The 256,572-nt window shown below is 40.1% G+C and overlaps 3 protein-coding genes and 1 pseudogene across 13 annotated transcripts; 2 read left to right on the top strand and 2 right to left on the bottom strand.

Annotated features, from left to right (window-relative positions):
- The first annotated feature begins 2,868 nt into the window (after nucleotides 1–2,868).
- On the top strand, nucleotides 2,869–39,852 carry PPEF2 (protein phosphatase with EF-hand domain 2). The gene is made up of 16 exons (XM_039468397.2): nucleotides 2,869–6,459; nucleotides 10,437–10,564; nucleotides 10,719–10,776; nucleotides 13,732–13,907; nucleotides 15,213–15,327; nucleotides 17,010–17,056; nucleotides 18,739–18,905; nucleotides 20,002–20,038; nucleotides 20,128–20,277; nucleotides 24,588–24,974; nucleotides 26,055–26,240; nucleotides 27,591–27,733; nucleotides 32,901–33,007; nucleotides 33,962–34,125; nucleotides 35,739–35,826; nucleotides 39,028–39,852. The coding sequence occupies exons 1-16, from the start codon at nucleotides 6,405–6,407 to the stop codon at nucleotides 39,279–39,281; spliced, it is 2,262 nt and encodes a 753-aa protein (XP_039324331.1). The 5' UTR covers nucleotides 2,869–6,404; the 3' UTR covers nucleotides 39,282–39,852.
- Nucleotides 39,853–79,763: 39,911 nt separating this feature from the next.
- Nucleotides 79,764–160,385, bottom strand: USO1 (USO1 vesicle transport factor). Of its 2 annotated transcripts, XM_010342616.3 has the most exons (25): nucleotides 160,117–160,385; nucleotides 136,577–136,663; nucleotides 136,433–136,497; nucleotides 127,526–127,602; nucleotides 118,766–118,866; nucleotides 118,246–118,348; nucleotides 118,033–118,088; nucleotides 113,978–114,098; nucleotides 110,772–110,950; nucleotides 106,120–106,260; nucleotides 102,860–102,948; nucleotides 102,275–102,429; nucleotides 99,168–99,379; nucleotides 97,723–97,743; nucleotides 93,188–93,298; nucleotides 92,437–92,555; nucleotides 92,121–92,302; nucleotides 91,723–91,844; nucleotides 89,513–89,651; nucleotides 88,494–88,657; nucleotides 87,548–87,634; nucleotides 85,054–85,152; nucleotides 83,586–83,693; nucleotides 81,858–82,073; nucleotides 79,764–81,015 (listed from the first exon to the last, which is right to left on the bottom strand). In XM_010342616.3, exons 1-25 carry the CDS (start codon nucleotides 160,180–160,182, stop codon nucleotides 80,926–80,928), a joined length of 2,910 nt encoding a protein of 969 aa, XP_010340918.3. In that variant the 5' UTR covers nucleotides 160,183–160,385; the 3' UTR covers nucleotides 79,764–80,925. The 2 variants fall into 2 exon arrangements, with proteins under 2 accessions (XP_010340918.3, XP_003932033.3); XM_003931984.4 differs by lacking the exon at nucleotides 97,723–97,743.
- Nucleotides 160,386–160,548: 163 nt separating this feature from the next.
- G3BP2 (G3BP stress granule assembly factor 2) lies at nucleotides 160,549–247,376 on the top strand. 10 transcript variants are annotated; one of them, XM_074396284.1, is made up of 13 exons: nucleotides 160,549–160,724; nucleotides 160,824–160,944; nucleotides 229,334–229,452; nucleotides 232,273–232,354; nucleotides 233,106–233,279; nucleotides 234,055–234,145; nucleotides 235,236–235,338; nucleotides 235,861–236,041; nucleotides 237,022–237,120; nucleotides 241,676–241,778; nucleotides 242,927–243,055; nucleotides 243,679–243,797; nucleotides 244,444–247,376. In XM_074396284.1, the coding sequence occupies exons 3-13, from the start codon at nucleotides 229,358–229,360 to the stop codon at nucleotides 244,714–244,716; spliced, it is 1,449 nt and encodes a 482-aa protein (XP_074252385.1). In that variant the 5' UTR covers nucleotides 160,549–160,724; nucleotides 160,824–160,944; nucleotides 229,334–229,357; the 3' UTR covers nucleotides 244,717–247,376. The 10 variants fall into 10 exon arrangements, with proteins under 10 accessions (XP_074252385.1, XP_074252383.1, XP_074252389.1 ...); XM_074396282.1 differs by lacking the exon at nucleotides 160,824–160,944; XM_074396288.1 differs by lacking the exon at nucleotides 237,022–237,120 and having other exon boundaries at nucleotides 160,554–160,724.
- LOC141583841 (small ribosomal subunit protein uS19 pseudogene) lies at nucleotides 219,373–219,893 on the bottom strand (annotated as a pseudogene).
- Nucleotides 247,377–256,572: the final 9,196 nt, after the last annotated feature.

Genomic DNA, 256,572 nt, shown 5'->3' with positions numbered 1-256,572 from the left:
AGACCGCAGTGTGTGATGCTCCCCTCCCTGTATCCATGTGTTCTCATTGTTCAATACCTGCCTATGAGTGAGAACATGTGGTGTTTGATTTTCTGTTCTTGTGCCAGTTTGCTGAGAATGATGGTTTCCAGATTCATCCAGATCCCTAGAAAGGACATGAACTCATCGTTTTTTATGTCTGCATAGTATTCCATGATATATATGTGCCACACTTTCCTTGTCCAGTCTATTGTTGGTGGGCATTTGGGTTGGCTCCAGGTCTTTGCTATTGTAAACAGTGCCACAATGAACATACATGTTGCATGCGTCTTTGTAATAGAATGATTTATAGTTCTTTGGGTATATACCCAGCAATGGGATTGCTTGGTCAAATGGATTTTCCATTTTAGGTCCTTGAGGAAGCACCACACCGTCTCCCACAATGGTTGAACTAGTTTACACTCCCACCAACAGTGTGAAAGTGTTTCTATTTCTCCACATCCTCTCCAGCATCTGTTGTCTCCAGATTTTTTAATGATCGCCATTCTAATTGGCGTGAGGTGGTATCTCAATGTGGTTTTGATTTGCATTTCTCTAATAATCAGTGATGATGAGCATTTTTTCATATGTTTGTTGGCCACAGCAAAGAATACCTCCTGTGAGGCTTCTGCCGAGGACCTCCTTGGACTCCAGAGCCCCTAGGCCCCTGTGTCTTGTCAGCACTCTGCTATTTCGGGGCTAAGGAGCTCAGGCTTCTCAGATGTGGCTTGGGAAACATAGCCTTCTAATCCAGGAGAGTAAGAAGATTTAGGACTGACGTGGGTGCAGTTAGAGAAACCCCATCTCCTTGGGTATATGGGAAACACCCCAACTATGCAATCTCCCCCTTCAAATCCTCCTTGGGGGCTTGATCTGACTGACGTCAGGGGGCGCCTACTGCTTCGAGGCAGGAAGCCTGAACTTTCCTCCCTGTCACTGTGAATGCTTGGCCAGGGCTGTGGATGTCCTCATTGCTTTTCAGGAGGAAGACATGCTAGACTAGAGCTGCACCTTCTTTATTGACTCTGTAGGTCTGGAACAAATCAGATCAGTCTGGGATCCCTCAGCCAACTCTGAAGACAGGATGGAGATCTCGCCCGCATGTTAGAGATTTCTGCCTTGTTGTATCTCAATGTAAATTAAAAACCCAGCAAAGAAGGTAAGAACTTTCTTTCTAGCCTAAAGTAGAAATGAGTGAGACCAGGAGGGCGATAAACTTACATTTTTACCTAGGAAATAAATACAGAATTTTTTTGGTGACAAAGGTCAGAGACAGCTCTTCTGCTATCAACTCATTCAGATGCGGTCTTTGCTATCTGTGTGATGAGATCTTCAAGTGTTGGGTGACCATTCTGCCCTTGATTTCTTGGGCTTACTTAGTGGACAGATAAACTTATTTTTTAAGAGACAGAGTCTCACTACATTGCCCAGGCTGGAGTGCAGTGTCTGTTCACAGGTGCAATCATAGCACACTGTAGCCTCGAGCTCCTGGCTCAGGCAGTCCTCTCACCTCAGCCTCCTGAATACCTGGGACCACAGGCATGCTGCTCCACCATGCCCAACTAATTTTTTTTTCATGATAATATAAGGCATTGATGATTCTAATTAAATTCTAGAAGGAGAAGGGGGTCTCACCTACACTGGGTAGATGTGGTCACCTGGAGAGATGGTTCAGCTTGGGAAATCACCAGGGGGAGAAGACAGCTGACCATTATTACCAAAGGTGCTGATTCAACAGACTGAGGCTCCCTCAAGCTCATTTTCCATGGCTGACCTTATGAAGTTTTCATGTTTTTAGCTTTTCCCTTGAGAATTATTTTACTTCCCCTTTGTATTCATTTTTTCTTTCATTCTTTCTTTTTTTCCTTTTTTTTGAGATAGAGTCTGGCCTTGTCACCCAGACTGGAGTACAGTGGCGTGATCTTGGCTCACTACAACTTTCACCTTCCCCATTCAAGTGATTCTCCTGCCTCAGCCTCTCAAGTAGCTGGGACTACAGGCACACACCACCACACCCAGCTAATTTTTGTATTTTTAGTAGAGACGGAGTTTTACCATGTTGGCCAGGCTGGTCTTGAACTCCTGAACTCAGGTGATCCGCCAGCATTGGCCTCCCAAAGTGCTGGGTTTATAGGCATGAGCCACTGCACCCGGTCACTTTTCATAGTGATTTCTAAAATGTTCTCTGCTTGTCTGTAGATGACTTCATCTTCTTCTCTTAAACAGCCACATGTGATACCTACTTAGAGCAACTTTCTAATTTTTCTCATGTGTAAAAATTTTAGAAAAATATCGTTTATTGATTTTTAATTATAAAAGCTATAATAGAAGTATATAAGTTAAAAATGGAACTCTCTCACCCAACCTCATTCTCCAGAGGTCATTACTGTTAATAGCTTGGTGTATAGTCTTTTATTTTGTATTCTTTATTGACTTTTTTTATACAGATGATATCACATTAGGCATACTCTTCTGCAATTTGCTTTTCTTCATGTAACAATGTATCTTAGGGTCGTTTACCTATCGACTTGCTTTGTTCTCTGTCATGGTAGAATACAATTCCATTGTTTTTAAAGCATAGTGAAGTATTTTGTTGGTTCTTTACTGATAATTACTTAAGATGCTTTTTGTCGTCCTAGCTACTCAGGAGGCTGAGGTAGGAGAATTGCTTGAACCTAGGAGGCGGAGGTTGCAGTGAGCTGAGGTCGTGCCACTGCACTCCAGCCTGATGCCTGTTGATGAAGCGAGACTCTATCTCAAAAAAAAAAAAAAAAAAAAAATATATATATATATATATATGTATATATATATATATATATGCTTTTTATTTGGGGAGGAGAAGGACTTTAAGAGATCTTCGAGGATGTCATTTAAGAAAATTTCTTATCTATGTTTTTCATGACAATGACAAATGTTTTCAAAGTATTACCATATATAACCTCACGTCACCCTCCTAACAACCCTGTAATGAAGTTACCATTATCTATAAATAACAGAGAAACAGATGAGGCCATGGAGCCCCAAGGCAGGGATCACATGTGTCTTTGCTGTTATAATGATAGCTGGGCACCCCTTTCCCCCTTCCACATGACGTAGGAAAACGTATCCTTTTTGTCCTTGGTGACAAAAGGTCACCAAGAGTTAGTTACAACTACCTGATGGAGACTTCATTTCTTTCATCTCTTGTGGTTGTTCCAAATAATTTATTGGCCCACGATAGATATCAACTTCCTTACTCTACAGCAATGCTATATTTTTATCTCTGATAAATTTTTTGTAGGTCATCTTGTTCTGCCACCATGTTTGAACTTATAAATTCATGAGAAAAAAGGTGCCTAAGGGCAAAAGAGGATTTATTTAATAGCAATCTCTGACTCAGCAATAATCAGTATACATCCCGCTGATTTGTGCAGCATTGAAATAGTATGTCTTTTACTGCCTCCAAGAACATGTTTTTGATTGTTGATATTTTAAAATAAATACCAGATTCAGTCCATCAATATATATTGAGGTTTTACTGTATACTCAGCACTTTAAATATATAATTTATGACCCTTGGAGATATACAGATGAGAAAACTGAGTCTCTGAGAGTTTAAGTGCCCAAGATTGAGTGAGAGGGTGAACAAAAATTCTCACCCACATCAGGCACTCTTCAGTACACAACTTGGCTATGCAGGCAAGTTACCAATGTATCAAACTAACTTGTGAGTTATTGACAGGCTCATTCGTTGCTGAAGTCCTTTCTAGTTCTAAAACTGTGCAAATATTGAGGAGGAATTTTGTTGGTTTAGACATGATAGCTTCTCACTTTACCCCAAATTCAGATTCTGGTTTCATGACGTCTCATAGAACTGGGAACCATTTTGCACACAAAAAGACATCAGTCTTCTTTCCTCTGGTTATTTATTCAAACTAAACTAACTAACATAAGCAAGATGAGTCTTTAATTTTGATTTGCAAAGAAAAAGATAATCCCCAATACCACAACCTTCAAAAATAGGGGAGGCGAGTGGGGTAGAAGCGAGGTAGAGAAAAGAATAAAAGAAGTGGAATCCACTCTTGATGTTAAGTCAGTACACCTCACATTACTTCCTAAAGAAGAACTAGAGAAAGTGTTATTGTATAAACAGAAATATGGCATAATGATCCAGCAATCCCGCTACACTTCGAGTGTATATCCAAAGGAAGTGAAATCAGTATTTTGAAGAGACATCTGCAATTTCATGTTTATTGTAACATTATTCACAATAGCCAAGACATAGAATCAACCTATAGTGGATGAATGGATGAAGAAAATGCAGCATATATGCACAATGGAATACTATTCACCTACAAAAAGGATGAGATCCTATTCTATGTGACAGTATACGTGAACCTGGAGGACATTATGTTAACTGGAATAAGCCAGGCACAGAAAGACAAATACTGGATAACCTCACTCATATGTGAGAGCTAAAATAATTGAAATCATGGAAGCTGAGCATAGAATAATGGTTACCAGAGACCGAGAAAACAGAAGGAAGCAGGAGATGGGAAAGGCTGGTTAACAGGTATGATGTTACAGTTAGGTAGAAGGAATAAGTTCTGGCACCCTGTTGGATAGTAGGTGACTATAGCTAACAATAATGTATTGTATATTTCAAATAGCTAGAAGAGAAGATTCTGAATGTCCTCATAACAAAGAAATGATAAATCTTTAAGGTGCCAGTTACCATACTTCGATCACACAGTGTCTACATGTATCAGAATATCATGTTGTATCCCATAAATATGTACAATTATTATGTGTCAGTAAAAAATAAGTAAGGCATAAAGTTTCTTCAATTAATATTTATAGAATCCCTACTCTATGTCAGGCACTGTGCTAAATCCTGGGGATGAAATGCTGAATTTGCTTACAGTCTTTCTTTGAAGGAACTTATAGCCTAATAGTAGACAGACACAAGACTGAAGAGTGTGATATGGTATTGCAATGATGGAAATGTGAATAAGATGCTCAGGAGCTCAGAGAGGGGCATGTCAAACTGGCTTCTTTAAGGAATGTGATGCTTCAAGTGAGCCTTAAGGAATGAATAAAGTTGGCCAGCTTAAGAGAAGTACGATAGGAAGAACATTCCAGGTAAGAGCAAAAACACAGAGGTCATGGTAGTTAAAGTACAGAATTTGAAGAAAGGAGGGAAGAAAGATGAGGCCTTTGGGGAAGTTGTTTTTGTGTTTGTTTTTGAGGCAGAGTCTCGCTCTGTTGCCCAGGCTGGAGAGCGGTGGTTTGACGTCTCGGCTCACCGCAACCTCCGCCTCCCAGGTTCCAGCCATTCTCCTGCCTCAGCCTCCCAAGTAGTTGCATTACTAGTGTGCACCACTGCACCCAGCTAATTTTTTTGTGTTTTTAGTAGCGGTGAGGTTTTACCATGTTGGCCAGGCTGGTCTCAAACTCCTGACCTCAAGTGATCAGCCCACCCTGGCCTCCCAAAGTGCTGAAATTACAGACATCAGCCACTGCACCAGGCCTGAAAGATGGGTTCTGTTTGGAGTCTGAGACACCCCAATGAAAGTTTTTGGCAAGGGAGCTGAGTATGTGGGGCTGAAGTTTAGAGATCATCTGGGATGGAGATAGAGATCTGAGAGGTGGGAAGTGAGAGCTGAAAATGGGAGAGTTAAGTAAAGCAGCCAGGGAGCATATACCAAGTGAGGATCAACAGGTATTTGAGAATAGAATGCAAATTAAAACCAACATTTAAGGACAGACAGCTCAAGAGGCAGACAGAATAAGTCAGAAAGATAGGAGCAAACACAAGAGTTTGGTATCACAGAAGGTCAAGGTGTAGAATTAAAACAAAGGTGCGGCCTATAGAGACAGATGGCCTTGCTGTTCCGGCAAGGTAAGGACTGAAAAGATGAAGGCATTAGAGACACCAGGAAAGGCTTTGATCAAGAGTGAGGATGAAAAAGGTAATTTTGAGAGGAAAGAAAGAGAAAATCTGTAGTCTACTCTTGAGATAAATCTGGATGAGAAGAGAGGTTGGGTGACAGCTAGAGGAATATAGGAGGTCAAAGGAGGAGGAGGAGGTGGCGGATGAACTGCTTTGAGAGTGCCAGATAGGAGATTTCAGTATGTTTCTAGGCTGAAAGGAAAAACCAGTGGAAAGGTTGGAAACAGGAGACACAGGGAATGACAAATGGAGGGAACTCTCAGGGGAGAAACATCTTGTGCACTGAGACTGGAGAGGTGGGGAGGATGCTCTCACGTGATTCATAGACAATTTGGCCTACCTGATTTAATACTCTGCCTGCATCTCCTAGTACAGATTCTCTCTTCCTTCTGTCAGCAAACAGCTCACTGTCCCTTGGATTTGCTGTGTCCTGCAGGAGAATTGTGCTTAAACCATGGGAAGCGGCACCTCCACCCAACATCATTTTGCTTTCCAGAATGCAGAGAGAGGTATGTGTTTCCCACTTTCCAAACCATCTGTGGGTACCACAAAGCCCAGATTGCATGGAGAGGGTTGGGGGTTCTCAAGGTAGAAGCAGAAAACCATTACATTTCTCCTCAGGCCAACTCTTAGAGGTCAGCTTCCCGTCCTTGTGTCATGCCCACCAAAATGTCCAGTTGATGTATATTTGAGAGAATTAAAATTTGCTCAGGGAGTTAGTATTGTCCATTGGGGTTGATCTCAAACTACCCATGTACAAATAAATGAAATAAGGTTGGCCAAAGAGGGGATGAAACACATTCCAGGCAGAGGGTAGAGCATGTGCAAAGGTCATGAGGTGGGAAGAAGGAAGCATGAGCCCCCTCTCGTGACTAATCTAACAGTTTTTTAAAACAATAGGCCAGGAGATGTGAGTCACACCTGTAATCCCAGCAGTTTAGGAGGCTGAGATTAGAGAATCTAGCTTGGGCCCAGGAGTTTGAAACCAGCCTGGGCAATATAGCAAGACCCTCTCTCTCTAAAAAAAAAAAATTTTTTTAATTAGCTGGGTTTGGTGGCGAGGATCTGTAGTCCTAGATACTTGGGAGCCTGAGGTGGGAGGATTGCTTGAGCAGAGGAGTTCAAGCCTGCAGTGAGCTGTGATCACACCACTGCACTGCAGCCTGGGTGACTGAGTGAAACCATTTCTAATATGGTAAGGATACCAACTGTGATATGAATGGCAAATATTTGTTCCCAGTTTGTCATTTGTTTAGACCAATTTTGGAATTAGCTTCAGGTTAGGGTTTCCTTGTCTTGTGAAGAACACAAATTCAACCTACACACACCACAAGCTAAGACTTCCTATCTCACTGAGGACTCTGAGTTCTAGGTCAACTTACCTCCTGTTACCATGGCGGTTGGGAGGCAGAGATTTATTAGATCGCTCAAGGTACAGAAACTTCCCCAGCTCCTGCCTTTTCACAGGCAGTCCAGTTACCACTCCCTGTCAGGCACAGAACCCAAGAACTCACTCCCATCCGCATATGGGTGTTAAACCCCCAGCTCCTGAGACATGTGTCTGGTCCAGATTCCCCTGGGGCTTGCCTGACTTCAATGCCTGTAACTGCCTTTGGTTATGGGCTCTATCTTCATTTCTGGCACCCAGAGATCTCCCTTCAATGCTTTTGACTTCAGTTATCTGTAAAAAAAAAAAAAAAAAAAAAAAAAAAAATTAGCTTATTTTATGCAGATTTTTTAATGTGTTGGAGTGTGAGGGAGTCCTACACCTACTTAAGCATGCCATTTCTTATTGGAAGTCGATACTAGCCTCTCTATTTTCCTTAAAGGGATATCATAATTCATTAAGTTTTTATTGCTTACCTTTTGGCAAGCTTACACTTCTATTAGAGAAAGGCACTTCTTCCTAGAGGTATCATTTTTTTTCCCTTTAAATCAGTGTTGTATATAGAGACATAAATATTGTTGAAAAAGATCATGAAAATAAGAGGGTAATCATCAAAAAATTCTCTGTTCTATTTTTCTTAAATAAGTTACCTGTTCTCCCACAGTCTACTGTGCATTGCCTTGGTTCGTAAGTTTCTCACAGGGCTGTTACATGTGGAGCTTTTACAGCCCAGGTGTATTTGTCACGTGTACCCGAATAATTTAGTTTACACGTGGCCCAAGTAAGAGGTGCCTCTACATTTTTGCATTGTGCTGTTAAAAATACATGATGAGATAAAGAATCTTAAAAGATCCTGCACTTCCCAGAGCCCATCTCAACTAAAGACAAGCCAGCCCCCTCACACCTCCCCAGACAGCCAACCAGGAAAAAGAAAGAAAGAGGGAGAAGGAGAGGTGTTGCCCACTTCTCCTGCCTTCGTAGCTAAAGCAGGACTGAGGATGTAATACGTATGTCTCATCACTGACAGCATTGGCCTTAGAATGCTCAGGGCAAGGTGCTGGCAGACAACCTGATGTCCACGATATTCCTTAGTGGTCCTTAAACTTTAGCACAAGTAAGAATTATGTATGGAGCTTGCTAAACTTCAGATTCCTTCCTGTATTCCATCTGTAGAGATTCCGATGTTGCAGGTCCAGGGTGAGGGGTAGCAGCTTGCATGTTTACCAGGAGTCCCTGAAGAATCTATAGTGCCAGCCCTGGATCTTTCATTCGCTGTTCTTTTTTTGGGTCAGAGTCTCGCTCTGTCACACAGACTGGGGTGCAGTGCTGCAATCTCAGCTTACTGCAACCTCCACCTCCCAGGTTCAAGCAATTCTCCTGCCTCAACCTCCCAAGTAGCTGGGATTACAGATGCCTGCCACTACACCCAGCTAATTTTTGTATTTTTGTAGAGACGGGTTTTGCCATGTTGGCCAGGCTGGTCTTGAACTCCTGACCTCAGGTGTGGCCTCCAAAAGTGTTGGGATTATAGGGGTGAGCCACCATGCCTGGCTGCATTCACTATTCTGAATATGATTTTACAGAAGTCAGTCAGTGGGGTTCAACCTCATCACTTATTATTTAGTGAGTGCCTTTGAGAAATACTAGTAATATGAATTTTTTTTTAAATAGAAAATCAGGTTTAGCTTTAAGTTTCTCCCAGCTTCTCTTTTCTCACGTCACCATCACCTTTCCTGTTAGGAAAATCAGCGAGAATTCTATTATCTCTCTAATGCAAGCTAAATATATTAAATCAATCTGTCTACTGTTTATGAGGTCGACCTGAGTCAGCCTGCAGGGTTTCTAATCCAGCTTTATCCACAAATAGTCCATTCATCGCCAGCAGCATATCTAGGCCTTGGAGCTTAAGAAGAATCTAGTTATGTGGACAGCTGTCCCCTTCTCTGGCAGCAATACTTGACCACAGGTCCTAAGCCTTACATAAAGAATGAAATCTTCACACTGTAACCTGCCTTGCCTGGTCACCTAGCACCTTCAGGTAACCTAGCAGGTTACCTAGGTCCTGGCAAAAATGAGAGGCCCAGTGGCCATGTAGGGGACTGCCTGGTTGGTGCTGTCTATTTTGCGACGGGGATGCTTAAAGCCTGCAGGGATATCACAGAACTGGGATGACAAACGTGGGAGCTGGGAAACACTTGCTACCCCCTGACATTGTATGATGCATTAATTTCAGTATTTGTTTATTGTTTCTTTTTCCCAGTCTCCATCTGGTCCTGCCCTTTTCCAGATGAGGACATTCAAGCCCTGGACAACTTGCCTGAAAACACAGAGCTTGTCAGGGCAGTTTGAGGTCTAGAACTCAGGTGTCTTGACATCCAATCTATTGTCACAATATCAAAATGTCCACCCCACCCACACATTATAACCTGTCAGAGATGCCTCATCCTTGCAATCTCATGAGTTTACATCTTCTCGGATCCTGGCAGTACAACCTTTTCATCCCTACACAGAAATGTTTTTATCAATAAATGAGAATTCCCATAAACCTACAGTGATATTAGTGGGCGGGCATGGTGGCTTACGCCTGTAATCCCAGCACTTTGGGAGGCTGAGGCAGGCAGATCATGAAGTCAGGAGTTTAAGACCAGCCTGGCCAACATGATGAAACCCCGTCTCCATCAAAAATATAAAAAATTAGCCAAGTATGGTGGCATGCACCTGTAATCCCAGCTACTCGAAAGGCTGAGGCAGGAGAATTGCTTGAATCTAGAAGGTGGAGATTGCAGTGGCTGAGATCATGCCACTGTACCCCAGCCTGGGCAACAGAGTGAGACTTTGTCTCAAAACAACAACAACAACAAACCTAAAGTGATGTTAGTTTAACCGTCAGGGAGGAATGAAGGGGAAGGGTTGGAAATGGGGAAAAGCGCTATTGCCAGCAGAAAGGCAAATATTTCCTATGGGCGTCCGTGGGTAGGGCTTCCCTGCCATCTTGTCCTCACATGTTCAGAGAGGGCCGAGCAGCTTCCTCTCCCTTCCCCCAAACCCCTGGCCCAGGGAGTCCCAGCTCATGGGCTTGCTTCTCCATCTGCATCATAGCCTTCAAGGCAGCAGCCCTGATCCAGAGATGGTACCGGCGCTACATGGCCCGCCTGGAGATGAGGCGGCGTTGCACCTGGAGCATCTTCCAGTCTATAGAATACGCTGGGCAGCAAGACCAAGTCAAGGTACAATGAGATGTGGGACGGAGCCGCCTCCTGCTCTGCTTTTCAGCCCTTGGGCAGCAGAGCCCAGGTGCTCCTAAGGAGAGCCCAACTGGACTCCTCGTGGGTTCTCTTCTCCCTCATCTCTAAAGCCAAGTCTCCTTGGGTTCTTCTGCAGCTCCATGATTTCTTCAACTATCTCATGGATCACTTCACCCCCAGCAGCCACAACGAGAGTGAGTATGAACTGCCACATGCCATGTCCTCCTGTCACAAGGACATAGATTGCAGGGTGAGGTGGGGGGTGCACAGGGAGTGAAACCATGAATCCGGTGACAGCCAGGGAATGAGCAAGGGGCTGACAAGTAAATGGCAGACTGGGATTCTATGCTGAATTCCCCTAAACACATACCTGGAGACAAGAGTTTAAGTGCAAGGAGTTCATTTATTAAGTTCAAGAAACACTGGAGGTGGGAGGGAGTGGGGAAGGGATTCAGGAAAGGAACAGCAGCCAGTCCAGCAACTCAGTGTGCCTGGGAAATAGTGCAGAACACAAGCTTCAGAATTATCCTACCTGCAAGCAGAGGGAACTGGAGTCTTTCTGTGTCAACTCCAAAGACTCAATAGCTGAAAGCAGGTGGGGAGGTGGGAGGGAAGAACAGGAAGGAGGCTTTTTGTTTGCTTTGTTTTGTTTTGTGTTTTTCGGAGAAAGAGTCTCGCTCTGTCACCCAGGCTGGAGCACAGTGGAATGATCTTGGCTCACTGCAACCTCTGCCTCCCGTGTTCAAGTGATTGAACTGCAGACACCTGAGTAGCTGGGATTACAGATGTGCACCACCACACCCAGCTAATTTTTTTTTTTTTATGTTTAGTGGAGACGGGGTTTCACCATGTTAACCAGGCTGGTCTCCAACTGCTGGCCTCAAGTCATCCACCTGCTTTGGCCTCCCAAAGCGCTGGGATTACAGGTGTGAACCACTCGGCCCAGCCGGGAGGTTGTTAATTCCATAGCATTTCTGGCCTGCCACCTGGATCCAGGAAATAAGCCCTCAGGCTAGAGACGCAGAGGCTGGCAGTTGGCAGCTGCTGGACTCTGACGCACCTGCTGCGCTCAGTAAGTGCAGCATCAATGCCAGTGAATGATTTTTCCACCCTGGCTTTCCCCTTTCCTTCTGCTTGCAAATTTCTGTACTCTCTAAGTCTGACAAGTCTTGATCTTTTAGAATAAAAGTAGAAAACATGACTTTTTATTCCTGTCCATCCTAGTCTGTTGTCACTTTCTCCTTCGTTTTTACTCTTCTGTGCTGGAGCTAAAGCCAGATTTACCATGTCCTGCTTCAACATTCCAGGGAAGAACTTTTTTTTTCTTTGAGACAGGGTCTCACTCCATTACCCAGGCTGGAGTGCGGTGGTGTGATCTCAGCTCACTGAAACCTCTGCATCCCAGGCTCAAGTGATCCTCCCACTTCAGCCTCTCAAGTAGCTGGAACTAGAGGCATGCGACACCATATCTGGCTAAATTTTAAAAAAAATTTTGTAGAGACAAGGTTTCCCTATGTTGCCTAAGCTGTTCTCAAACTCTTGAGTGTAGGGCTAAGGGTCCCACAGGGTTGTGGGGTGTCCCTTATGCTGTGCTGAGGCACAGGATCTGAGAAATAAAGAGACAGGAAACAGAAGTACAAGGAAAATGCAGCTGGGCTCAGAGGGGGCCACGTCACCTATAAGTGGAAATAGGCGAGGCCCTGAATGTCCAGAAGCATCTGTATTTATTGGGTATAGGTTAGGGGGAAGGGTAGTGAGTTAAGTCATCTTTAAGGATAGTGATAGGGTCATGAGCAATGAAACAAGGGGTCCACTCCCCATTAGGTCACCTAGGCTAGGAGGTGGACAATGTACAGCAAGGGGTCCACCCTCATTAGGTCATCGAGGCAAGGAGGTGGGCCTTGTGTAGTGAAGAGCGTGCAGTGTGCAAAATGTCTATCCATGGGCATACTACTCCTAAGAAGATCTACAGGAGGATGCTTAAGTCACAGCAGTGACAGAGCTGTCAGGGTCTACTGCCAACTGCTGGCAGCTTCCAGTGAGTTCTATAGGAGGATGCTTTTGAGTTAGCACAGTAGCAAGAGCTGATAAAGTTCACAGTCACCAAGGTGCGATTATCCTGAGGGGTTTTGAGCCCTCAGATGCTCGAGGGATTGCCGGTCTGAGGGCAGCCTTCCACAAGAACTGGAGCAAGGTCCTACAACTCCTTTGTCAGGAGGAGTGGCTCTTGCCCCAAGCCTGCCATACAGCGGGTATCTTTTTTTTTTTTTTTTTTTTTTTTTTTTTTGAGACGGAGTTTCACTCTTGTTACCCAGGCTGGAGTGCAATGGCGCAATCTCGGCTCACCGCAACCTCCGCCTCCTGGGTTCGGGCAATTCTCCTGCCTCAGCCTCCTGAGTAGCTGGGATTACAGGCATGTGCCACCATGCCCAGCTAATTTTTTGTATTTTTAGTAGAGATGGGGTTTCACCATGTTGACCAGGATGGTCTCGACCCCTTGACCTTGTGATCCACCCGCCTCAGCCTCCCAAAGTGCTGGGATTACAGGCGTGAGCCACCGTGCCCGGCCAACAGCGGGTATCTTTATGATACTGAATGCTGCCACCTGGGCCATGGATGCTTGTCCTGGAATAACTGTTTTTAAATCATGCTCTGCACTGTGTCTGCTCCAGACATTCCTCCGACTGTAATAAGCTGCTTATTCCTTAATTCATGCTCTGTACCGTGTCTACTCTAGGCATTCCTCCGATTATGAACTAAGATATAGTTATATATATATATATATATATATATATATATATATATATATATATCTGGAAATAACTGAGTGGTAAGATACTCTTTAGGCACTCATTCTGTGAACTAACATGTGATTATATAAAGGGAAATAACTGAGTAGTAACACTACAAACTGAGATATTCTTCAAGCACTAATTGTGCCAGGATTCTGCTTAGCTGTCCTTCCTCTGTGCCTATATGGTGGGGAGGGGTTACCCACACCAGGCTCAAGCAATCCTCCCTCTTTGGCCCCACAAAGTTCTGAGATTACAGGTGTGAGCCACCATGCCCAGCCAAGGACTATTCTATAGTGTCTGCAGACTTCGTGATCAGATGATCATAAGCTGGTCTACCTTTTCCATCTGGACTAGGGGACTTCCTGACCCGAATATTCACTGAAGAGAGATTCGCCCAGGACTCCAAGATGGAGAAATGCAGTGACTATGAGTCCATAGAGGTACCCGACAGTTACAGGGGACCACACCTCTCCTTCCCGCTCCTGCCTGACCATGCTACTGCCCTTGTAGAAGCATTCAGACTGAAACAAGTAAGCTCATCTGGGGAACTCGGGTCACCACCACCTCCATGAAATGTGTATGGGAGATCAAATCCAGCAGAGAAAGAATGGCCTCAGATTTAGGGTGTTCATGTCATGGGTCCACTAGACAGATTCTACCCCCGCTGTGCTTACCCAGGATCTTTGGGTCAATCAGCCAGTTCTGACGACTGAAAGCTTTTCTTCCTAATCACATAATCTCTCAGTGTTCATTCATCCCACACATAACTACTGAGCACTGCTTTGTGCCCCACACTGCTCTGGGTACTGACCCACAGCAGTGAACAAAACGGATGAAATCTCTGCCCTTGTGAGGCTGGCATTCCACTGCGGAGGCAGACAATGAACAACAAATAATAAATAAGTCAATTATACAGTATATTAGAAGGTGATAAGAGCTATAAACTAAGTTGTGGGTGGAAGAAATAGCAATCTTACAGAGTTTCTGGGAAGGTGATTTCTGAGCAAAGGTCTAAGGTGGTGAGGAATGTGCTGGGGAAAGAGCATTCCAGGCAGAGGGAGGAACACATGGAAAAGCCCTGCAGCAGAAACTTGCCTGGACTGTTCAAGGACCTCGGAAGGCCACTGTGGCTGGAGAAGAGGGAGGCAGCAGGAGAGTAACGGCGGTGAGGGGGATGGACTTTTATTTTTCCAAAAGAGACGGAGAGAGCAGACCTAGGAATGACATAAATTGCCTTGTTTTTTAAAATAATCATTCTGGTTGCTGTGTTAAGAGAGTGGAGGGGGCAAGGGCCAAAGCAGGGAGACCAGTCAAGAGACTATGGCAGTGGTCCGGGTGAAAGATGATAGCGGCTCGAACTCGGGGGGGTAGGGGCAGAGGTGGTGAGAAATGTCAGCTTCTGGCTCTATGTCAGAATCCAATCTTTCCCCTCTTCCACATGAATGTAACTCTTTGCAGGAGGAGCTGAGCTGATACATTCCAGTAATGACAGGGTCACTCAGTACCGTCAACGCCTCTGCCCTTAATCACATTTAACTGAGACAATCACGTGGTCCTCCTACGCCAAAGGCAAGGAAGGGTTTAACAGAGTAGAGAGGAAAGAGAAAAGTAGCTCAATATTTGCAGGAGGAACAAGTGGGGATGATAAAAAGCAGAAACAAGGGCAGAAGTTGGGTGAAAAAGAAAGGATCCGTGCATAGGGTCCCAGGAGCGGTTTACTGGGGTTACTTTTGGGGTCTTGGGTGATTGGGGTTGTTAAACAGTAAAGGTAAGGACCATTTTCCCTCACGAATGTCAGTGTCGTTTTCTTCCCTCCCTCCTCTTCCTCCCAGTAGCAGCTCCACGCTCGCTACGTCTTGAACCTTTTGTATGAAACCAAGAAACATCTGGTACAGCTGCCAAACATCAACCGGGTTTCAACCTGTTACAGTGAGGAGATCACAGTGTGTGGTAAGAGCTGGTCAGAAACGGCTTTCCATGGTAGACAGACAGAATGCTCTGCTCACGTGGGGATGCAGGAGCTGCAGTGGGGCTGCAGGGGGATGTGATGAGAAGCCAAGTTTCACTGCTTCGAATTCACGATTTGCATATTCACTCCACATTTGCTTAAAGAAGAGGTGGTGCAATGAAGCGGACCATGGAGCTCAGGGACCAGCCTCTGCTTTATTTTCCCAAGCAATGCATATTACTCAAACTCATGTTCTTCATTCAAAACAAAATCCCTGCAAATAACCAGATCCTCCTTGTTAGAAGATCGTTTATTGAATGGTACTTGAAAAAGCTCTGGTGAGCCGGGTGCGGTGGCTCAAGCCTGTAATCCCAGCACTTTGGGAGGCTGAGGCGGATGGATCACGAGGTCAAGAGATCGAGATCATCCTGGTCAACATGGTGAAACCCCGTCTCTACTAAAGATACAAAAAAATTAGCTGGGCATGGTGGCACGTGCCTGTAATCCCAGCTACTCAGGAGGCTGAGGCAGGAGAATTGCTTGAACCCAGGAGGCGGAGGTTGCGGTGAGCCGAGATCGCGCCATTGCACTCCAGCCTGGGTAACAAGAGCGAAACTGCGTCTCAAAAAAAAAAAAAAAAAGAAAAAGCTCTGGTGACTAGGAAATTATTCCTCCTAACCACATACATTCCTGTCCTGGGAAAAAGTCTTGCTAATGACAATTTTCCCCATCTTATGTTTCCAGTGATGGTTAACATCCTTATAGACTGACGTCCCACACCTTAAGCTAGCGGAGGGAGGCTCCAGTACACCAGGGATTGTAACTGGCACTGCCAGGGTCACCTGCAGCCTGCAGATAGGTCTTGCTTGCCTTGCAATGTTCATACACTTTTTTTTTAATTTATTTTTTTCCTCTTTTTTTTTTTTTTTGATTACATTTTAGGAATACACCTTTTCTTTAAGGCTCAGTCTTACTGTTGTCTGCCAGGCTAGAGTGCAATGGTTCGATCTTGGCTCACTGCAACATCTGCCTCCCAGGTTCAAGCAGTTCTTTTGCCACAGCTTCCCAGGTAGCTGGGATTACAGGTGCCTGCCACCACGCCCAGCTAATTTTTGTATTTTTAGTAGAGACGGGGTTTCACTATGTTGGCCAGGCTGGTCTCAAACTCCTAACCTCGTGATCCGCCCACCTTGGCCTCCCAAAGTGCTTGGATTACAAGCTTGAGCCACCACGTCCAGCCCATAAACTTTTAAAAATGGTATTTTGACATTTGAAAATTGGAATATTTTATATTAGAGTCTAGATTTTGCTTTAAAAGTCTCTTGAAAAATCTTCTACCACTGGCTCATAAGTGAGTAGCTGCTTCCTACTTTAACATGGGCAAAATCTTTCCAGTTCTCATCTATGTTTGCAACCCTGCTTGTTCTGTTTCGTCTTTGCTTCAGTAAAAATATAGGTCATTTACAATTTATAATAATCCAGCAGAAAAAAAATTATGCCTTCTGCTTTCAGTACTATCTCTGCAATGAGGAGAAATTAATATTTATCTTTATCTTACATATGGAAAACTTAGTAACTGTAGGTTTTTTTTGGTCAGATTCTTCTGGGTATTCTTTGTATAATAAAAATTAGAAACATTGGTAAAGAACAGTAAGAACTGATATTCTTTTTCTGTCTTTGTTAGGAGACTTACATGGCCAACTCGATGACTTAATATTTATATTTTATAAGGTAAAAGTTCAAATTAAGTTCTTTTCTTGCTCTGATGCTTAATTTAAAAGTTCAGATTCAGTATCAATTCAACAAATGCTTAAATATTTCTTAAATTTTAAAAATATTATGATTTTTTGAGATGGGGTCTCACTCTGTCACCAAGGCTGGAGTGCAGTGGTGCGTTCTAGGCTTACTGCAACCTCTGCCTCCCAGGCTTAAGCAATCCTCCCACCTCAGCCTCCCGAATAGCTGGGCCCACAGGTGCACACCACCATGCCCTAATTCATTTTTTAATTTTTAAATTTTCCTTTTTCAAACCCTTGTGTCCAGGGCTGACTTTCAATAGATCGTGGCAAAGGAGCTGCTCTGCTACAATGAAACCCTGACCCAGAAGCAGCTCCTCTGTGAATGGTTTAGTGCCAGGTTCCCCACAAACGTGCGTTGCATGATGGGCGAGGAGGCAGCCGCCTTTTTGACTGCACCCCGTTTCCCAAGACTAGGGGCTCTTCGCACCGGATCCTGGTCCCTGCGTGTGGCAGGGACAACAAGAGACCGGCTATCCGAGGCCATCCGAGGCCAGCTGAGACCCTGCCGCGCTGCTGTATGGTTCTGCGTGGGCGGGATTCTGATTTAGAGGCGTTCAGTCATAATCCCACAGATGGTAGCTTCATCCCATTGGCTCCTTAGCCAAGTACATATACCAACTATCTGAACATGCGGTTCCTATGAGCAGATTACCATGGCAACAATACATCATCGGTAGGGAAAAACTAACCTCACGATGGCCTAATTTTTTACACTTTTGATAGAGATGGGGTTTCTCCATGTTGACGAGGCTGGTTTCAAACTCCTGAGCTCGAGTGATCCACTTGCCTCGACCTCCCCAAGTGTTGGTATTACAGGCGTGAGCCACTGCGCCAGCCTAAAATATTATTTTTAATAATATTTCCTACTCTGCTGCCACAAATACATAATAGAAAAGCCAGCACCGCATTATATTTTAGTACATTTTTATAAGCTAACAAATATAAAATGTTTAATAACTAAAAGGGACCAGGTGCAGTGGCTCATGCCTATAATCCCAGCACTTTGGGAGGCCAAAGTGGGATGACTGCTTGAGGCCAGGAGTTTGAGATCAGCCTGGGCAACGTAGTGAGGCCCTGTCTCTTAAAACATAAATAAATAGAAGAAAATCACTATTTAGCAACTGATTTTCTTTTTTCCACATAAAGAAAACTGATTATTATCAAAACAATCAAAAGCTATTTTCATATATATTTTAGTTATAATGTGTAGAACATATAACAAGAGAGATGAGCATAATATTTTATTAATGGAATATTACTTTATTCACATACTACATTACCCATAGCATTTTCCCATGCATTATCTTGTTTAGTCCTGACAAATCTATGGCAGGTATTATTATTTCTAGTTAAAGACAGTGTGGCCAGAACTTTAAACTGGACTTTGGATCACAGGTTCGCTTCCCTTTGTTCCACAACACATGGCGAGACTCTGGTTTTGTCTGAAGGAGCGTCTCATAACCTTAGCTTCGCTGGAAAGGAAATATAAGACCAATAGAAGACATTTCCATCATTTACTAGACATGATGTGATCGTCAAATGCCTATTGGTTTTAACATGATTTCCTGTTTCCCTCCTCCCATTCATTCTTTGACTGGTCTCCTTGTGGAAAAGAATGGCCTCCCATCGCCAGAACGGTCATACGTGTTCAACGGTGACTTTGTGGATCGAGGCAAGGATTCAGTAGAGATCCTGATGATTCTTTTTGCCTTCATGCTGGTTTACCCCAAAGAGTTCCATCTTAACAGAGGAAACCATGAGGACCATATGGTGAACTTACGGTACAAGCCAAAACATGCTTGGGTATTTGATGTTTGTTTGTTGTGACTGTAAAGCGTTATTTCTTCAGAGCTTCTTGTTAAATGCTTTTAAAAATCGTTTTTCAATTTTTTAAAAAGTAGAATATACAATATATAACATTAAATTTTTTGGCGGTGGGAAGACAGTCTCACTCTGTCACCCAGGCTGGAGCGCAGGTGCAATCTGAGGACACTATCTCCTGGGCTCAAGTGATTCTTGTGCCTCAACAGATATATACTCTTATCCCAAGTAGCTGGGATTACAGGCATGCACCACCATGCCCAGCTAATTTTTATATTATTATTAGAGACAGGGTTTCACCATGTTGGCCAGGCTGGTCTCAAACTCCTGACCTCAAGTGATCTGTACCCCCTTGGCATCCCAAAGTGTTGAGATTTACACATGAGCCACCGCACAGGCCAGATTTTTTTTTTTTTTTTTGAGACAGAGTTTCATTCTTGTTGCCCAGACTGGAATGCAATGGTCACGAACTCAACTCACTGCAACCTCCGCCTCCCAGGTTCAAGCAATTCTTCTGCCTCTGCCTCCTAAGTAGCTAGGATGACAGGTGCCTGCCATCACGCCTGGCTATTTTTTTTTTTTTTTTTTTTTTGCATTTTTAGTAGAGGTGGGGTTTCACCATGTTGGCCAGGCTGGTCTCAATCTCCTGACCTCAGGTAATCCACCCGCCTCGGCCTCCTGAAGTGCTAGGATTACAGGCATGAGCCACTGCGCCCAGCCCAGATTTCGTGTTTTTTAATTTACACATTATTTTACTACTCCAATGAAACCACTGAATTTGTTCTCACATACTGATACTCTATCATATAAACGATAGAGATTCATGATAGTAAAGCAGGAAATACAGATAAATAAAAGGAAGAAAATTAAAATATCCCATAATTTTCTGCCCAGGGATAATGATGTAATTGTAAACATTTTGGTGATTATTCCTCAGTCTCTTTTCTATGTATTTAAGTACATGTATCCAAAATGTGCATTCTTCTAAAAATGTGATTATGCTCTGATTTTTGTCACTAAATTTACTTTAATACCTATTTGTGCTTCGAAATCTAGATATGGCTTCACCAAGGAAGTGATGAATAAATACAAGGTGCGCTGCCTTTAAAAACAAAAGTTTCTCTTAGTTCAGATATGTTGAGTGAATTATTTGATAACATTTTTTTCATATTTTTTTTTCAGATACATGGCAAGGAAATACTAAGAACCCTGAAAGACGTTTTCTGTTGGCTTCCGCTGGCCACTCTGATAGATGAGAAAGTTCTAATTCTTCATGGTGGGGTGTCAGACATAACTGATCTGGAGCTTTTGGACAAAATAGAGAGGTGCAAGGTAATGATTAATGAAATAATGCAAATTTCACCATAATGCCCACTTTCATTGCCAACATAAATGTCATCTTACATGCTGACTGCGGTCAACTGATTATGGCTGTTAAGAGTGTGGAGGCCGTTAAAAGTATGGAGCCTGGGCACAGTGGCTCACACCTATAATCTCAGCACTTTAGAAGACAGGAAGATTGCTTGAGACCAGGAGTTTGAGACCAGACTGGGCAACATAGCAAAACCCTGTCTCTACAAAAAAATTTAAAACTTAGCTGGGAGTGATGGCATGGCCCTGTAGTCTCAGCTACTTGGGAAGCTACAGCAAGCTCTCATTGCCACTGCACTCCATCTTGCAGGGACACAGCCAGACCCTGTTACAAAAAAAAAAAAAAAAAAAAAAAAAAAATTGAGAATCTACAGCTGGGCTGTCAAGTGTGCTGTAGCCAGTTAGTCATGTCTAGCTCGCATGTGATGTGCTGCTGGGAGTAGCAGCCAGAACTGTGTTATCTGCCACTGGATCTAGATAATTCTAAACACTACCTCTTGATCATTGTCACCTAAAGAGCCTACGCTTCCCAAATAATTAATATTATCTTCAATTAAAGTCAAGAAATGTGTATTTAATGCCTACTACTACATTCAGAGAGCATGCTATTTGGCAGGAAAAAAAAAAAGATGAAGATCAATTTCAGTCAAACTCAACAAATATGTTTTGAGTGCTTACTACATGCAAAGAAAGTGCTAGAGGAGATTAAAAAAAGATGAAACAGAGATGGTGCCTGCCCTAAAGGAGCACACAATAACCAGAATGTGTTGGGGTTGGGGGCAGAAGAGTGTGAGACAGGATGTTTTATTTACCAATAACGATAGATTTCTATTTTCTGTTTCATTTTGAAAATGGAAACCTAGAAAGCAAAGGTTCTATTTTCTTACACTTGACTCTTACACTTGACTTATCCCACACAGGAAACACTGCTACTGCATCCATGACAACATTTTCCTGAGAAGTTCCAAAGACAGGGAACACATCACCACACAAGCCAGTCTACTTCAACTTTGGGCAATTCTAATGGATATGGATATGAAAGTTGATGTATATGACACATACATGAAAGAAAGAATATGGCTTTAGAATCAGACAGACCTGGATTTGCATCACGGAATAGGCAATTGTTGGCTGAAATGGCAGTTTGGTTCTATGAAATTTCCCAGATACCCAGGTTTCTTGCTACTCTTCTACCCCTAGTGTATGGCTTCTAGACTTAGCTACTATTTAGCAAGTGAGGATATGACTTCTTGCGGTTTGGTGACTAGAAAACACACTATGTGTCCCTGTACACCCAAACCCAGCATTTTCACTTACATATCTGTTTTGTCTTTTTTGTTTGTTTTTGGCACAGGGTCTTACTCTGTCACCCAGGCTAGAGTACAGTGCCGTGATCACGGCTCACTGCAGCCTTGACCTCCTGGGCTCAGGTAATCCTCCTGCCTCAGCCTCCCAAGTAGCTGGGACTACAGTCACATACCATCATGCTAGGCTAATTTTTAAAAAATTATTTGTAGAGGGTGGAGCGTGGTGGCTCATGCCTGTAATCCCAGCACTTTGGGAGGCCGAGGTGGGTGGATCATGAGGTCAGGAGTTCAAGACCAGCCTGGCCAACATGGTGAAACCCTGTCTCTACCAAAAATACAAAAATTAGCTGGGTGTGGTGGCGAGTACCTGTAATCCAAGCTACTTGGGAGGCAGAGGTAGGAGAATCACTTGAACCCGGGAGGCAGAGGTTTTAGTGAACCGAGGTAGCATCACTGCACTCCAGCCTGAGTGACAGAGCAAGACTCTGTTTCAAAAAAAAATTATTTGTAGAGATGGGGTGTCACTATGTTGCCCAGGCTGGTCTCAAATACTTGGGCTCAAGTGATCCTCCCACTTTGGTCTCCCAGGTGGGATTACAGGTGTGAGTGACCACATCTAGCCATCAGTTGTATCTTGATGTTTCTCACAAACTTTCAACTCAAACGTTCTGTCCAGCTGCATCTTTGTCTGGATACAGCTGGACAATACATATTAACACTCAATATATATTAACACTATTAGTCTCCTTAAGTTAGGGATGCTGCTTGGAGCAGATAAGAACATCCTTAAAATAAAATTACCTGAGAGTCAGAAGAGGTGGGACCGGTGGGCTGACCCTCATCGTGTGCCAGCGAGGCGTGAGGAGGAGGTTATCAGTCGGTTCATATTTTGTGTCTTTGCACTCTCCATGCCCAAGACAGGAACTGCCTGGAAAGTGATTAACGCTTGTCCAATGTCAGAGAATACGCTCTGTTCTCTTCTCGTCACTCTGAACTGTCCTTCAAACATCAGTCAGCTCTGCTTCCCCTCTCTGGGTGTCCTTCTTTGTTCTTGCCCTAAGCCAGTCCATGCTGGGACATGGCTTTCTTGTATCACAGTCCTCAGATCTATTTGCAGAAAGTTCTCATTCTTTGATTATGTGCTCACACAGAGTTCCTATGGTGAATGAGCCCGTTGTGGTGGCTATCCCATGGAAGTCTCCCCTCTCAGCATTCACAGTAGCACTCAGGCACACGAGGAATGGCTGCTCTTTCTTTTTGCTTGCTGCTACAATCTGCTCTCCTGACCCCTCTCTTACCATGATCAGAATTCGTGCCACTTACGTCCTCTACATTCTCAACCCAGTCCCAGTGCCATGATGACTGCAAGTGAGAGGGACTCTATTTAATCCCCTATGGCAAGAAGCGTCTTTCTGATTAGGTCCAGTCTGAAAGAGAAGCTCGCTCCCCTCCCCTGTCCTTCCCCAACGGGTAAGATAATGGCTACAAGAGCATTTCCTCTAAAGTACCATTAGGTGCTGTCTCCTCTGCAGCAAGAGTTAAGTTTTTCTTCTTCCTATGTCTCACGCACATACTTTGAGTCTTTTTTTTTTTTTTCTTTTTTTTTTTGATAGGGAGTTTCACTCTTGTTGCCAGTCAATGGTGTGATCTCGGCTCACCACAACCTCCGCTTCCGGAGTTCAAGCAATTCTCCTTCCTCAGCCTTCTGAGTAGCTGGGATTACAGGCATGCACCACCACACTCAAACTCCCAACCTCAGGTGATCCGCCTGCCTCGGCCTCCCAAAGTACTGGGATTACAGGCGTGAGCCATCATGCCCGACCCACTTGGAGTCTTTTTCTTTGTTTTAGCATCTTTGGAATGGCAGCAAAGTCAATAAAGACTGGCCTTTCTGAGAGAGAGTTACCCTTTCCTGTCCTTGTCTAAAAAGTCACTGGTCTCCTAGAGAGAAGCGATGACCTAGGTTAGTGTTTCTCGAGTAGTATGTGAAGGACCAGGTTTTATAAACTTCCGATTTGTCACAGATCAATGCTTTTGTAAAATAAAATAAATATGAATTATCAGGAAAATGTTGAAAAAATATGTACAACAACCCCCCATGACATGTGTTTACCTATGTAACCTTCACATGTACCCCCAAATCTAAAATAAAAATTTGAAAAAAGACATACAGACAAAAAATACAAGCCTACTGACCGTGGCAATATCATATTGTGATAAATGTTTCTCGGACTTACTCTCAAGGGCTACCCTTACCTCGTTCCGTGCTTGCCTTGTCCCAGGCCAGGAACAGTGAACAGATCAGCCCTTGTCCGTGGACACCACTGTTTAGGACTGACCTGCGTGTCAAAATGGTGCTCACAAAGGACCTACAGTTCCTTCCTTTTTTCCTTCTCTTTCCTTCCTTTCTCCTTTCCTTCTCCTCCTCGTCTTTCCCTTCCTCCTTCCTTCCTTCTTTCCTCCGTCCCTCCCTCTCTTTCTTTCTCTTTTTCTTCCCTCCCTCCCTCTTCTTTCTTTCTCTTTTTCTTTCTTTCTTTCTTCTTCCCTCTCCCTTTCTCTTTCCTTTCTTTCTTTCCCTCCCTCCCTCCCTCCCTTCCCTCCTTCCTTCCTTCCTTCCTTCCCTCCTTCCTTCTTCTCAGGATCTCCCTCTGTCACCCAGGCTAGAGTGCAGTGGTTCGATCTCCGTTTTCTGCAGCTTTGACCTTCTGGGCTCAAGTGATCCTCCAGCCTCAGCCTCCCTAGTAGCTGGGACTACAGGCATGTACCGCCATGACCAGCTCCTTTTTCGATATTTTTTGTAGAGACAGGGTCTTGCCATGTTGCTCAGGTTAGTCTTGAACTCCTGCGCTTCAGTGATTCACTGGACTGTCTCCCAAAGTTCTAGGATTACAGGAGTAAGTCACCACAACTGTCTGGGCCTACAGTTTCATTCCAGCATCGGTCTCTCTTTCTGGACATGTTTAGATAGTTTCCATCATGAGGTGCAACACGAGACAGAAGAGTGAGAAGCAGATGGAGGAGCAGAGAATAGCCAACCAGAAGAGCTCTGCACAAGGACCCATCCCATGGTTTCTCCCCCAAAGCCGCTCTCTTCCCTCTTCGCCCGTTCGCCTCCGCCCCTACAAGGCTCACAAAAGCAGCAGATCCTCCAGCATCCCCTCTGGCGGTTCCCTAGATGGGCGGGAGCTCTCCCAGCGGGTGCGGAGCTCCGTGGAACTGGAGCTGGAGTGGTGCCGGCAGCAAGCAGGCCTCCTGGTGACCGAGGAGAAAGAGGAGCCCTCGTGCTCGGCCTCAGAAACAGACTCTGACACCGGAGAGCTGCGGAAGCCCACTCAGGAGGAGTGGAGGCAGGTGAGCGTGGCCGGCTGCTGCTTCCCAGCACGTGGCTGGCAACCAGTTAAACCTCCTTCTTCCGAGGAAAGTCGGGGTATGTTTTGAGGCCCCTCTTTCTCTCTCTCTTTGGGGTTTCAACACCCCAGAAGGCCCAGAAGGACACTAGTATTTGCCTAATGACTCATATGTTTTAGTTTAGTTTTTATTTATTTATTTATTTTTTTGAGATGGAGTTTCGCTCTTGTTACCCAGGCTGGAGTGCGATGGTGTGATCTTGGCTCACTGAGACTTCTGTCTCCTGGTTTCAAGCGATTCTCCTGCCTCAGCCTCCCAAGTAGTTGGGATTACAGGTGTGCACCACCACACCCGGCTCATTTTTTTGTATTTTTAGTAAAGACGAGGTTTCACACGTTGGCCAGGCTGGTCTTGAATCCCCGACCTCAAATGATCCACCTACCTCAGCCTCCCAAAGTGCTGGGATTACAGATATGAGCCATCATGCCTGGTCTCTTCTGCAATTTGTTAAAAAAAAATTCTTAAAGTACTTTAAGAAATAAAATGTCGATTGCACTTTCCCAGGATCATATCTAGGGGCTTCTGAATATGCAGGAGACTCTCTTGCCAGTCCCAGGACTTGTGGCTTCTGTTTAGGGCAAAAGTCCAGGAGCCTGGAGCACTAGCACTGACTGAAAACTACTGGCCATGATCAAAGCTTCTACCAGGCAACTTCATTTGTTTTACGTATTGAGCTTTCATATCAGATTTATTTTCAAGAAAGTGGGCATATACTTGTCAACTAATATATACACATGCACACATTCATTTTGTGAGTAATAAAAAATTCTGGAACCTTAGATATCTAGAATATAAATGTATGTCAAATATTGCTTGCATGGACATTTATTCACTTATTCAAATATTCTCCCCATCCCCATCCCCATCCCCATCCCCATCCCCATCCCCATCCCCATCCCCATCCCCATCCCTATCCCCATCCCTCCTCCCCCTCCCTCCTCCTCCCTCTTCCTTTTATTTGAATGACTGTGGATGAATATCTATCTAGTGTTTGGGAAGGAAATCATCTCTTGGTCTTCTCAGGTTGTAGACATCCTGTGGAGTGATCCCATGGCTCAAGAGGGCTGCAAGGCCAACACCATTCGGGGAGGAGGCTGTTATTTTGGGCCTGATGTGACAGAACAGTTGCTACAAAAATACAAGCTGCAATTCCTGATCCGTTCACACGAATGCAAACCTGAAGGCTATGAATTCTGTCACAACCGCAAGGTGGGTGCTCCCTCTGCGGCAGCACAGGCATGTGTGTCACCAAAGTAGTCCAAAGGGCTCAGACCTGGATGAGCAAAGGCTCTCAGTTCCTAGCAACCTACAGACCTTGTATTTGTTACCCACTTGCTCAAAGCAACTAGGTCCTTTACAGTCATTGATCCTTGACCCTTACAGCCTCTTTGAGACCCAAAGTTTGATTGAGGCCACTGTCCACCAATACCTGGAGTAACATGGTCCTATTTTATGAATGGAAATCTGAGGCCAGTGTTTTCCCAGCCACACCTCTGTTCTTCAGGTCACAAGGCTCACTGTCACATGGCCCAAAAAAGCCTACAGGGTAACTGGATTTCTCCACTGCTCCCCAGGCAGGGATTTAGAATCATTTGTCTTCTCAGGAGCACAATTGATATTCTGACTAATCTTTGGACATCTCCAAATCCTACAATATTTGTCTCGCCTAATACCACTAGGCCATACAAGTTTCTTTATTACAGGACTTCTGAGAACCTTTAGTTTCCTCTTTTTTTTTTTTTTTTTTTTTTTGTTGTTGTTGTTGTTGTTGTTGAGACAGAGTCTCTCTGTTGCCCAGACTGGAGTGCAGTGGCGCGAACTTGGCTCACTGCAACCTCTACCTCCTGGGTTCAAGCAATTCTCCTGCATCAGCCTCTGGAGTAGCTGGGACTGCAGACATGCACCACCATGCCCAGCTGATTTTTATATTTTTAGTAGAGACAGAGTTTCACAGTGTTAGCCAGGATGGTCTTGATTTTCTGACCTCGTGATCCGCCCGCCTCGACCTCCCAAAATTCTGGGATTACAGGCGTGGGCCACTGTGTCCAGCCCTAGCTTCCTACTTTCACTGCAAATCTTCAGGAAGAGATACAGTATCTAGCATTTCCCAATGTAGTGACTGTGGAAACTTTTTTCATAGAGCATCTGAGGAGCCACAACAGTCCGTAGGAAACTCTGCTTTAAGGCATCACATCAGCTCTCAGATCTGAGCTTCCTGCTTTTTGTAGTGGCCATCTGGTTTATCAGACCCAGCTTTGCCTCTAAGTTGAAACAAATGCGGCGTTTTCTATGACCCCTGCTATTTTCACTTGAGATAAAAATGTGAAGAAGATACGTTGTGAAACTATCAGAATTCAAATTTCTATGACTTCAGTCATAACTCTTGCCCTATTAGCATCGATGACTTTAAAAAGAAAGGAAGGAAGGAAGGAAGGAAAGATTCCCAGATGAGCACTAGGAGAAACAGCAGCCTCTGCAGTTGAGTTGGGCCACATAGGATTGAGGGTGAAAGTTTCTTCAGTGAATGTGAATGCCTGTCTCTCTTATGTTTTGATGTAGGTATTAACCATCTTTTCTGCCTCCAACTACTATGAAGTTGGCAGCAACAGAGGGGCCTATGTCAAACTGGGGCCAGCCCTGACCCCACATATCGTGCAGTATCAAGCGAACAAGGTGACCCACACACTCACCATGAGGCAAAGGCAAGATTTTTCAATGAGTGATTGAAAGAAAAAAATTAATAGTGTTTGTAGAATCTTTGAATGAAGAATCAAACATTACATTTATCTACATTCTATGTGAGAATTCAGAATTTGGCTATGTCAGCATGAAGTTTTAGTAAGACGACAGACATTATAGTAGGAGTCTCTTTTTTCTCATCCACACACTCCTACTAGCTCTATCTCCCTATCATTAATGGGAGCAACAAGTTTGTTTTCTGCAGAAATTATTCTTAGTGGTGCGCAGTGGCTCATGCCTATAATCCCAGCAGTCTGGGAGGCTAAGGCAGAAGGATGGTTTGAGCTCAGGAATTCCAGACCAGGCTGGGCAACGTGACCAAACCCCATACCTACAAAAAATACAAAAATCAGTCTGATGCAGTGGCATGCTCTTGTAGTCCCAGCAACTTGGGAGGCTGAAGTGGGAGAATGACTTGAGTTTGGGAGGTGGAGTCTGCAGTGAGCCAAGATTGTGCCACTGCACTCCGGCCTGAATGACAGAGCAAGACTGTCTCAAAAAAAAAAAAAAAAAAAAAGAAGAAGAAGAAGAAGAAAAAGAAGAAATTATTCTCCATGGCTGCATCTTGGATAAAGTCTACTTACTAAGCCACTAAGTCTTTCTAAAGTTACTCTCCTATTTTCTCTCATCTTTAAAGGGTTTGTGTTACCCCTACAAGCCACAGCCAGAGGTTCTTTCACTGTCTGGAGATTTGGCAGGTGAAATTAGTACACATATTTGTTAATGAGGCCCCTTTCTTTCTTGAAGGAAGCATATATTATTTAAATGGTAGCTTTTGAGATGATTCTGAGTTCTTTGTTGAGAGGTAGTACCGCCACAAAATGTTATTAAGAATTTATATATGTAGTCTCACAATGAATTCATGTAACAGATATTGTTATTAATTTCAGTTTTGTAGGAGAGATTATTAAGGAACCAAAGTTAAATCAGCTGACCTGCGGTCACATAGCTAGTCTTTGAGTGAAGGTAGTCCTTGACCGAGGCAATTCTATTTCAGAACCCACACTTTTAATGTCTATGTAATATTGCCTCCCACAGCCAATATGGCCTCAGGGTATATAAGATGCGAACAGATAAGAGTTTTAGTGCTATTGAGCGTGGTTCTTTAAGTGTTCAGCCTAACAGAGTTAGAAATTAAGATAGGCAAAGTTAGCATAAATCAGGTGGATAGACAACATGTTAGTATTTAGCATTTACCCTTGTGTGAGTGCTATAAAAGTGCATTATCTTAAATCATTCTCAAGTTATTAAATATAAGCCAGCCTCACTTAAAAAGAATTACGTAAAAATATAAACTCACCAAGTGAATGTCAGACCTGTTGTATGGCAAAATCTTCTATGGAGCTTTATAAAAAGTCAGCCATTGGCTGGGTGCGGTGGCTCATGCCTGTAATCCCAGCACTTTGAGAGGCCGAGTCAGGTGGATCACAAGGTCAAGCATTCAAGACCAGCCTGAAAAAGATGGTGAAACCCCATCTCTACTAAAAATACAGAAATTAGCCAGACATGGTGGCAGGCACCTATAACTCCAGCTACTCAGGAGGCAGAGCTTGCAGTGAGCCAAGATCATACCACTGCACTCCAGCCAGGGCAACAGAGCAAGACTCTGTCTCAAACCTAAAGTCAGCCATTTGAGCCTCACTCAGACCTACCAAATCAGAATCTCCAGGGGTGAGCCCTGGTACCTGGAGACTAGAACTATCATTCCATAGGATTTAGGGGTTGTCACTGCAAAAAGAGTCACTGTAGGGAATCCTAGAAATAGCGTGTTTCAATAAGATAGTCAAAAAGCATTCAGCTCTTTGAAACCTTCATTGATTGCATTAAATAAGTATAACATCACCTGATTTACCCAGAAATCACTTATCCAATGACTTTAACTGTGTGGAACACAATGGAGAACTTAGAAAAAAGGAGGGAAATGTCTCTAAGCAGCCATAATTGATGTCTTGATGTCCATAAGCCCAAGATAACATGCCTTTTTTTTTCTTTGTGTGTGTGTGTGTGTGTGTGTGTGTGTGTGAGAGAGAGAGAGAGAGAGAGAGAGAGAGAGAGAGAATGACAGGGTCTTGCTCTGTCACCCAGGCTGGAGTACAGCACTGCAGCCTCAACCTGCTGGGCTTAAGAGATCCTCCCATCTGAGCTACCTGACAGCTGGGACTACAGGCATGCGCCACCATGCCCAGCTAATTTTTAAAATTTTTTGTAGACACGAAGTCTTACTGTTCTTCCCAGGCTGGTCTCAAACGCCTGAGCTCAAGCGATCCTCCTGCCTCTGCTTCCCAAAGTGCTAGGATTACAGGTGTGAGCCACCATGCCTGTCTTGATAACATGCTCTTCTTAAAGAAATCTCATTCAGAATCCATTTACTTTTTGTTTCAATCCACTTCTCACAATAATTGCAGAGCCAGCTCGGAGCCAGCATAGCCAGATGGATATCTGGCCTCACTCCTTGGTAGCTAGGTGACCCTGACCGAATTACTATCTTTGTCTGTAATGGGCATAATGGATTTAATGTTACAGTACTTTCTTTGATGAGTGTTGAGGGATTACTGAGATAATCCATGTAGAGCTCTGCATTTAGTAAGTGCTTACTTTGTATTGCTTGACGTAGAGACAGGAAAGCCTTGTACATCCAGATAACTTTCAAGGGCATTGCCCTACACTCCATCCCTGCATAACTCTCAATGACTACAGATTACCAGAAGCAGTTTAAATGCTTTGTCTAACTAGTGGTTCTTAAACATTTTAGGAGTCACATACTTCTGTTAGCCTCTGATAAAACGAACTCTCTACAAAAAAAAAAAAAAAAAGAAAAAGAAAAAGAAAAAAAAATCACCTATACTCACATACTTGTGAAATTTGCGGGGAGTTTTAGGTGGTTCACACTTTGTTTTCCTTTTGTAGAGACAGGAAAGGGCCTTGCTTTGTCACCCAGGCCAGAGTGCAGTGGCTCGATCGTAGCTTACTGTAAGCTCGAACTCCTGGGCTCAAGTGATCCTCCTGCCATGGTCTCCCAAGTAACTAAGATTACAGGCATGTACCGCCAAGCCTGGCTAATTTAAAAAAATTTTTGGCCGGGCGCGGTGGCTCAAGCCTGTAATCCCAGCACTTTGGGAGGCCGAGGCGGGTGGATCACGAGGTTGAGAGATCGAGACCATCCTGGTCAACAAGGTGAAACCCCGTCTCTACTAAAAATACAAAAAGTTAGCTGGGCATGGTGGTGCGTGCCTGTAATCCCAGCTACTTAGGAGGCTGAGGCAGGAGAATTGCCTGAGCCCAGGAGGCGGAGGTTGCGGTGAGCCGAGATCGCGCCATTGCACTCCAGCCTGGGTAACAAGAGCGAAACTCCGTCTCAAAAAAAAAAAAAAAAAAAATCTTTTTGGTAAAGAAACCCAGCCTAGCTGTATCGCCCTGGGTAGTCTTGAGCTCCTGGCCTCAAGCGATCCTCCTGCCTCAGCCTCCCAAAGTGCTGGGATTATAGCATGAGCCACCGTGCCTAGTGGTTCACACTTTTTTTTTTTTTTTTTTTAATGAGATAGGGTCTCACTCTGGTTGTCCAAGCTGGAGTGCAGTGGCACAATCTTGGCTCACTGCAGCCTCAACCTCCCAGGCTCAGGTGATTCTCCCACCTCAGCCTCCTAAGTAGCTGGGACTATGGGCCTGCACCACCATGCCAGGCTAGGTTCACACTCTTTTAAAGGTCTATGTAGCCCACTTAAAGACTGTCATGTTAAATCCGTTCCACTGTAATAAGCTTTTCATCAAACATGATTTTTTTTTTAACTTTTAACATGGAAAAAGATAGGTTATCTGGTCATTATTTGTAGAATGGCTGGTTCCTCAATAAGATGTTACGAGTGACATATGTTAGGCCGGGCGCGGTGGCTCAAGCCTGTAATTCCAGCACTTTGGGAGGCTGAGGTGGGTGGATCACGAGGTCAAGAGATCGAGACCATCCTGGTCAACATGGTGAAACCCCGTTTCTACTAAAGGTGCAAAAAATTAGCTGGGCATGGTGGCACATGCCTGTAATCCCAGCTACTCCGGAGGCTGAGGCAGGAGAATTGTCTGAACCCGGGAGGCGGAGGTTTCGGTGAGCCAAGATCGCGCCATTGCACTCCAGCCTGGGTAACAAGAGCGAAACTACGTCTCAAAAAAAAAAAAAAAAAAAAAAAAAAAAAGTAACATTTACTTACCTTTTATCTCTTTTTATGATCTTTTTTTTTTTCTTTTCTTTTTTGAGACAGGGTCTTACTATGTCACTCAGGCTGGTGTGCAGTGGTGCGATCTCAGCTCACTGCAGCCTCGACCTCCTGGGCTCAAGTGATCCTCTGACCTCAGCCCCACAAGTAGCTGGGACTACAGGCAGGCACCACCATGCCTGGTTAATTGTGTGTGTGTGTGTGTGAGTAGAGAGAATGTTTTGCCATGTTGCCAAGGCTGGTCTCAAACTCCTGGGCTCAAGGAATCCACCTGCCTCAGCCTCCCAAAGTGCTGGGATTACAGGCGTGAGCCACCACGCCAAGCCTCTTTTTCTATTCTTGTTCATTCAATTACAAATATTTATTGAGCACTTACTTTGGACCCAGTACTGTGCCCAGCATTACTCTATTGACTCAATAAAGATGAGAAAACTAAATTCGTGTTATTTTATTATTTATAAATTTTGCCTTCTGTTTCACATGATAATAAATTACAAAGAACGCACAGTGATTGTGATAACAGATACTATTTGGTGAGTGCTTTCTACGTGCCAGCCTTTCTTCTAAGTGCTGTACGTGAAATTACTCATTGTAATCTTTGCAATCATCCCGTGAGGCAGAGATAGGTTTAATCACTGTTTTGCAGGTGGGGAAATTGAAGCACAGGGTGGCTAGGTAACTTTACCACAGAGGTGATCTTTCTCCAGAACTCTTCTCTAACCAGTGTCCCATACCTGGAAGGACAGTGGTGTTCCCCATATTCATCTTATTTGTGTACAGGGAGGAGGAAAGCAGCTCACCCTCAAAAACTGAGCTCTTGGGAGACTGATAAGTTAAGAAAGAGAGAGGAAAAAATGTAGTGAAATATCTAAGTATTTCTTCTATACCAATTCGTTAAAATGTTGCTTTTCATCTCCTGTCCCAGGATTAGCAGAGTGGAGGAGTCGGCTCTGAGAGCTCTGAGGGAGAAGCTATTTACTCATTCTTCAGATCTTCTCATTGAATTTAAGAAGCATGATGTAGATAAAGTCGGTAAGAATGATCAAGCTAAAGATTCACAGAGGAAGGAAGCTAGCCAGAAAATGTGTCTTACACTAGTTAGCAAATAAACATTTGCTGCTTTAATGAGTGACCCAAAGTCCCCTTTGGCTTATCCTCCATTTTATTCAAGTTAATGTCTCATTTATTCTAACTAAATTTTAATATTCTAAGCTTTTAGCAAAATATTAACTTGGCCAAATAGAGAGGGTGAAATGAAATAGAGTCAGGGGAAGGGTAACGTGGCCGGAACCAAGCAACGAACAAGTGGGAAAAGTTCTAAGAGTATCACTAAGACTAGCAAAAGACCAGTGACCTGACTTGTTGAAGTTGAATGTGTGCTTACGTATTCCATGATCTATTATCCAACCTAAAAATTTTTGTCTGTTCAACAAATTGAATGTCTAATGGATATTGACTAAATATATCCCTATTTAAAAATCAGAGTAACATTTATGAATTCATAGCAATATCTTTTCACATATACATATTGTAGCCTTCCAAGTGTTTCAGTGAATGATATATTCTAAGGAATTTAGGAGATTTAATTTTTTTAAATAACCAATGCTGTAGATATATGTTTTATGATATTATTTACAAACTCTTATGTGGCTTACAGATGTATTGTCAGATTTAGTAAACAAGAATGTAAAATGCCTAATTGAGTTTGAATTAAGACAAACAGACAACAAATATTTTTTACGTACTATTTGGCACTTATATATGCTTTACTTCTGTCTTGAATTCAAATTTAACTGGACATCTTGTATTTTACCTGGCAAGCCTAGCTTCCAGCCAACTCTGCCACTACTAACAAAAATAGGACAGTGCCGATTATTTCTATTACCTGCAGATAGTAAGAAGGATGTCAGGATTAAAATATCCACACCACTGGGCAGGAAACTAGACTTCTAGGTGACAAGTCAACAAGTTAGCTCTCTCCTGTAGGTTTAATCACCCTGAGTGACTGGGCCGCAGTGGTGGAGTCTGTGTTGCATCTGGGACTGCCGTGGCGGATGCTGAGGCCACAGCTGGTGAACAGCTCAGCAGACAACATGCTGGAGTACAAGTCTTGGCTGAAGAACCTGGCCAAGGAACAACTGAGCCATGAGGTAATGGTGTGGCAATGACGGATGAGAGCACGTGTGGACTACGATACTCCTTAGACAAAAACAACCAACTAGTAATAACCCAAAAAGCTGGATGGTGAAAAACGGGAGGAACTATTTGTTGAATTTCTGTGTGTCAGGCTTTATGTTAAGTGGTTTTCATACATTGCCTCAGTTAATCCTCAAAACGACTCCAAGAGGTACATATTTAGCAACTTGCCTGAGTCATAGAACTTCTAAGTTGGGACCCAAACCAGGGTCTGTCTTACCTCAACGCCCATTTTCTTTCCTCAACACCATGCTGCTTATCCTACTTAAAAAGCATTTATTCAATAACGACGTATTGAATATGTCATGTATGTGCAACCTCGGGCTAGGTACTTTCTTTAACAGTGTTATTGCTATATAATTCACATACCATGCAATTCATCCATTTAAAGTGTACAATTCGGCCGGGTGTGGTGACTCATGCCTGTAATCCCAGCACTTTGGGAGGCTGAGGCGGGTGAATCACTGGAGGCCAGGAGTTTGAGACAAGCCCGGCCAACAGGGTGAAACCCCATCTCTTCTAAAAATACAAAAATTAGCCAGTGTGCTGGTGTATGCCTGTAGACTCAGTTACTTGGGAGGCTGAGGTGGGAGAATTGCTTGAACCTAGAGGTTGCAGTGAGCCAAGATCATGCCATTGCATTCCAGCCTGAGCAACACAGCAAAACTCTGTTTAAAAAAAAAAAACAAAACTGAAATGCTCCAAAGACCAAAACTTTTTGAGGGCCAACGCAATGCCACAAGTGAAAAACTTCACATCTGATACCTTTGCTTTCTGATGGTTCAGTGTATGCAAACTTTGTTTAATGCACAGGATTACTAAAAAATATTTTGTAAAATAAACTTCAGGCTAGGTGTATATGAAACAAAAACTAATTTTGTGTTTAAACTTGGGTCCCAGCTGGACACAGTGCCTCATGCCTGTAATCCCAGCACTTTGGGAGGCTGAGGCAGGTGGATCACAAAGTCAGGAGTTCAAGACCAGCATGGCCAAGATAGTGAAACCCTGTCTCTACTAAAAACACAAAAAAATCATTAGCTGGACATGGTGGTGGGCTCCTGTAATCCCAGCTACTCAGGTGGCTGAGGCAAAGAACTGCTTGAACCTAGGGAGGCAGAGGTTGCAGTGAGCCAAGGTCGTGCCATTGCACTCCAGCATGGGCAATAGAGTGAGACTCTGTCTCAAAACAAACAAACAAACAAACAAAAAAACAAAACTTGGATCTCACACCCAAGATATCTCATTATGTACAGGTAAATATTACAATGTTCGAAAAAATCCAAAATTCAAAACGCTTTTGGTCCCAGGCGTTTCAGGCAAGGGATACATAACCTGTATGCGCAACCATCACCACAGTCAATTTTAGAAGATTTTCATCATGGGGGAGGTGCCTCTTAAACCACTAGATTATTTGGTGGGCTGAATGGGATAGAGGGAATGGAGGGACGGCAAAATATTTTCAGGTTTTTTCAAGAATGTGTGATCATCAGGGTTGACTGTGTGTTAATTATATATTGGAACAAGCCTAAACATATGACGAAGGAGGAAAATGAATTTTTTCTTGCAGAACATACAATCAAGTTTACTGGAAACACTGTATCGAAACCGATCCAACCTGGAGACCATTTTTAGGATCATAGACAGTGATCATTCAGGTAAGAGCATTCATTATTCTATCACTTTTGATGCACTGCAAATATTTTACCTCAAACCCTTTAGTCTGCTTCCTGATTCATCCCCATTCATCTCCACTCAGGCATTTGGATAGCAAGGTAAGAAGATTAGTGCTTATAAATGGCAGAAACCAGTAAAGTACTTGAGTAGCATAAGCAGCCCATAGAGAAAGAGGTGGGGCAGAGAAGAATGAAGACAAACTGATTCTTATAAGGAAGAATAGCTATTAGAAGATGTGATATCCTCTGGGCACAGTGGCTCCGCCTGTAATCTCAGCACTTTGGGAAGCCGAGGCAGGTGAATCACCTTAGGTCAGGAGTTCGAGACCAGTCTGGCCAACATGGCAAAACCCAGTCTCTACTAAAAATACAAAAATTAGCCGGGCATGGTGGCACATGCCTGTAATCCCAGGTAGTTGGGAGGCTGAGGCAGAAGAATTGCTTGTACCCAGAAGTGGACGTTGTAGTGAGCTGAGATCATGCTACTGCACTCCAGCCTCAGTGACAGAGTAAGACTGTCTCAAAAAAGGAAAAAAAAAAAAAAAAAGATGTGATATCCTTTACAGTTCCATCAAGGATAGCCACAGAGTAATGAAAAGTGCCTAGAACAGAAAGCCGTTTGCAATCTCACTCCCAAAATATTTTTTAACATTAAATATTGAAATAATTGGCTGGGCGCCACGGCTCATACCTGTAATCCCAGCACTTTGGGAGGCCGAGGCAGGTGGATCACAAGGTCAAGAGATCGAGACCATCCTGGCCAACATGGTGAAACCCCATCTCTACTAAAAATACAAAAATTAGCCGGGCATGGTGGCACTTGCCTGTGGTCCAAGCTACTTGGAAGGCTGAGGCAGAAGAATCGCTTGAACCCAGGAGGCGGAGGTTGCAGTGAGCCAAGATTGCGCCACTGCAAAAAAAAAAGAAAAAAAAATTGAAATAATTATAGATTCACAGGAAGTTATTTTAAAAATGTACAGTGAAGTCCTGTATATTCTCATTCTGTTCCCCCAATGGTCCAAAGGCTTTTTCTCAACATTATTACTAGGTTGTTTGTTTGTTTGTTTTTGAGGCATACTTCACAAACCATATAATTAACCTGTTTAAAATATGCAATTCAGTGGTTCTTAGTATAGTCGCAAGAGTGTATAACCATCACCATTATCTAATTTTAGAACACTTTAATCACCCCAGAAAGAAATCTCATACCTATTAGCAATTACTCCTCATTCCCTATCCCTCCTCCGCCAGTCCCTGGCAACCTCTAATCTTTCTGTTTCTATGGATTTGCCTATTCTGGACATTTGATATAAATGCAATCATGCAAAATATGGCCTTTGATGTCTGGATTCTTTCACCTAGTATGTGTTCAAGATTCATCCATGTTGCAGCAGTATCAGTTTTTCATTCCCTTTTTATGACTGAATAATATTCTATTGCATGGACAAAACTTTTATTTCCTAATGACAACAGTCATTAGTTGATAGACATTTGGTTTGTTTCTACTTTTGGCTATTATGAACAATGCTGCTATGAACATTCCTGTGTGACTTTTGTGTCAATATATGTTTTCAGTTTTCTTAGGTATATACCTAGGAGTGTAACTGCTGGGTGATTCTATGTTTAACTTTTTGAGCAATTACCAAATTGTTTCTCACAGTGGCTGTACCTGTTTATATTGCCACCAACAATGTATGAGGGTTCCAATTTCTCTACAGCCTCACCAACACTTGTGATTTTCCATTTTTGTTTTTTGTGGGTTTTTTTTCTTAGTTTTTATTATACCCATTCTACTGGGTGTAAAGCATCACATTATAGTTTTGACTTGCATTTCCTTAGTAACTAACGATGTTCAACATCTTCATGTGCTCATTGACCATTTGTATATCTCTTTTGGAGAAATGTCTATTCAAATCCTTTGTCCAGTTTTAAATTGGGCTATTTGTCTTTTTATTTGAGTTGTAAGAATTATTCATATATTCTGGATACTAGGACATTATCAAACACATGCTTTGCAATTTTTTTTTTCTTCTGATTTTGTGGATTGTCTTTTCGCTTTCTTGGTAATGTCCTTAGATGCCCCAAATTTTTGTTTTCTTTTTTCTTTGAAATTGAGTCTCACTCTGTTGTCTAGACTGGAGTGCAGTGTTGCAATCTCGGCTCACTGTAACTTCTGTCTCCTGGGTTCAAGCGATTCTTCTGCCCCAGGCTCCTGAGTAGCTGGGACTACAGGCATCCACCACCACACCCTGCTAATTTTTGTATTTTTAGTAGAGACAGGGTTTCACCATATTGGCCAGGCTGGTCTCAAACTCCTGACCTCATGATTCACCCGCCTCAGCTGCCCAAAGTGCTGGGATTACAGGTATGAGCCACTGCGCCCAGCCTGGTGCCCAGAAGTTTTTAATTTTGAAAAAGCCCAATTTATTTGTTGTTTTTATTTACACTTTTGATGTTATAGCTTTTTTTAAGCTATAAAACTGTTGCATAATCTAAGGTCACAGAGATTTACATTTATGTTTGCTTCGAAGCGTTTTATAGTTTTAGCTCTTACATTTAGGTCTTTGACCCATATCAAGTTAGTTTTTTTATATAGTATTAGGTAGGTGTCTAACTTTACTCTTTTTACATGTGAATACCTGCTTGTCTCCCATCATTGTTGAAAAAACTATTCTTTCCCCATTAAATGACCTTGGGACCCCTGTAAAACATCAATTGGCTATAGATGTATGGGTCCAAAGGATTTTAATGGCCAGAATAAATTAGCATATGTTTGAGATGATTAAATGCAGGGCTTTTCAGCAGTGTTACTATTGACATTTTGGACTAGATAATTCTTTGTTTTGGAGTCCATCGTGTGCATTGCAAGATGTTAACAGCACATCTGGCCTTTATTTATCAGATGCCAGTAGCACCTCACCCCCTTCTTAGTCATTACAGACAATACTGGCTCCAGACATTGCCAAATGTCTCCAGGAGGGAAGCGAGCAAAATTGCTCCCAGCTAAAAATCATTGGTGAGCCAGAGGTTTTGTGTGATCCTCTTGGGAGTTTAAACTAGATACTAGGCTTTGGGTGTCTCTCTGTTTAGCAGTAGGGAGCACGTGTCCTTTTAAGAATGTCAGAGGAAATGAACATTAAAAACTGGACTAACGCACTGAAGTGATTTCCTGTCTCTGATAAGGGTTCATCTCACTGGACGAGTTCAGGCAGACCTGGAAGCTGTTCAGCTCTCATATGAATATCGATGTTACAGATGATTGCATCTGTGACCTTGCTCGGAGCATTGATTTCAACAAAGATGGCCACATAGATATCAATGAGTTCCTGGAGGCCTTCCGCCTTGTGGAGAAATCCTGCCCAGAGGGCGATACCTCAGAATGCCCACAAGCTACAAATGCTGAAGACAGTGGCTGCAGCAGTCCAGGTGCATGCTAAGAACAGCTTGGTCTTCATCACCCACAGTGCCTCGTAGGCAATGCCCAGCTTCTCACTGGAGTATCTCCCTTATTCTCCATGTGGAAGTTTAAGCTGAAAATTTGCCTACTTACATGCATCAGAATCACCTGTGTGTTTCAGTGTGGAGGGGTGGGTTGGGGTGTTGTGTATGTAAGTATTTTAAGTATATGGGTGCCCCAACCCCGTCTCACAATCTTCACAAAGCTGAACTTAGGTATAGTGTTTTTAAATTCTAAAGTCCACTCCAGTTAAGAACCACTGATAATTCAACTCCCTCTTTGTTTTTATTTTATACTTTTTATTTATTATCTTGAAAATGTCAGATTGGTAAAGGAAAGTTATTAAAAAAATTGTAATCCCATGACTCAAACTTATGGATTTTTTTCATTAGTTAGTTTTTCTTACTTGTTACTGTAGTGTTCATATAATTTGATGTTCTGCTTTTAAAAAATAAATTCACATCTAATTGTAAACCCTTTCCCATGTGTTTCCCTTGTGACTCTGTATTCTCCATAATTATTAGTTTAATGCTCACATAATTTTCTTTGAAGTGGATGTGCTATAATTTATGCAGCCATTCTCCAATTGTTAAACATGTATATTGTTTCCACTTTTTCATTATCAGAAGTAACACTAGGGAGAGCATTAGGACAAATACCTAATATATGTAGGGCTTAAAAACCTAGATGACAGGTTGATAGGTGCATCAAACCACCATGGCACATGATTATCTATGTAACAAACCTGCATGTTCAGCACATGTATCCCAGAACTTAAAGTAAAATAAAAAAGAAAGAACACTAGTTAATAACATAGGGCATACAGCTTATTCTACACAAATCTTTTGAATTTTCCATTTTAGTGGTATAAAATCCCAAGAATGGGATTACTTTGACAAAGGATGTTGTATTAGTCTAGGTGCTTCAGAGAAACAGAACCAATATGATATTTATGTAAGTACTTACTGTAAAGAATTGGCGTACGTGATTATGGAGGCTGAGAAGTCCTAAGATCTGCAGCTGGCAAACTGGAGAACCAGAAGAGCCAATGGTGTAAGTTCCAGTCGAAGTCCAAAGGCCTGAGACTCAGAAGAGCCAATAGACTGAGTTCCAGTTCATGTTTGAGTAGGCAGGAAGAAACCAATGTCCCTGCTCGAAGGTAGTGAGACAGAAAAAAATAATTCTTTCCTGTTCAGCCCTTTAGTATATTCAGGCTTTCAACAGATTAGATGAGGTCCACTCAGCCTTGGCAAGGATAATCTCCTTTACTCAGCCGACAGATTCAAAGGCTAATCTCATCCAGAAACATCCTTGCAGACATACCCACATGTAATAGTTAACCAAATATCTAAACATCCTGTAGCTCAATCAAGTTGATATGTAAAATTAACCATCACAGGTATGAACATTTTAATGGCACGATAGGTATGCCAGGTTGCTCTTCAGAACTGGGCATACCAATTTTACCATAAACTCATAAGCTTTTAGTGGGATCTTTTCTAACTTCTGCTAAAGGTAAATTACAGTGCCTCCATGATATTTTACTATGCATTTATTTGATTAATATCCAAAGCTGTTTCCACTACTTCATTTTATTTACAAACTAAGGAAATTGAAGTTCAGAGAACTTCAATTCTGGGTATATGTGATCTAAGTTACTAACGCAGCCAGGACTGGAACCCATGATTTCTGCCTCCACCCAGGATTCTTTCCAATTATACCTGTGACTATTTTAGCTGTTTGGATTGTCTATACTCAATATATGGTTCTTTCTTCTTGTGTGACAAATAGACCCTATCCCTACAGTGACCCCCAACTCCAATGATTTTCCACCTTCTGGTGTTTGTGCCTTCATGTGATCTCCTCCCTATGAGTGTAAATGGGACCTGTGAATTGCTTCTAACCAAGAAAAAATGGCAAAGGTTATGGGGTGTTACTCTTGTGATCATATTACATTATATAAAATTCCATGTTAGTAGACTGAAGCAAGAGAGATTGTCCTTTCTGCCTGGACAAGCTAGCAGCTATGTTAAGGAAACTCGCATGATAAGGAATGATGGGTGCCCTATAGGATCTGCAAACAGCCTCTAACAAATGGCTACAAAAAGCCAGGGTCTTCAAAAGTACATTCATAAGGAAATACATTCTCAAATAAGTTGTGTTAGTTTGGAAGCAGGTTCTTCCCAGTTGAGCCTCCAAATGAGAATGCAGTCTGGCCAACACCTTGAATAAAACTTTTGAGACCCTAAGAAGATCCGGTAAAACCATGCTCAGATTCTTTATCCACTGAGTTTATTGCAATTTGTTCTGCAGCAAACAGAACAAAGGCTGCAGTTCAGTGGTGTGATCTCGGCTCACTGCAACCTCTGCCTCCCCATGTTCAGGCAATTTTTCTGCCTCAGCCTCCTAAGTAGCTGGGATTACAGGAACCTGCCACCACACCTGGTTAATCTGTGTATTTTTAGTAGAGATGGGGTTTCACCATGTTGGTCAGGCTGGTCTCCGACTCCTGACCTCGTGATCCACCCACCTTGGCCTCCCAAAGTGCTGGGATTACAGGCGTGAGCCACCGTGCACAGCCCCAAATTTTTACATTTTAAAGGCTGAATAGTATTCTGCCAACTCTTGTTGTCACTCATCTTTTTGATAAGAGCCAGTGTAACATGAGTGAGGTGACAGATCATTGTGGTTTTAACTTACGTTTTTCTGATTATTATAGATGTTTATTAGTATGTTTGAAATACTCCCCAGGTGGTGCTAATGTGTAGCCAGACTCAGTATCATCAATTTAATTGGTTTACCCTGCAATAATAAAGGGTGATTATTTGGTAAGACTACCCTACTGCTATCTGCACTGGTATAACCATCAATATAAGAAGTAAATTCAGAAACTAAACATTTTCTGATTTAGATGACTAAACTACTAAATACCTTTAAATTATATTAACAGACCCAAGAACTCTTGATGCAAACAGATTAAAACATACAAAGTTCTCCAAGAATTTTTAATTTTTTAAAGTAGAAATTGATGATTAGTTTTTTTTGTTGTTGTTGTTGTTGTTTTTTTTTTTTTTTTTTTTTTAGAAAGGTGGGACATAGGTCAGGTTTGATGGCTCATGCCTGTAATCCCAGCACTTTGGGAGTGGATCACAAGGTCAGGAGTTCAAGACCAGCCTGACCAATATGGTGAAACCCCATACCTGCTAGAAATACAAAAATTAGCTGGGCGTGGTGGCAGGCACCTATAGTCTTAGCTACTCGGGAGGCTAAGCCAGAATTGCTTGAACCCAGGAGACAGAAGTTGCAGTGAGCTGAGATTGCACCATTGCACTCCAGCCTCGGCGACAGAGTAAGACTCTGTTTCAAAAAAAAAGAAAGAAAGAAAGCTGAAAGCTGGGACATGTAAACTGGTTGAGACTTTTAATATGACTCTTTAAAGATTTATGTGACTGTAACCACATTGTTATAGTTTTCCATACGCAAATCTTCTCCCTTGGTTTTTACACCTGAATATCCAACTGCTTTCCAGACACTTCCACCTACATCTCCCATGAACATCTCAAATGTAATATGTTCAAATGTGACAATCTCTTCACTCCCAAACTGTTTTGGCCCTTAATTTCTGTATTTCAGGCTGGTACCCGACTTTTTATGCAGTCTGTTACCCAAGCTTAATTCCTCTAGCTCTCTCACTCCCCCAATTCCATTGGTTTCCAAGTTTTGAGAATTCTGCTTCCTAAACATCCCTAATCAATTCTCTCTTCTCCATCCCCACATCCATGGCTGAAATGCACACTGTCACTGCTTCTGACCCTCTCCTGCTACAAACTCCACTTCCTTGAGCCCCTTGTTTCGGTTTGGCTCAGTTCCATCCTCTTTCCTCCCTCTATCCTCTATCTTTGGGAAGGATGCTATCCTTCCCGAGCATCCAGAATGATCTGTCTAAAATGCAAATTTGACTGCATCACTTTTCTGCCTAAATCCTCTAAGTAGCTTCCCCAAACCCACAGCATAAAGTCAAAGTGTTTAACATGGAATGCCAGGCCCTTCGGAAGCTAACTCCTGTCCACCCTGCCATCTCAACCCTGCCCCGTACACCCTAGCACGCCACACTGTTCTTGATTTGGGCCTTTTGCTCTCATTATTCTCCTCTCTGGCATGCAGTCCCTCAGATACCAATGATCTGTTTGTCTTTATCTTACTTGACCTATCAGCAGCATTTGACAGTTCAAATTACCATTCTCTCCAACTTTTATTTCCCCTACCTGACAACTTTCTTAGTCTCCTCCAACGGCCCTTCTGCATCTTACTGAACTCTAAATTTTAGGGTACCTGCAGGCTCAGAATTTTTTTTTTTTTTTTTTTGAGATGGAGTCTTGCTCTGTTGCCCAGGTTGGAGTGCAGTGGTGCAATCTCAGCTCACTGCAACCTCCGCCTCCCAGGTTCAAGAGATTCTCCTGCCTCAGTCTCCTGTAGCTGGGTTACTGGCATGTGCCACTGCGCCCAGCTAATTTTTGTATTTTTAGTAGAGATGGGGGTTTCACCATGTTGGCCAGGCTGGTCTTGAACTCCTGACCTCAGATGATCCACCTGCCTTGGCCTCCCAAAACACTGGGATTATAGGTGTAAGCCACCCACTGCGCCCAGCCAGGTTCAGTCTTTCAACTTCTTTTTTACTCTGTCTTCATTCGCTCCTTTGTTGATCTCATCCAGTCTCATGGTTTTAAATGCAATCCATATGGTTAAGACCCTGAAGGTCCTATCTCCACCAGAGACCACTCCCCTAACACTTAAATATTTAATGAGCATCTCAAACTTAACATTCCCAAAATAAGTTCACTATATTTCCTCTACATCTGTCCCTCCTCGGTCTTTCCTAATTAAATATCAATTCCATGCTACCAGTTAACTCAGGTGAAAGACAAAAGCAAAACCTAAAACAAAACCCTTGGAATAATACTTCTCTCCTCAATTCCCACATCTGATCCATCTTGTTGACTTTCCCTTCAAAATACATCTAAAATTGAGCCACATTTTACTCCCCATTGCTACCACCTCAAAATCATTAATCCAATTCTTTCTTAGTCTTTACTACTTCTCACCAGTGTCCCCAATTTTTCTTTTGCCTCTATTGAAGTGCTTCTCAAGTGTTTTCATCTCAGGATCCTTTTATACTCCTCCAAATTACTGAAGATCCCAAAGAACTTTTGCTGGTGTGGCTTATAGCTATCGATATTTACTGTATTAGAAATTAAAACTGCGAATGGCAAGGCATAGTGGCTCAGGCCTGTAACCCCAGCACTTTGGGAGGACAGGGCAGGAGGATCACTTGAGGCCAGGAGTTTGAGTCTGCAGGGAGCTCTGATGGTGCCACTGGGTAACAGTGAGATCTGTCTCAAAAGACAAAATATAAATAAATACAACTGAGAAAAATTTTAAATAATTATTAATCACCCTTATATGTTAGCATATTTTTAAAAACAGCTATGTATGCTAGGTGTGGTAGTTTCTCTACCTCTCAGTGGCTCACGCCTGTAATTCCAGCACTTTAGGAGGCCAAGGCGGGCGGATCACGAGGCCAAGAGACGGAGACCATACTGGCCAACATGGTAAAAACTTCTCTACTAAAAATACAAAAATTAGCTGGGCGTGGCGGTGTGTGCCTGTAGTCCCAGCTACTCCAGAGACTGAGGTGGGAGAATCGCTTGAACCCAGGAGGCAGAGGTTGCAGTGAGCCGAGATTGTGCCACTGCACTCCAGCCTGGCGACAGAGTGAGACTCCGTCTCAAAAAACAAACAACAGACCGGGCGGTGGCTCAAGCCTGTAATCCCAGCACTTTGGGAGGCCGAGGCAGGTGGATCACGAGGTCAAGAGATCGAGACCATCCTGGTCAACATGGTGAAGCCCCGTCTCTACTAAAAATACAAAAAATTAGCTGGGCATGGTGGCACGTGCCTGTAATCCTAGCTACTCAGGAGGCTGAGGCAGGAGAATTGTCTGAACCTGGGAGGCGGAGGTTGCGGTGAGCCGAGATCGCACCATTGCACTCCAGCCTGGGTAACAAGAGCGAAACTCCGTCTCAAAAAACAAACAAACAAACAAACAGCAACAACAAAAGCTATATATTCCAAAACAAAAACAACTTGGTAAAAAAAAAGTGGCATTGTTTCACATGTTTGCAAATCTTTTAAATGTCTGGACTAATAAAAGACAACTGGATTCTCATGGCCACTTCTGCAATGGATCTGCTACCGGATGTCTCATTGGTTGAGGATACAAAAAAAAACAAGCCTCAACAGGTAAGTAGTTGGAAAAGGGTATAATATTTTAGCAGCCTTTTCAGATAATTGTGGACATTTTCTTTAATACTATACAAAATTTGACAATTGGTAGTTTCTTTTTTTTTTTTTTTTAGTGTTTGCAGAAAGTGATTTATTTAGGTAGAGAAAGAGAAAAAGGAGAGGAAGAGAGAAAGCTTTCACGAGAGAGTATGGAAGGGGACCCCAGAGGGGAAATCCTGGTAGTTTCTTAAGGGTTAGTAGAATGGGGAATTTAAAACCATATCAATAAACCTTTTTATACTATCAGTATATCATACAGACAAGGACCAGCAGGTACATGTCTGTAATTGAACAAAGTTAAATTTATTGATTGTTCCAGCCCAGCTGATGGCAGCCCCAGCTGATTACACATACAGCAGAAGAATCACCCCAGTTAATCCACAGAATTGTGAAATATCATAGATGGTTATTGTTGTTTTGAGCCACTAATTTTTGAGGTATTTTTTATGCAGAAATGGATAACTCAAAACATTGACAATCCAAGGAATTAAAGTTTAGTTGTATTATTCAAAATAGATGGATAATTTCAGGAAGGGCTTATACCTCCCAGAAACTGTGTTTTCTGAGAAAACGCTGATAGTCATAAAAGTATTTCTCTGTTTTAGTATTTTTGACATGTCTTTAAATTGTAAATAAGTGTTTTGGGTTAAAAAAAAACAGTTACTACTAATGCTGGATATAGAACTCACATGCAGGCATAATTAGGGTTTCATAAATCTCTAAAGATCATTTTTATTTCTATTTTTAAATTTTTATTAGATGGAGTTTTGCTCTGTAGCTCAGGCTGGAGTACAATGGCATGGTCTCGGTTCACTGCAACCTCCAGGGTTCAAGCAATTCTCCTGCCTCAGCCTCCTGAGTAGCTGGGTTTATGGGTGATCACCATCATGCCCAGCTACATTTTTTGTACTTTTAGTAGGGACGGGTTTTCATCATATTGGCCAGGCTGGTTTTGAACACCTAACCTCAGATGATCCACACTCCATGGCCTCCCAAAGTGCTGGGATTACAGGTGTGAGCCACCGTTTTCAGCCATAAATATCATTATTTTAAATTTGAGTGTTTATTCTGTTGGAAACAGAGAATTCCTCTTCAAAGGTTCTGCTTATCCTCTCCTAACTTCCTTGCCTCCTTGCTTCTCGGTACCAACTTTCCAGCCATTCTCAATCTGTAACCCACATCTGTTCCCAATCTGTAACCCACATCCATTGCCAATCTGTAAACAACATCCATTCCCAGTCTGTACCCACAACTGTTCCTTATTTGGCACCCTTAGTTCCCAAACTGCTCTTCCGACTGCTGTAGCTCCCACCCCTGTTCCATTTGAAGTAGCCGATAGGGATCAGCTTAGATTGTGTGATCTAATCCCACCCAACGGTGACCAGACACAGTAGCAGGGACTGACTGTGTTAAGGATAAAAACTCCTTTCCTCCTTTGTTTGGTGTGCTCTTGCAGTGACTGGAAGAATGAGCAGCACCCTTCTGCAGAAGGAAATTTGCCTTGCTGAGAAATCCTTTATTTAAGTGCTCATGTTCTTTGCGACTTCCAAGCTTTTATTTCCAACATTCCTATAGAACTCAAAACCTCCTTTAGTTTATATTTTAATTATTAAAACAAAGGGATAAAGTTTTTAATCCCTGTGTTAGTGTCTTGAAATATTTCTCAGTCACAGACTCAAAGACTCTTAAGAATTATAAGGAATTTCAGACATTAAGTACAACCTCTAAAGCATATCCCTGGAGAAAAACTTCAAAAGATACTGGTGTCCTCCAGATGTCTTCCAGGCTTTGTGGAAATGCTCCAGGGCACAGACCACTGCTCCTAGAGGCAGCTTAATTCCGTATTTGGAGAGATATATGAGTTAGAAAGTTTTTTCTTTTAGCAAGCATCAGTCTGGTCTAGAATGTGGAGTCAGAAGATTTGGATTTCAGTTCCTGGCTGTAGGATCTAGGTCATCTGAGCTATAGTGGCTACCCTGAGCTTCTAAGACTCTGCTTCTCAGGTGTAGGGAGAAGCTCTACCTACCTACAGCAATGTGTTGAGATTTCAGGGGACGTGGCAGGATGGGTAGGAGTAGTGCTAATTAATACACACAAAAAGACACAGAATAGTCATTGCTATAACCCTCATCTTAGTCTTAAACTAAATGATACAAAGCTGAATCTCTTTATTACTACTGATTGATCATAAACTGGTTTATTTTTCTCACAGATGAAGATAATTTTAGACATGAATTTTTTTGTAAATAGATTAGATTTGTTATTAGATTTCATTTTAATTTTTAAACTGTTTTAAATATATTCACTTGGTTTTTTCTTTTCTCTAAATTAATTTGTATGGTTATATTTACGGCAAATATAACCATATATTTATATTTATGCAAATAAATATAACCATAAAATATCAATTTCTCTATTACAGTATTGAGGTAATGTTCTCTCTCTCTTTTATTTATTATTTTTTTTGAGACGGAGTCTCACTCTGCTTTCCAGGTTGGAGTGCAGTGGTGTGATCTCCACTCGCTGCAACCTCTGCCTCCCAGGTTCAAGCAATTCTCCTACCTCAGCCTCCTGAGTAGCTGGGATTACAGACGTGTGCCATCACACCCGGCTAACTTTATTATTTGTAGTGGAGACAGGGTTTTGCTATGTTGGCCAGGCTGGTCTTGAACACCAGACCTCAAGTGATCCACCCACCTCAGCCTTCCGACGTGCCAGGATTGCAGGCATGAACCACTGCACCTGGCCATGTTTTCTTTTAAAATTAAAGTGTCCAGAATTTGAAAATTTCTTTATCTTGCAGATAAAGTACAAACTCTGTGACCCAGCCTGTGCCATATGTGCAGTCTCAAAACTCTTTCTAGACACTTGGATCTTCCTGCAGCCTGCAAACACACCACCCCTCTCACATGCTGTTTCCTGTCCCTCATCTGCTGTCCTTCCTGTAGGCCTAGCCTTTATTCTTCAAGACCCAGCTTCAACGCCCTCTCCTCCATGCAGCTTCCCTTGACTGCCTCCTCCTCACTGCCTCCTCTCGGATACCTGCTTACCTTATGTTCCTGGAGGTACAGCCTGAATCACCCACTCATTACAGTGACTGATGTGCAAGCTGGAGGCCTCCACTGCTCTGTGAGTTCCCTCATAAGACAGGGCATGTTTCATGTGTCTGCCTGGGCACACAGTAGGCACTCCATAAACATAATTCAAGTTCACAAATGTTAATGAGGATCCAAATATCCTCGTTTCTATGTTGGAATTCACCACCAGTTACAGATTCAGTATGAAATATCTCTAGGAAGATTAATGATCAGAAAAAAAATTTACATCACACAGAACCCAACCTAGTCACTGCAACAACAATAAAAACATCATTTTTTCTTTTAAACAGAAAGATAAAAGGCCAACATACACAAAGATTTCTATTTAAGTGACAATATTCTAGGGTTTTAAGCACATGGAAAAATGGGCACATTATTGTTAGAGGCATAAATTGATGCAAAAAATGCTCATTCTCTTTGACTCAGTAATTCCATTTTCTATATGACTACAGAAAAAGTCTCAAGAATGCAAAGGCCATATGTACAAAGACTTCCTGGAAGCATTGTTTGTAAAAGCAAAACACCCAAAATCTACCCTTAAAGTACACTAATAAGAGATGGAGTAATTATCCCCACCTCTACATTCCAGCAAATACTATGCAGCCACTAAAAAGCATGATCTATGATTCACTGTGGTTACTCTCGGGGCTTGAGTTCTGGTGGGATATTCATTTTGTATTGCGATGGTGCACCGGAAAAGACTTGAATGAAATTTTGGAAGCCAATCTGATTACCAAGGCTATTACTATTCAGTATCTTTTGGGGTTTTTCTTATGATGATGAGTTACTTTTGTAATTAAAAATACGATAAAATACAAATTTTTAAATCAAACTAGTTTGATGTCCCTTTAAAATTAAAGGGCCACTACACCTCAATACAGTATATTATTTTAAAGAGCCACTAGATGTCGCTCTGAGCAAATGCTCTGTGTGGCAACAGTAGCTGCTAGAAAATGCTGATTCCTTGTCACCAACTAGCTAGAAATAGCAGGGAGGCGGAGGCGGGCGGATCACGAGGTCAGGAATTCGAGACCAGCCTGGCCAACATGGTGAAATCCCCAACTCTACCAAAAATACAAAGAATTAGCTGGCGTGGTGGTGCGTGCCTATGTAATCTCAGCTACTCAGGAAGTTGAGGCAGGAGAATCCTTTGAACCCAGGAGGCAGAGGCTGTGGTGAGTGGAGATCACGCCATTGCACTTCAGCCCGTGCAACAGAGTGAGACTGCGTCTCAAAAAAAAAAAAAAAAAAAGAAAAAGAAAAAAAGAAAGAAAAGAAAAGAAGGAAAAAGAAAAAAAAAAGAAAAGAAAAAGGAAAAAGAAAAGAAAATAGCAATGTTACCGGGTCACAGGAAAACGCTGACTCCCGGGGAAGAGTCCGCATAGAATGCCTGCCTGCCTATGCTGGTACCAAATCACACAAATCAGGAAAGGAGAGAAGCAAATGCACAGAGCTGAAGGGGCCGGAATGTCTGATGGGGGTGCGCACGGCTAAACCTGGACCCAGAGTTAGAAAAGGAGTCCTCCCGGCCTAAACTGGGCACTTCATGGTCTAATCGCACAGGTCCCTTCTTAATTGTGGACCCTGGTTTTGCGTGTATTAGCTGCCTGGCCTTGACAATTGGTTTTGTTTCCAAAATTTGTCCCTTTATGTAAAACCTTACAAGCGCCTAGGAAGTTTTGAGAGAAAAAAAATTGACCAAGAGTGGTGGCTCACACCTGTATTCCCAGCACTTTGGGAGCCCGAAGTAGGTGGATAGCTTCAGCTAAGGGGTTTGAGACCAGCCTAGCAAACATGATAAAATCCTTTCTCTACAAAAATCAGCCAGGCATGGTGGCATGTGTCTGTATTCCCAGCTGAGGCAGGAAGATCACTTGAGCCCAGAGGAGGTTGCAGTGAGCACTCCAGTCTGAGTGAGGCTCTGTCTCCAAACAACAACAACAACAACAACAACAACAACAACAACAACAACAAAACCCAAAAATAGTCCAAATCTAATCAAGCTTCTGAATCCACCTATTAAATTATAGGAGCTACAAGGCCCAGAGGAACGTGTTAAATGAAAAAAAGAAAAGAAAGGCTGCCGTCAGCAAAATCCAGACTCTGGGGACTTGGCAAGACAAATGGTTTCTTCAACAAATAAATTACAAGGAGGCAAACAGAGAGAGATGAACGGAAACCTGTAGATTAAAACAGACAAGAGACATATCAACCAATTGCAATGGAGGGAACTTAATTGGATCTCTAATCAAAGAAACTATTTTTATTTGTTTTTCCCATTAAATTTACAGCAAACAAACTTTTTTTAGTCTTTTTATTTTTATTCTTAAATTTTGAGATTTAATACAGTCCCGCTCTGCCGCCCAAGCTGGAGGGCAGTGGCATGATCTTGGCTCACTGCAACCTCTGCTTCCCAGGTTCAAATGATTCTCCTGCCTCAGCCTCCTGAGTAGCTGTGATTACAGGCATGCACCACCACACCAGGATAATTGTTTTTGTTTTTGTTTTGAGATGGAGTTTTGCTCTTATTGTCTAGGCTGCAGTGCAGTGGAGTGGCCTCGGCTCACTGCAACTTCCGCTTCCTGGGTTCAAGGGATTCTCCTATCTCAGCCTCTGGAGTAGCCGGGATTACAAGCACCCGCCACTGTGCCCAGCTAGTTTTTTGTATTTTTAGTAGAGACAGGGTTTCACCATGTCGACCAGGCTGGTCTTGAATTCCTAACCTCAGGTAATCTGCCTGCTTTGGCCTCCCAAAGTGCTGGGATTACAGGTGTGAGCTATCGTGCCAGCCAAAAACTGTTTTTTTAAAAAGACAGTAAGAAACATGTGAATATCCATTGAATATTTGGTGATATTAAGAATTTATTCTTGTTTTTTTTTAAGTATGGTGATGATATTGTGGTTATTATTATTATTTTTTTCGAGACAGAGTTTTAGCTCTGTTGCCCAGGCTGGAGTGCAGTGGCATGATCTTGCCTCACTGCAACCTCTGCCTCCTGGGTTCAAGTGATTCTCCTGCCTCAGCCTCTCGAGTAACTGAGATTACAGGCACTCGCCACCACGCTCAGCTAATTTTTGTATTTTTAGTAGAGAGGCGGTTTCACCATGTTGGCCAGGCTGGTCTCAAATTCTTGACCTCAGGTGATCCAACCTCCTCAGCCTCACAAAGTGCTGGGATTACAGGCATGAGCCACTGTGCCAGGCCAGAGGTTTTTTTTTTAAAGTTATTAGTGATACATACTGAAATCGTTACTGGGATTTGTTTCAAAATAGGGGTCAGTGGGAAGAGGTGTGAACAAAATGAGGCCTGACATGAGTTGATCACTGTTGAAGCTATGTGATGATTACATGAAGGTTAATAATACTATTTTCTTACCTTTTTGGTTTGCTTTTTTCTATAATAAGCAGTTTTTAGACCTCAAGGTGGGAAGAATAAATGACCTACTTGCCAAGGCAAACAAACTTTCTCAGGGCATGATTGGTGCCAGATGAGAACCATCCTAATCATTAAACCTTGTGAGTTGAAAAGATGTAAGTAAACAAGAGCTCAGTTTACTCATTTTGTTGGATTTTGGGTGGAGGTGAAAATCACCTAATCTCTTTAAGCTTCAGCTTCCCCATCTGTAAAATGGGCATGATACATTGATATTTTTCAGAGAAGTCATGAGATTATTAAAGTAAATTAAAATGGAGACCAGGCCTGAAGAATCATTGAGCAGACAAAGGCAGCTAGACCTCATAGGTGATCTTAACCTTGCTTGATTTGCAGACATAAGAAAAACTTATTTCTTGTAAATGTCTGTGTTAAAGAAAAACAGAACTTAAGCTTGACCAATCAGAAGCAGCTAACAAACCTATCTAAGTAGGGACTTTCCAATAGCATAGACCAAATAAGGCAACTTTATAACTGTAACAAATCAAATCTGTTCTCTGTTTTACTTCAGTATTCATGGTATAAGAGTCTGTCCCTAAGGTCAGGTGTGGTGGCTCACACGGGTAATCCCAGCACTTTGGGAGGCCGAGGTGGGTGGTCACTCCAGATCAGGAGTTCCAGACCAGCCTGACAAACATGGTGAAACTCTAGCTCTACTAAAAATACAAAAATTAGTCAGGTGTGGTGGTTGGTGCCTGTAATCCCAGCTATTTGGGAGGCTGAGGCAGAAGAATCGCTTGGACCAGGGAGGCAGAGGTTGCAGTGAGCTAACAAGATCATGCTACTGCACTCCAGCCTGGGCAACAAGAACAAAACTCCATCTCAAAAACAAAAAAAAAGGAGCCTGACCTTCCCTCATATTTCTTTAATGGACCCCCTGAACCGCTTCTGGTTTGAAGCTGTATGATTGATGATTCAATATTTGCTCAAATAAACTTTAAAAAAATCTTTTATTGTGCTTCAGTCTAGTTTTTTAGCAGACTAAAATGAGAGCAGCACATACAAAAATACTTTGAAACCCATAAAGTGCCACCTACGTGCTGAGAGTGGTTTATGTGGTGACACTAGTTCATTTATTCACATACGTATTCCATGAACAATCGTGGAATACTTAACTAAGGGACAGATACTGTGTTAGGCATAGCAAATACAAAAATAAATGACACTTTTGCCCTACTTTGTCAAATTCAGTTTTTTCTCAACCTTGGATACACATTGGAAAATACCAGGGCCTGGGTGTCATTCCAGACCAATTAAATTAGAATCTCTGGGCATGGGTCCTGGGCATCCAGATTCTTAAATAAATTTTACAGGTGATTGATTCTAGTCTTCGCCAGGATTGAGAACTATTTGTCTAACTGATCTTGGATTGTGAGTAGTTCTGAAACAATCATTAAGAAGACCAGGACTGGGAACGGTGCTTGTAATCCCAGCATTTCAGGAGGCTGAGGCCAGGAGTTCGACACCAATTTGGGCAATATAGAGACTCCGTTTCTACAAGAAAATTTAAAAAATTAGCTGGGTGTGGTGGTGGCGGTGCACCTATAATCCTAACTACTCTGGAGGCTGAGGCAAAAGGATCGCTTGAGCCCAGGAATAATAGGTGTCAGGGAGCTATGGAGCACTGCACGTACACACACACACAACACGAATAATAGGTGTCAGGGAGCTATGGAGCACTGCACGTACACACACACACACAACACTGGGTCTTACTTTCTGCAGTTTCTAAGCAACTGTTTTTGTTTTTTTGATATGGAGTCTTGCTCTGTTGCCCAGGCTGGAGTGCAGTGGCACGATCTCGGCTCATTGCAACCTTTGCCTCCCAGGCTCAAGTGTTTCTCCTGCCTCAGCTTCTCAAGCAGCTGGGACTATAGGCACCCACAAGCATGCCTAAGTTTTGTATTTTTATTAGAGGTAATCCTCCCAAAGTGTTGGGATTACAGGTGTGAGCCACTTTACCTAGCCTTAAGCAGCTTGTAACGACCAGAAGTACCCTCTAGGAATTCACTCCCTGGAAGCATAGATCTTGTCTAACTGTGTACTCTTTATGCCCATCTGACTTCCCAATAGCTGACACAAGAGTCAGGCAATTTCAGACCTCTCCAGCGGAATTTTCCATTGTGTTTCTCTTCCTTATAGGGGTTTATTCTTTCTGATTATGCAAGGTTTTGAGTTTAAAAACTTCCAGTTTCAGATCTGAGCAAGGGAGACTGGCCAGAGTTCCTAAGTCATATTCCAAGTCAGACCTTTTGGAGTTTGCACCCCCTGAATCATGCTGAGCCCTGAAACCTTGGGGCTTCAGGCAGTAGAACAGTCCAGCCTGGTGCCTGGCAACAGAAGAAGACTTGTCTTAAAAAAAATATATATATATATATATGTGTGTGTGTGTGTATATATATATATATATATAAAATCTAACTTTCCCTCCATCTTTCTGTGTAAAACCTGACCATAAAGAAATTATCCGACCTGCCTTGTTTGACTGCAGGTCATGAGACCCTCATTCCAGAGAGGGCTCTGGCCCATCCCCAGCAGGAAGAAATATATGCACACAGAGGCCAAGAAAAATCTGGACAGGCCTTACTCAGTCTATTAGCATTGGATCTACCCTTTTTGTTCAATAAGATTTACACACAGCTGTCCATACTTTGCTCATCCTAAGCGTAAACATGGACAATGTCCTCTCTATCTTTGGGTCTTCATTCTGAAGGCTTCTGTGTAAGTGTTAATAATAAATTTGTACGCCTTTTCTCCTATTAATCTGCCTCTTGTCAGTGATTTTCAGTGAACCTTCAGAGGGTAAAGGGGAAGTTTTCTCATGGCTTCTGCATATTTATAGTTTTGTAAAGGAGAAACAAAAATGAATTCACCGGAAAACTAGAGTGCTAGGGAATAGAGGTAAAAAGAGACTTACTGTTCTTGTAAATCCTTCCCTTTCTACAGGCTATCATTATTTTAATTAATTCTTTTTCTAAAAACTTGGTTTACAGAGGGGCTAATGTTTAATTTCCTTTCTGGTCGTGCAGTTGCTTAACAGCGCTATATGTTGTATGTGTGTGTATGTGTACGTTGTGTGTGTGTGTGCATGTTGTGTGTGTATTTGTATGTTGTATGTGTGTTTATATGTATGTACACATACACATGCATATGCATACAAACACAAATACGTGTTTATGTATGTACATGTGGCTAATGGCCTACTGAATGACATTAATAACAAAAGCGCTTTAAGTTAAAATCTTTTTAAAATAATTTTTTTTCTGATTATAAAAGTATTAAATGCACATGATAGAAAAATCAGAAATGTACTTAAAGGGATAAGGAACATCATAACTACACATAATATAGCCATCTGTTGGGCCACCTCCATCCACTTTTTTCCTAGGCATTTCTGTTACCTCTCAGTTGTGTGTGTGTGTTTTTTTTTTTAGAAAACACAACTGAGATCTAAATTCTAACTTGTCTCTGTAAAATCTCTTTCCCAGTCAGAGTTCTTTCTGCATTACCCTGTGTCTGCAGGCATGCCAGAGACTTATGGGATGATTTTACTTCACAGCCACTTTTTTTTTTAAGATGGAGTCTCTCTCTGCTGCCCAGGCTGGAGTGCAGTGGCATGATCTTGGTTCACTGCAACCTCCACTTCCCAGGTTCAAGCGATTCTCCTGCCTCAGCCTCCCAAATAGCTGGGATTACAGGCACCTGCCACCATACCTAGCTAATTTTTTGTATTTTTAGTAGAGATAGGGTTTCACCATACTGGCCAGGCTGGTCTGGAACTCCTGACCTCAAGTGATCCACCTACCTTGGCCTCCCAAAGTGCTGGAATTACAGGCATGAGTGTGAGCCACTGTGTTGGCCCATAGCCGCTTTTAAATAGCAGAATTCAATAACCTGCTTTTCAACGTCGACATCCTGGTAAAAACAAATGGGGTAATGGTGTCAACTTCCTTTATGAAATTCTAATAGAATGTCTTTTCCTACAATCAGAAACACACTTCTATTTGCTTCTATCTTTATAATTTAAATGACAAATTGAATCTATTCCTTGTTCCACAAAACTTGTAATGGTACTTGGCTTAAACAATGCAATTTTAACCTGAAACTGTAGCTGCTGTTTGCTATAAGGAAAGTAGCACTCTAGGAGTTGTTTGGTATATTGTAAGAACAGATTCCTAAAATTCTATTTTGTTCACCCAGTAAATTTATGTCATTGAGCTAAAGAAGCCACTCAAGGGTAGCTACCTCTAATTCATAGTTTTTGCTTGCAAAACAATGTAGCAAGAGTACATGAGTAACCAGGGTTTAAAAAAAAATTCTTGTTAGTTGTGAAACAAAAATTCTGAAGTAGGAGATGCCTTGTGATTTGAGAAGTGCCCAATGGTTGGAGTCATTTTTAACACAGTGTCCTTCTCTCTACTTAGGGGATAGCAACTTTATAAACTCCTCCACCCTTTTAGGAAATTTAGAAGAAGGTAATTGAAAAAGAGTAAAATAGGAAGGATTGAATTCAGTGGTAATAAAATTTGTGGGAGCCCATTGTTTTTGACTGAGCTCCTGTACTCGGTCCCAACAGACCAAACCAAAATGGAGTCACTCACGTCAAGCACTACATAGTCAAACTGAAACTTTAAACAACAGAACCATTTCCAAATAGGTAGTTTTCCTAAAAACCAAAGAGATTCACAGCAACCAGCTGTCAAGGATCCAGTTAACCTGAGCAGACACGATAAGGAAGTCCCCTCTGCTTTAACCCATCAAAGAAAGTAACCTGAAATAGGAACCTGCTGTCACATTTTGCCCTATACTGTTTCCTTGTTCTTGCTAAAGCTACCTTATAAAAACCAACTGTTCTGTCATGCCCAAGGGAGCTCCTTCTATTTTATAAACAGGATGCTGCCTTACTCATGAATTGCTAATAAATGTCAGTTAGTTCCTTAAATTAAATTCACTGATATTTTGTTTTTTAATGCAGTATTGTGATATTCAGAATGGGGGTAATTTTAGGCAAAGATATTCTCACATTCAAAGAAAGCTTTTTCTATTCTCTCATGCAAATAATTGACCAAATTTAAAAGATTGCCTAACTGAAAGTCAAGGGAAACCAAGCTCTGAATCTACTAAGTGACACTACAATAATCTTTTAATATTTATAAAGTCAGAAATTAATGTTACTTTTGGCATCGTAAACATTGCTTGTGGCTGGGTGTGGTGGCTCATGGCTGTAATCCCAGCACTTTGGGAAGTCAAGGAGGGCAGATTGCTTGAGCTTGGAGTTCAAAAACAGCCTAGGGGATATGGCAAAATCTTGTCCCTACAAAAAAATACAAAAATTAGCCAAGAATGGTGGTATGTGCCTGTAGTCCCAGCTACTCAAGAGGCTGAGGTGGTAGGATGATGGCTTGAACCTGGGAGATGGAGGTTGCAGTGAGCCGAGATCACGCCACTGTACTCCAGTATGAGCAACATAGTGAGATCCTGTCTCAAAATAAAATAAAAAAAAGAAACATTGCTTATTTTGGTTTTGTTTTCTAATCAATTTTTTCTTCTTAGTCATGTATAGAATGTTTTTTAATTTCCCAGCATTTTGTGAAACATTTTTTGCAATTTTTAATATATACTGTGAGTGTCCCATTTTCCTGCTCTTCTAATTATATAGGTGGATTTGACGAAATTGTCTAGTAGCATGGACTAAAAATATGCTGAATTTATTTTCCAAGTCACAATTGCGAATACCAGATGAGTTAGTGCCTTTAAGTTATTTAAAAGTACCTTGCAAAATATTAAAATAAATCTTCTGGCAATCTTGCTTCACAACTTTTTTTAAAAAAATCCTCTAGACATGTTTACAAAATGGCAATAGACAAGAGGTGAACATTACAGACAGGTGTTCAGTGAGGCTAGTTACAGAACGGAAGTTCAGACCAAAGTATGAACACTTTGAGGTGCAAATAATTGAATTTTTATAGACAAAGATATTTTCCTTGGTATTTATTCAAATTTGTTCACTTTGATGTCACCTGAATCTAGTAAAGAAAGCTTCTAATGGTCTCAAGATAAAGGTTTACTTTACTAAGCTACTGTGAGGGTAGTTAGCAAAGCTGATCAGACACTGGATTTAAGAGTAGTTGTAGCTTTGCCACTTTGTCTGAGAGCAATGGTTAAAAAAGACCTCTGGCCTGGTACGGTCGGTGGCTCACGCCTATAATCCCAGCACTTTGAGAGGCCAAGGCGGGCGATCACAAGGTCAGGAGTTGGAGACCAGCCTGGCCAATATGGTGAAACCCTGTCTCTACTAAAAATAGAAAAATTAGCTGGGTGTAGTGGTGGGCACCTGTAGTCCCAGCTACTCAGGAGGCTGAGGCAGGAGAATCACTTGAATCTGGGAGGTGGAGGTTGCAGTGAGCTGAGATCGTGGCATGGCACTCCAGCCTGGTGACAGAGCACATCTCTCTCTCTCTCTCTCTCTGTCTCTCTCTCTCTCTTTTTTTTTTTTTTTTTTTTTTTTGAAGAGGTGGGTTTCACCATGTTGGTCAGGCTGGTCTTGAACTCCTGACCTCCAGCCTTGGCCTCCCAAAGTGCTGGGATTACAGGCGTGAGCCACTGCACCCAGCTAAAAAAGACTTCTAACTACGTGGCTAGAGCGGGTTCAAGCAATTCTCCTGCCCCAGCCTCCCTATAGCTCAGATTACAGGCGCCTGCCATCATGCCTGGCTACTTTTTGTATTTTTAGTAGAGATGGGGTTTCACCATGTTGGCCAGCCTAGTCTCAAACTCCTGACCTCAGGTGATCTGCCCGCCTCAGCCTCCCAAAGTGCTGGGATTACAAGTATGATCCACCACGCCCAGCCCTTGTGCATATCTTTTGGGGGTACCCAATTCAACCTATTGCACTGACCGAGTTCCATGGATTACACTCGCCTTTCTCATCTGTCACGTGTTCAATGGACTTGATGGTATGCCAAGCCACAAGCTAAACATAATACCTCTTTTGAGACTATCAGTTTTCTGACTTTTTTTTTTTTTAATTTTTATTTTTTTGAGACAGAGTTTCGCTCTTGTTTTCCAGGCTGGAGTGCAATGGCGCGATCTTGGCTCACCGCAACCTCCGCCTCCTGGGTTCAGGCAATTCTCCTGCCTCAGCCTCCTGAGTAGCTGAGATTTACAGGCATGCGCCACCATGCCCAGCTAATTTTTTGTATTTTTAGTAGAGACGGGGTTTCACCATGTTGACCAGTTTGGTCTCGATCTCTTGACCTTGTGATCCACCCGCCTCGGCCTCCCAAAGTGCTGGGATTACAGGCATGAGCCACTGTGCCTGGCCCAGTTTTCTGACATTTTTAAAGAAAAATTTAAGAAATTTAACTGGCAATGTAATGTTAATATTATAATAAATATTTATTGTGGCATAAAATCCAAAATTTATATGAAATTTTAAGATGAAATATGAGAATCCAGCCTATTTTTCAGTTAGGCAATGACTTTTTTTTTTTTTTTTTTTTTTTTTGCAAGGCCTCCAGAAGAATGAATGGCATTTACTCTTTTGCTGATAGGGTACTTCAGGGTGAAAATCTGAGAGTTATCATTGCAGGTCTCATTACTTACAAGCAAACTAGAAATCTCTTGACATGTAGTAATTTGTCATTTTATCAAGGTGGAAATTTCAATCGTGTAGCCATAGGCTGCTTTATAGGAACAAATTACCTTCATCACATGGCTTGGGCTCCTGGCCTCAGCAATATTTTTCTCTTGTTCCCACGCATTCTATGAGAGATATGATAAAATTCAGGGTCATATGTGAATTTTAGAATTTGCACAAGTGATTTATTCAACACATATTTATTGTTTGATTGTACAGAGATACAGGAGTGAACCCCCAAAAGAAACAGTTCTTGTTCTTTCCAAACAGATAGTTATAGACATTATATAGATATAGATACACATATAGACGTAGACATCAATACGACATAGTATAGGTCTACCATATATCTAGAATTTATGTCGAAAAGGGTGGCTTACCTGCCATCAGTGCCCATGCTTGATGGGGATAAACATTGCTAATTGATCTTGGTGCTCTTTCATGTTGAATCCTGTTATGGCTTCAGGAACAAAAGACAGCTGGGCTTCTTGTATACCTTATTCACAAGACTGATATCAAAAACAAGAGTACTATATATTGCTTTAACCACTGATTTCAATAATGTTACATTTAGAGCAATGCTTTATTTTTATTTTATTTATTTATTTATTTTTTTATTGAGATGGAGTTTCTCTCTTGTTGCCCAGGCTGGAGTACAATGGTGTGATCTCAGCTCACTGAAACCTCCGCCTCCCATGTTCAAGCGATTCTCCTGCCTCAGCCTCCCAAGTAGCTGAAATTACAGGCATGTGCCACCATGCTCAGCTAATTTTATATTTTTAGAAGAGACAGGGTTTCTCTATGTTGGTCTCAAACTCCCAGCCTCAAGTGATTCTCCAGCCTCAGCATCCCAAAGTGCTGGGATTACAGGCATGAGCCACCACACTTGGCCTGAGCAATGCTTTTTATTTATGTTTTCTTTTTTCACGAGATGCTTTTGTTATACTGGGGTTCAGGGGTTCAGAGTGCACGCAGCTCCCCTGAAAGGATGTTTTTCCAGGTTCTTGGTATATCGCCCTCTCAAGAATGAGAAAGGAGACCATGGAGCAGTGTGCTCATAAAAGTAAATGCTGTACTCAAAAGTGTTTGTAGAAACTGATTTATTTAAAGCAAAGAGAGAAAAAGAAGGAGAGAGAAACAGCTAGCTCTCACACTGAGAGAGAGAGAAAGAAAAGCCGTTCTCACACTGAGTGAGAAGGGTTCCCAGAGGAGGAAACCCAGAGAAGGAAAGCTCCTCTCACACTGAGTGAAAGAATCCAGAAAGATGGAACCCAGGAGAGGAAAGACAGCTTCCACGCTGAGTGGAATGGAATTGAGGGAGAGAGATGGAATTAAGGAGAGGAAAAGCAGCTTCCACACTGGGTGGAAGCGGACCCCAGAGGGGAAATCCAGGAGGGAAAAGGAAGCTCCCACTATGTGGGAGGGGATTCCAGAGAGCTGGAAATCCCATGTGAGTGAAGTAGCAGGGGAATTTATCCTGGGAGAAATTCCCACCTCCCCAACTTCCTCTGGCCAATGAAAGGAGTTCCTTTAAACTTCCACTGGGGTGATTGACTCTTAGTTTCTTCCCATGCCTGAAAAATTTAAACATAAACCAGTAAATCTCCCAGGTGGAGAGAGAAGGGAGGCATGCTACTGGGAAGTTCTTGCCCCTTAAAACTACGCTCCCTTGCAGACCTGGAAAGAGAACACATTCCCTCGCTTTGGCATCATGATTTATTTACATTTATTCAAAAAATGAGAGAGCATTAAAGGTAACTCAATGGTTTTCAAAAGTTGCCTAAAGGCTTCACCGTGCTTACTCGATGGCAGATGTACAGCCCATCACCAATATCCATTCTCTTTCCCATGGCAAACATCACTAAGGGAGCAGGACATCCCACCCCACTGAGCAAAATGTGGTCTCAATCTCAACCAAATTGCACCAGTGAACGAACTTGTCATACAGGTGAAATCTGCTAGCCAATCTTGGCCAAGTAAAGTAATCCAAAAGACCTAGAATAAATGAGTTCTGCTAAAAACCAAGCAAAAATTTCATAGTGTTACAAGAAACACATGAAAATGATCTATCTACCACTGAAGAAAGTAATTGGCTGCCTAAAGTCAAATGACTTCGGGAGGCTGAAGCAAGAGGGTTGCTTGAGCCCAGGAGTTCAGGACCAGCCTGGGTGATGTAGTGAGATCTCATCTCTACAAAAAATGTTTTTAAGTATATAATAAATATACATATGCCTGGTGCAGTGGCTCATGCTTATACTTTGGGAGGCCAAGGCAGGAGGATTGCTTGAGCTTATGTGTTCGAGACCAGGCTGGGCCACATGGCAAAACCCCATCTCTACAAAAAAATACAAAAATTGACTGTGCTTGGTGCGATGTGCCTGTAGTCCCAGCTATTTGGGAGGCTGAGATGGGAGAATCACCTGAGCCCAGAGGTTGAGGCTGCAGTGAGCCATGATTGTGCCACTGCACTCCCAGTGAGACCCTATCTGTCATTATTGGCCTTTTGGCTAAGATCAAGTGTAGTGTCTGTTCTTGTCAGAGTGCCATCTTGTCTCAAAATCAATCAACAAATAAAGTCAAACATATGGCTAAAGACTTCAAAACTAAAAGCCATTCTGCACTCACTAAAAGATCCTAATGGTTATTTTATCTCCATTAAAGGCAATTGGATATACTTGTGCCCAAGTGGAGACATTTAAATTTCAGGCCTTTTAAAAAATTACCATCATTTGGGCATAGTCAATAGGTACTTGGTGAGACTTTAATGCAGTAATAAATGCCAAATAGATAAACTTCTCCACTTGTACTTCCTTAATGACAGGCATAGAGTTCAGTGTGCGGCTGTCTATAACACAACAATTTTCCAAGGTCATTCTCTATTCGAATATTCTTTTGACAATGACTAAGACTTTTTATTTGTGTAGACATATAATTCTCTCACAACTTGATAATATATTAATTTAATCAGTCTGAGCAATTTCAATTATATAAAGTAGGAAAGATAGAAAATGGAGACCAAAGCCTCTTTTTTAAAACACGAAGAGTAGTAAAGAATCAGACTGGTGGAATGATGACTCAATTGTTAAGTAACAGGCTGTACTGAAACATTCAAAAACAGTGACTGACAATGGGTTTATTTTCATCCAAGGTCCTACAAACCACTTCTGAGAATGCTTTCAAATCAATTTTAATAAAAGTAACTGCCTTACTTAAAAAAAAAAAAAAAAGAAAGAAAAAAATACAAAACTATCACAGAAGCGTAGACATTATACAAAACTGCTGAAAGTCATGGCTGGGTGCAGTGGTTCATACCTGTAATCCTAGCACTTTGGGAGGCTGAGGTGGGAGGATTGTGAAGGCAAGTGATCGAGACCATCCTGGCCAACACTGTGAAACCCTGTCTCTACTAAAAATACAAAAATTAGCCAGGTTTATTGGCTTGTGCCTGTAGTCCCAGCTACTTGGGAGGCTGAGGCAGGAGAATCACTTGAACCTGGGAGGCAAAGGTTGCAGGCAGCTGAGATTGCACCACTGCACTTCGGCCTGGCAACAAAAATAAAGTAAAATAAAACACTGCTGAAAGTCAGAAAGAATTGTCAGGGCCAAGGGAAAATTTCTCCTTTACACTCTGAAGGTTCTCTGAAAAATCATGGACAAGAGGCAGAGTAATCAGAAAAAAGGCATATAAATTTATTATTAATATATAGACAGGAACCTTCAAAATGAAGACCCAAAGATACAGGGGACAGTGTGCATTTTTATGCTTACATTCAACGATGTATGGACCACTATGGAGGAATATGATTGGACAAAAGAGCATGATCCAACACTACCAAACTGAGTGAGGAACCCCAGCAAGGGCTGCCTGCCTAGATTCTTCTTGGCCTCTCTAAGCAGCTTTCTTACATTTCTTCCTTCTGTGTACGGGGCAGAGCCCTCTCTGGAATGGGGGTCTTGTGACCTGCAGTCAAACAAAGTAGGTTAGATAATTTCTTTGTGGCTAAGTTTTACACAGACAGGCAAAGGGAAAGTTAAGAGTATTTTTAGGTTTTATGGCTAGCTTTAGGAAAAGGTGTTCTGGTTTCTATGACTCGCCTTGGGAAAGAGGGATTCTAGTTTCTTTTTTTGAGTCGGAGTCTCGCTGTGTTGCCCAGGCTGGAGTGCAGTGCTGTGATATTGGCTCACTGCAAGCTCCACCTCCTGGATTTGAGCTATCCTCCTGCCTCAGCCTCCCAAGTAGCTGGAATTACAGGCACATGTCACCATGACTGGCTAAGTTTTCTATTTTTAGTAGAGTTGGGATTTCACCATGTTGGTCAGGCTGGTCTCAAACTTGTGACCTTGTGATCCACCCACCTTGGCCTCCCAAAGTGCTGGGATTACAGGTGTGAGCCACCACACCCTGCCTGGGATTCTAGTTTCTAGCGCTAGCTTTGGGGGATGATGGGACCGAAAGGCAGGAGGGCAGAACGTCAGATAGAAATTTTTGCTTCTGAGGCTTTCATTTTGGAGTATTGCTTTCTGAGTCCCAACAGAATAAAGAAAAAGTCTGGAGAACACAACTCAAAAGAATTTACATAAAAGAGGAACTAAGGAAAATGTTTGTTTTTTAAAATTAAAAGAAATTGTTGTTGATGTTGTCTTAGAGACAGGGCCTGGGTCTGGTTTGTCCAGGCTGGAGTACAGTGGCTCAATCATAGCTCACTGCAGCCTCAAACTCTTGGACTCAAGTGATCCTTCCTCAGCCTCTCAAGAAGCTAGGACTACAGGTGAGTCACCACGCCTAGCTAATTTTTTTTTTTTTTTTTTTTTTTTAGATTGAGTCTCATTCTGTTGCCAGGCTGGAGTGCAGTGGTGTAATCTCAGCTCACACAACCTCCACTTCCAGGGTTCAAGCGATTCTCCTGCCTCAGCCTCCTGAGTAGCTGGGATTATAGGCACACACCACCACGCCCAGCTAATTTTTGTATATTTAGTAGAGATGGGGTTTCACTGTGTTGGCTATGATGGTGTCAGTCTCTTCACCTCGTGATCTTCCCACCTCAGCCTCCCAAAGTGCTGGGATTACAGGCGTGAGGCACTGTGCCTGGCCGCTATTTTTTTTTTTTTTTTTTTTTTTTTTTTATGAGATAGGGTCTTACTGTGTTGCCCAGGCTGGTCTCAAACTCCTAGGCTCAAGTGATCCTCCCACTTCAACCCCCTAAAATGCTTGGAGTACAGGTGTGAGCCAGTGTGCTTGGCCATGGCAAATATTTCTCTGCCCCAATACCTGTAAATACAGTAGAACACTTAAACCAAGGATTCTTGGTTTTGTTGTGAAGACAGGACCCTGCTATCGCTGCCCCCCAATATTCTGCACCTTGAGCCTTCCTCATTATAAACGCATTTTCTACAAAGCTAAATATAGCTCAGAAGGGCTTATAAAATGTTGTCAAAGATCCTGCTGCATCATTTGAAAATGACTTCTCTAAAAACAATGGTATTTTCACAAATGATTTAAATGTATTTTTTTTTTTTTTTAAGACGGGGTTTCACCATGTTGGTCAGGCTGGTCTTGAACTCCCGACCTCAGGTGATCCTCCCACCTTGGCCTCCAAAGTGCTTGGATTACAGGTGTGAGCCACCACACCCGGCCCTATATGTATCTTTAACATACACACACACACACACACACACACACACACATACACACACACACAAACACACACACGGAGAAAAAAGAACTAAAAACAAGGAAACTCTGGAAACAAGTGGACACAATAAATACATTTATTTTAAATTTTTGATGAGTACTTAAATTCACTAAATGGTATTTAGCCCATAGAAAAATTTCTCATTTAGAAGACAGCAATAAAAAATGAGCCATATAGATTTGCATTACTCCTTAATTAAGATGGGAAATTGCTTATCTCTATATTAACAAAGATTAAATACCTAACGAGAAGAAAATATTCATTGTGGTTAAAACAGATTTATCAAGAACTTGATGGACAGGAACTTGATGGACAATGTGAGAAAAATTTTAGTCTATTACTAAATGCCCATGTTAATTGGCTGCTTATAAAGGATGTTCCTTTTGGACATTTTGGAAGGTAAAGGCAATTTGAAGGAAACTTCTTCAGGATAAATAATGTTCCATAATAGTCACATATAAAACCAAGCAATCATGTGCCTTTGGATTTCATAATAAAGACAGGAACAAATTATGAGAGCCCCCTCTCCTTTTCTTGAGGGCTCATCATTATAATCCGTGGGAGTGCTTGGGAGAAGTCATTCTAGATTATTCTACATGATGGTTGGTGAGGCTTCACACATTATTATTAGTTGTCTTGAAGGGATGCACCACTAAGACTCATTCCATGTAGAAAAGTCTCATCATTTTTAAAGTGTCAAACTTCATATTCCTAATTCTGTTAAATTTGTAATAACTCAAAGCAGGTAACAAGATCTTTGAAACAATAAGACAAAAGCTCTCAAAAGTTTGATTATGGAGGGGTTCTGAATATACTACCCCAAAATATGGCCCCTTGGCAAACTGAATATTTTAAGCTGAAGGGATCTGAGAAATGGCAGGTGCTGGAAGGACTCTCTGAGTTTCCTTTGAAACAGTTTACAAGACCTTCACGTGAGAGGTGTCCTCCCTATATCTGCAGAAAAGGAGCATCCTTATCTCCAAAGACGGAAGCCTGCTGAGAGGAACCTGAATGAATGGGACTTGCCCCAGTTTACTACTCTTAGCTCATACTCCTTTACGTTCCCCACATTTTCCCATGGTTTTCCACTCTTCATCAAGCTCAAGCTTCACCGTTTCTTTGGGTCTTCATTTCCTTACAAAGGCTCCCACAACATGTAAATTTTGTATTAAATTAATTTGCATACTTTTCTCTTGTTGGTCTATCCTTATTCAGTCTAATTTACTGGGGTCTCAACCAATGAATTTAAGATGGATAAAAGGAACATAGTTTTTTCTCCCCCTACAATTGTGAATAAATAAATAGAATTTATTTATTCAACCCATGTTTATGGAGTGCCCTTTATATGCCAAGCAGTGATTGAGGTCCTGGGAATTCAGTGGTAAGAAAGACAATTTTCCTGCCCTCATAGCACTTACATTCATTCATTCCTGTGGGTGTAGAGACACAAATAAATAAATAATCAAATATTTTTAGAGCGTGATTAGTGTTGCCAAGTGAATAAAAAAGTGGGATAGGATGGCGACTGTAGCAGGTATTGGTGGTAGGGTTGTCCTCCAGCCCCGGCCTCTCTCCCATCCCACTTGTCTCTGCTTCATCCTACTCTGCAGATACACATTCTCTACCTCTCTGTGTGCCCATCTGGTGAAGACAGCTACTCCACAGCCTCTCAGCTCATATCTTCCTGGTTAAAGAAGCCAGACCAGACTGAACGAGAATACAGATATCAATTCCCCTAGTCTAGTCAACGATAGCCAAGATAGAAATATTCAGAAAAGGAAAGACACCTTTTACTCACAAAGAAAGAGGGAGCTAGACTTTAGAAAAACAGACTTTTCAAATTAGAGAAAAAGAAAGTGGGAGTTAGACTTTAGAAAAACAGACTTTCAAATTAGAAAACAAAACATATATATACTTATGTATATAAATATATATACAAATGTATTTGTGTATATATTGTATATATAAACAAATGCACTTTACTTACATGGACTCATTTCATTTATTTATGTAAACAGATGTATATATTTATATACGCATATGTTTTAAATGAGGTCACACATAGTTTTCCAGGCTGGCGTACAGTGATGTGATCATGGCTCTGAAATCTCAGGCTCAAGCAATCCTCTTGCCTCAGCCTCCTGAGTAGCTGGGACTGTAGACAAGAACCACTCCACTTGGCTAATTTTTATACTGTTAATAGAGACAGGGTTTTCCCATATTGGCCAGGCTGGTCTTGAACTCCTGACCTCCAGTGATCTGACTGACTTGGCCTCCCAAAGTGCTGGAATTACAGCAATGAGCCACCATGATGGCCCAAAACAAACATTTAAAGGGGAAAAGCCCCTAAATTACCAAGATTACAATAGTTACATTGGCAGCTGGTGGTGGGGAAAAACACCTTTCCCACATGATTAGCATTTCCACAAAAGTTATCATGTGTCTTCAGACACCCCTTAGCAAAAAATCAGGGGTAAAATTAGGGAGTTTAGGTTTACAAGAAATAAGTCAAGATTTTCTTATTTTGGAGATTGGAACTAGTTGGGGTGGTTTTGGTTTATCTCAGAGTGCAAAGATTTGTTTGTTTTATTTGTAAAGTGCTCTATCATGTTGGAAGCAGGGTATCAGTTTTTGCTTCTACAAGTTACAAGGTACAAACACAGCAGCCAGGGCCCATCTCCACTAAAGGAAGCAGTTAAGGAGGTCCCTCTGAATTGATGGGCTTCCAGAAGAAAGTGCTTGCCACTGCCTGGACATGCTAAGCCTGATTAAGCCTAATTACATAGCCATATAGTCTTCTATACTGCTAATTCCTGAGTCTCCGCATTTGACCACTGCTTTTCATAAAGCATTTTCATGCCTGTTCATACAGCCAATCCTCGAAAGCCTGTGAGAATAGTTAACACTTACAAAGCACTTCCTCTATATGCCAAACAGTTACTGAAACTTTATTCAGCACCAGACACTGTTCTAACAATGTTATATGTCAACTGTTAGTCCATTTAATTCTCATAATATTCCTATGAATGTAATGTATGATTATTACACATACGTTATAGATAATAAAATTGAAGTTAAGTAATTTCCCCAAAGTCTACAGTTTGAAAGTGGTGGAGTTGGAATTTTGTCGGGTCTGACCTGCAGACCCTGACCAAGTGATGGATGAAAAACGTACACTGACACAGACTTGCCTGTCAGCCAGACCCAGGGTCCTCCACCAGAGTCAGCAGTGGCCTCAATAAACTGGTGGCCTTCACATTTATTTAGTACAGATTAAATGACAGAGGTCTCAAGTAAACACCATTAGAGGGTAATTAACATTGCCGACCTCCTGAGTAGAGAGCAGTCATGCAATCATGTGACTGCAGAAGATCAAAGATGGGTCTTAGGACCACATGAGTAAATAAACTATTTAGATAAACTCCTCTGCATTCCTTTTTATCTACTCCTGGCTATTAGCTCAAGGTAAGGGGGTTAGGCTGCCTTCAGCCATAACTTCTTTCTCAAGGCTTTTGCAAAACCTTCCAGCCTTCCAAGAAGGTTTGCGTTTTCTAAAATTTCTCCCAGCACCCTGACTGAACTCCTGCAGAATTTGATCCAAGGTAGTCCAGCTCCAGAGTCCTTGCTTTTAACCATTGTCCTAAGTGGCCTCTCCAGAAACAATTGTTACTCCAGTTTTACAGATGAAGAAGTAAGTGGGTTGCAGAAACTATGTAACTTGCTCAAAGTCACTGTTAGAATTATAATGCAGCTGAGCATGGTGACTCACACCTGTAATCCTAGAACTTTGGGAGGCTGAGGCGGGTGGATCACTTAAGTTCAGGAGTTTGAGACCGGCCTGACCAACATGGTGAAACCCTGTCTCTACTAAAAAAAAAAAAAAAAGAAAAAAGAAAAAAAAAATTAGCTGGGTGTGGTAGCGACCACCCGTAATCCCAGCTACTCAGGAGGCTGAGGCAGGAGAATTGTTTGAACCCGGGAGGCAAAGGTTGCAGTGAGCCAATATTGTGCCATTGCACTACAGCCTGGGTGACAGAGCAAAACTTTATCTCAAAATAAATAAATAAATAAATAAATAAATAAATAAATAAAGTAAGTTAATGCAGAGATTTTAAATTAGGTCTTTTGACCTCCCACCAGGTTTCTTTCAATAATGACAACAGCAATAACAAAGTTAACACTGTCATATAGGGCTTACCATATGCCGTGCACTTTACTTACATGGACTCATTTCATCCACAGCTCTGTGGCATTGGTATTATATTACTGCCATTTTACATGAAGAAGTTGGGGCATAGAGAAGTTAAATAACTTGCCCAGAGTCACACAGCTGGAAAATGGCAGAGTTAGGATGTGAACTCAGGCAGTCTGTTCTCAGAATCTACACTCTTAATTATGACATTACACAGCCTCTCCATGCTGTACACTTGGGTTTCTCAGGGGGAGCCAGTAAGGGAAAAGAGAAAAGGGAAGGACACTAATATTTGTGGGTTATGCTTCTATGTACTCTCATAGATTATATTATTGTTGACATTTTCACTGCCCCTCCTTATCAGATGTGTATTATGGGATTATGCTTTGCATTGATAATAGTTTGGCCATAACTTGCTTTGGCTAATGACATGTGAATGGAAATGATGCTACTTCTAAGCATAAGTTAAAAATGCCACTGTGAGATTCTAACATCTCTCCTTTGCCTCTGCCATGAGACCTGCCTTTCCCAGAAGCTGCTGCTGCTTTTTTTTTTTTTTTTTTTTTTTTTTTGAGACAGAGTTTCACTATGCTGCCCAGACTAGGGTGTAACAGTGCAATCTCTGCTCACTGTGATCTCTGCCTCCTGGGCCCAATCCATCTTCCCACCTTAGCCTCCTGAGTAGCTGGGACTATCGGCACCTGCCACCACTCCCGGCTAGTTTTTGTATTTGTTTGTAGAGATGAGTTTTTGCCATGTTGGCCAGGCCAGTCTCCAATTCCTGGGCTCAAGTGATCTGCCCGCCTCAGCTTCCCAAAGTGCTGAGATTACAGGCATGAGCCACCACGCTGGGCCAGAAGCTGCTTCTTCAGTGTTGGTCTTGAAATGAAGATTTGGAGCAGAGCCACGGTTGGCATGCCAAGGACATGAACATGTATAAGAAGTACCTTTTGGGCCGGGCGCGGTGGCTCAAGCCTGTAATCCCAGCACTTTGGGAGGCCGAGGCGGGTGGATCACGAGGTCGAGAGATCGAGACCATCCTGGTCAACATGGTGAAACCCCGTCTCTACTAAAAAAATACAAAAAATTAGCTGGGCATGGTGGCACGTGCCTGTAATCCTAGCTACTCAGGAGGCTGAGGCTGGAGAATTGCCTGAACCCAGGAGGCGGAGGTTGCGGTGAGCCGAGATCGCGCCATTGCATTCCAGCCTGGGTAACGAGAGCGAAACTCCGTCTCAAAAAAAAAAAAAAAAAAAAAAAAAAAAAGAAGTACCTTTTGGTTTCGTAAGTCACTGAAATTTGAGACCTGTTTCTACAGCATAACTCAACCTAAGCAGACTTTTATGTGTATATTAAAAATTTAAGGCCAGGCGTGGTGGTTTACACCTGTAATCCCAGCCCTTTGGGAGGCCGAGGCAGGTGGATCACCTGAGGTCAAGAGTTCGAGACCAACCTGGCCAACATAGTGAAACCCACTCTCTAATAAAAATAAAAAAATTAGGCTGGCATGATGGTGGGTGCATATAATCCCAGCTACTTGAGAGGTTGAGGTGGGAGAATCACTTGAACCCAGGAGGCACAGGTTGCAGTCTGGGCAACAGAGTGAGACTTGGTCTCGAAAAATAAATTTTTAAAAATAATTTTAATTTTCACAATAGCTCTATGAGGTAGGTATAATTAGCTCTAGGAAGAAACTAAGATTCTTAGAGGTTTTGTAATTTGCTCAAAATTTAAAAGTGCAGAAGCAAGGGTTTGAGTTTCCTTCTTCCTAACATAACCTTTGTTTTGTTTATGTATCTATCACCCACCCCAACAAAGAAGTGTTTGTTAAGAGGTGTTGCCCACTTAGCCACCACATGCCAGGAGTATGAGCGACGAACTGCAATTAGTCAAGACAATCATGGTGGTCTCATTTCCTTTGACAGTAATAGGTTTGCCAGTAAATGTGTCTATGAGCCAATTATGGCCACAAAACAGGAAGATACGAATTGAGGATTTGAATGCGAATCCTGCTTCAAACACAATTCTGTCCCTATCAGCACCAGTCACAGGTTTCGGTTGTCAGTAAAACTCATATGATACAACAGACTTTAATACTTCATTTTTTAACTTTATAGAGGGACACAATACAGGAATAGTGAGTGCAATAGTATCTTCATGTCATCTGGAGGCTCAGAGGCTACCTATGTATACATTTTCTTGGCCTCTATCACTTTCCTGGGGTGTGTATAGCTCCTGAGGAAGATCGAAGTGCCTGGCTTCACTTGGAAGGTCTCTTATCAGTTGTCTGTCTGGATGCCAACCCATAGCTTTCCCATTCGTGTGAAGATCCACAGATAGGGGATTTCACAGCAAACAAGGCAGGTAGTCAGCTCCTAGCACAAGGCATTGCTCAACTAGCTTAACTTGGTAGTTGCCAAGGAAACAGTGCTGCTGAAGGCAGACCCAAGGTCACCTTCCTAGGCAGACCTAAATGTGTTCAGAGATGTTAACCCTTACTGACAAGCAGTCAGCTTGAAGCTTCAAGGAAAGATTTCCAGGCTCTCAAAAAGAGACACAGAAGATAAAGTCTCACTCCTCTGGACATTTTTGTCTGAAGTTGATGCTTGCAACTATTTTCCTGGCCTATTCGGTTTCCCACGCTCCACTCTAAGACATGTATCTTTATAATTTCTCCACTTTCCTCAGACTTCTTCCCCAGTTCTCACTTTCAATGGGTATCTTGCTTCCTGTTTAAATCAGAAAATGGAAGCAGTGAGATGAAATTTTGACACATTCCCACCACTGCAGGTCCATCAAATTCCTTTTTAATCCATATTCTCCACCTTCTCTCCTCTTACAATGGATTTATTGTTTATACACCAATCCAAGGCTTTCCTTGTCACTGTGCTTTAGACTTTATCCCCATTCATCTATTCAAGGATGACTCTAGCACTGAATGTTGACTTTCTAGCCAACCATTTCCATCAGTATTATTTCCTTATTTCCTTTTTTAAAATATGTCTCCCTCTTGACCCCACATCCTACTCCAATTATTGGCTCATTTTTCAACTCTCTGTGATAGCAAGATATCTCATGGGAATTTTCTATGCTCATTCCAATTCTTCTTCTTCTTCTTTTTTTTGAGACAGAGTCTTGTTCTGTCGCCAGGCGCCAGGCTGGAGTGCACTCTTGGTGGGATCTTGGCTCACTGCAACCTCCGCATCCTTGGTTCAAGCAATTCTCCTGTCTCAGCCTCCTGAGTAGCTGGGATATAGGTGTGTGCCACCACACCCAGCTAATTTTTGTATTTTTAGTAGAGACGGGGTTTCACCATGCTGTCCAGGATGGTCTTGATCTCTAGACCTCGTGATCCACCCGCCTCGGCCTCCAAAGTGCTGGGATCACAGGTGTGAGCCACCGCGCCCGGTCCCAGTTCTTCTAGTCTCAGTTATTCTGAATTAGGTTTTCTGCTACTTATATTTATAAGATTATAATATTTCTGTTACCTTAAATATTATAATCTTATAAACTCAAAACTTTTTTCCTTTGAATACTGTGACACAAAATTATTAAATTGGGAGAAAGAGTGCTTTGATAGGAGAAATTTGTCACTGAAATGGCAGCATTTTGTTTACACCTTTCAAAAATGACCAAACAGAATAAGGATGTGCCCATAGTTGGACCAAAAGAATACTGCTTTGAATTTAATAGCTACATAATTTTTGTCATAATTTCTCCACTTTCCTTAGACTTCTTCTCCACTTCTTACTTTCAATGGGTATCTTGCTTCCTGTTTAAATTAGAAAACTTGTCTTAATATGAAAGTTTGAGATTATGATTAAGATAAACTAATACCCCGCTTTTGCAACCCAAGTATGTACTTTGTGTACTTTTTCAACACTAGACGCTTTGTATTTATAAGAAAAATACCAATTATATAAGATTAGAAAAATTTAAAGTTATTTAGATATATTAAATGAGGTTCAGAATCCTATTATCTTTATTGTTGTTTATTCTGTATCTTTATTAGATATTTAGTAGCACTTTGAGTCCATAAGCAATCTCAATTATATAATGTTTATAATTGATATTAAATAAAACTGAAATTTTATGAGTTTTCCACTGCATGAGCATCTTGAGTTGTGGCAATAACATGGTGAGGTCCACAGGGTAAAACAATTCCTCCACCACTTTTTTTCTTTAGAAATGGAGAATGTGAAGTATTTATGATAAAAATCAGAATATAAAAAAGAGCTTGAAAGGCTGCAGCAATGTAGTAAACTTTACAAATTGAAATTTAAACAGATACAAATGCTCCTGTTCTTGGGAGTCAAAAAGATCAACTGCCCAAATACAGAACTGCTTAACAGCAGCACTTGTGAAAAATAAGCGGGCAACAAGCCTGCAATGCTACAGCGTCTCCAGCTACTAAAATCTTGGACTACATTGAAAAGATGATTTTTTTTTTTTTTTTTTTTTTTTTTTTGGGATAGAGTTTTGCTCTTGTCACCCAGGCTGGAGTGCAATAGCAACATCTCATGTCACTGCAACCTCCACTGCCTTGGTTCAAGCGAATCTCCTCCCTCAGCCTCCTGAGTAGTTGGGATTACAGGTGCACGCCACCAAACCCAGCTAATTTTTGTATTTTTAGTAGAGACGGGGTTTCACCACGTTGGTCAGACGGGCCTCGAACTCCTGACCTCAGGTGATCTGCCCACCTCGGCCTCCCAAAATGCCGGGATTACAGGCATGAGCCACTGAGCCTGGCTTAAAAGTTGATTTTTTTTTTTTTTTGAGATGGAGTTTTGCTTTTGTTGCCTAGACTGGAGTGCAATGGCACAATCTTGGCTCACCACGACTTCCGCCTCCTGGGTTCAAGTGATTCTCCTGCCTCAGCCTCCTGAGTAGCTGGGATTACAGGATAAGCCACCATGCCCGGCTAATTTTGTATGTTTGGTAGAGACCAGGTTTCTCCATGTTGGTCAGGCTGGTCTTGAACTCCCAAACTCAGGTGAGCCACCGGCCTCGGCCTCCAAAAGTGCTGGGATTACAATAGTGAGCCACCGTGCCCAGCCTGAAAAAATGATTTTAACAGCCAACATTTACTGAATACCTTACCAGCCTTGCTTCACATGGAGTAAGTGGCTGTCAGACAGGAAAGTACTCAGAACATGGAGGTGATTGTCTTTTCTACTCAATCAGGGCACAATGTACACAGACAGAGTTTATTCAAGGAACCACCAAGGAACATTTGAAAAAGCAGGGACGATTGCCTAGAGAGCAGGCACAGGGGATACCTGCTTGCTATTTAAGACTGCAGGATCCTGGCTGGGTGTGGTGGCTCATACCTGTAATCCCAACAATTTGGGAGGCTGAGGCAGGCAGATCACCTGAGTTTGGGAGTTCAAGACCAGCCTGACCAATATGGAAAAACCCTGTCTCTACTAAACATACAAAATTAGCCAGGCATGGTGGCACATCCTGTAATCCCAGGTATTCAGGAGGCTGAGGCAGGAGAATCGCTTGAAACCGGGAGGCAGAGGTTTCAGTGAGCTGAAATTGCACCACTGCACTTCAGCTTGGGTGAGAGGGAGACTCCAACCAAAACAAAAACAAAACAAAAACAAAAGACTGCAGGATCCTAATGAAGCAAACTACAATCAACAAATAGAGCCACAGGAAAGCAGATTTCATACCAACACATAAGGTAGAAATTTGTAGTGGTAAAAACTACCAAAATTGTGAAAGAAACATTAAAAGGAAAGCGGGCAGAGTGCAGAGCCTCACTGCCTTCCAGCACTTTGGGAGGCTGAGGCAGGTGGTCTGCTTGAGGCCAGGAATTCGAGACCAGCCTGGGCAACATAGTGTGACCCCTGTCTCTAAAAAAAAAGAAAGTAAATAAAAACAATTAAGAAAAGAAGATAACTAGATACTATGTACTAACACTTCATATATATCATTGCTGCAGAATAAATTATCCCCAAAGTAAGTGGCTTAAAACAACACACACTTATCATCTCCTAATGTCTGTGGGTCAGAAATCTGGCACGGCTTTGCTGGGCCCTATGCTTCAGGGTCTCTCATAAAGCTACAATCAAGGTGTCAGCCAGGGCTACAGTCAGCTCATGTTCAGCTGGGGCAGACACCGCTTTCAAGCTTAGCTAGTGGTTGTTGGGCAGGGTAAAGTTCTGAGTGGCTGGACCGAGGGCCTCAGTTCCTTGCTGACTGTTGGTGGGAGACTGCCCCCAGTTTCTTGCCAAGTGGCCTTTTAGTTAGAGCAAGCGTTTAAGAGCCAGGAGAGAATACCAGGAAGATGGAAGAAGATGGACAAATATGAGAACTTTTTAGGCATTCAGACCAAAACTGAGGTAGTTATTAAAGATGAGTCTGTGCTGTCATTTGTACAATTGATGGTGCCAAATTACTGAGATAAGCATAAGAGAGGACCAGATATGGGGAGGAGAGGAACATGAATTTGATTTTTAACATACGTGTGAGATGTCTTTGAGATACCAGAGACAACAAAGTGGAAATGAAGGTCAGAAAACTGACCTGAATGTACAAATTTGTAAGACTAATTTCTAGATTGTGGTTGACAGTTTTATGCTGTTACATCTCTCTCTTTATACTGTTACATTTCTCTTTCTCTCTTAAAATGTTTAAGACAGAGTCTCGCTGTTGCCCAGGCTGGATGCAGTGGGGCAACCTTGGCTCACTGCAACCTCTGCTTCCCAGGTTCAAGCAATTCTTGTATCTCAGCCTTCCCAGTGACTCGGAGTACAGGCAGGTACCACCACACCCGGCTGACTTTTGTATTTTTAGTAGAGACAGGGTTTCACCATATTGGCCAGGCTGATCTCAAGCTCCTGATCTTCAGTGATCCATCCGCCTTGGCCTCTTAAAGTGCTGGGATTACAGGCCTGAGCCACCATGCTTGGCCACTGTTACATTTCTTACTGACTAATGTGATAGGTACTTTGACCTACGTAGTTGTCCATTTGCAAGGATCTCAGTCTGAAACTAAATAAGGTGGGGTTTCACACAAACATTTGCTATTAAAGGTATTATCCCCTTCCAATTGTTCCTCCTCAGTTTCCCTTACCCCACCCCTACATTATTTTGAAAACATCCCGAGACTAACAATTAGGGTTCAAGAAAATAAAAGTATGTGGCAACGCATGATCTCTATCTTCTGGTATTCATGCCTTTGTGTGATGTCCTATCCTGACTGTGGGCAGGACCTGACTGGCTTCTAACCAATAGAGTATGATAAAAGTGATGGGCAGACACTCCCATGATTGTGTTTCATCACATGGCAAGGTGATGGATGTCACCATCATGTTACATCATGAGACTCAGTCTTGGGAGCTGACTGGGGCTAGAGTCTCCTTGCTAGCTTCATGAAGCAAGTGAGCCTGTTGAGGAAGACCATGAGGCAAAGAACCAGGGGTTCTAGGGCCACTAGGAGCTGAAGGCACACTTCAGTCAACAGCAAGCAAGAAACTGAAACCCTCAGTTCTGTAGCTATAAGAAAATGAATTTTGCTAACAACCTCAGTGAGTTTGCGGAGCAGATTCTCTCCCAGATGGATCTGCAGATGAGTACACAACCTGGCTGATACCTTGATTGTGGCCTGTGTCCAAGAGTGGCATGACATACCACCCTCTGAAGTGCTGAAAAAAAAACAAAAACAAAAACAAAAACAAAAAAACTTTTGCTCTAGAATACTACACCCAGTGAAAATATCCATCAGGCATAAAGGAAAAATAAATACTTTACCAAACAAAAGCTGAGGGATTTCATCAACACCAAACCTGTCCTACTGCTAAAGGGAGTACTTCAATCAGAAAGAAAAGGATGTTTATGAGCAGTAAGCAACCACCTGAAGGTTAAAAACTCACTGGTCAGGAAAACACAGAATATTATAACACTGTAATTGTGGAATATAACCCACTCTTATTCTAAGTAGGAAGACTAAATGATAAACCCGTCAAAAATAATAACAACTACAATAACTTTTCAAGACCTAGGCAGTACAGTAAGATATAAACAAGTTAAAAAGTTGGAGGAGGGACAGGCATGGTGGTTCACACCTGTAATGCCAGCACTTTGGAAGGCCAACGTGGGCGGATCACTTGAGGTCAGGAGTTCGAGACCAGACTGGCCAACATGGCAAAACTCCATCTCTACTAAAAATATAAAAATTAGCCAGACATGGTAGCGAGTGCCTGCAGTCCCAGCTACTCAGGAAGGCTGAGGCAGGAGAATCGCTTGAACCCAGGAGGCGGATGTTGCAGTGAGCTGACAACACCCCACTGCACTCCAGCCTGGGCGACAGAGGGAGACCCTCTCTCCAAAAAAAAAAAAAAAAAAAAAAGTGGGGGAAACAGTAGAGGTGTAGAACTTTTGTTTTCTTCTTGCTTGTTTATGCTCTAGAATGTAAGTTATATGGGGAAAGGGACTTTGTCTTTTTCACCATTGTATTCCCAATGGCTATAGCTGAATGATTGAATACATTTTGCTATACCAGTGAAGATTACTAGTTCTGATGAGCATCGTGAGGCCCTTAACTGGTTGTAACAGAACTATGAAACAAAAGGGTTTGGTTTTCTTTTCTATCAGCATAGTTTCAGAGCAGTAACTCAACCCATTAAAATGTGAGCTGACACTTTACCTCTTTTAGTGACTTTGGGTAATTACTCTTTTCTTTTGGAGGTGCTAAAGGTATAAACTACACTTGAATAAGTTTTAAATAATAAGGACAAACATGGTTTACTGGTTTACAATTATTGCTTCCCTACTGTACCCCTTGCTACATGGACACTGCCTTTAATGAGGGCTGACCCAGAGGAAAGAGTACGTGCAAAAGCAAAGTGAGAAAGGAGAAAGCAGATTTGTCATCTGTCAAATCTGTTTGGAATGTTGTAACAAAGTATCAAAATACCTTAACTTTATAAACAACAGAAATTTACTTATCTCAATTCTGGAGGCTGGGAAGTCCAAGGTCAAGGCATTGGCAGATTTGCCGTCTGGTGAAGGTCCACTTCCTCATAGACAGCCGTCTTCTCACTGCACTCTCAATGGCGGAAGGGCAAGGTGTCTCTTCACGGCCTCTCTGATAGGGGCACTAATCCCATTCTTGAGACCTCTGTCCCCAAGACCCTATCATCTTCCAAAGGCTCCATTTCCTAATACCAATAACCTTAGGGGGAAAGAGTCTTACTTACTGTACTAAGGACTCCAAACAGCTGGCACCTGCCATAGCTCACTGTGGTGAAGATGGAGAATGGTGGGAGCATGGGGAAGGAAAGGCAACAACCGGTCTGGAGACAGAGAGACCAGTTTAGGAGGCTCTAGATACAATCCAGGCAAAAATTACAGCTGGGGGTAGCCCCCTTTGCCTCTGGGCTGAACTGTGCAGCCATGAGGCCTCCTGTCTCTCCTACTACAGGCCATCCTGAGTGACTGAGTTTGGCACAGCAGCACTGATTCTGCTGATGTTTCTTAATGAAGATCTTTGGTATTCTACATTCACAAATTCTCACTCCTGAACCATTTTTTCTTCAACTGTACATTAGCCTGAAAAGTAGTCATTAACTCATGGTTTGTTATGTGCTGTCAACTTTAGGAAGAACTCACCTATCTGCTGGTCTGGTGATAGTAATGTAGTTCTTTCTCTGATGGCAAGCACCATTGAGGATGGCAGTAGTGGTGGAACGTGGGCGCAGTGCAGCATTCACGAGCGCTCTGTAACACACAGTTGCCTCCTTCATCAAGACAGTGATGTTCCTTCTCTCTCAAAAGTTTGTGTCCTATTCCTGACCCCAGAAGGCAGATACATTTATTTTCTAGCCCAGACTATCTTGTCTTTAAGTAAGCCCACTTCTTTAACAGGAAATCATTGCCAAGAACTCCAGTGCTGAATTTAGAAACACCCAAACCCTTTTCTAACCTCTTCTACTTCTGTAGTTGCTCTAACTAACCCTCCCCAAATTTAGGGAATCCTAATCATTGTTTTTAAAGAAGATTATTTTTAACATTCAGTTATAGCTGTGTACGCTAATAAGAGAAGTCTCTTCACCGTTTTCACTTACCTCGTCTTTTATTAAGAATAAAATACTTTTCGGGGGTGAGGGGACAGGGGAGGGATAGCATTAGGAGAAATACTTAATGTAGATGATGGCGCGATGGATGCAGCAAACCACCATGGCACGTGTATACCTAAGTTACAAACCTGCACGTGCTACACATGTACTCCAGAATTTAAAGTACTGAAAAGAAAAAAGAATAAAATACTTTTCTTAAGATGTAAAAAAAGGGAACCATGACCAAAGATTAAGTGAACGTATCTATTTTTTATTATGAAACATTAAATTTTGACACACTGCTTCATTTGCTTTTTTAAAATCTATTATCTGACTTAAACCTATTCAGCAAAAATGCCAATAAATTATATAAATCATAGTTTGGGTACTTTTAAAACTAGGAACATAATATGTTTTATGATAAACAATAATACTAAATCTGAGTTGTGTGAACTGTTAACCTGAAATTTGTTTTAGATGTTTAGCTTAAAATAAAAAGAAAATCAATCACATTAATACACCATTGGAAAAGTTTCTCAGCAACGCCCTCCACATCACTGTGTCAGCATCCTTCGGCTTCTTCACTGAGGTACGGAATGCAGCCATATGTAGGTGTCAAGGCACTCATTCTAAACTGTCCTATCCTGCACATCTTAGATATCACATTAGATGGAGGGTTGATATGCACCAACCCCCAGCCCAGGTGATCTTGCTTTTAAATAAACTAATTTCTTCAAAAGAAAATCATCAACTAAACTCAAATGCTGAATTGAGAAATAATAATTCCAATTCAACATATTCAATCAAATGTGTTAGCAGTTAAAAGTCACAAATTTTGAAAAGTGAACAACCAATGAACTAAGGCAAATAGCACTGCCACCACATGCCTTAAAATGGTGTATTTTTGGTGTTTGAAGCTCTTTGAAAATTATATATTGGGACAGTTAAGATGGATTTAAATAAAAGATGTATGTTCTACATAAATTTAGTTTTAAGGTTTTCAACATGGGTGGCAACATTACAAAAATATATCAATAGTCTTAATAGTGAATGTTTTCCACTTGGTTTCTAAATCTTTATTTTCTGTGGAGGTAAACCAAAGTTTAGATTCCATCTTCAAAGTTACGATATAATCTCTCTTTTTCCTAGAGATTTTAAAGCTAGATATGATCTAGGTCCTTGCCAGGATCTTCACTTTCATCATCCTCATCCTCTTGGTCTCCAGATTCAAGTTCATCCTCTTCTTCAACCTAGAGGAAAAAGACTCATTTAATATTGTGAAAATTTGTTCATGTCACATTCAACATTTAACAATATTTATTATTTTATTACTATTATTATTATTATTTTGAGGCAGAGTCTCGATCTTGTCACCCAGGCTGGAGTGCAATGGCATGATCTCAGCTCACTGCAACCTCTGCCTGCCAGGTTCCAGGGATTCTCTTGCCTCAGCCTCCTGGGTAGCTGGGATTACAGGTACCTACCACCAAGCCCTGCTAATTTTTGTATTTTTAGTAGAGATAGGTTTCACCATGTTGGCCAGGCTGGTCTCGAACACCTGATCTCAGGCAATCTGCCTGTCTCAGCCTCCCAAAGTGCTGGGATTACAGGTGTGAGCACTGCACCTGGACAAATTTTGTATTCTAGTAACTACAGTAGAATATGCCATCTGATTTCTTTGATCTGATGCCCAAGGCTCTCTGTCATCTCTAATATGAATGAGATATTATCAGTTAGCTTTGCTGATAAATGGCTATACCACTTCACACACAAATGTGAACCAAACATGGCAAAAGATAATGACACACTTGGGTGACAATAGTCTTGTTACCACATGAACAATCAAATGAATTCACTTTCTAGGCTCAAGATCCAAGACAAAATAGTTTATAAGTACTGAAAACTGAACCTAATGTGTGTCTTAAGAAAATTCAATGAACACAGCGAACACAGTGTAGATGATACCATATTCATGAACCCACATATCCATTCCTGTAATATAGCATGACTCTTCCATGGTACATTAAAAATCTTTCAAATGCATTACATTAAAACATAATACAAATCGTTTTTGAAGACATTTTAATCTTACTGGATGACCAAGATCCTTGAGTTTATTCTTCAATGACAGTATTTTCTGATCTTGATCGGCCAAGAGCACCAAGAGATCATCCTGTTCTTTTTTAGAATCTGTAATTTCCAACTCTAGTTTGTCTTTCTCAGTTTGTAAAATGGCAATGGTACTATTAGATGAATCCAGCTGTTCTTTAATGGCAGTTCTTTCCTCAGACAGAGCTTTAATTTCATTCTAGGAAAAGAAAGGTGAAAGGCAGGAATCTAAAATTAGCATTCATTTTCCTAGAGTTTTTAACAAATAGTTTTTTTCTATGACAAATCACTGTACTTGTTCAACCTAAAGAATTTAGGGGTGGGGGTTAAGGGTACAGGAGTAACATGAGAATCTGTTAAACTGTTTATCAAAAATGGTTATTGCAAAAAAAATGTTTAACATCCAAAAAATAGTTTTAGTTAGCTATTCCTCAAAAAAACCTTTAAGAGATATAAAAAAAGCATTATCATTTCAGATAATCAGAGGAGTAAACAGAAACATAAAGCATTTTACAGCACAAGTCTAATTAACACCAGAATTTTAGAACTCAAAGCTCAAAAAAATATTTTTTATCCCAACTTCAAGCATAGAATTAAATTAAAAGAAAATAGCTTCAAATAAAATCTATGGTTTAAAAATAAAATAATTTGGCCACAAAAAACATAATTATACATTATTTTCCTTATTTTCACTAATGTGACCTCATTTCTTTCTTCATGCTATTTATTCTGATGTCTCTGTCACACAATAATATGCTGGCAGGATTTAATGTGCCTATGTTCCACAGCTTACGGAAAGCCTACATGTGGCTTGTGCATTAGCGAAATTTGTACTTCTTGTTTTGTTATTGTGATTAGATACTGATCTTAAAAAAGAAAACACAGGCCAGGTGTGGTGGCTCATGCCTTTGGGAGGCCAAGGTGGGTATCACCTGAGGTTAGGAGTTCAAGACCAGCCTGGCCAACATGGTGAAACCCTATCTCTACTAAAAGTACAAAAATTAGGGAGGCATGGTGGTGGGTGCCTGTAGTCCCAGGTACTCAGGAAGCTGAGGTTGCAGTGAGCCAAGATCGCACTACTGCACTCCAGCCTGGGCGACAAGAGCGAGACTCTGTCTCAAAAATAAATAAAATAAAATAAAACACAAATATTTTCAATAAATTTTACTTTTATAGTACATGCATATACATGCTTATCTTACATATTCAATATTATTTGAAATAGTATTTTTAAAACTTTATTTGTGGCTAGGTGTGGTGGCTTACGCCTGTAATCCCAGCACTTTGGGAGGCCAAGGTGGGCAGATCACGAGGTCAAGAGACCGAGACCATCATGGCCAACATGGTGAAACCCTGTCTCCATTAAAAATACAAAAATTAGGTGGGTGTGGTGGTGCACACCTGTAGTCCCAGATACTGAGGAGGCTGAGGCAGGGAATCACTTGAACACGGGAGGCAGAGGTCGCAGTGAGCTGAGATTGTGCCACTGCACTCCAGCCTGATGACAGAGCAAGCCTCCGTCTCAAAAACAAAAAACAAAAAACTTCATTTTTACCATGTTAAATCATCAATGTAGGAGAGAAAATGTTGTGAGATAAAATTATACATCATTAGCTTTCTTCATCAATTTAAGAATTTGAAAGATACATAAAATTTCCTAGAGTTTATTTCATGTTATATGCAGTAAATAAAAGGTGCACCAAAAACCAACCTTCAACTCTTTAGTCTCTTGTAATAATGCTGACAGTCTTCCTTCTACATCAGTAGTTTTGGTGGCTATTACAGTCTCGCTCTCTCCTTGTACCTCAGCTGATTTTGCCTGAAATTAGAAATTGGGGAAAAAAAGATGTTTCTTAAACATTACAATCAATATGAACTCCCAAAGTGGTTATTTTCTTGCTATTTTGAGATTTTGCTTTCAGTAACAGAGAACATAGTTCCTTAAGCATTTACGTGCAGCAAAGTGCTCTCTACTGTCAGATGAGCTATTTCTACATGGAAGAGCATCAAATCTCATAAGAGTATGAGGAAGGCGGGGCAAAGGTGTCTCAAGGTAAGTAAGCCCAGAAAAGTAATCGGCAAGGCAGCTGTAATGTAGTAACACAGCATTTAATAAACACAGATTATTTTTCAAAGACCTTCCTTCATATTTCCTATAAGTTAAGTCCATACTATCATCCTAGATAGACAGGTAGATAAATTGAGCCAAATGTCGCTATTAGCAAAATGCAAATCTTTTCTCAAGTGGTAGAGGAGCACTTCTGAATAACAGTTTTTCAGTCTTTCCTTGTCTTTTTTTAAAAAAACACTAGGAAGTGGGGTGTTGACATAATAAATATCTAAAACAGTGGAAGTAGCTTTTGAACTATGTAATGGGTGGAGACTGGAAGAGTTTTGAGGTACATGGTAGACAAAGCCTGCATTACCTTGAAGAGACTGTCGGTAGAGATATCGACATGAAGCGATTCTGGTGAGAGCTCAGAAAGAAAAGAGCAGAGTTACAGAGAAGCTTCATGGCCATAGTGAGAAGAATGCTGGCAGAAATATGAATGTTTGATTTTGCTGAGGTCTCAGATGAAAACTAAGAATACGTTACTGGGAATTGGAGGAAACGCAATCCTTGTTATAAAGTGGCAAATAACTTGGCCAAATAGTGTTGTAGTGTTTTGTGGAAAGCAGAACTTATAAATGCTGGGGTTTCTAAATAGTGGTGGAGTGTGGCCTGGTTTCTGCTTGTTGCTTAAAGTAAAATGTGAGAGAAAACAGATAAATTGAAGAGGGAATTGCTAAGCAAAAAAGAATCAGAATTAGAAGATTTGGAAAATTCTCAGTATACCTATATTGCAAAAGTATGAGAAAGCATGCTCGGGAGAAAACAACAAGGGATTCTGATAATTTTATGATAGCAGAAAAGCTGCCAGCTTGAACTGAAAGGACAGAAATAGAATGTAATACCAGCAAAATAAACTATTAAGTAACTGAATAAACTAATCTGGTGAGTCTGACTATCATATGACTGCCACCATGGACAAGAAGCCTATGTTAGTAGAACACCAGCTACTAAGTATTCTAAAGAGAAGGTGCTATCTGATGAATTTGTTTATTTTCACTGTGACTAAGAAATAATACATCAACCTTGTGTTTACTGTCTTCCAGAAGGAAAAAAAGAGAAAACTCACAAATGCTTCTGTTTTCTGTAACAGTTCCTGCTTTTCTGTCTGTAGTTTGGTGATCTCCACAGATTGTGAGTTTAACTGAGACTTTAAAGTTGCCAGTTCCTAAGAGACAAAAATAGTTGAGTCATAACATTAAATGGTATTAATTTAATCAAGGAAATATTTATAGGGAGACATTTAAAAAAATGATTCACAACTTCCTAGTTTTGAAATCTAACTTTAAAGAACTATTCTTGAGCTTTGGGTTCAAGATGGAAAATTTAACACATTCATTTACTTCTGCTCCCTCCTGAAATCCCATGTAAAAAAAAAAATCATAAAGAGAGGAAGGGAGAGGAGAAGGAAGAAGGAAAGGAAGAATGGGAGAGAGACAGGAAGAAATCTATAAAAGAGAATAAGAGAAGGGAGTAATATAACTGGGGAATCTGAGAAAGCAAGTAATAGTGGTAACTAACTCAGCACACCTGAGAAAGCTGAAAGCTAGGATGACCACCGAGAAAGTTAAGCTATTGCCTGACTTAAAATGAATGCATTAACTACCAGAAAGTTGGGGAACTGGTATCACTAGATACCTCTGGAAGCACAGATAAAAATAAGGTTAAAAACTGCAGCATTGGTTAAAAGAAATGATCTTTAAATAGATCTTGATGATCTATTTAAGAAAGAGATCATCAAGAAATGTCTCAATCTTATGATCAGGCAACTGTTCCTCCTCTCTTGGCTGAAGACTTGACGTTTATTATGTGGCTGGGACAAGACATCTTTAGATTAGGGACCACCAAACATAGATGAAAGCAGTAGTTCTCTAATGAAAACCAGAGTATTAACTGAAGGTTTTAATTTATGCTGAAATTTCCAAACTTCTCACCCTCTCCTCCCCTCAAAAAAAGTACAAAAAGAGAAAGGCAATTATAACAATGGCACTCAGCCAGGAGTAATTTCTCCCCACATCCCCGTTGAGGACATTTGGTAGTGTCTGAAGACACGGAGTAAGTGATGGGACAATGGCAAGTAAAAGGCTCTTTTCTTTTGGTTCTCTTTAAAATTTCTATCATGTACTTTTGTGGCTTTTCTAATGTAATTTTTTAAAAAGTTATTAAAATGAGTTATATTTAGTTTTCTGTATATAGTATTTTACTATATATGATAAAAAACAAAACTGTCACTTAAAAATATACATTTTTTTTAACGATCTAAAGCTTATAAAGGTAAATCAACTGGAGAAAGTAAAAATATTAAACAGCAATTCTCTTTTTATAAAATATTAAAGTTTCACTGGGAAACAATTAGTTTATTTTTACTTAGGATTTACAAACTAAGGCTATACATTAGTAACTTAATTCCCTTTAATTTTGATACAGTTCTTATTAAGTAGACTTAATAAAACCAAAACAGCATAATTTTCCCACACAAATAAAACACTGTGAACAAATACTGGAGACCTGAAAATCCTCAATGGTAAGTTATTCTTTTTCAAAAAAGGTCAGATTTTTAGAATCTACTCTGAAGTATATGAACATTATCAAAATAAGACAACATTTGTCTGTGTTCAGTCATTTCTCTTTCAAAGCACCCATGTCAGCGGGCTAGGACCAACTGATTTGTGGAGGGAGAAGTCAGTCAGTTATAGGTTAGTAAGAATGGTCACTTTTTTAGTATTGCTTGGATTTAAAACAAAAAAGAAATATGCATTTCTTTTCTAATAAAAAAGGAAGGAGGGAAAGAAGAGAAGAAAAGAGAGGAGAAAAGAAAAAAGAAACCATAAGCCCAGAACCTGTTTGGGGATAATATACTAATGAGCAATCTGATACGTTATTCTAGAGTTTGCTTCCAACTGCTACATTATTTAATTTTAAGTGTAAATAGTTCTTTTCTCTTTTTTGATTCTTTGCTTGAACAATACATTAAATTTTCTCATTGGATAAAGGTAAATCTGTATGATCTAGTTTCATAGGAATTTATAAATACTATAAATTAAGCAAGTAGAAAAAAGTTTAATTTGCTTTTCTAGATGTTATAAATTACCACTGCAGAAAAAGTTTATTTTGCTTTTTAGCTGTGGTCATTTAATTGAGATATACATAAGTTTACCTTTTGTTTTTCTCTTTTCCAATTCTAAAATTCAATATTTTCTAGACAAAACAGTTTAAAAACCCTATACACTTAGTCAAGCAATTATCATGGTATATGAAACTTAGGCATAAGACTTTACATTTTCTTATTTGCAATTTAAATTTTTCCTTGTTAGTTCACTGATAATATGAATGAGATGCTGAGATATTTAAACAAAATAATACCTCTGAAAACTAAAAACACAATATAAAGCAAAGTACCATTACCATATAAATATAAACAGCTTCTAGATTTTCAAATGGTTGTCTTATTTAAATTTTACTTACATCTGATAATACAGTTCTAGATTTGTAAAACTAAAGGGCTGTTATTCTATTATAATTAAAACATGACAAAGTAGAAATGGGTCAAAGTGAAAAATAACCTGTTTTAATTCTGCAATTTCTTCAAAATCTCTAGCTGAAGCGATTGCTGAAGACTGTTCATTTGTGCCAGATGTTTGGGAAGATTTCTACAAATAGCACAGAAATAAACTATAAAAACATATTCAGTCTAAGGAGATGAGAAAAAAAAACAAAACAGAACTGTATACATATAATCTATATCATATATGTGCTTACCAAAAAATTTTCATCAACATTTTAATTTTTATGTCCAAGATAAAATTTCAACACAGCACATACTGTCTATAACTTTTTCATGGCTAAAAATCTATTTGTATTTTACCAAGCAATTTATTAAACCTAAGCATTTACCTGCAATCATATGGAGAAAGAGCATAAAAGCAAACATTACATAATTGCCATGTATTAGAAGAGTATTCCACTTAAATTTTACAACAATAAACTAGACATTACCACTACCATTTCATAGATTAGGAAACAAGTTTAAATTCAATGAGCCAGGAAGCATTGAAGCTTAAACAGTTTGACTCCAAAGTTTATCCTGTGAACTGCTTTTTATTTTTTTGGAGACAGAATCTCCCTCTGTCACCCAGGTCGGGTGCAATGGTGTGATCTCAGCTCACTGCAACCTCTGCCTCCCGGGTTTGAGAGATTCTCCTGCCTCAGCCTCCCTAGTAGCTGGGACTGCAGGAGCCTGCCATGCTGCCTCACTAATTTTTGTATTTTTAGTAAAGACAGGGTTTTGCCATGTTGGCCAGGCCAGTCTCAAACTCCTGACCTCAAGTGTTCCGCCCACCTCAGCCTCCCAAAGTGCTGGGATTACAGGTGTGAGCCACTACACCTAGCCCATCCTGTAAAACCTTAACATGATACTCTAGCTTAAGAGATTCCAGAAAAAAAAAAAATAGACAGGATAATGAGAATCACTCTTGAACTCTTATTTTAAATTTTTAAATATTTACTTACCAAATTTTCAATCACAGAGTCCTTTTCAGTCAGCTGGCTTTGTAAAAGTTCCCGATTCTGTTTTAGTTCTTCAATTTCTTCTCTCAATCTACTAATTTCTTCTGGCTGAATGCCATTCATCTGAGCCCCCTCACTGTAAGAACCTTGATGCTGATTGTCTTTTCCTGTTAGACAGGTGTAACATTTTAAAAGCCAACGAGAAACTTAGGTTTTTCAATTTTTAACTAGAAGATTCAAATATATAATTTTCTTAATTCAATTACTTTGGCACCACTTTTGCAATCACATTTCATCTTTGCAGAATGGTATATTGATAAAAATAGTGAACTGATAATATCTTCCAGATTTCTGGGAGAAAAAACAGCACAGTCTTGACTAAACTGCATGGTCAGGTGATCTATGATTAAGAAATACAGTAATTTTAACTCCAATTCTGTCAGGTGAATATGAGAAAATAAGATCCCTTTAAAAATTCTTTACAAGCATCAGAGGAAATACTATTTACAAGCAGTGGAACACTTGCCATTTGCCAGGCACAACTTAACATTTTCATTTATTATTTCATTTAGTTCTCTTCTTTTTTAATTTTTTTTTTCTTTTTTTCATTTAGTTCTCAAATGTTATTACCATCTTCATTTTGCAGAAGAGGAAACTATTACAAACTCACCTGGTGGGCTTGTAATAGTTACTGATTCCTACACCTAATCCCAGATTAATTAAATCAGAAACACTATTGTGGTAGCAGCATTGGTATTTTTTTTTAAAAAGCATCCAGGAGATTCTAACATGCAGCCAGGGTTGAAAATCAATGGGCCAGAAAAACAGGCAGCAAGAAGCTTAGACTTCAGTCTCTAAAGGTCCAGTCTTAACTACTCTTAACTATCATACTGTTTTGCTTTAAACTCTGATTTACATTTTTGTCACCATGATACTAGTCCACCAAAAGAATCTTACTTGGTCTAGCTCTTGAGGAAAGAATGACCTGGGTGCTACTATAGTGATGGCCCAGCTGTACTTACCTAGCTGTATTTTAAGAAGATTATACTGGTCCTTGTGCTGCTGGATCTGAGATACTTGCTGTGTGACTGCCGTCTGGAGCTGTTCATTTTGACATTTTAATGTAGAAACCTCCTGCCTTAATTCCTCAAGTTGCAGATCCTGTGAAACAAACATAATTCATGTGTTTTAAATTCATACTAGTTAGCCTTAAGAAGGAGAACAAATTTTTAAAATTAGAGGGCCATTTAAAAATTTACATCAAACTATTTAAGAAATTTAGTATATGTATGTATAAATATGCATCTGTATATATTTAATATTTAAAGACAATGAGAAAATATAGGAAATTGAAAAAAGAGCTTCTAACTCTTACCATCATAATAAAACTATAGTTGGAATTTGATGTATTTCTTTATTTTCTTCTAATTTGGTCCCAATTCATGTTTTTAAAATTTGCCATAATTGGTCCAAATATAATTCTGTAGCCTTTAATTTACTTGCCATTCTACCATAATTTCCCCATATTGCTACACAGTTTCAACACATAATTTTTAATCCTAACTATCTGATTAAGTAAATGCAATACAATTTATATTCAATGTTTTTGAGCTAAAGTGACAAATTTCATTACAATAAATATTTTGGTCCATATAATTGTTTTCCTGAATTTTGAAGAATTTCCTTAGGATGAATTATCAAATGTCATTCAAAGCATATAAACATTTTATAGCTCTAGATGCTTGTGGCCTAATGCCAAATAGCATTTTAAATGGTGAGAATATTTAAAATGAACATTTATAAAGAAAAGTCATTAGAGTAACTGTGTCAAATCACTCTTTTTTTCTGCCAACTCAACTGTATTTGTAGCCCCAAGTACAGACTCTACATCACATTCCAATTATTTGTTTTTCCACTGTTCCAAAGATACTATTATATTTTACCAACTGGAAATGTCTCCATATATGCACCCAGATATAGATGAAATCCTAATAACCATGAGTAGTTTGATGATTCAGATTTTACCAACCTAAGATTATAATTTATTGATTTACTTATAAAAGGAAAAGATTAGAATTAATGCTAAATATGCCACAATGTTTTCATTCTTTTTTAAAATTTTAATCTCAGTAGGCTGGGCACAGTGGCTCACTCCTATAATCTCAGCACTTCGGGAGGCTGAGGTAGGAGGATCACTTAAGGTCAGGAGACCGAGACCAGCCAACATGGTGAAATCTCATCTCTACCAAAAATATAAAAATTAGCCAGTGTGGTGGCACACGCCCGTAATCCCAGCTACTTGGGAGGTTGAAGTGCAAGAATTGCTTGAACCTGGGAGGCGGAGGTTGCAGTGAGTTGAAATTATGCCACTGCACTCCAGCCTGGGTGACAAAATCAAGAGTCTATTTTTTAAAATTATATATTTTATTATTTTTTTATTACAAAGATGGAGTTTCACCATCATGGCCAGGCTGGTTTTGAACTCCTGACCTTGGGTGATCTATGCATGTCAGCCCCTCAAAGTGCTAGGATTTCAGGTGTGAACCACCACGCCCGGCTTTTTTTGAAACTTTTAAACCTCACAAAAGACTCTGTCAAAAAACCCCAAAAAAACCACTACTCAGTAATACAGATTGTGGGGAAGAAAATAAGATATAGGCAGTTACCAATTTAAAGGGTTCTATATATGCTTTTATTTGTCACACCTGCCATAAACTATGCACAGTTATTAGCAGGCAGGTGTGGACAGCAGTAGAGAAAGGGATGAATCTGTCCCACAGGGTCTGCCACTATCGTATTTTTTTATGACACTGGAATTTTAACAACATTAATAACCTCATTTTTTCAGCATCTTCTAGAATCAAGGTAAATACCATAAGAAATTAAGTGAGAGGAAAAGTAAAGAAAATATTTTGAAGGAATGTAATGAAAGGCTTCGGGTACTTAACACAACTCAAGGAATGAAAGTTCACTGGTCTCCTGGAAAGAAAATGTCAACTGATGATTCTGCAAATGTAGTTTCATCTTTATCCACTCATCATTATCTAATAAATCAGGGTATGGTGCTTAGCACATATTATGCACTCTGTTTGTTGAATACTCAGATGCTTTGAAAAATAATGAGTTTTGCTTTCTATATCCTCTTTCATTTGAAATGCCAGAAAACATTCTTCCTTAAAGCACCAAGTGCCTATTGGTAATCAGAGGGTATACACAATTCATTAGTACTTACTTGCTCTCGAATCATATTTTTGTAGTGAGTCACAATATTGTCATGCTGTTCTAATGTTTTCTTCACCTCTTCTTCTTTTTTATCTTCTTCACTGGACTTATAAATAGCCTTAGTTATAACACCTGTAAAAGAAAGCTTATTTCAAATTTATTTTAAACAGTTTAAATACTAACTTACTATTAAGACTTAGTAAAAACATATAACCTAACTCCATGATAGGTAAGAAATAATCTCAATCTTACTGAAAGCCATATGTCCTTCAGTGCACTACAGATCAAGAGCTAGGAAAAAAATACACCTTTAGAGTTCTCATATAACCTACATGTATCCAGAATATACATGTACAATATAAACATAATTACTTTCCATCATATATCAAAATAAATATTCAGTCTTACCTTCAAGTTCCTTTACCAGCTTTGTAAACTCATGATCAAATATCATGTATTCTGGACTGGGAAAGTTTGGCTGGGGTTTCTGAGACGCTCTGGAATATAACTCATGTTTGCTAATAAATCCTAGTTTCTCTATGAAATTCTCTTTGCCAATCCTCTTTTCTATTAGTTGTTTTAGTTTCTCTCTATGGAGATAAATATATTGAGATGCTTAAAAAAATAAATAAAAACAAACATAGAAGTTTGGTCTACATAATACTTTGGCATAAAAAATGCATCATTATCTCTTGATGCCAATAGTCATCTTCCCTTTACTTACTTCATGTAGCTCTCAAGTGAGTTATCATTGAAGTAAATCGAAATGCCCAACAAAAGGGCACACAAGCCTTGGACCAACTGTTCTTCTTCTCCAAGATTTTCTGCAATTTGTCCTGTAAGCTGAAATCTTTGTTAAGGAGGCTAAGGATTCATACTATCTAGAATATTTTGCAATTTGAATTTGACATACATTAATACTTCGTATAGCGAGTCCCCCATAAGAAATTCCATGTATAGGCTAGAAGAAGTGGCTCACGCCTGTAATCCCAGCACTTTGGGAGGCTGAGGCGGGTAGATCACCTGAGGTCAGGAGTTTGAGACCGGCCTGGCCAACATGGTGAAACCTCGTCTCGACCAAAAACAGAAAAATTAGCCGAGCGTGGTGGCAGGCGCCTGTAATCCCAGCTACTCAGGAGGCTGAGGCAGGAGAATCGCTTGAACCTGGTAGGTGGAGGTTGCAGTGAGCCGAGATTGCACTACTGCACTCCAGCCTGGGCGACAGATAGAGACTCTGTCTCCAAAAAAAAAAAAAAAAAAAAATTCCACATGTTATTCCAAGCCAGCATAAAACAAACTGCACATACACACACATTAAGCAAGCATCATTATAACTTTAACAGTTTAAAAAGTTGTAATGCAGATAAGATAGTACAGAATTCAAATATTCTGGGCATAGAGCTACTTCTAATTGAGAAGGAAAACTAAAAAAGATATAAAGACTTACATGTTCATTACTAAATCATAAAGGATACAAATGGAACATTGGCTGAATTGTGAAGAAAATGTGTTACTGCAATGGGACAATTGCTTAGCCAGGTACAAAGCAACATTAACAATCCAACTCTTGTCTGTATTTTGCTTCCCTGCAATAGATAAGTTGGTAGAAATCTTTTCATTTAGTGTACGTTTTTCAAACTTAGTATTGCCCTAAGATTCCTTCCATTCGCAGAAAAAGTACTTTAACATCTTATAAGAGATAAGCCAGACATCCAGTTGTAAAAACTGAACAAGAGAACAAATTCTTGTATGCACCAAGGCTGCCTTCCTAAAATGCACAGTGCAGAAATCAGAATTGATTCATGTTCAGAGGCATATACTGGATTATTTAAAATACCACTGTATAAAAACCTTGTCTGCTAAGGAAAAAAAAATTATAGTGTGCAGGCTTTAAAATAATCTATTAATCCCAAGACAATTTACAATATATTTGCCAGGTAAATTTATGATATTTCAGTTAAAAGTTTGAAAACAAGTTCATGATAAAAGGAAAATTCTACTTCCTTTAAAACAAAACAAAACAAAAAAATCAAGAAAAAAAAATCCCCTGAATCATTTAGTCAAATTCTGTCAGAGAATATATTCCCTAACAATAAATAAACCATACTACAAATTCAGTGATAACACACAAGATAATGAGCAATCACAAACATCATCAAGAGGAAGATTTAAATTAGCCAAGTGCCCCAAACCACTAACTACTGCTGCCAAGTATAGTTAATATTGAAAATTAGCATATCTAGCAAAATTAGTTTTCAAAATTTCAATACAACACATTTACATCTCCTAGGTAGAATATTCTCTTAGTTCCTAATTGACATTGCCGATATTTATATTCTTATAACCTGTATTAAAAAAAATACTTGCTTGAAATAAAACAATGTGGCTGGGAGCAGTGGCTCACATCTGTAATCCCAGCCCTTTGAGAGGCCGAGGTAGGTGGAACACGAAGTCAGGAAATCGAGACCATCCTGGCCAACATAGTGAAACCCTGTCTCTATTAAAAATACAAAAAATTAGCTGGGCATGGTGGCATGTGCCTATAATCCCAGCTACTTGGGAGGTTGAGGCCGAAGAATCGCTTGAACCTGGCAGTCAGAGGTTGCAATGAGCTGAGATCATGGCACTGCACTACAGCCTGGTGACAGAGTGAGAATGTCTCAAAAAAAGAAATAAAATAATGAAAAGCAGAATAGTAACGCATCACTTTGAGGCAACTGTCATAAAATGTACAAAATATAATTCAAAGACCTAGACAAGGAATAAATTTAAAGTAACCATGACTGTGTTCTGAAAAATTTCTACCACCCAGGCTGTTCTAATTTCACAAACCTTGATGCCAAGATCTTAACTCTAGTATAATTTATTTTTAGTTATAGTTAATATTGAATTAAGTTCAAACAGGACTTCTTCAAATGATTTGTCAAGTAAGCACTGATGCTAATTTAGTTTTTACATGGTGCATTATTTTTACTTTTTCCTGGCCTCTATGTCATTACCATGCCCATAATGTATCTTCAAATCATCCATGTAAACTGGAAAGTTAAAAACCAGTCATTCTCAACTGACTAGGTACTATAGGAAACTTACAACTACTCGAGTTATAAATGTAAATGTTTTGTTCATCTACCTGGTTATATGTAAGTTCATTATTATTTAGAATAACCATTTGCAGGTACCAAATATACACACACGGTGTATATAAGAACATCCTATGAAATCACTGGCTGATGTATGAGTAAAAAAATAGAATAAATTTAAATCAGAATCTTCTAAAAGTATGGCTTTTGGGGTCTAATTGAAGGATAAGATGAGCAAAGTCAAATATAACCAGTTAGAAGACAGAATGGAACACTCCATTTATTAAAGAAACAAAAAAGATAAAAGTATTCAGGAGAGAATCTAATCAAAATGGTATAAAACCTAAACAAGAAACATTTTAAAACATTCCTAAAGAGCATAAAAACAGACACAAACCAATAAAAAGCTACCATGTTCATAGATAGGAGATGCAACATCATAAAGATATTAATTCTAAGTTAATTTATAGAAGTAATGTGCCTGTAATCCCAGCACTTTGGGAGGCTGAGGTGGGTTGGATCACCTGAGGTCCAGAATTCAAGGCCAGCCTGACTAACATGGTTAAACCCTGCCTCTACTAAAAATACAAAAATTAGCATGCCTATAGTCCCAGCTATTGGGAGGCTGAGGCAGAAGAATTGTTTGAACCTGGGAGGTGGAGGTTGCAGTGAGCAGAGTTCACACCACTGCACTCCAGCCTGGGCAACAGACTGAGACACCATCTCAAAAACAAAACAAAACAAACAAAAAAAAACACAAAATTAATGTGTCAAATAAAAATTACTATGAGTTTTCTTTTCTATTTTTTTTGCTAGTGGAACAAATAACCTGATTCTGAAGATCAAAAGAAAAAAGTGAGATTAGAGATACTGTAAAAAAAAAAAAAAGAAAGAAAGAAAAATAGAGAACAGTAGATCATGAACAGGCAGGAATCAAGAGACAGAATACAAAAATCCAGAAAAATGGGTCCACATACAAATGAGAATTTAGCATATGAAAAATGTGGCATATAACCATCAGTGAGTTACAGACTTAAAAGATTTGGGGAAAACTAGATAGCTCTCTAGAAAAAGATCAGTGGATCTGTAACTCATGTAGTTCGCTGAGAAAAACAGAACAAGAATTAAATGCAAAAAACAAAACAAAACAAAAGTGAAGGTATAAGATGAAAATAGAAGCATAAATTCCTTAGAATCTTTTTTGAGGGAAGTAGGGACTGGGTCTCGCTCTGTCTACCAGGCTGGAGTGCAGCAATCATAGCTGACTGAAGCCTTGAACTCCCGAGCTCAAGTGATGCCCCCACCTCAGCTTCCAAAGTGCTAATATTACAGGTGTGAGCTACCATGCCTGGCCTAGTAAATTCTTAAAATCTGAACACAAAAAGGCCTTTCTAAGCATGACTTAAAATGCAGAAAAGGCAAATGACATACCAGAAAAAAAAAAAGTCTGTAACTTCTATTAAAAACAAGAGGTAAGTACTTTAATATAAAATGGGTGGAGGATATGAATTTTAAAGTACACACTTCTTCCCAGAGCCCCTAGATTGTGTGAACCATTGAGGAGATTTGAAAAAAACAAATGGAGGCTAAAATTGTAATTTGAGAACATTCTGAGGGGTAATTAGAAACCACAGATTTTACAGGATAAAAGAGAATTACAAACAAAATATTTGAAGCTGAGGGCTGGGTGTGGTGGCTCATGCCTATAATCCCAGCACTTTGGGAGGCCAAGGTGGGTGGATCACCTGAGATAGGAGTTTGACACCAGCCTGGCCAACATGGTAAAACCCTGTTTCTACTAAAAATACAAAAATTTGCCAGGCGTGGTGGACACCTGTAATCCCAGCTACTTGGGAGGCTGAGGCAGGAGAATCGCTTGAATTCAGAAGGTAGAGGTTGCAGTGAGCTGAGATTGTGCCACTGCACTGCAGCCCAGGCAACAAAAGCGAGACTCCGGCTCAAAAACAAAAAACAAAACAAAACAAAACAAAACAGAAAAGGGCATGATGGAACTTTCTGGGATTATGAAAATGTTCTATATCTTGTTTTGGGTGGTGGTTACAGAGATGCACTCAAACACCCAAACTCATCACATGAAACACAGAAGGTCTGTGCATTTTATTGTATATAAATTAATACCTTAAAAAAATGCCTTTTAAATGACTGATATGTATATTTATAAATTCGATAGGCTAAAGTGGCAAAATACATATGTAAGTTATTGACACGTGTTAAATCATGCTCATACACAAAGATACAATTCATAACAAGACCTTGTTTATTACTACCCACATTATTCAACTGAAACCCATGCCCAAACATAGATATTAAGGTACACTCCTTTTCTGCCAAACACTCACACAAAACAAAACAAAAATAGCACTTTCCCTGTATACAGAAAAAACTAATCCTTAAATGGTAGTTCTAGCATATGGATTATATTCAGAATAATCCATATTTAATTTAAAATATTTTAAATCACAAAATCATACTTACTATTGTATATTTAAAATAATCTGGTACAAAAGTCATCACGTTCTTTCATATGCTGATTGACTAAAGACAAAATTCTTAACCCTAAATTCTAGTTCCTTTAAAATGGCTTCAGAGAAAATAAATAGGCAAGCTTGGAGAAAAAACAAAAAAATCAAAACCAAGGAATTCCAGAAAGTGCAAGCAATCCCCAGAAGAAGCATTAAGTATAGATTCAGATTTTCATTCCCACAGTGTTTAGTAACACCACTACAATATCCCATGGAGAAAAATTGGAGAGCCACTTAGGATAGAGATAAATTGGCCGACACGCAAAAGTGTGAGTAGAATGTAACTTCAAACAAGCAGTTAAAAAAAAACCAATCAGCAAAACCCAAGACAGAGAAAAAGCTTTGCTGTAAGAGTAAAATGCCTAAGCTTAATCAAGTGATACATACCCGTCTGTCGATCTTATCACCCTGCAAATTATATATTACAAATTATTCATACATACTACTACTTTAGAGAAGTCTAAATCTGGAAAAATCCCTCAAATACTTTTTCATAGTCTCTCTATAGACTCAATTCAATCATTTGGGACAGGATAGTTCTGATAATACTTCTTTTATACAATAAAAAGAGGATACATTTAGAGGATATATCTTTTAGAAGAGAAAGGATAATTTTACAGCACTCTGATTACTTAAGAAAGGGGAAGACGCCACCATCTTTAGTACTTCTCATCATGCATTCATTGTAACTTCAATGTTAAAGTGAAGTCTGTGGTGATGATGACGACGAGACAGTTAATTACTGTTTGGCTTTTTTAAAAAACTGTTTTTAACAGATAGTAACATGAGGATGCCAAGTAATAAATAGGTAAAGATATAAAAATTTGGGGTAGTTTTTTAAATCTCTAAGAGATAAGTGATAAAGAAAGACAAAGTAAGCTTTCAACTAAAGTAAACCAGTTCTAAACTTTAACTTCCTTTTCACTACAGTTACTTTTTAAGCTTTCATTTATGATTTCCATGGATGGTAGACTGATGTTTCTTTAAAAGCTCAAAATGAGGAAAAATTAAACGAGTGTGGAAGAATTAAAAACTAAAGAAGGACACAGCCACATTATTATGGGGAGTGGGCAGGATAAGTCTATTGCTAGAGCAGTATACAGAACAATTATAGATTTAGCTACATTTTTACTCTCCCTGACTCTAAATGTCAGTAATTTTACAGTTTTGCTAAAGCATGAACTTGAACTGTTCAATAGCAAGATTGGTACATGTGGGCAAATCATGTAACAGTAAAGTAACATTTCTAAATGCCTAGCATCTACTCTTCAATAAAGCTTTGTTGTTCTCATTAAGAGTCCAAGACACGCAAAACTTTTTGTTGTTTTCCTTCATCTTAGTAGGTAAATTATATGCACTGGGACTTGAGGATTTAAGAACTCACAAACATCAAGGGGATATACTGTATAACTATATGTACAATGGACCACTATTCCATTGCTTCCAGATGATCAGTTGCTTTGGGAAGAGAAAGAGGGAAATACACAGCTATGAACTACATTACTCTATTTCTTCCCATAAACTAACTTGAATTCAGTTACTGAGAAGAAAGAGAAAATTACATGCAAAGAACTGTAGATAATTTAAAAACAAGACAAAACCCCGTATTTTCATCATGATGCAGACCTTATAACTATTTGGCAAAACTATCCCTACAAGAGTACTTATTGCTTTTTCTCCACAAAGCTGTTTCTGGTTACAATAAACTAATAAGCAGAATTTTTGTCCTTTTTCATCTGCATCTAAAGACACCCTTAAATCCTTGTATCACTGATACTAAAACATATAGCCAGAACTTTATTCCGTTAGAGAAGTTTCATGCAAAACTTTACCTGTGAAAGGATATTGGTGCACTGTTGCAGTAAAGAAACTGGAGGGTTGCCGATACTTGTAGCAAGTTGAACCCTGAGCAACTGTTCTTTCTGGGTAGCATTTTCTTGCAAAGCATGGGCAAGGGCCACAGCAGCACACCAGTTTGAAAGTGAATCAGTAGAAAACAATCCTCCACATAATAACTGCCCAGCTGAGACTGAATTACCTGTTGCTACAAAGATGGCAGGCAGACAATAAAAATATATTAGATTTTGATGTTAACCAAATTTTAAATAAATTGTTGTTTTCTGTACACATAGTGTGAAATACCATTAAATATAATTATTAAATGTGTTACTTAGCAGTATTAAATATACTTTCAAAATGGTAAGAGTCTGCTTTTCAAAGCAAAATGAACAATGAGAAAGTTATCTTGGAAGAAAAGTAACAGAACAAAGAAATGCAGGGTGAGGCTGGGATGGTGGTTCATGCCTGAACTTTGGAAGGCCAAGGTAGGTGGCTCCCTTGAGGCCAGGAGTTGGTGGTGCACTCCTGTAGTCCTAGCTACTTGGGAAGCTAAGGCCTTGATCACTTGAGCCCAGGAGTTTGGGGCTGCAGTGACCTACGATTGCACCACTGCATTCCAACCTGGACAAGAGTGAGATCCTATCTCCAAAAGAAAAAAAAAAGAAAGAAAGAAAGAAAGAAAGAAAGAAAGAAAGAAAGAAAGAAAAGGAAAACGAAACACAGGTTGAGTGTCCTTATCCAAAAGGCTTGGGACCTTAAGTATTTCAGAAAGAAAATGTGGCATATACACATAATGGGGTACTATTCAGCCATATAAAACAATGAGATCCAGTCATTTACAACAACACAGGTGAACCTAGAGATCATTATGTTAAGTGAAATAAACCAGGTACATAAAGACAAACATTTGTTCTCACAAATAAGTGAGAACAAATAAAAATTAGAACGAAATTATTTGCCATCAATGGTAGAAGGTAAAATTTATTTACCTTTATTTGTGGAATCTAAAAATCAAAACAATTGAATTCATGGACAGAGAGATAAGAAAGATGGTTATGAGAGGCAGGGAAGGGTAGTAGGAAGTTGGGGGAAGGAGGGGATAATGAGTACAAAAATATTGTTAGAAAAAATGAATATGACGTACCACTTGACTGCACAACAGGGTGACTCTAATAAAAAATGTAAGTGTATATTTTATTTTTTATTTTTTTTGGAGACAGAGTCTCACTCTGGTTGCCCAGGCTGGAGTACAGGGGTGTGATTTTGGTTCACTGCAGCCTCGACCTCCCAGGCTCAGGTGATTCTCCCACCTCAGCCTCCCATGTAGCTAGGACTACTGGCGTATGCCACTATGCCTGGCTAATTTTTTTTTTTCGCAAGACGGAGCCTCACTCTTGTTGTCCAGGCTGGAGTGCAATGGCATGATCTCGGTTCACTGCAACCTCCACCTCCCAAATTCAAGCAATTCTCCTACCTCAGTCTCCTTAGTAGTTGGGATTACAGGCACCTGCCATCACTCCTGGCTAATTTTTGTTATTTTTAGTAGAGGTGGGGTTCACCATGTTGACCAGGCTGGTCTTGAACTCCTAACCTCAGATGATCCACATACCTTGGCCTCCCAAAGTGCTGGGGTTACAGGAATGAGCCACCATGCCTGGCCTAATTTTTTGTATTTTTAGTTGAGATGGGGTTTTGCTATGTTGCCCAGGCTGGTCTTGAACTCCTAGACTCAAACAATCTGCCTGCCTTGGCCTCTCAAAGTGCTGGAACTATAGATGTAAGCCACCACGCCAGGCTTATGTATATATTTAAAAATTACTAAATTAGTGCAATTAGATTGCTTGAAACACAAAAGTCAAATGCTCGAAGGAATGTTAAAAAAAAAGCATTTCAGATTTCAGATTTGGGATGTTCAACTTGTATTATAATACTTTAGGCATCAAACTAATGATGGTTAACATTCCAAAAAATTATTACCTTAATTAAAAACAACATTTCTAAAACAAACTTAAGGAACTACCACATTTTGATCATTCGACTACATCAGCGTCTTATTTTCACTAATGGTCAGTGATTTTTTCACGTTAATTAATTTTTTATCAAAAAAAATTTTTTTAGTAAATATAATTAAACAGACAAATTCTAACAAAAAACCTCAATGTATGTAATTAAAATGATTTTTATTGATGTTTCCAATTACCTTTACAAAATTGCTCTTAAAGTTTAAAGTTAACAAAGGTAAATACTTAAAAAATTTATCTTACGTAAGATGAAATATTTAAAGAACCCATAAAAAGGGTAATGGCTCTAACCTATACTAGAACAACAGACTGAACAAAGTTAAACATGATCTAATGGTAAAATTCATTCTTTTAAAATATTTTTATTTTTGAGACAGAATCTTGCTCTGTTCTCTAGGCTGGAGTGCAGTGGCACAATCTCGGCTCACTGCAACCTCTGCCTCCTGGATTCAAGTGATTCTGCCTCAGCCTCCTGAATAGCTGGGATTACAGGTGCCTGCCACCATGCGCAGCTGAGTTTTGTATTATCAGTAGAAATGGGGTTTCAACATGTTGGCTAGGCTAGTCTTGAATTCCTGGCCTTAGGGGATCCCCCCACCTCAGCCTCCCAGTGCTGGGATTATAGGCATGAGCCATAGCACCTGGCAAAATTTATCTTCAGAATGACAATTATAATTAACAGTAGATTCTGTTACGGGCATCTATACATGCTAAGTTTTGGAGTGAGTATTTTAGGTAATGTAATGCATGTAACTGTATTAATCCTCACAATGTTCCTAATGCAGTATTATCCCCACATACAGATAAGTATTATTATCCCCCCATAACTCAGTTAAGACTCAAGTTAAAAAGTTATATGGCAAAAGTGATACAGCAAAAGTGAAAATTCTGCAATGCAAACTCTAGTCTGACTCCAAAACCTATTGTCTAAATTGACCTGCAGGCCTTAGAATTCAGTTGTTTTTCTCCCCCTTCTCCTAAGCATGTTTTAGGTTAAAGCATACAAATAAACATTCGATTAAAAGTTTGAAAGACAATGATTTGCTTTTTCAAATAAAAATTAGAACTAAATTATTTACCATCAATGGTAGAAGGTAACAGTGTCGACACGATTTCTCCTTGTCCTTTTTGGTTTTTATACAAGAAACACTGGAAACAATAGAGAACAGCACAGCGCAAAACAAATGGCTGCCTTTCATTAACCATGGACATGAGAAGTACTACAATTGCCGGTCTGTTGCATTTAAAAAGAAAAGAACAAAATAAAACATTGCAACCCATGTATATAAGTCAATAACTGGTCATTTTTGTTGATTGAAGAATCATAACCAGAACGCCAGCAAGTTAATTAAGTATTTCCATCTCTATTTCACAGAAAACTTTAGCTAACAGAAATGAAGTGACTGCTTACTTAAGGCATACAGCTAGGATGTGGATGATGTGACATTTGAATCTAAGTATCTAAATTCCAAAGACTACCAACTCTTTTAAAATACCAAAACATTATTTATCTTATCAGATAATTTCTAGTTTCAAAACACACAACTCAACTTCTTTAAAAAGAGTAAGATGTGTATATGAAAAAAAAAATGTGTATATGAAACACATTAACAACGCAAAGTTTTTACTTCCTCAGAGTAATCTCAGTATTTCCCTTCTTCTACCTTGGTGGGTTTGAAGGTGCATTTACAGATGCAAAGTAGTCCTGGTTTACTTGGCAGCCCCGAATAACTTCTGACACAGTATTTATGGTCTGTTAAGGGGAGAAAAGGAAAAGAACATTTAGAGAAATTAAGTCAAGAAGGAAAATCTCTTTTCAATAGAAAAAAATGTTATATCCCACTTTTAAAGTGCCAAAATTCAGACCAAAAAAACATTAATGATAGCATTATAATCTTGTAACACTTGCTGAAGATAAAATTTTAAAGCTTATAAGCATGGGTCTCCAATAAAAATAATACAACATGCATTTTAAATCTCAGAAACTATAATAATACTCTCTATAAAATATCTATTTCCATAAAAACAGAAAAAGGGCCAGGCGTGGCGGATCACGCCTGTAATCCCAGCACTTTGGGAGTCTAAGGCCGGCAAGATCATGAGGTCAGGTGATCAAGACCATCCTGGCCAACATGGTGAAACCCTGTCTCTACTAAAAATACAAAAAAATTAGCCAGGCATGGCAGCACATGCCTGTAGTCCCACCTACTCAGGAGGCTGAGGCAGGATAATTGCTTGAACCTGGGAGGTGGAGGTTGCAGTGAGCGGAGATTGCGCCACTGCACTCCAGCCTGGGCAATAGAGAGAGACTCTGAAAAAAAAAAAAAAAAAAAAAAAAAGGTTTTAAAAGAAAAATCAGAGAACAAATTTAAAACATTAAAAAATTCAAGTTAAGGAAAAAGTTTTTTAAAAAAAGACTATCTCAAAACATGTTATACAAGATAAATATATACAATTTTTGTTAATTAAAAATTAACTTGTAAAAAGACAAATTATCCATAAAGTCTACTAATAGAGTCGCAGAAAGAGAAGAGAAAAGAGGCCAGGTGCAGTGGCTCACTTGAGGTCAGGAGTTCAAGACCAGACTAGCCAACATGGTGAAACCCTGTCTCTACTACAAATACAAAATTAGCTGGGTGTGGTAGCGTGTGCCTGTAAGCCATAATTTGGGAGGCTAAGGCAGGAGAATTGCTTGAACCCGGGAGGTGGAGGTTGCAGTGCACCGAGATCACACCAGAGCACTCTGGCCTGGGCAACAGAGTGAGACTCTGTCTCAATACAACAACAACAACAACAACACAGAAAAGAGAAAACTATCAAAGAATGCCAAAAACATCCTCTGAACTGAAGGATACGTGTTTCCAGCTAAAAGTGCCTAGTGAATGATAAAAATAACTGGGGAACAAGGGAGTGGGGAAAAGGTCTACAGGAAAGTACATCATCAGTAAATTTCAGAAAACCATCAAAGTTTCTAGAGAGAAAGATTACAAAACAAAACAAAAAGAGTAGAATTATAATGGCTTCAAACTTCCTAAAGAGCAACACTGGAATGATGTTCTAAAACCTGAGAGTTGGTGATTTCCAACCCCGAGTTCCACATCTAGCCAAACACAGAATTCTGAAAGTGGAGAAATGACATTTTCAGACATGAAAGAGCTAAAAAAAAAAAAAAAAAAAAAAAAAGATCTTGTCATTTACTGGGTTTTTTTTTTTAAAATTAAAAAGAATAATGGCAGGATGCAGTGGCTCACGCCTGTAATCCCAGCACTTTGGGAGGCTGAAGCAGGCAGACCAACTGAGGTCAGGAGTTCAAGGCCACCTGGCCAATGTGGTGGAACCCTGTCTCTAATAAAAATACAAAAAATTAGATGGGCCTGGTGGCAGATCCCTGTAATCCCATCTACTTGGGCGACTGAGGCAGGAGAATTCCTCAAATTCGGGAGGCAGAGGTTGCAGTGAGCTGAGATCACGCCATTGCACTCCAGCCTGGGTGACAAGAGCAAAACTCTGTGTCAAAACAAAAAACCCCCAAAACCCCCCAAAAAAACAACCAACCAACCAACAAACAAAAAAAAAAACAACAAAAAAAGAAAATTAAGAAAAATAAAATAATGAACCAAGAGATAGAGGAAAAAGAGAGGATCTAGGCCAGGAGCATTGGTTCACATTTGCAAACGACTTTGGGAGGCCAAGATGGGTGGATCATTTGAGGTCAGGGGCCAAGATAGGTGGATCATTTGAAGTCAGGAGTTTAAGACCAGCTTGGCTAACATAATGAGACACTGTCTCTACTAAAATTATAAAAATTAGCCAGGTGTGGTGGCAAGCATCTGTAATCCCAGCTACTTGGGAGGCTGATGTGGGAGAATTGCTTGAATCCAGGAGGCAGGAGTTGCAGTAAGCCGAGATCATGCCACTGCACTCTATGCTGGGCAACAGAGTGAGACTCCGTACAAAAAAAAAAAAAAAAAAAAAAAAAAAAAGATATGAGATCCAGATAACCAAGTCGGGAGAGAAGTAAAGGAAATCCTAGGAGGATTGCAAAAGAAAAGACTCAGGACAAAAGACATGGGGCAGAATTAAAACCCAGACTGGAGTAGGAGAATGGAGGGTGTGCAGATGGCCTGAGGTGCAGAGTGAAGTATTAAGCACATGATTGTTAAGCATATATACCTATGCATATATAGAGTAACAATAAAATGAAGAACACAATTATGACTCATGGATGAGAAAAATATATACTTAAAAAAGCATATAGGGATCTATTTGGCTTAGCAGGAATGGTATCAGTACCACTGTAAAAATATAAGCCCCAACTACTGATTTAAATATATATTCCATAAAATAATTATGGGGCAACATGAGGAAGTAAAGTAGGACTTACACTAAGGCCAAGAGAGGCTGAAGGCAGTTATTTTTGTTATAAAACTTTTATTATTATTTGTACTTTTAATATTTCATGTGTTAATTTGAGAAAAATTAAAAAAAATTAAATAAACTTCTGTTCTTCAAATTAACTTCTTTTTCTTATAAGTAAGCAACAGAAAATACACATCAGGGGAAAATAATTTACTATTCAATGAATCTACCAGTTGAGTACGACTAAGTCAATTTGTTTTCAAAATAAAATCATAAATCATACTGTGTACTCCTGTTGAATATAATAAAATTAATGAGAGATCTTTAATAGCTTTAACATGATTATTTATATACTATAAAACTTGAGGGATGAGTATATCTTTTGGAATCAATACTTTTATCATTATGTGAATTATATTTCAGTAAGATCATTAAAAAAATTTAACCTAAAAACATGTTTTTTCTTAAAAAAAAAACCATGTTTTTCCTTCAGCAAATATCCAGTTCTTCTTAGGATTCAGGATTCCAACTTCCGCAGAGTTGCCTTTGACTTCATTTGCTTTACCTCAGTCAGGATATCAGCAGGAACTCCAGTAGCCATTAGGATAGTACAAAGCTGCTGCAATAACCCACACTGGAACATAGCCTTCTGGCAGCTACTGGTAGCACCAGGAGGGTTGGTGGGAGATACCAGTACACGAATAAGCTGTGAAAGAAAGAGAGAACAAAATTTGTCTTTTAAGGATTTGAAAGGCTTGAGGCAAATCTGTTCTATGTGAACTCTGAAGTACTCCCTTACTTGCTCGGCCATATTTAGGTGCTCTTTCTTTTGTGCTCCCACGGCAATAGTTCTGTTATAGTAACATTACATTATGCTACTTACTTAACGTTGTCCTCTTCAGGAGATTTTGTGAACTTACAGAGAGAAACTGCCTTGGTCAGTTTTGTTTTCCCAAACAAGCATATTACTTTTAACAGTGCATATTTAATAAGTAAATGAATGAATAAGTTACAGAGTGGCAGATTACTTATCAAGTTAATATTTAACTACCTAATAAGAGAGCAGGTCTGAAAACAAAATGACTTGATGTGTGATAAACTTTCCCTAGACTGCAAGTATTTAAAGAGAGGCTAAAACCAACAACTGGAGACATGGGATGGGCTCTATTGATTGCTAATGCCAATTAAATCCCTATGATTCTATGATTACTTGGATTGTAAACATGAAATTTCAGAAACATGAAAAAAGTCATCTCAAATAACTACTTAACATAGTTATGTCTCCAAAGTCACTTAACATGTATCTCACATTTAAAACTAGAGTTATGTGTACATGTAGGTACAAAATCTTGTAAATCAAGATCAAATGGGGGTATATATGATAATACTTTGTTAACATCAAAGTGCTATATAAATGTTAACCATTATTTTTATAAGAGAGATACAGAAGTAATCAATGATTTAAGTGAGTAGACTAAAACACTTTTATTAGTACAGCCAGCACGTATTATGATCTATGGAATAAGTCCACTAAGAAAGGGGATTTTTTTTGTGAGGGAAGAGGAAGAGCTAAATACTAAAAAAAAAAAAAAAAAAAAAAAAAAAGGTTTGAAAGGTGCTATTTTTATTGTTGTTGAATAAAATGGTGACCAGAAATCATTAGAATTAGAGAAAAACTTCAACCAATAGTTAAGTGAGTGAATAATGACAAAATAGATTTAGATGTTTCCACGTCTGGCTTAACAGACATCTCAAAGAGCATTCATTAATAAACTGATGTCACTAAAAAGAAGGTCAGAATTACACTGATTCCTGTCCTTGGACTTTTCTAGTGAGATTTCTGGTGTTTTTTCCTCCCTTAATTTATTTCCCTACTACCCTTACTACTTCTTTTCCTTTTTTTTTTTTTGAGTATTTAAAACAAATACTAGGCAATGTCAATTCTATCATAAATAATTCTGTATGCATCTCCAAATATTTTTGAAAACACAATCATATCATTATTACATCTGACAAAATCAACAGTAATTTTCTACTAACATCTAATAGCAGTTGAGTATCTTTACTAATGATGTAAATAAAGAAAAAGGGAATACTTGAGGATAAAAAGAGAAAATCTAATAGCAACATACAAATATATGAAATATTCACAAGGAATGAACTTGTGTTGTTCTAGAGAGCAAGAGTAGAGTAAATTTACAGGTGTCATATCAAGACAGACTATGACAATATATAGATTAAGTTTCTAGTAATTAAAACTGTCCTACAATGAAAAGGATTATCTCATAAGGTTATAAGCTTTCTGGGAGCCACTGGCAATACCTGCCCAATAAAATGGCATAGAAGAGACTCCTGAAGGGATAAAAGGTAGACTAATCATAAAATGGTAATTTTATAAAAAAATAAAATATTTTATAACTAAAAAACTTTTCAAAAGATGTTTTCCCGAAATTTAGTCTGCAAAATTTGAATTAAAACTCTACAAGCAGATCAATTTCTGTTTTTAGCAGATCAGAATGTAATCATGATAATAACTGTGATGATGAATAGTTCCCATATAGAATGTGTATGTCCAAACAGAGAAAACAATAATGCGTTTTTATTTGGTGTATAATAGAGAACTTAAAATACAAGCAACACTAAATAAAGTTATAAATAAAGTATTCCAACAGGTTCTAACGATAGCAGAAGGTAAGTCCTGGCCTGTAAAGTCATGAGTACATCTACTATTCAGTATTTTAGCTGGAGAATATATTTAAATGAATTAAACTCAGTTCCTTTGCTTTGGGGTTTATGGTCTTTAAGACAAGAGAAAAAAAGCTTTACTAAGCTACACAAAGCTAGTTTATTCACTTTTTAAAAGTAAAGAATACTTAAATCAACTTGTCATATAACTAGAATACTGTATTTTCCTGTTTACATGCTATAATCTGAGAATTTTTTTGGTAAGGTTTTTCTTTCTTTCTTTTTTTTTTTTTTGAGATAGGGTCTCATCTGCTGCCCAGGCTGATGTGCAGTGGCATGATTATGATTCAATGCAGCCTCAACCTCCTGGGCTTTGGTCCTCCTACCTCAGCCTCCTGAGTAGTTGGGACTACAGGTACACACCACCACACCTGACTGATTTTTGTATTTTTTGTTGACTGTGTTGCCCAGGCTGGTCTCGAACTCCTGAGCTCAAGTAATCCCCACCTGCCTCGGGCTCCCCAAGTGTTGGGATCACAGGTGTGAGTCATCGCACCTGGCCTACTTTACTTTCTAAAGAGTAACACTTCCTTCAGAATAATTATTTACATAGTACCCTAAACCATAAGGAGGGTAGCCTCCTCAAACAACTTAAATTTTCACTGTTTGACAGGAAATACATGCTTTTGAACATCATCAGATTCTCTCACCCACTCTAATCACATTTTGAAAATTATTTTCTAGAGGAATTTCCTCTATCAAGAAAGCAGTACAGCCAGGTCACAGTGGCAAACACCTGTAATGGCAGTACTTTGGGAGGCTGAGGCAGGAGAAATGCTTGATCCCAGGAATTCCTGACTAGCCTGGCAATACAGTGAGACCGCATGTCTACTAAAAATAAAAAAAAACCAGCTTGTGCCTGTAGTCCCAGCTACTCAGGATGCTAAGGTAGGACGGTTGCTCGAGCCAGGGAGGCTGAGGCTGCAATGAGCTGTGATGACACCACTGCACTCCAGCCTAGGCAACTAAGTGAGAACCTGTCTCTTAAAACAAAAGCAGTGTTAAAGGTATCAAACTTGGCCGGGTCCGGTGGCTCACGCCTGTAATCCCAGCACTTTGGGAGGCCAAGGCGGGTGGATCACGAGGTCGAAAGATCGAGACCATCCTGGTCAACATGGTGAAACCCCGTCTCTACTAAAAACACAAAAAAATTAGCTGGGCATGGTGGCACGTGCCTGTAATCCCAGCTACTCAGGAGGCTGAGGCAGCAGAATTGCCTGAACCCAGGAGGCGGAGGTTGCGGTGAGCCGAGATCACGCCATTGCACTCCAGCCTGGGTAACGAGTGAAACTCCGTCTCCAAAAAAAAAAAAAAAAAAAAAAAGTATCAAACTTAACACTTGGTAATGCTGTTTCTAAAACATTAATAAACTATAAATTCTTGAAACATATAATACCAACATTTGAAAACAGAAATGATGAAGTTGGGAGTACAAATAGACTCTGTGACTTAGTTCTCCTGTAAAATACTTTTGTAACAGTTTTTAGACAAATTCTAACTAGGGTAACTACGTAATTTATAATCCAAACCAGGACACTTTTGAAGTGAAAGAGGACGCTATTAGTAATTACAAAATGAATACTGTACTGGCAAAATAGGACACAGGTCATCCCAATTATCAATCAATCCTTGCAGACAATTCCCATGGCATGGGACAATATTCAGACTCTAATTACCAGAGGAGCTAACCATCTAGTTAGGTCCACAACTTCTGAGAGACACAGGTGTAATTCAGAGACATTCAAAGGCCCACAAGAATTAAGAGTGCATAAGCAAGGAGACAGACTAGTATAAACTTAAGAGTTTAAAGGAGGAGAACTCAATAAAGGAGTATATAAGTAAACTGCTTCAAATAAATTCAAAATTTTCTCTGATGAGGAAATAATTTGGGATCCTACTGTCCTCACTTTTATTATTGCCACTAAGTTTTCACCATAAAGTGTCAATAATTCACAGGTGGTCTATCAATTTAACATGTATTAGACTTAAAACTCAGACTAATCTTTGGGGGCAGGACATGATCATTTATTTCCCAGCATCCAGTGCCTGGCTCTCAGTACATGCTTACTGAATGAACTTATTTGTTGAATTTAATATTTAGAATATTAAAATTTATTCTATTAGAGCCCTAAGAAAGCAGGTTTTTAAATATTCAAATCAGCAATCTAACCTATTACTCCTTAATGTAAAATCCATCAGGAAACTGTATGTCTGGATTTGCTTTAAAATCATACAGCAAAGAGAGGAATAAACAATTAAACAAAATGTCAGATGTTAATAACTGTCAAAGCTAAGTAATGGGTGGGCAGAATCTCCAGCTGGAGGATAACTGCAAATTTCCATATTAAAGATTTTTTAAGCCAACCTGAAACCCATGAAATATTCAGAATTTATCAAACACAAGCAATTTTCTTCTCTTTGAAAGGATCACTGTCAAAATTCTTACCACATTTTTGTCTAAGGATAGTATACCTGCAGCATTAGATGTAGATTCGTCACCTTCTGTGCAGACCAGCCAGAATTTTCATCTCCAACTTCAAACCATGGTTTCATACGTTGAATATATGAGCCTTCTTTAAAAAAATTTTGATTGGAGTTGTTGTTTTTTAACAAGTTTTGGAGCAAAAGCAAACAATCTTCAACTACTATACCTGGAGAAATAATGTAAAACACAAGTGTTAAGGCTAATAATACCTGACACAAAACTCCCAAACGTTTTTAAAAAGATAAATCTCCATGTTCAGCATCTCTTCAATATGGTGAGGCAGAAAGTCTATTCTGGTTCCTGAGAGCCACAAGCCATAATTTGCATGCTCTTTCTCAGGTACCCCAAAGATCTCTTGACTTCTACATCAACTACCCTATCGCCTTAGTAACTCCTTGTTTATCTTCAAATCCCAGCTTAAACATCATTTTTTCAGGAATGATTACCAACACTACAGGACTAGGTTAGCGTCACTAGCTACATGCTCTTACAGTAGCCTGATCCTTTTATTATTAGGTAGTGTTTGTCTTCTCCACTAGATCATAATTCATAAGCACTTGTGAATAGCCTATTTACTTCTGTATCTTCAGCAGAGACAGAGACATAACATCATGTATATACACAGTACTTAACTATTAAACATTTGTTGAATGACTCAACCATATCTTATTTTATCTCTAAGAAGCTCTTAACATTATCTGTCTCCTCCTTGAACCTTCTGTGGTTTCTAAAACACTACTGTCTCCTGATTTTCCTTACACCTCTGCAGGTGCTCAATCTTTCATTGTTTCTGTCCTCCATGGTTTTATCCTTTTTCTTCTTTGCTTACAACATATACTCTCCAGGGCAGTTTCATCCACATTACAGCTTTTACTATTGTCACAGTGAAAACCCTCCAATTGATCTCTACTTTACCAAGTACTGTAATAGATTAACTAATGACTTCCTTTTCTTCTGATAAACATATTGACTGATGCAGGATGCCAGTAAGCTCATCTGGTACATCCACACTTTTGCTCTTATTAGTTGAGGTGTATGTTGACAAAAATCAATTACTTTAAAAATAATAGACATTATTTTTTAGAGGAGTTTTAGGCTTACAGAAAAATAAGCACAAATGGTTTCTCTACACAGACATCTACTTCTGCAATAAAGCAAGTATCACAATAAAGTGAATCCCACAAGTTTTTCGGTTTCATGGTATATACACAAGTTATGTTTACGCTATAACGTAATTTATTAGGTACGCAATATGTCCAAAAAAATGCCTTAATTTAAAAATATTTCATTGCTAAAAAACGCTAATGACCACCTGAGTCTTCAGTGAGTCATTTTACTAACAGTAGAAATTCTTTCAAAATTGGAGTCAATTCTCTCAAACCCTGCCACTGCTTTATCAACTAAGATGATGTAACATTCTAAAACCTTTGTTGTCATTTCACCAATGTTCACACATCTTCACCAGGAGTAGATTCCACCTCAAGAAACCACTTTCTTTGTTCATCCATAAGTAATAACCCCTCATCTGTTAAAATTTGATCATGAGATTGCACTTCTAATTCTCTTATTATTTATACTACGTCTTCAGTTGCTTCTTCCACTAAAGTCTTAAACTTCTCCAAGTCATCCATGAGGATTAGAATTAACTTCTTCGAAACTCCTGTAAATGTTGGTATTTTGACTTCCCATGAATTACAAATGTCCTTTATGGCATCTACAATGGAGAATCCTTTCCAGAAGGTTTTCAATTTACTTTGCCCAGATCCATCAGAGAAATCACTATCTATGGCAGCTATAGCTTTATGAAATGTATTTCTTAAATATTAAGACTTGAAAGTCAAAATTGCTGGGTGCAGTAGTTCACACAGCACTTTGGGAGGCTGAGGCAGATGGATCACTTGAGGTCAGGAGTTCAAGGCCAGCCTGGCCAACAATGGTAAAACCTTGTCTCTATTAAATTACAAAAATTAGCCAGCCATGGTGGTGCACGCCTGTAACCTCAGTTACTCGGGAGGCTAAGGTAAGAATCTCTTTATCCCAGGAGGCAGTTCTGCAGTCATACTTACTTATAACCTCAACAACAACCTGTCTAATACCTAGACCACTCAATTTCTTGGCTTCATCTTTGGTGATAATCCTCTTTTACTAAAACCTATTTTTGTGGCTCAAGTATTTTCAACATATTTGTTGACGCCTTTCTCCCCACTTCTAGAAATCCTCTTCTGGCCTTATTTCCTTCCCTGTCGAGCTTAGATTATAGAGATCTTCATTTCTTCCACTCTGCAGGTAAATGCTATGTTCTTTTGGCTCACTGTCTTTTCATAGCACCTTCCCAGAAAAGGTCCAACCCTGTGAAAAACTGTGAAGTTTTTTCTATATTTGCATCTAGGCAGCTGAGTGCTGCTAGGGAAGAAGAAATTAAATATTCAAGTAGTTGGTACTGTTGTAAAATCATGGTAAATACCCTTAATGGGGCCTTTATCCTTTTTTTTTTTTTTTTTTTTTTTTGGAGACAGAGTATCACTCTGTCACCCAGGCTAGAGTATAGCAGTGTGATCTCAGCTCACTGCAATCTCTACCTCCTGGGTTCAAGTGCTTCTCAGCCTCCCAAGTAGCTGGGATTAGAGGTGTTTACCACCAAGCCCAACTAATTTTTTTATTTTTAGTAGAGACGAGGTTTTTGCCATGTAGGCCTGACAGTGATCCACCCTTGGCCTCCCAAAGTGCTGGGATTACAGGCACTTATCACTTTGAAAATCTTCCTAATTATAACAATTAACTAGCTCTTCTATTCTCCAAAAGACTATTTCTAACCTTTCCCATTAATTCTCAATGTGTCCTCCCTATTCACTCAGGATATAGCTCTGCCTTCAACTCAGCTCCCTATCACCAAATCTGCAAAAGGACATGCAAAATAATCTATGGCTTCAGAAAAACAGAAGAAACATAGCAATTCAGTATTTGAAGAGAGATAGGTGAGATTTTCCAAATGAGGAAAGACAACAACCTAGATTGCAGAAGCCTAACAAACATGAAACAGGATAAACAGAATCCATACTCAACATGCTATAGTGAAAGAAAAACAAAGAATATAAATAAGAGCCTTCGTATCTCCCTCTAACTGTATTCCCTAGACCCTAGCAATTTAGTGAGTACAAAAGGAATGTCTTCAAATAATTTCTTCATACTATACCTCCATCACTGTTCCCCTCCTCTGTAATAATGTCTAGTAGTCTCTCAAAAGCATTTTCAAAAGCAACAATTTTCTGGATTGCACCATTGCTTCTTGTTAGTGCCTGCAGTAGTAAGACGCCCTATAGAGAAGAAATAGAATGTTTAGTGGAGTACAACATTTATGAGACATTTTAAAATTACTTTAAAAATCACAGAATTTTAGAACTGACATGAATTTTGCAAGCCCAACTCCTTTACTTTGTATGTAAGGAAAACAACAACAAAGAAGTTAAACAATTTGTCTCCCTAAGGTTATAAACCTCAAAGAGACACAGACTAGACTAGAATCCTCATCTGACAATTCCTAATTTAGCTATCTTTCAATTTTATGATATAAATATACAACAATTCCTTCATATTCATTAACCACTACAAAGCTTTTGTTGTGGTTTAAGAAGAGTTGAGCATGAATATATCTGTCTCAGGAATGCCACTGTATCTGCTTCACAATAGTAATAATGAAAACACTGCAATTCAATAATATAAATCAACGAACACTACCACGTTCTAGCAGAGAAAAGTTCAGAAATTCTTGCAAACATCTGGCCCCCAAATACCCAAAACTTGATTCTAAGTCAAAAGAAAAAAGGAAGATGAAAATTGATGCTTTATGAATGGCTTGTCTAATACAAGATAACACACAGCAGCTTCTGCCTCTGATGTCCAGTTTTTCTCAGCTTCTGGTAAGCTGGATATAGTTTACATATTTTATAATCTCTTTATAATTCAAGAAAAACTGTTACCCATTTTTGATTATTCTGGTATCAAACAAGCAATTTATGAGCCCCTAAGTATTCAACAATAGCATGATGGCAAAAGAGACAACAAATATTTTATGAAAAAAAAGTGGCTGGGTGTGGTGGCTCACACCTGTAATCCCAGCACTTTGGGAGGCTGAGGTGGGCGGATCATGAGGTCAGGAGTTCAAGACCAGCCTGGCCAATATGGTGAAACCCCATCTCTACTAAAAACACAAAAATTAGCCGGACATGGTGGTGCATGCCTGTAGTCCCAGCTACTTGGGAGGCTGAGGCAGGACAATCACTTGAACCCGGGAGGTGGAGACTGCAATGCTATATCGTGCCACTGCACTCCTGCCTGGGTGACAGAGTGAGATTCCGTATATTAAAAAACAAAACAAAACAAAACAAAACAAAACAAAACAAAACAAAACACATCTAGTCCTCTCCTGAGAAAACCTGAATTTGAAAAAGAAAAAAGAAAAAAGAAAAAAAAGCATAGATATTATTCCAGAAGAAGAGGTACAGCAAATAGGTAGTAAAAAGTCTGGCAGAGGCCAATTAGCTTATTGAGAATGTAAGTCATATAAGACAAAAAATGCCGCTGGCTTTATTGGGCTTATTCCACTCATTTTCCTGTCAACTTTCAACATTTAGAAGAGAAAAAATGGTAAAAATAGTTATTTTTGGATGTCAAATTCTCCCACTTAAACTTGAGTTTAATTACTAACAAAGGGAAAAAGAAATACAGTGGAGAAAACATGTAAGCTCTGAGTTAAAGTAGGTTTAAAAACTGGTTGCTGGCCAGGCGCGGTGGCTCAAGCCTGTAATCCCAGCACTTTGGGAGGCCGAGATGGGTGGATCACGAGGTCAAGAGATCGAGACCATCCTGGTCAACATGGTGAAACCCCGTCTCTACTAAAAATACTAAAAATTAGCTGGGCAGGGTGGCGCGTGCCTGTAATCCCAGCTACTCAGGAGGCTGAGGCAGGAGAATTGCCTGAACCCAGGAGGCAGAGGTTGCGGTGAGCCGAGATCGTGCCATTGCACTCCAGCCTGGGTAACAAGAGTGAAACTCTGCCTCAAAAAAAAAAAACAAAAAACAAACAAACAAAAAAACTGGTTGCCCCCCAAAAGGAAAAATTGGAATAAATGAATCCTCTATTGGAATATAAACAAACAAAAACTGGTTGCCCAAACACTGCCTGTTTCCCAAAAACTAATGAATTAAAAAAAAAAATTGGTTACCCTATTGACTAGTTGTGCCAACTTTAAGCAAATTACATGAATGTATAGTATACTCATGTAATATCTTTGTCACAGAGTTTTTATAAAAGACTAAAGGAGATAAAATAACTTCTATAGATCCTGCTATCTTTTAAGGTCTTAGTATATTTTAGTTTCTTTTCTCCTTATCCTCTTGAATAGGTGTATCGAAATTTAAAAATAAGGTTACAAAACATGTAAAAACCAATAATCTAAATATTACAACAAAAACAGAACTTAACCTCTAATCGTAAAATAAAAACCAATATAAATAGACACTTACTTGTCTGTCTCAAAAAAAAAGTGGAACATGGAGGAAAAAAGGTTAGGAACAGAATAAAAAGGTAAACAGTTAAAGAAAAACAGATTTCAGAATTAATGCAGTTATTATTAGTATTATTATTTTGAGACAGTTACTTTCTTGTTGCCCAGGGTGGAGTGCAACGGCACCGGTCTTGGCTCACTGCAACCTCACCTCCCAGATTCAAGCGATTCTCCTGCCTCAGTCTCCCAGGTAGCTGGGATTACAGGTGCCCACCATTACACCCAGCTAATTTTTTGGTATTTTTAGTAGAGATGGGGTTTCACCATGTTGGCCAGGCTGTTCTCAAACTCCTGACCTCAGTGGGATCACAGGTGTGAGCCACCACGCCCAGCCTAATGCAGTTATATTTTTTTAAAAGGATAAGTTTTATATCTGAAAATGAAAATAAGTGGAGATACAATTTCTTTATGATTTGCATGACTTTAACTGTGGGTCATGAAAAGAACAGAAGTGTTAAAGATACACAGTCAGATGTCAGTCAAGGAAAGAGACCCCAAATCTCCAACAGATAGATGCCTATTTAAGTAAGACAATTCTTAAAACATGACATTAAATACTAAAGATAAAAAAGCCCTTCTCATAAGTTACATACTATATTAATTTCACTACCTATAATACTGAATTGATATACATAAAATTTTAAGTACAACAAATTTTAAAAATTGTCTCCATAGACTAGGAGTTAAGAATGCTTCAGTGTTGTTTCTGCTTTGCCATTAACAAGTTGTGAAGCTAAGAGTAATCCAAATTATATTTATTAAAACTTAGGATGAAAAAGTCAAAAAAAAAAAAAAAAAAAGAAAAAGTCACAGGGCCAATACCATAAATAAAAAGATGAGTAAGGCATGGCTAACAAAGAACACTTAACTTCACTTGGTTTCTGTGGGTCTTGGGCATTTCACTATAAATATGGAGATTTAATTAGCTGGATATGATCTCCAGAATTTAATTTTTCTAATTGCTATTTTTATCAAGTTGTAGGTAACAACAGAGAAAAATGCTTAAGCAACAAAACATTTAGCATCAATACAAAATATTCAAACATATGCAGATATAAAACATATATATAAATCAGAATGAAAAATAACTCCAGAGCAAATCAGTCTCTATGATTAAGAAGGCAATCCTTAGAAATACATATTCAATCAAATAAGGGTGAGGATTCCAAATGTAATGCATTGTTGGGTTTACACAGTTCAATGTCTGGAGTTATTTCCTCTACCTTTTAAGAGGAAAAGGAAATTCTGAAGGTAGAGTTCGGTATCAAATACAATCTTTCAGCAGATAGTGTAAGAAATCCTAAATTAATTGGAAGAAATAAATTTGAATGGCAAAATGGTTTATCTAAGCCACAATACTGGATAGCCAGGAAAGAATGAAACAATGTGGCCTTTTATATACCTTTAAAAGGTCCTTACTCCGTCCAGCCTCAGTGCTCACGTCTGTAATGCCAGCACCTTGGGAGGCCAAAACAGGAGGACTGCTTAAGCCCAGAAACTCAAGACCAACCTGGGAAATGTAGTGAGACCCCCATCTCTATCTTTTAATTTAAAAAAAATTTTTTTAAAGGGTCATTACTTCAACTTTCTAAATCTAATTTCTTAAAACTCAACAACAAAGATTTTATTTGCGGGAGAAAAAAAGGCAACATACTTTTGTATTTCCTTTTTAAAGTTAACTTACATCATTACGTATAACTTCCCTGGAATCTGCTAGTAAGTCCATCAATCTTGAAACACCTAGAACACACAATCATGTGAGAAACGCTGGTTGATCAAAAATACAAAAAGTGACTCAAATTATTAACAATCTGCTAACAAACCATTTCAGTCCCCTTATCTAGGAAATGATATTCATGTTTTAATCAAAATAATATAAAAAAGATAAGTCACTTACCCATAGGACTGACTAAAATAATTTGTTGCACCTGAGGCCCTAGTTGTTTTAAAAGAGAAGTAAGAAGCTTCACACCAGGCCAGCGGACATGGAAATCAAACTCCTGCAATGTAAGAATATAAAATATTTAACATCCGTAATTCACATTTTCAAGAAAAACATTTTTTTCCAACTAATAATAACTTGTACCAGAAACTACAAGTAAAGAAAGCATGGAAGTTTAGCATACTTTAAAAAAGCAATTTAAAAAATAAAAAGAAAACAGAGTTTATATAAGTTGCTTAAACTAATTAAACTGTTACTGATGAGACAAAACAGTATTTTGTAAAAACGTAAGTTAAGAAGCAGATAGTATCTTAAGTGATTACTTATTTCTTGAAACATGCATGTGGATCTCTTGCTATAATATAATAAACTTCACTACCTTTAAATGTATATACATGTTACTTCCTCAATAACATCCAAAAGGCAACAAAAGCAGCTTATTAAGATGACAAAAATGTCAAGGTTCCCTATTTACCTCCAATAAAGATAATAGAAGAGTGACATTTTCTTGCTGCTTAATGAAAATTTCTGTAAATTGGCTTCCCAAATCCTCACTCTGTCTTGTGGAATTTTCTTCTGTAATATTCAAAAATAAAGTGTTTCAACATGATGGTAGGTTATTTTAAAATATTCTTTCATTGAAGAGTTAAGCAGAAATGATAATTTTCCTGGTATTTAAACAATTCAACACTGGAACAGTGTGGCTGGTAGCAATATCACAATTATTATATAATGCTGTATCCTTAAAATAATGTTCAAATTCATTTTGTTGGTTAAATGTTTATGATATCTAACAAAAGCATATTTAAATATTCACATTTTCTCAAGGACATTTTTAGGTTAAGCTTCTTTTACGGCATAAGGAAACAATTTGGGATAGAAATATTCTATCTGGAATGTGGTAGTGGTTGCACTTTTATATACTTTTGCCCAAACTCAGAATACAATTCAGAGTAAATTTTATTGTATATAAGTTATATCTCAAAACCCCTGCTCCCAAAACAATACACTAACAGTCCTTGCTGATTGTTAGTTTTATTGAAAATTATGAAATTAAACCAACCTACTCCAGATTTCTCAGTATCTTTTTCATATATATACCCGACAAAACTCTTCGGCAATAAAATCAGCATTTGACACCTAATTTCCCACTTATTTTTTAAAGGACTTACATTGTATTTAAATGTTTAAATGTTTTTTAATTAAAGTATTTGTTGCTTCAAGGTACTGTGTAAAAAAAAAAAAGGATCACTAAAAGTGAAAGCAAGAACTGCCAGAGCGAATTACTTAAAATTTGCCTATATTATAAACTCAAATTAGAGATGCAAACATACTACTTCCCATTTCCTCACCCACACCAGACACAGCTAATTAATCACAGCATCGGCTGGGCATCAGAATCATTTTCCACATGTTACTCCAGTGAGTGACTACAAGCCAAAAAAGCTGGCAGTCAAGATCAAAGCCATTATCCCTCAGAAAGTTCTTTTCTAAATGTGAGGGAAAAAACCCAGCAGTTGATAGGAAAAGCACAGCGATCCAAGATTGATAGTCATAATCCCATCTAATTGTTTATAGAGGAAAGAGAAAAAAAGAAGAGACCAAAAGTGGAAATGAAATGTTTTTCAGTTGATTAATTATTTAAGTAACCTGGGTTCATTCTTCAGAAACTCCAAGAAGCATTCCTTTTAATCATCTATCAGTAAACAATTTCACTGCTTTTGAGCCTTAAAACTATATTATCCAAACAAAAAATACTTTAGTTGTAAAAGGATTACTTTGTTTGCTATATAGAATAGACTGTCAGGGAGTAAGGAAAATAGGGAGACAGGTCAGGATGCATAATCAAGGTAGGAGTCCCGTGAAGTTGGCTTAGACCTTAAAGGTCATAATTTTTACTAAGAAGCAACATGAGGCAGGGCAGATCACAAGGTCAAGAGATCGAGACCATCCTGGCCAACATGGTGAAACCCCGTCTCTCCTAACATACGGGGAAAAAAAAAAAAAAAAAAAAAAAAAGAGAGGGAAAATGATTTGCTGATTTGTTACACAGAGGAGTGTGAGGGACCGGGGGGAAAGAAAAGGAAGAGTGATTCCAAGCTTCCAAGCTTTCGGCCTAAAGAACTATAAGGATAGGGTTGCCTTTACCGAGACTGGAAACACTGTGGGAGAAGCAAGTTGGAAGTATACAGAGAAAAAAGTTAAGTTTTGGACATATTAAGTTTGAGATACCTTATAAAAATCGAAGTGGATATACCAAATAAGTTGGATAAATACTAACATAGATATCTGTGGAGAAGTCTGTGTTGGACACACATTAGAGTGGCAAACATATAAATGATATTTAAAGTCAAGATTGGATGACAAGAGCAACTACAAAAACCTTACAGCTAACATCACATTTAATGATGAAAGGACTGAATGTCTTCCCCCTTAAGATCAGGAAGGAGGCAAGAATGTCCAGTCTCGTAAATTCTAGTCAACATTGTACTGAAGATCCTACTCAGTGACATAAGGCAGGAAAAAGAAAAGGCATACAGATGAGAAAAAAAGAAGTAAAACTGTCTTTATTTACAGATGACACGTTTGTCTATATGGAAAATTCTATGGAATCTAAAAAAAAGCTAATAGAACTAATAAGTAAGGTTAGTAAAGTTGCAGGATAAAAGGTAATATACAAAATTAATTGTATTTCTATTAATAGATACTAGTAAGGACATCTAGAAATTAAAATTGAAAAACCAGTATCACTTACAACAGCATCAACAAAAAAATCTGACAATAGATGTGTGCTACTTATACTCTTAAAACTCCAAAACACTGCTGAGAGAAATTAAAGGCCAGGCCAGGCACAGTAGCTCCCACCTGTAATCGTAGCACTTGGGAGGCTGAGGCAGAATTGCTTAAGCTCAGGAATTCAAGACCAGCCTGGGCAATATAGTGAGAACTTGTCTCCACAAAAAATAAAAAATTAGGCTGGCATGGTGGTGCATGCCTGTAGTCCCAGCTACTCAGGAGGCTGAGGTGGGATGATCCCTTGAGCCCAGGAGTTTGAGGCTGCAGTGAGCTATGATTGCACCACTGCACTCTAGTCTGGGTGACAAAGTAAGACTGTCCCAAAAAAGGAAAAATAAAACAAAAAGGAATTAAAGAAGACCTACAAAAATAGAGATACACTATGTTCTTTTATTAGAAGGTGCAATATTTTCATGTCAGTTTTTCACAAATTGATCTACAGTCAACGGAATCTCAATCAAATTTTCAGTTGACCTTTTTTGTAGAAATTCACAAGCTTATTCTAAAATTGGTAAGCAAACGCAAAAAACCTACAACAGTCAAAACTGTTCTGAACAACAAAGTTAGAGGACTTAACACTACATAATTTCAAGATTTATTATACAGCTACGGTAATCAAGATGACGCCATGTATAGACCAACAGAAGAGAAAAGTCCAAAAATAAACCCATTCACTCAAAATGGATAATGGACCTTTGTGTAAAACTAGAAATTTATTACAGGCTTAATTGTAAGCGTTATGAAACTTTTAAAAGAAAACATAGGAGAAAATCTTAGTGATCCTAGATTTGGCAAAGATTTCATAAATAAGATACAAAAAGTCTAAGTTATAAAAGAAAAAAATTGACAAAATGGACCCAATCAAAATGTTATTTTTGCTATTCAAAAGAAAGAAATGTTACAGACTAAGAAAAAAAATTTGTGAAATATATGTCACAAAGTTCTTCTGAGAACAGAACACACAAAGAACTATTCCAACTCAAGTATAAGACAACCCAGTAAAAAACAGGCAAAAGATATGAATGAAACACTTCACCAAAGAAAAAAAAAATCACATACATTGTTCTACACCCATTCACTAAGAAAATACATATTAATACAATGTGATGCTGCTACACGTGTATTACAACAGCTAAAATTTAAAAAAGCTGATTATGCCAAGTGTTGGAGAATATGTGTAAGAATTGAGACACACACTATGGGATGATTGTAATCCTAGCACTTTGGGAGGCTGAGGTAGGCGAATCACAAGGTCAGGGGTTCGAGACCAGTCTGGCCAACACAGTGAAACCCTGTCTCTACTAAAAATACAAAAATTAGCTGGGCATGGTGGCAGGCGCCTGTAGTCCCAGCTACTCGGGAGGCTGAGGCAGGAGAAGTGCTTGAACCCAGGAGGCGGAGGTTGCAGTGAGCCAATGTCATGCCACTGCACTGCAGCCTGGGCGGCAGAGTGAGACTCTGCCTCAAAACAAAAACAAAAAGAAAACAGAATGGTTGTACGGTACTCGAAGCATAGTTTCTATTTCTACTGACTGCATATTGCTTTCACACCATTGTAAGTAAAAAAATTGTGAAGTCGAAGCATCATCTAACTGTACAGCTCTGGATCCTTTTCAGGCCTGTTTATATGACTGGCATTTAAGTACACATGCATAGATATATTTACTCTTAAAATGTATTTCTAGTAGTACTTTCTCCAGAGGTATAAACAATATTTTAAAACATTTCTGGATCTTCTCTTTGGAATTCTACTCTGTACTACACAACCTGTATTATGAATAGAAACTGCTGTATAAAAGGAGCTGTCCTAATAAAAACAGTCCTAACTCAGAGTGAAGAAATTTCAAATAATCTTCTTTTATACTGGTAAACAGGTACATATATACTTTTTAACATTTATCTGAATATTCTATAAACTAGTTATGTGAATTACATGATTTAATAAAGAACCCAGTCAGAAAAATAAAGTAAAATTGGCCACAATTTATTAAATTGGAAATCTAAGAAATACTTTTAAAAAAAGGAAGGAAAAATAAATTAAAAAATATTGCACTGGCTGAGTGCGGTGGCTCGCGCCTGTAATCCCAGCACTTTGGGAGGCTGCAGTGGGTGGATCATGAGGTCAAGAGATAGAGACCATCCTGGCCAACATGGTGAAAACCCATCTCTACTAAAAATACAAAAATTAGCTGGGTGTGGTGGTGCATGGCTGTAATCCCAGCTACTCAGGAGGCTGAGGCATAAGGTTGCAGTGAGCCAAGATCGCACCACTGTACTCCAGTCTGGTGACAGAGTGAGACTCTGTCTCAAAAAAGAAAAAAAAAAATTGTTCTTCTACTTACTCAATGATACTACATAAGTTACATCATCCCTGGGCTTCCATTTTCTCATCTTTAGAAAGGAGAAAAATACCACCTACCTTACTGGCTGCTATGTAGATTACATAAGATAAACATGAAAGGACTCTATAAATTTTAAAGCTCTCTGCAAATGTGATATAACGACAGTAGAAACAACTACTGTTTCTACAAATAGCTTGACAAGAGTCAAGGCACAATCCTCTGGTATCTTCTGATTTCAAAGAAGGAATTCAAATGTTGTAAAAGGTAATGCTTCATACTTTAACAAGTTAGTTTGTTAGTATTTTTATTATATATAGGCAACTTTATTATGTACCATTTAAACAGTGCTTTAGATAAGAATATTTCCCTTTTCATTTAAAAATGGTAAGCACCTCAGGAAAATTGGTACAACAAAACAAACCAAAAAAACTTGGTTACTTTAGTTATAAAGAAAACAGATTCAATGTTAAAAGTGAATGAAACTTGAAAGAGATCATCAGAGAGAAGAAAATAAAAAAAAATTAGTGAGTTCTAAGAGTTAATGTAAGAAATGTCAGTAATTAAAACATCATTACTGAACATGCATTTTTTTAAAGGGACAATATCAATATACATTCTCTGAGTTAGAATTCCTTCCAGTTCTTATTGAATATAGGTAAAAAAAAATATGTATATGTATTCAAATATTACTTTTATAGGTTATTTTTTTGATTTTTAGAGGCAGGGTTTCACTATGCAGTCCAGCCTACAGTGCAGTCACTATTCACAAGTGCAGTCATTGCTCACTACAGCCTTGAACTCCTGAGCTCAATTAATCCCCCCGCCTTTGCCTCCCAAAGTACTGGGATTAAGTACTGGGATTACAAGTGTGCCTGGCCAGAGAAAGTTTTAATTTTATTTAAAGGTGTGCTAGAATATTTTATGTGTTCAGGACAGTAAACAGATTTAGTATCTGTAGAAATAACAGTAATGTGGCCAGGCATGATGGCTCATGCCTGTAATACCAGCACTTTGGGAGGCTAAGGTAGGCAGATCACGAGGTCAAGAGATCTAGATCATCCTGGCCAACATGGTAAAACCCTGTCTGTACTAAAAATACAAAAATTAGCCGGGCTTGGTGCCGGGTACCTGTAATCCCAGGGTGAGGCAGAAGAATTGCTTGAACCCGGGAGGCGGAGGTTGCAGTGAGCTGAGATCACGCCACTGCACTCCAGCCTGGGTTACAGAGCGAGACTCCGTCACACACATACACACACAAAACCATAGCAATATAAGTTTATTAAATATTCCTCTTCAATTAAGGAATTCTTACCTAGTAAAACAAATTTCAGATTTTTTTTTTATCAGCCAGAAGAAACAGTACTTGACAGTGTCCTTTTATATTATCAGAAACTATGCCTAAAAGCATCATGCATATGTAAATGCAATCTTTTACCTTCAACATCATCTGAAAAGGTAGACAAAATAAATACAAAGCGGGTGATAAAGACAACAGTTTTTTAATGTAGTAGTATATACAGTAAACTAGGAACTGAAAAATGTATAATAAGCAATACAATTCTTTGGAAGAAGAGACCCATATTTACTTTGGTCAAATATCTCAGATACCCTAAAAGAGATATAGCATAAGCTATATTTTTAGAACTGAGACAGATTTATCATTAGAGGGTTGTAAAATAGTCCTAATGAGCTCTAAAATGTAGTTCATTACGTCAGCTAAGAAATCAGTTTGATGAAGCAATAAAAGCAAAGTATCAATAACAGAACTGAAGGACGTGTCTCAATGTCTATTTTTTTTTTTTTTAAGACAGAGTTTTGCCCTGTTACCCAAGCTGGAGTGCAGTGGTGTGATCTCAGCTCACTGCAACTTCTGCTTCCCAGGTACAAGCAGCAATTCTCCTGCCTCAAACTCTCAAGTAGCTGGGATGACAGGTATGCAACACCATCCCTGACTAATTTTTGTATTTTTAGTAGAGACAGGGTTTCTCCATGTTGGCCAGGCTGGTCTTGAACTCCTGACCTCAGGTGATTTGCCTGTCTTGGCCTTCTGAAGTATTGGGATTACAGGCGTGAGCCACTGTGACTGGCCAATGTCTACTTTTTTTTTTTTTTTGAGACAGAGTCTTACTCTGTTGCCCAGGCTGGAGTGCAATGGCACAATCTCACTCCAACGTCCACATCCCAGGTTCAAGTGATTCTCCTGCCTTAACTCCCGAGTAGCTAGGATTACAGATGTGTACCACCATACCCAGCTAATTTTTGTATTTTTAGTAGAGACAAGGTTTCACCATGCTGGCCAGGTTGGTCTGGAACTCCTGATTTCAAGTGATCCACCCGCCTCAGCCTCTCAAAGTGCTGGAATTACAGGTGTGAGCCACCGTGCCGGGCCCAATGTCTACTTTTTAACTGAGTCTTTCAGGATGACTAAATTTTCAGGAAAAAAGTCCTTAATAAAAGTGATTCTATTACTGTTTATCCAAAGCATCATTTTTAGATACTAAATTAAAGAGCCTAAAAACATGCAGAAAAATGAAACAGGTGGGCTCTAAACATGATTATAAATTTATAAAAAAGAAAGCTACCTACCTAAAAAATATTGTTGCTATACATTTTTTTAAGAACAGAAAAATTACCTCAGGAAATTAACTAGAAAAAGAGCTAAATTTTTAATATGAAGCAACTAACAGGGATAAAAGGAAAGAAAAGAAATTCATTCTAAAAAATGTGTTTGAACAACTGTGTTGCATCTGATTTTCTCATTGTAGAAATAACTAGGGAAAATAAGAATCTTTTTCTTCAAAGTACATTCTTATGTGTATTGTATCAATGCATTGTCACATGACTGACAACCTCTTTTTCCATGGGTACCAAATTACATTTACTAAATATTTTTCAGCCTTAAGAAATTAATAAAGTTAAGCTATAGGACAGATATCATGGAGAAATTTGTAAAGAAAATTTTTTTAATGAGATGGGGGGGTCTCATTTATGTTGCCCAGGCTGTTCTCGAACTCCTAGGTTCAAGTTAACCTTCCACCTTAGCCTCCTAAACTGCTGGGATTACAGATATGAGCCATAACACCCAGCCAAAATAACTAATCTTTAAAAAGGATATTTATGTCTAAAAAATTGTGACTCTTCAACATGATACAGTTTCAGATGTTCTCAATACTAGTATCCTGTGAAGTTAATAACTGACATATATTCCTGCTCTACTTTTACTTTAATAAAATATAAGCAATGTCACTATATATCTATACTTGTTTATTATTTGTCTGCTCAGAATTTTGAGAGATCACATAATTTCAGTCTAAATTAGATTTATAAAATGCACGAATATATCCACTGTTCTGACTTTACAGAATAAAAACTTACTATGTCCTACTGTAACAGCCAATTTGATATGACAAATACACTCTTCAATAGAACAGAATTATGAAATGTTACTGCATATGTTTTCCAATATACAGAACAAAATGTATACAGGACAAAATGTATACAGGTTTCCAATCAAGCTTCATACAGTGACAATAAAAGACAGACTACTTTAAGTATGCAAGTATTTTAAAACAAAAAAGAAAATGAATGTGCAAAGAAATGTGTGGATTTCAAACCGATTCATGTCACTGTTCACCAAACATAATGTAAAGAAAGTAAATCTAAATTTAATAAACTGTTGTACTTTATAAATTAACATAAGTCCTATGTAAAAAGTTTAAGTATTAGGAAAAAACCTCTAATTCTATACTCCTCACTAGATAATAATATATATTTTTAATCAATAGCCATACATAATTATTTAATCCAAAACTGGCTAATATGCATACTGCTTAACTAAAACCAAACACAAGAGGGCAAAACATTACTTAAAAAGAAGGATCTTATTCTATTTCACTAAATGTTCCAAATCACACACAAAGCAATCATCCTAAAGATACTTTTCTAGATCTAAGCCTATACGTTTATTAAATTTTTTAACAAAAAAGTAAAAAACCTTATAAATTTAGAAAGTAAGTCCAACTTTAAAACCAACAAAATTAGAACAGCCCAGTTAATGTTATGTACAGAAAACACAGTAACAACAACCAGAAACTTACCTACTTCTTCTTCTTCATCATTAGATATTATATTATATAGTGTGTCCAAAGCATAACCTATTATTTCAGAATCCGAACTGGAAAAAAGAAATTATTATACTTATACACTGCTGATGAGTATAAACTGTTATGACCATTTTTAGTTATTCAGCAATTTTAGAGAATTCCATTTCTAAAGTCCTACTCTAAGAAAATATCAGAGTGCAAACTTTAAAAAATGTGTAGAGTTTTAGTTCTAATTGTGAAAAATTAGAAGCAACCTAAATGCCCAGTGATTAAAAAATACAGTATGGCAAATTCATACATATAAGGCAGCAATTTAAAAAACGTATTTATTTTTACTTTGAACCCTGAGAAGCTGAAAAATGTATTTCCAAAGAATATTTAGTGACATGGTAATTTAAAAATTCTTGATATCATACCAAGTGGAAAAACATAAAAATTTACGTACAGTTGTCCCATTTAGTAAAATAGATATGTATACATGTTTGTATCTATATTTTAAAATATTATAAATTTATAAAATAAGTACAACTTTAAAACCAGCAAAACTACCACAACTCAGTTAATTTTATGTGTGTCTATGTTATATATATGTATATTTGTGTATACATACATAAAAATGTAACTGTTCATATCTAGAGGAACAAAGATTTAAAAAATATAAAGAAAAGTAACTGTTATCTATAGTTCGACCAGTAGAATGCTTCTCTTCTTTATATATTATTTTCTTAAAAAAAAAAATATTATGGTAGCCAGGCATGGCGGCTCACCCCTGTAATCCCAGCACTTTGGGGGGCTGAGGCAGGAGGGTCACTTGAGGTCAGGAGTTCGAGACCATCCTGGCCAATATGGCAAAACCTCGTCTTTACTAAAAATAAAAAAATTAGCTGGGCACAGTTCCGGGTACCTATAAACCCAGTTGCTTGGGAGGCTGAGGCAGGAGAATTGCTTGAACCTAGGAGGCAGAAGATGCTGTGAGCTGAGATCATGCCACAGCAGCACTCCAGCCTGGGTGACAAAGCAAGACTGTCTAAAAAAAGCAAAAACAAAAACAAAACTTATGGTAAACACATATTATTTATAAAATTAGAAAGTACAAAATTTTGTAGTTGATAAACAGACAAATTTTGAAATCATGTAGAATGATGATAGCATTTAGAATGGAAAGCAAGAGTAAGATACAGATCTCAAAGACTCAGTGAATATGAAGAAGTGATCAGGAGTCATAAATGAAAACAAAGATGAGTTACTAAAAGGGGTTACCACCAGGGGATGCAAATATTAAATGAAATGTTATTTTAAAGCTATTATTTATTATTTTGTTTTTCAGAAATGTTGAGGGTCATCTTTTAAGATACTATTGAGAAACTAAGAATAAGAGGAGACTTCTCCAACACAATAAAAGGCACCTATGAAAATCCCACAAGTAATACATAAAACAGTGGAAAACGAAATGCTTTCCCCATAAGATCAGGACAAAGGTAAGAGATGCACCTTCTTATCACCTCTATTCTACATTGATCTTAAGGTTCTAGCTGGAGCAATATGTAAGAAAATGAAAGAAAGAAACACCTATTCACAGATGACATAATCTTGTACATAGAAAATCTTAAGGAAGCCATTAAATATCTATTGGAATTAATATATTCAGTAAAGTAATAAGATACAAGCTAAATATTCAAGTATCATTTATATTTCTATACCCTAGCAATGAACAATCAGAAAATAAAATTTTAACATGATTTCATTTAAATAGCATTTAAGCATCATCAAGATTAAAATACTTGGCAGTAAATTTTACTAAAGAAGTTTAAGACTGGTACATTGAAAACTACAAAACATTGTTGAAAGAAATTACTTAAGGTCCAAATAAATAAAAAGATATGCTGTGTTCATGAATAGGAAGAGAGTAATATATTTCAACTTGAGTCACAGATTTAACACAATCCCTATCAAAACCCTAGCTGCTGTTTTTGCAGAAATTGACAAGCTAATCATAAAAGTCATACGGAGATGTAAGAGATCCAAAATAGACAAAACAATCTTGAAAAAGAAGAACAAAGTTGAAGAACTCACACTTCCCAATTTTAAAACTTACTAAAAAGTTATAGTAATAAAGACTGTGTGGCACTGTGATAGAGATAGACATGTAGATCAATAAAATGGTCTTGATCGTCTAGAAATAAACACTAATGTTTATTTCAATTAATTTTCAGTAAAAGTGCCAAGACCCTTGAATGAGGAAGGGATAGTCTCTAAAACAAATGGTTCTGGGTCAACTAGATATCAACATACAGAAGAATGAAGTTGGGTCCCATTTCACACTATATAAAAAAATTAACTCAAAATGGATGAAAGACCTAAATATAAGTAAGAGTTAAAGCTATAGAACTCTTAGAAGAAAATACAGGTGTCAAACTTTACAACCTTAGATTAGACAACCGTTTCTTAGATATGACATCAAAAGCATAAGCAACAAAAGATAAAACAGAGAAATTAAACTTTACCAAAATTAAAAATGTTTGGCAGCATGTGGTGGCTCACAGCTGTCATCCCAGCACTTTGGGAAGACGAGATGGGTGGATCACTTGAGGTCAGGAGTTTGAGACCAGCCTGGCCAACATGGCAAAACCCTGTCTCTACCAAAAATACAAAAATTAGCTGTGCCTACTGGCACACACTTGTAATCCCAGCTACCTGGGAGGCTGAGGCACAAGAACTGCTTGAACTGGGGAGGCAGATGTTGTTGTGAGCTGAGATATACCTGATAAGAGATGTATCTAGGATATATATATAACTCTACAATAAAAAAGACAAGTAGGCCAGGTGTGGTGGCTCACACCTGTAATCCCAGCACTTTGGGAGGCCAACGCAGGCTAATTATTTGAGCTCAGGAGTTCGAGACCAGCCTTGCTAACATGGCGAAACCATGTCGTTATTGAAAATACAAAAATTAGCAGAGTGTGTTGGTGCACGCCTGTAATCCCAGCTACTTGGGAGGCTGAGGTAGGAGAATCACTTGAACCGGGGAGGTGGAGGCTGTAGTGAGCTGAGATCACGCCACTGCACTCCAGCCTGGGCGACAGAGCAAGATTCCGTCTCAAAAACAAAAAACAGAAAGATAAATAACTCAATCAAAAAATGAGTAAAGAATATGAATAGACATTTCTCCAAATGGCCAATAATCGCGTGGAGAGATGGTTAACATCTTCAGTCATCAGGGAAATGCAAATCAAAACTACAACTAGAAAATGAGGCTGGGCGCAGTGGCTCACACCTATAATCCTAGCACTCTGAGAAGCCAAGGCAGGCAGATCACCTGAAGTAAGGAGTTTGAGACCAGCCTGGGCAATATGGTGAAACCCCGTCTCTACTAAAAATACAAAAATTAGCTGGGAATGGTGGCGCATGCCTGTAATCCAAGGTAATGGGGAGGCTGAGCCTGAATAATTGCTTGAACCTAGGAGGCGGAAGTTGCAGTGAGCCAAGATTGTACCACTACAGTCCAGCCTGGGCAACAGAGTGAGACTCCATTACACACTCACACAAAAACCAAGAAGAAACCGAAATTAAGAAATACCACTTTATATCTACTAGGATGGTCACTTTTTAATAAAGGATGGCAACAAGTGCTGGTAAGAATACAGAGAAATTAGGAAGTTCATACATTGCTGATAGAAATATAAAATGTTATAACCATTTTATACAAGTATTTATACTCTGTAGTGAACAGAGTTTCGCAATTCCTTAAAAAGTTAAACAAGGCTGGGTGCAGTGGCTCATGCCTGTAATCCCAACGCTTTGGGAAGCCAAGGCAAGCGGATCACAAGGTCAAAAGATCCAAAGCATCCTGGCTAATACGGTGAAACCCCTCTCTACTAAAAAATACAAAAATTAGCTGGGCATGGCATGCACCTGTAGTCCCAGCTACTTGGGAGGCTGAGGCAGGAGAACTGCTTGAACCTGGGAGGCGGAGGTTGCAGTGAGCCGAGATCATGCCACTGTACTCCAGCCTGACGCCTGGCGACAGAGCAACACTCTGTCTCAAAAAAAAAAAAAGGTAAATAAACTTATCCCATGACCCAGCAATTGCACTGCCCGATACAGAACACAGAGAAATGAAAACATATGTCCTTAAAAAAATCAGTACATGAATGTTCACAGCAGCATTATTCATAATAGCGAAAAAGTGGAAATACCCTAAATATCCAACAATTGATGAACAGATAAACAAAATGTGGTATAACTACACAAAAGATTATTCAGTCATAAAAAAGAATGATGTACTAATACATGCTACAATGTGGATAAACCTTAAAATATTATGCCAAGTCAAAGAAGCCAGAAACAAAGGCCACATATGGTATAATTCCATCTATATGAAATGTCCAAAACAGTCAAATCTATAAAGGCATAAAGTACATTAGTGGCTGCCAAATATTTGAGAGAGGGTGGGGGAGAATAGAAAATGGCAGATAATAAATATGGGATTTCCTTTTGGCATGATGCAAATGTTCTGGAATTAGAGAGTGGTGAGTTATAAAATTTTATGAATACATTAAAACCACTAAAATGTATACTTCAAAAGAGTGAACTTTATGACATATATATTATATTGCAATTTAAAAAATCTATTGAGGTATCATGGTTTGGGAACATCAGTGAGAGAAGTTTTGGGCTCTGAGTATGCTAGTTAGGAGAATGAGCAGTCTTCTTGAGATGGTTATACGGGGCTGGACATGGTGGCTAATGCCTGTAATCCAAGCACTTTGGGAGCCCAAGGTGGGCGGATCATCTGAGGTCAGGAGTTCAAGACCAGCCTGACCAACATGGAGAAACCCCCGTCTCTAATAAAAATGCAAAATTAGCCAGGCGAGGTGGCAGATGCCTGTAACCCTAGCTACTCGGGAGGCTGAGGCAGGCGAACTGCTTTAACCCAGGAGGCGGAGGTTGTGGGTGAGCTGAGATTGCACCATTGCACTCCAGCCTGGGCAACAAGAGGGCAATTCCACCTCAAAAAAAAATTAAAAAAGGTGATTATAGGGAAGCAGACCCATGGCTGGATGGGGTTTCAGGTAATGCCAAGACAGGGAACAAAACTTTGTTTGACACAACTGAGGATGAAGGGGCTTCAGGATTCTCAGCATTAGCTGTATATGCCAGGAGAAGCATCATGAAACAGTAATGAAGATGAGAATGTAGAGAGAGAGATGATTGTAGAATACAGACCTCTGTATTCAATTAAATTTAAAAAAATCTTTAGAGAACACTCTGAAAACAGGAAAACAGATAAGTACCACAGGCAAATGGAAAGGAAATTTAACTCAAGATAAGGAATGAAACAAAAGAAGGCTATTAAAAGTTTTTATTGTTATTATTGCCTAAGAGTTAAAACACTCAGGAGCCTCTGACATGATATGATTATTTGTTCACACATTGACAAGGCTATGTGGTATACTCTACTTCTAACCATGATGCCTAACATAGTAAATGTGCAATAAATATTTTAAACCTATTACTTAACCTTAATCAAGAGTATCTACACACTCCTGCTGCATGGTAAAAATGACAATAAAGACTACTTTAGATAAGAGATGGATTCTAGTTTCCATATGGAGATATTAATCATTTCATCATTAACTTTATAAGACAGTAATAAAATGTGCCTGTGATTTAACACTCATGGAATAAAGAAGAAAGATTATAAATATGTATAATCATCACACTAACCTGCTTCCTTTTTCCAGCTATTCTAAAGGCCACCCACATTCCCTGACTCATGGCTCCTTCCTTTTATTTTCAAAGTCAGCAAAGAGCAGGTTGAGTCCTTTTTCTATCACTATACTCTGACTTCCTCTTCTGCGTTCTTGTTCTACTTTTAAGGAACCTGTGATAACACTGGGTCTACCAGGGTAATCCAGGATAATCCTCTCATCTCAAAGTCCTTAACTTAATCACATATGCAAAGTCTCTCTCACTATCTAAGGTAAAATTCATAGGTTTTGTTAATTAGGATGTAGGTATCTTTGGGAGGCCATAATTCTCTCTACCACCGTTACCTACAATGATGCTAATAATACAGACAGTCCTGACACATTCAATTCACTTATTCAAATGCATTAGACTTACTAGCTTTGAAAAGGTAGTCAATTTAATTGAGTTACAATGTCTGTGGAGAAGAAAAACCGTCCTAACTGGTATGGACAAGCAGCTGGGCATAAGTAAAATATAACTGAAAAAGAGTCTATGAGGTTAGACAGGCAGCACTTAGATCTTTAAAAAGCTTATATTCTTTGCTTTGTTTGAGAAACATAAACTTCACACTTCACTGAACTGGTGAAATGCATGAAACAGGAGAATGAGTGAATATGTGCATTTCAGAAAGATAATTCTTGCAATAAATAGACTAAATGGAAATATAAAGAGATAGGAGGAAAATAATACTTTGGAGATGGTGATTATTTTGAACTATGTCCGAAACTTTTCGAATCAGCTCCTTTCAAAAAGTGAAGCCTAATTCTCCTCTCTTTAAGTATAAGCTGTACTTATTAATCTGCTTCTAACAACTAGAATATATTTAAATTGCCAGTACATGACTTTGGAGACTGAGTTATAAAAGGCGTTGTTGCTTTTTATTTGTTCTCTCTCCAGGATAGTTTGCTCTGGGAGAGCAGCTGCCATATCATAAAGATGCTCAAACAGCCCTATCGAGAGAGCAAAATGGTGAGGAACTGAGGCCTCTTGCCAATAGCAATGTGAATAAGCCATCTTGGAATTGGATCCTCCAGCCCCAGTCAAACCTTCAGATGACTGCAGACCTGGCTGATGGCTTCATGGCAACCTCATGAGAGACCCTGAGCCCACTTAGCTAAGTTGCTCCTCAATTCCTGATCCACAAAAACTGTGAGATAATAAATATTTTCTTATTTGGAACCACTAAGTTTTGAAGTAATTTGTTACACAAGCCAAAAGTAACCAACACAGAGGCTATGGAAATGATTTAAGTGATTGACACTGAGCCAGAACTAAGGCCAAAAAAGGAAATGGAAAGAAAATAATGGATTCTTGGGTTTTTTGGCCTGTGTTGGCATGATGGCTTCAGGAGAGGGATGAGTTCCAGAATAATCCTTCAGTTTCTGGCTTGAATGGAAAGATGCTCGTGACTGAGATGAACTTAGGGTAAAAGCGGTTGAAGGAAGCAGGGAAAGCCTACAAGGAGGAGGACCAGAGATAAATTAACTTCGAACATTTTGAATTTGAGAGGTTATGATATCTTGGTAAGGTTTAAATGTATAATGCACAACTAAAACTTGTAAGACACATTCAACTACAGTTAAGATCTGGAAGCAATCCATACATAGTTAATTAAAACCAAAGATGCAGATAAAATCTCTTAAAAAGAAATTGAGGGCCAGGCACGGTGGCTCACACCTGTAATCCCAGCACTTTGGGAGGCTGAGGTGGGTGGATCACCTGAGGTTGGGAGTTTGAGACCAGCCTGACCAACATGGAGAAACCCCGTCTCTCCAAAAAACACAAAAATAGCCGGGCTTGGTGGCACATGCCTGTAATCCCAGCTATTTAGGAGGCTGAGGCAAGAGAATTGCTTGAACCCAGGAGGTAGAGGTTGTGTTGAGCTGAGATCACACCATTGCACTCCAGCCTGGGCAACAAGAGTGAAACTCTGTCTTCATTAAAAAGAAAGAAAGAAAGAAAGAAAGAAATTCAAAGAGCTAAAAATAGGCTAAATGACGTTTCTTTTCATTTAAATTTATATTTATTTTTTATTTTTTTGAGACAAGGTCTCACTCTGCTGCCCAGGTTGGAGTGGTGTGATCACGACTCACTGCAACCTTGACCTCTTGGGCTCAAGTGATCCTCCTACCTCAGCCCGAGTAGCTGGGACTACAGGTATGTGAAACCACACCCAGCTAATTTTTATTTTTTTAATCTTTTTTTTTTTTTTTTTTTGAGAGACAGTCTTGCTCTGTCACCCATGCTGAAGCACAGTGGCATGAACTTGGTTTACTGTAACTTCTGTGTCCCAGGTTCAAGTGATTTTTCCTGCCTCAGCCTCCCGAGTAGCTGGGATTACAGGCATGCACCACCATACCTGGCTAATTTTTGTATTTTTAGCAGAGAACCCGTTTTACCATTTGGCCAGGCTGGTCTCAAACTCCTGACCTCAGGTGATCCGTTTGCCTCAGCTTCCCAAAGTGTTGGGATTGCAAATGTGAGCCACTGTGCCCGGCCTAAGTTTTATTTTTTATGTTACCCAGACTAGTATTAAACTCTGGGCTCAAGAAATCCTCCCAACTCAGCATCCCAAGGTGCTGAAATTACAGGCTTGAGCCACCATACCTGGTAATCTTTCTCTTAAGACGAGGTCATATTTAACATGTATCACTGTAGCTTATTTCCCTTAAAAAAGCAAGTCTGAATATCCAAGTATGTATAATATATATAAATGCATCTCTGCTTGCCCAATGTAAACGAGTATCACTTGTCCAATTCAAACCCAAAATCTCAAGCCTCTAATTAAGAGTTGCTTCATCCCATTTTTATATGTCTGTTCTAATGCTTAACACAGTGGCCTGCACCCAGTGTCTAATAATTATTTATCAAAATATCAAGTAAGGTAAAAACTTAATAGCTTTTACATGTTAACAACTTTTGGGGCTGGGTGCAATGGCTCACACTGGTAATCCCAGCACTTTGTGAGGCCAAGGTGGGCAGATCGCTTGAGCCCCGGAGTTAGAGACCAGCCTGGGCAACATGGCCAAAACCCATCTCTACCAAACAATACCAAAAAAAAGTAACCTTTTGGAGTAGTGATGCTGACTCTAAAACAAATTAAAAGTTCAAGAAAAATCAGGGAAAAAAAATCATTAAACAGTGACTTACCGATCTGTTTGTAAAACACGAATAAGATGGTCCATAGCTTGTATACCCACTTCCAAGCGATATTTCTGCACATAAAAAATAAAAATGTCAGTAAAGTAACTAATATCCAACTTAAGGAACTTAAACTTTTATAAAGTTACAAACCTTAGATAATGATTTGAGAGCACGCACAGCATTTCTTCGATCATCCAATAAAGTAGATGAAGCTACTCTGTCACAAAGCTTTTGAATCTGTCATGAAAAAATAAAATGCCATTAAAAGAATAAAAAAGAAACTGTGAAATTTTTATCCCCTAAATTTATGCCATGTAATTAAAAAAAAAAAAAAAGAAGCATATGGGATCTAAGAAATGGCCTTTCAGAAATCTAACTATCCATTTAGGTTCTATTATAATCTCATTACCGAGATCAAATAGATTTTTTTTTTTTCCAGAGATTTAAAAAGTGGGCTGGGATGAAAGAGAAGTCAGATAAAATAAGTTACATAAATTGATGAATTAAAAGAAATAATTGGTAAAATCAGAGTGTTCTAATTAGGCTTATTATGACTGTTTGAACCAGCAAGAGAGCATAATCCAAAATGGTTACGCTAGAAGACAGAAAGTTAAAATTTTTAAAATAATAATTCTTTACATTATAACTTTATCCTAACATTTCAACCATATATTTGAATAAGAAAAGTCAAACCTGTATATCAAAACTTTTAAGTGTGCCTCAAAATGTACAAGGATGAAATGCTTTATTATAAAATAACTCATAGAAACCAAAATTTAAACAATTTAAAAACGAATCTTGGAATATTGTTAATAATAGAAAAATCGGATAACTATCCAACATGAGAAGAAAGCTAAAACAATTGTAATACATTCTTTGATGGAATGTCATGTAGGTGTTCAAAAGAATTAACCACTAATATGAAAATACTATGGTAGGTGGGACGCGGTGGCTCATGCCTGTAATCCCATTACTTTGAGAGGCCGAGGCAGGCGGATCACAAGGTCACGAGGTCAAAACCAGCTTGGCCAAAATGGTGAAACCCCATCTCTACTAAAAATACAAAAATCAGATAGGGATGGTGGTACACACCTATAGTCCCAGCTACTCAGGAGGCTGAGGCAGAAGAATCGCTTGAACCCGGAGGCGGAGGTTGCAGTGAGCGGAGATCGTGCCACTGCACTCCAGCCTGGGCAACAGAGACTCTGTTTCAAAAAAAAAAAAAACAAAAGAAAAAAAAGAAAAAAGAAAATACCATGGTATAATAAATAGAAAAAAGGCAAGTTATAAAACTGTATTTAAATTACGGATTCAGTAAAACAAAAGTACCAGACTATGCATATAAATTACATTAAAAAAGAATTTGGAAACCTAAAACTATAAAACTTCTATAAGAAAGCACAGGAGAGCTGGGCGTGGTGGCTCAAGCCTGTAATCCCAGCACTTTGGGAGGCCGAGGCAGGTGGATCACGAGGTCAAGAGATTGAGACCATCCTGGTCAACATGGTGAAACCCCGTCTCTACTAAAAATACAAAAAACTAGCCGGGTTTGGTGGCGTGTGCCTGTAATCCCAGCTACTTAGGAGGCTGAGGCAGGAGAATTGCCTGAGCCCAGGAGGCGGAGGTTGCAGTGAGCCGAGATCGCGCCATTGCACTCCAGCCTGGGTAACGAGCGAAACTCCATCTCAAAAAAAAAAAAAGAAAGCAAGCACAGGAGAAAATCCTTGTGACCTTTATTTAGGCAAAGACTTTTCAGATGCCACATTCATAAAAGAAAAATGTAATAAACTAGATATTATCACTTCTGCTTTTTTTTTTTGAGGAGGGGAGATGGGGTCTTGCTCTGTCTTCTAGGCTGGAGTACAGTGGTGCAATCATGGCTCAAGGTAGCCTCAACCTCCTGTGCTCAAGCAATCCTCTCACCTCAGCCTCTCAAGTAGGTAGGCCCACAGGCACACAACTACAAATACACCTGGGTAATTTTCTTGTAATTTTTAGAGACAGGGTCTAACTATGTTGCTGAGGTTGCTCTCAAACTCCTGGGCTCAAGAGATTTTTCTACATTGGCTTCCCAAAGTGCTGTGATTATAGGTGTGAGCCACTGTACCCAACCCCACTTCTGCTCTTCAAAAGACTATAAAGAGACTGAAAACGTAAACCACAGACTGCTGAAAATATATGGAAAGCATCTGATTAAGAACATAGTTGGCCGGGTACGGTGGCTCAAGCCTGTAGTCCCAGCACTTTGGGAGGCCGAGGCGGGTGGATCACGAGGTCAAGAGATCGAGACCATCCTGGTCAACATGGTGAAACCCCGTCTCTACTAAAAATACAAAAAATTAGCTGGGCACGGTGGCACCTGCCTGTAATCCGAGCTACTCAGGAGGCTGAGGCAGGAGAATTGCCTGAACCCAGGAGGCGGAGGTTGCGGTGAGCCGAGATCGCGCCATTGCACTCCAGCCTGGGTAACAAGAGCGAAACTCCGTCTCAAAAAAAAAAAAAAAAAAAAAAAAAAAGAACATAGTTTAAAAAACACCTGGGTCCTTTCTAGCTTGGTCAATTAGTATTTTAACTTTTTTTTCAAGACTATCATAGAATAGCAAGTATTTTAACTGACTAAAGAATTCACTTGAGTTTGAGACCAGCTGGGCAACACAGTGAGACCCTGTCTCTACAAAAACTAAAATTAGCTGGGTGTGATGGTGTGAGCCGGTAGTCCTAGCTACTCAGCAGACTGAAGCAGGTGGATCCACCTGCTAAAGGTTGCAGTGCACTATGATCACACCACTGCACTCCAGCCTGAGCAACAGATTGAGACCTTGTTTCTCCAAAAAATAAAAAAAGCAAGCAAGCAAGAAAGAAAGTGTAAGTTTATTACATTCTTTGAAGATTCTTTAAGATTTTGGCAATGCACATGTTTGCACCCTACATATCTGAATTAATGATGTTCAAATACATATAGTGTTTCCCAAATTATGCTTTGCAGACTCCTAGTGTCCCAGAAGATATTAATAGATTCCCTACTATCACAGAATAAGTGGGAAACACAAGGTTATACAAAATTAACTCAGTTTGTGCACTGCAGGATTTCTAAGTCTTTACAATTGCTGATTTGCATTTCTTCATACAGCAGATATAGTAGTTTTACATTCTTTATTCATTCTAAGTGTTCACATTTAAAAATCCTTCCACATATATATATATATATATATATATATATATATATATATATTATCACTTAGAAAAACTACTTATTTATCTCTTAAAAACATGAACCTCATTACTCTCAGCTCTAAGAATTTCTTGGGTCAAAACAGTTTTCCTAAGCAAGGATGCAATGCCTTTACTTAGGTCTTGTATATCTTTTGTTCATTTTTTTAAGGTAGCTTATAGTTGATGCTATGAACGGGAAATGTTTTTTCTACGCATTTTCTGCTTCTTCTTAGTCTTAGACCTCAAGTGCTGGTTCCAGATCTGGGATTCTTATCTACCTTGAGTAATGCCAGTACCATGCAGGGCTAGAATTCAGCCTCAACCTTACTTTTGGTTGGTGTACAGAGGTACTTTTCTCAAAATATAAATTTCCATGTCTAGATGCTCTACAATCATGCTTGCTAAACATAGAAATATTAAAAATTACAGCAAGGGGGAGGGGACAGGAGGATGGCAGAACAAGATAAAAAGCAGCACCTGGTCCCCTGGACCACCTGAGGAGTAGAACTACCTACTGTAGGGATTGCCTACTAGCTTGGACTTTTATTAGACAAAGACATACATTTTTATCTTGGTTAGACCTCTGTTTTCTGCCCTGTGTCACAGTGGCTGAACCAATGCCCAAACTAATTAACTCTTTTTTTCTTTTTTTTTGACAGTCTTGCTCTGTTGCCTAGGCTGGAATGCAGTAGTGCAATCTTAGCTCACTGCAACCTCTGCCTCCCAGGTTCAAGTGATTCTCTTGCCTCAGCCTCCTGTGAGTAGCTGGATTACAAACGTGCTACCACACCCAGCTAATTTTGGTGTTTTTAGTAGAGACAGGGTTTCACCACATTGGCCAGGCTGGTCTTAAACTCCTGACCTCAAGTGATCCACTAATCTCAGCTTCTCATTGTGCTGGAATGCCAGATGTGAGCCACTGCACCCAGCTACAAACTAATAAACTCTTTATATAAGAAGAAATGAAGGCTCAGAAACATATCAGTGTACCCCAAAATACACTACCAGTTTGGTAGCAGAATTTAGATCCTAACTGAATTACAGATGTCTCACTCCAAAGTCCATACTCTTTCTTCTAAGTAGAGAATTATGAGTCAGAGTATCTGTTACGAACTACAGGAACTGCAAGATTTTTTTTTTTAAGTAAATAAAGGGACATAGTAACACAGTCCCTGTAAATAGCTCCCACTTGCACAACTGTTTACTGAACACTCTGACAAGTCTTTGACTAAACTGCCCAGCCAGGGCAGTTCCCTGTTCTAAGGAAATGGAAGCCTTAATTTGGGAAAGTTATAATCAGAAGCTACTAATTGCTACCAACAAGAAAAACATCAGTACTATTAAAAAAAGAAAGAAAGAAAAATTGCAATAATTAATATATTCACTCTTTTAAGAATTAACCTGGGTGAGTGGAGAGATTAAAGATAGAACAGGTCTTTGGATCTACTAATGGGCTAGTATGAAAAAATAAATAAATAAATAAAGATAGAACAGGTCAGGTTATTAATTACCATAACGAATGAAATAAAGTAAAGAAGGCAGTAATGTGCAGGCAATGGGCAGAAATCTGAAGGGATAAGCAAGAAGGTAAGGAAATAACTGAGAGAACTGAATTTAAGAGGCTTGGGGTCCTAAAGAATAAGACATCTGGAACAGACACTGTTTGGAATTCAACTTATAGAAATTTGTCACACAGCAATATACACACAAATACAGTAACAATCACTGCAGCAATAGAAACAAATCAGAAGTATCTTAAACGTCCATTCATAGTGACTTTCACTTTTCATTTTATATACTTACACAGCATTTCTTTAAACAAGCATGTATGCAAATATTACTTTTATAATTAAAAAAAAAAAAAGAACTGGGGCTGGGTGCAGTCGCTCATGCCTGTAATCCCAGCACTTTGGGAGCCTGAGGGGGGCGGATCGCCTAAGGTTAGGAGTTTGAGACCAGCTCACCCAACATGATGAATACCTGTCTCTACTAAAAATACAAAAATTAGCCAGGCATTGTGGTGTGCGCTTATAATCTCAGCTACTTGGGAATTTGAGGCACAAGAATTACTTGAACCTGAGAGGTGGAGGTTGCAGTGAACCAAGATCATGCCACTGCACTCCAGCCTAGGTGACAGGGTCTGTCTCAAAAAAAAAAAAAAAAAAAAAAAAAAAAAATATATATATATATATATAAAATCAAAAAGCAGTAATGAGTAAGCCAGCTGAAGTCCGATACTGTAAATAAGCAATCGTCCTTCTGTACCTCAGTATACATTCTAGGGTTTAGTAAGGTTAAAGGCCAAAGGAATAATATAGCCCGAAGAATTTAGTGCAGTAACCCTGAGGTTGGTGATTCATTCATTTGTTCAACAAATACTAGAGTGCTGCCACTCTTATGAAGGGGCCAAGGTCCATGCAACCTGAAGCAGTGGTTTATGATAATAAAGTTCAGAAATAGAGACTAAGCATTTAGAAACTTCCAAAGACACTGGATACGTAAGGCTGGGATGGGTAAGGCTAACTAGAATGAAGCTAAAAGAGCAGGAAAACTGACTCAATGAGTATGTTACCATCAGAAGGAAAAACCATTTAATTGTACAGTTAAAAGAGATGCTTATTCACTGTCCCAGACGGGATCCTGAGGTAGGCTTTGTTGTTGGAAACTCATTCTCTTGGATACTGACCAAAGAAGTGGATTAGTAGTTTCAAGCAAAATTCATAAACTCACTGGTCATCTTAAAGTCACAAACTCTTATCTTAGTTCTCAACACTCCTATTTACATGATGGGAAAGTTGGGAAGGATATGAAGATTTAAATATCGGATTTTAATGCCATATAGTGCCTTAACAATTAACTATTTGCTGCTATTAGTGATTGAAAGAGTAAGTTACAACACAGAATAAATTAATCCAGTTTACTTTCATTAAAAAGTCAGAAATATTTACCTCTAGGCCTTTTAACAAAGTATTCTGTATCTTAGCATACTACCAAGGCACACATTTCAACCATTCTGTACTCCTGAAACAAGTAACTTTTCCAAAATTTCACCATCAGAATAATGTAAATACGGTCAAGATATACAAGATTACAGAATAGAAAAGTGTTAACAAGAAACAGATGCTTCAGTCTGTTCGTTTGAAATAAATCTCCAATACCTACTGTTAAAAACTTTTTTAAAGCAAATATGCATGCCCTATATAACATTCCAGTCAACAATGGACTGCTGTGTATACGACCCTTGTCCTATAAGATAATGGAAATCCAAAATTCCTATCACCTAGCGATGTCGTAGCCTTGGCACAACACATGACTCGTGTTTGTGCTGATGCTGGTGTATGCAAACCTACTGCACTGCCAGGCTTATGAAAGTATAGCACAAACAATTGTGTACAGTACATAATACTTGATAACAGTAATAAATGACTATGTTACTTGTCTATGTATTTACTATATTATACTTTTAATGGTTATTTTAGAGTGTACTTCTACTTACAAAAAAATAAAAGTTAACTGTAAAACAGACTCAGGCAGGTCCTTCAGGAAGTATTCTAGAGGCATTATTATAACAGAAGTTGACAGCTTCACTGCATGTTACTGCAGCTGAAGACCTTCAAGTGGAACAAGAGATGAAGGTAGAAGACAGTGATATTGATGACCCTGCCCTGTGTAGGCCTAGGCTAACATGTGTTTGTCTTTTAGTTTTTAACAAAAAAGTGGCTGGGTGTGGTGGCTCACGCCTGTAATCCCAGCACTTTAAGAGGCTGAAGTTGGCAGATCTCCTGAGGTCAGGAGTTCAAGACCAGCCTGGCCAACATGGTGAAACCCCATCTCTACAAAAATGCAAAAATTAGCTGGGCATGATGGCGGGTGCCTGTAATCCCAACTATTCAAGAGGCTGAGGCAGGAGAATCACTTGAACCTGGGAGGCGGAGGTTGCACTGAGCCGATACTGTGCCACTGCACTTCAGCCTGGGTAACAGAGTGAAACTCCGTCTCAAAAAAAAAAAAAAAGTTTAAAAAGTAAAAATTTTTAAATAGAAAAAAGCTTATAAGGCCGGGCGCGGTGGCTCAAGCCTGTAATCCCAGCACTTTGGGAGGCCGAGGCGGGTGGATCACGAGGTCAAGAGATCGAGACCATCCTGGTCAACATGGTGAAACCCCGTCTCTACTAAAAATACAAAACATTAGCTGGGCATGGTGGCGCGTGCCTGTAATCCCAGCTACTCAGGAGGCTGAGGCAGGAGAATTGCCTGAACCCAGGAGGCGGAGGTTGTGGTGAGCTGAGATCGCGCCATTGCACTCCAGCCTGGGTAACAAGAGTGAAACTCCGTCTCAAAAAAAAAAAAAAAAAAAAAAAAGCTTATAGAAGGCCGGGCGCGGTGGCTCAAGCCTAGAATCCCAGCACTTGGGGAGGCTGAGGCGGGTGGATCAAGAGGTCAAGAGATTGAGACCATCCTGGTCAATACGGTGAAACCCAGTCTCTACTAAAAATACAAAAAAAGTAGCTGGGCATGGTGGCGCATGCCTGTAATCCCAGCTACTCAGGAGGCTGAGGCAGGAGAATTGCCTGAACCCAGGAGGCGGAGGTTGTGGTGAGCTGAGATCGCGCCATTGCACTCCAGCCTGGGTAACGAGCGAAACTCCGTCTCAAAAAAAAAAAAAAAAGAAAGAAAAGAAAAGAAAAAAGCTTATAGAATAATGATGTAGAATAAAAATATCGTGCAATGTGTCTTGTACAATGTGTTGGTGTTTTAAACTAAGTATTATTACAAAAAAGTTTTTAAAAAGTTTAAAAGTTTATCAAGTTAAAGTTATAGTAAACTAAGGTTAATTATTGAAGAAAATTTTACAAAATGAATTTAGTGTAGCCTTAAGCGCACAATGTTTATAAATTGTACTTTATATAATGTCCTTGGTCTTCACATTCACCACTCATTCACGTGACTCACCCAGAGCAACTTCTAGTCCTGTGAGCTCTATTCATGGTTAAGCAACCTATACAGGCATACTATTTACTATCTTTTATGCCACATTTTTACTACACCTTTTCTACAGTAAGATGCAGATACACAAATATTTACTATTATGTTACAATTGCCTACAGTATTCATTACAGTAACATGCCATATAGTTTTATGGCCCAGGAGCAATAGGCTACGCCATACAGCCTAGGTGAGTACCCAGGTTTGCTTTAAGTACACTCTAGGATGTTTGCACAAAACTGCCTAATGATGCATTTCTCAGAATTTATCCCTGACACTGAGCTACCAAGAACTATCAAGAGTTACAGAGTTTTATGAAGAAACTCATTTGTGTAAATATAGATATTGGTAAATATAAAGACAACACTCTGGAAAGATGTACACCAAACTTGATTAGAGACTACTTCTAGTGATGCGAAGTAAGATTGTGAAGGAAGAAAGAAGCTATTTTAGAATACATACTGATTTGAACTATTTTCATTATTGCCTCAATAAATAAAGGGAAAAAAATTAAAGAAATTTCCATATTAGAGCTTGCTTTTATTTTATCACCTACTCTAAAATACCACCTGATTGACTCACTATACATCTGCTTTATGAATTCAACTGTTTCTTGCTATTTAATGTAGCTATGTTCCATAAAGTTACCATGAACACTGACTTAGTGAATACTAAACAATCGCTCCTAGGCCAGGCACAGTAGCTCACGTCTGTAATCTCAAAGAGCTTTCGGAGGACAGGAGTTTGCAATCAGCCTGGGCAACACAGCTAGATCCTTTTTTTTTTTTTTTTTTTTTTTTGAGACAGAGTTTTGCTCTTGTTGCCCAGGCTGGAGTGCAATGGTGTGACCTCAGCTTACTGCAACCTCCGCCTCCCAGGTTCAAGCAATTCTCCTGCCTCATCCTCCTAAGTAGCTGGGATTACAGGCATGCAACACCATGCCTAATTTTTTTGTATTTTTAGTAGAGACGGAGTTTCTCCATGTTGGTTAGGCTGGTCTCGAACTCCTGACCTCATGATCTGCCTGCCTTGGTCTCCCAAAATGCTGGGATTACAGGTGTGAGCCACTGTGCCCGGCTAGATCCCGTCTTTATAAGAAATTTAAAAATTAACCAGGCATGGAGGTGAGTGCCTGTAGTTCTAACTACTCAGGAGGCTGAGGCAGGAGGATGGCTTGAGCCCAGTAGTTTGAGAATGCAGTGAGCCATGGTTGTGCCACTGCACTCCAGACTGGGTAACAGAGTGAGACTCCGTCTCTAAAAACAAAACCCATTGTTCCTAGAGAAAATACAGGGTTAGTTTCCTGCAAGCCTCTGATCACATTTTCATCAACTGATCAATATAAAATCTTCTTTTATGTGTATTTCTATTTAAAGACATCTTTATTAAATTTTATTTTTTTAGAGATGAGGTGTCACTATGTTGCCCAGGTTGATCTTGACCTCCTCAGCTCAAGTGGTCCTCCTGCCTTGGTCTCCCAAAGTGCTAGGATTATAGGTGTGAACTACTGCACCTTGTTAAAGACATTTAATATACATCTTGGACCATTAATATTGATCTCATGGCCAACAGCACTGTACCTCATGCCTCAGTGATGCTTACCTAATATACACATTATCTCTGTAAGGAGCATCACAGCCTTCTTGTGCTTAGGAACATTAGACAACACCACATGGAGTCTATTTTTAATAGGGAAATCCCAAACAAAACAATACAAACGTAAGGCTAGATGCGGTGGCTCACATCTGTAATCCCAGCACTTTGGGAGGCTGAGGTGGGTGGATTACCTAAGGCCAGGAGTTTAAGACCAGCCTGGCCAACACGGTGAAACCCCATCTCTACTAAAAATAGAAAAAATAGCCAGGTGTGGTGGAGCTACTTGGGAGGTGAAGGCAGAGGATGCAGTGAGCTGAGATCATGCCACTGCACTCTACCCTGGGCGAGAGAGTAAGACTGTCTCAAAAAACAAACAAACAAACAAACAAAAACAAAAAAACAAAAACGCAAAAAAGTGTAACACTAAACAGATCATGAAAAGGACACATTTATAGTATGAGAGCTGAAACAAGAAGGCAAAGCACCACCTTTTTTGACCTCAGTTGGAGATGTGTATATTGGGTGAATCAAATTTTTCACTGCTCTGTACCATCTACAAATAAATAACCATAAAGTACTCAAAGTACTGATTTGTGGAAAACAAATACATTTAGTGAGTAGGTGAATTTGCAAACAAGAAATTGACAAATAATGAGGATGGACTGCCCTTTAAATACAATCTTTTTAAGTCAAATTCATCATCTGGAAAATGAAAAGCTAAAGTAGAATAACTCTAAGGTTACTTAGTGCTCAAAATTAAGAACAGTAAAAAGGCGCAGTGAGTAGAATAACTCTAAGGTTACTTAGCGCTCAAAATTAAGAACAGTAAAAAGGCGCAGTGAGTCATGCCTGTACTCCCAGCACTTTGGGAGGCCAAGGCAAGCAGATCATGAGGTCAGGCGTTCGAGACCAGCCTGGCCTACGTGCTAAAACCCCATCTCTACTGAAGATACAAAAAAATTAGCCAGGCATGGTAGCGCATGCCTGTAATCCAGCTATTCCAGAGGATGAGGCAGGAGAACCACTTGAATCCAGGGGGTGGAGGTTGCAGTAAGCCAAGATCGTGCCATTGCACTCCAGCCTGGGCAACAGGCAAGACTCTATATCAAAACACACACACACACACACACACACACACACACACACTACTTGGCTGTGTATTGGCTGGGCGTGGTGGTTCACACCTGTAATCCCGGCACTCTGGGAGGCAAAGGTGGACAGATTACCTGAGGTCAGGAGTTCGAGACTAGCCTGGCCTATATGGTGAAACTCTCTACTAAAAATACAAAAATAAAAAACTAGCTGGGCATGGTGGCACATGCCTGTGATCCCAGCTACTCTGGAGGCTGAGGCAGGAGAATCGCTTCAACCCAGGAGGCGGAGGTTGTGGTGAGCCAGTATCGCACCACTGCACTCCAGCCTAGGCGACAGAGCAAGATTCTGACTCAAAATAATTAATAATAATGTATTACATTTACTATGCTATTTGAAAAATCTATTTGACTCATACAGGATTTAAAATAAATTTTAAGCCAACATTTAAAAATCTAGACTTCTATGTTTTCTTTACTGTTCTTTTTTTAGAGCCAGGATCTTCTTGCACTGTCGTTCAGGCTGGAGTACAGTGGCACTATTCATAGCATCCTTGATCTCCTGGGTTCAAGCAATTTTCCCACCTCAGCCTACCATGTTGCTGGGACTACACGCATGCAACACAGAGCTAGGCTTCAAATGTATATATTTTCTCGAAAAACATCAGCCTGACTGCTAATGGTAGCTAACGCTCTTATTTTGTAAAATTTAAGAAGCCATCAATTTTAAGACCCACCATCTTTTTAATGAATCACCAAGAAAAAAGAAATATCCACAATTACAAGATGTATCCTGATTTCAGAGAGGTTTAAATGCTAATGTGCATCTCTGAATTAGTAAAATGTGGTATCTATGCCAATTACTATGTGCTAACTCTGTCCTAAAGTGTTTTACATTTTGAAATTCATTTAATCTTCACAAAAAACAAAGAATGGGCACTATTACTATTTACATTTTAGACATGAAGAAACAGAGGCACCACAGTTAAGTAACTTCTTGTCTACCTTTATAAAATAAGTAGTGGGACAGCATTCAGCCAAGTAGTTTGAGTGCTTTCCCACTACATTAAATTGGTTCTCTGTGCCAACATTGCATGAGGCAACTACTGGCTGGATTTGAGCATTAGCCACATCCTCAAATCAGGATATGCAGGCTCAAGTATCATCTCAAACCTCTGCCTTCTTCTCCGACCTGACCAGCTTCATTGAGGCTACCCAACTGGACTTTGAATTTGTGACCCTGTGTTAAACAACAGAATACTCTATGTTAACAACAATAAAAGAAAAGCAAAAAAGAAACAAATGTGAGTACAGTTTAACCCATTGTTTTATTTATAAGGACAAGAAAGGGATGACAGAAAAAAAAGAAGTTCGACTAATTTATATTATGCTAACTAGGTGTTTGGTGCTCTGAGAAACACAATAAAGAATAAGATGTGGATTCTGTTATTAAGAAGATTTTATAGTCTATTAGAAGAGACTATAGTTTAATTAACAAAAGTAACTGAAAATCTGGTATTTTTAATAATTTCTAATAAAGTGCTTCCGTACATGTTTTGTAACACTCCTATGCAACACGGGTGCCTGCCACCACGCCTGGCTAATTTTTATTAACATGGATCTTAACACGGTAAGATCTCCAACATCAATGAAAAAGGTAAGCTGTAGAACACTATAAACAATGTATCATTTATATAAAAAAGAGTAAATATGCTAATACAAACCTTTAATTCTATACTACATGGAGGCATGATTATGTATAAAGGTCTGGAAGGATTTATACCAAACTAGTAATAGTGGTTATCTCTGGAAAGAGAACTGAAATTGGAGACAGGAGTAAAGAGAACTTAAACTTTACTTGTTTTGTCTGCCATTTTGTAAATTAAAAAATGATAACTGACACATGAGTTTCACAATTCCACTTACCAACTGAAACATGAAAAGGATAAATAATCCCATTAACAGCTGGTAAACTGGACATAATCAGAATTATAATCTAACAACTGGTCAATTAAAAAAATTTTTTTTTGCTAGCCAATAAGGCTATTTATTTATATTCAGTGCTACACAAAGACCAAAAAAGACACAATGGGAATAGGAGTGACTAGGAAAGAAAAAATTGAGATGAGAAATGTGAAAATGAAAAACTACTGGCCAGGTACAGTGGCTAATGCCTGCAATCCCAGCACTTTGAGAGGATCACTTAAGTCCAGGAATTCAAGACCAGCCTGAACAACATAGCAAGACCCTGTCTCTACAAAAAAATTTAAAAATCAGCCAAGTGTGGTGCCTTGCACAGGTACTCCCAGCTACTCAGGAGGCTGAGGTGGGAAGATTGCTTGAGTACAGGAAGATGAAGTTGAAGTGAGCCGTGATCATGCCACTGCACTCTAGCCTATTCAACAGAGTAAGACCCTGTTTCAAAAAAAAAAAAAAAGAAAGAAAGAAAGAAAAAGAAAAAAGAAAAACTATCAAAAGGTTAAAAAGAAGAAGACAGCATAAAACTAGGATGGTGAAGGTACACTTAAAATTTAAAGGAAGAAGTCCTAGTCAGAGCAATCAGGCAAGAGAAAGGAATAAAAGGCATAAGAATAGGAAAAAATGACAAATTATCTCTTTTCTGATAATATGATTCTAAACCTAGAAAACCCTACAGGCGCCACTAAAAGGTACCAGCTGATAAACGACTTCAGTAAAGTTTCAGGATACAAAATCAATGGAGAAAAATCAGTAGCATTTTTATAGAGCAATAACTTTCAAGCTGAGGGCCAAATCAAGAATGCAATCCCATTTACCCTAGACATACACACACACACACACACACACACACACACACACACACACACACAACCACCTTAGAATACATCTAACCAAGGAGGTGAAAGATCTCTATAGATAGAACTATAAAACACTGCTGAAAGAAATAATAGGTTATACAAACCACTGAAAAAACATCCCATGCTCATGAATCAAAGAATCAATATTGTTAAAATGGGGCCAGGCACAGTGGCTCATGCCTGCCATCCCAGCACTTTGGGAGGCCAAAGCCAAAGGATGACCTGAGGTCAGAAGTTTGAGACCAGCCTGACCAAAATGGTGAAACCCTACCTCTACTAAAAATACAAAAATTAGCCAGGCGTGGTGGTGGGCACCTGAATCCCAGCTACTTCGGAGGATGAGGCAGGAGAATCACATGAATCCAGGAGGCAGAGGTTGCAGTGAGCCGACATTGTGCCACTGTACTCCAGCCTGGGTGACAGAGCAAGGCTCCCACTCAAAAAAAAAAAGAAGCCGCCGGGCGCGGTGGCTCAAGCCTGTAATCCCAGCACTTTGGGAGGCCGAGGTGGGTGGATCACGAGGTCGAGAGATCGAGACTATCCTGGTCAACATGGTGAAACCCCGTCTTTACTAAAAATATAAAAAACTAGCTAGGCGTGGTGGTGCATGCCTGTAATCCCAGCTACTTAGGAGGCTGAGGCAGGAGAATTGCCTGAGCCCAGGAGGCGGAGGTTGCGGTGAGCTGAGATCACGCCATTGCACTCCAGCCTGGGTAACAAGAGCAAAACTCCATCTCAAAACAAAACAAAAAACAACAACAACAACAAAAAGCCATACTCCCCAAAGCAATCTATAGATTCAATGTTATTCCTATCAAACTACCAATGTCATTTTTCACAGACTTAGAAAAAACTATTCTAAAATTCATATGGAACCAAAAGAGCCTGAACAGCCAAAACCATCCTAAGCAAAAAGTTGGAAAAATCACACTACCCCAAGTCAAACTGTACAAGGCTACACTAACCAAAACAGACACAAACCAATGGAACAGGAAAATAACCCAAAACTAAAGCTACACACCTGCAACCATCTGATCTTTGACAAAATTGACAGTAACAAGTAATGGCGAAAGGACTACCTATCCAATAAATGGTGCTGGGATAACTGGATAGCCTTATGCAGAAGAATGAAGTTGGAGCCCTACCATTTACCATATAAAAAATTAACTCATGACGGATTAAAGATGTAAATATAAGACCTAAAACTATAAAAATCCTAGAAGAGGTTGGGTGCAGTGGCTCACACCTGTAATCCCAAGGAGGATGAGGCGGGCAGATCACAAGGTCAGGAGATTGAGACCAGCCTGGTCCACATGGTGACACTCCATCTCTACTAAAAATACAAAAATTAACTGGGCATGGTGGCACACACCTGTAGTCCTAGCTATTCAGAAGGCTGAGGCAGGAGAATCGCTTGAATCTGGGAGGTGGAGGTTGCAGTGAGCTGAGACTACGCCACTGCACTGACTCCAGCCTGGGTTACAGGGCAAGAATCCGTCTCAAAAACAACAACAAAATCCTAGAAGAAACCTAGGAGACACCATTCTGGACACTGACCTTGGCAAATGACTAAGAGCCCAAAAGCAATTGTGACAAAAATGGACAAGTGGGGACCTAATTACACTAAAGAGCTTTTGTAGAGCAAAAGAAACTATCAACAGAGTAATCAGACAACTTACAGCCTGGGATAAAACATCTGCAAACCATGCATCAGACAAAGGTCTAATATCCAGAATCTGTAAGGAACTTAATTCAACAGGCAAAAACCAAGAACTGTGTTAAAAAATGGGCAAAAGACATGAACAGATAACGTCTCCGAAGAAGACTTACACACAGGCAAGAAATGTATAGAAAATTACTCCACATCACTAATCATTTGAGAAATGCAAGTCAAAACCACAATGACACACCATCTCCCACCAGTCAGAATGACTATTATTAAAAATAACAAAACAAAAAAACAAAAAACAAAAAAAACCCCACACAGGTGTTGGAGAGGTTGTAGAAAAAAGGGAACACTATATACTGTTGGTCAGAAGGTAATTTTAGTTCAGTCACTGTAGAGAGCAGTTGGGAGATTTCTCAAAGAACTTAAAACAGAACTACCATTCGACCCAGCAATCCCACTACTACATTTTTTCAACAAATATTTATCAAGCAACTAATATGGACTTAATTTTATGACAGAAACTTACCTTTATGAAGCTTAAAACATTGTTGTACCTTCCTAAAACAGAACTCTCCCAACTATGACTATTTCTTGTAGGACTAAAATAATCCATGCTAATAGTCATTTCAATTATAATATGTTTAATGAAATAAAACAAAGGAAAATAAAGAAAAATAAATCATTCTATTAAAAAGCCACATGCACCTGCATGTTCACTGCAGGACTCTTCACAATTAAAAAGATGTGGAATCAACCTACGTGTCCATCAATAGTGGACTAGATAAGGAAAATGCTACACACACACACACACACACACACACACACACACACACACACACCATGGAATACTATGTAGGCATAAAAAAGAACAAAACCATGTCCTTTGCAGCAACATGGTTGCAGCTGGCAGCCATTATCCTATTATCCTAAGTGAATTAATGCAGGAACAGAAAACCAAATATTGCATGTCCTAATTTGTAAGTGGGAGCTAAACAATGAGTAAGCATGGACCTAAAGACGGCAGTAGTCAACACTGGGACAACAAGCAGGGGAAGGTAGGAGGGGGGCGATTAAAAAACTACCCATCAGGTACTGTCCTTACTACCTGGGTGATGGCTGTACATCAAACCTCAGCAGCATGCAATTTACTCATGTAACAACCTGCACAAGTAACCTTCTAAACCTTTAAAGTTAGGGGAGAAAAGTATTTAGAGAAATGTTTATTTTCATAAATAAATTTATGAAACAATACTAATGAATGTTTAATAATTTATAAAAATATAAAAGTAAAAAGAAAATCAAAGAACACTGGCATAATACAGCTTGCAGTATTTTTTCATAATTCTTTTAAGTATTCAGTAACTACTTAACTGACAGGAAAAAATAAAGAATAGGAATGGCAGTTAAAATGCTAACTTCAACCAATCAATCACTAATCTAACAAATATTTGTCAAGCACCTAATACTGATTTAATTTTATGATATAACCTTACCTTCATGAAGTTTAAAACATAGTTGTACCTTCCTAAAACATTATTTCCCCAACTATGACTATTTACTGTAAGACGAATAATTCATAAGTCAAGTAACTTATAAGGTTCTTAATGAAATAAAAATATTACTGTTTTAGATTACCAAAAAAAGAGTCAGAAATTGTTTATTTTCTGAAACAGAGTCTTGCTCTGTCCCCCAGGCAGAGTGCAGTGTCGTGATCTCAGCTCACTGTAACCTCTGCCTCTTGGGTTCAAGTGATTCTCCTGTCTCAGCCTCCCTAGTAGCTGGAATTACAGGCATCCATCACCATGTCCAGATAATTTTTGTATTTTTAGCAGAGACAGGGTTTCGCCATATTAGCCAGGTTGGTATTCTGACCTCAGGTGATACGCCCACCTTGGCCTCCCAAAGTGCTGACATTACAGGCCTGAGCTACCACCCCCCACCCAGAAATTTGTTTTAAATTTAACTCTGTTACTGAGAAGACTTTATTAAAAAGGCAAAAGCCAATCTTATCTTCATATGACCTAAATTACTATAATCTATAAAAAGAGATGTGGGAACACTAAAAAATCAAACACAAGTCTCTTTGTAGACAAATCCAATTAATCCATTTCCATTATAATTACCTGTTAAGTCAGCCGAGTAATATACTACTTCATTTATTCTCCACGCTCTCTCCAATAAAAATGAACTATGCTTTTCAAAAGGACATCCTTTTAAGCAAGGGGTCATAATGAAACATGTCTACCAAATAACCTATCACAAATGCTAGCATCTCAAAATCTAACATTGCAATAGTTTTCCTGTAATCCCACCAATTTGGGAAGCTGACAGGATTGTTTGAGGTCATGAGTTTAAGACCAGCCTGGGCAACATACTGTGGCCCTGTCTCTACAAAAAATTTAAAAATTACCTAGATGTGGTGGCAGACTACATGCCTGTAGTCTCCACTACTTGGGAAGCTGAGCTGTTGGAGCCCAGGAGTTTGAGGTTACACTAAGCCATGGTTGTGCAACAGGAGTGCAGCCTGGGAAACAGAGTGAGACCCTGTCTCTTAAAAAAAAAGGTTTTCAAATTAATGGTGAATAACTTTTGATGCAAAAAATGTTTATGGCACTTCTGCCTGAGGTATAATAAGCATAACTTTACCTACAACAGACAAAAAGCAAAATGCAAAGCAGTAATATTAATAAATAATAGAAGGTAAATACATAAAAGAGGAACAGTATTTGCTATCAACAAATGTATATAAGGAATTCTAATATTCTTTCCTAAAAGATAATCAGATTCAAGAGTAATGTATCTAAAGAAATAAATAAAGAAAAAGGCAACAGAATTATATATCCTCTTGGGCAATTTTTCCCTAAGTATGCTTTTCAAAATAACAGAAAACAAAGTTCCCTAAAGGGAAAAAAAAAAAAGGTCTGGTGAAATAACTTTATACCTACATTAAATTTTATAGGCAAATTTTATAAATAGTAAAATTTTATAAATTTTACTTTATACCTACATTAAAAAAAATTGAAACTATAATACAGTGCCAGCTTACAAAACCTTGTATAAATATTAGAGCTTTCTGCTTTGTTTTTGATCATTGTACCCACACTTCTTTGCTGACAAAATTTTTTCTTCAAGGACATCTATTCAAATTTTTTGAAGTATACCTTGGTAATGTTAGGGTATATAAAATTTAAATGACTCAACTTTCAAATCAACCCTACATAATCTACATAATTAACCTTCCAAAAAGCCATGTAGTATTCAATAGACCCTACTTAAAAAGAGTGCTTGGATATAGAAGTGAACAAAATACAAATCATTATTACAGTTCTCTCCAACATTGTTACTGCAAAACAGGCCAAGAGAGAAAACACATTCCAGTTATGACACTGACCTGGTTATTAATGTAGAATATAAAACATCAACCCAAATAGGAATTTCAGACTACACATTTATAGTAACATGGTATAAAATGTACTTGACTAAATGAAAACTATGTCTAAATTTAAGTCCACACTCTTTAAAAACAATTTTTACTAAAAGAAAGTATAGCTGTGTTTTTATTGTTAGCCCTTTTGCTTTCTGAAACAGCTGATCAAAGTTTGATCTGGAAACAGACCCCATAAAAACAATGTTCTAATTCTGTATGCTTTTTCTGGACATTAGCAACTTTCAAGTCTCAGGGTCCAACTTGAGAACAGAAAATGCCCCTATAAATCATCATCAAATGTAGTTAACACTTGCTTGGAATTTTCAAGAAACTAGCTTTAAAAAAAAGGTACTAGCTGGGGGCCAGGCACGGTGGCTCATGCCTGCAATCCTAGCATTTTAAGAGGTCGAGGTAGGCAGACTGCCTGAGCTCAGGAGTTTGAGACCAGCCTGGGCAACACAGTGAAACCCCGTTTCTACTAGAATACAAAAAAATTAGCCAGCGGTGATGGCATGTGCCTGTAGTCCCAGCTACTTGGGAGACTGAGGCAGGAGAATTGCTTGAAGCCAGGAGGTGGAGATTGCAGTAAGCCAAGATTGTGCCACTGCACTCCAGCCTGGGTGACAGAGCAAGACTGTCTCCAAAAAAAAGTACTAGTTCAAAGGCAGATATAAAACTGAGTACATGTAAGGATTCAAAAGCATGAAGTCCTCTGGTGGTCTAGTGGTTAGGGAAAAAGAGAAAACTGAAAAACAAAAGCATGAATAAGATTTTTACTATAATAATGTTTCGTTGCACCCAGCAAACTATGTCAAGGCTAAAGAGGTTTCAATCACCAGAAATCAGTGTCAAGTAAAAAAGAGAAAAAAATTTAAAAGTACATGATTCTAAAACAGAAAAAGTCTAATGTGGATAAAATTCTGGATTTAAAATATCCAGTACTTTATAGAACTATTGACTATCCCGTGACAAAAGAGTTACTACTTGACAGGTTCTGAAGAACGTCTTTTATCTTTCTTTTTTTTTTGAAATGGAGCTTTGCTCTTGTTGCCCAGGTTCTGGAGTGCAATGGGGCAATCTTGGTTCACTGCAATCTCTGCCTCCTGGGTTCAAGTGATTCTCTGCTGGGGTTTCAGGTACCTGCCACCATGCCCAAATAATTTTTATTATTTTTAGTAGAGACAGGATTTTGCCATGTTGGCCAGGCTGGTCTCGAACCACTGACCTCAGGTGATCCACCCTCCTCAACCTCCCAAAGTTCTGGGATTACAGGCATGATGAGCCAGCTCACCTGGCCAGAATATCTTTTTTCTGAAATAGAGTCTCGCTTTCTCACCCAGGTTGAAATGCAGTGGGGCAATTTCAGCCACTCAGTGGTTGCTCACTGCAACCTCTGCCTCAATTCTCTAGCCTCAGCCTCCCAAGTAGCTGGGATTACAGGCCAGCGCCACCATGCCCAGCTAATTTTTGTATTTTTAGTAGAGACAGGGTTTCACCATGTTGGCCAGGTTGGTCTCAAACTCCTGACCTCAAGTGTTCCACCTGCCTTGGCCTCCCAAAGTGCTGGGATTACAGACGTGAGCCACCACGCCCAACCTGAAGAACATCTTGTATCAGTCCAAAGTTACTCTCAACTAAGAGCATGAAAACCTAGATGCCATAGAATCAATCACATAACGCTTTCACAATTAAAAGATAAATTCAGTAAGAAAACAACAGGAAAGCAGTCAAAGCATTTAGTAAATCTGAAAAAATCCCTTAAGTAAAAAGCTTGACATAATGAACTTCAATCATTTGAAAACTTCAATTTCCAGTCTTTAAAAAGTACTGTTTTAGTACCTAGTAATTTGTAAGTTGCTACAATTACATATCTGTGATTCCTTTTAAATAAAGCTATAATTACTTCATTTCATAAATATTTACTGAGCATCTACTACTGTGGAAAAACAAAGATTAAAATACGTATGAACTCTGCTCTAAAGACACTTTAAGAGTCTGGAAGGAGGCCGGGCGCGGTGGCTCACGCTTGTAATCTAAGCACTTTGGAGGCCAAGGAGGGCGGATCACCCGAGGTCGGGAGTTCATGACCAGCCTGACCAACATGGTAAGATCCCGTCTTTGTAAAAAATAAATAAATAAATAAATAAATAAAAGAGTCTGGAAGGAATAAGATATATGCACACTGTAGTTAAAATGTAAAGATAGCTCAGAAGGGAAAGAGTATCTGAAATGTGGTGGGGGAAAGTACAGATTAGGGAAGGTACTGATGAAGGTCAAATTCAGACGAAGAAAAAAGGCCTTCCATTGGAAAAGGATGTTAGAAAAAGCAAGCAAGGTGGAAAGACACAATGAAAAAAATTAATTTTGCACAAATGGAAAAAAACTACAAAATAATAAATGACAATATAGAAGCTAGAGGTTTCAAGCTCTGGTAACTCAAGTATCCTGGCCAGACGAAATCACCAATTAAAACATCTAATACTGTATTGTACTCCACTGATGCTCTATAAATACTTTTAAATTAGTAATCCTTGACCCCGTATACCTGTCATACTTCCTGACGGAATGAAATTGTGAAAGAAGTTTTATTCATACTGCACCTCAGAGTAATTATCTTCAGAAGACAAATTACTTTATTGGGGAGGTGATTAAAAAGTAAAAAACAGAAGACAAATTATTTTTCCAATTTTGAATGTACATATGCAAAGTTAGGCCAGAACAAGAAAGTACCCTCACTTTTAGTTAATACATGCAACATACACAAGTGATACTCAAGCTTCATTTGAAATTGTGATATAAAAACTATGTTATTCCACCCACAATGGCAAGATCAAAATGTTCTAGCGCCAACTCTTCCAACATTGTGCAAGCTGCTTTAGTGCTCTGTGCCTATAAAATGAAGAGACTCTATCTGGGACCTTCTATCGTTAAAATCCTATATACTGTGAATTCTACTCCATCTTTTCTACAGAAGTCACCATGACAAGGGCAATAATAACAAAAACAGGAAAGGGTATTCTTCGTTCAACCTACAGAGTAAAAATTACTCCTCATTATACATCTACCAAGTGCCAGCTCTTTCTATTTATTTCACTTAATCTTCATTACATCCTGAAGAGCAGGCATTTTCCTCATTTTACTTACAGGGTATTAGCTATCTCTCACATATCCAATCCAATCAGGGTGGAAAGCCAGGATTCAAATCAAGATCTAACTCCACAAAGCAAGCTGTAATAAACCATATTTCATAACCTGGTGTCACAAACACAAATATCAGACAAAGTAAGTGGTGGGCTGTGATTATGGCATGACTATGGTAATCCAGACAGAACATGGTCTTCTAGTAGGATAGCTCAGGCTGCCTTGTTGCCGAGTGGGAATGGATGAGTGAAGCCAAATGTGTGCCTGTGTGTATGTGACAGACAGAGAGACAGAAAAGTGATTTTCAAATGAAGGAAACTTATTTACCAACTTTCATCTCATCTTATGCTTTAAACAATTCTAACCAGATCGGTGCAATTTTTTTTTAAGATGGAGTCTTTTCATGTTGCCCAGGCTAGTCTCAAACTCCTGGGCTCAAGTGATCCTCCTTGGCTTAGCATCCCCAGTAGCCAGGATTATAAGCCTGTGTCACTGCGACCAGCTGCAATTAATTTTAATATTATATAAAGTTCTAAAAAAGTATTGAAATACAGGCATGTGCAATAAAGTCTAGCCTTTCAAGGTACCTCTTGGTTGAATCCTGGCTCTATTACTAGCAGTGTGACATGGGTCAGGTTACTTCACCTCTCTTAAGCCTCATTTTTTGACTTTTAAAGTGAGAATACTGTCACCTATCTTGCAGGGCAGTTAACGATTAAAGTAGAATGTGGAATATAAAGAGCTCAACACAGTACCGAGTACAAGATAAATGAAAGCTACTATATTATTCCTCAGGATCCCATGAACAAAGTTATGTACATAAATACTACCCAAGGTTAGCCATTAAAACGTTATACTTGGTCACTTTTACGTAGATCTAAAAATGATTCTCAAATAAAAAGTTTACTTCAAAAAGTCATACACCCCGGATTCCATTAAACAATAACCAAAATTCAAAATAAGTATATTCTAAACCTAGAATCTAAGCAACTATTAAATACTGTTTTCAGCGGCTAACCATTAAAAAAAAAAATAGTAACAATGCAAATAATGTCCTTACGAGTTCAGGTAGAAAGTGATGAACGTGTCCCTAAAGCGGTTTGAGCGGGAAATATCCCTAGTACGTCCAAGGTAGCATTTGCCAAATGATATATATTTGGGTGAGCTCGAAAAACGGAATCGGAACAAATGACACCAGGCATTCTGATGGGACAGGAGCAGGTGGATCTGTGCCCCAAAGAATATCGTTTTATTCTTAGCCACATGCTCTCACCAACAGCTGGGTTTTAAACCATGCAGTCTTCTCCAACGCCCCAGTTTCAGAGCGCGAGGGAGGGAGCAGGACTTCAGGCTCCTCTCGGCCAGTGCAGACACAGGCGAAAGGGAAGGAGGGAGGGGCCCACAGCCCGGAGGGGCGTGGGAGGCAGTTCGGGCCGTCACTGCCCCAGCAGCCCCTTCCCGGGAGGTACCACCCGCAGACCACTCTCCTAGCCCAAGCTTCCGGGCCTACGCAGCTGTGGGGCGCCGCCGAGCCGCAGCGATGGGGACTGCGATGGGGGCTTGAGGGAGTAACTCTGGGATTTCAGGAGCGGAAGGAGGGCAAAGGTGGAGGCGGCTTGTGAATCCCCCTTCCATGGTGGGACGCGGGAGGTGACCTTCGGATCTCCGAGTGCTCCGTCCCCGTCCCTGCCCGGACCCCTTCCCAAGTCCCAGACCCGTCGCTCCTCTCACCGTCTCGGCTTCCGTGTGCTGGGGTCCGGCACTCTGACCCCCCATTACCCCACGGAGGAAATTCATCTTGCCGCTCAGCCACCTGGTTTACCGGCCACTCCGGGAAAGAAACGAAGACAACTTCCCCGCCCTCCGCAGGGCCTGACCCCCAATCCCGCACTCCACACGCTCCTACCGCCGCCGCCACCGCCTCCAACTCGGCGGCCGCCCCAGCCCCTGAAGCCCGGAAACAGCCGCCACCAGCGGCCAAGATGCGCATGCGCGGGGACGTGGCATTACGTGGCGGCTCGAAGGTTGAAGGCAAAAGGGGAGCGGAGGCGAGAGAAACCTCGTAGCTAGGTTCCTCCAGAGCCCCGCCCACTGCGCAGGCCCTACCTCCCTCCTCAGAACTCGCTTCCACTCCCGCCCTTCGCGGATTGTTCCTGCTGGCCGCAGCCACCCACGTGGTCGAAGCCCGGCCCTGCAGGCTGGAGAGGATTTGGTTACGCGTTTCGACTTGCATGCAGGGTGTTTAATTGTCGCCAGGCGGGACTTACTGCAAGCTATCAAATCTAAGGTCTTATTTTTTTTGAGTCGAAAGTGAAATTTTCCTTCGGCCGACGTGACAGGTAAGGGGTTCCAGCCCCTGGGAGGGTTCGTTTGGTTTGACGGTTTAGTAGTACCAGCGTTGTGGCTTTCTTATCCCGGTAAATTGCATTTCTTTACAGGGCTTTGTTTGGTGGTAAAAAAGGGTGCTAGACGCCCCTCATTCCACTGCCACTGGAGGGCGCATTTCTCAGCTCTTGCTCTTCAAACCTGCTGAGAGGAATTCCTAGATCTAAACACCAGGTACACCTCAATTTTCAAGTGTCATCAGAAGGAAACCCACCAAACTACATTTCGCTTACTAGAGAAATACATTTTTCTGCTGTGTCAGTTTGGCGAGTAACATAATGTTTTGTTTTTAACTATTAACCCCTGCGTTTTCAGGGTTTTTTTTAACGTGAAAAAAATGTCATTTTCTCAAATTGATATACCTGTTCCTCTGGCAGTGAGGTTGTCAGTACACATACTTCTGGAATAGTCTTGTAAATTTCTTGAGACTAAAAAGCACAGGGTCTAGTTAGTTGACTGACTCATGCACCTCTCCTCTTGGATTCCTCTCAGGTCTCAGATTCAGCCTTTGAAATTGAACCGGTCATCTTCCCCTGCCTCCCTTAAAGAAAAAAAGTCAATACGCTGCTTCTACTGTGTGCATGCCGTGCTCAGTAGTACCACTGTCCAAATAAGTGCCTAAGCTAGACAGAGGAAGCTGGGAAGAATCTTAGACTCTGGCTTTCCACCCACGCATGTCCAGTCAATAGTCACGTCCTATCATTTTTATTTATAGAATATTTCTCAGATAGGTCCTCTGCTCACCATCCTCTATGCCTGTGACATAGATTATGTTCTTCTCATCATTTCTCGTTGAGATTACAGCAACAGCCTCCTAACTAGTTTGTCTGCATTCAGCCCTGGCTTCCTTCAGAAAGTCCAATCTCCAGTCCACCCATGGGTGAGACTAACAACAACAAAACATCTGTTCATGTCTGTCAGTCTTCTTAAAATCCTTCAGTTGTTCCTCCTTTCTCTCTAAAATAAAGTCCAAACTCCTTAGTTTGTCAAACAGGCCTATTGTGATCTGGCTTCTGACTACTTTTTCAGCTTCTGCCTCCCCCACATACTCGACATTTTTCTCAGACGTGGATATGCCCTTCCCCTCCCTTCTCTTCATCAAGCAAACTCCTGCTAATTCCTTAAGACTCAACTTTGGCATCATTCTTGAAAGCTTTCCCTAAAATCTAAGTATATATCTATATGCTAGCACTTTGCAGTTATTAATACTATATATGGTGGACATTCAATAAATGCTTGTTAAACCAAACTGTTAAGGGTAGGGCTATGTTTATTCATGTTATATCTCTGTTGCTTACCACTGTCTCATAAAAGGTGATATTAATGGATAAATGAATAAATCATTGAAAGAATATATGAAAGTTATACTAAGGAGGAGGTTCTCATTTTTTAATCTGTAAAGTGGAATTGTATGGAACACATCATAGGCGATGTGTTTCCCAGTGCCAACATTTTAAGCCTGTGCAACCTGGAGAATGGTGGGGTCATACTGTCAAAAATACTGTGCACTAAGCATTATCCTCTGCTTTAAAACTATATACACTTGACATTTTACCGTAGTCATTTTCCATGGGAACATTTTGTTGCAGCCTAAAAAAGGTAACCAGTAAATACTCAACATTTTTATTACCAAGAAATGTATACAAAGAACTTCACTCAAGCCCCTAAGCCTCACCCATCCCTGAACCTCACTCTACCCCATCATCAGGAATGAGGCTCATAGATGGAGTGGGACACAGATGTCTGTTAACTCCTAAAAGAGCGCCTTGACATTTTGGCAAAGTTGTTTAAAGGCACCAGCCCTGTCAAATGCCCTGTTTTGTTTTGTTTTGAGACGGAGTTTTGCCCTTGCCCAAGTTGAAGTGCAATGGTGTGATCTTCACTCACTGCAACCTCTGTCTCCTGGGTTCAAGCAATTCTCCTGCCTCAGTCTCCTGAGTAGCTGGGATTATAGGCATGCACCACCATGCCCGGCTAATTTTTTTTGTATTTTTAGTAGAGACGGTGTTTCTCCATGTTGGTCAAGCTTGCCTCGATCTCCCGACCTCAGGTGATCCTCCCACCTCAGCCTCCTAAAGTGCTGGGATTACAGACTTGAGCCACTGTGCCCTGTTTTGTTTTAAACTTTGGTGGGTACAGTGGGTTACTACACTTTAGTGAGGAAAGTTGGTTACTATACTTCAGTGAGTATAGTGGTAATAGCTTAGTATGAGTTTTCCCTGCATTTGACCTGTTTTCTTCCCCAACAGCATCCTGTGAACAGGAGGGATAGACAGTTGGGTGCAGATGTAATGAAGGTGGGATCCCCAAGGTATTGTCACTACGGAACAACCATGAAATGGACTTCTTATTTCAGAGGAAGAGAGTTACATATTAATTCACTTCTACTGATTTTGTAGAGAAAAGTCAGGGACTGTGTTTTATTCCTGTTTGCACCCTTTAATCATCTAGTATAATTTTTTTTTAACATGGTAGATGTTCAGGAACTACCTGACTTAATAAAGGAAGAGAAAACATGAACAAATTGTGACCCCCCTGACTTGCGTGGTTACATTTCTGGCTTTCATAAATCTAAGCATTCAGGATAAGAGTGCCACGAATCATTAAAATACACATAATCAAAAAGAAAAAGAATGATTCTTCTTTTTCTAAGCCAAACCTGACAATAGATCAATGAACAAGATTCATTGGTTTGAAATCCATTTTTAAAATTGCTTTCTTTTTTTCCTATCCTTTCTTACTTTCTAGTGGAAAACTCAACAAAAGCAACGAAATCTAATTGCATAAGATTGTTTTTTACTTGGGGTGGTAGTGAGGTGGAATGTTGTCAATGCTCGCTTAGGAGGATATATAGAAATGATCATTTGTATTTGAAATATATATAGGTTTTAATTTATTTATTATTTTGCTAGGTTATAAGCCCCTTCAGTATCATAAATAGGTTTTTAAAGACGTGACTTATGCCTGTAATCCCAGCACTTTGGGAAGCCAAGGTGGGAGGATCACTTAAGCTCAGAAGTTTGAGACCAGCCTGGGCAATGTGGCAAAACCCCATCTCTACAAAAAATAAAATATTAGCTGAGCATGGTAGCACATGCCTGTAGTCCCAGCCTGTAGTCTCACTTACTTGGGAGGCTGTGGGAGGATCTCTTGAGCCTGGGAGATCAAGGCTGCAGTGAACCTGACTGTGCCACTGCACTCCAGCTGGGATCATGGAGTGAGACCCTGTCTCAAAATAAAAAAAAAGACTAGTAGCTGGAAAAATACACAAACATTGTTGATATAATCAGGTATTACGCATTAACCAAACAACATGTAGCAAAATAAATTGATGATTTCAGTCTATAGGAAGCAGCACTGAAAATCCATGACTAATCAATAACCGTATCAGACACATAGTGGTCTTTATTTGCCAGGTTCTGTTCGAAGTTCTTTATAGAAAATAATTTGCTTAATTCTCACCACAACCCTATGAGGTGAGTAGGTTATTAGCCCTATTTTGCAGATGGGAAAACAGGTCAAGAGGGTAACTTGACCATTGTCACAGAGGATAGGAAGTAGCAGAGCTGGGGCATAAATTGGCAATCTGGCTGCAAAGCCTGCGCTTTTATGTAGTACCTTATCCTGCCTTTCTAGACGCAAGACAATGATCATGCACTAAGTAGAAAGGTGGCCTGTCAAGTCCATATGTAATCTGGCCCTTGCCTCATCTCGTGTGCCACATTCCATCTCATTCACTCCACTCTAGCCACATCGCCTGGCTTCCTTGATGTTTCTGAGACCTTCCCTCCTTATGCCCTTTGCAAATTGTTCCTTCCTGTATTTGGGATGCTTGCTGCTCCATCCACATAGAGGTAAGGGTCACTTTTCACCGTCTTTAAGTTTGCTCAAATGGTAATAGATCGTTCCTGAATAGTCTAAGTTGCAATCTCCTCATACTCCTTTTTTCTCTGGTCTGCTTATTTTCCTCTGTAGCACTTAATCAGTCTAATACATTATTCTCCCATACACACTATGTTCCTATATTTCATGAGATCTACTATGCTGTTAAGTGTACCCTAGATAAAGGAAAAAAAAAAACGAAACTTGCCAAAAGATCTGAATTTCAGGCAGAAAATGGGGGAAAAACGTGCATGGTAGGTTTATTGAAATACAGTATATAACTTACATATTTTTCTTGTTTATTGTCTGTTTACCCCCACCAGAACACTACCCTCATCAGAGCAAAGATTTTAATTCTGTGGTAAATTGTTTTATCCCTAGTGCTTAGCACAGCATCTGGCACCAAATAGGAACTTGGTAATTCTTTAATGGATGAATTCCCCAGTTGAGGAATTTCCTAATATTGGCTTATATGCAGAGGAGTAGAAATTCTGCATTGTTGCTAAGCATTGCAGAGCACACAGATTTCCTCAGTAGAGTGTGAATTAGGGTTCTTAGATCCTGTTAACATGCTAGTTTTAGTTTATGACTATTTTGGCAGCCTTTAATGACTAGCTTAGTAATTACATTTTCTCACATATAAAGATAAATCTTTGTGAAAGAAAGGACTTATATTTTTACAATCAGATCTCAGCCCATGAAGGAACCATCTATCCCCATGGCCAACCCATCTTGCTTTGAGATGCACTACACTAATACAGTAGTTTTCTTTTCTTTTAGGTAATACATTCATATGGTTAAAATAAAAAGCACAAACGGTATATAGTAAAAAGTGTCCCTGCCACTCCTTGGACATCCAAGCAATCAATATTAATAATTATTTAACTCCTTACAGATATACAAATGTGTCTATATTCTCCTTATTTTTTTAATAACGCAAATAAATATAGCACATTGTATACACTGTTCCACACCATGCTTTTTCCAATTTAATATGTCTTGGAGATTGGTTCATATCAATATATAGAGGGCTTCCTTGTCCTTTCTTACTGTGTTTCATAAAGTATTTTTCAATTTTTTTTTTTAGACCGAATTTCGCTCTTGTTGCCCAGGCTGGAGCGCAGTGCCTGATCTTGGCTCACTGCAACCTCCACTTCCCACGTTCAAATGATTCTCCTGCCTCAGCCTCCTGAGTAGCTGAGATTACAGGCATGCACCACCATACCCAGCTAATTTTTTGTATTTTTAGTAGAGACGGGGTTTCTTCGTGTTGGTCAGGCTGGTCTTGAACTCCTGACCTCGGGGATCCACCTGCCTTGGCTTCCCAAAGTGTTGGTATTATGGGCATGAGTCACCACATTCGGCAGTGCTTTTCAATTTTTTTAAAGACAGACTCTCGTTGTGCCACCCAGGCTGGAGTGCAGTGGTGCAATCATTGCTCACTGCATCCTGGAACTCCTGGGCTCAAGAGCTCTTCCTGTCTCAGCCTCCTGAGTAGCTAGGACTACAGGTGCAGACCATCATGCCTGGCTAATTTTTTTTTTTTTTTTGATAGAGATGAAGTCTTGCTGTATTGCCCAGATTGGTGTCGAACTCCTGGCCTCAAGCCATTCTCCCCCACAGCCTCCCAAAATGCTGGGATTGCAGGTGTGAACCAATTGCCCCAAGCTTCAAAATATTTTTAAAAGCCTTAAGAAGTCCTTGGGAGAAGAGAGTCCAGGAAAGAAGGTTCTGGTGGCTGGGCGTGGTGGTACATGACTATCATCCCTGCTATGCGCAGGAGGCTGAGGCATGAGAATCGCTTGAAGTTGCAGTGGGTCAAGATTTTGCCATTGCACTCCAGTACGGGCAACAGAGTGAGACCATTTCTCAGAAAAACAACAAAAAAAGAAGGTTCTGGGTCTCCCTCCTGCTCCATTTGATTGGTTTCATTTGTTTATACTTACTATTTCATTGGAACAAAAAGTCAGAGGCTGCAATGTTGGACAGCTGCTTTCTCAGGAAGTAAGAAATGAGACCAAGGCAAAAACTTGAAATAGTTGAGGTGTCTCCCATGCTGTAGAGCCCACAGTTCCTGCTTTTTTTTTTTTTTTGAAAGGAATGGTAATTGCTGCCTCGTGTAGTTGTTTTTGGGATTTCGTTAGATAATATCTGTAACGTTCATAGTACTTAGTACTTGAAACATAGTAAGTACTCAATAATGGTTAGAGTGGAGACCTTGATCATCTTTGGTATTACCAATTTCTTAACAACTGAACATTTAAAGATATTACCCTGTAAGTCTTCAGCTCCAGCCCTACTGGCTCATATTACTGAAAAGTCTGTTACTTCAGATGAGACTTAATCTGAAGTATCAAGCCAATTTCCCCATGATCTGGGTTTCCACTATTTCTGGACCCTGCTCTCCTTATTATTTTTTTTCTCTGGCTCCAAGATGGGCAAGATGGCTGCCAGGACCTATAGTCCTAGTCTCCCAGGCCCAAGTTCATCAAAGAAGACTCCCAACCTCTCTCCTAAGAGTCCTAGCAAAAATCTCCTTGTGACTCACTGAACCTGATTGGGCCTCATGCCTATGTGGTGATCCAATCCTGTAGTCTAAGGTTTGAGATGATCTGATTGCCCTTGAATCATATTCCCACCTCTAAAGCAAGGAGTAGAAGTCTTCATCTCATCTCAAAAGCATATGGCATAAGAGCTGGGGAACAGGGACGTTCACGTTTCTCAAAGGAAATCTGGAATACTGTACCAGGAGAATGTGTATCAGGATATGAAAAACAATATATACTCACTGTATCCCCTAATATACTTAAGCTGCTTGCCAGTTTTTAAAAAAAATTATTTTTCCAGCATTATCGCTAGTATATGCCAGCATCAGTTCTGTCTCTGCAAAGATTCGAGAGATCATGTTACATTATTTAATAATAGTCATTTGACGTTGCGTTGTACTTAAATCAGCAGCAATCTGTACTTTTTTTTTTTGGAAAGTATAATCCAGGTGTGTTTCCATTTTTAAGAAAATATAGTTGGGCACAGTGGCCAGCACTTTGGGAAACTGATGTGGGCGGATCACAAGGTCAGGAGTTCAAGACCAGCCTGGCAAACGTGGTGAAACCCTGTCTCTACTAAAAATACAAAAAATTAGCCAGGTGTGGTGGTTCTTGCCTGTAATCCCAGCCACTTAGGAGGCTAAGGCAGGAGAATCGCTTGAACTCACGAGGCAGAGGTTGCAGTGATCGGAGATCGCGCCATTGCACTCCAGCCTGGGCAACAGAGCAAGACTCCGTCTCCAAAAAAGAAAGAAGGAAAATGTAATAAGCAGAATTACTTATGAAACACCTAAATTAGAAAATCCCATTTTCATTTCCAAAGGACTTTCTATAAAACTGTTTATTGAGGGACAATTTTATCAGATCCAGGCCCTAGCCCTGTTTCTTGTGGAGAATCTAAACTGTTACCTCCTAATACCATTGTCTTTCCCTGGACGCCTCAAGCCAGCTGAACAGGTATGTCCTGAATAACCAGGGTAGGATTGCAGTTTTTACTGTCCCATTCCACAACTAGACCAAAGCCTTTGAAGTTCACTTTGGCTGATGCCAAGATTCCATGGAAACTTAATATGATTTATAATGGAGTCATTGCCACCTTCCCAGCAAGCTATGATTTTAGAGCAGTCAAAGCTGATCTCTCTCATTTGCCTGAGGCTATGCCCCAAGCAAGTATTTGTGGTGGGAAGGAGTGACAGAGTTGCTTCTTGAGAGCAAATTACAGTATTTCAAGGTAGACTGGGCCTTCAGGCCAGCAGATGATAGCTGACCTGGGCCAAAACTTTCCAAAGTGAGCCCACACTTCCAAGGTCCCCTCTCTGCAACCCCCGTCTCCCAGGCTCAAATGGTCCTCCCATCTCAGCCTCCTGAGTAGCTGGGCCTACAGGTGTGCACAACCACACTCAGCTAATTTTTATTTTATTTTATTTTAGAGATGGGGTTTCACCATGTTGCCCAAGCTGGTCTAGAACTCCTGAAGACCCACCCGCCTCAGTCTCCCAAAGTGCTGGGATTACAGGCATAAGTCATCACACCTAACCGTAATTCCAGTTCTTTAATGAAGTTGACCGTAAGATGCCAATGGTTTGTGATTGGCAGATACACTAGGCAGATCATCAGGATGGGCTCAGTAATTTGCAGATGTTATGTGGAGGGTCCAGAACTGGTTGAGGCAGGTGGTTTGGGAAAAGGAGAGGGAATTGATTGGGGACATAATTCTCTGCCAGCATCTTAGGAGTCCATGGGCAGAGGGATGGAAGATGATAAGATTGTAATTATGAAGAAGCAAAGGTGAGAGATCTCTTTGGTCTCTGTTCCCTGATGTTTCCTTACAGCATCTCACAAACACCATACTAGTGGGTGATATAAAGAACTAGAAGAGGGCTGGGCACGGTGACTCATGCCTGCAATCCCAACACTTCGGGAGGCTGAGGCGGGTGGATTACCTGAGCTCAAGAGTTTGAGACAAGCCTGGCCAACATGGTGAAACCCTATCTCTACTAAAAATACAAAAAATTAGCCAGCTGGGCATCACAGCACATGCCTGTAATCCCAGCTACTTGGAAGGCTGAGGCATGAGAATCTCTTGAACCTGGAAGGCGGAGGTTACAATGAGCTGAGATTGCACCACTGCACTGCAACCTGAGTGACAGAGCAAGACTGTGTCTTGGAGGGGGGAAAAAGAAGAACTCCAGCTTGCTCTTCCCACTGCCCTCTCCCTACCTCTAATACCCACATACATGGCCTTTTCAGGACAGGTCCACAAAGTCTGTGTGACCCAAAGTGACCCAGACCCTAGTCCTAACTATGCTCCCTCTTTACCAAGTATGTGAGTAGTGACTCCTAAATAGTTCAGAATACAAGGTCTGTATAGGTTATTGCAGCAGCCAGTCTCCTTCCTGTGAGGGTGCTGCTATGTAGGTCTGGTTCTAATATCTGGGTCAGAGAAAAATGACTGTACTGGTATTTGGTATTTATGGTATAATACCAGGTCTTTGTTTTTTTTTTTTTTTTTTTTTTTTTGAGACGGAGTTTCGCTCTTGTTACCCAGGCTGGAGTGCAATGGCACTATCTCGGCTCACCGCAACCTCCACTTCCTGGATTCAAGCAATTCTCCTGCCTCAGCCTCCTGAGTAGCTGGGATTACAGGCACGTGCCACCATGCCCAGCTAATTTTTTGTATTTTTAGTAGAGACGGGGTTTCACCATGTTGACCAGGATGGTCTCGATCTCTCGACCTCGTGATCCACCCGCCTCAGCCTCCCAAAGTGCTGGGATTACAGGCTTGAGCCACCGCGCCCGGCCAGGTCTTTGTTTTTAAAAAAAGTTTTAAACTTTTAAAAAGTTCATAGTCTGTCCCATTTAAAACAAATCAGTGAAAAGGTATGTAACACATTTCATATTAAGATATCAGTGATTGCTGTCAACTTCAGAAAAGCCCTGGGGCAAATCTGATGGGATGATTTGCATTGAGTGCCTTCCTGCACCTTTAACTCTGTTTCATGAAGCTTTTAGAGCCTGGGCCTCTGGATAGTTGCTTCGCTCTGGCCAGAGGCTAGACTTTCCTGGTGCAGCAGTTTTTATTTTTTTCTGGCAACCTGGGAAGGATGGTCCTTCTTGTGGTCCAACACTTGCCTGCCCCTGCTGAAGAGCCACTTTGTTCCAAGAGCTTTTCACGTGGGATCCATACTCTGCCCCTTTGGTGGGGAGATGAGTTACAGGAGCTGATGGACAAAGAGATGGTAGAAGGATTTCTGTGAAGGAGACAGTAGGCAAAGAAGAGGAAGAGGATCGAGTGTAAGAGAGATCCAAGAAACTGAATGAAATTGCTGACTAATATCTGCAGCAGCTAGAGTATTACACCCACATAAATTGTTTTTTTTTTTCCCCCAATGCTTAAAATAGCTCAGTATACCAGAATACTGAAAACAGATGTGCCTGGTTTCTTGAATTATTGATTCGGCAAACATTTGAGCCTCTGTCCTCTGTGCCAGGCCCTGCCATAGGCACTCTTCTGTGTGTTTTTCATTCTGGACTGCTAGAAATTCTTATTCCTGTTTCACAGAGAAAGAAGCCTAGACTTCAGCATGATATAGACCAGAAAAGCATGTTTTCTTTGGAAACCTAGACGGACCTTGCCACTTTTGGACTGGTGTAACCTTGGGCAAATTATTTAACTTTGTTGTATCAATTGTGATTACCACTTGTTCAATAGAAAACCAAACTAAAGAGTGTCTTAAACTAGGAGGTAGGCAGTGAGGGACTAACATAGAGGCTGTAGAATGCCAGCTTGGATGCAAGCTGGAGTTTTTCTGTGCGGACATCCTTGACCTGAGGTTATACGCTGGCTGTTCTGTCTCCAGCATCACATTCCTTATTCTAGGCAGGAAAAAGGACGAAAGTGAAGGGGAAAAAGTATCTGTAAGTGAGTGTGCCTTTCCCGTTCTCCTACCCTTTTAACATTCAATATTGAACTAATTTCAGAATTGCAGAAAGATTGCAAAAAGTGATCCTTTTTATTCTATCTGCTTTATAATTTCTTTTTTTTTTTTTTTTTCTGAGATGGGATTTAACTCGTTTCCCACGCGGTAGTGCAATGACATGATCTCAGCTCACTGCAACCTCCACCTCCTGGGTTCAAGTGATTTTATTTTTGTAGAGAGTCTCGCTGTGTTTCCCAGGCTGGTCTTGAACTCCTGGCCTCAAACAGTCCTCCACTTGGCCTCCCAAAGTGCTGGGATTACAGGCAGGAGCCACCACTCCCTGCCAGTGATATCACTTTTGATTAATAGTTTAAAGTACCGTCTACTAGTCTTCTCCATTGTACAGTTACTATTTTTTACCTTTGTAATTAGTAAGTATCATTTGGGAACATGCTTTAATACTGCATAAATAACCTGTTTCTCATCAAACGTTCACCCTCCAATTTTAGTATCCATTCATATTCTTACCTGAATCACTGGTGGTTGCCAGTCTGTCTCCTGTAGGAAAAGCTTTCCAGGAAACTCCATCTTTCAACTTCCACCTATTTTGTTAAGAACTATTCCATTCTTAGCTACCAAAGTGCCTGGGAAATGACTTATTTTCTTGTTTTGTTTTGATATGGACATATTCTGTCAACAGAAGGGAGGGTAAAACCTAGGTAAGCAACTTGCCAAACTAATAGCATTGGTATAAGGATTAAATTGAATTATGGTTGATACTTAAAAATACCCATCCCTAACCTGTAGGAACAGAGTTTTATTTGTTTATTTTTGAGATAGAGGCTCAAGGCTCGCTCTGTTGCCCAAGCTGGACTGCAGTAGTGCAATCTCAGCTCACTGTAACCTATGCTTCCCAGGTTCAAGCAGTTCTTTGCCTCAGCCTCTTGAGTAGCTGGGATTACAGGTGCCCACCACCACGCCTGGCTAATTTTTGTATTTTTAGTAGAGACGGGGTTTCACCATCTTGGCCAGGCTGGTCTTGAACCCCTGACCTCGTGATCCACCCACCTTGCTCTTGAAAGTGCTGGGATTACAGGCATCAGTCACTGCACCAGGCTTTTTTTTTTTTTTTTTTTTTTTTATCACTTTTGGTTAGCTAGTAAATGGCAGAACAGGTCTGCAACTCTAGTCACTATACTATAGTTTCCTTTTACTAGTTTTAGAAATTCTATATTCTCTTAAATCTTTTGTCACTCCCTTCAGCTATATTTAAGACTACCTCTATTCTGTATGAATCTATGAAACTCTTTGTGGAATGGTCCTATATACTAGATGAAGACAACATTATGTGTATATTAAGTAAAAAGCCTGATTCAAATTTCTTTGTATTTGGATTTTTTCACCTCCCTTGTAGTCCAAGACAGTTGTTCACTTTTGAGGTAATGGCTGTTCATTTATTCTCCCAGGGGTCATAAACTGGAGAGACCCAGGAGGGGAAAATAGTCAGAGAGTGATGGCATTTGTTCACCTTTATAAACACAATCATGTGTTTATTTATTATTGATTCTTTGCAGTTTAAACAATAGTTAACAGAGAGAGAGGGAACTGTAAAAATCTTTCCTCTCTTGTCAGTTGTAAGATTTGGAATTTCAACATTCCCTTTTCACAGAATCAATGTGAAAAAAACATGAAAATTTAATACCAGTTGGCAGTAAAATCTCACTTCATTTAACTAAGAATTTTACATTGAGCATCATGAGATCATGTACCTCAAAATAATGTTAGTATATGACAGAAATTAAAAATGATGGTAAAAAAGGAATAAATCAAGATATGAAATTACTGAATGATCCCAGCGAAGTTTAAAATATTGACACAGGAAAAAGCTTAGAAGGAAATGTAGTAAGATGTGAACTAAGAGTAGTTTTATACATATATATATATGTATATGTATAAAACTACTTATATATATAAATACGTACAATTATGTGTTCAAAAATTGACACATAATTGTACGTATTTATGGGATATAGTATGATACTTTGATACATGTATACAACATGTAATGATCAAATTAAGGTAATTATTGTACCCATTCACCTCAAACAGTTATTTTTGTGTGTTGAGGACATTCAAAATCTGCTAAGAGTAGTTGTATTTTGATGGAAGGGTCTTGTGTGATGATTTTTTCTTTCAGTTGTTCCATAACTTCCAGCTTTTCTTTTTTATAATCACACATAACAACAGACTTAGGGAACAAATTAAATAGAAACAGTTGTGGAAGAGAAATGTCATATGGAACCGCAACCAAACTATTGGTTTGCTTGGGAGAAGAGACACTGGGGCTCCATGCTGCAGCCTGTTGCCTAAGCCTGAATGTCATTCCATCCTCTTTGGTACCATCTCTTTCTCCTTCCCTTTAATTCTTCTTTTCCTATTTTATTTTATTATTACTTTTTTTCGAGACAGACTTTTGCTCTTTGTACAGGCTGGAGTGCGATGGTGTGATCTTGGCTCACTGCAACTTCTGCCTCCCAGATTCAAGCGATTCTCCTGCCTCAGCCTCCCGAGTAGCTGAGATTATAAGTGTGCGCCACCATGCCCTGCTAATTTTTGTATTTTTAGTAGAAGCAGAGTTTCACCACATTGGCCAGTCTGGTCTCGAACTCCTGACCTCAAGTGATCCACCCACTTCAGCCTCCCAAAGTGCTGGGATTGAGCCACCGCGCCTGGCACCTTGCTTTTTTTTTTTTTTTTTTTCCTGAGACAGGGTTTCTCTGTTACCTCACAGCCTCTCTGCTGCCATGTATGTTAAGTTTGCACATGGCTTTGGCTTGTTGCTGACCAGACCCCTGTCCAAACTCAACATGACCACACCGTGCAGCCCCCCATAATTGATTCAGTCAGACTCTGGGGATCTGATTGGTTTGGTTTGGGTCAGGTACCCATTCTGGTCCAATCAGGAGCTATGCTTAATAAATGTTGCCCCATTATTACCTGTGTTTTTTATCTTGGCATACAGAGTGTAAAGTAGGTGAGAGGGTGAGAAATCTGGTATATTTTATTATGAAGACCTTTTGGAGGTCTTACCTGAGTGTAGTAGTAGACCTTTGGAGGTTTTACCTAAGTGTAGTAGTAGTTGGTATTATTTCCTAACAACAACAAATCCTTGTACCAAATACTTTATATACATTGCTTCCATTAACTATCCTAACCACTCCTACAATTTTCACCTCTTTTTACACAGTAGGAAACTATTGAAGGAGAGAGTTAAGTAACTTGTGGAAGGTCACAAAGCTCAAAGATGAGGATTTGATCTGAGATTTCATTGCAGAGTCTTAAATCATTGGCTGCTCCTGACAGCTGCCATAGGTTAACCCTGGTCGTCATATGCTTGACCCACGAACAATGTGGAGGTTAGGGGCACTGACCCCAAGGCAGTCAAATATTGTGTGTAACTTTTGACTCCCCCAAATTTGACTTTTAATAGCCTGCTGTTGACTGGAGGCCTCACTGATAACATAAATAATTGTTTAACATATTTTCTTTTATATTCTATGTACTATATACTGTATTCTTACAATAAAGTGAGCTTCAGAAAAGAAAACGTTAGGCCAGGTGTGGTGGCTTACACCTGTAATCCTAGCACTTTGGAAGGCCGAGGCAGGTGGATCACCTGAGGTCAGAGGTTCGAGACCAGCCTGGCAAACGTGGTGAAACCCCGTCTCTACTAAAAATACAAATATTAGCTAGGCACGGTGGTAAATACCTGTAATCCCAGCTACTTGGGAGGCTAAGGCAGGAGAATCACTTGAAGCTGGGAGACGGAGGTTACAGTGAGCCACAATCACGCCATTGCACTCTAGCCTAGGGGACAAGAGTGAAACTCTGTCTCAAAAAAAAAAAAAAGAGAGAGAAAATGTTATTAAGAAAATCATTAAGTGGCTCATGCCTATAATCTCAGTACTTTGGGAGGCCGAGACGGGTGGATCACCTGAGGTAAGGAGTTTGAGACCAGCTTGGACAATGTGGTAAAACTCTCTCTCTAAAAAAAAAAAAGAAATAAAAGAAAATCATAAGCTAGAGAAAATATATTTGCTCTTCATTAAGTGGAAGTGGATTATCATAAAGGTGTTCATCCTCATCATCTTCACTTTGAGTAGGCTGCAGAGTAGGAAGAGGAGGGACTGGTCTTGCTGTCTCAGGAATGGCAGAGGAAAAAGAAAATCCAGGTATGAGTGGACCCATGCAGTTCAAACCTGTTAAAAGGTCAACTGTGCTTGCTGCCCAGCTAAGTTAGCTCACTTTGGGAAAGTACATAATTTATGAGATGTGGAAAATTAACCAATAGGTTACAGAGGCCCACTTACAGAGGAAATGTTTCCCAGTTGTTTCTGGCCTGTGACAAAGCTGCAGTCTTGTCAGAGCACATGGAGGCAAGGAGAGACAGTCCTCTTGGTTTCTCACGTTGTTATCCAAAAATTCGAGAAGCAGTAGGGGCTGGTGTGGTCACTCACATTTGTAATCCTAGCACTTTGGGAGGTCAAGGCAGGAGGATTGCTTGAGCCAAGGAATTCAAGACCAACAGCGGCAACATAGTGAGACTCTGTCTCTAGAAAAAATAAGAATAAATACAAACAAAGCAGTCCAAACACACCCTATACTTTGTCCTTTATATAAGGTATCATCAACATTCAGTAATAGCTTGGTACCTAGCACATTATCTAGTATGTGGTAATATGTTTAATAAACTTTTTTTTTTTAATTAAATGGAAGTAGCTGATTTTAGCTTATACCCTTTTTTTAATAAATTGAAGCCAAGGGCCATCAGAGCTGGTTTGTTCTTACCCAAGTGTGGGTCCAGGGTGAGTTGATGGAGTTGAAGGGAACGAGTTAGCAGCCTTTGGAATAGATGATACTGTAAAAAGCTACATTATTTGAGCTGGGTGCAGTGGTGTGTGCCTGTAGTCCTAGCTCCTCCAGAGTCTGAGGTGGGAGGATCCCTTGAGCCCAGGAGTTAAGAGTCCAGCCTGGGCAACATAATGAGACACAACTCCCCAACCCCATCTCTGAAACCCATCCCTCCCGACACATTCTTTAAATTGCATTCTTTTTTTTTTTTTTTTTTTTTTTTTTGAGAATAAACTGCATTCTTTAAAATGAAACCACAAACTTTTTCTTCCTTTCTAACTTTTTTTGAGAGAGAAGGGTTTTGCTCTGTTGCCCAGGCTGGAGTGCAGTGGCATGATCATAGCTCACTACAGCTTCTATCTCCTGGGCTCTGGCAGTCGTTACACCTCAGCCTCCTGAGTAGCTCAGACTATAGGCATGTGCTACCACAACTGGCTGGTGGTGGTTGTTGTTGTTGAAGACAAGGTCTCTCTGTTGCTCAGGCTGGAGTGCAGTGACCAGTCATGACTCACTTAAGCCTCCAACTCCTGGACTCAGATTATCCTCTCACCGTGGCCTCCCAAGTAGCTGAAACTACAAGTGTATGCCACCATGCCTGGCTAATTTTTTGTATTTTTTTGTAGACAGGGTTTCATCATGTTGCCCAGGCTGGTCTTGAACTCCTGGGCTCAAGCAGTTCTCTTGCCTGGGCCTCCCAAAGTACTGGGATTACAGGCATGAGCCACTGTGCCTGGACCCAGCTATTTTTGTTTTTTATTTATGTAGAGAGTTTCACTCTGCTGCCCAGGCTGGTCTCAAACTCCTCAGTGCAAGGGATCCTCCTGCCTCAGCCTCCCAAACTGCTGGGACTACAGGCATGAACCACTGTACCCAGCCCAAACTTTTTAACTTAATGGAGAAGATCTCAGCGCAGAGGTTCAACCGGACAATAGTATCATTGTATTCCCTAAGAGTTACGGACTTTCTCCTTAGGTCTCTCACAAATTACTACTTTCACTAGCATAATTGCCTCTAGGAGGCACAGTTTCCCCATTTAAGGCTGCGGACCAGTTGGTGTGAATCATTATTCTTAATCTTATCATTACTATTTAGATGGAGTTTAACTCTTGCTGCCCAGGCTGGAATGCGATGGAGTGACCTTGGCTCGCTGCAACCTCTGCCTCCTGGGTTCAAGTGATTCTCCTGCCTCAGCCTCCCGAGTAGCTGGGATTACAGGAGCGTGCAACCATGCCCGGCTAATTTTTGTATTTTTAGTAGAGACAAGGTTTCTCCATGTTAGTCAGGTTGGCCTCAAACTCCCAGCCTCAGGTGATCCGCTCGTCTCGGCCTCCCAAAATGCTGGGATTACAGGCATGAGCCACTGGGCCTGGCCTGCTATGAATTATTATCTAGTCTACAGCTGTGCTGGGTTCTAGCTACTAGGAGAAATAAATGCTATGAGTGAGAGTGATGTAAATTGAGATCATCTGGTTTATAAAGAGAGTTTGTTTACCCTCTGCAGCTCACGAGGATCCCTGACTTCCTAGTTCTTGGGCTATTCATTCAGACTCGGCCCTCTTTACTCCCAACACCCAAGGAATCATTAGCCAGGCTTGGTGCTAGGGGCTGGAGTAGAACAAAACATGTTTGCAGGTCCTTTCTAAGAGCCAAGTCTAGTGGGGGAGAAGGATATTCACCTAGATTCCTCAGGACTAGGCCAAGAGACAGGGCAAGGGAGGGGTCCTGACAGTCTTCTTAACACTTACCCTCACAGTTCCTAGTTTTCTGGTTTGAAATTTAAAGGGGTACTTCCCTTAAAGCAATACCTGTCCCTCTAGCAGAGGGCAGCCATTTCAGCACACAGCAGAGTAAGTAACACTTTGTCAATGCATGTACTTGGTAACATTTGAATTTACTATTAAATAAATCTCAATTTTATATATACATTGGCTGAAAAGCAGCTCATTTGTAGTGACAGTAGTTTAAAAAAACCGAATGAGTTAAATTAGAATTATGTTTACATTTTTATTCTGAAAATTAATATGTAATATTGAATAATATATTCTGCTTTCAGTAAATTCAGTTCTGCTCTAGGTAAATGCCACAAAATTTGAAAAACACAAGTTCATTTTTATTTATTTTTTTCTGCAGAAAGTGATTTATTTAGGCAGAGAGAGAGAAAAAAAAGAAATAGAAAAGAGAAAGAGCAGCTTCCCACGAGGTCATGAAAGGGGATCCAGACACGGAGTCCCAACACACGGTCATTTTAATTTCATAAATTTGTCTTTGACAGGACTAAGGCCCAATCAACATTTTTCTACATTGACTTGTTAAACCACAGGATTATAATTAAGCTAACCATTAATGATCCTTTATGACAAAACCTTAATAATTGTTTTAAGTGTTATAGACAACATCTGAGATCAGTTTCTTTATCCCAACCTGATTTCAAATGTCTGGTTTTTTTGTTTGTTTGTTTTTAAGAGACTAGGTTTCACCGTGTTAGCCAGGATGGTCTTGATCTCCTGACCTTGTGATCTGCCCACCTCAGCCTCTCAAAATGCTAGGATTACAGGCGTGAGCCACCGCACTTGGCTGAATGTCTAGTTTTTATAGGAGGGTCACATGTAATGTACATAACTGTCTTTCATTACACTCTTCTCCTATTAAATACTGTGTTTCCCTTTTGCTGTTAAGGTTGTTAGCAGTTCCCCTTGCTATACATAATAGTCCTTTCCACTCCAATTTGCTACTTGTCATCTAACATGGACCTTTAGTAGTGGTCCCAACTTTGATTGACCATGTCCTAGACATTGTTCTAACAACTTTGCATATATTAGCTAATATAATCTTCATAAGCATCCTGTAGAGTAGGCACTATCATAATGCTCATTCTTTTTTTCTTTTTTGAGATGGAGTCTTACTCTTTTGCCCAGGCTAGAATGTAATGGCATGATCTCGGCTCACCACAACTTCTGCCTCCCGGATTCAAGCGATTCTCCTGCCTCAGCCTCCCAAGTAGCTGGGATTACAGGCATGCACCACCATGCCCACCTAATTTTGCATTTTTAATAGAGATGGTTTCTCCATGTTGGTCAGGTGTGGACTCATTATGCTTATTCTGTGATCATTTTGCTAAGGTCACACCACAGCAGCTAAGTGGCATAGCTCGGTATTCAAGCTCAATCTAGCTCCAGAATGCACAACAGTATACAAGAATACAGTAGTGCAGAGTGGCCCAGTAATCCCAACACTTTGGGAGACCAAGGTGGGAGGATCACTTGATCCTCCCAAAGGAAGGAAAATAGACAATGGAAAAAAAATATCTCTACCAAAGGAAAAAAAATATCTCTACCAAAGGAAAAAAAATAGACAATGCTGCCTCAATATCTATGTTTACTAGAATAGCTGAAGTTCAAGTGTAAGTAGCATCTTAGTACAGTTTCCAAAGTACTCACCTGTGAGTTACATCTTGTTTCTTAACCTCTGTGAGCTTGTATCGTCATCTGTAAAATGGAAATAGTAATAGAACCAACCTCATAGTGTCACCCCTTTCTGGTAACAGTAGGATTGTCGCGAAGATTAAATGAGTGGAGACATATATAATGTTGTGTGTGTGTACGTATATATATGTATCTGTATATATATTGTGCGTTGGAAGAACTAGAAATAGTGGCTGACACATAGCAAGTATTCATTATTCCAATCACTGTTCCTTTGCTCAGTAAGTAGCTATTATCCATGAGTTTTAAGGGCAATAAAACTTTATGGCATTTGCTGGTCTGTAGATGTTGAGAGACCATTACACCCGTTCCTTCTTCATAGCCCACTTCCACAGAGAGTGTGGTAACCTCCTACCTGCTCTTTTTAAGCACCCCACCTGGCTCACTTAGGAGATCCTCAAAGTGGCTGTGGCACAACTTCTGGAGGTCCTTTCCACTACTCAGCCCTGTTGCCTCTGTCCCTCACTCTCCTTCTCAGCCTGCTTTCCCTACCATCTGTCTTTCCTGGAAGGCCTCCCTCCTCCAGGCCTCCTGCAGGGTGGAACTTGCTCTTCTCTGGCTCTCCTAACCCGCTCCCTGACCTGGGTAGGCCTTTTATTTTTTAAAATAAGCTTTACATGTGATCACCACAGGGAAGCCACTGGAGAGAATACACAGGAAAATCCAATGGAAAATAGGAAGGTGACTTAATTTGGCTCTGGTCTGTAATTCCAGACTTCTGTTGAAATGGTAAAACATGGGGATTTACTGTAGGCTCTACCTCTTGTTTCTCCGTGTGTGCCTGTACCCCCGAGGGAGCCGGAAGCACGGCTCAGGCTTTTGTGGGTGTCCTGTTTTCTGAAATGGGCCATTTGCATCTCTGAGGAACCCCTAGACTGGGAGGTCGGGCATTTTAATGAACCTGAGTCCCCCACTGGTGAAGGGAAAGATTATCCCCTCTGGGCATGTTTTTCCTCCAAGCCTGGCCATGGGTTTAGATCAGGAGTGTCCAATATTTTGGCTTCTCTGAGCCACACATAAAATGCACTAAAACTAATGATAGCTGAAAAAAAAAATCTCATAATGTTTTAAGAAAGTGTATGAATTTGTTTTGGGCCACATTCAAAGCCATCTTGGGCTGTGGGTTGAATAGGCTTGGTTTAAATCTCAGAGCAGGATTGAAGGTAAAAGAATTAAGGCTGGTTGTGGTTCACGCCTGTAATCCCAGCACTTTAGGAGGCTGAGGCGAGTGGAGCACCTAAGGTCAGGGGCTCACAAATTTATTAATGAAAGGTAAGCTCAGGATCATTTTCCATCCATACCTTGGTTCCTGCTTATTCTTCAGTTTTCAGTCTGGAAGACATCTGTCCCACTCTGCCAGAATCTGTTGCTCCCATATGCCTCTAGTATTGCTTTTATCCATTGTCTTAAATTCACCTGCTGGCTATCTTGTATCCCCAGCTGAAGGGACCTCAATCCTCAAGAGGCTAAAAACCACATTTGTCTATTTCACAGTCATATACATTTTAGGACTGGCCCTTTGTAGACACTTAGTAAATATTTATTCAATTAAAGGACTAGGGATTGGGGGAAACCAGTGGAGGTTGCATACGTGGGTAAGGGTAAGTGGTGTGGATTGGGGGGCTTTAAGAGGTAGAGTGTTCTGAGCTGCTGGCTACTGCCTCCACGGTGTCTGGTCCTGAGCTCTCTGGTCCTCATCACTGGTCCAGACGCTATTCAAGCCCTGTGAAATCTGCTTTTCTATCTGAACCTGGCACCACACTCGTTTGCTCATTTGTTAATGTGTAAGAAGAAATGCTAACTGAAGGAAGAGAATCTTCCTCCCCACACTTTCTCCTCCCCATAGGAAGTTACAGGGAAACCAGATTACAATCTGAAGGCTGCCTGTGGGAGTCTCCTTTGTTCATTCAGGAAGTATTTACTGAGTGCCTACTTAGCATCACAACAAAAGAATATTGGTGATTTTAAGGAATGTCCTTTAGCCTAGGGCGTTTAGGAGCCTCAACTCTTCCCTTCTATAGAGATCATTCTATTCTAATGGAGTGGCCAAGTGGCCCTTGCCCCAAATAATGCAGAAATCACTCCCAAGTTGTTCCCTGGGCTCCTTTTTATCTTTTTAGGTCTCACTAACTCCTTCTTTTGTTGATATATTTACATTGCAGTCTGGTTATGGTGCAGTTTACTTCATGGAAGCATTTGGAAGTCTCTTCCAAGTACCTTGCCATATCTCTGCTGTGTCGAATTCCTTTCTTATTTCCAAATTCCAGGGTAGATGGAGTAGGTAGGGACACCCGGGGCAGTAATTGCCTTGCTATAGATTTCATATATAGTGATGCTAATGTAACCATACATCATGCTCACTCTTATAGCTGCACCTGTATAGAAAAACTGTTCCTTTACTCCCTTAGATTCCATTCCTGGGGGCCTGCAAATTATGACAAAAGATAGATTAGCAAGAGAAAAGACAAAATGTAATTGTGCATCTTAGTTAATGTGTTTACAGGAATTCACAGAACAATAACTCAAAGGGGTGGTTAGAATTTGGGGGGCCAGGAGTGGTGGCTCACACCTGTAATCCTAGCACTTTGGAAGACCCAGGTGGTGGATCACTTGAGCTCAGGAGTTCAAGAACAGCCTAGGCAGCATGCAAAACTACATCTCTACAAAAAATGTAAAAATTAATCCCAGCACTTTGGGAGGCTGAGGCGGGCAGATCACGAGTTCAGGAGGTCAAGACCAACATGGCCAGCATGATGAAACCCCAACTCTACTGAAAATACAAAAGTTAGCTGGATGTGATGGCACACGCCTGTAGTGCTAGCTACTTGGGAGGCTGAGGCAGGAGAATTGCTTGAATCCGAGAGGTGATGATTGCAGTGGGCCAAGATTGTGCCACTGCACTCCAGCCTGGGCAACATCTAAAAAAAAAAAAAATTAGCCATTTGTGGTGGCATGTGCCCAGAAGTTCAGCTACTTGGGAGATAAGTTACAGTGAGCTGAGACTGTGTCACAGCACTCCAGCCTAGGCAACAGAGCCAGACCCTGTCTCAAAAAAAAAAAAAAAAAAAAAAAAAAAAAGAATTTGGGGTTTATATACCATCTTAAGGTGGGGGAAGGGCACTTATAGGAAAATAAATGACTTAAATGGGCCCTTGGAAGAATATGTTAGAGATATGATAGTTTTATGACAATATGTGATTAGGTGTGATGTGGAGATAATCTCATCTTCTGTGATAAGAGCTAATCTTCCCTGGTTGCTCTCAGGGACGGGACTGGTAACAGTGGAATTATATTGGGAACCTCTGCTTTTAGATCTTAGTTAAGATCTCAGAATGTCAAATACTTTCTGGTCAAAGTAGTTTTTATGCCATAGTGGCATATTTTGGAACCCATCAAGGTCTATCTTTTTCATCTATAGAGTATTCCAGTGGGTAGAAGATAACTGGATAAAATTATTCTCTAAAATTATATCAGTATTTCTATTTGAGTCCAAAAGCCTTTAAACAAGTAGCTAAAATATAAAACCAGCTGGGTACAGTGGCTTATGCCTGTAATCCCAGCACTTTGGGAGGCTGAGGTAAGGGGATCACCTGAGGTCAGGAGTTGAAGACCATCCTGGCCAACATGGTGAAGCACCATTTCTACTAAAAATACAAAATTAGCCAGGCATGGTGGCACATGCCTGTAATCCCAGCTACGCAGGAGGCAGAGGTTGCAGTGAGCCGAGGTCATGCCACTGTACTCTAGCCTGGGTGACAAGAGTGAGATTTTGTCTCAAAAACATAAATAAATAAAATATAAAACAAATACATATGCAGTAACTAGGATATTATTTGTGGGTCCAGATGACAGTGTTTTCCCAAATCAACAAGATTTATTTTTGCTAATTAAGGGATAAGAAAAATATTTTATTTAAACTAAATGGTTTAAAATTATTAATCTGGCCGGGCACGGTGACTCATGCCTGTAATACCAGCACTTTGGGAGGCCAAGTTGGGTGGATCACCTGAGGTCAGGTGTTTGAAACCAGCCTGATCAACATGATGAAACCCAGTCTTTACTAAAAATTAAAAAAAAAAAAAATTAGCCAGGTGTGGTGATGTATGCCTGTAATCCCAGCTACTTGGGAGGCTGAGGCAGGATAATTGCCTGAACCCCCAGGGTGGAGTTTGCTGTGAGCTGAGATCGTGCCATTGTACTCCAGCCTGGGCAACAAGAGCGAAACTGTCTGAAAAAAACAATTATTAGTCTGATTTTGTTTAATCCTTTTCTTCCCTTTTAAGGATCATCTTAATAAATACTAGGAATGTGTTTTCAGCATCCTTTTCTTTTCTTTATTTTTTTAACTATAAAATGAAATGGTCTCATTCATTCAACAAATATTTCTTGTGCAGGCACTATTCTATTTGGAAGTTTTACTTTAAACCTGATTCTGTGATATGTCAAAGATGGACAGGGAAACTAAGTACTGTGTTAAAAAGATGGAAATCTTGCTACCAAGGTACTCCAAGGGAGAAGTGAACAAAAACTGGTGATGTGCTAACAAAAGAGAAAGGTTAAAAACCAGTGGTGTAGGCAGAGCAGCCCTAACTCCTGAAAGATTAGAGTTGGCAAATTACAAAAACGATTTAGGCCCATAAGAGAGACCTTCAGTCCTCACATGGGGATAAATATCATTGTTATCTATTGGGTTGACAAAATAACTCATCTAATTGGAATCTAGTAATTGAAAGAATAATGAAAATTTGTAGAATAGCAGTGCCAGGTTAGAGAACTTTGACCTGAGCTGGGCAGGGCTGAATTTAAAAAATAAAGTGTTGAGATAATCTGTTATAACTGCTTATAGGTCAGTTATTTGCCATTTAATGTACTATATGCCTTCCATACATTATCTAACTTAATTCTTTTAACAATCCAATTAGGTGCTAGTATTATTTCTACTTTACAGAATAGTAAAGAAATTAACTTTTATTAATGTTGTCTTTTCTTTTTTTTTTTTTTTGAGATGGAGTCTCACTCTGTCTACAGGCTGGAAGTGGTACCATCTCGGCTCACTGCAACCCCTGCCTCGTGAGTTCAAGCGATTCTCGTGCCTCAGCCTCCCGAGTAGCTGGGACTGCAGTGTGTGCCACCACGCCCAGCTAATTTTTGTGTTTTTAGTAGAGATGGGGGTTTCACCATGTTGGCCAGGATGGTCTTGATCTCTTGACCTTATGATTCACCTGCCTCGACCTCCCAAAGTGCTTAGATTACAGGCGTGAGCCGCCACGCTCTGCCTAATGTTTTCATTTCTGTTTTTTTCCTATGCTAAATTAAAATTTCAGGGCAGGGTGCAGTGGCTCATGCCTGTAAATCCCAGCCCTTTGGGAGACCCAGGTGGGTGGATCACAAGGTCTGGAGATCAAGACCATCCTGGCCAACATGGTGAAACCTTGCCCCTACTAAAAATACAAAAATTAGCTGGTCATGGTGGTGCATGCCTGTAATCCCAGCTACTCAGGAGGTTGAGGCAGGAAAATTGCTTGAACCAGGATGTCGGAGGTTGCAGTAAGCTGCGATTGTGCCACTGCACTCCAGGCTGGCAACAGAGCGAGACTCTGTCTCAAAAAAAAAAAAAAATTGGCGCCGGGCGCGGTGGCTCACGCCTGTAATCCCAGCATTTTGGGAGGCCGAGGTGGGTGAATCACGAGGTCAAGAGATCGAGACCATCCTGGTCAACATCGTGAAACCCCGTCTCTACTAAAAATACAAAAAATTAGCTGGGCACGGTGGCGTGTGCCTGTAATCCCAGTTACTCAGGAGGCTGAGGCAGGAGAATTGCCTGAACCCAGGAGGCGGAGGTTGCGGTGAGCCGAGATCGCGCCATTGCACTCCAGCCTGGGTAACAAGAGCGAAACTCCACCTCAAAAAAAAAAACAAACAAAAAAATTCATATCATATATCCATGAGTACTGGTGCTTTTTAGTTTATGTTTATTTCTTTGTATATTTTAATAATTGCAAGATTATTTTTCTACATTTGCTGTGATTAGAATAAAAACCCATGAAAATCTCAAAGAAAACAGAAGTGCTAACAGTTTTTGTATTTGGTGATGTAATTATGGTAAATACATTTTTTGTTTCCCATTTCCCACATTTTTGTGTTGAGCATGTGTTAAAATGAAAATAATAAATTTATGAATAAATTATATAGTATGGATTATAATATTCATGGAATCCTTCCAAAAAACAATTAGAGAAAACATTATGTCAGTGTGAGCCATGACACAATCAGATAAGATCTGAAATATATTAGTTTCATATTTCATTAGTTTTATGTTATGGTTCATAAATGAATTGGAATCATATCTAATAAACATTTTACAAGCAGTATAACAAGGGTGTTGTTATAGGAGGCTGGCTAGGCAGTCCAGTTAACAGGTGAGTAAGAAACTAAAGTTTGAGGGCCAGGCTGAAGCAGTGAATAGAAAGGGTGTAGGCTCTAGGGTCAGACTGAGTGTGATTTTGAATAAGTTGCCTAAACTCTCTAAGACTCTGCTTTTCTTCTGTACAGTGGAAATAATGACTCCCACTAGGTAAAACTGTGGTAGATTAACAGCCAGTTGAAGTGGGTTCAAAAAGGATAGAAGAAGAATTAGGAGCTTTGCTCTAAGAAGGAGCAGAGAAACTAAGTAATGGCTAGAGAGGGATATTGTAGGAGGAATTCTGTTGTTTTTACACTGGGTGCTTTAAAATCATGTCTGTATACTGGTACAAATGAGCCAGTGGAGAGGAAAAAATTGACAATGATGGAGAACTTCAGAAGCAACGTTCTTGAAGTGAGAGGGGAGGGACTGGCTTTAGACAGGAGCACCGTGTATTGAAAGTAACAAGTGGGGGCTGAGCAAGGTGGCTTATCCTGTAATCCCAGCACTTTGGGAGGCTGAGGCGGGTGGATCACAAGGTGAAGAAATTGAGACCATCCTGGCCAACATGGTGAAACCCTGTCTCTACTAAAAATACAGAAGTTAGCTGGGTGTGGTGGCACATACCTGCAGTCCCAGCTACTCCGGTGGCTGAGGTAGAATCACTTGAGCTGGGAGGGGGAGGTTGCAGTGAACCAACCTGACACCACTGCACTCCAGCCTGGTGACAGAGCGAGACTCTGTCTAAAAAAAAAAAAAAAAAAGAAGAAGTAACAAAGGGACAGAGGAGTAGATGGGTGTACAGATGCTGGTATATAAATGTAGAGGTGGGAAAGTTTGAATGTCCTGGGCCAGATGTGGGATGTGGTGGCTCAAACCTGTATTCCCAGTACTTTGGGAGATGTCTTCAGCCCAGGAGTTCAAGACCAACCTGAGCCACATAGTGAGACTCCCGTCTCTATAAAAAATTTAAAAATTAGACACATGTGGTGGCATGCACCTGTAGTCCTAGCTCCTCGAGTGGCTGAGGTGGGAGAATTGCTTGAGTTTGAGGCTGCAGTGAGTTGTGATCATGCTACTGCACTCCAGCCTTGGTGACAAAGTGAAGCCCAGTCTCAAATGAAAAAAAAAAGGAAGTACTGGTTTCTCATGACCCCATGGTATGTGGTGAAGTCCCTCCCTCCAGCAAACAGCATGACCAAAAAGAGAAGTTGGGAGACTTGAGGAAAGCTCAGAAGCTGTCTAGAAGAGTAGGAGGGTAAATTGGTAGGAAATACTGCATTATTGTAGTGTTGGCGGAGGTAGGGACCCCTTGGGTCCCACTGGAAGTCAGTAGGCAAGAATTTAAAGTGGGATGAGTTGGTATGTTGTGTGTTTTCTGGCCATAGTCACTTGGCTAAACTCTAGGTGTCAGCAGGGCTGCTTCCCTCTGAAGGTTCTAGGAGAGAATTGGTTTCCTTGCCTGTCCCAGATTTTAGAGGCTACCTGCATTTCTTGGCTCATGGCCTCTTCCTCCACCTTCAGAGCCAGCAACATAAAGTCGTTATGTCTCCTACACTGTCTGCTTCCTTCCTCACATAGCTTTCTCTCTAATATTGACACTCCTGTCTCACTTTTATGAGGACTCATAATTACAGTGGATTCCCCTAGATAATTCAAGATAATTTCCCCATCTGAAGATTCTTAATTTAATCGTAGCTGCACAGTCCTTTTTTTGCCCTATAAGGAAACACATTTGCAGGTCTGTGGGTTAGAACATGGACACCTTTGGAAGGACCATTATTCTGTCTTCTGCAATTAATGAAGTTGAGTATATATATATATATATAGTAGATATACATCCCAGCCTCCTAAGTAGTTGGGATTACTAGTGCGCACCATCACACCCAGCTAATTTTTTTGTATTTTTAGTAGAGATGGGGTTTCACCATGTTGGCTAAGCTGGTCTCAAACTCCTGACCTCAAGGGATCCACCCTTCTTGGCCTCCCAAAGTGCTGAGATTACAGGCATGAGCCAGTGCCCCCAGCCTGTAATTTCTTCTTTTATGAATTACCCACTTATGACATTTTTTCTATTAGCTGCATATTGAAATATGAATATTACATATTTTGCCCAGTTTTTTGCTTGCCTTTCACTTGTTTACAAGATACTATCTAACTTACGTAAGTACATTAATTTTTAAAATCTGTATTATGGAAAAAAGTTGAATAGTGTATTAAATCTCCACATACCCATCACCAAGCTTAAATAATTACTGACTCAAGGCTAATCTTATTTTATCTATACTTTTATCCACTCCCCCATACTATTATTTTGAAGCAAATCCCAGACATTATATCATACATCAATATTTCAAGAAAATTTTTTTTATTATTTTTTATTTTATATATATATTTTATTGCATTTTAGGTTCAGGGGTATATGTAAAGAACATGCAGGATTGTTGCATAGGTACATACATGGCAATGTGGTTTGCTGCCTTCCTCCCCATCACTTATATCTGGCATTTCTCCCCATGTTGTCCCTCCCCAACTCCCTATCCCCCACTGTCCCTCCCCTAGTCCCCTCACTACAGACCACAGTGCGTGAGGCTCCCTCCCTATGTCCATGTATTCTCATTGTTCAACACCCGCCTCTGAGTGAGAACATGCAGTGTTTAATTTTCTGTTCTTGAGTCAGTTTGCTGAGAATGATGGTTTCCAGATTCATCCAGGTCCCTACAAAGGACATGAACTTATTTTTTTTATGGCTGCATAGTGTTCCGTGGTGTATACGTGCCGTATTTTCCCTGTCCAGTCTATCATCGATGGGCATTTGGGTTGGTTCCAAGTCTTTGCTATTATAAACAGTGCTGCAATGAACATAGATGTGAATGTGTCCTTACAATAGAACGATTTATAAATTTATAATCCTTTGGATATATACCCAGTAATGGGATTGCTGGGTCAAGTGGAATTTCTATTTCTAGGTCCTTGAGGAATTGCCACATTGTCTTCCACAATGGTTGAACTAATTTTTTTTTTTTTTTTTTTTTTTTGAGACGGAGTTTCTCTCTTGTTACCCAGGCTGGAGTGCAATGGCGCGATCTCGGCTCACCGCAACCTCTGCCTCCTGGGTTCAGGCAATTCTCCTGTCTCAGCCTCGTGAGTAGCTGGGATTACAGGCACGCACAACCATGCCCAGCTAGTTTTTTGTATTTTTAGTAGAGACGGGGTTTCACCATGTTGACCAGGATGGTCTCGATCTCTTTTTTTTTTTTTTTTTTGGAGACGGAGTTTCGCTCTTGTTACCCAGGCTGGAATGCAATGGCACGATCTCGGCTCACCGCAACCTCCGCCTCTGGGTTCAGGCAATTCTCCTGCCTCAGCCTCCTGAGTAGCTGGGATTATAGGCATGCGCCACCATGCCCAGCTAATTTTTTGTATTTTTAGTAGAGACGGGGTTTCACTGTGTTGACCAGGATGGTCTCGATCTCTTGACCTCGTGATCCACCCACCTCGGCCTCCCAAAGTGCTGGGATTACAGGCTTGAGCCACCGCGCCTGGCTGGTTGAACTAATTTACACTCCCACCAACAGTGTAAAAGTGTTCCTGTTTCTCCACATCCTCTCCAGCATCTGTTGTCTCCAGATTTTTTAATGATCGCCATTCTAACTGGCATGAGATGGTATCTCAGTGTCTCTTTGATTTGCATTTCTCTAATGACCAGTGATGATGAACATTTTTTCATATGTTTGTTGGCCTCATATATGTCTTCTTTTGAAAGGTGTCTGTTCATATCCTTTGCCCACGTTTGAATGGGTTTGTTTTTTTCTTGTAAATCTGTTTTAGTTCTTTGTAGATTTTGGATATAAGTCCTTTATGAGAGGTGCCGATTGCAAAAATTGTTTCCCATTTTGTTGGTTGCCAGTTCACTCTAATGATTGTTTCTTTTCCTGTGCAGAAGCTCTAGAGTTTAATTAGGTCCATTTGTCTATTTTGGCTTTTGTTGCCAATACTTAAGGTGTTTTAGTCATGAAGTCCTTGCCTATGCCTAAGTCCTGGATGGTTTTGCCTAGGTTTTCTTCTAAGGTTTTTATGCTGTTAGGTCTTATGTTTAAGTCTTTAATCCATCTGGAGTTAATTTTAGTGTAAGGTGTCGGGAAGGGATCCAGTTTCTGCTTTCTGCACATGGCTAGCCAGTTTTCCCAACCCCATTTATTAAACAGGGAATCCTTTCCCCATTGCTTGTTTTTGTGAGGTTTGTCAAAGATCAGATGGTTGTAGATGTGTGGTGTTGCCTTCGAGGCCTCTGTTCTGTTCCGTTGGTCTATATCTCTGTTTTGGTACCAGGACCATGCTGTTTTGATTACTGTAGACTTGAGTATAGTTTGAAGTCAGGTAGCATGATGCCTCCAGCTTTGTACTTTTTGCTTAGAATTGACTTGGCTATGCAGGCTCTCTTTTGGTTCCATATGAAGTTTAAGGTGGTTTTTCCCAGTTCTGTTAAGAGGGTCATAGGTAGCTTGATGGGGATAGCATTGAATCTATAAATTACTTTGGGCAGTTTGGCCATTTCCACGATATTCCTAATCATGAGCATGGAATATTTTTCCATCTATTTGTGTCCTCTCTTATTTCATTGAGCAGTGGTTTCTAGTTCTCCTTGAAGAATTCCTTTACATCCTTTGCTAGTTGTATTCCAGGTATTTTATTCTCTTTGTAGCAATTGTGAATGGCAGTTCATTCTTGATTTGGCTCTCTTTAAGTCTGTTATTGGTGTATAGAAATGCTTGTGATTTTTGCACATTGATTTTGTATCCTGAGACTTTGCTGAAGTTGCTTATCAGTTTCAGGAGATTTTGGGCTGAGACAGTGGGGTCTTCTAAATATACAATCATGCCGTCTGCATATAGAGACAATTTGACTTCCTCCTTTCGTAATTGAATACCCTTTATTTCTTTTTCTTGCCTGATTGCTCTTGCTAGAACTTCCAATATTATATTGAATAGGAGTGGTGAGAGAGGGCATCTTTGTCTAGTGCCAGATTTCAAGGGGAATGCTTCCAGTTTTTGCCCATTGAGTATGATATTGGCTATGGGTTTGTCATAAATAACTTTTATTTTCTTGAGGTCTCTCCCGTCGATACCTAGTTTCTTGAGTTTTTAGCATAAAGTGCTGTTGAATTTTGTCAAAGGCTTTCTCTGCATTTATTGAGATAATCATGTGGGTTTGTCTTTGATTCTGTTTATGTGGTGAATTACGTTTATAGACTTGTGTATGTTGAACCAGCCTTGCATCCCCGAGATGAAGCCTACTTGATCATGATGGATGAGCTCTTTGTTGTGCTGTTGCTATCAGTTTACCAGTATTTTATTGAAGATTTTTGCATCTGTGTTCATCATGGATATTGGCCTGAAGTTTTCTTTTCTTGTTGAGTCTCTGCCGGGTTTTGGTATCAGGATGATGTTGGTCTCATAAAACGATCTGGGGAGGATTCCCTCTTTTTGTATTGTTTGGAATAGTTTCAGAAGGAGTGGTACCAGCTGCTCTTTATATGTCTGGTAGAATTCGGCTGTGAACCCACCTGGACCTGGGCCTTTTTTGGTTGGCAAGCTATTAATTGCTGCTTCAACTTCAGCCCTTATTATTGGTCTATTCAGGGTTTCACCTTCCTGGTTTAGACTTGGGAGGGTGTAAATGTCCAGGAATTTATCCATTTCTTCTGGGTTTACTGGTTTATGTGCATATAGTTGTTTGTAGTAATCTTTGATGGTGGTTTGTATTTCTGTGGAATCAGTGGTGATACCACTTTTATCGTTTTTTTATTGCATCTATTTGATTCTTGTCTCTTTTCTTTTTTATTAATGTGGCTAGCAGTCTGTCTATTTTGTTGGTCTTTTCAAAAAACCAGCTCCTGGATTTATTGATTTTTTTGAAGGGTTTTTTGTTTCTCTATCTCCTACAGTTATGTTCTGATCTTAGTTATTTCTTGTCTTCTGCTAGCTTTTGAGTTTTTTTGATCTTGCTCCTCCAGCTCTTTCAATTTTGATGATAGGGTGTCAATTTTAGATCTTTCCTTACTTCTCATGTGGGCATTTATTGCTATAAATTTTCTAGGCACTGCTTTAAATGTGTCCCCAAGATTCTGGTACATTGTGTCTTCTTTCTTGCTGGTTTCGAAGAACGTCTTTATTTCTGCCTTCATTTCATTGATTATCCAATCAACATTCAGGAGCCAGTTGTTCAGTTTCCATGAAGTTGTGTGGTTCTCAGTTAGTTGCTTAATTCTGAGTTTTTGGTTTTTTTTTTTCTTTTAAAAGATGTGGTTTCACCATGTTGGTCAGGCTGGTCTTGAACTCCCGACCTCAGGTGATCCGCCCACCTTGGCCTCCAAAGTGCTTGGATTACAGGCATGAGCCACCACACCCAGCCCAATTCTGAGTTCTAATTTGATGCACTGTGGTCTGAGAGACTGTTTATTATGATTTCCGTTCTTTTGCATTTGCTGAGGAGTGATTTACTTTCAATTATGTGGTCAATTTTAGAGTAGGTGTGATGTGGTGCTCAGAAGAATGTATATTCTGTGGATTTGCAGTGGAGAGTTCTGTAAATGTCTATTAAGTTTGCTTGGTCCAGGTCTGAGTTCAAGTCCTGGATATCCTGGTTAATTTTGTCTCGTCGATCTGTCTAATATTAACAATGGGGTGTTAAAGTCTCCTACTATTTATTGTGTGGGAGTCTAAGTCTCTTTGTAAGTCATTAAGAACTTGCCTTATGCGTCTGGGTGCTCCTGTATGGGGTGTGTATATATTTAGGATCATTAGCTCTTCTTGTTGCATTGATCCTTTTACCATTATGCAATGCCCTTCTTTGTCTCTTTTGATCTTTGTTGGTTTAAAGTCTATTTTATCAGAGACTAGGATTGCAACTCCTGCTTTTTTTTTTTTTTTCTCTCACCATTTGCTTGGTAGATCTTCCTCCATTCTTTTATTTTGAGCCTATGTGTATCCTTGCATATGAGATCGGTTTCCTGTATACAGCCTACCAATGGTCTTGACTTTTTATCCAATTTGCCTGTCTGTTTCTTTTGATTGGGACATTTAGCCCATTTACATTTAAGGTTAATATTGTTATATGTGAATTCGATCCTGCCATTTTGATGCTAGCTGGTTGTTTTGCCCATTAGTTGACGCAGTTTCTTCATTGTGTCAATGCTCTTTACCATTTGGTATGTTTTTGTAGTGGCTGGTACTGATTGGTCCTTTCTATGTTTAGTGCTTCTTTCAGGAGCTCTTGTAAAGTAGGCCTGGTGGTGATGAAATCGCTGAGCAATTGCTTGTTCGTAAAGGATTTTATTTCTCCTTTGCTTATGAAGCTTAGTTTGGCTGGATATGAAATTCTAGGTTGAAAGTTCTTTTCCTTAAGGATGTTGATCCCCATTCTCTTCTGGCTTGTAGGGTTTCTGCTGAGAGATCCACTGTGAGTCTGATGTGCTTCCCTTTGTGGGTAACCTGACCTTTCTCTCTGGCTGCCCTTACCATTTTTTTCTTCATTTCAACCCTGGTGAATATGACGATTATGTGCTTTGGGGTCGCTCTTCTTGAGGAATATCTTTGTGGTGGTCTCTATATTTCCTGGGCTTGAATGTTGGCCTGTTGGCCTGCCTTGCTAGGTTGGGGAAGTTCTCCTGGATAATATCCTGAAGAGTGTTTTCCAGCTTGGATTCATTCTCTCCATTACATTCAGGTACACCTAATCTGTCAAATGTAGATTAGGTCTTCTCACCTAATCCCATATTTCTTGGAGGCTTTGTTCATTTCTTTTTACTCTTTTTTCTCTAATTTTGCCTTCTCATTTTATTTCATTGAGTTGATCTTCAATCTCTGATACCCTTTCTTCTGCTTCGTTGATTCGGCTATTGAAACTTATGTATGCTTCATAAAGTTCTCATGTTGTGTTTTTCAGCTCCATTAATTCATTTATATTCCTCTCTAAGCTGTTTATTCTCGTTAGCATTTCGTCAAACCTTTTTTCAAGGTTCTTAGTTTCTTTGCATTGGGTTAGAACATGATCTTTTAGTTCAGAGAAGTTTGTTACTACCCACTTTCTGAAGCCTCTTTCTGTCAATTCATCAGACTCATTCTCCATCCAGCCTTGTTCCCTTGCTCCATCGAGCCTTGTTCCCTTGCTGGTGAGGAATTGTGTTCCCTTGGAGGAGGAGACGCATTCTAGGTTGGGGTATTTTCATCCTTTTTGCACTGGTTTCTTCCCATCTTTCTGGATTTATCTACCTGTGGTCTTTGTGGTTGGTGCCTTTCAGATGGGGCCTCTGAGTGGACATCCTTTTTGTTGCTGATGAAGTTATTTCTTTCTGTTTCTTAGTTTTCCTTCTAGCAGTCAGGTCCCCCTGCTGTAGCACTGCTGGAGGTCCACTCCAGACCCTGCTTGCCTGGGGATCACCTGCAGTGGCTGCAGAACAGGAAGGATTGCTGCCAGTTTCTTCTTCTGTTATCTTTTTCCCAGAAGGATACCCACCAGATATCAGCCTGAGCTGTCTTTTATGAGGTGTCTCTTTGGTTATATGGGGGTCGGGGAGCTGCTTGAAGAGACAGTCTATACCTTATAGGAGCTCAAGTTCTGAGCTGTAAGCCCTGTTCTGTTCAGAGCTGCTGGGCAAGTACATTTATGTCTGCTGTAGCAGAACTCATAGCCACCTTTTTTTTCCCAGGTTCTCTGTCCCGGGAAGGTGGGGCTTTATTTATAAGTTCCTGTCATTGTGCTGCGTTTTTTTCAGAGATATCCTGCCCAGCAAGGAGGTAGCCTAGTCACAGTCTGCCAGCAGAAGTGTTGCTGAGCTGCCGTGGGCTCTGCCCAGCTGCTGTGTGAACTCCCTTGCAGTTTTGTTTATAGGGGTATAGTTAGAACTGCCTGGGTAATGGCAGACTGCCTCAGTAATGGTGGACTGCCTCAGTAATGGTAAACTGCCGTGGTAGTGGAGGAGTGCCTCAGTAATGGCAGATGCCCTTCCCCCCACAGAGGTGGTCCATCCGGGGTCCAGCTGTGCTTGCTGTGAAACTCTCAGTCCAGAGCATTTCAGATTACTGGGCTTTGTGGGGGTGGGACCAGCTGAACGAGATCACCTGGCTCCCTGTTTCAGCCCCCTGCCTTTTTTTTTTTTTTTTTTTTTTTGAGACAGAGTTTCACTCTTGTTATCCAGGCTGGAGTGCACGGAGTTTCACTCTTGTTATCCAGGCTGGAGTGCAATGGCGCGATCTCGGCTCACCGCAACCTCCGTCTCCTGGGTTCAAGCAATTCTCCTGCCTCAGCCTCCCGAGTAGCTGGGACTACAGGCGTACCACCATGCCCAGCTAATTTTTGTATTTTTAGCAGAGACGGGGTTTCACCGTGTTGACCAGGATGGTCTCGATCTCTTGACCTTGTGATCCACCTGCCTCAGCCTCCCAAAGTGCTGGGATTACAGGCTTGAGCCACCGCGCCCGGCTCAGCCCCCTTTTTATCAGTTGAACGGATAACTCTGACTCCCAGGCGTTCCAGTCGCCAGTTGAAATGGTGCCCAGATTTGTGTGAGTTTTTGCATGGAGACCTGCTGCGCTGGCTGAACAGCCGCACTGGAGAGTCATGGTGCTTTTTTGCCCAGGAATCTCCTGGTCTGTGGTCAGTAAAAATTCATTTGGAAATGCGGTGATCACTCACCCTCTGCGTTTTCGTTGGGAGCTGCAATCCAGAGCTGTTCCTATTTGGCCATCTTGGATCCTATTCAAGATAATATTTTATGATTTTTTTTTTTTTTTTTGAGAGCAAGTTTCACTTTTGTTGCCCAGACTAGAGTGCAGTGGTGTGATCTCGTCTCACTGCAACCTCCACCTTCCAGATTCAAGTGATTCTCCCGCCTCAGCATCCCAAGTAGCTGGGATTACTTGGGAGATTATTTATTAGAGATGTGGTTTCTCCATGTTGGAGCTAGGATTATTTATTAGAGATGGGGTTTCTCTATGTTGGTCAGGCTGGTCTCTAACTCCCAACCTCAGATGATCCCCTCCCCACTCTGCCTCGGCCTCCCAAAGTACTGAGATTACAGGTGTGAGCCACTGCACCTGGCCTGATTTATTTATTTTTTTAAACAATTTTCTCTAAGGTTTTCTGTTCTTGGTGCCATGTATTAAAAAAAAAAAAAAAGGCGGGGCTGGGCGCGGTGGCTCAGCCTGTAATCCCAGCACTTTGGGAGGCCGAGGCGGGTGGATCACGAGGTCGAGAGATCGAGACCATCCTGGTCAACATGGTGAAACCCCGTCTCTACTAAAAATACAAAAAATTAGCTGGGCATGGTGGCACGTGCCTGTAATCCCAGCTACTCAGGAGGCTGAGGCAGGAGAATTGCCTGAACCCAGGAGGTGGAGGTTGCGGTGAGCCAAGATCGCGCCATTGCACTCCAGCCTGGGTAACAAGAGTGAAACTCCGTCTCAAAAAAAAAAAAAAAAAAAAAAAAAAAAAAAAAAAAAAACTCAGCTGACTTTTAAAGGGGATGAAAATAAAGTGTGAATATGTTGAAGAAAAGGGAAGGTTTTCTTCAGCTTGTCTTTATGAGGAATGACCATCTTTAACTGTTTACATGAATACAGTAGAGCATCTACCATGCAGAAAGTGCTGAGTTTAACTTCATGTTACTCTTGTGTGCATGTGAACATGGACCTGTGTTGTGTAAAAGGATTACAGTGATAAAATTAGCAAGCTGCCCATTGGTGTCCACACTCCTGATTTAGTCCTCTTTCCATGACGACGATGATTGGGAACAACTGCTAGAAAGCTGGCAATCGTCTGCCGTGCCCACTTCATTTACACGTCTAATGTTTTTTACCAAGGCCACTGGGCATTGGGAAGTAAAAACAAATATGTGAAGAGAAGAGAAGAATGTAACTCCTTTCTTCACAGCCAGCCTGATGCTCAGCGATGCTTCCACACTCCCAAAACCATGGACACCATGATACTTTGGTGACCACAGCCCACTCGGTGAAGGACTGTTGGCAACCATGGGTGGATCAGGGAGCCGCTGGCTTTCACTTTGAAAAGGAAGAACTGTAACAACTTCAGTTATTCCTTAGGACTAGGTAAGAATAGGTGATCCAGGTGATTTCTGAGAATTCCAGACATAAAAAGGGGCAGCAGGGCAGGAGTTTAGCATGCGCTTTTCATAACCTAGCAACTGCACAGCCAAAACAAACATAGCTCAAACCGCAGTCACATAAATATTAGGGTTTGTTTGGCTCCTCTCTAACTCCCTCAACACCTACTCTCTTAACCCCTTGCAGTCTGGTTTCCACCTCTTTCTCTGAAAAATCTTTTGAAGGTTACCTGCTTTTGGTCTATTTTGCTGTTTGTCTTATGTGTCCTTTCTTCAGTGAGTGGCTGTTAAGCACCCCCTTCTTTAAATTTGTTTCCTTAGCTTCTGTGAAGCTGAAGGATTCTGTTCATCTCAGGTGTTTTTCTGTTAACTTTTTTTTTTTTTTTTTTTTTTGAGACAGAGTTTTGTTCTTGGCACCCAGGCTGGAGTGCAATGGTATGGTCTTGGCTCACTGCAACCTCTGCCTCCCGGGTTCAAGCGATTCACCTGCCTCAGCCTCCTGAGTAGCTGTGATTACAGGTGCTCACCACCATGCTCACAAAAATGATGAAACCCTGTCTCTACTAAAAATACAAAAATAAAAAAATAATTTTTGTATTTTTAGTAGAGACAGGGTTTCATCATATTGGCTAGGCTGGTCTCGAACTCCTGACCTCATGTGATCCGCCTCCCTCAGCCTTCCAAAATGCTGGGATTATAGGTGTGAGCCACTGCACCCTGCTTCAGGTTTTTGTTTGTTTGTTTGTTTGTATGCATCTTTGACTGCCAGGTAGTTGCCTCTTTCCCCTTCCTCTCTTAAATGTGGCTCCTCTATAGGCTTTGACAGTCATCCCTGCTTCTCTTGGCACTTTCTTCTTGGCTTCTGTTTTTGGGAGATTGCTCCCAAATCTCTTTCAAGCCTAGCTTTTTTCGTAAGCTCCATACGCACATTTTTGGCTAATTTCTGGGGAGGTCCAGGTTGACTTTGCTTACCTCAGACTTCTTAGCCCAGCCTCTGCCTTGACCCACTCAGACCCTAGACATCTGGACCTATCACCTCCGGGCTCAGACCCACCCAGTGCAAGACACAATCATGGCAGCATCTGAGAAGGACTATGGTGTATGTGGATCTTAGAATTGAGTCTGATTGCTGCAAATCAGGCAGGCCTGAATGGACCCTGGGGCATCTGAATGGTTGCAGCCACATAGCCTTCCCTCTTAGGGTCCTGGGTGCTGCTATGTTATTACTGCCCAATAACTTCACTCTTCCTCTAGGTCTGATTCCTTTTCTTTTGAGGCCCTGAAATGTTGATTAGTTTTACCATGTCTCTTCCCTGACTATCAAATCCTGTTTTGTTTTTTCCAAGCCCATCAGTGCTGAGTTCCAATCTATAGGGGTTGAGTCTTGTGGCTCTTGAGCCACAGGGCCATTCTCCCAGATATTCACCAGGTCTTGACGATTACTCCTTCTCATAGTCCTGCTTCCCTCTCTGTCTTGCTGTCCCCAGTTTCCTTCGTGTCCTTATCACTTCCTGCTCAAATCTACCGAAAACCCCTTCAACTATTATTTCTGGATGTGATGTCTCAGTCTTCAGCCCATCCCGTCTGCTAGTGCCATCTTAAATCCTTCCTGGAACTTGGTGGATATAAAGACATAGTTTTTTTCTTTGTTTGTTGGGTTTTTTTTTTTTTTTTTTTTGAGACAGTGTCGCTGTTGCCCAGAATGGAGTGCAGTGGTGTGACCTTGGCTCAGTGCCGCCTCCACCTCCCAAGTTCAAGCACTTCTCTGCCTCAGCATCCCAAGTAGCTGGGATTACAGGCAACTGTGCCACCATGCCCTGCTAATTTTTTTTGTATTTTTAGTAGAGACAGGGTTTCACCATCTTGGCCAGGCTGGCCTTGAACTCCTGATCTCATGAGCTACCACACCCGGCCGAAAAATAAAATTCTCCAATTTTTGAAGGGAAAGAAAAAAGGAAAGGTAGCTAACATTTTTTGAAAACCTATTATGTGCTAGGTATGTCTCAAAGTCATACTTAAGTTCCAAGAGATCAGTTTACGCATGTCGCAGAGCTAATAAATGGCAGAGTGAGAATTTACATTTTCAGTTCTTTGTGAAAACCACTAAAATTCTTCTCAATTTGGACTGCATATTAGGATCACCTGAGGAGTGTGTGTGTGTGTGTGTGTGTGTGTGTGTGTGTGTGGTGTTTAGGTAATATATCAGTATATTATATCAATATATAATATGCCTGGAGTTTGGTTCCTGGAGAGCTTTAAAAAAATTTATATACCTATGTTGTACCCCCTGCCAATTAAATAGAATCTGTAGAGGTAGGACTCCGGCATCAGTAGCTTTCAGAGTTCCACAGGTGATTTCAACGTGCAAACAAGTTTAGGAATCACTGTATTTATCCCACAATCCCAGACTGTTGTTGAGTGGTGCTCATACAGAGAAGGTAAGCAGTGAATAATAAATAGGTGGAGTTTGGGGGTGGGGGACTGGCAGAATAAAACTCAGGTAATGTGATTTTCATTAGCTTTATCTTCAAATGAAAATGTACATTTGGGATGGGCACAGTGTCTCATACCTGTGATCCCAGTACTTTGGGAGGCCGAGGTAGGCAAATCAGATCGACTGAGGTCAGGAGTTTGAGACCAGCCTGGCCAACGTGGCAAAACTCTGTCTCTACTAAAAATACGAAAATTAGCTGTGCGTGATGGTGCAAATCTGTAATCCCAGCTACTTGGGAGGCTGAGGCAAGAAAAATCGCTTGAACCTGGGAGGCAGAGGTTGCAGTGAGCCAAGATCATGCCACTGCACTCCAGCCTGGGCAACAGAGCAAGAGTCTGTCTCAAAAAGAAAAAAAAAGAATAAATGAAACAAAACGTACATTTGTACTCATTCTATAGATACCCAGTCTAGGGGTCAGGGGAATAAAAAAGGAGGGACCAGTGAGGCACACTGAGCAATTAAGATTATAAGATAATAGTTCTCCTGTTTTGTTTTGTTTTCGTGGTTTGTTTTTTTTTTTTGAGACAGAGTTTTGCTCTTGTTGCCCAGGCTGGAGTGCAATGGTGCGATCTCAGCTCACTGCAACTTCCGCCTCCCGAGTTCAAGCGATTCTCCTGCCTCACCGCCCTCCACCCCCACTACCCCGAGTAGCTGGGATTACAGGCATGCACCACCACAGTGGGCTAATTTTGTATTTTTAGTAGAGATAGGGTTTCTCCGTGGTCAGGCTGGTCTTATGTTTTGTTTTTTAAAGGGTACAATTCAATGGTTTTTACTGTATTCTTAGTGTTGTTAGTATCACCACATTCAATTTTATAACATTTTTATCTTCCTGGTTCAGTGGCTCATGCCTGTAATCCTCGCTCTTTTAGAGGCTGAGGCAGGTGGATTGTTCGAGTCCAGGAGATTGAGACCAGCCTGGCCAACATGGCGAAACCCTGTCTCTACAAAAAATTTACAGTGCATGGTGGTGCACGCCTGTGGTCCCAGCTACTTGAGAGGCTGAGGTGGGAGGATAATTTGACCCTGGGAGGTGGAGGTTGCAGTGAACTGAGATGGCACCACTGTACTACAGTCTGGGTGACAGAATGAGACAAGAACATTTTTGTCACCTCAGAAAGAAACTCCATACTCTTCAACTCTGAGTTCTGCTATCCCTCCACCCACTCATCCCCAGCCCTTAGGCAACAACTAATCAATTTTTTAACTCTGTAGATTTTCCTATTCTGGACTCTAATGTTGATTTTTGTTTGTTTGTTTGTTTTGTTTTGGAGACGGAGGCTGGAGTGCAGGCTGGAGCGCAGCGGCGTGGTCTTTGCTCACTTACTTCTCCTGCCAAGTAGCAGGACTACAGGTGCCTACCATCACGCCCGGCTAATTTTTGTATTTTTAGTAGAGACAGGGTTTCACCATGTTGGCCAGGCTGGTCTCAAACTCCTGACCTCAGGTGATCCACCGTCGGCCTCCCAAAGTGCTGGGATTACAGGCATGAGCCACCACACCCAGCCAACCTTTGTTATGTTTATTTTTTTACTCTTACTGAAGTATAACATAGTTACAGAAAGAAGCATAAACCCATAAGTTTGCAGATTAATAAAAATTGGCCAACTGAACTCTCCCATGTGACCAACACCCAGATCAGGATTCCAAACCTTCTTGCCACCCCAAAAGCTTCCCTTGTGCCCCACTTCTGACTTTGAAAATGATCAGTTTTGTGCTCCTTTTGAACTTATACCCTTGTAATTCTAAAATATATCTTCTTTTGTGTCTGGTCTCTTTTACTCAACATTATGTTTGTGGGATTTATGCATATTATTGCCTGTAGCCAAGACAGTCTTTGATGGTATTAAATTTGCCCCATTTCCTTCAGAACAAATTATTTGAAAAGCTTCACTGAGACTAAAATTCTTCAGATGATTTATTGAATAAGCCACCTCCCTTGGTCAGTGTAAAAATAATTTGATCCTGAAGGATTTGTTAGGGAATTTAAATTCAAAAGACTGGCATCATTGAGGACAATTGGTAGCATCTTTCACTTGCAGAGCTTGTTGTACAAGTCATTAAATTTGAAGTTCTTAAAAGAGAATAACAACATTAAATTCAAAATGATTTACTAAGAATCACAATAGATTATAAACATTTGACAAATAAGGAGATTGAATTACTTAACTGGGTCTTCTTGGGATTTTTTTTTTTTTTTTTTTTTTTTTTGAGCTGGAGTCTTGGTCTGTCTGCCAGGCTGGAGTGCAGTGGCAGATCTTTGCTTACTGTAATCTCTACCTCTTGGGTTCAAGTGATTCTCCTGCCTCAGCCTTCCCAGTAGCTGGGATTACAGGCATGTACCACCATGCCCCGCTAATTTTTATATTTTTAGTAGAGACATGGTTTTGCCATATTGGCCAGGCTGGTCTCAAACTCCTGGTCTCAAGTGATCTGTCTGCGTTGGCCTCCCAAAGTGCTGGGATTACAGGAGTGAGCCACCACTCCTGGCCTTTGGGAACTGCTTGTGAGTTTTCTTCGCATTATTTTTTTTTTCTTTTACAACTTATATCCAATATCATAGGCCAATCCCTTTCATTGCCTAGGAATGTTTTTTTCTTTCTTTTTTTTTTTTTTTCAGAAACCGTCTCACTCTGTTCCAGGCTGGAGTGCAGTGGCGCCGTCTCGGCTCACTGCTACATCCTCCGCCTCCCAGGTTCAAGTGATTCTCCTGCCTCAGCCTCCTGAGTAGCTGGGACTGACTACAGGCATACACCACCACTCCCAGCTAATTTTTGTATTTTTAGTAGAGATGGAGTTTCACCATGTTGGCCAGGATGATCTCGATCTCCTGACCTTGTGATCTGCCTGTCTTTTCCTCCCAAAGTGCTGGGATTACAGGCATGAGCCACTGTGCCCGGCCTGCCTAAATGTTTAAGAGGAGGAAAGACTAATGAGTAAACATATAGCTTGGGATGATGTAGTGTTTTTACACCTACGAGGAAATATAAGAATATGTCTTCTGAATTATTTATATCAGCAGTCATGGATTGATTGTCATGCTTTTGAAGTATACTATCAAGTGTTTGAAAGTACCGTATAATTTACTCATCGTTTTCTTGGCAATTTCATCCCTCTGCACACTTAAACCATTCTCAAGCTAGTGGGATTCTTGCTAAACATGGCAAAATACTTTTTTACAGAAATATGTTCCCTATAGAATTTCTTTTAATGGCTCAGCCAAGGTTTTTGTTCTTCAGAGCAAAGCACAAGGAGGGTTTTTGTGAATCAGGCCTTACCGAATGTATCTGAGCATTAGGTAAGGCCTGCTTGACGAAACCCATCGCAAGGTGCCTCCGGGAGGGTAAAGAAAAGGGCAGGTGGTGCAGGTTTTGTGCTGTGTCCCCCTCCCCAAAGTAAGTCTCAGTTGCTCACAGAGTGACTGGGGTGTGAGATCAATTATCTTTGATAAAGGCCAGCTAGAACAGGAGCATTGAAAACAGAAGCTCTGTGACTTTAAAAATATGCACAACAAACGCAAAAGCCATAAATATGCTCCCTTCACTAGATACTATTTCCCTGTTTTTGTGTCCAACCTCTATGAATCTTAATGGGCGCTGAGTATGGTGGCTCACACCTGTAATCCCAGCACTTTGGGAGGCTGAGGCGGGTGGAACACTTGAGGCCAGGAGTTGGAGACCAGCTAGGCTAACATGGCAAAACCCCATCTCAGTTAAGAAAGAAAAATATTTAAAAATAAATAAACTCTCTGTTCTGTATTAAAAAACAATTTTTTTTTTTTAAAGAGGAAAGGCACCAGATTCAGGAGGCCAAAGAACAGACCACGAGCCAGCAAAATGAGACGTGGAGTTTTTTTAGGGGGTTACATACAGGAGAGAAAGTCCAGTGGCAGCAGGCTGGACAAGATGTGCCCTTCCCTACAGTTCAGTGGCCACGGGCTACACCACGTAACTGCATGGCCCAGTGGCAGCAGGATGGGAAGGAAAACTGCAGCCACCTGCAAACATTATGCAGTTTATATAGCATTTTCACCTAACAACCTCCCCCAGTATCGTCCACTTGGCAACCTTCATTTAACACGAAACTCGGGGCTTCAATCCCCTGTGTGGCCCATGTTCTAAAGGACAGGCCAGGGGCTCAGTTGTTTCTCATAGACAAGGAGCGTATCTCCAGGTTGGTCACTCCTGGATTCCCTGGCTCAGAGCACACTTTCAGGTGCATCTGTCATACAAGGCCATTCTCAGGGCATGGTTAAGTTATTGCTCTCAGGTGTGTTTACCCTACACCTGTGCCCATAAAATTAGCAATGACGTTTAGCCCTTACATTTGAATCCTCCAAAAATGATTTGAAAAATGTATTTCTAAGCAAATAGGCACAAATCATTCAACAGTTCTACACGTTTCTACGACAAGTGTTGTCTCAGCTTCTGCTGTGACACTTTTAGATCCCACATTTTATAGGAAAGGTCATCAGACCTGTATTAGTTTGTTTTCACACTGCTGCTAAAGACATATCTGGGACTGGGCTGAAAAAGATGTTTAGTGGATTTACAGTTCCACATGGCTGGGGAGGCCTCACAATCATGGTAGAAGGCAAGGAGGAGCTAGTCCTGTCTTACATGGATGGCAGCGGGCAAGACAGAAAGCCTGTGCAGGGAAACTCCTGTTTTTAAAACCATCAGATCTTGCGAGACTTACTCACTGTCATGAGAACAGCACGGGAAAGCTCTATCACCATGATTCAATTATCTCCCAACCAGGTCCTGCCCACAACACATGGGAATTACAGGAGCTACAAGATGGGATTTGGGTGGGGACACAGAGCCAAACCATATCAAGACCCTGCCAGTTTAAAAAATAAAAGTACTGCTTTTATGTTTGTAGGTATATATGTATACATGTATTTAGAGGTGGGGGTCTTGCTATGTTGGGTAGCCTGGCATGGAACTCCTGGTCTCAAGCAGTCCTCTTGCCTCAGCCTCCTCAAGGGCTGGGATTACAGACGTGAGCCAACATGCCCAGCCAAAAGTACTGCTTTTACATGCTTTAAATCTGTTTACAGAGAAAAGTAGGGAGGAAATACAGACTTTATTTATGGAAGTTAAGCCCAGATTTCAAAAACCTAATGTCTTTGTTCACCACAGAAATAGGTATTCTATGATGAAAGTGCTTATTTGCACAAATATTTTTGCTAGACTGTATTTTATTTTTTTCCTAGGGTTTATTATGTACAGTGGGAAAGCTTGAAGAAAACATTTCTCTAAATGCCATTTCCCCTCTTTGTGAGATACCACATGATTGTAAGCCATGCCCAGCTTTGGACTTGATCTTGTGGTAATACTGAACTGCTTGTGGTTGCCAGCGCATGTCACTGCTGCTCCCCACCGCCCACACTTTTCTCTTGCTGTTCCTTCTGCCAGGACAGCTATTGTCAACCACTGCACTTGCTTTGCTGGCTCATTCTTACACCACCCACTACCTTCAAGGCTCAGCTCAGGTGTCATCTCCTCTAGGAATTTGGAGCGTATTGTTAGACATAATTTCCCCATTTCCTCTGTTCTCACTGTACCCTGTATAAATGTCTGTCTGAAACCTTATTGTGTTACAGTGATATTAAAATTATTTTTTGCATGTTTCTCTTCCATTAGCATATGTACCTTTTGAAAGCAAATGATTAATGTGGTTAATTATTTGGCCATCTTTTTGTTTTTCATTTACTGCCGTTTTCCAGATTGTAAGTTTAGTTAAATAATCCTTAATGGAAAACATGTGCAGCTTTGGGAAATGAACACTATCATTATTTTGTCCATTAAAGAAACAATTTAAATGAAGATTCTAACTTTCAGGGTCCTTAAGCACACTGTTAGTACTGAGCAAATATGGACTGGAATATCCATTTTAAAAAATTGTCTCAGGCTGGGCGTGGTGGCTCACGCCTGTAATCCCAGCACTTTGGGAGGCCAAGGCAGGTGGATCACGAGGTCAGGAGATTGAGACCATTTTGGCTAACATGGTGAAACCCTGTCTCTAAAAGAAAAAAAAATTATCTCATTCCCTGCTTTTACTCTGTGTGTGTGTGTGTGTGTGTGTGTGTGTGTGTGTGTGTGTACTCTTCCCTTCTTCCTTAACTCCTTATTGTTCTGTTACACTAGACATTTTTATTCTAATTTTCAAAGGGCAGGTCCTTGTTTATGATATTTACTGTCACTTTATAGATTTGGTTTCTAAATTACTCCAAAGGAGACAGTTTATTTCCACTGAGAACCATGTCTGGAAGCTATGTACCTGTTACCCAATGAAGAGTGATGTCTGGGTTATGACCATAGAATCTAAAAATAATCATGATAGTTTATATTCATATGATGCTTTGTGTGTCAGGCCCTGTGCTGAAAACTGTATATGCAACAGTTCTAACTGCAATAGTGCCTTTTTATCAATGAGGAAAGAAACTCAGGGAACTTAGTAACTTGCCTGGCATCATATAGGTTTTAAATACAGAGCTGGGATTAAGAACCAAATACCACCATGATCTATGTTTTTGGGTTTTTTTTTTTTCTCTTTTTTAGATAGAGTCTTGCTCTGTTGCCCATGCTAGAGTGCAGTGGCACAATCTGGGCTCACTGCAACCTCCACCTCCTGGGTTCATGCAATTCTCCTGCCTCGGCCTCTCAAGTAGCTAGGATTACAGACGTGCGTCACCACCCCCTAGCTAATTTTTGTATTTTTAGTAGAGAAGGGGTTTCACTGTGTTGGCCAGGCTGGTCTCAAACTACTGACCTCAGGTGATCCACCCACTTTGGGCTCTCAGAGTGCTGGGATTACAGGCGTGAGCCACCGTGCTCAGCCTACATCTTTATTCTGAGGACCATTACTGTCCTAGTATAATCTCTTGTATGCTTCCTGCTGAGGTAAAGCCGAGAGAAGTTTTTGCTGCCATGGAGCCAGCTCCCCTAGTTTTGCTAGTCTAGACTCTACAAGAAAGTGGTTACACCTAGAAACATGTGGGTGGAAAATGAGGGCTGCTGTGGACCCTGCGTGAGGGATTGACTGTGTTCTGCTCTAAACTGGCCACGTTAGAAGAAAGTCACGATGCTTTCATTGTGTCTATCAGCTGCATGATTTCATTATGGAGATCTTTCTCCAATGAGAAGTTTCACAACTATCAAAACTTCTAAGTTATTCAAAATACATCATTTCAACATTCAGACAGCATTAAAAATGATTTAAAGAGACAATAATACCAAATATGGTACACACCTAAATAATGTGTGTGTGCTGATGTAAGCCCTGTATTTTCTATATAGTTAACTTTTTACTATCCTGCGTAGTTTTATAACCTGGTGGCTGAAAGAGATTAATAAAACACTTTTGCTTTCAAAGGTACTACACTATTCCTCCCACTTTGAGTTACCCATGGTCAACTGCTATCAAAAAATATTACATGGAAAACTCCAGAAATAAACAGTTCATAAGTTTTAAAGTGCGCACCATTCTGATTAGTGTGATGAGATACTGCACCTTCCTGCATCATCCCATCCAAGATGTGAATCATTCCTTGTCCAGTGTATCCATGCTGTCTCCTCTACCCTCTGGTTAGTCACGTCATATCCTTCTCAGTAGATCAGCTATCCTAGTTTCACAGTGTTTGTGTTCAAGTAACCATTATTTTACGTAATAATGGCCCCAAAATACAAGAGTGGTGACGCTGGCATATTGTTAAATTTTTTCTTTTCTTTTTTTTTTTTTGAGATGGCATCTCACTCTGTTGCCCAGACTGGGGTGCAGTGGCGCGATCTCAGCTCACTGCAACCTTCGCCTCCCAGGTTCAAGCCATTCTCCTGCCTCAGCCTCCTGATTAGCTGGGACTACAGGCAACTACCAGCATGCCCTGCTAATTTTTGTATTTTTAGTAGAAATGGGGTTTCATTTTGTTGGTCAGGCTGGTCTCAAACTCCTGACCTCAGGTGATCCACCCACCTAGCCTCCCAAAGTGCTGGGATTACAGGCATGAGCCACCATGCCTGGTCTGTTATAATTTTTCTATTTTCATTAGTTAGTGTTAATCTTTTACTGTGTCTAATTTATAAATTAAACTTTATCGTAGGTATATATGTCTAGGAAAAAATATAGTATATATAGGGTTTGTTATTATCTGGTATTTCAGGCATCTACTGAGGGTCTTGGACTGTATCTCCTGCAGATAAGGGGGGGAATAACTGTATATCCTTTTCCTCTTCCTCCTGAATTTGACTATATTTTTTTCCTTTTTTTTTTTTTTAGATGGATTTTCGCTCTGTTACCCAGGCTGGAGTGCAGAGGCATGATCTTGGCTTACTGCAACCTCTGCCTCTTGGATTCAAGCCATTCTCCCACCTCAGCCTCCCAAGTAGCTGGGACTAAGGCGCATGCCACCACACCCAGCTAATTTCTGTATTTTTAGAAGAGACGGGGTTTCTCCATGTTGGCCAGGCTGGTCTTGAACTCCTGACCTCAGGTGATCCACCCGCCTCAGCCTCCCAAAGTGCCGGGATTACAGGAGTGAGCCACTGCGCCCTGCTGAATTTGACTGTATTTAAGAGAAAGACTTAGGCCACAGTTTCTTTACACTGTCAAACAACTGAGTATTTGTCCCAAGAAGAGAGTAGGGAATGGAAGGATCGAGGGGAAGCGTGGCTAGCTGTCTATGAAGTTGTGTGGCACTGTGTTGAGGTCCCCTGATTTTGACAGTTTGCCTAGGTTTTATAACAGGAATCATGCACATATATATACTTTGCCAGAAACTGTGCTAAATGCTATAAAGAATCTTCAGAACAATCCTAAGTGGATTGTTTATCCACTGAGGAAAATCAAGGTCAGAAGAATGAACTAATCTGACCAGTGTCACATAATTAGTTAGTGAAGAAAATATGATTTGATCCCATGTGTTTCATGATTCTAAATTTAAGTGGAAGATTTGCTCCTTACCCTGACTTGTTTCAGTACAACTTTCTAACCCCCCTTAGAAGGAAATCTGTCTCTGACACACTCTTTTATATTAACTTAATCTACAAGAGACTGATGAACAAACCACAGGAATTCATTTCACAAAGGGAGATATATGCCTTCCAAAGACATAGAGTATCTGCTGATCAGGCCCCCTTCTCTATGTCACAGTGCTTGGTGAGCATTAAATCAAAGAGGAGAAAACTAGATAACCTTGTGGCATCTCACGTCCAGAGTATAAGGCTTGAAGAATTAAACACACCCTGCAGCCCATTGAGGGCTTGGCTATTCCTGCCTGACAAATATAGTCTATCTTGGACAGTGTGAGGTAAACACTGGTGCAACATTTCCTCTTTTCAAAGTCGTTTTCTGGATTCCAGGTGACTCAGGACAAATACTCCTTATACATTTACATTATCTTTAGTTGTTCCACTTTCCAGGATTATTGTATCTCTTAAAAGCACCTCACTTAGCCTGTGCTTTTAGCTGGCATTATGACTTCATGAGTGCTGAATGGAATCCGTTAGAATTTACAAATTCAGGGTAGGTTGTCTTCTCTTTTCGTTTCTTTTCTTTTCGAGATGGAGTTTCATTCTTGTTGCCCAGGCTGGAGTGCAATGGTGTGATCTCAGCTCACTGCAACCTCCCCCTCCCAGGTTTAAGTAATTCTCCTGCCTCAGTCTCCAGAGTAGCTGGGATTACAGGCATGCACCACCACACCCAGCTAATTGTATTTTTAGTAGAGAAGGGGTTTCTCCATGTTGGTCAGGCTGGTCTTGAACTCCCAACCTCAGGTAATCTGCCTGCCTCAGCCTCCCAAAGTGCTGGGATTACTGGCGGGAGCCACCACACCCAGCCAGGGTGGGTTATTTTCATAATGAATAATCTGATTGTATGTTTTTTTAATGAGATTGTTGCCTCTCAATTCTGAAGAAGTGACTTGCTTAGAATTTGCAACCTTTATTCTCTCAAGCTCCAGTAGCATGTAGAATCTCCTCTACTTAAAGACTTTCATAGATATGATCAAAACAAGTTACATAGCTAAAAATCTACCGCCTATAGTAGTCATTCATATTGTCACACTTAATGACACAAATTGTCAGGCCATTTCATGCACTTTTCTGGATATGAGATGTATTCCACACACTCAAAATGACTGGAGAGGAAAAAAACACTCCTTTATACCCTAACCTGTCCCAGCCTCACAAAGAGATAATGGCTGGAAAGATTGCAGGGAGAAATTAACATTTGATTCTTTCTTTAGGCCATAATAGGCTTTCTCCCCTCTTGCTCTAATATGAGTGGATTCATCCTACTCATGGGAGTAGGTTTCTCTGTGCATTAAAAAGCTTTGTAAAGGAGCCAGTTGCACTAAGAGAGTGCCCTGGGATTCTCAAGTAACATGTTTTCAATCAGTAAGTCTTGCTCAAAGACTATAAAAGTTCATCATTTAGCAGTAGGACATGGTACAGTGGCATGAGTCAGAGGGACTCTGGGCTCTCTTTCTGAATTGGCAATTTTTAGCCTTGTGCAGCTTGCCTACTTTGTGAATTCCTTGTGAAATTGAAATGAGATAATGTTTTTGAAAGTGTTTTGAAAAGTGTAAAATGCTATACAAATTTAAGTTGTTACTTCAGAACAAAGCAGTAGGCAGTCTGTGAACAAGGAATCAGTTGAAAGCAATTGGTGCATGTACTTTTTCAAGAATCAATAAGTGATGATGTTTATTGAGCACTTACCATGTTACAGGCACTGCTAAAATGTGTTGCATGTATTGTCTAAAACTTACAGTACCCTAATAAGGTAGATATTGTTGTCCCCATTTTACAGATGAAAAACACTGAGGCACAAATGTTAAGCATCCTGCCTATGGTGATGTACCTAGTAAGTGATGAGATAAAGCTGGGATTCAAATCCAGGCAGTGTGGTCTGGAGCCCAGAATAATTTTTTTTTTCTTTTTTTGAGATGAGGTCTTGCTATGTTGCCCAGGCTGAACTCAAACTCCTGGGCTCAAGTGATCTTCCTTCTTCATCCTCCCAAGTAGTGGGATGACAGACACACCCCATTATGCCCAGCCAGACTCTTTAAATATTACACTGTTGACAGCATTATCATTTGTTTTAGTCTGTTTGGGCTGTTGTAACAAAATACCTTTAGGTCAAGTGTGATGGCTCATGCCCATAATCTCAACACTTTAGGAGGCTGAGGCAGGAGGATGGCCTGAGGCCAGGCAATCAAGACCAGAATGGGCAATGGGCAATATAATGAGACCCTGTTTACACACACACACACACACACACACACACACACACACACACACACAAACTAGGCATGGTAGTACATACCTGTGGTCCCAGCTACTCAGGAGGCTGAGATGGGAGACTTGAGCCCAGGAAGTTGAGGCTGCAATGAGCCATGATGGCACCATTGCACTCCAGCTGTGGTGACAGACAAAGCAAGACCCAATCTCAAACAACAACAAACTCACCCTTAGACTGGGTAAATTATAAACAACAGAAACTTATTGCTTACAGTTCTAAAGGCTGAGAAAGATCAAAGTGCCAACCCTAGTGAGGGCTTGCTGTGCTTCAAAGATGGTGCCCTCTTGCTGTGTTCTCACATGGTGAAAGGGGCAAAAGCACAAAAGCGTCTAATGAACTCCCTCAATCCCCTTTATAAGGGCACAAATTCCATTCATGAAGTTGAGGCCATCATGGCCCAGTTGCCACCTAAAGGTCCCACCCAGCAGGATGGTGGCCATGAAGTCAGAATTTACTGAGTGTGTAACAACTCACCTGCTGATAATATAATTCTAGTAATACTCTTAAAAATTCACCTGATGGCTGGGTGTTGTGGCTTATGCCTGTAATCACAGCACTTTGGGAGGCCGAGGCAGGAAGATCACGAGGTCAGAAGTTTTGAGACCAGCCTGGCCAACATGGTGAAACCCCATCTCTACTAAAAATACAAAAAGTAGTCGGGCGTGGTGGCGCGTGCCTGTAATCGTAACTGCTCTGGAGGTCGAAGCAGGAGAATCACTTGAAACCAGAAGGCGGAGTTTGCAGTGAGCCAAGATTGTGCCATTGCACTCCAGCCTGGGCGACAAGAGTGAAACTGTCTCAAAAAATAAAAAATAAAAAATAAATAAATAAATTCACCTGCTAATGGTGATTGGGTCTGATTCATTTACTTTGATTTTTCAGTGTTTTGATAAAGGTTCACAGTAAAGGCTTTCGGGTGGGACTGTCACTAGATGTCAAAGGAAGAGCTGGGGTGGTGTAAGAAAACCAGTGGTAAGAAAAGAAGTGGAAGTAATAGGTAAGGACTAGATCAGGTAGGCCCTGTAGGCCATGGGAAGGACCTGAGATTTTGTGTTGCCTTTGAAAGGTTTTGGACTGTGAAAGATCAGGCTGCTGTGAGGAGAACAACCTGTAGTGGAATAACACTGGATGAATTGGGGCCAAATACAAATCTATTGCAATAGGCAATGATGGCCTGGACTATTATAGTAGCAGTAACAGTGATGCAAAGTATTTAATCCGGAGTAAATGTTGTAGAGGGAGCAGAAATTTATTGACAATTCAGCCAGGCATAGTAGCTCACACCTGTAATCCCAGCATTTTGGGAGGCTGAGGGGGTAGATCACTTGAGGTCATGAGTTTGAGACAGCCTGTCTAACATGGTGAAACCGCATGTCTACTAAAAATAGAAAGATGGGAGTGGTGGTGTGCGCCTGTAGTCCTTGCTATTTGGGAGGCTGAGGCAGGAAAATGGCTTGAATCTGGGAGGTGGAGGTTGCAGTGAGCCCAGATTGCGCCATTGCACTCCAGCCTGGGCGACAGAGTGAGACTCCGTCTCAAAAAAAAAAAAAAATTATTGACAATTGTCTGTCAATAAATTGGTGTGAGAAAAAGAGAGGAGTCAAGGGTGACATAAAGGTTTTTGGCCTGAGCCACTGAGAGAATACATTTCACACTGGCCTCCCTGCCTAGTGGCATTGCTTCATGGAGGCTGTGTTTGAGAGGCAGGGAGATTAGGAAACCACTGCAGTCTTCCTAGTAACTCCCTGAACTTGGGCAGAGGCTGTATGTATAGAGAGATGTTTATGAGGTAAAAACTGCCAATTAGAATAGATGAGGGTTATAACTTCACTTACTGGTTTCTACTCGAGCAGGGTTGCCTGAGGCCTGTTTCTGTGTAGCCCTAGAGCTAAACTAAAAATGTTTCTTAAATTTTTAAAGGATGAGAGAGATAGAGGAATATGCAACTGAAACCATACGTGGCCTTCAAAACCAAAAATATTTACTATCTAATCCTTCACTTATCAAACCATTTGCCCACCTCTGCCCTAGATCAGTGGGTTTTTGTGTTTTTTTTTTTTTTTTTTTGAGATATAGAGTCTTGCTCTGTCTCCAGGCTGGAGTGCAGTGGTGCGATCTCGACTCACTGCAACCTCCACCTCCCAGGTTCAAGCAATTGAGTAGCTGAAACTACAGGCGTATACCACCACGCGCAGCTAATTGTTGCGCAGCGAATTCTTTTGTGTTTTTAGTAGAGGTGGGATTTCACCATGTTGGCCAGGATGGTCTCAATCTCTTGACCTCATGATCCGCTCACCTTGGCCTCACAGAGTACTGGGGTTACAGGCGTGAGCCATCACACCCAGTCCAGTGGTTTTTCAAGTGTGGCTTCTGTGCGACCCGCAGAGACCCTTCCCAAAGCAAATGAGAGCGAGGAGTTGTTAAGCCGAGTCCAGGTTTATTGGGGTTTGCGGGCAACTCGAGCGGGAGAGGGAAGAGCTGCACCCAGCAGCTGCCGGAGAGGGTTTTTATAGGGGCGGCGGCCTGTTTAGGCAAGGTGTTGTGAAGTGATTGGTGGCGGGTGGGCATGGGCGAAGGGGGAGTATTGTGGAGTGCAGGGATTGGCTTAGCTTTGGCGGGCTAAGGTGGGGAGTACAGGTGAGGTGTTATGGAGTGACTGGTGGAGGTTAAACAAAGAAGAAGGAAGAGCCATGTGGCAAGAGGGGATGGGCTCCGGAGGCGGTCCGCTGGATGTGGGTCCCGGGCATGGGGAATGGGCCCTTTCTACCTAACAGCTTCTAGAGCAGCAGTAGCACCATCAGCTGAGAATGTGTTAGAAGTGCAAATTCTCAGACCTCTGTTGAATCAGAAATTTAGAGTGGCCTAACAATCTGTTTTAACAAGCCCTACGGGAGATTTTGGTGCACATTAAGGTCTGAGAACCACTGCTCTAGAAACAGTTTTGCACCTGTGCAGAAGGATACATGGTGAATAATTATAATAGCATTACTTCTAAGAGCTCCAAACTGGAAACACTTGAAGTTAGTCAGCAGTAGGGCATATAAGTAAATTGTGGCAGTTAATACAATGGGAGTATTCTATAGTTTGCCTAAGGGTATGGACTGTGGCGGCAGATTGCCTGTGTTTGAATCCCAGCTCCAGTGAATTGTAGCTGTGTAGTCCTGGGTAAGTTAATTACTTGACCTCTCCAAGCCTGCTTCCTCATCTGAAAAATGGGCATAAAAATAGCAACTACTGGCAGGGTGTGGTGGCTCAGTTCCTTAATCCCAGCACTTTAGGAGGCAGAAGCGAGTGGATCACAAGGTCAAGAGTTCAAAACCAGCCTGGCCAACATAGTGAACCCCCGTCCCTACTAAAAACACAAAAATCAGCTGAGTGTTGTGGCATGCGCCTGTAGTCCCAACTACTTGGGAGGCTGAGGCAGAAGAATCACTTGAACCCAGGAGGTTGCAGTGAGCCAAAACTGTGTCATTGCATCATTGCACTCCAGCCTAAGCGACAGGACAGAGACTCCTTCTCAAAAAAAAAAAAAAAAAAAAAAAAAAGAAGGAAGGAGGAGGAGAAAGAAATAAAGAAGAAAAAGCAACTACTTCATAGGGTTACCTTGAGGCTTAAAGGACTTTATAATTACAAGAATGCCGCCAGGCGCCGTGGCTTACGCCTGTAATACCACCACTTTGTGAGGCCGAGGTGGGCAGATCACGAGGTCAAGAGATAAAGACCATTTTGGCCAACAGGGTGAAACCCCATCTCTAGTAAAAGTACAAAAATTAGTTGGGTATGGTGGTGCATGCCTGTAACCCTAGCTACTCAGGAGGCTGAGACAAGAGAATACCTTGAACCAGGGAGTCGGAGGTTGCAGTGAGCTGAGATCGCGCCATTGCACTCCAGCCTGGAGATAGAGCAAGACTCCGTCTCAAAAAAAAAAAAAAAAAAAAAAAAAAAAGCCTGGTATATAAGTCCAGTATATTAGATTTAAAGGACAGCTGGCATGTAATATATTTTGATGCTTTAAGGAAAAACATCAAGTGATGGTTCGCCCACATATTTTGCATGTAACAAAATCTTTAAGCAGTCTAAAGGTAAAGATAATGTAGACTGGAGGTCCTAGTGTTGACATTACCTCTGCCAATATTTAAGGTATTTGACATACTGTCTTCATGTGCCAAATATTTTTAAATTGCCCTTTTAGGACTGTAAAGAAAACTGATGCAATGTGTATGGCTGCGTCCATCGTGCTTCGTTTGTAAGCATTCATTAATGTATTCTTTCCATTTCTTTGAACATTTTCTCAGCACTGCATTCTAAAATTCCTGTGCTAGCTCAGTGTTCTCTGAAAACACTGCCAGAACTAAGATGCAAAGTGGCTTCCTTGACTACAGGATTTGGCTTGGCTTTTTCCAAGAATCAAGGTCACCAGTGTCTCACCCGGGGGTCAAGTCTAGGCTTAGAGCTAGAATAGGACTGCCATCCTAACATTTCAGGCCTTTTAGCTTTAGTGTGTATTGATATTTAGCAATACCTAAATTCGTAACAAGCACACAAAGAAATAGTCTTTCTCCTCTATAGAGCCCACCTTATATTCTTCCTTTACCTCACGGCCTCTTGGTAGGGCTTAAAACCTTACATTTCCTTGAATGTGTTAAAACAGTGTAGATGAGTTTGGTGTACAAACAGCTGAAATCACTGGCTGCATTTTAAGCTCGTCTACTGCAGTAATCTGCAGACACCTAGTTCAGAGAGATTACTAAACTCCCTCTCTCCCATTAATAAAAGGGACCAGTCTACAAAAGACACAGGGTTGCTGCGAACCAGCTCTCGCTTGCGCGATCAGGAATAAGGGCGGCAGGGCTGGAGCCTCGGGGCAGGAGAAAGGCAGCCTCCTTGTGACGTCAAATCAGCGGACTCTTGTCTTGGCTTTAGGCCGGTTCCGGTTCCCCGGCTTTCCGGGCGCGAGCGTCTACGAGCGCGGCGGCGTACTGCGCGTGCTCCGCAGTGGGACATGGGAAGGTTGGGTCCGGCTCGGGAGGAGATGCGTGATTGGCTGACGCTGTGCTCGGGGGTTCCCGGTCCCTTTCGGCAGGGGTAAAACAATAAGAGGGGGCGGTGGCAAAGGGGGCGGGACGTCCGTGGTCCTTGTCGCTCGCCGCAGCGTCTGGCGCCCGGGAAGAGGTGGTTGAGAGGAAAAACGAACTCGCAGCTCTCCGGCTTCTGAGGCTTCCGAGTTGTCGGAGGAAGGGGGCGGTGAGCAAGAAGAATCCACTGCACCCCGGTTCTCAGCGACTCTCCTGACCTCCGCGCGACGTACCCGCCGCCGCTGTTGGCTGGAGGTGTGTACGGGGGCCGGGAGGGGAGGTTGGTGTGGTGGTCGGAAAGGGACATTCCTTCCCTTCGCGCTCCGCGGCGCGAGGCCACCGTCCGGTGTGTGAGCCCGGGAGCCGGAGGTGTAGCAGCGGAGACATTGTTCTTGCCTGCTCCCTACGCTGCCGTGTGTGCGTGAGAGAACTCGCCCAGCCTTTTCTCCAGGTGAGGGGTGGGAGGCCGCCCGGGAAGGGAGGTGACCCGAGAGCGTCTTGCAGGCAGAGGGCTCCGAGGGCACAGGTGGGGCTGTGGTTTGTTGGGGATGAGGTGGCGAAGTTGGGGGTGGGGGGACGCAGCAGCTCCCGAAAGCGCGCTGATGGAAGCTTAATACAGGAAGTGTGGGAGTAGGCTTTCTGGAGGGGATGTTTTAGGGTGGGTAGCCCACCGTCCCTGTTTCCGAATCGTTTACGACTCTTATTCCTGGTTGCTTGGGAGCTGGGAGGCCGTCGCCGCCCCGCCCGTGGGGGAGGGGAAAAGAGGTTGTGTCGGCGGAGGCAGAAGCGACGCAGATGCGAAAGTAGCGGCCTCCGGGCACCATTTCTGTGCACGGAAACAGAATCCGGGTTTGAAGGCAGTCGCCGCTTCGCTTACCCAGTAGCTAGTGTTCCGTCGTCTTTGATCGACACCCCCTACTCGCCACCGCGGGTTTAATCCGAACGTGTTCGGATACTGTTACTGTAACGTGCGACTTCTTCGTCTCCTTTTTATGCAGACGATCCCTTATTGATCCGGGAATGACTTTTGGGGGATGGGTTACTCTCCTGCTTTTTTAGGGGTGAGGGGGCAGAAAGGAACATAAGCTTCCCTAGATTGTGTTGATTTTGTTAGTGGAATCTGATAGAATTTTCCCTGCGCCTCTAAAAGGAGATTTCTTAAGATGGCCCTGTGCCGCTTTTGGGCGAATATAGATTTGCGTCTACAGTTTCCTGCATAGATCAATTTTTTTTCCCCAAGGCATACCTAATGTTCTAACGGATTTTGGGGGGAAGTGCCTTTTCCTTCCTCTAAAAAAAAAAAAAAAAAAAGCACATGCACTCTTAGATGGAATAGTAAGGTTGTCTTTATCTCCTTTTATGATTGTTGTGGGATATTAACTTGGGTTAAGAGACTGATTTTAGGTTTAAGGCTCCGTACCTTGTTTGTTTAGTCTTTCAAACGTTAGCGTTGCAGGTACCTGAATCTAGGAACCATTAACTTATGTCAGGAGAGCCCCGGTACCCCGGGCATGGTGGCTCATGCCTGTAATCCCAGCACTTTGGGAGGCTGAGGCGGGCGGATCGCCTGAGATCGGGAGTTCGAGACCAGCCTGACCAACATGGAGAAACCCCGTCTCTACTAAAAAATACAAAATTACTAAGGGGTGGTAGCGCGTGTCTGTAATCCTAGCTACTTGGGAGGCTGAAGCAGGAGAATCACTTGAACCCAGGAGGCGGAGGTTGCAGTGAGCCGAGATCGCATCACTGCACTCCAGCCTGGGCAACTCCGTCTCAAAAACAAAAAACAAAAAACAAAAACAAAGGAAAAAGAGCCCCGGTGTGGTAGAGTGGAAGATGATGGCGTTTCTTGTCCAGCTCCATATTTGGCAGTTAATACAGCCTTAGGCATGTGAGCAAAGTTTCTAAGTAAACATTTGGTCCTGTTAGCATCCAGTGGCCCTTTTGATAATCCAGGGTTCCTGGTTTTAGGAAATACACAATATGATGAGTTTGATACTCTTAGGATTGAATTATCGTTTCTTTAGCAACATTTACATTTTTTCTTAAATTTTTAAGATACTCTTATGGGTCTTTATGTTACAATTCTAATTCTGAAAAGCAGTCAAGGAATTGTAGAAATAATAAGGACCTCGAATGAATTGCTTATGAAGAGCTGTCATAGTTCAGATTGTTTGATATTCAGGGTAGAAATATTAATAGTGGTGAAAAAACATCAAGAGTGAACCAGAATGCTAGTGGGATGGATGGGGATCAGGATTAGAAGGTAAAGAAGAAAACAAGTCATTTGATAATTTCATAGAGGAACTAACTTAACTGAGTGTTCAGTTAGCAGCTGAGCAGTTGATTTGTCAGCAGGCAACTCATGGTTTGAAGAAAGTGTTGGCACTGAGTCTAGGTTCTTAACAACTTCCTTATCCTGCAAAATTGTCAGTGTTTATTATCCGTTATTAGGACTGAGCATTTTCCCCCTAAATTGCTTTAAGAAGACTTTCCACATATTTTGAGTGAATATGGAGACAGTGAATGACTCCTTTTCAATATTGATTTTGAAAGGCACAAACTAAAGTGTTGCTTCTGAACTTAGATACAGTAGAATTTAAGGGACAAACATAACCTAGTTACTCTCCACTGGTAAACAGTTGTTTAATATCCGATAGAATAAATTGGTCCAGCTCCCTGGCCTACCTTAAGAAGCAGTGGATTTAGTTTCTTGACCTTTGTGTTTCAACTTTCTAATTTCCAAGTATTTCACCCTATTTCAAAACCATAGGTATATTGAGAATGATTCTTGGATATTCTATTACTGTCCTGCTGTATTCCTTTGCTTTTCACCTTAACAGTTTCGCATAAGCTAACAGTTGCTTGTTAGCTTTTTGTATTGTTGGAAGAGCTGGCTGCTCTTCCAAAGTGGTTGTTCCTAACCAAAGTGTAGTGCAAACATCACTGGAGTCAGGAGACCTGATTTCAAATCCTCTTTTTACTGTAACTGAGGGACCCCAAACACCTTTCCTTAGGCTATTTAAACATTGGTTTCCTTTTCTGTAAATGAAGATAATACTCTCCTTTTTTTTTTTTTTTTTGGAGACAGAACCTCCCTCTGTCACCAGGCTGGAGTGCACTGATGCAATCTTGGTTCACTCAAACTCTGCCTCCTGGGTTCCCCTGCCTCAGGCTCCCAAGTAGCTGGGACTACAGGTGCACACCACTATGCCTGGCTATTTTGTGTTTTAGTTGAGACAGGGTTTCACCATGTTGGCCAGGATGGTCTTGATCTTCTGACCTTGTGATCTGCCTCAGCCTCTCAAGAGTGCTGGGATTACAGGCATGAGCTACCACTCCCGACCCCCAATAGTCTATCTATTTTAAAGACCAAAAGAAAAATAGTAGGTTAGTTGTTAAACTTTAAAACATAGTATAAAGACATGCTTTATTTTTGTGAACAGGATTTCCATTTATTTGTTTATTTTTTATTTTTTGGAGATCTGTGTGCCTTTATTAGCGGAGCCACTTTGAGGGGTATGAAGCGGAAGGATTGGGTGGCCCCGATGCCTGGCCGGCCGTGCTTCATGGGCTTGTAGGTGATGAAGAACTCGCCCAGGTAGTGGATAAGTATCTCCGGCTTGATCTCCACCTGGTTGAAGGTCTTGCCGTTGTAGACGCCCACCATGCTTCCCACCCTCTGGGGCAGGATGATCTTGTCCCATGGGTGGCACTTCCTTTTTGTCATTGCGCAGGCACTTGAGCAGCGAGTGTTGCTTCCGCCGTAGGCCCGGATTCAGCCGCTGCAGCTGGTGTGCACTGTACAGGTGCATCATCTGTTTGTAGGACATGTTCAGCAGCTGGTCCAGGTCCACGCTGCGCTAGGTGAACTTGCAGAAGGTCCGCTTCTTCTGCTCTACTTCTGCCATCTTGCCAGATCCTTAGAAAAGCTCCATTTCTTAATGCTTGGGCACTTTTGATAGCTTCTGAATTTCAAAACTAGCCTCCCTCAGCTTCTGAGAAGGACGAAAACAAAACCTTTGGAGGCTGAAAAAGAGATTTAATCTGTAACTTAACTTTTGTTATTTATTTGTACTGCTGTGATTCTTAGATCTTGTTTGTGAAGCTTTCATTCAATGGCGTCCCACAGAAGATTGAAGATCATTGCTTTAAAAAGGTATAGTGTTCCTTAGATTGTTCAAGTCACTTTAAACAAAGACAATCTGGAATTTCAGGAAGTTCCAGTATTAATATGCATTTAGCTGTTGAAAATGGATATAGTCTATGGTTCAATTAAAATAAACCTGACTAGTTTGAGCCCAGCTATGAGTGAGGGACTCCAGAGAGGTAAGGGGAGATAAGTATCCTATAGTGGAGATAAACTGTGTCTTAGCACCCACATAACCTTTGGTAACAGTGTCTGGTAAAGAGAACTGCATCCTATTAGTAGAGGTCGTATTCTTTTTATAAGAACTAATATCAGGTACTTACAACTCGACTCACTGCAGCCTCTGCCCCTAGGTTCAAGCAATTCTGCTTCAGCCTTCCAAGTAGCTGGAATTGCAGGTGCCCACCACCACACCTAGATAATATTTTTGTATTTTTAGTAGAGATGCATTTTTGCCATGTTGGTCAGGCTGGTCTTGAACTCCTGACCTCAGGCAACTCACCTATCTTGGCCTCCCAAAGTGCTATGATTACAGACAAGAGCCACCATGCCTGGCCTTTTTTTCCTTTTGTAGTTTCTGGTACACATATAGTAGCCATAAAATAAATGTTGAAATGAATTTATGTTGTCTAACCTGTTTACCCAGCTTGTGGATTGGAATGAATGAAGACAAAGTCCCAGAGAATGAAATTGCGGAGAATAATATCAAGTGATTAAAATATTTGTATAGAATTTGATACAGGAATGAGAAAGTATAGTAAGAGATAAATTTGAGAGGTTGTTTATGACATTTAAAGTCAGACTGGATTTGTGTAGGGCTTTAGATGCCAAAGTGAATGCAGGTATTTGGATTTTACTCTGTACAGTGTATACTACACATGATTCAAGGGCTTGAAAGACTTTTGAAGAATAACTAAAAGGTCTTCCAACTTCTGGGTTGTAAGGATTTCACAGTTGAAATGGCAAAGCTAAAAGGGGAGAAAGTCGCTTACAACTGAGCTTTCAAGTTGAGAAGATTATGACACTTAACAGAAATAAGGAAATAGCTTTCTTTGTATGAGGTGTGTGTGTATTGGGACATATGTAAGTCATGCCTAGGTATTTAGTATGTGGTGACAAATGTAAAATTTGAACTTATGGCATAGGCTAGATGATACACATTTAGATAGACCTGAAGCTGAAATTGACAGGTTAGAAGACAGAACCTTGAGAACTTCTGTGTTTTGATGAGAAGGAAAGTTTGCCTTATAAAACTCTAGAAGAGTTAGGAGAAGGCAGTCAACATTGATAATGCAGACAGGTGGAAGACTGAGAAGTCACTGGATTGTTGAGAAGAATTTTGATGTTTCCAGAGAATTGCATTCAAGGGAGAGCTGAGTTACAATATTTGAGAGGGTAGGAGAGAGGAAGAAGATGAAGACTGGTGTATAATTAATAACTTAGGGCAGAATACGATCAGTAAACTGCCATGATAAGGCCAAAAGTACTTTAAGAGTTGAGTTTTATTTTGTTTTGTTTTTAGATGGAGTTACGCTTTTATTGCCCAGGCTAGAGCACAATGGTGCAGTCTCAGCTCACTGCAACCTCCACCTCCCAATTTCAAGTGATTCTCCTGCCTCAGCCTCCCGAGTAGCTGAGATTACAGGCGTGCTACCCCGCCCAGATGGTTGTTTTTTTTTTTTTTTTTTTTTAAAGTAGAGACAGGGTTGCACCAATGTTGGCCAGGTTGGTCTTGAACTCCTAACCTCAGGTGATCCACCTGCCTCGGGTTCCCAAAGTGTTGGGATTAAAGGCATGAGCCCCTGCTCCTGGCCTACTTTAAGAGTTAATAGAGAAGAGTTGTATTCTGTTGAGGAATTCAGTGGGATTAGAAAGATTTTCAAGGGGACAGGATTTTTGATGGGCCCAGATAAATGCATAGGGTTTCAATCACTGCAGATAGGAAGATGTGGGATGAGTATTGAAGGCGTATTCAAAAGTTCTGCTTCTTCTTAACAGACTTTTAGGATCTCAGTGTTGGAATGGCCTACTCTTACTTTTTTGGATGTATGGACTCCTTTTTATGCAAAATCATTCATTTGGTCTCTGGAATACCTGTAATGACTGGCTACTCGTTAAGTAGCTGTATTTGACATTTGGACAACTTGAATTAATGAGTTTGGTTTTTGTCGTTCTTTTGTTTTTTAATTTTTTTAGATGCAGTCTCATTCTGTTGCCCATGCTGGAGTGCAGTGGCTGCACACCACCATGCCTGGCTAAGTTTTGTATTTTTAGTAGAGATGGGACTTCACTGTGTTGGCCAGGCTGGTCTGTAACTCCTGACCTCGTGATTTGCCCACCTTGGCCTCCCAAGGTGCCGGGATTATAGGCATGAGCCACCACACCCAGCCTTGAATTATATTGAACCCAAATCTACCTTCCTATAATTTATATTCACTAGATTCAGTTAGAATTTTCAGTTCATTTTAGATATTACATCTACATTAACATAGCCTGAGATTGATTGTTTTGGAGGCAGCCCCATTATACTAGTGATTCGCTGAACTTTAAATGGTAAACCAAAGAAATGAAGTGTTTTTTACCTAAAAACTAAGAATAATAAAAAGCTTTTGTTATTTATTTGTACCACTATGGTTGAAAAACATTTCAGTCAAAGTTCAAGGAGAGTGATAACTTTGGCATAAGTTACTTTGAAATTGAGGAAATATAAGTACATTGTAGGATAATGAAGCTCAGTGTGACTTTCTTATCTAATCTGCATGTATGTCTACTAGTGGCCAATGCTTCACTTCCCTCTCAATGTGTATTAACAGATTAAGAGCCGGGCGAGGTGGATCACAGAGATCGAGACCATCCTGGTCAACATGGTGAAACCCCGTCTCTACTAATACAAAAAAATTAGCTGGGCATGGTGGCGCGTGCCTGTAATCCCAGCTACTCAGGAGGCTGAGGCAGGAGGATTGCCTGAACCCAGGAGGCAGAGGTTGCGGTGATCCGAGATCGCGCCATTGCACTCCAGCCTGGGTAACAAGAGTGAAACTCTGTCTCAAAAAAAAAAAAACACACACATTAAGAAAATATGGGGACAAATGACATAGAGCAATTAGAGCTGACGTACAATGTGCTTCAGGAATTAGTCTAAGCAAATACAGAGAAAACTTTTTTTTTTTTGAGGCAGAGTCTTGTTCTGCTGGAGTGCAAAGGTGTGATCTCAGCTTACTGCAACCTTCACCTCCTGGGTTCAAGCCATTCTCCTGCCTCAGCTTACCGAGTAGCTAGGACTACAGGTGTGTGCCACCACACCAGCTAATTTTTTGTATTTTAGTAGAGACAGGGTTTCACCATGTTGGCCAGGATGGTCTCGATATCATGACCTCATGGTCCACCTGCCTTGGCCTCCCAAAGTGCTGGGATTACAGGCGTAGCCATCTTGCTCAGCCCAGAGGAAACATTTTAGGAAACAGGAAAGAATAAAAGATTCTAAACCAATTAGCTGGGCATGGTCTTGGGCGCCTGTAATCCCAGCTACTCGGGAGGCTGAGGCAGGAGGAATCATTTGATCTGGGAGGCCAAGATTGCAGTGAGCCAAGGTAGCGCCATTGCACTCCAACCTGGGCAACAGGGCAAGACCGTGTCTCAAAAAAAAAAAGAGAGAGAGAGATTATGATGAAGATTCCCTTCAATTTTAGGTACAGTAGGTAGAGTTGGAGAATGCCTCTAAAGTAGTTCAGGTACTGTAAATAGTAAGGGAAGCGCTGGATAATCTTTTTTTTTTTTTCTTCTTATTTTCTTTTTTGACATGGAGTCTCTTGCTCCGTCCAGGCTGAAGTGCAGTGGTGCAGTCTCAGCTCACTGCAACTTCCACCTCCCAGGTTCAAGCAATTCTCCTGCCTCCACCTCCTGAGTAGCCAGGACTGCAGGCTCGTCCCACCATGTCTGGCTAATTTTTTCTATTTTTATTAGCGTCTGGGTTTCACTTTGGTAGCCAGGATGGTCTTGATGTCTTGACCTTGTGATCTGCCTGCCTGAGCCTTCCAAAGTGCTGGGATTACAGGCGTGAGCCACTGGTAATGTTTTCAGTTGACAAGTAAGAGACGGATTTGTTCATGAGAGCCTTATCTGTCTGTGTAGAGCTAATGTATCAGAGAAAATGTTACATTGTATGTTCCTGTGTGAGATTCTCCACATTTTCATTTATCAGTGGAAGAATTGGGGTTTGATACATTATATTTCACTTTCTCTAAAAATTTTGATTGTTAGGTGAGGCTAACAACCACCTCAATGAAAATCATGATTATCTTTGAAGGTGCTGGAATCTAACAACCTTCTGAAGATTTCTTTTTATGTATAAATATCCTTTAATCTTGGCTTATTTTTTTTTTTTTTTTTTTTTTTTTTTTTTTTTTTTTTTTTTTGGAGACAGGTTCTCATTCCTATTACCCAGGTTTGAGTGCAGTGATGCCATGTTGGTTCACTGCAGCCTTGACTTCCGGGCTCAGGCAGTCCTCCCACTTCAGCCTCCCGAGTAGCTGGAGCTACATGTCCATACCACCACGCCTGGCTAATTTTTTGTATTTTTAGCAGAGATGCGGTTTTTAGCAGAGAGACCATGTTGCCCAGGCTGGTCTCGAACTCCTGAGCTCAAGAGATTTACCCATTTTGGCCTCCCAAAATGTTAGGATTACTGGTGTGAGCCACTGCACCTGGCCTTCTTGGCTATCTTTATAGAACTGTATAGTCATGTAGCCTTGACCAGGGGATTGTTTCTCAATATGTAAGTTAGGAAATCAAGATCCAAAAAGGTCATGATTTTTCTTTGCCATAGATAGATGGTTAAAACCTTTTACTTAGACCTGGCACGGTGGCTCAGGCCTAGCACTTTGGGAGGCCGAGGCAGGCGGATCATGAGGTCAGGAGTTCCGAGACCAGCCTGGCCAGCATGGCGAAACCCCATCTCCACTAAAAATACAAAAAATTAGCTGGGCATGGTGGTGCACGCCTGTAGTCCCAGCTACTCTGGAGACTGAGGCAGGAGACTCGCTTGAACCCGGGAAGCAGAGGTTACAGTGAGCCGAGATCACGCCATTGCACTTCAGCCTGGGTGACAGAGTGAGACTTGGTCGCAAAGGAAAAAACAAACACCAAAAACTTTTACTCACTCCCAACATTCAGAATTTTGTTTTGTTTTGGTAAATTTTTGAAAGAAATTGTTGGAAACAGATGCTTGATGCTGCAAAGAAAAAAATCAGCATTGAGAGAAACAATATCTCAGCAACCAATTTTTGCTTACTGTAGGAAGGGTACGCTCGCTAGCCATCTTGCCACAAAAGTACAACAAACAAAGGAAAAGCAGACATATTTATTCCTTACACATTCGGGGTTGTCCTTACTGATGAGTCTGATCTCCAGTGGCTGGAGCCAGACCTCACACTCTACACTAAAACCTGATTGGCTAACATCTTAAAACTTTTTTTTCTTTTTTTTGAGACCGAGTCTTGCTCTGTTGCCCAGGCTGGAGAGCAATGGCATGATCTTGACTCTCTGCAACCTCTGCCTCCCAGGTTAAAGCAATTCTCGTGCCTCAGTCTGCCAAGTAGCTGGGACTACAGGTGCCCGCCACCATGCCCAGCTAACGTTTCTATTTTTAGTAGAGACAGGGCTTCACCATATTGGCTAGACTGGTCTTGAACTCCTGACTTTGTGATCTCCCCACTTCAGCCTCCCAAAGTGCTGGGATTACAAGTGTGAGCCCCTGCAAATTCCCAGCTTAAAACTGTTCTAAACAAGTAAAAGCAATGGAGAGTCAGGACATAGCTGTGAGCACATCCAGCACAAATATCTTGGTTAAAGTACAAGGACATAGAATGTATATTATGTACCTGTTTAAGCGTGTCTAACAACTACATAGGATAAGGCTTAACAAAGAGTTATTAGCACACTTAGGATGTATTCAAAGAAAGGAAACTTTGAAGAGGAACTTTTACTTCCCACAGAAATGGAAGGTCCCGAATCTAGAAATTGATTACCTGTAAGGTGCTTTGCTATGAAGAATAAAAAGGGCACAATTTATGTAATCACATTTATTCTGAATGTATAATTTGGCCTTTTTCTCAAACTTCTTACCTACACTGGCTGTACATGAGTTATAAATGTGAACTTTACATTACTAACTCAATTTTCAGGCTTATTTCCTGCAACTACCCAAACAACATTGTTTGAGGTTGATCTCTAATAGTCATTTTCTGGTTGATTTCTATCAAGTATGTTTTGGCTCTCTAAATTCTGAGTCACTTCATATCAGAAGTATGGTTAAAGAAGTAACCAATACAAATTGTTGAAACACTGTTCTCTGAGTAAATCTTCATTTTGTTTTACCATTCCTGTGGGAGCCTCCTCTGCACCTTAATAAAAAAGCTCGACTTTCTTTATAACTTGTTATATATACCTGTTTCTTTAGATTTTACCAGATTAGCGTTTCTTTACTTATTTACTATTGAAGTTAATTTTTCAAGTTAACTGCCTTCTAATAATCTAGTAAGTATTAATTTATTGAGTATTGGTAAATCTTAATGCCCTTCCCTGTCTCTCTGTTCTAAATTGATGATATCTTGGTTATGATACTTCAGTGACCATGTAGATAGTGGGCAATTTGAAGCTTTTTCTGAACCTTGTTATAACGAATCTTTAGAGTATTTTGACCTGTGATACAGATACATGTATTATGTACCATTTTATTTTGTTTTGAGAAACAAATATGTGACAAAAATGATAGGTCAGTATCTACTTTGTGAATATGATGGGAAATTTGGAATAAACGGCAACAGTGTTCCTGTAGAAAATCTGGAACTCCAGAGAGAAGAAAACAGTAATCCTCAAACCCAGAAATTCCTAATCGTATTTTTGTCACTATCAATTTGAAGGAAACTATTTTGTGTATAATTATTTTATTCAGAGAGTAATGTAGTACTTCCCCATGTTTTAGTATTATTTTACCATCAATTTTTACAATGTTAAAATATATGTAAGTTCCATATTTTAGTTATCTTGTTAAATGTTACTAGGTAAGTGTACTGTTCCTTACCCACCGTCATTATTTAAAATGAAAATGTTAAGTTGCTTAGCTCTGTCTGTGTGTGTGTGTGTGTGTGTGTGTGTGTGTATTTGATATAGGGTCTCATTCTGTCACCCAGGGTGGAGTGCAATATCTGGATGTAAGCTCACGGTGCCCTCCTGGGCTCAAGCAGTCCTCCTACCTCAGCCTCCCAACTAGCTGGGACTACAAGTGTGCACCACCACGTCTGGCTAATTTTAGTCATGGGGTTTGCCTTGTTGTGCAGGCTGGTTTCTAACTCCTGACCTTAAGTGATCCGCCAACTTCAGCCTCCCAAAGTGCTAGGATTATAGGTATGAGCCAGGCCTAGTGCTTTGTTACTTTAAATGTAGCACGTGTGAGTCCTTTTTGCATTAGAGTAGTTACCCTTATTGGGAGTTTTAAGTTTTGTGGAAAACCAATGACACCTGAAATGTCAGTATTTGGATCTGCTTTGTGAATTAACTATTTTTTGGAGGCAAGTGAGGAATTATAGAAAATTTTAAGCATATTTGTAAATCAAGCTTTTGGTTTTTTTTTCTTAAGACGGAGTTTTGCTCTTGTCGCCCTTGCTGGAGTGCAGTGTCAGTTTCGGCTCACCACAACCTCTGCCTCCCGGGTTCAAGTGATTCTCCTGCCTCAGCCTCCTGAGTAGCTGGGATTACACCTGGCTAATTTTGTATTTTTAGTAGAGACGAGGTTTCTCCATGTCAGGCTGGTCTCGAACTCCCAACCTCAGGTGATCCACCGCCTCAGTCAACCAGAGTGCTGGGACTACAGGTGTAAGCCACGGTGCCCAGCTTTTTTTTTTTTACTTTCAAGTGTAATAGGAAAGGATGCTTGATTATAGTTGGTCTTTTAAAAACAGGTTATATTTCATATTTTTTTCTCCTTCTAACCTCCAGTTCCTAATGTCATAATTTTGGCTGTTCTGGGGACTATATTCTTACAGTAAATGATAAAAAGTTTTATTTGGGCAGGTGCAATACCTCACACCTGTAATCCCAGCACTTCAGGAGGCTGAAGTGGGAGGATCACTTGAGGCCAGGAGTTCGAAACCAGTCAGGGCAACATAGCAAGACCTCATCTCTGCTAAAAATAAATTTTAAAAATATTAAAAAATTAGTCAGGTGTGGTGATGCATGCTTGTAGGCCCAGCTACTCAGGAGATTGACAGGGGAAGATCGCTTGAGCCCAAGTCTGGCAATTGAGACGGCAGTGAGCCACGATTGCACCACTGCACTCCAGCCTAGTAACAGAGTGCGACCCTGTCTCACGAAACAAAAGAAATTGTGTTCATTTTGTGCTAGTTGTCCTTGGTGGTTTTAACTTTTGAGGCACGATATCATAGCACCTAACCCATTCGGTTAAGTTTCTAGTTTGCTTGTTTATATTTCTCGATAGACTATAAACTCCTTGAGGGCTAGAGACAACTTATCTTGTTCACCAGAGTATTTCATTTACTATAAACAGGATCTCATTTAGTTAGATGCTTAATTAGTGGAAAGAGAGATTAGAGAGACATAATATCAAAGATAAAAAATGATTAGTTCTCTAAGTACTGAAGTTACAGCTGGTGATTAATCATTGTTACTGTTTTGAAAATGATGAAATTAATTCCCAGAAGGAGAGAGAACACAAAAACGCAAGTCATGGTGCTTTGCCATGAGTGTTATCTCTGAGTCTTAACTCGGCCCCTCTGCCTTGCTTCCTAGGATAAAATCACTGGAATCCAGGAATGTAGTAGATTTTGGTCCCCAGAGGAAAAAGGCAATGTGAATGGAGGGACTTGTATGTAGTCTGAGGCAGCATTGAATTCTGTTGGGGATAAGAACGAACCAAGATGCTAGTTCCCTCTACTGAGGGGTAGGGAAATAAAGAGACAAAGGGAGATAACAAACGTTAGCGGTTACCTTAGGGATAGTAGTTAGGAATGTGTTGTTTTGCTGTTGTAAATTACTTTTTAATAATGGCATTAATTTTGTTCCCATTTATATGGCTAAGAAAATTTATTTCAGGCTAGTCTGATCGTAGTGGCTTATTAGAACTTATTAACATTAGTGTCACTAAAATTGGTATACAATTCCCCACTGCTAAACTTGACTGGCTAAAAAGAAAATTTATTTCATGGTGGTTGATGACAAAGGTGACTTTTTAATAGTTATTCTGTGTTTGCTTCCTCAGCATTTGACATTGTGCAGCAAAGAAATGGTTATGGAGAAGCCCAGTCCGCTGCTTGTAGGGCGGGAGTTTGTGAGGCAATATTATACTTTGCTGAATAAAGCTCCAGAATATTTACACAGGTAAACTTTAAACAAATAATTTCGTGTTTTTATTTACTTTTTTCTTGCATATGACTACATATATTTTGCATTTCTTGTCTCCTTATTACCCGACAGTATTTTTGTAAACTGTATTCAATATTTTATTCATTTGATGGCAAAAAGCATTTTTAACTGCAACTCACAGTAACAAAAACACGTCATATTCTAGTATATAACACATTCATACCTATATATGCACACACTTATATGTACTCTAGAATTTTATTTTTAGAGTCAAGTCTTGCTCTGTCACTCAGTCCGGAGTGCAGTGGTATGATCATTGCTCACTGTGGCCTCAAACTCTTGTCCTCAAGCGATCCTTTCAGCTTGCAGCTTGCCTTCCCAAAGCACTGGGATTATAGGCATGAGCCACCAAGCCCAACCTTTATTATTTCGTTAAAAAAAAAGGCCGGGCGCAGTGGCTCACGCCTGTAATTCCAGCACTTTGGGAGACCGAGGTGGGCGGGTCATGAGGTCAAGAGATTGAGACCATCCTGGTCAACATGGTGAAACCCCATCTCTACTAAAAATACAAAAAATTAGCTGGGCATGGTGGCGCGTGCCTGTAATCCCAGCTACTCAGGAGGCTGAGGCAGGAGAATTGCCTGAACCCAGGAGGCGGAGGTTGCGGTGAGCCGAGATCGCGCCATTGCACTCCAGCCTGGGTAAGAAGAGTGAAACTCCGTCTCAAAAAAAAAAAAAAAAATATTGGGGGTCAGGTGCTAGAGAACTGTATAAGGTTTACATGAGGCTGGATGCAGTGGCTCACGCCTGTAATCCCAGCACTTTGGGAGGCTGAGGCAGGTGGATCTCTTGAAGTTAGGAGTTAAAGACCAGCCTGTCCAACATGGTGAAGCCTCATCTGTACTAAAAGTACAAAAATTAGCTGAGCGTGGTGGCAGGCCCCCTCTGTAGTCCCAGCTACTCAGGAGGCTTAATGCAGGAGAATTGCTTGAACCTGGGAAGTGGAGGCTGCGATGAATACGAGATCACGCCACTGCACTACAGCTTGGATGACAGAGTGAGACTCTGTCTCCAAAAAAAAAAAAAATCTTGGGTTTGACCAACTAATGGGTTCCAATATGTGAGGGAGTTTGGGGGAAGATACAGAGTTAATACAGCCTTTTGATACCTGAAATTGGTCTTTTCGTGATACTGGGGTTTTTGTTTTCTTTAGTGGCCAAGAAAAACCCAAAGTTTAAAACAATAGGGTTGTACGCCATCATGTTTAAACAATAACAGACTTCTATTTTAGACCTAACTTATTTAACCAATGTCTTTCTTAATGAAAGTTCAGGTTGTTGTAATTTTTTCACTTGTGATAAGCAACACTGTAATGAATATCCTAAAAAATGCATTATTTGTGCACCTTGCTAGTTTTTTTCTTACTTTCCTGAAAATTCATGCATCAAAGGTATGAGTGTTCTTGAGGCTTTTCATGTGTATATACACAGATACACAGATATACACACACACACACACACAGAGCCAAATTGTTCTGTATAAAAGTTTGCCAGTAGTACATGAGAGAAAATAGTTTAAATCTGAAAATAAGAGTAGTGGTTAAAAGCATAGACTCTTGAGTTAGACTGACTGCATTTTTGTCTTGGCTGCCCCACTTGGTAGGTATATATTACCTTAGGGGGCAGTTCATTTAACTTCTTCTGAACCTCAGCTTGTCCGTTTAGATAATAGCACTTCATGAGATTGTTTTTTTTTTTTTTTTGAGATGGAGTTTCGCTCTTGTTGCCCAGGCTGGAGTGCAATGGTGCGATCTCGGCTCACCGCAACCTCCGCCTCCTGGGCTCAGGCAGTTCTCCTGCCTCAGCCTCCTAAGTAGCTGGGATTACAGTTACACGCCACCATGCCCAGCTAGTTTTTTGTATTTTTAGTAGAGACGGGGTTTCACCATGTTGACCAGAATGGTCTCGATCTCTCGACCTCGTGATCCACCCGCCTCAGCCTCCCAAAGTGCTGGGATTACAGGCTTGAGCCACCGCGCCCGGCCATGAGATTGTTAAGAAAGTTAAGTGAATCTGTATACATAATACACTAAAAACATTGCTTAGCATAAAGGAGGCTCTTATATGGTTTACTATTATAGGAGTTGCATTTTCTTTGTGAAAAAATTAACTTCACACCTTTGAGCCTAATTCAGAAAGATGTTAATTCTAATTGCTTTAGATAATGCCAGAGAAAGACTAATTCACATATACTTAGGAACAGTACAAAAATATTAAAAATAAATTAGATGCTGGAGTAATTTTTGATTTTAGACTTGGTCTCTGAATTATTTCAGTTATTTTAAATCTAAACATTTTAAGCCTTTACAGTTAGTACTCATTTGGAGATCTGAATATAGTATTAAACTCTGATTCCCAAACAAATCCATATAGCTGAGTCTTTGTATCTGAAGAAAAAACACAGGGTCAATTACTATAGCATCTGTCTTTAGAATGTACTAAATAGTCAAAACTATTCTATTTTCCACTTAACAAAAAATAGATGTGATAAGAATTAGATGTGAATATCTAATGATTGTCTACTTACTGTGCCTGATAAACTAAGCATTCTCTGTGCATTATTCATTTAATCCTTACAACAACCCTATGGAGTAATTACTTTTCCTATTTTATTACCAAGGAAACTGAACTTAAAGACCATAATCAACTTACCTAAGATTACACAACTAATTAATGACTGAGCTGGATCTGGAACCTAGTTTATGACACCAGAATTCTACTGCCTCTTAGGCTTCTCTTGACATTTCAGTGTTAATCATTAATTATGGTTTTGCAGATTTTATGGCAGGAATTCTTCTTATGTTCATGGTGGAGTAGATGCTAGTGGAAAGCCCCAAGAAGCTGTTTATGGCCAAAATGTAAGTATCAATTTCATGTACAGTTAAGAAATTTTGTGTTAAGTTGGAGACTTTTAAAAATAGCCTTCCTGTGTCCATGGATTTTTTTTCAGTATGATTGTTAGTTATAACTGAAATTTGTGTTTGACAATAATTGTCAAGCATGCTTTGAGTTCTTAAACATCATTTTTGTATGCAACATGGTGTTATCTTGAGATAGCTACAAAGGAGAAAATGGTATGTTTTATATCATTGATGTATTCTATACATGAGATAGTGGAGACAGTATATTAAGTTTATACAAATCTGAACTAAACCCTATGCTATAGTAATGCACAGAAATATATGTTTCCTGTGGCCTAACAGGGAAGGAAGACTTTGTGTAGAGGATGTGAGACTATAAGATTTGGTCTTACCAATCAAGAAGAAATTATAAGTAGACAAAAAATAACATCAGCAAATACACAATAAAATTATGTGTAAATTCAAGGAGCAGTCAACACAATTTGTGAGAATGACTACTACAGAAAAGTGGAAGAAAGCTGCATAAAGCCCAGATTACTGTGCAATATCAGAGAGCTGTTGTGATTTCTTGTTTAGGAGCATCAGTCTGGCAGTGATGCATAGCATGGTCAACGGATTCAGTTCAGGCAGGAAGATTAAATAGTTAATATTGTAGAGTTGTAAGGAAATCAGTGAGAGTAGGTAATAGTATTGTGTAGGTAGTGCAGTATCACAGGAGTTTATATTTTTCCCTCCTTCCTTAATAAAGGATATACACCACAAAGTATTATCTCTGAACTTCAGTGAATGTCATACTAAAATTCGTCATGTGGATGCTCATGCAACCTTGAGTGATGGAGTAGTTGTCCAGGTCATGGGATTGCTGTCTAACAGTGGACAACCAGAAAGGAAGTTTATGCAAACCTTTGTTCTGGCTCCTGAAGTAAGTTTCTCATTTCACTTAGTTTTTATTTATATGATTGAATTTGGCTGTTGGTAGTTGGTTGGAAGTGTCCAGTGGTTTCTTCTAATAACTTTAGATTTGCATATTGCTATTTTTGAGAAATTTGTGTTTGACCTGTTTGAGAGCACACGCGCATGTGTGTGTATGCATATGCTTTGACTATATGGAATTAAAAGTTAGATACTGATATAAGTGTGCAAAGGGATGATTAAGATTACATTAATATAGAAAAAATTAGCTGGGTGTAGTGGCAGTCACCTGTAATCCCAGCTATAGTGGTGGGCGCCTGTAGTCCCAGCTACTTGGGAGGCTGAGGCAGGAGAATTGCTTGAACCCGGGAGGCAGAGGTTGTAGTGAGCCGAGGTGGCACCACTGCACTCCAGCCCGATCAACAGAGGAGACTGTCTCAAAAAAAAAAAGATTACATTAATAATACAAAAAGTACGGGTATATTTGAAAGATTACATTTGAAAACAAAATAGAAAAATTCTGTTAGTTTCTTTTTTGATAAAATAGCTGTTTCTTGAGTTCTGCTAGGTTGGTGCAAAAGTAATTGTGGGTTATGCTGTTACATTTTTTTGAGTGACCTTTTTACTTTATGTAAACATCATAGCATGTTCAGCATTGGATAATTATATTGAGTCCAGATTATTTCTCTAGTATTAAAATGAGAAATTGTGTATGCCATGTAATTTGCTCTTTTATGTAATACCAGATTTCTGGGTATTTATGGAATAAATGTTGTCTCCTATAGGGATCTGTTCCAAATAAATTCTATGTTCACAATGATATGTTTCGTTATGAAGATGAAGTGTTTGGTGATTCTGAGCCTGAACTTGATGAAGGTGAGGTTACTTTGAAGATAACAAAGGTAGAACGGTTCTGTTGGTACTCTTTATGGACTAATTTCTCTAAGTATGAAGCTTAGGGAAATTTGCTTCTTTATTGTAACTGAGTCAAACATCCTTTTGTTGTTTTTTTGTTGTTGTCTTTTTGTTGTCCTTGCTGTTAAAAAAGAGATGTCCGTTATTTGAAGTTACACAAAGATGTCAAGAAAAAAGGTTCCCTTCAGTCTCATACCCTGTAGATAATCAGGTTTGGTGCCTATTGGAGAAGGTGTTTGGATTCTGTACTTGGCAACGTGTATTTTTATAAATAGGGAATTATACTGATTCAAAGCTCTTTTTTTTTTTTTTTTAATGTACTATGTCTTTATTGGCCATCCATGTTGTGGCTATGCCGTAATTATTTAATTGATTTTCCACTGACATGCATTGGTTAGTTTCTTTATCACTGTTGCTCTGTTAAATAGATGTGACAAAGAAAATTAAAGTGTGCCTTTAATGTAACTTATTTCCTACCTTTTTCTTACTAAAAGATTTGTTTTGTTTCCTAACAGAGTACAATAAATATTAAACTTCATCCTTGCTTTTCAGTTTTTGAGAGAACAGGGGATATTGCAGTTGAATGCCTTTGTGGAAAAAAACAAAACAAAACAAAAAACGGTTTTTTGGCCGAGCGCCTTGGCTCATGCCTGTAATTCCAGTGTTTTGGGAGGCCAAGGTGGGCAGATCACTTGAGGCCAGGAGTTTGAGACCAGCCTGGTCAACACAGTGAAACTTCGTCTCTATTTTAAAAAAAAAATTTTTTTAATTAGCTGGGCGTGGTGGTACATACCTGTAACCCTAGCTACTCAGAAGGCTGAGGCAGGAGAATCATTTGAACCTGGAAGGCAGAGGTTGCAGTGAGCTGAGATCATACCACTGCACTCCAGCCTGGGCAACAGAGTCAGATGCCCATCTCAAAAAAAAAAGAAAGAAAATTGTCTAATTTTCTTTTGTGCTATCATACCACTTCCTTAAACATGTTAAAAATATGTGCATTAGAAATTGTGAAGGCTCTTTAAGAAATATGTGCTGTATTATGTATTGCCAGAATCAGAAGATGAAGTAGAAGAGGAACAAGAAGAAAGACAACCATCTCCTGAACCTGTGCAAGAAAATACAAACAGTGGTTACTACGAAGCTCACCCTGTGACGTAAGAATAGTATTTGCAAGATTACATTTGGTGTGAACTATGTCAGCAAGGTGGTTTTTGTTCCTAGAATTATTGTTGGAACTAAATTTTTGATAAAACCACCTACTAGGTCAGTATTTGAGTACCTGTTGTATATTTGCAAGAAATTTGGAAAGAACTGTTTTATTTAATTCAAAAATTGAATATGGCTTGCACCAAAATAGTGGTTCCTTACTGAAAATGTAGTGTTTAAGACAACACAGAGTAAGCATTTTATTTTTATAAAATAAGGTTTGTAGTTAGCACTAAAGTAAACATTCTTAGTAATTCAGTTTTTAAATGGTGGGGTTAAAGAACTGCTACTTGAGAGTATTATTCCTTTCTGCCTTACAGTTCTTTTTGGATTTTTGCTTTGAATACTTTATAGATCTAGGACAGATTATTGGCATATGTATGACTAGTTACACCCATTGGATTAGAGAGAAATTGAATTTTGTCTTACTTGAACTCCTACTAAAAAGTGAACTAAATATTTTATTGTAGTAATGGCATAGAGGAGCCTTTGGAAGAATCCTCTCATGAACCTGAACCTGAGCCAGAATCTGAAACAAAGACTGAAGAGCTGAAACCACAAGTGGAGGAGAAGAACTTAGAAGAATTAGAGGAGAAATCTGCAACTCCTCCTCCGGCAGAACCTGTTTCTCTGCCACAAGAACCACCAAAGGTTAGACCAAAGGAACTCTTTAGACTTACAACATCACATGTTCAAATTTGGTGCCATTAATGAAGTATGGCCTTTGTTCTATTAATGTTAAATTGTTGAGTAAATTATGTATATGAAATAAGCTGTGGGGTTTTTTTGTTATCCTGAGAAAATTTTATTGTTTCCTTGCCCCGCAATATACTCCTCTAAGAGTGAAATTTATAACTTAAGATGAATCCTTGTCTGTATACAGTGTTTAGTAACTTATATGAAATTATTTGGATCCATGTATAAGGCTGTCAGTTGTTCTTTTCATTCTGTAATAAATTCTCTGAGCACAGATGCACCAGGAGTCATGCAGTTTCCCAACTTAAACAAGTTGGACTATAATTAAAAGAAGAGATACCTGTTGTTTGTGGTTTAAATGGGATCAGTTTCCTTTCTACACCAATTAAACTATCTTGGAAAGATGAGTGACACCCTTAGTGTATCATGTAAGCCTACCTAAAACTTCTTTTATCTTTCTTCAAAGTCGAAGGTTAAAGTATATTTGGGTAGTGATAGGAGATTCTTTGTTCAATTTGTGAATGTCAGAGTTTCCAGCTAATGCTCTTTTCTTTCCTATCCTTCCCCTCTCCCTTTAACACCATCACACACCCTGTCTTACCCCCAAAGGAGAAATGAATTGGTTCTATTAGGTTCAGATTTTTCTAGCATGTTAGTGGTTTTGTTTGCCACTTGCTCATCTACTTAGAGTACGTAGGAACTTGCTTGTGGTTTTATTTAGTAGTCAGACAAAATAGTTACAAATAAGCTTGCATAATGAGATTTTGAAAGCTGGCACATAGACTGGCATGTGTGTGTGTGCCTTTCTTTTAGGAGTCTTCCAATATAGAGCAATAGTTTAGAAATGAAAAGAAAATATATATTTGGAAGTTTCCCTGTAGGAATGTTGGTGGTTTTCCATGATTAGTAGTCTAGGTTTGTTGCATTTCCTGCAGGCTTTCTCCTGGGCTTCAGTGACCAGTAAAAACCTGCCTCCTAGTGGTACTGTTTCTTCCTCTGGAATTCCACCCCATGTTAAAGCACCAGTCTCACAGGTAACCAATCTGTGAACACATTGGATTGTATCCTTGTTACATTGCCAATTGCTTATTTTTTAAATACTTTTTAAAATGAGTCAATCAGAAATTATGGATTAAATATACAAAAAACTTGTATTAAATGTCAGTGCACCCACTTTAAATGTCAAATCTCCATTCATCATCTACATAGGTGGTATTTGGGGTTTGGGTGTGTGAAATACAGATTAAGTTGGTTTTTACCAATATGCAGTATTGTCATTTAAAAGGCTTCTTAAAATAACAGAATGTTCCTTTTTAAAAAGCTTCAAATTCTATTCAGCAAAAATATTTTAGGTAAGAAATTTGGAGAAGCACAAAGTAGTGTGGCGTAATAAAGAATAATTTTTAAAAAGAAAACAAAACTTTTTAACATACGCTGCCTAAGCTCTCGGTGTGTACATGGTTCACACCACTTAATTGAAGCCTGTACCAACTTATGACTGTAGTGTTCACCTTAACTGGTCATTCTAGTATTCTGCTTTTTGTCTGTTTGTCATCTTACCATTTCAGAGCTTTCAAAAATGTGAAAATAAGACACTGCCTACCTAAGAAGTTTGTTAGATTTAGTTTAGAATGAACTAAATTCTAATTAAGTTTGTCAGCATATAAAGGGAGTCCAATTTTTTTCCGTACATTTTGCATTAAACTTCATTCCACTAGAAAATTTATGCTTAAAATGTTAATGTATGTGTCTTTTATAGGTTCTAAACAATGAAATTTTGAGGTTTTAAAGGTAGTAACTTATGTAGTTTTTCTGGTGTTAGGACATGTGATCAGCTACATAAAAGTAGAATACACCCATGATACTTTCTTTGTTTTTATCTGGATATTCAGGAAATATGTGATTACCCTTATGTAAGATGGCCCCCCAGAGTTCCAGCTTAACAAAGGAAATCCCCAGTATTGTGTGTGCTTTTCAACCCATCTGGAGACTCAATAAATGACTTTTGGCCCTTCTTTTGAAATCTTCATTTCCTATTAGATTTGGATTTGGAACCTTTGGATTATTTCATTTCAGAGAGTTTAAACAGTTAAAAGTTAAAATAGCTAGTGCTTATTATGCCTTTGATATGTGCCAAGCATTGTGTGAAGCACTTTTTATTCTCAGTGAATCCTCACAATCACCCTGTTAGGGTGAGTACTGTTACTTCTATTTTAGAGATAGAAATATTGAGGCCTAGAGTAACTCACTGTTGTGCCCATAGTAGGGGTGGGCTTTGAAGTCATGCAGTTGGACATGAGTCCATATGCGACTCATGTAAACGTTTATTTTTTTGAGACAGAGTCTTGTTCTGTAGCCCAGGCTGGAGTGCGGTGGCAGTGACACTATCTTGGCTCACTGCCACCTCCACCTCCCCAGCTCAAGTGATTCTCCTGCCTCAGCCTCCCGAATAGCTGGGATTATAGGTGCCAACCACCACGCCTGGCTAATTTTTGTATTTTTAGTAGAGACAGGGTTTCGCCATGTTGGCTAGGCTGGTCTCGAACCCCTGCCCTCAAGTGATCCACCTGCCTTGGCCTCCCAAAATGCTGAGATTACAGGCGTGAGCCACCGTGCTCCACCTGATTTAAACCTTATATGGTTCTCCAGCACATTGCCTGATAGTCACGTATTTGTCTTAGCTGTTTTTACATCAAAGAGGATTACATCAAAGACGTGCCTCTTGCCCAGAAAAATATCTTCATATATATCTTAAGTAGTTTTCCTTAAGTTTGAGTATTTTTGAAGTTAGTTTTCAAGTTGTAGGAAATGACGTTGTATTTCCTATGCCACCCTGTTAATAAAACAAAAAATTTAAATGTTTAGAATTTAAACTTTAAAACAATGTTCTAAACTCTTTAGGCTATACGTGAAATGGATTCATGATATTTCTACTTGATTTAATAATCCTTCAATTTTACTTTTTGTGTAGTATTCATTTCCTTGTACTTTGAACATAGGTTATGGAAATTAATTCCAGGGTATTGGTAGGCACTAACTTAGAAGTAGGTAAGTTAATTTCTTGAAAAAAGATTTTGTCTGGAAATTGACTAGTTCACCTTAAATAGCTTATGTTTAATTGAAGGGCTTATTATTTGTGGTTATACCTGCTTTTTATTGACTTGATTTGATGGTTCTGTAATTATTTCATATTCTGTTTGACCTTCATTTGTGGGTTTGTCATTTGATCATACTTTCTGGTTGCATGGAATTAATTTTAAAGCCCTCATAGTACTGTGTGGCATATTGGCCATTTTATCTGTTCAGAAAAACTAGTTTTAATCATGAAACTGGAGACCTGAAGAATTACAAGTATGCAGCTGGCTTAGTTAACATATGTCAATCAGTTACTGAAGGGGACATTGTTAGCTTTTTGTCGTCGTATTTTTCTTGAACTGGCATCATCAGATATCTAAAGTCAGATTCCTGAATCAATGGCATGAATTATTTGTAAGATGTTGGAAATTATTAATATTTAACTTTATCTGTTTTTAACTTTCATCTTTAAAGGAAGAACTTTATTTTGCTGCTTGTAGTTACTTGTGTTTTGATCATCTGTTTTGAAAAGAATTTAAATCAGTGAAGATCAGGGCCTCAAGTTCTTTGATAACATTTGGATTGGATGAGTCTAAGGTTTTTCTTAAATTTTGTAATAAAGGTACACTTGCTATTTTTATTAATTGCCAGTAATACACTAGCTTCATTAAAATTTAACAGAGTACATTTATTCTCTAATTCTGTTTTACATTCATAATGAAGTATGCTTTTAGACCCCCTTAGCTGAAGTTTCTAAATAACTGCCTTTTTTGGCATCATATTTTGCATCAAATTATTATGTAGAATTAAACTCCAAATATAGATAGCAGTGACCTCAGAGCTGTCACTTAAATATCCTTGTCAGACATAGCACATTATCCTGCATGTTTTGGATCAGAGAACTAAAAATTTAATTTAATTTAAATAAACCAGTAGTTACTGAACATCTTTGTCTAATAGCACTGTGCTTGGTTCTTTGGGTGATGTAAAAAGATATGGGCCTTGGGCACAGCATGCCTATAGTCTCAGCTACTTGGGAGGCTGAGGCAGGAGGATCACTTGAACCCAGGAATTTGAGGTTACAGTGAGCTAAGATTGTGCCACTGCACTGCAGCCTGGGCAGTAGAGTAAGACCGTATCTATGAAAAAAATAAAAGATATGGACCTTACAGGAGTAAATACATAAAAATAATTTTTTTAAAACTGGAAAGAGTTAAAATAACTCATTTATAACTGGTAGAATCGTAGAACATGGTGAACAACTTCATCTTGAGGGAAATGGGACACTGACATAGAGGAAAACAGAATTTGGGGAGAGGCAGGCAAACTCTGTTAAACTGTTAGCAAAGGAGTTAATATCCCTTTTTTGGTAACGGTGGCTGAAATCATTGACATGAAATTCTCATTTTTGAAAGAAGCATTTTTGTATCAAAATTTGTCCTTATAAATTACACTATCTGTTGTATAATTAAAGAATTTGAGCCACTGCATGGACCGAGGTCCTCAGAGATCTTTAAATATGGAACTGAAATTACTAGCTTTCTGATTTGAGGACATGTTCTCCATATCCTGTTGGATATTTTCAGCATCCTTTATAGGTTCATCTATTTTGTGTCTCCTTGAACCATAAATATTTGGGTAGTAGAAGGTCTGAAGAAGTTGGGAATACTGAAAAAAAACCTGTTGTCTTGAGGAAAAGGTAATAGCAGATGCCAATGTAACTTTGTTTTAAAAATAATTCTATGTTTAATTCAGCAGTTGGCAGAAACTTTTGGTAGGCATCTTAAGCTGTTCTATTACTCCCAACCTCCTAGTTAGGGAAAAATCACTGGGGCCAGTACTTCAAATGTGTATTTTTCTCATAAGGAAGAACAGTAGGGAGCTAAAGGAGTTTGACTATCTGAGATGCTACATGCAAGTTTCTGTAAGTTTCTGTCATCTTTTTAGCATGCATTTTAACTTAAAGGTAGCAATTTTAGGTGATAGAGCAAGCTAATTTTTATACTTTGAACTACAAAAATACTGATTTTAAGATTATGGGCAGAGATTTAGGCAGTACTACTGAGCACTATTACATTTGAAAGACAGCAAACTAGATTTTCAGAAATTTTGTGTTATGTATTTTTGTCTTAAGATAAAGATGGCTTTTAATTTTGTTTATTTACATGGAGTGGTTCATCTTGCATTTTTGTGATTTTTTTTTGGGGGGGTAGCAATGCTTTTTATCCTATTTCAGTATTGATATAAGTTTAATGAAAAAATGTAACTGTAAAAAGCATCTTAAAATTGTGAGTTATACAGCCTTGAGTGGGAAAACAAAAGCTACCTACAGTCCTAGATTGGTACAGAATATCTTGATAAAAATTTATTTTTCATATACATAGGACACTATGTTAAAAACATTCTAAACTTAAAACTATCATTATGTCTACTAGAGACCTGTTGTTAGTTGCTTTAGTTGATTTTTCTCCTGTGGAGTGTTTTTTATAATGTGTTTTTTTCTTTATATTTTAGCCAAGAGTTGAAGCTAAACCAGAAGTTCAATCTCAGCCACCTCGTGTGCGTGAACAGCGACCTAGAGAACGACCTGGTTTCCCTCCTAGAGGACCAAGACCAGGTGAGTCAGCTCCGCCTTTATTATTTAACATTTGTAAGGTTGGAAAAGACTGAACTTTAAAAAACCCAAAAACTGTGATGTGTTCTATACACAGACCCATAGAGTATCAAATTGCTTAAAGATGTGATGTGAGCAACCCGCTAAAATTGTATCTGGGGTGAATAACCAGTTTTTAGGAAGGATTGGTTCACATGCCATGGAGACATATTTGGAAGGAGTAAAAGACTTAACAAGATTCATTTGGTTATTGTCACTGGTTTTAAGAATTCAAAACCAAGCTGCCAGTAACCTACTCTCTTAGCACTGTCTCTTCACAGACAAACAGTAAGCACACCTAGATTCTTCTTATTTTGATTTTTAAGTAAGTTGCCATGATTTTTGACTAGTTTACATTGTTAGCTATACATGTTATACTTTTATTTGAACTGTGTAAGAATTTTTAGATTGCTTTTGAAAGAAGATGGAAGAGATAGAGATAGTGACTATCACATTTACAAATATTTTTTGTTTTTTAAAGTAAACTAGAAGTTGTACATTTGTCACTGATTAAACTTAGGATCTTGAGTGAGACCTTAAATTCTGAGCTTTTATGTCAAACATTACACAAATTATTCTTGTATTTGCCTCACTTTGTTCTGTGTTATTGAGAGAATCAAATAAGATTTTCTTTATATCTATATACATATACACTAAAATGTATAGACTACAAAAATGTGATAATTGCTGTTAAAATTTATTGATTTTGCTGTAGTGACATACAGCCAAATAATTTTGAATTTCAAAAGACTAAGCAAATATTTAGCAGGCTGTACCTCACTTTCTGAAGTCTGCTTGGTTCCTGGGTGATGGCAGCAGTTTGGTTAAGGAGGAATACCTATACTACTAATACTTGATTTTTGTATAATCAGTCCGGTAGATCTAGAAGAAGCTATTTTAGCAACCTAGTCATTGTCCTCACTTTATATTTTAGTGTCATGCTGTTTTCTAACCTAGTAATAATAGGTATTTTTGCCTCTTTTTCAAGAGGCTCACCTAGTCTTATTAAGCTAAAACAGGAATACCAATAGTAAGTGATTTTTACATTCATTCCTTTGAAGTAGTTTTTATGATGTTGTAAACTTTAATATCTGCTCTATTTCTGTTTTCAGGCAGAGGAGATATGGAACAGAATGACTCTGACAACCGCAGAATAATTCGCTATCCAGATAGTCATCAACTTTTTGTTGGTAACTTGCCACATGATATTGATGAAAATGAACTGAAAGAATTCTTCATGAGTAAGTGATTTATTTTTCTGTAAAAGTTTTTAAGTCATTTTAAATTAAGCAAGAAGCAAATAGAGCTTTTTTAATAACTACTTTTTTAAATGTTTCTCTCTTTATACTGTGTCCAGCTACCAGTCTCACCTCAATTGAGAGGAAGGGAGTAGATGACTGTATCAGATGTTTCTCCGTGACTGCTTAGTGTTGACTTGGTCTGGCTCAACAGAGTTTAGAAGAAACAGCTGGATGAATCAGTCATAAATTCAGAGATACGGGATTCATTTGGCAAATGGGTCAATATATTAGGAGAAACTACGTTGTCTTTCCAAATTATGCAGTTAACTTTACTTTTGAAAGGACTAACAAAGATGCAGAGAGGCAGGCAGGCTACTTGGTATCTTAGGTGATTGCCTGCTTGAATAAATGTACCTTAGCTATCACTGTGTGTAGAAGCTTGTGAGTTTTCTTTTAAAATGGATCAAGGAGATTAAGATTATTCATCCTGAACAATTATAGCCGTCGAAGTATTCTGTTAGAAATATTTAACTCTTGATGTGGTAGATATTTTCACAGGTTTTGGAAACGTCGTGGAACTTGTTAAAAATATTTAACCCTTGGTGTAATATATATTTTCACAGGTTTTGGAAACGTTGTGGAACTTCGCATCAATACCAAGGGTGTTGGGGGAAAGCTTCCAAATTTTGGCTTTGTGGTTTTTGATGACTCTGAACCGGTTCAGAGAATCTTAATTGCGAAAGTAAGTGATTTAAAGGGCATAATTCAAGACTGTTATTTCTGTTGTGTATATTAATTTGGGGCATTTAAAAACCATAGAGAATCTTTTAATAGTAAAGCTAAAAATAGTTAATTATTAAAGAGTATTTATGCAATGAATAAAGATTTGTTAGCAGTTTAAAGTCTAAGATGTGGATCATTTAAATTGCGTTACTTGCTTTCCTGAAAAAGGTGGGAAAGATTGCATGTTAAGAATTTTGGCAGGGTACAGTGGCTCACACTTGTAATCTCAGCACTTCGGGAGGTTATGGCAGAAGGATTGCTTGACCCTAGCAGAGTTCAAGACCAGCTTGGGCAACAGTGACACATCATATCTACCAAAAAAAAAAAAAAGTAGCTGGCCATAGATTATAATAGGTGGTGGACACCTATTATAATCCCAGCTACTCAGGAGGCTAAGGTGGGAGGATCACTTGTGCCCGGGATGTCATGTCTGCAGTGAGCCATGATTGTGCCACTGGCTGTTCACCAGCCTTGTTAATAGCTTGAGACCTTGTCTCGAGTTGGGTGGGATGGGGGGTTACACTTACCTAACTTATCTGTTCAGAGTAATACATTTCTATTGCTGTCTAACTTGCCCATGTAAATATTTTTCTCCTCTTATAAAGCCGATTATGTTTCGAGGAGAAGTACGTTTAAATGTGGAAGAGAAAAAAACAAGAGCTGCAAGAGAGCGAGAAACCAGAGGTGGTGGTGATGATCGCAGGGATATTAGGCGCAATGATCGAGGTCCTGGTGGTCCACGTGGAATTGTGGGTGGCGGAATGATGCGTGATCGTGATGGAAGAGGACCTCCTCCAAGGGGTGGCATGGCACAGAAACTTGGCTCTGGAAGAGGAACCGGGCAAATGGAAGGCCGCTTCACAGGACAGCGTCGCTGAAGCTCCACTGTTGGCAAAGTCTTGGCAGTGGTACAATATTCATCGTGTTTGCATTCTTGTTAATTTTTTTTTTTTTTTTTTGGCTTTGGAATGTGACACAGCCTTTTTGATCATTTCTTTGATGTGAAAAGCATCTTTTGGTTATCAGTTAAATTGAGGTGGACATTATTTCCCCAGTTTCACAACAGGATTCACATTGTTAATTTATAAATCTAGACTTGGAGAATTAAGGACTGAGAACTGACCATATTTTAAACTGTCTACGACAAAGTGAACTTAAAAGGACATGCCCACTGAATTCAGGTCCTTTGAGTCAAAAAAAAATCTTCTGCTGCACATTTTGTTTAAGTGTTACTGTTTCTGCCTGTTAATGTTGGGAATACAAATAGTGCAATTTGTGCAATTGGAGAATCTTGCCTTTTTTCTTGGCTCCCCCCAAAAATACAAACCAACAGAAACTTGTTATGCACTCATCAGAATGCACTAATGGGTACTCTGAAGTCATTAACATTGACATCTGCAACAGGTGGCAACAGGGAAAAAAATCTTTCATCTTCTTTTCCAGTAGAGAATAGTTTGTGAAATGATGAGGGCATTTTATCTGCTTGCTGTGACCAGCGTGTGTACACATAAACCTTAACAAGACTACAAGTATATTCCAGAAGGAAATCATTTTAGTTATGAACTAAATAACAAAAATTAGAACTTCAAACGCGGTGGTCTTGACTATTAGACCAGATTTAGTAGCTCCATATCTAAGATTTTTCTACCTGCCCCTCTTCAGTACAGGGATGGCTGGCTGCTCAACACACTCCTCCTCCCCTTTTTCCTTTCTTTAAGCTGTGTACAGTGATAATTGTCTTTACTGTATTTTTGTTCTCTGGTAATGTAATAAGCATGATGGTGCCTTCTATTAATACATCATTCCAGTCTTGCTGGTAATTTTGTACAGTATAGTGTATGAATTGCTGTGCTGCAAAGCCAAACAGCTGCAAAATGTTGAAAAATCATTGAAATGTATAAAAATTGCAGTATCTTTAAAATCAGTAAAATGGACTAGCATATTATTTATCTTGTTCTTCAGTTAACAACTTTGTGTTCTCTGTGGGAGGGAGGGAGTCCTGTGTGTTTGTGGGGAGAGGGAAGGAGGAAGTCAGTTACTTGAGTAAGTGTCTAGTTGACTTTTCCCTTGGCTAGAATGTGGACTTTGAAACGTATCACTTCAGCACTTGGAAAAGTCAGTCAGCTCGATGTACATTTTTAGTGACATTTTAAAAGCAGTCAGATTCCATAAATGGCAAGTAAGCCTGAAGTGAGGATACTGCAATTTTCAGAGAAAAGAACAGCAGCTCTTAAGTGTTTGCATTTTCTATTTGGGGGGCAGGGAACTGTCATTCATTTTGCACAATTCTTGAACTGATGTCAGCACCCGAGTGGCTCCTGAATTTAAGTCTGGGACGACATCTTTTATTTTTACATGAATCTTTAAACAATTCTGTGAGCAAAGTTTGTAGCTGCTGGATTATTGTCTGTCTGTATAGCAAGTTCCAGTAAACCACAAGTATGGCAAAGCTTATCCAATTTTATGCTTGGAGCAATCAGTAAATACCAGTTTCTGATGTTTCAGGCAGGAAGTGAGGTAAATAAGTGTGACCACTTAAAGCTGCTCATTAGCATGGAAGACTTCTCCATTCTATCTTTGTAAAACAAACAAGATATGCACTTGACATAGTAGCAAATTGGTTCTGAATTATGCAACTGTTTGCTATTTAGTAAACTAGCAAATGATGGATGTATTTTGTTTTTTTATGTACTGGGCAATATGAGTAAAATCTGTCTCTTTTTTCCCCTTTGAATGAGGTCTTCCATGTTTGAGGAAAAGTCTTGCACTATTGGATATATTTTGGGGACGCAGATTTTCATCGTTTCCATTTTGGGGGGCTTAAGGATTCTTTTTTGTTTGTTTGTTTGAAACAGTTTTATACTTTCTGATGTATAGTACTTGAAGTTCTTACCAGAAAATTACTTTGGAGTTTTGAAGCCTTTATTAATACTACTTTCAAAGAAGCAGCTGTTTTATTGTCAGTGTTTTTTCCCCCCAAGCATATTTTCCTCTATTCTTCTATTTCCCATTTTTTATATATACACATATATAAAATTTCCAATTCAGGATATTGCCCTGCCATCCATGAAAACTCTTCTGGCACCAAAAGTAATGACAAATGTTAAGTGTAATAGAAAAGTAGAGCAAAGAGCCATTCAGCTTCAGTCTTTACATACCATGAATAAAACATTAAAACATCATATGGAGAAGTTTACATGGTGATTGTTCACCTGCAGTACTGTGGACTTTTAACATTTTGTCCTCTTTTCAGTGAACCAGAGTAAAAATATTCATCTACCATTACTGTTATTTGCTGATTTTGTTTTATTTTTTGATGGTAATATTCTGTCCTTATGACACTATTGCAACCAAATTGGCTTTACCATCTTGGCTTTAGTAGGTATAGAAGACAATGGATTACCATCTTTATTGCTGTAATGTGTTAAGCATTATATGCTAGTAGAATCTAGTTTAATTGTTTCAGGTGGAAAGTATTATTTGAGTTTCCATTTTGAATGTGTTTGGACTAAACAATAAACTACTGATGTCTGCAGAATTTATCTATGTCCCTAATTTAATCTATAGTTCTTATGTTCCCAAATGTTTTCTCCCAGTTGCATTGCATACAGCCTAAGTGGGAATAATAAGCAGTTGGGTTTTAGAACAATTTATTTGTGAAATTTGATATATGAAAAAAGTAAAACGTTTAAGTAACACTTGACCATTGTAAGAGATCTACCCCAGTCCAGTTAGACAGCTGGTATACAGGTTGAATGTTAGAAGAGAATATGTAGTAAGAAAGGTGAGAATGATTTAAAGTAGACTACAATTTTGGATTTTCTGAAGTATTTCTGCCTTGCATCTCACAAGGAAAGGAGAAAGGAAGGGATGAGAAGCTTGAGGATACCTGAAATTACGGACATGACTCAAGTTCAGAAATTGGAACTAATTTATTGAGCTCTGCAAGAATATTGGTGTAATCAGCCATACTTAGTCATGCTTTCAGTGAAAAATGAGGTCCTAAAGCATGTGTAATTTTAGAACCTGAGCCTTTTCCTTCCTAAAGGGGATGATACATCTAAATTTTACCTGACATTAATAACAGTTTTAAGATTCCTAAATCAGTCTTAACAAATTTGTACTAGGGAGAAACCAGAATAACCATTGCTTAATCTTAGCGGGGAAGGAAGAATTAAACCTTTTGTAAACCTTTAGTTATAATTTATCCGACTATGGCTATGGAAAAACATTTTTTAAAGGAGATAAGATGTATATCCCACACTGTTGAAAATAGGTTCAATTTTGAAACAGCAATTATTACTTGTTTCCGGGAATTAATATGGAACAACATATTTGAAAACCTTAGCCACTCAAGAGGTTGAGTTGTTCATCATAATTTATATTTTAGCTACAGATCAATAGAGACCCTGGATTTTTTTTTAAATTTTGTGTTCATAAGACTTCCTAGCTAGAAGACTGTTTTGATCAGTTTGATGCCAGCACTCTAATTTATTTAAAATTACTGGATAAACAATTTAAGTCATGAAAGAAATTTGTGATTTAAGTACATTCACATAGAAAATAATTTATTTATTTATTATTTTTTTTTTTTTTTGAGATGGCATTTCGCTCGTTACCTAGGCTGGAGTGCAATGGCACAATCGGCTCACCGCAACCTCTGCCTCCTGGGTTCAGGCAATTCTCCTGCCTCAGCCTCCCGAGTAGCTGGGACTACAGGCACGTGCCACCATGCCCAGCTAATTTTTTGTATTTTTAGTGGAGACGGGGTTTCACCATGTTGACCAGGATGGTCTCGATCTCTCGACCTCGTGATCCACCCGCCTTGGCCTCCCAAAGTGCTGGGATTACAGGCGTGAGCCACCGCGCCTGGCCTGACATAGAAAATAATTTGCGGCCGGGCGCGGTGGCTCAAGCCTGTAATCCCAGCACTTTGGGAGGCCGAGGCGGGTGGATCACGAGGTCGAGAGATCGAGACCATCCTGGTCAACATGGTGAAACCCCGTCTCCACTAAAAGTGCAAAAAATGAGCTGGGCATGGTGGCACGTGCCTGTAATCCCAGCTACTCGGGAGGCTGAGGCAGGAGAATTGCCTGAGCCCAGGAGGCGGAGGTTGCGGTGAGCCGAGATCGCGCCATTGCACTCCAGCCTGGGTAACAAGGGCAAAACTCCGTCTCAAAAAAAAAAAAAAGAAAATAATTTGCAACATTAAGTCAAATTCCTAAATAATGAATTTCTGGCAGTTTTTGACAAATAAGGACTATAATCTGTTTATGTAGTACATGTACAACATGTTTTACACGCTTCGGAAATAGAAGTCTAGAATTTAAAAAAAAATTTTAAGTGTAGCATTAGCAAATATTGGGCAAAATAAGTACTGATTGAGAATTAAGCATTAACAGAAACATTACTAGCCTTCTGTTATTTGCCAAATTAACTGATCTTTGTCTTTGACCTCTTAAAATTTTGATAAAGCTGGCTGCCCCCTTGAAATGCTTTCACTTTTGTGACATTATTTTAACTGGTCCCGTTTTTCTATTGTCACCATACCCTACTGCAGTTCCTTCTGTCTCTCATCTATTCTCCCCACAAAATTTCTCTGGGTGGTTTTATTTAGACTAGGCACTACATTGGGTTCAATATATTATCCACTCAGTAAATTCCAGATAATATATCAAGCAGAACTTTGGAGACAGCCTGGGCTTCGACGGCAGCTCCACCATTCAATGGTAAATGTTTTTCTGTGTCTGTTTCCTCATTTGTGAAATGAGATGGGTGATTGTGAGGACTCAGAGTTAGCATGTAAAGCACCTAAAATGGTGTTAGCTGGTTTTTTTGTTGTTGTTGTTTTTTGTTTTATTTTTCTTGAGATGGAGTCTTGTGGCTGTTGGCCAGACTGGAGTGCAGTAGTTTGATCTCAACTCACTGCAGCCTCTGCTTCCTGGATTCCAGCAATTCTCCTGCCTCAGCCTCCCGAATAGCCAAGATTAGAGGTGCCTGACACCACGCCAGGATAATTTTTGTATTTTTAGTAGAGACAAGGTCTCACCATGTTGGCCAGACTGGTCTCGAACTCCTGATCTCAGATGATTCATCCACCTCGGCCTCCCAAAGTGCTGGGATTACAGGTGTGAACCATTGGGTGGCTAGTGTTAGCTGTTACTGACTCAATTGCATTTCTGCTGTCTGTCTACCCTGTGTTCCAAAAATGTCTTTTTAAATACCATTTTAGTTCCCTTTTGATAATTCAAAATTGGTAAATCCAAAACAATGTATTTTTTTTTTCTATGCATCTTAACCTGTGTATTCCTGGCTCTGTAATGATGAACATCTCTTTCTGATTTAATCAGTCTAGAAATGTTTGAAATCTCATCTTTTCCTTTCAGTACTTTCTCTGGCCCCCTCCTCCTTTATTTTCCTTCCCTGCCACAAGACTTGTTCCTGTTATTCTAACTTCCACTGTCTCATTCAGTTCATTAACCACTAAACTTCAAAATATCAGGCACTGTTCTAGGTGCTACCAAGAAATAATTAGGCTGGGTGCGGTGGCTCATACCTGTAATCCTAGCACTCTGAGAGGCTGAGGCGGGGGTGTGGGAGGATCACCTGAGGTCAAGAGTTCAAGACTGGCCTGATGAACATGGTGAAACCCGGTCTCTACTGAAACTACAAAAAATTAGCCTGGCATGGTGGCACATACCCGTAATCCCAGCTACTGAAGATGCTGAGGTAGAAGAATCACTTGAACTCGGCAGGCAGAGATTGCAGTGAGCTGAGATTGCACCATTGCACTCTAGCCTGGGCAACAAGAGTGAAACTCCATCTCAAAAAAGAAAAAGGAGAGAAATGATTAAACAAAATTACTACTCTTAAGTTAAAAAGGGCCCTGAAGCCCTATAGGGAAATTGGGTACATGTTTAGATGGGTAGCTATGGGTCAGGCAGTAAAGAGTAGTTGGCCTCACAGGGGTTGGTCTTTATCCCAACCAAATGCAATGGGGAAGTTGGTGATTTTTGGCAGGTGGGTAGGTGTAGGAGGAAGGTAATGAGTGACAGGATTTCTATTTTGAAATGTCTCTTGCTACAGAGTAAACAAATTGAAGGAGTTCAATAATGAATGGGAGTAGACCAGGTAAAGAGTTGTTGCAATACTTCAGTCAAGAGCTATGATAGCTTAGACTACAGTGGCAGTGTTAGAAACCTAAAGTTGAGGCATTTGGAAGAGTTGAAGGTAAAATGCCCAGGTCTTGGTGACGGAAAGGGTGGTATCAAAGAAGAATCTGAAGTTCTTCACTTGTATAATTGCAGAAGTAAAATGTGAAGGATGGGAACACAAGGGGAAAAAAGCTTTAAAAGAAGGACAGGATTGCTTGAGAAAAGCTTTATGGGATTTTGATGTAAGACCCGCAAAGATCAGTCTATCTAGGAGTGTTTGTAACTTTGTATGTTATGTTTGGCTCCCTTGACTTATGCCCTTTTTATTTTGAAAATGATACATGAAATATGTATATTTTACTGCAATTAAAAACAAATACATGTGCACATTATGGAAAATACAGATGATCCAAAATAATGAACTCCCATAATGTAGCCCATAGATGGTTCCTATAAATGACTTGACATACATATTTTTTCTTTCAGATATTTCCGTTTTATATAGTTCATCGTTTTAGTGAAGATCAACCATTGAACATTGTTTATGTTTATTAAGCACCTCTGTGCACTAGGAACTCTACACTAGGACTTGTTCTTGATGTTAAGGATACATGAACAAATAGGCCATTGGTCTCCCAGAGAGTAGTTACTTGATAGTGGAGAAGTAGTTGTAAATGTGATGTAGAACATTAAGATAATACAAAGCCTCTCAGTGACAACTTGAGGCAGGTGTTCCCCAGTCACCCATTCTAGAGTTGACATTTAATGCATTTGGCATGCCACCAAAAGGACTAGCTAATGCATTATATAAAACTGGAAAAGTTTGGAGGGTAAATGAAAAAGGCTGGATGGAGTGAGTCAAGGAATGGCAAAGTAGTAAAAGGTGACATAGAAGACAGGATTCTCCCAAGATCGTAAGCCAAGGTAAGGAGTTTATTTGGATTTTTTTTTTCTAAGTGCCATAGGAAGCCATTAAGAAAGATTCAGAGTGATAAAATATGCTTTACTGAAAATAGGTGGTACAATAACAAGAATGGAAGCAGAACTGATAAGATGTTATAGTCTAGGACTGTTACGTCTGAGGGAGAGAAATAGCATCTGGTTTAATTTAAGCAAGCTAAGTGTACTTGTTTACAGCCAAAGATATGGAGGCTCAGGATACTATAGTATGAGGCAATTTGAATGATGGATTATCAAAGTGTCAATCTGCTTTAAAGGGTGACACAGGCCAGGCGTGGTGGGTCACATCTGTAATCTTAGCACATTGGGAGGCTGAAGCAGGAAGATAACTTGAGCCCAGGAATTCAAGACCAGACTGGGCAACATGGCAAGACCTGGTCTCCACAAAAAAATAAATTAACCAAGCATGTTAGCACATGCCTGTGGTCTCATCTACTCAGGAGGCTGATGTGGGAGGATCGCTTGAGCCCAGGACTTGCACTCCAGCCTGGACAACAGAGCAAGACCTTGTCTCAAAAATAAAAGACTACAAAATCAACCTCAGAATGAATAATTTTAGAAAAGGGGTTTTAAACACCAGGAATTTGAACTTTGAATGCAATGCATGTTTTTCCTGGCTTTATTTTAGAAAATCGTAAACTCAGTCTCCATACTAGCAGGCCTAAAATTAAGGATCCCTTAATCAGGAATTAGTTGAGGAAGCACAGCATTAAGTAATAAGGCAGAGTGGAGACTTGGAACAGAAGTTAATAGATGCTGAATACTGTGTTTATGAATTGAAAAAAGGGAATATTTTTTGATGACCTGTCATTTTATATACATTATACCTTTGATTCTGATAACCCTCTTTTTGTTTTTTAAGAGGCGAACTAAAGCATGGAGAGGTTAAAAGCAAACAACAAAAAAACTGCCTGGCATAGTAACAAGCTTTTTGGAATAGAAAGCAGCTGTGAGAGACTTCACTGGAAGGTGACTTGGAATAACTTAGTGTTTCAAGGCAAGCACAAATAATAAAGTAGCACATATATGTGAAAGATGTGAGAAGAACTTGTATAGCCATCAATGAATATTAGCACTGAGTATGTGCCAGAAACTTGCCTACATGGTGGCTGGCAGTACAGCAAACACAACCTACCATTAGGATTTGCATTTTGAAGGAGAGAGGCAGCAAGCATGTTAATTTCAGTTCTGATTTGTCCTGGGCAGGGTACAACCTGTTTAATCCTAATGATAATCCTATGAGAGAAGTACGATTTACAGAAGGGTTAACTCAGGCACAGTAGGGTTAGATATTTGTTCAAGACCACATGGCTAATTGGGGTAGAACTAGTAGAGGATGAATAGTGACTGGAGTTGGGGCTGTTCTACCCAGGATGGTAATGAATAGAGGTATACCTAAGATTTGAAGAGAAGGTAGCCATGAGTAAATCTAGGGGTAGAGTGTTCCAAGTGAAAATTCGGAGGCCCTGTTTTTGGAAGGAGCTTGGTATCTTAAAGGGCAATAAGAAGGCCAGTATGGCTCTACTGATAATGCAGATGATATTAAGAGGTAGGTAGATATTAAGTGGTAGGTAGAGCTAAATTGAGGGTGGCCTTGTATTTTTAATTTTACTCTTCGGATTGTAGGGATATGAACATTGATGTGATCTGAACTAGGAAGAGCTGTCAGGTGACAGGTAAAGGTAGCTTGGATAAAGGTTGTAGCAGTGGATATACAGTGGTTAGTGGTCAGCGAATAAAATATGTTTTAGAGACAGAACCTACAAAAGTTGCTTAGGGGTTGTATTTTGAATGTGAGGGAGGGAATATTCAAGGGTGACTCATAGGGTTTTGGGGCAGCTTGGATGGAAGGCTACGGGTACTCATAGGGAATGAGGAGAAGTGGATTGTGGAGGGGAAATAAACAGTTCTGTTTTAGCTATGTTAAGTTTCACATGCCAATTGGATAGCCAAGAAGAAATGTCAGGCAATTAAATGTGTGATTCTGGAGTTCTGAGAAGTCTGTGCTGTGAATGGTGCAAACAGATCTTTGCAGCCTTTAGATTAGATGAGATCACTTTAAGAGAAAATGCTGACGACTGAGACCTCACATACTTCCAAAACTTAGGATTATAGTACAGGAGAGGAACATACAAAGAAGACAAGGAGACAAAATATGATAAGTATTGGTGTCATGGAAAGCCAAGTTTCAAGAGTTTATCAGAAGGAAAGAATAGGCAGTTGTGTCAAACGCTGCTGAAAGTTCACATAAAATAGCAAGTGAATTAGAGTGGGCTAAATGCTATAATAAATGGATCCCAAAATGTCTAATGGCTCAGATACAATAGTTTTTTCTCTCCTTCCCATAAAAAGTAGGCCAGGCGAGGCGGCTCACACCTGTAATCCCAGCACTTTGGGAGGCCAAGGCGGGTGGATCACGAAGTCAGGAGTTCAAGACCAGCCTGGCCAACATATTTTAGTAGAAACTCCGTCTCTACTAAAAATATGAAACTTAGCTGAGTGTGGTGGAGTGCCTGTAATCGCAGCTACTTGGGGGGCTAAGGCAGAGAATTGCTTGCACCCAGGAGGCGGAGGCTGCAGCAAGCCAAGATCATGCTACTGCACTCCAGCCTGGGTGACAGAGTGAGACTGCCTCAAAAAAAAAAAAAAAAAAAAAAAAGTATTAGAGTGGCAGTGAAAAGGCAAGTGGTTTGGCCCTCCCCCCACTTAGCTATTTAGGGACACGGGAATGAAGAGTCTACCAACTTCAATAGGTAGCTTCAAGATCACAGAGTCATCTCTGATATAACCAACTAAAAGGGAAAAAGATCACGGAGGATCATGAGTGCTAGATTTTTATGGGCCAGCAATGGGAACATACACATCTCATATTCCACTGGCTTGAATTTAATCACATAGCCATCCCCAACTTTCATGAAGTTTGCAAAAAATAAGCCATGCATACAGGCAAAAGAGGAATCAGCTTATTGTGAGTAGCTAGTAATCTCCACCACAGATGTCTTTGGCAGGATGTAGGTCATAGTGACTTCGGTAAGAACTATTTCAATGAATTAATAAGGATAAAACCCAAGAGAGGACTGGAGATCAGAAATGGAACTAATGAACACTAACTTTTTCTGTAGTTTTGCTATGAGGATGAACAGAGGAATGGGGTGAGGCTAGAAGGAAATGAAAAATAAGGGTAATAAGAGGCATATTACCAGTGCAAACACACAGAATGTATACTATTTTATTTATTACCATAGTTAAGTAGGAAAGAATATATACTATTTTTAATATTTGAGGAATGGATTCCTATGTTCACAACCACTATGGTATAGATGTTGGTGGCTGATACAGCAAGGTGTGGTACATGTTCAATCAAGCTGGCAAAATAAGTGGCACATTATACTTTAGGTTTTCAAATCTAGTCTTCATAATCTTTTAATGTGGTAATCAGGTCATTAAACTACCAGGTTTAGCAAATGTCCTCCCGTCAAAGAATCTTAAAACTTCGAAGTGAAGCCAGTCCATTTTCTTAAAATGGGGAAATGTATTCATAGTTGCATGTTCTACAATATACTGATAATTGAGAATGTTTTGTTGTCTACAGATTTTATGGCCCTTTCACTTGGTGACTCAATTGAGCTAATGTCAAAAGCTCATCAATCGGGATCTCATGGAGCCTAAGTGAGTGGCTTTCGGGAGGCATTACTGGAGGATGGGCAAGAAAATGGCCCAAGCACATTGTTTTTGGATGTCAAGATATGTAGAAAATGATTGTTGTGGAGAGTAATTTAAGGGATGATTGCTAATGTTCAGGAACTAGATTTTTTTTTTTATTGCATTTTAGGTTTTGGGGTACATGTGAAGAACATGCAAGATTGTTGCATAGGTACACACATGGCAGTGTGGTTTGCTGCCTTCCTTCTCCTCATCTGTGTGTCATTTCTCCCCATGCTATCTCTTCCCACCTCCCCACCCCCCTGTCCCTCCCCCTTTTCCCCCCAACGGACCCCAGTGTGTAGTGCTGCCCTCCCTGTGTCCATGTAGGAACTAGATTTTAAGCAGTTTGACCAAGGTAATTAACCACTGGGAGATTAATGCAAACTAACCAAACTCACAAAAGACTATAAACAGAATGTCTATTTCTTAATGTACGAGAAAGAATTAATACATTAATATTCATTACTAATACCTTAATATTGACTAGGGTATAACGTAGACATTTGTCCGCTATCCAGGACACCCTATTCCGTAAATCAAAGTAGTGTAGAGACCAAAATGATTATGAAACGTTTAGTTACCATGATCGAAAGTGTCATTTTATTGGCCTTATGGCTTCCTCGATGCCTCAGATCCCTTGAAAATGGGGAAAGCCTTGTTCCTGTGTGACTTAAGCCTGTGCATGATTCTGACCTACCAGTCTTGCTCAGTCATGGATTGAGCCGCATTTTTGCATTTAAGGCAAGTTTTATCGCAAGCCCCAACTCCACCCCATATGGGGTGCCATATGTGAGTGTTGTGCAAGCCTTCCAGATCCTCAGCCATCCCAGCTCTTTCCTCATTCCATTCACGCCCTCTTCCCCTTCCTCCATCTCAAAGTGTTTTCCCTCACTTTCAATGGCCAGACTGGCCTCC

Source organism: Saimiri boliviensis, chromosome 3, assembly GCF_048565385.1.
Source record: "Saimiri boliviensis isolate mSaiBol1 chromosome 3, mSaiBol1.pri, whole genome shotgun sequence".
Lineage (NCBI taxonomy): Eukaryota > Metazoa > Chordata > Mammalia > Primates > Cebidae > Saimiri > Saimiri boliviensis.
This window is presented reverse-complemented; position numbering and strand designations above follow the sequence as displayed.

Excerpts from the sequence above, each read along its gene's own strand:
- G3BP2 (XM_074396282.1), top strand. The coding sequence starts at position 229,358 with ATGGTTATGGAGAAGCCCAGTCCGCTGCTTGTAGGGCGGGAGTTTGTG. Across the intron at positions 233,280-234,054 it reads CCTTTGTTCTGGCTCCTGAA|GGATCTGTTCCAAATAAATT; the intron begins GTAAGTTTCTCA and ends TGTCTCCTATAG. Across the intron at positions 243,056-243,678 it reads ACTGAAAGAATTCTTCATGA|GTTTTGGAAACGTTGTGGAA; the intron begins GTAAGTGATTTA and ends ATATTTTCACAG.
- USO1 (XM_010342616.3), bottom strand. The coding sequence starts at position 160,182 with ATGAATTTCCTCCGTGGGGTAATGGGGGGTCAGAGTGCCGGACCCCAG. Across the intron at positions 97,744-99,167 it reads GCACCAATATCCTTTCACAG|GGTGATAAGATCGACAGACG; the intron begins GTAAAGTTTTGC and ends TATAATTTGCAG. Across the intron at positions 88,658-89,512 it reads TCTTCTTAAAATACAGCTAG|GAAAAGACAATCAGCATCAA; the intron begins GTAAGTACAGCT and ends CCTGTCTAACAG.
- PPEF2 (XM_039468397.2), top strand. The coding sequence starts at position 6,405 with ATGGGAAGCGGCACCTCCACCCAACATCATTTTGCTTTCCAGAATGCA. Across the intron at positions 10,777-13,731 it reads CCCCAGCAGCCACAACGAGA|GGGACTTCCTGACCCGAATA; the intron begins GTGAGTATGAAC and ends CATCTGGACTAG. Across the intron at positions 26,241-27,590 it reads AATTCTGTCACAACCGCAAG|GTATTAACCATCTTTTCTGC; the intron begins GTGGGTGCTCCC and ends GTTTTGATGTAG.